This window comes from Cupressus sempervirens, chromosome 5 (genome assembly GCF_028749045.1).
Source record: "Cupressus sempervirens isolate cs-2001-9-10 chromosome 5, ASM2874904v1, whole genome shotgun sequence".
In the NCBI taxonomy this organism is placed as follows: domain Eukaryota; kingdom Viridiplantae; phylum Streptophyta; class Pinopsida; order Cupressales; family Cupressaceae; genus Cupressus; species Cupressus sempervirens.
Window position 1 is genome coordinate 1,045,446,331 of NC_143122.1, and position 288,358 is coordinate 1,045,734,688.

The 288,358-nt window shown below is 34.1% G+C and overlaps 1 protein-coding gene and 2 pseudogenes across 1 annotated transcript; all 3 read left to right on the forward strand.

The window, feature by feature from the left end:
- The first annotated feature begins 11,121 nt into the window (after positions 1-11,121).
- LOC149559516 (uncharacterized) lies at positions 11,122-12,508 on the forward strand. The gene has a single exon (XM_089833429.1). It carries the CDS (start codon positions 11,516-11,518, stop codon positions 12,122-12,124), a length of 609 nt encoding a protein of 202 aa, XP_089689555.1. The 5' UTR covers positions 11,122-11,515; the 3' UTR covers positions 12,125-12,508.
- Positions 12,509-13,646: 1,138 nt separating this feature from the next.
- Positions 13,647-150,238, forward strand: LOC149559517 (putative cinnamyl alcohol dehydrogenase 1; annotated as a pseudogene).
- Positions 150,239-151,310: 1,072 nt separating this feature from the next.
- On the forward strand, positions 151,311-160,290 carry LOC149559518 (putative cinnamyl alcohol dehydrogenase 1 pseudogene; annotated as a pseudogene).
- Positions 160,291-288,358: the final 128,068 nt, after the last annotated feature.

The following is a 288,358-nucleotide window of genomic DNA, read 5'->3' on the forward strand; positions in this document are numbered from 1 at the left end:
TGCTGATGTATCCAACTCCTGAAGTGTCATTGCTAGTCATTGGTGATTTCAGTAGTTGCTCAAAGTACTTGATGGCCTCATTGGGTTTTCTGAAGCTCTCTGCAATCTCCTTTTCTCTCTTTTCAAGTCATTTTGCAGTTGTTCATTTTGCATCTTCAGTGTAGAGATCTTAATGTCCTTGACATTCAGTTCATGATGTGCATTCATCATCTAACTCAGGGTGTCCAACTCCATGTTTGAAATTCTTGCTAGTTCAATTGACTTTTCTTCTAGTCTATTGGCAAGGTTTCTCTTGTCTTCTTCTAGCATAACCTTGTCTTCAATTTCTCTTTTCTTCTATTTAGTTACCTCACAAAGCATCATGGCTTGTGATTCTTGTTCAAGCTTGAGTGTTATAATTTCTTCTACTTGAGCTCTATTCTTCTCCATCAGGTCTCCTATTGCTACATCAAATTCCTTGGAATCTCCATTTGAAAATAGATTTGAGGTGTCAATCTCCTTGTACTGTGTGTCATTCTTAGCTATGGCAATCTCTTTTCTTATTTTTAATGATTTTCTTAGTTCCTCTCTAGCTTCTTCTAGTACATGTAAAGCAAATTGTCTGTCAATTACCTGATTGTCTATGATCTTCCCAAGTTTGTAGACTTCCATTTCCAAATCTTTTCTCCAAGCTGTGAGGCTCCTCCTTGTGAGAACTAAGATCTGATACCAATTGTTGGAATTAACAAGTGGGAAGACTTACGTCTGAGAGTGGGGGTTGGTGGGGGGGGTTTGAATCAAAAGTAACTAATTTTAACTTTTTCAAATCCTTTTAACTGAAACCATTTTACATGCACCTAATTCATCTAATAAACATGAAAGTAAAGGCATGCATGAAAATAGATAACACACAAATTTGGTAACCCAGAAACCCTCCAAAATGAGAAGGTAAAACTAGGGTGGGGATGACACACACAAAATATCACTGCAGCAATGTGTAACTATCCAAGGTTACAATTTTTGACCACTTCCAATGGTCTGCCTTGTGAAAGGTCTATCCTGTTAAAGACTTTAAACCCTATTAAAAGTGACCTGGTTAAAGAATTTCACCACCTTGCTAAAAGTAGGCTTGGTTAAAGGACTTTAGTACATTCACTTGGAATTCCAGCCTATTAAAGGATTTACAAATGGTTGCTAGGCCAACCTAAGTCCATAGTATTTCCATATCTAATACAATTGCTAGAGAGTACTAGAAAGTCTTTGACTTGATAGCTTTGCAATCTTCAATTGCTGATTCCAAATCCTTGTTCTGCTCTATTAGCTCTAATCCTTTTTTGATTTGATATGCCACTCTTCAAAGTTCTAATACTCTGTTCTTCATCAATTGGATTTTGCAATGCTACTCTATTTTTAACTAAGTCTTTTACACTCTTCTTCACTTCACTATAATTCACCCATACACTACTTTCTTGCGTATCCTCTCTCCTGCACAATGGGGCTTTGTTCTCCTTTTAAAGATTTTGAAGACTTAGGGTTAGGTATGAATCTACAATCAATATTAAATCTTCATTTCCTGCTCATTTCTTGCACTTTTCCTATTGGTTGTATGCCTTCTCCATTTTTCTTATTGGTTGTATGCTGATTGCATAGGTAATACAAAATATTTAATCTTATCTTCAAGATCCTTCGAGATTCATCCTATGTTGGCTCCAAAAATGGTTGACATCTGAGTTTGTCAAGGCACAAACTCAGATGTTGATTCTGTGTTACTCGGTACATACTAGTTGCTGATGCTTAACACATATAGGAAAACTGGCTCACTCGGCTCCTATAGTAATTCTATTTCACTCGGCATCTATAGTGACTTGGCATCTATACTTTTCTTGGCACTTGAAATTTGCTTGGCACCTAAAGATCACTTGACACTTGAAGTTCACTTTACACCTATTGAATTTTCTAGCTTGGCATACATTGTAGCTCAGCTTCTGTATTATACTCGGCATCAACTGAAGAATTGGTTAAGTGTGTTGACACTCAATTGTCAAAACCAATCTGAGACCAACACTAGTTTTATGTTTTGTCTTTGCTTTGGGCCTATCACATGGCCTTTCAAGAAGCAACATGCTCGTGTATTATCATCTATAGAGGTATAATACAGGGTAGATGTGCTAGCTAGTCAAGAGGTTTTATTACTCTGACAATTAATGAGAAAGTTTGGATTTCCCCCTGATAGTTCCACCTTTCTTTGGTGTGACAATCAGAGTTTTATATACATTTTTTGCAACCCAGTTGAGCATCAAAGGATCGAACACATTGAGCTTCACATGCACTTCATCGGGTATTTGATTCAGGATGGATGTCTTAGCTTGGAGTATATTCCCACTACTGAGAAGCTTGTAGACATCTTCACTAAACCTTTTGCATCCACAGGGTATCTTTAGTTTCATATTATGCTTGGGGTGAAGGAAGTTTTCCTTGTGGGTCTCAATCAATGAGTCCTTCCTTCCTTCTTTTGTTTTTAGCATTCTTCTATCACTTTTTGGAGTAGGGTTTTTACCACATGGTTTTTCCTATTTCTCTGCTTATTAGAGATTTGGTTGTGTTGGGTACCTCATTAGGCCATGTTGTTGGGAACCATTTTTAGCTTTTAGCATTGTAGTTTTCCTATTTTTTCTACATTGTTTGTAGCTTCATTATTGCTCATCTTAATGGGGGTGTTAGAGTAAAGGATTAATTTCATTTCATTTTATTAAATTACCTTTACTCCCTTCTTGAAATTCCCCTTTATGCACATGCAATATTATTTACCTCTTAGGGTTTATATTTTAGGTTTTATGATCTCCATCTATAAGGATTGATCAATTGTAAGTTTCTAATTTTTTTCTTTCACTCTAATAATATATTCTTGCATATTTTCAAAGCCAAACCCTTTTCTTCTCTTGTCTTTTTCTTCTCTGTGATAGGTTCTTACATGCAAGTGGTCTACTAAATTCGTGGATTTGTTCTCATCAAATCTTTCAAATACAATTGAGGATGCTTATTAGCATGCTATAAAGGAAGAAGATAAGTCGAAGATAAGACAAGCTACCCCTAGTATTAGGAATAAATCAATTGTCTATAAGGGAAAAGTTAAAATTATGACTGATGATTAACCTAATTAGAAGATTAATGAAAATGGAAGTGGAAATGGAGACTTCAAAGATACTTTCTTCAAATATCAAAATGTTGGACATAGAGATTTTAAATGTTAGGTTTGTTCTAGTAAAGGAAAGATGAATCTAATGGCACATGAGGAACATAGAGAAATATGAACTTTTTGAAAGCATGTTGCACTTAAGATGGGAGAATCTCTAATGTACAAGATATTTATGTTAAGTAAGAAGGAACAATATTCTATGCAGAGAAGGTAATTATTCTAAATAGTTTGTAAGATTGAAGGTAAACATTGTTAAGTGATAGTGGATGGTGGAAGTACTAATAATGTTGCAGGTGCATCCTTTGGTAGTTGGAAAACTCACATCACCCAAAAAATCTTTTAGTTTGTTTACTTCCAGCCTACTTAGATTTTTTAATGTTCTAGGTAGCGATTAATTTAGTTGGATTATTTCTTTATGCAAGTCCTTTTCTATGTTATAGACATCATGAATATCTTATGTCTTGGATTACAACATGCTTTGATACTTTCAAATGAAGTTATCCTAAGATGGACCCAGTCCTATTAAGTTCTTATTGTTCTAATGGCTAGGTGGACTTAAATTGAGTTGGAGTCTTATTCCATGATCAATGAAACTAAATGGTGTATTTTTCAATGACCTTGCACATGTGGTTGATCTTCTTATGCATTTTTACATTATGTAATATCAAATTATGGTTGTTCTTATGATTTAGGTCTTGACTTATATGTGTTGTAACACATTTCCTTTGCCTTGGCGATCTATGATTACGTAAGATGACTTGTGGTTGGGAATCTTGTATATAATTAGGATAGTAGTTCTTATTTAGGGTGACAAATAATACACAAGTTAGTAATTGATCAAAGAAAATGAGGAAATAATATGGTAGTATTCATGGATTGCTTGTGAAGGATCTAGAGAATGAATATTGGAGCTACAACTTATAATTCACACTACTATATATTATTTAAGCATGCAAGCTTGATGTGTTTGATCTCAATTGTATGCTGACAATGGTGATGTAATACTCTCATTAAAAACTAATCTAATGATAATTTACTAGTATTTCACTTCCATTGACCTTAAATGATGTTCTATTGAGTTTCTTTCTTATGGTTTATTTGTAAATTTTCAGTGTTACATTCTAGTTACAAGGATTTGACATATTCTTTGGGGATTCTCTATCATTGGACTACATCATTTGGTATCATATCATAGGTTTGTACAAACCTACATGTGGAAAGAGTTTAAGTCTTGGCTTCCAAGTCCTTGTTGTCGATTGATAGAAGTTAAAGTTCTAATCTACATTAGTCGAAGGAAGCATGTAATGTGGTAGAAAGAAGGTTTGGATTTGTTGTAGATTGTTGTGGTTGAATGCTAAGAATGCTAAAGCTTGAAAATTTTGAGATTATACTTGTGATCCTAGTTATGGGATGGCATAATAAGATTGAAACTAAGCTAAAAAAAGAGTAGAGGTTGCACAAGTAAATTGGTTGATAAATGAGTGGATAGTTCTCTTGGGACCAAATAGATCTAGTTTCTTGAGGGAGATTTTTAGTGTTGGTAGACTATTAGATCAAACTGGGACAATCATGATGCAAGGGCATCCAACAATGTCAAGACATTTTGCATCACCCAAAAATTATTTCTAGTGATAGTTTATGTTTGATGTTTTTGCATTTCTAGATACCCATTTGGAAAAATTACATATTCCAACTCTTAGATTCCATTGCTACTTTATGGGTCAATTTTCAAAATCTTAGGCTAACAGAAAGATATAGAAAAAATGAGTTATTCAAGTAGGAGATCCATAGTTATAAAGAATTGGAGGCTGTGAGTTCAGATGAAGGTGGTAATTACAATTTTAAGCACTTTCAAAAAAGAATCAAATCAAAATGTTTCACCATTCAAAAGTCATTACATTTTTAAGCTTATGAAGATCTCTTGAAAAATGTTCAGAGTCAGACTTGAGGCACTAAATGGACTCGTATGGTCTTGAAATATGGGGAAGGTCATTGACCATTAGTAATGCCATAGAGCATTCATAAAGATTTGTGATGGTGTAAATAGTTCATCAATCAAAGTCTTGGATCGAAACTTTTTCTTCCTAGAATTTGGGCCACTAGCTTTCTATTTTTGCACCTACTTCCGATTTGAATTTCATATCCTATATTTTGTAACCCAACCACCAAATTTCAAAATGTAAATCTTATTCTTGGAGCAAAACCTAAAATAGATTATTTTAGGCCCATATTGGTAGTGAAAAGTTAGTTTTGAGAGAAGGTATTGCAAGAAGGGTTGTTCTCTAGAATCTAATAGTATTGTAGCTCATAGGATATATAGTTGGGTATTTTAAGATTGTAATGAGTGTGATAGCTTCTGATTTCTAATAGTAAAAATATCTTCTGATTTCTAATAGTAAAAAAATCCTTTACTATTATGTTCATTTGTCTCTTGGGTTGTGCCCTCATCAAATCAATACTTGTGATTGGATCATCAAAATTGAGAAGATTTGCTTGTTTCTTTGTAAATATGCTCCTAGAAGGATGTACCCTAGAAGATTGGAGTAGATAATGGAGGAATTCAGAAATGAGATGAGAATTGAAATCCAAAATGCTCCAACTCTAGGAGGAATCCTAAAGATGAAGATGAATTTGAAGACATTGTTGAAGATCTTGAACAACCTGAAGTTGAGATCCTTGTAGAAGATGAGGTATTATTAAAAACTATGGCACAAATGGCTAAGAGTCATAAGCTTAATTTCTTTTCTTTTCTAGTTCTTTACATCCAAAGGATTTGATAGATTGGATTAATGAGTTCAAAGATTACTTTGAGCTTGAAGATATTAAGGATCTATAGAGAGTTAGGTTAGAATAAACTAAGTCAAAGGGTTATGCTTCCTTATGGTGGAAATAATTAGAAAAGGATAAGGAGGATAATGGTGAAGCAAAGATAAATAGGTGGGGTTTATATACTTAAATCCAAGTTCATACTAGAAAATTATGAGTTATAATTGTTTAAGAGGTTGCAAAACTTGAAACAAAAAGACATATCAGTTAAGGATTATACTGAAGAGTTTTACAAAATCCAGAATAGATCTAGATATTGAGAACCATCAAAGGAAAAGGTGGCTAGGTATTTTTATAACCATCGTGCATTACACAATGATCAAATTGTGAGGTCCTCCCTAACAAAAAATGACAAACATCCATAGGCATAATATCGACACACAACACCTCACCATAATAGTTCCCAATCTTGAACTTTACAAGACATTGTTCATTAACCAAATTGTAACAAAGGAGCTCAATATCATAATTGAAATGGAGGCAAAAATATTAGTAAAAGTGTATTGGAGTACATTTGTTACAATACAATGGTGTACAAGTGTTTGTCAATTGCCGAGAAATGAATAATTAACAACTGAATCCATTTAATATTTGAACCTTCTACAAATCAATTTCACATCAATGTATTTACCAACAAATCCCAATGCAAACCCTAGTCCTCCATTGTTGTTTTTCTATGCCCACTTTTGATCCACGCTTAATTCCTTGTTGTTACAGGGAAATGGAAGTCGAAAGAAACTCCCTTGGCCCAAACCACAACTATTGTTTTCACCTAAATTTCAAAAGATTGTAAAATTTCTTGATTTTTCCTCCTACAATCCAACATAGCATGTGAATATACAGTTTAAATTTTAACTTTTCAAATTATATTATTTTTATTAGTATATTATTATTTAACTTATTTTTATTGATTAATTAATCTAAACATTTTCAATAATTGTTCATATTAAAATTTTAATTATTTATATTAAAGATATGATTTTAAAATAAATAAATATTTATATAGTTAAAATGTAACAAATATAATTTAATGTAATTTTTGAAATTTACGTTAGAAAATATTAAAAAATAAAATGTCATTAATGAAAAAGGTAAACAATAACGAATTTAAAGTTAATTATATTATTTTTAATCTTTGTAATATAAAAAAACTATAATTTCTAATTCAAGTTTTTGCAAAACATGCACAACAAGTAAAAAGGTAAAATCATATTCAACATAAAATGAAATTGTTGCTAATGTAAAATAGTTTCCATGAATCTTATATGTATTCTAAATTAGACTCACTTTCTTGCATTAGTTGCAACACACATACAAATTATAATTAACCATGTACTTCTCAACTTCTTGTGTTACTTGCCTATAGTATTTGATTATACAATTCAATTCAAATTAGTTTATGTATCTAACTATAAGGTTTATACTATGTAGGGATAGAAACTATGTGCAAAGCATAATATTCACAACTTGTTTATAGAGTTCATAATATAATAAAGATTTGTCTTCCTTATACCTGCTCATAGAATTGTGAAAATATTTGTGTTGGTAATTTAGAAAATGGAGATTTGGTGTGCTCAAAATGCTTGATGTACATTGCTTTCAACTGTTTACTTCTTATACTAATGACTGGTACAAAAGCTTATATGTTTCTCCTTCATCAGTTCGCAATGATACACAAATGTAGTGAATTGATCTCAAGTTAGACCTATTTTCCACCTTTAAAAAAAGAAACACTCCAATCTTGTAGCCAAAAGACAGGGACTCCAGTTCGCAAAGAGCTCTTGTTAATGATAGTATTCAAAACTCTTGAAACATTATATACAAAAGTAAGAGTACCTTGTCTAATCACATGCTCTTCATTACAATCAAGATTGAATATAACATTCAGTCACCTTAAAACAATGCATGACTAATAACTCATACTACTAATTTTAATTACTCATAGAAACTAATGAAGATAGTTTAACAATCTAAGAAAGCTAAGAAACAATACTATAAAAAATAACAACACCACACTCAACATTGTAAACACAATTTATCAATGATCTAATATTCATTATTATCTTATTAATTCAATATCTTGATATTTAATGCATATCACATTCATTATTATCTTATTAATTGAATATCTTAATATGTAGTGCATATCACTTTCAATTAAAAATATACACATTATATAAAATACCATTTTTTGGGTTTTAACAAAGAAGATTATCTACATACAATATTTAGACTTCTCCTATATTGGAAGATTGTACACAATAAAAAACATAGCTATAGATGTGTTTCAAGAAACATACGAAACATGTCCATGTCGGTGATATATGGCATCCCAAGTCGGGTGGGCCGTGGGTACATCACAACCTTATCTCTAAAATCAGAACTGCAATTGGACTCTCTAGTCAACCAACTATGGAAGAAACCTTACTTTTTATCGAACCACTCTTCATCACTTTGCTGACCAACTACCTACTTTAACTAACTTATCTGCTTTTCTATTCTAAGCGTAGATGTTTCTCCTTTCTCTTTTATGTTTCAAATCTAAAATTTGAGCTCGTGATGGTCACTACTAGCAGGCGGCATGTCTATATATAATAATAATTATATTAGTAGATGGGAATAGAGGAATTTTGATGAAGAGATCAAGTTCCAAAGGTCAAGAGTGGCATTTTCAATATTTTAAATTATTCATTTAATTTTGAACAGTTATTTAATTAAGTTTTATTTTTTGAAATTTATTTAGACTTTTTTCTTTCAGTATTATTTTTTAAAATTTTGAGTTTATAATCATAAGAAAGGAAATAAATTTAGTGATATTTATCACATTAACATTCTAAGAAATTAATAGATTATTCTTAATAATTTTAAATTCTTATTTGATATCAATTGTTATGTAAAGTCTTTTGTTTTTTTTTTTCAAATGTATCATTTTTTATTTAGACTGTTTGTTGAATTATTTTTCATTAGGAATATAAATATTTTAATGTGCCACAAACTTATTTGATTAAGTATCATTTACTTTCAACCATGTCATTAAAACCCTTTCTTGGCACAAACAACTCTTATGTGATGCTCCTTTGTTACTTACTACTCTTGATCCCGCATACTTTAGCAAGATAAAGAGCCCCTTAGTCCTTTGGTCTTAGCCAAAGAGGTTTAACCAAATTTGACCCTTAAAAAACTTATAAGAAACATCTTGTAGTGCTAGCCGAGGGTGGTGGTTCATCCCGATGATGAAATCCCCAATCATCCCTGGGATTGGCAAGTGGGTTGGAAATAGCCATCAATAGCATCGTCGGAGGCCATTTTTTGTGAATTGTAACTTAGTATATTATTTATTAATAGAAAAGGATTATTCATCAAAACAAAAAAATGACCCTTAAAAAAGAATTATTTGTATATTTACATCAAGAGGCATCCTCTACAAATGCAATGTATCGTGAACAAATTTGTATATATAAAAAAGAAATGCACCCATTGATCATGAAGATGTAACTCTAGATGGATCTTGTATATATTATGCCTATGAATATAATTACCTCACATGCCACACACTCCATGATGTCATGTCATTGACTATGTAGAATGTTACAAATTATTTCCAATCACACATTGCTTCAGAAAATATAAATCATTTCTTTCACCCACATTATATATATATATATATATATATATATATATATATATATATATATATATATATATATATATATATATATAATGCCAATGAATAGGACTTCCTTTTATGTTACAAACTCCATAGTAAAGTGTGGTTCAATTCCAACCACCCATTATTTAAATATTATAGTTTTTTATAAGGGGATATTCTCCTTCACCAAAATTTTCACTTTCAGCCACAATATTACTTCAAAAAATGCAATTTTTTTTCTTTCTACAAATTGCTCTTATGTGATGTTGTTTTGCTACCATGCTTAATCTCACTTTCATTCTAACTCTGGTAGAATGGTGTTTCCTCAATCCTTGCTCTTAGCCAAAGAGGTTTAACCTAAGACTCAATGCTACAACTACTAAACAAATTTATTTTCATATTGAATGATATTCTTATATACCACTCACTCCATGATTGAATTACAAACTCTTCTAACCACAAACTATTAATTTAAATAATCTTTGTCTAATTCTATTTTGCCCCTTGATTGATTCTTATGTGATACTCCTTTACACTAAGAGGCATCCTCTACAACCACAACATAGAGTGAATGAGTCTATGTACATAATAAAATGTATAGGTAATCACTTATCTGTTGATTCTGAAGATGAAACAATAAGAAATGTACACGTAGTTTCTTATCTAGTAAATATGTTTTCCTCTATTTCTCTTATGTGATGCTCCTTTGCTACTAGGCATAATCCCACAAACTCGATTCTAACTTGAGTAGAATGATGATCCCTCATTCCTTTACTTTTAACCAAGTTTAACCTCAAACTCTATGATACAATTATAAAAACAAAATTCTCTCTTAAAAAAAGTATTTTCATATCGAATAATATTCTTTTATGTCATTCACTCTATGATGAAACACTATTCAATACTATATTTAGTTAAATGTGATTCTAATGTTTGATAAAAAAAAAATCACATAGTTAAATCTAAAACAAATACAATATTCTATACATAGCCCAAATCTTCTTGCTCTTACTTAATTCACTTTCAACCATCTATCATTATAAAATAAAATAACTCTTAAAAAACTTATTTTCATATCAAATAATATTCTTATTTCATTCACCTTATAATGAAACACAATTCAATACTATATTTACTTATATATGATTCCAAAATTTTGATTAAAAAAACCAATCACAGAATCAAATCTAAAACAAATTAAGATAGCCCAAATCCTCTTGCTTAATTCAATTTCAACCACCCATTATTAAAAACAAATTTAATGACCCGCTATTTAAAAAATTTCAACTCCTCTCTACCGACAAACTATAAATTTAAACAATCTCTATTCAACTTCAAATTAATTTAATTATCCTTTGTGAGATTCCCTGGACCAAAATTCTCCAGTAGCGTAACGGCTCTGAAAGAATCAAAGAGATTCTTTACACTGCTTAAAATCAACGCTATTTTTTTCGAAAAGAAGTACCTTCCTGGGCTGAAATGGCTTGCATGTTAGCCTTCCCACTTTTCTTCTCCGCGTCCTCAAAGCATCTTTTCCTTTTCCGCTCACACCCTTGGAAAAACAATTATAAAAATTCCTCACTTCCTCTGTGTCAAGCACCGAAAGAAATTTTCTAGCCAGAAAATCCACTCCATAGTCGTTTCTGACTCACTGTTGTCTGTAATAAATCTTTCTTTAATCCCTCCTCAAATCCAGCCGTGAATTTTTGCGTGATCTTCAAGCTTGGAGCCTCTCAATTCTCAATTCAAATATTCCCCTTGTTCATTATTTAAATCTCTCGGTATCTTTTAAATCGAGGAATTCATGAGCACAAACCGAGTGTAACAATTTCTTCTGGTGGAATTAGCTCTGTGATATCTGTCAAATGGTGGGAAGTGCAGTTGGAGTGAAGAAATTGTGGAAATCTCTGCGCACTTCTGTGGGAGCCAGCGGGAGATTGATCAAACAGAAGCTGAGAAAGAAAAGGAGATCCGTGAACGAGCGGTTTGATCACTACAATTTCTCGGATGATGATGAAGGTGATGCAAAACTGGGGAAAAAATTGAGGACCTGGAAAGTAAAAGCCATGGGTTGTATTGGTGGAGGTTCTGTGATCAAACCCGGTAAAGATCACTTTGTGTATGTTACTGATCTTTACTGCTCTGTTCCGCCCCCCGTTCCGATGAATTCTGAGGAGACGGAGAAGATCAAAGCGGGATCAAATGACGGCGCCAGTGGAAGTTCTCCTTCAGAAGACAGAAGTTCTACGAGCTCTGAGGATCTGAGATCGAAGGGGGAAGCATCTGAAGCTTCTTCCGTTTCGAAGATGAAGAATAGCGTGTGGTGGACTGATGCGGAAAAAGGAACGGAGGAAGAAGTGGACGGCCATGCAGAGGAATTTATTTCAAAATTCTACGATGATATCAGATTGCAGAGACAGAAATCTTTTGTTGAGTATCGTGAGATGCTGGAGCGCGGGACTACTTCTAGTTAGCAGAGGCTGAATCTGAGTCTGAGTCTGATTCCCCTGTTTATCTTTGTAAAATTGTTGTCTTCTTTGCAGATTTATGTTGTATTTATGTGGAAATGGATTATAAAATGGATTTGTTGGCTTAGGGTTTTGTCAGGCCAGAGCAGCAAATTCATGATCTGTTGTCTTAGATTTGTAACCTGCTCACGATTTTCTTTTTCGATTTCTGGAAAGTCCGTCTGGGGAGATATTAGATCAGAGATTCATGGTCTGTTGCATTGTCTGTAGGGAGGAATCTTGAGTTTTCATTCAGGATTTCGATCGTCTGTTCACGTTGTAGATGTCCAAATATGGTGCTTTGTCAACAGTTATACTGTAAAAAAATTAAATAGCTTGTTCTTTTGTGTCCATGGCGTCCAGCTTGTTTCTTTATTTGGCGCTAAATGGTATGTTTTTAGTCTGATTCATTTAAAATCACAATTAACAAACGGATTTTTCCCGAGAAAAAGAGTATTGCTGTGATTTTTTTTTGGGGGTGAATAGTCCCTTTTAAATTAAATTTAGGAGATATAAAAGTTACATATTCACAAAAAAGTTGGGATATAAGTGATGGAGGGACATCTGGCACGTGAAGATATTTTGAAAATTCTAAATTATTATATTGTAACATGGCTTGGTAAGCCATTTCAATAGTTTTGGATTAGTCATGATACATTTCGTGGTCTCTTTATTGTAACTAGAACTTAGTCTAATTGATGTTGAAAACTGTTAGAGAGTCACTTATAAAGTTAGTTACCGGATTGTGTTCTCTTCAAGATCTTTATCTCTGCAATAGAGAACCGAGAAGGTAGTGGTGAAGTAAGATAGCGTAGAATGGAGGATAAAGAGAAATCGATGTAATCAATCGAATACAAAAAGAATGAATAAAATAGACTTTTGTATTTACATCCGATTATCTCTTGACTGTGCGGATTTAAGAAGCTTATGTATTGTATTGGAAGCCTCTGTTATTTGCTGTTGGTTCAACGATTCAAATTTATTAATATTTTCATCAGTGAGATCAGAATTTCTTTGTCAAGTATAATTGGTTATACAATGAGTTATGTTTGATTTCTTGAGATTTGTTTGGAGATATCAGTGCATAGAATTTTGATTGGCTCATTCATCATTTTGCTGCGTTCTCTAGCATCATATTGGTATCAGAGCGAGAAGATCTGGTGACTAAGGTGTGTTCTATGGAGTTGAAGAGCCTAAAAAGGTCTTGATGACATGATGTTTGGAGAGTTGGAATCTAGTCTGAGATGCTAAGTGCTTGGTGTCCTTTGATGCGACATAGGAGTAGACGCATCCTTCTATGTGTTCCAAAGTGGTGGCATTGGGCTTGAGGGATCTTAGATTGGGTTTCTTGGTGAGAAGAGATGGCTTTGACGAGGAGTGAAAGAGAAATAATTAAGGCATTGAAGGAGTACTTGTACAGGGATAAAAAGGAGAGAGAAGAAAGAGAAAGAAAGAAGAAGGAAGAAGAAGCAAGCAATAAAGAAATAGAATGGATGAGACAAGAGGAGTTGAGAAGCCTAAGAAGGGTTTTGGAAGAACAAGAAAAAAAAATTACAAGAATCTTAGAGAAGAGTTAGATAAGAGTATTGCAAAGTGGAAGAGGATAGCGTTGCTTTTGGAGCAAGCAGTAGATGAAGATGAAGTTGTTGATGAAGACAAGGATCAAGAAGTGGTACACATTCCATTAGAAGGGCACGGACAACAGGAGGTTGTTGTTGAACCTTGTGAGGAAAAGGTTCTTGCAGATGAAGGAGAGTTGGTGACAGGTATGGTTGAAGAAATTATTTTGCCTGGATGATGGAGATGTTGACACAAATGATCAGGAAGGAAAAGATGTAGCACAAAGATCAGATGCTGAAGAGAAGACTATTGATGACAGGGATGAAGTATTTGTTGATAAATGTGATACTCTAGAGATTTACAAACAGGGAGAAGATCATATTGTGGATCCAGTTGATTGGTATGCAGGTGATATGAGGCTGACTAAGGTATTTTTTCCAGGATTCAAAGAAGGTAGCACTACACTTGCCAAGAATGATATTTACCATGAAGATTGGAATCAACATGTTATGGTGAGTGGCATTAATTCAGTCATTCTTATGGTAACATTATGGCCTTCATACAATTGAAAAATCCAAAAGAAGGTCACAGCAATTCAACGAGACTTGAATTTTTCTGTCCTCGAGAGTATGATGCAGGGGCATCTGATACGTGAAGATATTTTGAAAATTCTAGATTATTATATTGTAACATGGCTTGGTAAGCCATTTCAATAGTTTTGGATTAGTCATGATACATTTCATGGTCTCTTTATTGTAACTAGAACTTAATCTAATTGATGTTGAAAACTGTTAGAGAGTCAGTTGTAAAGTTAGTTATCGGATTGTGTTCTCTTCAAGATCTTTATCTCTGCAATAGAGAACCGAGAAGGTAGTGGTGAAGTAAGATAGCATAGAATGGAGGATAAAGAGAAATCGATGTAATCAATCGAATACAAAAAAAATGAATAAAATAGACTTTTGTATTTACATCCGATTATCCCTTGACTATGCGGATTTAAGAAGGTTATGTATTGTATTGGAAGCCTCTGTTATTTGCTGTTGGTTCAATGATTCAAATTTATTAATATTTTCATTAGTGAGATCATGAATTTCTTTGTCAAGTATAATTGGTTATACAATGAGTTATGTTTGATTTCTTGAGATTTGTTTGGAGATATCAGTGCATAGAATTTTGATTGGCTCATTCATCATTTTGCTGCGTTCTCCGCATTAATAAGATAATTCTGCGAGAGTCCATTTGGCATCAGATTGGAAATCAAAAACTATTTATCAAAAAACAACCCCTTAGGTGGCCAAAGCAATGCCAACTAAGGGAGGAGGGTCTTGTCTAATCCACGAGGTTTATCATCTTTTTCTTCTCCCTCCACCCTAGGAGGTGAAATGGCGAGATCCAAACAAGCATGAGAGATAAACAAGAGCTAATATCTATTATTACAAGAGTGAGTGAATATGGGATGATTATAGCAGTCCACCCATCCTTATAGCTAAAATTTATTTTCATATTGAATGATATTATTATGTGCTAGTCACTCCATTATTAGTTCATGCCATAGGCAGGTAACTATAGCATCGAGTGGATGTCACTTTTTTTTGATTTAGTGAGCCAATCAAGAATAGAATTTTGTGGCAGAACTTTTTTTATATAATTTTTTTATTTGGAACATTCAATTATTTATCGTTTCATTTTTTTATTTTCTTTTAGTTCTATGCTCCTTGAATGAACAGTTGGTGTTTTGGAATGACTATTTATTATTTATTTACTTTTCGTGTTGTGAGAAGTTTTATAGTACATTTTTGGATCTTAGAAATGAGGTGGAGTCCTTTCAAATATGTATGAGAGTATCTTCCCTCGACTTTTGTCCATCGATCTATTTGCATTTATTCTATGTTGTTAGCATGGTTTGAATTTGGAACACACCAATAAATCTTATTGCTTTTCGAAGTAGCTATTGTCAGTAAGTTGATTGAGTACATTTAATTTTTGTTCATAGACAGTAGAGATGGTAGGTTGAATTTTTAATTTTGTGCTTAGAAATTCAACTTTTTCTTTTCCCATTTTTTGCTTGACTCATTATTTCTGTAGACGGCATAGTGAAGATATTTAAACAACAATCTTTGTACACTATGAAATCCCCAAATGAACACTGAAATGACTATAGCTATTACATCAGTTTGATGAGTTACAAATATAGAACTTTGCCATTTTGTAGGGTTGTCGAAGTTTGAGAGAGAATAGAGTGCTTTGTTCTTTCAGGGAAGCATGTTGTGGGCTTGTTTTCTGTTCTATTGTTCTACTACAATTTGTGTTGTGTTATCTGCAATTTATTCCCTATTGTCTTGAACGTTCTTTGTTGGATAAGAAGAATAACAATACCCTTGTTTCTTTAGAATGTGTTTAAATCTTTCAATGTAGTGAGCTCAATTTTTCTATGATTAAATATTTGTGGGTGTTGGTTTTATACTAAATTTTTTTATACATGGCCAGAGATTGATGAGGGGGTTTTAGTGACGGGTAGCTTGAAATGCTATTAGACTATTGATATTTTTCATTGGTAGGATTTGTTAAAATAGGACTGAAAACCAGATTTTTTTGGATTCAAAGGGTTCATGCACCTATTGCATGTCTCATAGTACGAGGTTTTTCTAATTATATTTGACTGCCCTCACATTTTTAAAATTATTTTTTAAGTTTAGGGTTTCAAACTGTAAACGAAGATTACTTGAGGTAAAGGCAACAATTGATGTTCCTTTTATGACAATGGTAGGTCTATTCACTAGGGAAGATCACACAGACAATTTTCTTGTTCAAAAATATCTACTTTATTTCTTGGTTGGATGGAGCCCTATAAGGTCTTTTTATTGCATTATGAAAATCATTGTTTTAAATTTTGGTCGGATTCAATACCACATGTAGTAATTTTTTGGGTTTGAAGGAACCCTAAAGTTCTTGTTTTTCCTTCTTTTTAGAGGGAAATAATTATCTTTTATTTCGATCAAAGTTTGCAGACAGGTTTTCTTATTTGTTTGCAATTGAGTTTGGAAGTCTTAAGGGCGAGATGCATTTTGGTTGGGTTGGAATGAATAGGGTTTGTGTTTGTTATTTTTTGTGGCTATATTTTTAGGATTTAGTATATTTATTGGGAGGCTGGGTAGCTAGCACAGTATATGTCAGTGTGTAATCAAATACCTTTTGGGACCTATCAAACATATTTGTAAACCACTATAACTCTACCCCCATAAGCTACTCCCCTTCGTTCTTGCACGGATGAATCTGGCAGAATTGATCCTGTGATCATCATCCTTGTTCTAAGTTTTTGGTTGGTGTGCCCCTCTTCTCTGGCACTAAGGTGCAGTGTGAAATATGAGCACCATGTTCTAGGTAAATTATTTGATTATGCTCCTTTTCAATAAATTTTAAAGCAGATTTATCTTATTTTAAATTATAGGATCAAAGATTAAAATGTCATTTTTGAAAGACTAGAGTAAAGGCTAGTTTTATTGCCCTTGTCAACTCAGTGACAACTCTTGTCCAATCCATGTTTTTTTTGGCTCGAACCCCATAAATTTTTTGTAATTTATATGAGTGGTTTTTGAAGCCTTGAACAAGATCATGTGTGCTAAGTGATTATGTTGGCTGAATGAGAAGTAACTCTTTTGTTGAATAGTGAGCTTCATTTGTTGTGTTTTACTTAAATGTCATCATTGCATTTGTATTATTAAAGAAAATCTATGGTTTATTATTGATTTTTAAGAAGTATTTTTATTTGAATACAAGTATTAGTTTTTAATTGTTTGCATTGCAACAATTTTTATTGTTTTGAGGAAATGAGCTTGGGATAATTTAATCTTTCATTACAAATCTCTGAATGAAATTCCTTACAACAATGTTATCGATGAAAAGTAGGTGTGCTTGAATTTATTTATTGCAAGTTATAATATATTTGTAGTTATTTGTTATGAGTTAAACTGTGATAGAAAGGTGAAACCAAGTCTTTTGTGTAATGATGTAAAATTTAAAAGCTAAATCACCCTACTATTTAATTTTTATTTCACGCATGCAAGAATTTTTGCTATGTATTGTTTGGAATTTGTACAATTGGTTTTTGAAGCTTTGGGCAAGATTGTGGGTGATATGTGATTTATATTACTTGAATGCAAACACCATATTTGAAGTGTAAGTCTTATATAATATTTTTATTTAATGTTTCATTTAAAGAAGATTCAAGGATTTTTCATCTTTTTTTAATAAGTCCTTTTAATTGGAATGTGTGCTTTTTTTATTGGTGTATTTTTTAATTTGATTTTTAATCAAAATTCTCTAGAAATGAGTTTCTATAAAGAAATGCTATAAGCAAAAACTAGTTGAAAATATATTAATCTTAATTTTTTTAAAAAAATTCTTGTTGTTGTTTATTAGATTATTATGAAATTAATGTAAAGGTGAAAACTGCTTCTTTTGTGTGCCATGTTACAACTCAAGTATTTATTGTTTAGAGGATTTGAATTGATTTGAATATTTCTAGATTGATTGGCTAAACCTTTCTATCAATGTTTAACATTGCACTTCGATCCATCACTATGATATATAGAGTGGAAATATCTAAAATTGCATATGCCAGCACTAACAGTTGTTATTAGTAACCATTACATGTTTATTTGTTTATAACTCTGAAAGAAAATATGTTTTCATTTCCAATTATTGTATACCTTTATTATTGTACAAAATCATTGTTCCGTTTTTGATGTAGTCTATTTTTTTAATATCATAGTACAAAAAACTAATAGCAGAACAATCTAGCTCAATTATGAGTCAGAAATTGTGAGTTTTACTACTAATTTAAATATAGTATAATTACAGAAGAATTATTGAAAATGTAAGTGGAAATTAATTTTTGAGTAGTGGTTTTTTTAAAATGTTAAATATGCAGATGTCATGAAATCATAGACCAATAAGAATATCAAACATCCTAGTAGTGTACTATTTGGAACACACACACACACACACACACACACACACACAAGTAGTTGTTGGGACATTATATTATTCTATTTAAAAAGTCATAGAAGCCAACAATGCAAAGAAGCTTGTCAGTTGGACTTTTTGATGTGCCTTATATTGTTCTACATTAGTGTTATGTGTTGTTTACATTAAATATTAAACATGTAATTAAAAACTTACAAAAAAATTATGATTACGAGTCTCAAATGAGCAAATTGAACATTCCATGTACACCTAGCTTGTCTACTAATTGAAATGGTGATTGGAAATTATATGTGTTGATATTGTTTGACATTTGATTGGGGAACAATAACATTAATGCCTATTTTGAAATATTTAACTATCTAAAATAGATTGGATACTTCAATTCCCTATCCAATTTTGAAGTCAACTCTGGCAAATTGTGGGTACTGACAATGTGTGATCACATATATATTCCAAGTCTAGGTGGTGATTGGGACTGTCCCTTGATTAGCACAATTGAATCAACACATTTGGAAAATGTATTTTTTATAGAATGCCCAAATGTTGAGAAATCATTGCACATTGCTCTTGGCAAATACTTTTTGGAAAATAAATATGGAACAATACATTATTCAAACATTGTGTAATGTCCTGTTTGGAATGTACCTCAAAACACTCTTAGTTTCCACTTTAGGGTCTTGTGAATGACTTAAAATATTCATTTTATACTTGGAAATATATAGAATTTGTAATTATCTTCAAGAAATTATAATCTTTTGAATTATATATATATATATATATATATATATATATATATATATATATATATATATATATATATATATATATATATATATATATATATATATATATATATATATATATATATATATATATATAATTGAGATAATAGCTTGGTATATAAAATAAGATATATTTGGAATTAGAAAAATTTCCTAATATATCAATTTATAAACTTATTATCAATTCCCTCTTAACCTACAGGCCCCCCTTATTATATTGACCCTTACTACCGATGTTTGTTAACACTCCATTTGTGTGTTCCTCCAAACCAATGTTATGTATGATGTTCCATGGATTTGATTTTTATATTGATATCAATGTGAAGTGCCTTTAAATTATTGTAATTTATATATCGACGAAGTTTATTATGACTTGTGAACATATTTGGCATTAACTGTGGTGGAACCCAATGAGAGCATCCATACAGCTTCAACGGTGACTCCCCTTTAAGTGATTTGATGTATGTTATTCTCCGCTGATTCCATGCTTTCTACTTTTAATGTGATTCCATGGTGTATATCCTCCCTTGCGCTTTCATGTCATTTGATGTGTCATATTCTCTACTTTTATACATGTTGCTCAAAGAGTGGTCAATAGTCACGTCCTTTGAATACTCATTAATCAATTTATTTTAGTTATGTTATTATATATATATATATATATATATATATATATAAAATCTCATATATGTATTGCAATTATTATTATATCATATTTAAATATATTAGACTATTTACTTTTATATTTATATTCAAAATGTGATAATATTCAAATATATTATTATCTTATTAGTTTATGATGTAATTATAACATGTATTTATTCTTATATCTTGATATTATTATTTATTTATTATTAAATTATAGGTCAAAATAGGGATATCATAGTCCTCCCCTCTCAAATTTTCTTGTCCTTAAGCAAAATCATTCATACACAAGTTTCTTGGTAGACATGAAACATATTTTCATACAAAGGTCTAAAAAATCTAGGAAATATACATTTTTAATGAGTGGAAACATGAAGAAGACATGAAGTATACATGATGTAGACAGACGAAAACATGAAGCAAACACAATGCAGACACATCATATGTTCTTTATTGATTCTTTATAATGTGTTTCTCATAATGAAGTAAAGGAAAATGATTTACAAAATATACTTCCCTAGTGCATTTAATTGATCATGAATCCTGCAATAACAAGTAATCATTAGCATGCACATTAGTTCTAAACCAATACACTACCCAGCCCAAGAGCAAAAATTTGGCCCCCTTGGCATGGAAGACATGAGTCATCCAATGAGTTGGCCTACTTGGTAGATTCTTAACTGAATTAAGTTGACATGATGCCAATTTTTTCTTAACTTGACCAATTTAAGCCCAAGAGAGAAACTTTGGCCCCCTTGGCCCTGATGGAAATGTCAAGGTGGTCTACTTAGATGTCCATCTTAAAATTCTTTTCCCAATCTAAGCCTAAGAGCAAAACTTTGGCACTCTTGACCTTGACAGCAACACTTTGGCATCCATCAAGGTGGTCTACTTAGATGAAAATTCTTAGATATCCCACCTAAGCCCAAGAGCAAAACTTTAGCTCTCTTGGCCTTGATGGCAACACTTGGCATCCATCATGGTGGTCTACTTAGGAGGTAATTTGATTCACTAATTATTATAATTCCTTCTATTACATATATATGTATTCCACTAAAATTGCAGCTCATCTAGTTCTTGTCAGTCCTTCGCATCTTCCCTTTTTCTTCCTCGTCAAGTGTTGCACCAATTTTTGAACTTGGCTTCTCTTTTAGCATATGTGTCCTAGTTCCCAAATTTCCTTGCAATGAAAGCATACATTTTTTCTTTTTAGTTCATCATGATAGCTTTTTAGCTCTCTTCTGCATTTATGGCCACATTCCCATGGTTCCTTACAATGGTAACATAACTCATTTTTTTGGAATTCCTTGGAGTGATTTCTTTCTTTTTCATAATGTCTAGAATGTGTGCTCGATGCATGGTTCTTGGACCTATCCTTTATCAGTTGTGTATCAAATTTTAATGCCTTTTGGATTGCATCTTCTACTTTTTTTGGTTCATGTGCTCCCACTGCACTCTTGATTGATTCCTTCAATCCATCTATAAATAAATAGGTGAGTCTCTTTTGTAATATTTCAGGTACCATGGCTAATAACTTTTCAAATTCCCTATCAAATTCCATCACTGACCCTTCTTGTCTAAGTTGGCTTAATCTTTTGAAGTACCATTCTGTGTCTATTTGATCAAATCGCTTTATGAGTTTTTGGGTGAATCATCATAACTCTTAATTTGTATATGTCCCTAGTTGTTAAGGCCATGTTGCCACCAATCTTGTGCTATTCCTCTTAAATGGAGGACAACAAATTTTGGGAGACTCACTTTATTTATCTCCTCTCTCAATCCTTTATCTTGGTTTATTTGTCTCTTTCTATTAGATAGTGACTTCATATGAGCATCACAATAGTCTTTAAATGGTATCTCCCTTCTAAGTTTAGGATCAATTATAGAGTACTCATTTATAATTTCATTTATATTATTTACTTCATCTAATCTATCCTCCTCTTCTTGTTCTTCTCTAGGTAGGAAGGGGGGTCTCATGGGTCTACATTCTAATTCTGGTGTATGCAACTGATTATTATTATCATCTTTAGATTGGTGAGAATTTGTATCTCTCCCATTTTTGTTATGAAGGGCTTCTAAGAGGAGTTAGTTCGTTTCACTTTGCTCAGTTATAGCTTGAGCATTTTTTTCAGTTTGTTCCATGAGTGTTTGAGTAGTTTAGTTTGTTTGTTCCATAAAAGCTTTTAATTCATTGCTTATTTGGTTGTTCATGTTGGTGGACTATTTCCTTCCTTCCCTTTCTAACACTCTTTGATCTCTTTGGTGTTTTTGCATTAATTGTACTTTCCACAAGCTGGCAAGAAAGATGCTCTGATGCCACTTGTAATGTCCCATTTGGAATGTACCTCAAAATGCTCTTAGTTTCCACTTTATGGTCTTGTGAATGACTTCAAATATTCATTTTATAGTTGGAAACATATGGAATTTGTAATTATCTTCAAGAAATTCCAATCTTTTGAATAATAAATGTATATATATGCATCTATATAATTGAGATAATAGCTTGGTATATAAAATAAGATATATTTGGAATTAGAAAACTTTCCTAATATATCAATTTATAAACATATTATCATATCCCTCTTAACCTATAGGTCTCCTTTATTATATTGACCCTTATTACCGATGTTTGTTAACACTCCATTTGCGTGTTCCTCCAAACCGATGTTATGTATAATGTCCTGCATATTTGGTTTTTATATTGATATCGATGTGAAGTGCCTTTAAATTATTGTAATTTATGTATCAACAAAGTTTATTATGCCTCATGAATATGTTTGGCATTAACTGCAGGGATAACTTTAAGGAACCCCTCCCCCTCCCAAAATTTATAAAATTGTGGCGAATCACATGTCATTTGGGTGAAAAAAAAATTAATAGTGTTGGCGAATTATGCGTCAATGGATGGATATTTGGTGGCAATTTTTTTAATAGTTTAGACATTTTTTATAAAATAATGGTGATTATAATTTTTGTTTTTAATAAAATTATTAATATTGATGGCGAATTATGTTTTGAAATATGGATATTGGTTGGCGAACATTTTAATAACCGATACCTTTTTTATAAAAAGGTGGCAAAATTATTTTCCAAGTAATTGAATTAATTTATTTGTTATGGCGAATGGTTTTTAGAAAGTTATAGTTGGTATGGCTATTTTCAAAAGATGGGAAATAAGTAGCCTAACCTAACATACCAACTTACATAAATTATTGGCCACTACCACTGTAATTATGTTAAATGTATTATTTAAGAACTCAGACCGTCTGATGATCCAAGATCAATGGCTGAGGTTTAATTTTGGCCAACATTTCTTGAAGGAAGAAGAATTGTTAAGGTAGTCACCGGAATGTTGACATGTATCAAGGTAAGTTGTATGCGGAGTACAGTGCACCTGAAAAGAATTAAATGCCATGTTAGTGATAGCGACATTCTCTCGCTAGTACGCTACCAAACATCTAGAATGAAGCCTTGACCTTGTTCAAGTGTCCAGAATGGTGACACGTTTCTGTCCAGCGTGTATCACTTAAGTTGCAGGAGATAGTATATTGATGTCTTGTCACTGTTAATTACAATTTACAATTGGCCTTTTCCATCGACGAAGCGGCTTCACATGCATTACAGGACATGCCACAGTCCACTAGCAGTAGTACTATTACTATTAGTCTTAATTACAATTGGCCTTTTTCATCAGTTAAGTGGCTTCACATGCATTACAGGACAATGGACGATATTAGTGTTTAATTACAATTGGCCTTTTCGGCATGTACTTGCAATTATGTTCAAAATTTGAGAATATTTGCTAATTTAATGTAATTGAATTGGCAGTCGGACAAAAACAAACAAATAATCCCTAGCACCCTGCCCTCCAAGCTTATTTATAGGTGATTGAACTACTTCTTTCATCATTGCTCGTCTTATTTTTGGTAGTCGATAGGTCTGGTTTGTTAATTGTTTGTTAATTGTTTGGTGTTAGTTTGAACTTTGCAGTAAAGATGGACAACCCTATTCGCCTGAGATGCAATTTGGAAGAGGAGCAGAAGGCCTTTCTAGGTCGCATTCCTGAGGAAAACCTCTTGTCAATTTGCAATGAGGTTGTTCCATGCTCTGGTGTGAAGTTTGTTATTGTTGCTATCAAAATGGTTCTGGGGCGTGAGTTTTTGAAGAATGAAAATCAGTATCGTGTCAACAATGACATTACTTCACAATTTCTAGCCTCTCTGCTTGACCTCGAAGAACCAAGGGCCAAAATTCTGCTGCTCGTGAGGAAGATTTTTAAAGTAGTATATTTGGGCGATGACATTGAAATTGTCGCTCATGTAGTTTTAGGAGTGTGGATCCCTTGGGCGGGTGAAGTCCACAAGCTTCTGGAACCTGGCCAAAATGTGGTCCTACAACCATTTTTACTGGGCTTGACTGCTGCAAGCACCATAGGAAATGCACAAGAATTGGGTTGAATTTTCTTCGAAAATGGTTTTTTCTAGATGAAGTGGAAGATGGCAACAACTGGCTACAAGAATTCACAACCATGGTCAATTTTGGTTGTTTCTACAATGAATAGTACAGTAGTTCTAGAGTCTAGGGTTTTCCCCCGACTTTGTAAATTTGTAAATTTCAAGAAATATCAATGAAATTTCTTGAGTTTCAGTTCCATATAAAATTGTATTTCATTGTTTTAACTTCTTATGCTTACTTATGCAACATTGCAATATTTTACATTTTTTAATTTTCTATTGAATTGTTTATAAAATCCTATGTGAATATAAAATATTATTAGTTCCTGCCTTTGGCAGGAAACTAATGGAATCACCTAGTTCCATATTAGTTCTATAATCTAAAAATTTCATTGATATACCAATGTTTGCAAAAGGTTTATTAATTTGCATTTTTTTGAAATTGAAAAATACAAATTTTTTAAAACTTTATTGGTTCATGATGAAAAAGGCAATGAAAAAATTCAATTTTCTTCATAAAAAATACAACTATTTTCTTCAACACCTCTATTAATGCAAGCATTAATTGCAACCTTATATTTTCTTGTGACAAGTAGATTAGTTTAAATTAGAATTTAATTATTTTTTATTTTTACATATCTAAACCAATGCTTTTAATAAATTTTCTTTTATTTTTTATTTATACATATAATTTTATTAGATTATACATTTATTTAACATATATAATTTTTACTATATTAATATTTTTAATTTATACTTTAAAATACATAATATTAATTTTGTATCAATTTTAATAAAGTTCAAATTATTTAGCTTGGTATATTATCAACTTTATTTATTATAAGTGTGTTTGGTTTTTTAAAGCATAAATGTTATTTTAAAATTAATTTATGTTTTTTTTTAATCCATTATATTTAACCTTAAGAATATTGTCTAGCTTCTACAATTGGATAAATTTATCACTTGAACAAGATATATCAAACAACTTAATAATTGAAATTAATCAATTTAACTCTTTAAAAAAAAAATTATACAATTTTATCTATATCTCATGTATAATTAGTTGATAAATATCTTTGGTATGATAAATATTCTTTAGGATGTCATCTAATTTTAATTTAGCATGATACTATAATGTTTATTTATATATTCTTTTACTATTTTAATTAATATACATCATTGCAGTTATATAATTTAACAAGTGCCACGTCGTGGCATGCACTTGCCTAATAGTTATTAGACTAATTAGAAATTAGGATTTAAATTTTTTAAAAAAAGTTATTATACAAAAATTAGAAAAATAGAATTAGTATGGAGTTAAGTTATAGTTTTTATACTAATTAAAAATTATAATTTAAATAATAAATTTAACACTTTTACTAAAATATTATGTCTTTATAGTAAATTGAAAAAAATTCTAAATTTGCATTACATTTATGAAGGGTATACAAAAATTCTAATATTGGTTAAAATAAAGACAAGAATTTACTAATTTTAACTTCAATTAAAATAAATTCTAATTAGGTACAAAATAATTTAAATATTTTATTAGAATATATATAATTATACAAATATACATTTAAAATAGTTTACTAAATTATTTAATTTTAATTTTTACTAACCAAGTTAGTGAAGAAGGTTCTAACCAATCCTTCTCTAGATTTAAAACTGTATAATTTATAGATTATTGCATATCAAAATGTTATCAGAATCACATAGCTTAGGATTAACCCAATAAACTCTTTTTTCTTGAATTATTAATTTTTTTAATAATATAATTATTTCTTATTCAATTTACAAATTGTGATATTGAAATCTATGTAAAAGAAAATTTATGTCAAAAAGTATGCTAGAATCTAGCTGAAAATAAATGAACATGGAGGTAGCCTCCGAGAAAAGGGGTCTTATAACACTAAATAAAAAGAACCAACTATCATTTAGATAAATAGTATAGATAATATATGAGAATAATAAATTTATATAAAAACTTTAGAAATATTTGATAAAAAGAAAAATAGTTCATTTTCATTGGTTGGTTGATTCTAAACTAATTCACTTATTGTGCAAACTGAATGCAATAGTACTAGCCTACCGGCAAGTACAATAATATACTAACTATACTCGTAATTTAATGGGAGTGGGACCCATGACCCATGGGGCCACCACACCATTCACCGGTGCTGTTGAATGTTTATAGATCAACGACCGAAGTTGAGTTTCGGGATGAAAGGAAAAAGAAACCCTGTCATTTCAAACACATCCCGAAAACATGACACGTGTCACTAAACTCCTCGGTCAACCAACAAATAACAATGTAGTTTCAATTTGGTGATGACGTGACACTGACATGTCTGACTCGTGATGTGAGTCATCCTGACACTTGAATACCTTATTTAATGGGAGTGGGACCCACGACCCACGAGGCCACCACACCATTTACCGATGCTGTTGGATGTTTATAGATCAACGATCGAAGTTGAGTTTTAGGATGAAAGGAAAAAGAAACCCTATCATTTCAAAGGCGTCCCAAAAACATGACACGTGTCACTACTCAGTTAACAAATTGACATAATCACATTCCACTTGCAGTTAATAGTGATGTTATGAATGACATTAATACATTATGACGGGTTAGGTAACACTAGTGGTCCATGATTCCACTCACATTTATACTGAAAGTGTACTGTGTGACAAGTGTGACGACTATAGACTATAGAGTACAGATTGTACAATTTTGGTGCATTAAGTTTCTTTAATTTTGCAGTTATACATTGTCTGTAGATTTAGAAATTAGAAAGGGGTTACAAATTACAATTTACAAAGTTACAGTGCAACAAAGTTACGGATTCTTAATTTCTGGGTTGAGGATTGTGGTTCGAGAAAAGCAACAAACTATAGTCTCTAGACTCTTAGCTCTCTGCAAAAATCAAAACTAAGGGCAACATGAATGTGAACGGGTAAGTGTAACTACTAAAATCCTGAAAAATTACGTCCCACATTTTAAATTTTACAACTTTACTATTTATATTATATAAAAAAATTTAGTCTGTAAGGTTTTAATTTTGAATCACCCCTATAGGCTTGTAGCTGTGTTTAAATATTTACCACGATGGGAAAAAAAAATACCAAGAATAACATGGGAAAATTAATAGAATTCCATAATATGCTTAAAACACCAAGTTTCAATGATTTATTCCATGATATACATGATCTTGTTATTCATGGAAATAAGGGTATAATGGAGATAAGATTTGCACTTGAAAACAAGTGGAACAATCCAAATAAGGCTTCAAAATTTTGTTAATTTAACCCTAGTGTAAATGCAACTGCAAATAAAATTGCACCATGGTTAGCTGGGTTGGCACACATGGCGTTACCTCAAGTATTCCCTTGCCCAAAAATTGTTATGCTCTATGTCGAAAATTATGATGAAAATAGAAAAGCAATTGTGAATAAAATTACTCAAGAGGAAATTTTGTCCATAACTGAGAGTGAATTTGCTAGTCTATTGAACCTAGGGTTTCAACAACAATAGTCAAATGTACATATTGACTTGGGAAAGCTGGCAAATGATTATGAAAAATTAGATGCAGAACAGAGAGATTCTTATATTAGAGGAATAACAAGCGGTTGTAGGTTGAGTCCAAATCACATGCCTCCTTATGATTTTGAATTTTTTGTGCCATGGGCACATGACAGTATTTCCTTGCTAGCATTTTGTTTGGGATTGGATAGTAACAAACAAGTGCATGCCAACATTCTTGAAATGCTTTATTATATTCATTTTAAAAAAGAACCAGTAAGATATCATTTTATTGAGCACATTGTTCGTTGCATGCAAGATCAATTACTAATGATTCAAAGAGGTTCAGAGAAGACATTTAGATTCACAACCTACTTGTGCTATCTTCTCCTAGCAAAGCATCGTGCATTATTTGAGGCAAACAAGCTTTGCAGTCAGATTGAAGGCCAAAATCCAATATATGAGTGGACACCTCAGATAAGGATGATTGATAACAGAAGGAACTACAACAATTTTGTAGACTTCTTTTTGGCACCAATGTACCATAAAATTATAGGCACTCCAATGCCTAGATTGCCTATTACTTGTAGAAATTGCATTCAACTCGAAAGTGAACTACAGTTGGCTGAATGGTACTTAATGGAAGAGTACATTGTGTTAAGGTTTTATGGTTCATGGGTAGAACCCTAAAAACTTCCAATACATGTAACAGAGAGGGTATTTGCATTGGAATATGTATGATAAATGGAGAGCACAGATGTACTCTTTCATGGTCAACAAAAGAAAATAATATTAGCCTCCTTTCCATTCTCCTTTGGAGGGTTCGCATTTGAGAGAAGAGGATTCAAAGTGGCAAAAGCCTTTTTTTCAATTTTTTGATTTGATGTTGATATTCACAAGTAGTATGATCCACTGAACATAATTGGAGCAAGGCTTAAGGGCATTGGGACTTCTGCAAGCAAATATCAACATGAAAGTATGCCTTTTATTGAAAATTTTAAAAACATGGACTCCTTGGAGGAGTTCAAAAAATAGATGGAGAAATATGCTGCTGAAAATAATATGTCAATACAGGAATTGTCATCACAAATAATGGCATTGCACAAACATAAAGGAAAAGTGCAGGGCATGACATCATCCAATTTCTACAAGAAAGCTGATAAACCATCTACAAAACCTATTCCAAAAGAGCTAATCAATGATTGTATAGATGCTGGATGGATTTGAAGCAAAATTTCTCAATTTTGGGAAATGAGGAAGAATCTCGGTGAGCCAAAGACCTCTTTAGATCGTGATGAGGCTGAAGAGGATAGAATATTTGACGAATTGTGGAATAAGGAGCATCCAACTGAAGCACATCACAGTGATACTGATGATGATTACGATGACCATGATTCTTTGAATCCCTCATCCAGTACACAAATTCAGAGAGGAGTTGATGCATCCACCAAACTTCTATATAGCAAAGGGGCAAAAATTGTAGAAAAAATGGGCTACCAAGGTTTTGGTGGTCTGGGTCCCAGTGGAGAAGGGGTTTGGTTACCACCTCAACCACCAGCTGTAGCACCAAAACATGGTCAGAAACCAGGCCTTGGGCATGGAGATCAATCATCAACTCAGTCAATTCCATCCACATTGGATTCATCTTAGTTAATTAAATTTGTTCTTGCTACATTTACAGTTCCACTTCCAAGTACTCAGATTCAATTTGGATCAACTGTCACTCCCACAGCTGTAGATATCATGGGTACAACTACAACTAGTGGTCCAAAAAGGACATTGTATATAGATGCAAAAAAAATTGGTCCCAAAGATCAAGAAAGTGTAAAGAAGCAGAAGGTTATGACAAGTATTAGTAATACTACTAGTACAACAATGCCAATGGTGACTGTGAGTCCAACAATTTCCCATCCTTTAGGAAAAAACCCTCAAAATAGTCCACAAACCCCACTAATGGGTCTAGGTGTTGGTTAACCTCATGGTATTGGTTGAAGCTCGTACATCAAAGAAAGTGCTACTGCTATTTCACCATTCAAACATTCAATTGTCTCACAAAATCTTGATTTTTGTTACAATGAATTTGTAACTGACTATGAAAAATCAAAAAACAAGAATAGACAAAATAGTAAGACAATGAAGATGGAAGCAATTACTGCAGCTCGTGATGCAAAACCTGCAACCAACAGGCTATTTCCCACATATGACCTAGATAAAGATATGATGGAATTCATGGTTGTTATGCCCCCAGCTAGAGATAAAAATCCACCAGAGAGTCAGTTAGATCCATCTGAATTTCAAGTTAGCACCATCCAAATGGACTTATCCAAAATTAAAAATGTGGACAAGATAAATGTGTCCAAAATGACCAACCAAGTGGTCTATAGTTCAGTGATGAAGTTGGAGAGAGAGAAAGGAAAGCTTTAGGGCACAATAGATAAGTTAAAGGCAGACCTGGAAAATGTAAAGGCAAGTGAGAAAGCAAAAGTAAATAGATGCAAAGAATTAGAGAAAAGGATAAAAAATTCATCCTCTAGCTCTAAAGAAGCAACTGAACAACAAGAACAAATGGACGCAGAACTGAAAACTCTGAGGGAAAATTTGGAAAAAATGGGAAAAAAACTCCAGGATGAAAAAGAATCTTCAACAAAGTTATATAGAAACTTGGAGAATGCTGCAAATGTAAACAATAAGTTAAATAAAGAATTGGAAAATGAGAGGGTAAAAACAAAAGAGTGGGAAGAGAAAGCAAAAGGGTGGGAAAATAAAGTAGAGAAAATAAGAAAACATAGTGAACACCAATACTTAGAAATGAAAGAAGACCTAAAGAAGGAAAATGATACTATTAAAAAATATGAAAATGGCTTGAATGACCATGTAAATAATATAGTAAATCAAATAAAAAATTACTTCTGGGGGCAAATAAAGACTTCTGCTGATAGGTTGTGTGATTGGTTCGAACTCTACGAAGCTCTTACAGATGTTTTTGGGAAGTTGAAAGAGCAACTTGAGGAGAACAAAAGTTTTGGTTAGAGACAGAAAACTGCAAAGTGGATTATGGAAGAAATCAACAGCACTGCTAAGAGGCATTTGGCAAGCAAGGGAATTCAGAACCGCATTGGTTCAATAATAAAGGTGACCTCTGTATTTCATATATGTCAAAAACTAATAGAAGCAGAAGAATTTCTTGCTTTATTTGGACCAAAGCTTGCCAAGATGAACAATAAAACAACAAAATTGATATCTCTTGGTTTACCGAGTCTTGGACTTGATTTCTCAACAACGGGTTTCATTGGAAGAGAAGTTTACAAACAAAAGTTGGAGGACCAAATAACCTCTGATTTAGGCAACCTTCCTCAGGAAAAAACTCATGAAGGCATTGCAAAGTGCATCAAAACATTCACAAATTTGCATGCACTAGTGGAATGAACATTGCTTGAAACTCGCTCTTCCAAGTATGGAATGCTGATGAGAATGTAGGTCATTTACCATAACATCAAAAATTTTGCCCTTCCAACCCAAGAATAATGGAGCATACTATAGAAACTTATAGTCTATATGTGAAAGTAATTTCAGTTTCAATCATCTCTATATCTTTACTATATATGAATATCTTTCATATTATCCTACATACTATAGTCTAGACTCTAGAATTGAGTTTAAAGTAACAAGTTTGAACTTTGTTTTTTGAACAGGACCAATGTTGCAGTCTTGCAAATGCTATTGCCTATGCTAAAATTGCTAATTTACTAAACTGGCCTGTCAAATGCAAAAATGTACAACTAAAGTTGTAGAGATGTTTTAGAGTAAACATCTAAAGTTGTAAAGTTGTAGGGATTTTTTTAGTGGCTATTATTCACCAATTGGCTAATATGTCCCGATTGGGCTATATAAATTGGCTAAAAAAAACATCGTATACTAGTTGACTGGTTCCCCTAGATTTTATAAAATACTCATATAGTGGTCAGAATGTTCGCAACTATTATTATGTAATTTCAGTTTGGTAGTCAAGTTCTTCACCCATATTTCTCTTTAATGTTTACTCTTATTCGCCACGAAATTAATTGAGCGTCTCTTTTGACGATCATAATTTGCCAAATTCCCATTTTCCTATGTGAATTTTTCTGTTTATGAGTGACACTATACTCCACAGACAACTTACCTTGATATGTTTCAACATTTCGGTGACTACCTGGACAATTCTTCTTCCTTCAAGAAATGTTGGCTGAAATTAAACCTCAGCCATTGATCTTGGATCATCAGACGGTCTGAGTTCTCAAATAATACATTTAACATAATTACATTTCAAAACATAATTCGCCATCAATATTAATAATTTTATTTAAAAAAAAAATTATGATCGCCATTATTTTATAAAAATTGTCTAAACTATTAAAAAATTTGCCACCAAATATCCATCGATTGATGCATAATTGGCCAACACTATTGATTTTTTTTCACCCAAATGACATGTGATTTGCCACAATTTTATAAATTTTGGGAGCGGGGGGGTTCCTTAAAGTTATTCCTGTTTTAGACTTGTAGATGTCTTACTGATTTAGATTTTGAGACTTCACATTAGACAAATCGACCTGAAGCTGTTGCTGCTCCCTTTTTTCTATGAAAAGGGAATTTAGGGTAATTGGCTTAGAAGAATTGCACCATATTAGCTGAATATTGAAAATGAAAACCATTAATAATTATTAATTGTGGAATTGAATCTATGATTCTATCTAATTTTCATGTTTTCCAATTCAATGTATGTTGAATAAATGAATAAAATAGAAAACAAAATTTCATTCAGGAATTTCAAATTCAAATATGAATCATCATTGATGACATGATATAAACTACACTCTATAGTAATAATACTCTTTGTTCTCAAATTTTAATGATGAAACATAATACATTCTAATTTCTTGCTTTTCTAAAATGAACATTGAATGATAGGATATCATATAGTAGTTAATAAGTTCAAAAAATACCTATTGGTTGCCATTGCTAATTTAGCAAAAATTTCCTAAATTTTCCAATTCATCTCAATGTCATCATCATCATCCAATTCTGGTAGTCCAGTTGCTTCATTGTTCTCTTCATTTTTTTTTGTGTCTTCTTCAACTTCAAGTTCACTCTGACCTCCGCTTCTATGACTCAGACTCCCAATCCCATGGTCATTGCCACTGCCAATTGTACTTGTCCCACTTGGAGTCACTGTAGGAGATTGGTTAATGGTGTTGCCCAGTCCCACCCTTCTTCTTTTGCATCTTTTCTTCCAGATTTCCATTGCTTTTTGAAAAGGAAAAGTATTGATATTATACCTAGATGTGTATACCTTCAAGCATGATTCTAAATTCTTGTCTAGTTTGTTTCTTAGCTTTGATTTTAGGAAGCCCAAAGAACTGAAAACTCTCTCATCCTCCACTGAACCCAATATCATGGTTTGACATAGATCAACAAGCTTGAAGTACTCTAAAATTTCTTCACGCAACAATGTGCTCTATTTTAGTTCTGTCCAAAGACTTGTTGCCGAGCCCTCTTCATGTGGGTTATGCATTAATTGATATTGATGCTTCATGGTCCTTGCAAAGGTGCCTGATTGAAATCTAAGAAGACCCTCATCTAATATTTCGTTGATAGTCACTCCATTGAATTCTATAGATTTGCAAAATTCCTTTATCAAAATCAACAGCCTTCTACGATAATCTTCCTTATTGTTGAAGGACCAATATTGAGGAAACACAATTACCATGGCCTCAAGTAGTTGATCATATGGGAATCATGATATTATTTTAGAGGAAACTCTATAGGCTATGTCCCTTGCAGTAGATGCTATAGACTCAATGATCTTAGTAAACTCTTCCCTTGTAACACTTGTAGCTCGCTTCTTTGGGGCACTGTAGTAAATTGGTATCTGAAATCCCCTTACACAAACACATAAATCTCCATTTTCAATGATCTTTAAATAATTATCAGGATCGTCAAAATCTGTTAGTTTCCACCAGTGATTAAATCTATCATCGGATAAATTTAGGTCAGTACGATAGAGACTATTGAGGGCTCAGCATGACATTTTATGCAACTGAGCATATTCTTCAATATACATGGCTCTTTGCTGGGCTTTTTTCATAATTAACCTCATTTCTTCTAGCATTGGAAGAAGAGATGCCAAAGTCAAAAGTGTCTCTATATTGCTTAACCTCCAAAGTAGGTCGCCACATCTCTAATTTTTTGCATTGTCTCAATTTTTGTACATCAGTCCAATCAAAGATTGATATTTGGAAAATACTCGATGCGCTGGTCCATCCAAAGAGATCCATCTAGTATTAACATCTTTTAGAAGCTTGTTTCCATCGGTAATTCCATCAGCAAAGTGTTGAAATTCCCTAAAACACTTGGGACTTCAAAAAAAATATGCATACAACTCTCTTACTAAATCTTCAACCTTGTTTACTAAAGGAAACTTCTTCACAACTCTAAAAGCAAGATTCATCCTATGGGGCATACAGTGAATGGAAACAACGTATGGTGAACAAGAAGCCTACATCTTTGTTCAAAGACCATTCCTTTGACCTTGCATTACTGAAGCTCCATCCGCTCCAACACAGACCAACTTCTTCGCTATTGTCAATTCAGCCATAGCTCCATATTCAATTAAATTGCTCTTTACTAACTAAAATAAAGTTTCTGCTGTCGCATTGTCTCTCAATTTAGCAACAAATAGTAGATGTGGTTGGCAGACATTATTCTGTATAGTATAAACATGAATGCATACCCATGACGTATTATCTATTGCCATCACTTCGTCTAAGGACAATGAAATAAAGCTTGACTCTTTTATTTTTCTTTGTACATCCTCTATTTCAACCTGCGCAATACAACTTGCCCATTCCCATCCACTATTTATCGACCAATGACTGACATGATAGTTAGGAACTTTTAGAAAGTGTAAAAAACCACTCATTTTTGGATAGTCTGTCATTGGACACCCTTTTCTCAAAATATAGAAAACATTACTTAATTGAACAGCTTTTCCATTTTCTTCTACTTCACTTGCTTTTGCAAAAATAGCATTAACTTCTACTTCACTAGGCTTCGTGTGAAATTTTTGAAACATATAATATTCTTCAGCATTCCTTTTATGTTGACATTGCTCCTTTGTTTTATATCTTACCACTTTTATTTCCTTACCATCTACACTTGAGGTTTCGTAAATCTTACCAACATGTTTCTCTATGGTGTCTAGTTTAAGCTGAAACTGCTTTTCCTTTTTATACTTCCAACTACAAATTGCACATCTTCATTCTATTGGTGGCTCACCTACAATTGGATTGTCCACGGGCTCAATGAATGGATACTTTGCTTCCCAATCAAATTTAAATCTCTTGGCCATCTCCCACTGACAATCGGTTTTTTCTTTCAATTTTCCTCTCCCTTTAGTGTCACTGTTACTGTTAATTGCACCATCATCATCACCGAAGTTGATTGATTCATCCTGATACTGGTTATTTACTAGATATTCTTCTTCAAGGTCATCTTCATTAGAGATATCGGGTTCTGCAGCTCCGTTACCAAATTTATTAGGCTCCCCAATTTGTTGAATGAACTCCTGTGTAGGTTGAGATTGTACAGGCTCCTCTGATGATGTACCTTCCTTACTTTGACCAACACTGTTGTGTCTAACCCACCAAAGTATGAAGATATATTTTTGCATTTCGTTGGCCTCTCTTGGACATCTCCACCTTCATTAGTCCTACTCCTCTTCCTATTTAAATTTGACTGTGACATCTCCATCAAATTAAGGCTGCAATAAAATACTATGGACTCGTAGTCGTAGTCATTCCAGTTCTCTACTGATCGTAATACTATGAAGAAGGCTCCTTCTTTTGGCATGTTTCAATAATGAAACTCATGTCTTAAATAGACAACTACAAATAAACTATTTTCATTTTGGTGAATAGGTCGATCATTACATATGATAAGAACTAATATTTGGTGAAGCCCACGTAATTTCAAGTAATCGAGTGGGTGAATAGGGCGGGAATTTGGGACCCTATTATGTGTGACGCATGGCAAATTGGGTCCTAGGACAAATAAAAATTTCACATAGGAAAATACGAATTTGGCGAATGATGATGGTCGAAAGAGACACTCAATTAATTCTGTGGTGAATAAGAGTAAACATTAAAGAGAAATATGGACGAAGAATCCGACTACCAAACTGAAATTACATAATAATAGTGGCGAACGTTCCAACCACTATATGAGTATTTTATAAAATATGGGGGAACCGGTCAACTAGTATATGGTGTTTTTTTTCGCCAATTTCTATAGCCTGATCGGGACATATTCGCCATTTGGCGACTAATTGCCACTAAAAAAATCCTTGATTAACTATGGTGGAACCCGACGAGAGCCTTTGTATAGCTTTGGCACCGACTCCCCTTTAAGTGATTCGATGTATGTTATTCTCTACTGATTCCATGCTTTCTACTTTTAATGTGATTCCGTGGTGTATATCCTCCCTTGTGCTTTTACGTCATTTGATGTGTCATGTCTTGCCCTCCATGTCTCTACTTTTATACATGTTTCTTGAAGAGTGGTCAATAGTCACATCCTTCAAATACTCTTTAATCAATTTGTTTTAGTTATGTTATTATATATATATATATATATATATATATATATATTGCTATTATTATTCTATGATATTTAAATATATTAGACTATTTACTTTTATATTTATATACCCATATAATGATATCATTTAATTATTGTACCATATGTATTAATAGATAGAATATTATATCAATTAATATATTTATTAATCAATTTATTATCATTAGTTATTAATAGTATTTATATTTAAAATTTGATAATATTTAAATATGTTATTATCTTATTAGTTTATGATATAATTATAACATATATTTATTCTTATATCTTGATATTATTATTTATTCATTATTAAATTATGGGTCAAAATAGGGATATCACACATTGTTTCAAAATTCCTTACCAATTGCATGGACCTTTTTGAAAATGAGGAAATTGTAAATCAACTAGCAAATGGATATGTCCAGAATTACTTTAGACCTGTTGAAGACTTTAATGTATATATTAATGCATATGTAATAGAGATGAGTAATGCACCCATAGGTGGCTTGTTCTCCCTTGAAACTTTAAGCTCTTGTTCTTTTATGACTGTTGTGTATAACTCCCTGAATAATTGCTATCAAAACTAAGTGCAAATTTGTTGTCAATCATGCATTGCATGCTCATCATTCCCTATTTTCTGAGCAAGATGCATTGAGGATTGCAAATATTTGTGACGCAGTGACATTCCTACAAATGCATATGTCTCCTTCTGTTGTTCGACCTAATCAAGTAGCCTTTAGTTCCATGCCATTGACACGTACTACATAGGGGGTTTGAGCTTTAAATATTATGGAAAATTTTCTTGTCATCAATCAACATTTGATAGATAAATCTATGCAGTGAATGAGTTGTGAAGTGAAAAAATTCTTGTAAATAGATGTAATGATATTAAAACTATGTATTATCATCTTCTTGTAATGAGGTAGACATTTTAAGTTAGTAAATTTTACTTAAATATGTCTTCATACATAATTATAGTAAATGTTAGGATTAACCTCAAACAGAAATAATAGTTACATTTAAATATAACTAGTAAAAGAAAATACTAGATCACACATAAGAGAACACAAGACACCAAGATTTAACATGGTCCACCCAATCCCTAGGCTGCATCCACCAACAAGAAGACCAATATTATTAGTATCCAGTGATTACTATCTATAATTCCTTACAGCTAAATACCACCACAAGAAGCTACAATATCACTATTACCTAATGAAATGCCTAACCCTAAGCCTTTTTATACAAGCTTTTACCACTTACGAAATTAGGGCTAGAATAAGTCATCCAATAAGAAAAAAATAGCAGCCAACATCTTTTACAATATTAGGGCATTTTTGGCTTTAGGGCCCGAGAACCCTTGAGTGAGCATTTCCCCTTGACCCCCCCTGTACTATGATAGGGAACTACCCCTTGACAGTGTCTTGAACCCCTGTAGAAATAATATGGGGAGAAAATGCACCAAATGAACCTCTGAGTTTTATTAGGCTCTACATGACAACAATCTCCCACTTGGAGACTGATCAAACTCCAAAACAATAACCTTCCACTTGGAGACTGATCATAGCACTGCTAAAACTATAGCTACCACTGGAATATCAAACTACCCTGGACTTTGGTATGATTTTATTTAGTTTAGTCTAGAAGACCAACCAAAGCTAAAGAGGAGTTCAACTTCTCCCTTGGCACTACCTTTGTAAACATATCCACTGGATTGTCATCTATATTTATCTTGTCCAGCTTTAACTATCCATCATCCAAAATTGACCGAATACAAAGGTACTACAACAGGATGTATTTTATTTTTGAATGCAGAGTAGAATTCTTTACAAGATGAATGACACTCTAACTATCTGTAAACAAATAATTATTCTTATGTGGGTGTCCCAACTCTTCCATGAAGAATTGAAGCCATATCATCTCCTTGGCTACCTCTGTAGCAACAACATACTCTACCTCTATTGTAGGTAAAGCATTAACCTTTTGCAATCGAGAAACCCAACTTGTTGTTGCCCCACTAATAGTAATTGGTATCAATATCCCCTAGAAAATATGAGTCAGCATAGCCCTGTAAATTAGTAATGGAGCCCCCAATGTATAAAAACTTACTAGATGTACCTCTCAAATATTTGAGAATCCATTTAACTACATCTCAATGCTCAATACATACCTGTTAAGGACTCCCACTGCATGTGCAATATCTGGCCTTGTACATACCATAGCAGACATCAAGCTTCTTGCAATTGAAGCATAAGGTACCTTGTACATTTTATCCTCCTCTTCTTGTGTCTTGGGACACATCTCCTTAGTCAACTTCAAATGACTAGGTAAAGGTGTGCTAATAGCTTTAGCATTCTCCATAGAGAAATGTTGCAACACCTTTGCAATATAATTATCCTGAGATAATGTCAATTTCCTATACTTTCTGTCTCTATGAATCTTCATACCAAAGATTTTTTTTTCTACCCCCAAATCCTTCATAAAAAATGCATGTGCTAATTGGTGTTTCAACCCCTTAATGTGATCTATGTTAGACCCAACTACAAGCATATCATCAACATATAAACATATAATAATGTAGTTGTCATCATCCAACCTCTTAAAGTAAACACAATAATCTAAATGACACCTACTATAGCCATGCTCATGCATAAAACTGTCAAATTTTAGATACCATTGCCGAGGTGCTTGCTTTAAGCCATATAAACTTTTCTTTAATCTACACACTAAATTCTCCTTACCTTTGACCTCAAATCCCTGTGGCTATGCCATATATATCTCTTCATCTAAATCACCATGAAAGAAGGTTGTTTTAACATCAAGCTACTCCAAATGCAAATCTTCAGTAGCCACAATACTTAAAACAATGCGAATAGAAGTCGTTTTAACAACAAGAGAAAATATCTCATCAAAATCAATGCCTTTTTTCTATGCAAATTCTTTTACCACTAACATGGCTTTAAATTGTTTCTTATCTCCATCCTCTTCTTTTAACATGTAAACCCATTTATTTTGTAAATTCCTTTTACCTATAGGAAACTTGCATAAATCCCATGTCATATTTTTTTATCAAAGAGTCCATTTCTTATTTCATTGTAGACTCCCACTGAATCTTTGTATCCACCTACACAACTTCATCATAAAATTTGGGTTCACTACCATCAGTAAGTAAAATAGAATACAAGGAAGGAGAAAATCTTTCTGGAGGTCTACTTAGCCTTGTTGACCATCTAACATTCACTGGGGTGTGTTGTATTTTTTGTTGTGATTGTTGCAGATCATGAGGGATTGCTAGAACATCAACTTTTGGAGTATCATCCAACACTACATAATCATCTTCTTTTTTCTCATGCTACTGTAACAGATCTTTGTACAACACTTTCTCATCAAATATGACATCCGTGGTTCTTACAATTTTAAGATTTTCAAAATCTCAAAACCTATAACCAAATTCATGGATGCCATATCTAACAAATGCACATTTCTTTGACTTAGCTTCTGGCTAGGTTCTATTTTCAAAATCTATATGAGCAAATGCTTCACAACTAAAGGTTTTGATAAAAGAATAACTCACCTTCTTACCACTCCATGTTTCCTCTAGAATACCACAACCCAAAGGAGTAGAGGGACCTCTATTAATCAAATATACAACAATATTGATAGCCTCTACTCACATGTTTAAGGGCAAACCAACATGTAACCTCATGCTCCTTGCATGCCCCATTACACTCTAGTTCATGTGTTCAACCACTCCATTTTCTTGTAGAGCCCTTGGAATAGTTGTTTGTCTATGAATACCATTAGTGGAGCACTAATCTTCAATTTCATGACTACAATACTCACCACCATTATCAGAACTAAGACATTTTAATTTCTTACCAGTCTCATTTTCAACCAAGCATTTCCATTTCTTAAAAATTTGAAATACATTAGATTTCTGTCTAAGGAAATAAACCCATACTTTTCTAGTTTCATCATCAATAAATGTAACATAATAATGAGAGCCAAGGAAAGATACCTAGGCTAGTTTGCATACATCTGTATGCACATTCTCTAATCTCTCTCACTTTTTTTTTCCTTCTTAGTCTTCACAAACCTCACTCTCTTTTATTTTCCACACACACAACTTTCACAAAAATCTATATTAACACATTTCAAACCTACTTAAACTTTCTTTGAATGAAGTACTTTCATACCTTTCTTACTCATGTGCCCAAGTATATGATGCCATAGCATTGTATTAGAGTCTACAACAACTATTTTTTCTCCCTACTCAACTACAACAACTATTCCTAACCATTCATTTTTCTCTGAAACAATCAAAGTAGAAGGAATAGTATGACCTGTACAAAGATATAAGGTGCCTACTTTCACACCTTTTTCTACTACAAGGGAACCTTTTGAAACCTTCAAATTTTTATCATTAAAAGTAATTACACGACACTCATCACCATGTTGCCCTACTGAAATTAAATTTCCACTCAGCCTTGGAACATGTCTTAACTCATGTAGTAGCCAATGATCTCCATTTTGCAACTTAATCTTAACTTTTCCTTTTCCAACAATCTAATAGGGTTCATTATCCCCCAAATAAACAAGCCCAAAATCCCCTAGGACATAATCAATAAAATAACCTCTATGAGGTGTAGCATAAATGATGCACCAGAATCTAAAACCCATGAATCATCAATACTTTCTAAAGAAAGAAACAAAGCATCCTATTCAGATTTTTTACTTACCACATTTTTCTCCTTGTTCCCTTCTAGTTTATCCCCTTCGTTGTTCTTTTGAGTTCAAAAATATTTCTTCTTATGCCCTGGTTTACCACAGTATTGACAATCTCTTAGTTCTCTGGATTGAGACCTCTTCCCCTTTGACTTTCCTCTTGATTTTCCACAATTTCTAGAATTATTTCCTCTCTTAGTCATTCTACCTCTTCTTTGTGCATTCAAAGCACTTCCTAATGTAGATCCACCTAAGGTTTTCCTATGAGTTTCCTCACTCAGAATAACACCAATCACATCATCAAATTTTAGGGTATTAGATCCAGAAATAGAATTACTTACAACTATTACCAAGCCATTCCATCTTTTAGGCAAAGAGCACAAAATCAAGAGATCCCTAATTTATTCATCAAAATTAATACCCACAAAAGATAACTGACTAGTAATAGTGTTAAACTTATTTAAATGATCTACAATAGATCCACCTTCTATCATCTTCATTTTAAATAAACACTTCATGAGAAATACCTTTTTTGGAGCAGAGGGCTTTTCATAAAGTTTTGCTAGGGTTTGCATCAACTCTTTTGTTGTCTTTTCTTTTGTGATGTTAAATGTCACCGATGGTGCCAAGAATAATTGAATGCTTCTAAGTGCCTTTTTGTCTAAAAATTTTCAGTCCTCATTTGTCATAGTTCCCTATTTTTTTGATTTTCCTTCCAACAAATTCCATAAATCCTCCTGATAAAGATAGTCTTCCATTTGCATCTTCCACAATTAAAATTTATACCTATTAAACTTCTCAACCTTTAGCGTACCCTCATCTGTTATAGCTCTCACTCAACCATGAGACTCCCACTAGACCATGAGGTCTTCTGGTGGAGGATCGTTGAAAAAAAAAATGATGACTATTTGGCTAAAAAATAAATGACAACCGTCTAGCTCTGATGCCACTTTTTAGGATTAACCTCTGACAAAAATAGTAGTTACATGAAAATATAACAAATATTAGAGAATAATATATCATACATAAGAGAAGACAAGATACTAAGATTTAACATGGTTCATCCAATCCCTGGGGTACATCCATTTACAAAAAGTGGGGTGCTGCCCCTTGACCCCATCTTAGGGGCACTACCCCCAAACCCCTGTAGAAATAATATGGGAAGAAAACCACATTGAATAAACCTCTGAGTCTAATTAGGCTCCACATCACAAAATCTTGCCACTTAGAAACTAATCAGACTCCACACCAATAACGGTAAATGGCAGTACACAATGACACATCAAAATTTAAATGTAGGCTTATTGTATGGAAGCAATAATAATTTGACAATAATTTGTGCAAACCATTTTAAAACTTGGAAAAAAGAAATGAAGACATTAATGAATGGATCTATTCTTTCATATACGATGTCTAATTACCTATAAATTTTCATTTTTATGCTAATAATGCCATAGTTTAATGAATGCTATTTATCATCATATCTTGTAATGAATTTTCTAAACAATTGGTTATTTCCATATTGCAAATGTATTAAATGAATCATTTATTGAAAGTGTAGAAATCTTACATGGTTCATCATATTCTATGTTTTGAATTTTAGGGGCAGTTAGAGTGTGTTAGGTGTACTTTAATTTTTCAATAGATCTAACAACATCAATTGCAACAATCTGGTATGTTTCCATACCAACTTTTCCAAATAGAAATTCAACTTCTTTCCTCCAAGTATACTGATAAAGTAGTGATTACTACATATTAAAAAGAAACCTATGTTTCACTTGTACTGCTATAATTTTTTTTACATATTTATGTTTTCTATTTTTTATCTTCTCTTGTAATTTTTTGTACAATGGATGTTTATATCATTTATGAGATATATCAAGAATTTTAGGATTTTGTTTGACATTGTTTAGACCCCACCAAATATAGTGGCAAAATAAATTACAAAGACAAACTCTAGTTGTCTAGAGAAAAAAAAAAGTTTAGGTTTCTAAACTACTGTGTATGTCAGCAATGATGAACACTTTGACATTGATAAAGCACATTATGACTCTATTAGTTCATAAAATTCTATATAATATCACCTTAGATACAAATTTAGTTGATACTTTTGTGTTGTTTGTTTAGGGTGAATCTATTAAAAAATGATTATTCACACATGCACAATATATAAAATCTTTTTGAGGTAACTGATCAATGTCAATATGCTTTACAAAACAATTAAGTTGTAAAACAATTCAAAAGAACCAATGTTAGACATTATGAAGACTGTCATAAGCAATATAACATCAACATTATTGAATACATGCCATTTTAGGTGACTGGCAAAAATGATGGACAAATAGTCATTGGAACTCTTAGTAGACATCTGCATATTGTCTATGTCTACTATATGTTGTGAGAAATGGTACACAACAACTATTGAAAATACAATAGGAAAAGTAAACTTTGGGGGGCAGGTGTGAATCAACAGCTCAATTCATCCCTTGAATTGATTGGCTACATGCACTACATAGGGATTCTCAATTAATATTCATTCTTATCATCTAGGATCACAAAATAATCCTTAAGTCAGCTCCAAAATGATTTGTGCCATATTGTTTTACTTAGCATGTAAAAACCCTCATGCTTGGCATCAACTGTAACTTCAATATTTTCACTTGACATTTGAATGACTTGGCACATACTCACTACTCGACACTTGAGTGACTCAACACTAACTATTTACTTGGTACTTACCAAGTATCTCACTCAACATGCATTATCTAATATGTTATGCTCGACATGCATTACTTGTTTGGCATGAACTAAGTTCTAACTTGTAAATGACTTAAGTGTATAGACACTCATATGTCAAAACCAATATGAGATCAACAATTTCCTCCTTTGACATGAGTGAAAAAAATACTTTGTCATGCATGAATGATCTTAACTTATGAATATAACTTAGATACTCACCATCTTTGTTTGACATATGTACAAAATTTCAAAATTTGAAAATTTTGCAAAACTTGACTTAATAGTCATACCTTAAAATCTTATAATTCCCATTCTTAATCTAAACCAATACTCCTATTGAGTAAATATGCATATGCTAAACTACTTTGTACTCTATTTCTTTTTTTGACTCCCCCTTAGTTTGGTCTCCCCAAAAACTATATTCATTATTTCCTTGGAGTCATTGTCTCTCTCAAAAATGTATTTCTCCCCCTTACTTATCTCTCCCCTTTTTTGACACTTATGTCAAAGGGTTATACACATATAGTGTATTTGTCCAAGAAATTTTTATGGACCTCAAGTATTATCTTCAGAGCTGCATCCCAATTATCACATGCTACCTCCAATGATTTGATTTGGATAGTTAACTTGGCAACAAGGTGAACTAAGCCTTCATGTGTAGAAAGATGGGGATCTTTCTTCATCACTACTTTTGCAAAGGCTGGTTCCTTGTGTAGTATCTTCATATGTGGGGTCAACATAAATTGGATGCTGATAAGTGTAGCCTAAATGTTTGCATCTTGAGCATACAGGGCTACCAACTGACCTTGGGAGCTAATCAAATTTGTGAAGTACATTTGACTATGATCTAGAGAATTGGGTAGAGTAGTACATGTTTTCTTCATATCTCCCTCAAGATTGTCAATATGTCACTGCACTTCTTGTGTGAATAGACTTGTATCACATAACTTGGTGTAAAGAGAGAACATATTCTCTAATACTTTCTTTACATTGTCAATCTTGGTTGCTAATTCAACCTGACTAAGTGCAATGACACTTGGTATCTTTTCATTGACTTTGCTTTGAAATTTCCTTTCAGACCATTCAAATAGTTTTACATTTGAATCCAGGTCTATATCATTAATCTTTTCTATTATGTTTACCAATTGCTCCATGATAAGCTTGTCTGCTTCAGGTGCAAGTAGGTTGAATGCATCAAGAAAAATGTCCTTGATATCATGCAATGCCTGCTTCTACCCATGCTCTCTTCTGAGTAGTTCTAGGTTCTTTTTCCATGCAAGAGCATCTTGAAGTATGCTCATCATTTCAATAGTGATTGTTGCAAGATCAAACTTTGGCAACATAATCACTTCATCCAAGTTAACATCACCAAATGATGTAACTTAATCTACCTTGGATGTGCTAGGACTACAATGGTGTAGCTTCTACAGTCAGCCTATTTAGAGCTTGGCTTGGAGGAGTTACATTTTCTAGCAAAGTAACCAGTGCTTGTATTGCTCATTGCTCCTTAGGATTGGTAGTAAATACTAACCTTTTAGTCCTATCCTTTTCTTTCTTTCCAATCTTAGTTGCACCCTAAGTTTGTATTGTAGGTACAGGAGTATCTTTATTTGAACTTGTGTCCCATCTTTCTCATCTTTTCCTTCATTTTCATCTTTTTCATCTATTGAGATTTTTGGTACTATATCATTTTGCACCGTTGTGCTGACATTAGTTGTTGATGTCTCCTTCCTTTAATACACTACAATAAGTATTATAGGATGTACCACTATAAATTGAGGAGGGACTATAGATATTTCTTGTGTTTATTTTTTCCCCCCTACAACTGCCATGTCTACCTTCACAATCTTATCTACACTAACCAATACAGGATGACTTCATAGTTGTGCCTTGGTGATGGAATCTACAAATATCTTCTTCATATCTTCCTTTGGTAGGGGATTTATGTTCCAAATGAAAGTATCATAAACATCCTTAATCTTTACTATATCTATTTCTACATCTAACCTATGTTGTGGACTAACACTCAACAGTAGTACATCTGGTATACTTTATTTTATTTGTTGCTCAACTTCAATTGTTGCCTGCATATCTGTATTCTTTTTAGCACCTTCCACATGTGCATATTTTTCAATGTCATATTTAGTAAACTTAGTTGCTTCTTGTTCACCTTTGTCTACACCTACCTCAATAGGTGTTTGCTTAATTACCTTAGGTGTTGTCAGTCCATATATTATTTTCCATATTTGGGTGGATTTCTAAACAACATCCTTAATGTATTTTTTCAAAATATTGAATGCCATGTGTAGACACCTAAAAATCCTTTAGAAAATAAAGTAATTTTATTTTCTGAAAAAGTCCTTGATGACATCATCATTAATTAATTAATTTTTATGCCATTAAATCCCTTTATCTTAATTAAAAATATTTAATTAAGGAATCCTTTCCAAAAATGTTTAAATCTTATTTAAATATTATTTCCTTATTTATTAATTATTTAATTAATAAATTGACCAAAAATCCCAAAAAAAACAATTTATTTATTTTTTGCCCAAAACTTGGCCAATTTCCTTAAGACCACTAACCTCTTCCAAAATCTTCTAATCCTTCTTTAATTTTGATTAAAGGCTAATCCCATCATTTCCTACCCCTAATCCCAACTCAAAATATTAAATTAAGATTAAATATTAATCCTCATGTTTATTAAAAATATTTTAATAAATATCTCCTCAACCCAAACCCTTGAAATAAATAAAACTTTATTTATTTCCTAAAAACCTTATTTATCCTCATCCTAGGAAGTTCTAGACTCTTTTAGAAAGTCTTCATCCTCATCCAAAGCCTAGACTCTTCTAGAAGATGTCAATCTTTATCTTTGACCCTAATCTGAATCCCCCCCCTAACCTTGTCACATTACCTAAACATGGGTTAAGACTTGCTAACCCAAGCCAAAGTTAACAAATATCTCCTCCTTCACCCACCCTCATTAAATGCCATCCACTTGCCCATCTCTAACAAGCCTAATCTAATCTTAACCCAAGCCTAATCCAAGCCTTAATCATTTGCACATTCCTAAGTCAAGCTTAAGACTTTCTTAATCCAACCAAAGTCAAAATATCTCAACTCTCTCACAAATATCCCAACCATAAAACTTTATGAATCCCACAAAACCATAAATGACTCTTACAAGCCCATTGATTTCTCTTACAAGCCATTATGAGGGTCTTTATGAGCTTTGAGCCTCCTTTATTGACCCCTCAACCCCTCCTGCTCTAACCAATGACCCTGTGACATGTGTCACTCCCTGATTGGCTGTAAAGAAGCACAATCCATGTGCTCTCCTCTCATTCAATCTAAACCTTCCATTATCTTTCTCCCATCCTTGCATCCTAGCCCTTGACCCCTCAAGCCCTATGCCTATTTAAGGAATCCTCTCCCAAGCCATTTTAACACAATTTAGAAAGTAAAGTCATAATGCCATTTTGAGAAGCCATTTTTACATCAAATCCATTCACCAAAATCTATCAAAAATCCTCTATTGAAGCCCATTTGAGCATTTGAGCATACCTACATAATCAAGCCATCTTAGCTATTAGACACACCTCTACATCAAGTGATTATCCTCATTGAGAGAGCCTATCCATGGCTCATATTATCATTTGAGGACTTCACTTTGTCTCTCATAAAGTTATGTTAAATTAGTATGCAAATGTTTTTGATTGTTTTAATCTAGTGTTTCTAACATATTAAAATAGCATATACATTTTGTCACGCCTGGTGGGACCAAAAGTCCTATACCAAAGTCCAAAGAGTCATTTTCACTTTTGAGTCCAAAACAATCTTGAATGATCTAAGGTTAAAAGAAAGCACTTCAAAGTTCTTAAAACAACACGCAAAATTTCAATCTTGAATGCTCAAAGGAAAAAACTTGAATGTTTAATCACTTGTCTTTGAATGCATGTTGCTAAAATCACTCTTGAGTGCCATGGATTAAAATCAAGTTTTTATTTTATTTTATGAATGCATGATTAAAACAAAAAATCCAATCTTGAATGCCATAGATCAAATAATCATCTTTTGGGGCATAAAAAGAATCTACATTTTAGAAACTTTCAAAGTTATAAAAAAAAATAAAGACACTTTGAGTAAATTTGTTGTTGGACTCACCCTCTTTAATCACCCATCATTCTAACCATTGGTTGCAATATCAACGCTATATATGGGGATGGGTCTACATAAGAAGGTGTTAAATGCTCCACAAAAAATCAAACTCCACTCACTTGAGTTTTTATTGGTTTTTCTAAGATAGAAAATTTCTTGAATGCACATTAGTCTTGCTACCACTTCATTTGGGCATAAAAATTGAAAAAATCTTGACATGGAGGGCCTTCAGGCACGTGCTTGAAATTGATCTTTACACACATCTTTGTTTTGGGCTTAAAACAAACCCTTAAAGAAAATCAATCAATACTTGATGAAGAGGGCCTCCGAGTGTGCAAGTTTACTTTTTTTTGACCCTAAATCTTCTTGGTGTATTCATTCTTTGACCACTTCTCTTTTGTTGGTGTATTTCAAATTGGAATTGAACCTTTGCATCTTAAATCACGTGTGTTTTCAAAAGGTCTAGATCAAAAAAAAATTAAAGCGTCAGTTGGAAAAGAACTCTGTCTTTTAGCCCAAGATCATCCAAGTCTTCTCTCCCCTTGTCATCTTTTGAGGCCATCTTGGGTGCATAAGATTAGGATCCAAAATCTTGTCTTAGCTTTTAGGAGGCCTTCTTTGGGATTTCATCACCCCTTGGGATGACCTCAACTCCAGCATTTTGGCAGAGTATAAAGATCGAGAGGTGAATCCAAAGACACCTCTCTTGGGATCAAAATTTTGTCACTCTGGCTAAGCCTCAAGAAACTTTATACCCTTGAGAAGTGAAAGAGGAGAAGTGGGTTACCACTCCTCTTGGATGTGTGACATCTTTTTGGTTTTATCTATAGATTTGGGCCTCATGTACCTTGCATATATTGAGGACTCCCTAGCTAAACCAAATTTCATCCTTGTAGAAAGCTTCCTAGAATGTTGGTATGTTGGACGTGCTTGCTCCAAACTTTTGTTTGCTTGTTTTTTCATAGCTTTTGAATGAATGTTTGCCAACTTTGGTCAAAATCCCAGAAAAGCAGAAATCTCCCAGCTCAAGGCATACTTAGTGTAGTCATTGTCTCATTAGAAAATCATCCAAGCTCCCCTGCTGGAACCTAATCTATCTAGTCACTGTCTCATTAGAAAATCATCCAAGCTCCCCTGCCGCAACCTAATCTATCTAGTTCTTTTATTTAGAACAATCTCAAATCCAAAGTCCATCCAAATCATCCCCCTAGCTAGCTAGCAACCAAATCCAAAATCACCCAAGCCTTTAAGGAATTGTTGTTACTCTACCAAAGTTTGCTATCCAATCAATCTATCCAAATCCCTCAATCTCCCCAAGGTTATCCCTTTGATAGAGCTTTGTCTAGGGTAATCTAGCCTTGTCACTTGTCATCCCTCATCACCTTATGCTAAAGGTTGGGATCCACAAGTGGTCAATCTCATGTCATGCCCATAGGATCATTTGTCTATCCTTAAGTTGACACCAAAAGCCACCAATCCTACATATAGGAAAGAAAAACTCTCACTTTTTGACAACATACCCTTGAAGTCTTCCATCCACAGGAAAGCCAAAAATCTCCAACCAATCCTCCATAGGTCTATCATGTAGCTTTGACTCTCCCTAGGAAATCTTTCATCAGCCAATCCAAAATCTATGCTTAATCCAAATCCAACCATGAGCTTCCGTGTTCATCCATATGCAAGACCCCATCCCCATCCAACTCATCATCAAAATATGAAATCCCAACCCTATCATGATGAGTTTGGTCACATTGTCCTTTCTCCTGCTACATCCTATTCCAATGATGATGAAAATCTTGTTGACTATGACGGGTATCTTGAGAGCCTTAGATGCCTTCCGCCAACCATCCCCCAAAATCCAAGCATTCCTCCAAACTATCTAGTCATGCCATCTCATATCCCAGCTTCTCCTCCATCACCCAATCAACCAAGCTTCCAATCTTCCACCCCCATCACACCAATTATTCCTATCAATCCACCACCTCCACCTCCGACACTCGAGTCTCCCAGGAATCTCCTAGAGGAAATACAAGAAAATCTTCCTCCAACAGTCGATAAACCATGTCATCTAATCCAACCATGTGAAGTAGTCAATGATGAAGCTTTCCCATCTATAATATCACCTCCATCTCCCATAGCTATCATCCCCAGACCATCCACCAAATTGCTTAAAATCCTTCCACTTCTCGCAAGCATCAAAATCCCACCACCTATCAAATCCCTCCACATCCTATCCACATCACCTCCAAGCATTTCCAAAATCTCCCATAATGACCCTTATGCATCCATCTTCTACTCACCCATCTCCACTACCGAATCTCCCATCTATCCATCTACTGTCTTTGAAGAATCCATCCCTTCACCTCCTATCGCACCATCCACTCCAATCCAATCCTATCAAGATACTGCCCAAAAGCATGTTGACATCCCCCAATGCATAAATGAAGATATCATCGTACCATGTCTTCCATCCATAGTGCAGTCACCATCCCCTCCATCTCCAAAACCTCAGGCCATACCTCTACTACTGTAGGATATCTTTTTATCCCATTAGCTAAATCAAGATCCTATCCTACCATCCACTCTATGCTTCCATATTACCACCTATCAAAGCTATTCCACCATCTATAATCTACCCTCTTGGTTCACTTACATTCATCCACGGTGGCCCCCTCTCAGTAGAAGAGTTAAGAATAGTATCTCCCCGTTGTAGTACATCTAATAAAACACTTCTACCATTTTCTACAAGCAAAAAGTTTCCTTAGCTTGTTCAAATGATCAATTGATGGCATTATCAAGGTCAAGGTTTAGGACCACAAGAGCAAGGAATTAGAAAGCCTATTATTGCACAAAAGAATCCAGGACTTAATGGTCACCATCTAAAAGTGTTGGTACATGCCATCCCCAAACCAAGCCTGTCTCCAGGCCCACCATGCTAGCCTCCCATCACTCCTTTAAGAAATCTTATGTCATCCCCCCTCCACCATCTTTGCAACCCAAAACAACCTACCATATCCCCCCTTCATCTGTTAAATCCATTTTGGGTCCCCATGTCCCAAAATCTACCATCCTCCATCCTTCTATCAGCCATCATAAAAATCCTATTCCCTCCATTCCTACGCAAGATCAACAAAGGTACATATCAGGGCACATCATCCATCATCATCTCCCTACACACTCTTCCATATCCTCTCCATCTCACAAAGCTTCTCCTAACCATCTTCCCAAAGCTTACCACAACAATGTGAATGCCAACTTCAAAATGCATAAAGTTAAAAATCCACATCCTAGGCAATCATATGTCTATTCTAAAAGACATACTCCAAAAAGGAAAAATCAAATCAAAGAATGAAAAATAATGCAAAAGCCTATGAAAAGAAAATCCAAAACCATGTGCATCCCAAAGAAAAAAGTTGAAACCCAATACATAATGGCATCCACCATTGCTAATCCCCCATCCAGTGACTTGTGTCCCCTATCTCCTAACTCCATATGGGGTGCCTATATCCCCAAGCACGCTTCCACAAATCCTCCATCAAGCCCGCATCTGCCATCTATCCCCCATATGCTCTTTTCACACCTATCCCAACATGTACCAATGTTGCTCCTGCAAGCATCCCCATCTCATGCTCCTTTCAAACCTTTTCATCACTCCATCTCCTACCATCAATCCCATCTAATCCGATCTATTGCATAAATCACACATCTGGTGTACCAATAGTTAGCAAAAAAATTGAACATTCCAACAGCCAGTGAAAAATCCCAAAAAAGCCAAAAACAACTGAAGAAAGCCAAAATCATTCTAGCTAAGTCCAAAGTCAAAAAGTAAAAAACATAAAGAAAAATAAAGCATCCACTAGTGAAAAAATGGCAATTCAAGCACCTTGGACAAGTACCATGATGAAAACTTGGCAAACAAGAATCATGTGTAATCTAGCCATCCCCAACTTAGCCTATCATCCTCATGCTTTTGATCACATCTTGCCATCCAGCTCCATCTTCCAATTTATCCACCTATCTTTCATCCTCTAGCTTTTATCTATCACTATCCACTTATCTTCTGCAACCTCACCCCATCATCCCAGCTATCATCCATCTCCCTAGCACCTTCAACTTTTCCATCCTAGCTTCAATCCTATCACATCCATCGTAAGACCTCCTTCTGCATGTCATCTTCTGATTGGGGGCACTATATCCTTGGAGATCTTATCTTTTCCATCCTCCCTTGTCATTGGTATCTCACTCTAGGCTATCCTCATGCAAATCCAATGTCATCCTCTCATTAGTTATTCACTCTAGCGCCATCTATCAGCTCAGCTACCACCAACCTTAGCATTGTCCCCATCCTTGGTCGCACATCTATCATCATCATTGGATGCATCCTGCCAAATCCATATCTTCCACTATCACCTCATCCTTAGCTTCTGCATCTTGCACCAACTTGAGCCATCCTGCTATCTTATCATCTGAAGCTCTTGTACAACTTGTAAATAATCTTGTATCATACCTTGTATCATAGCTTGTATATCCAATCTTGTCCAAAAAAACTTGTACATTTGTACCATATCTTGGTCCATTAGCTTGCACATCCTCTTTAGCTTAGTACCATTGTATCTATCCAGCTTTCATGTCAGTTCATCCTTGATCAACATCTTGCACACATCACACAAATCTTGGTTAGCTATTCAAATGCATCCTTTAGCTAGATCTCCTATCACTAAAGTGTTATCCTTCTTAGTCTAGCTTGCTAGATGCATCACTCATCTAGATCCATCAGCTTAGGTGCTCTCCGATAGATCCTTGCAGGATATAGCTTTCCTCATGTTTGATCTTGGTCCGTTAGTACCTTGTCCTACCCATCTCACTCACAAATGGTTCTCTTTTGGATTTTCACTTTCTTTTGATTTGAAATCTTCCCTTTTGGGTCTTGAAGTATCTTTTCTAAGCAATCTTTTTGTTCCCTCCTCACGGTTGTCATGATCTTCCATATCATGGTATGCTGCAAATGGGGCAATCTGAGCGTAAGGTATTGATTAGGTTTTTCATTTTATTTTTCTTTTTTTCTTGTGGGCTACCCAGTGTCGGTTCCACGTTGTTTCCTTGGGGTTTCATGTGTACTACTAGGGCAATGCTTGCGTGTTTGTTTTGAGTCAGTCCATCAGTCCTCTAGACAGTTGGTAAAAAGGCCTTAATGTTCTTGGTAACCTTGGCCACATGGCCCCACATAATATGAAGGAAACTTGCCACATCGCCAAGCTAAATTTGAGGATAACATCATGCTGATGGCACCATTATTTTCCTTTTCCCCCCAATTTCAAATGAGTATAACTTTCACATATGATCCCTATTTTCAATGAAATGAACATCATTGGAAAGCTCACGATGAGTTCTTCAATTTGAAATCCATTGTTGACCACTTTTGACATTATTAAATTTTGACATTTTTATAGCCTTTGTTGTTGGTTTGACCAAACTTTAACCAATCATAACTTTGGCATCCAAATGCCAATTTTTCCCATTCAAGTTGTGTTGGAGTTACAATTGCGAACACTTTGTAATTATGTTGATTCTTGGAGCATTGGGGACATTTCAGTTTTAACTAATTTTGATCCCCCAAATTAGATCACCTAAGCCATTGGGTGAAGTGATCCCATATAAACTTGATGTACTACAATCTTCCTTCTTCTTCCATGTTTTGTTCATTTGCACTTTGACTTCTTCAACATCTACCTTTTCTTTGCCTTTGTTGAACTCACTACTTGGTGCGTTTGACTTTGTTGGACAATGTCTTCTTATGTGACCAATCTTTAAGAAACTAAAACATGTAGTTTGACTTAACCATCTACTATAATCACTTCTTAAATGTGTTCTTATGCAATTCTTAGGAACATGTCCATACTCTTGATAGTAGTGACAACTATACCTATTATTATAATTGCAATTATAAGAGTTTCCATTTTGCTTTACCTTTTTCTTCTTGTTTGATGACCACTTGGGCTTGGATTTGGACTCATATGCTCTATGTCTATACTTCTAACAGTTATAGTAGTATCCTTAAAATCTTTGTGTGCTCATGGTCCTAGTTTTGCATTCATTTGCCTAATGTCCTTACTTGTTGCACTTGTGGTAGTAACCCATGAACTTCTAGTTAGGATTCTTATTTGCAGTCTTGCTCCTATAAACATTGGCAGTATATCATAACTTTCCACAATTATGAAAAGTAGGTTTGGAGTCCTTACCTTTGTTACTTCTTTTCTCACCACTTTTAGATGATTCTCCTTCTTCAGTGCTGGTGTATCCTAATCTAGTAGTATCATCATTTGATCTGGGGAATCTCATCATTTTGTTAAAGTACTTGATGGTTTCACTTGGTTTGTTGAAAATTTTAGCAAATTTCTTTTCCCTTCATAGATTATTACTCAATTGTTCATTCTATAATTTACAGGTTGTGATCACAATGTCTTTACCATTCAATTCATGATTGACAATCATGACTTGATTCATTATTTCCAATTGCATGCTAGAAATCCTATTCACCTCTGATGTCTTCTCTTCTAGTCTATTGGTCAGTATCTTTTTATCATCTATAATCAAGACTTTTTCTTCCTCAGCTTTCTTTTTTGCTTGGTCACCTCAGATAGAAATATCGACTAGACTTCTTGTTCTATCTTTAGAATTTTGACCTCTTTAGTTAGGGATCCATTCTTTTCCATCAAAGAAAAATTAATGGTTAGGAATAGTTGTTGTAGTTGAGTAGGGAGAGCAAATATTTTTTGTAGATTCTAATACAATGATATGGCATCATAGACTTGGGCACATGAGTAAGAAAGGTATGAAAGTACTTCATTCAAAGAAAGTTTTACCAGGTTTGAAATGTGTTAATATAGATTTTTGTGAAAGTTGTGTGTATGGAAAATAAAAGAGAGTGAGTTTTGTGAAGACTAAGAAGGAAAAGAAAAGTGAGAGATTAGAGCTTGTGCATACAGATGTATGGGAACTAGCTTAGGTATCTTTCCTTGGTGGCTCTCATTATTATGTTACATTTATTGATGATGCAACTAGAAAAGTATGGGTTTATTTCCTTAGATAGAAATCTAATGTATTTTAAATTTTTAAGAAATGGAAATGCTTGGTTGAAAATGAGATTGGTAAGAAATTAAAATGTCTTAGTTCTGATAATGGTGGTGAGTATTGTAGTCATGAAATTGAAGATTAGTGCTCCACTAATGGTATTCATAGACAAACAACTATTCCAAGGGCTCTACAAGAAAATGGAGTGGTTGAACACATGAACTAGAGTATAATGGAGCATGCAAGGAGCATGAGGTTACATGTTGGGTTGCCCTTAAACATATGGGTAGAGGCTATCAATATTGTTGTATATTTGATTAATAGAGGTCCCTCTACTCCTTTGGGTTGTGGTATTCTAGAGGAAGCATGGAGTGGTAAGAAGGTGAGTTATTGTTTTATCAAACCTTTAGTTGTGAAGCATTTGCTGATATAGATTCTGAAAATAGAACCAAGCTAGAAGCTAAGTCAAAGAAATGTGCATTTGTTAGATATGGCATCGATGAATTTGGTTATAGGTTTTGGGATTTTGAAAATCTTAAAATTGTAAGAAGCACGGATGTCATATTTGATGAGAAAGTGTTGTACAAAGATCTGTTACAGTAACATGAGAAAAAAGAAGATGATTATGTAGTGTTGGACGATACTCAAAAAGTTGATGTTCTAGCAATTCCTCATGATCTACAACAATCGCAACAAAAAATACCACACAACCCAATGAATGTTAGATGTCAACAAGGCTAAGTAGACCTCCAGAAAGATTTTCTCCTTCCTTGTATTCTATTTTACTTATTGAAGCTAGTGAACCCAAATTTTATGATGAAGTTGTGTAGGTGGATACAAAGATTTAGTGGGAGTCGACAATGAAAGAAGAAATGGACTCTTTGATAAAAAATATGACATGGGATTTATGCAAGTTTCTTGTAGGTAAAAGGACTTTACAAAATAAATGGGTTTACATGTTAAAAGAAATTGGGGAGCCTAATAAATCTAGTGACAGAGTTGCAGAACCTGATATCTCTAATGAAGATGACCTTGAAGAAGAATATCTAGTAAATAACTAGGACCAGGACAAATCAATCAACTTTGGTGATGATAATGGTGCAATTAATAGTAACAGTGACACTAAAGGGAGAGGAAAATCGAAAGAAAAAAATGATCGTCAGTGGGAGATGGCCAGGAGATTTAAATTTGATTGGGCAGCAAAGTATCCATTCATTGAGCTTGTGGACAATCCAATTGTAGGTGAGCCACCAGTAGAATGTAGATGTGCAATTTGTAGTTGGAAGCATAAAAAGGAAAAGTAGTTGCAGCTTAAACTAGACGCCATAGAGAAACATGTTGGTAAGATTTACGAAACCTCAAGTGTAGATGGTAAGGAAATAAAAGTGGTAAGATATAAAACAAAGGAGCAATGTCAACATAAAAGGAATGCTGAAGAATATTATATGTTTCAGAAATTTCAGATGAAGCCTGGTGAAGTTCAAGTTTCTATTAATGCTATTTTTGCAAAAGCAAGTGAAGTAGAAGAATGTGGAAAAGCTGTTCAATTAAGTAATATTTTCTATATTTTGAGCAGAGGGCGTCTAATGACAGACTATCCAAAAATGAGTGTCTTTTTACACTTTTTGAAAGTTCCTAATTATCCTGTCAATCATTGGTCGATAAATAGTGGATGGGAATGGGAAAGTTGTATTGCACAGGTTGAAATAGAGGATATACAAAGAAAAATAAAATAGTCAATCTTTATTTCATTTTCCTTAGATGAAGTTACGACAATAGATAATACGTCATGGGTATGCATGCATGTTTATACTATATAGAATAATGTCCACCAACCGAATCTACTATTTGTTGCTAAATTGAGAGACAATGCGATAATAGAAACTTTATTTTAGTTAGTAAAGAGCAATTTACTTGAATATGGAGCTATGGATGAATTGAAAATAGCAAAGAAGTTGGTCTGTGTTGGAGCGGATGGAGCTTCAATAATGCAAGGTCAAAGGAATGGTCTTTGCAGAAAGATGTAGGCTTCTTGTTCACCATATGTTGTTGCCATTCACTATATGGCCCATAGGATAAATCTTTCTTTTAGAGTTGTGAAGAATTTTCCTTCAGTAAACTAGGTTGAAGATTTAGTAAGAGAGTTGTATGCATATTTTGGTCAAAGTCCCAAGAATTTTAGGGAATTTCAACACTTTGCTGATGGAATTATTGATGGAAACAAGCTTCCAAAAGATGTTGATACCAGATGGATCTCTTTGGATGGACCAGCGCATTGAGTATTTTCTGAATATCAATCTTTGATTGGATTGATGTACAAAAATCGGGACAATGCAAAAAATCAGAGATGTGGTGACCTGCTTTGGAGGTTAAGCAATATAGAGACACTTTTGACTTTCGCATCTCTTCTTCCCATGCTAGAAGAAATGACGTTAATTATGAAAAAAGCCCAGCAAGGAGCCATGTATATTACAGGATATGCTCAGTTGTGTAAAATATCATGCCAAGCCCTCGATAGTCTCTATTGTACTGACCTAAATTTATTCGATGATAGATTTAATCACTAGTGGAAACTAATAGATTTGGACAATCCTGATAATTATTTAAAGATCATTGAAAATGGAGATTTATGTGTTTGTGTAAGGGGATTTCAGATACCAATGTACTACAGTGCCCCAAAGAAGTGAGCTACAAGAGTTACAAGGGAAGAGTTTACCAAGATTGTCGAGTCTATAACATCTATTGCAAGGGACATAGCCTATAGAGTTTCCTTTGAAATAATATCATGATTCCCATATGATCAAATGTTTGAGGCCATGGCAATTGTGTTTCCTCAATATTGGTCCTTCAACAATAAGGAAGATTATCATAGAAGGCTGTTGATTTTGATAAAGGAATTTTGTAAATCTATAGAATTCAATGGAGTGACTATGAATAGATTATTAGATGAGGGTCTTCTTAGACAGCAATCAGGCACCTTTGCAAGGACCATGAAGCATCAATATCGATTAATGTGTAACCCACATGAAGAGGGCTCGGCAACAAAGCTTTGGATAGTACTTAAATAGAGCACATTGTTGCATGAAGAAATTTCAAAGTACTTCAAGCTTGCTGATCTATGTCAAACCATGATATTGGGTTTAGTGGAGGATGAGAGAGTTTTCAGTGCTTTGGTCTTCCTAAAATCAAAGCTAAGAAACAAACTAGACAAGAATTTGGAATCATGCTTGAGGGTATACACATCTAGGTATAATGTCAATGCTTTTCCTTTTCAAAAAGAAATAGAAATCTGGAAGAAAAGATGCAAAAGAAGAAGGGTGAGACTGGGCAACACCATTAACCAATCTCCTACAACGACTCCAAGTGGGACAAGTATAGTTGGTAGTGGCACTGGCCATGGGATTGGGAGTCCGAGTCATCGAAGCAGAGGTTAGAGTGAACTTGAAGTTGAAGAAGACACAAACGAAAATGAAGAGAACAATGAAGCAACTGGACTACCAGAATTGGATGATGATGATGACATAGAGATGAATTGGAAAATTTAGGAAATTTCTGCTAAATTAGCAGTGGCAACCAATAGGTATTTTTTGAACTTATTAACTACTATATGATATCCTATCATTCAATGTTCATTTTAGAAAAGCAAGAAATTAGAATTTATTATGTTTCATCATTAAAATTTGAGAACAAAGAGTATTATTACTATAGAGTGTAGTTTATATCATGTCATCAATGATGATTCATATTTGAATTTGAAATTCCTAAATGAATTTTTTTTTCTATTTTGTTCATTTACTCAACATACATTGAATTGGAAAACATGAAAATTAGATAGAATCATAGATTCAATTCCATAATTAATAATTATTAATGGTTTTCATTTGCAATATTCAGCTAATATGGTACAATTCTCGTAAGCCAATGACCCTGAATTCCCTTTTATAGAAAAAAGGGAGCAATAACAGCTTCAGGTCGATTTGTCTAATGTGAAGTCTCAAAATCTAAATCAGTAAGACATCTACAAGTCTAATCTTTAGATTAAACCATGGATAGAAATAACAGTTACATAAAAATATAACCGATAACAAAAAATAATAGATCACATAGAAAAGAACACAAGGCACCAAGGTTTAATGTGGTTCACCCAATCCCTAGGCTATGTGCACCAAACAACAAGTCCGATATTATTATGATCCAGTGATTGCAACCTGATTACAATCTGTAATCCCTTACAACTCAATACCACTGCAAGAACCAATTTTGCATCACAACTTAATGAAAATACCTAACCCTAAGCCCTTTTATACAAGTAATTTATGCCATTTTAGGGTTACAACATGTTGGTCATATGTCGGCTACAATGTCAGCCACATAATTTATGAAGTATATACAATACTTTCCTGATTAGTAACCACAATCTAACAATCTCCCACTTGTGGACTAATTAAGCTCCACACTAAACAACATGATGTTTGACCATCAAATTTAACATCATGTTTTCCTCTGTAGACCCCTCTTTAGATGTAGTTTTGATTTGGCAACCTGACTTTGAGAGGCCATAACTTAGTCATATAGACTTGAAATTAGGTGTGATTTTTTTTTATTTTTGGTAAAATTTCTTGAAGTTTTTAGTGGTGTATCTATTTTTTATTTTTGGTGCATGGATTTACCAAAAATAAAAAATTTGGCAACTACACCTATCTAATCCTACATTTTGCAACTTCAAATGCATCGTATGGGCTCATCTAGACTCCTTTTCAGTTTCCATTTTTTTTGAAAGTGTATATTTTTTGTCTACTTTTTAGATATATAGTTAGATTATAGGATTATGCAGACAAGAATACCACTTTTAGGAATAGGTCTTATTTTACATTGTATTGCTTCACAATTGTTGTATCAATGAGCTACATTATAAAGTTCCAAATTTGTACTCTATATTGAGGTTTTAATCAGAAAAATTAGAAGCCCACATTGTCCATTTTGAAAGGTGGCCTATTGTAAAATGTACTATATATAAAGTCTCAAAATCATTCATTTGGGAAGGGGGAATTTTTTGATTGAGTGAAAAGGGGGCATGTGTACTATGTATTGTGTCTTGTTGATCTTGTGCTCTTGCATTATGGGTTCTTTTTCAAAGTTAGCTCCACATAATTATGCTACTTGGAAAGAAAACATTAAAGAACCATGCTAGAAAAAGGTTCATTGTGTTATGTAACCAGTGCAGCAAAGAAAAGTCATGTTGATGCTGCTGAAGCTCGAAAAGAAGACTAGGAATCCAAACAAGAGATGGCCCTAGGAGCCTTGTTGAAAAATATCTCTAATCCTATAAAATTTCACATTAGGCAGCTTATCAATTTAATATAGGTTTGGGTTAAACTTGAAGCATTGTATGGGACAATAGATGAAGACATGGCCTACACTATTCAGGGTAAACTTCTCAAGTTATATCCTAGGAATTTTGACACCATCAAAGATTATCTTACCCAAGTAGATAGGTATAGGGAACAACATAAGGATTGTGGTGAACCCATCAAGGATGGAAAGATGATCAAACATATAATGACTCATCTTCCACCTAAATATGCTCCTTTTTTTTCTAGTTATAATACTCATAAATTAACAATGGGTAGTGCCTACACTAAGCCTTCGTTTGAGAAATTTTAAGAAATGTTGGTCTTGGAACATGAAAATTTAATGAGTATGGGAATTCTCCAGTCTTCCAAGACTAAAACCTTTGTAGTAAATGAAGGTAATTCAAGTGGTAAAAATTCCAACAAGAGGCAGAAGTAGTGGAAGGCTAAGCCACAAGATGACACGCAACAGTCCTCAAAACAACAATCTTCCTCAAATCAATCTTCTTCCACTCAATAGTATTCTTCACAAAAAGGAAAGTATTCTTCCAAAAATAACCAAAAGGGGGAAAAATTCCAACAAAAAGGAGAAGAAAACTTGTTCCTATTGTAAGAGGAATGGTCATGATGAACACGAGTGCAAGGGTAAGAATATTGATGAATTGGTCAACATAATGAGGAAACACAAAATTGATGTACCAAAGGCATATAAGGATAAGGGATCTTGATCCACTTCAAAGGGTAAGGGAAAAGCTTTGGTAGCTAGTAAAAATAATGTTGAGGAATGGGTTTTTGATTTAGGAGCAACACATCATATCGGTGCTTCAAGGGAGAAATTTTCCTCTTTAAAACCATCAAATATACCTTACATCTATGTGGGCAATGATAATCAAGTGGAAGTAGAAGGGAAAGGAAATGTTGAGTTGGAAAATGGTGTCTTCAAGGATGTTCTACATGTTCCTAACCTTAGCTCCAAGCTTCTCTCCATCTATCAAATGAATCACTATGGATGTGGCAACAAAGTAGAGTTCCTCCCTAATATAGTAGTGGTGAAAAATCTCCAAGATGATTCAATGGTGGTAGTTGGAAAGGCTAATCATTAGACAAGACTTTATTCTTTCTCACATTTTGTGCCTAAGTCCACTTCCCTTGCCCTATTGACTCATTCAAATACACAAAGTAAACTATGGCATGAGAGATTTGGAAATCTTAATTATCTCTATCTTCAAAAACTTAGTAGCAAGGATATGGTCATTGGTCTACCTCAAGTCAAATATTTAGAAGGTATATGTCTAGGTTATGAAGCAGACAAGCATCCTAAAGAGAAATATGACAATGGGAAGTCTTGGAAAAAAATTGCTATTCTTGAATTGGTTCATAGTGATGTAGCTAGCCCACTTCCAGTACGATCTTTTGGTAAGGCCCTCTATTTTCTCACATTTATTGATGAATTTTCATGGTACACTTAAATTTTTTTTCTTGCTTATGAGAGTGAAGTATTTGATAACTTCATCACCTTCAAAGTTTAGGTTGAGAAAAAATTAGGGAAAGCCATTAAGATCCTAAGAATAGATAATGGCAGGGAATATGTCAACTCCAGGCTTATATACTTTTGCACACATGAGGGTATTGATCTTAAACATTTAGTTGCATGCATACCACAAAAAAATAGTGTCACTAAAAGAAAGAATAGAACCCTTAAGGAAATGACTACTTGAATGCTTCAACATAAGTCTCTAGCTCAAGTGTTTTGGGAAGAAGAAATGTGTTGTGCCAACTACATCAAAAATAGATGTCCCCACAAGGCCTTAGATGGAATAGCACCTTTTGAGGCATGGTGTGGCAGAAAACCAAGTGTAAAGCACTTCAAAAAATTTGGTTGTCTAGCATGGCAAGGATACCTCCACAAAAGTGAAAGGCATTAGAACCACAAAGCAAACCATGTATATTTGTTGGATATCCTAACCATCTCAAGGCATACAAACTAATGGATCCAAAGACTCATGAAATATTTTATGATAGGAATGTTCAATTTGAAGAAACTTGTCCAAGTTTGGCTTCTTCAACTCCTTCTTCCTCCTTCATGGATAGTGATCATAGTGATGACAATGACTCAGAAGATGAGATTCCTTCACCCATGACTCATAGGTCACCAACTTAATAGGGTTCACAAATAGTTGAGGCCATTCCTTCTTATTCTTCCACTAAACCTTGATGGGCACAACGAACCCTTGATATAGTAGGTTCATTGGTGAAAAATACTTTAGACACTTAGAGGACAAGGTCACAACACAAGTCATTTCCACATGCATATATAGCCATTGATTTAGATCCATAGTCATTTAAGGAAGCATCCAGGATTCCAGAAGGGGACAAGGCTATAGAGGAAGAATATACCTCTTTGATGAAAAATAACACTTGGGACTTAGTTCCTCTTCCTAAGGGAAGAAAGGTGGTTCAATGTAAGTGGATCTATCAAAGCAAATTTGTAGTGGATGGAAGTGTGGATAAGCATAAGGCTAGAGTAGTTGCTAAAGGTTTCTTCTAGGTTCTAGGTATTGACTATATAGAGATTTTTGCACCAATGTCCAAGATGAATTCCATTCACCTAAAACTAGATATTATTGCAACTCATAGTTGGGTTGTACACTAGATGGATGTAAAGAGTTCTTTTTTGAATGGTGATTTTCACAAGGTGATTTATATGGAGCAGGCATAAGGGTTTGTACAAGATTTTACTGTGGTTTGCAAATTGAAGAAGTCTATTTATGGTGTTAAGTAGGCTCCTCAAGCTTGGTATGCCAAAATGAATTCCTTGCTACTCTCAGTAGGATTCACTAGGTGTCATTCTAATTTTGAATGTCTACATTCTTCAGAAGGATAACTCAAACTTGATGCTAGTTCATTATGTAGATGACCTTATCATTATAGGAAGCACTTCGTCCATCATTGCTAGTGTCAAGACCTCTCTACAGGATAGATTTGCTATGACAGACTTGGCTTTGCTACATTACTTCCTTAACATTGAGATCACATAGTCTTCAGTAGGGATATCACTTTCTCAACCCAAGTATGCTCTTCACTTTCTTTCTCGGTTTCACATGAGTGCCTAAAAGCCTGCTCCTACTCCCTTTCTATTAGGTGTCAAGCTAGAGGCTGATTGCACCACTCTACTTGTAGATGCTACATTATAAAAACAATTAGTTGGGAGCCTCATCTACTTGGCACAAACTTTCCTTAATATATATTTTGAAGTTGGTATGGTTTCATGCTTTATGCAAGAACCACATGAGGTTCATTGGAAGGCTACCAAGCACATTTTGCACTATGTAAAGGGTACACATACACATGGGATACATTATGCAATAGGTACAAGACTTTAGCTGGTTAGATACATAGGATTAGACTATGCAAGTGACCTAGATTCTCAAAAGTCTCCTTCAAGTTATATATTTCACCTTGGTTTCAGCCCTATTTTTTGGTGGAGTAAGAAGCAAAATAATGTTGCTCTTTCTTCCACTAAGGTTGAGTATCAAGGAGTTGTCAATGTACCTATAGAGGCTCTTTGGTTACAACATATCATGGAGGAGTTTGGATTTGATCTACCTAAGCCTATGGTTATTCATTGTGACAATAAAAGTGCTATTGAAATCTCTAAGCATCTAATTTAGCATTAGTGAACAAAGCACATCGAGGTTCATATGTACTACATCAGAGGGCTTATACATCAGAAGATCATTGCACTATAGTACTGTCCTAGGGTAGAGTAGGTTTTTGATATCTTCAGCAAGCCCTTCACTGAGGTCAAGTATATTCATTTGTGAGATCTCTTGGGGGTGCAAGATGTTGCTGAAAGGGGAGTCCCTTGACTTCTCTCTTCTTTCTTTTGGGAGGGATTTCTCCTCATCTAAGGTCATCTTCTCTCTCATTTTCTTTATTGTAGTTATCTCTCTTTTTAGAGGATGGTTTTTTCCCATGAGGTTTTCCCCCTCTCTCCACTTTATGAGAAACTACATTGTATCATTGTATGTAGAGCATTAATTTTGTACATGGCTACCTAACATGGCCTAGTAGCTAGGACCCATCATGCATTTGTGAGCTGAAGTGCATTTCCCAAGTTGCACTTAAGGGTGGTGTAAATAGATATTTACTATTTAAATTTTACTTAAGTTTACTTAGGTTAGTGCATTATTTTATTATTTTTTATTATTTTATTATTTATTTTTATGAGACACTTATGAGTTTGTGTACCTTTTTGAGTTTTCATGTTGACAACACAGAAGTGTGCAACTCTAATTATGCACATGGTGTCTACAACACTGGAGTTTGCATCATTGACTAAGTTGTCATGTAGAAAACATAGTTATTTGCACTCCTAATTTAGCACATTTTTTCTACAAAATTGATTTGCATGTTACACCATTGTAGGCTTATCCTCTCATCATTGCACTTAATTCCATGCTTAATGGATGATAACCCATATCTAGTGGACATGTGCTTGGTTGTATGACTGATCATGATGTTGATTCTTAGGCATTCTAGATGAATCTTAGAGCACTTTACATACAAGCACTCCTAGTGTGCTTGTACATTGAATTGAATACTATAGAGTTATTTTGATCATAGTCTAGTCTATTTTGTGCTTGTGTTGGAGTTCCTTAGTCTTGCGTAAATTTTGCCCTAAGAAAAATTCTTAAAATTTCAAATGGAACCCTATATGTTAGTATAACTTCAAAAATATCAAATAATACCTAAAAAATCCATCCATCTTAGTTCCACCAGTTGTAGGAAGACCATTGATCTCATACATATCAGCTACACCAACCACACTTTGGGAACTCTTGGCCTAGCTAGATGATAATAGAAAGGAAAGAGCCATATACTACATTAGTCACACTCTAGTTGGCTATAAAAATAATAAGGTTTTGATAGAAAAATCCTTCTTAGCAGTAGTTTTTGCCACTCAAAAGCTTCTGAACCACTACATGCTCAGTCATAGAGTCAAGTTTATATCAAAGGTTGATTCTTCAAAATACATGCTCGCAAAAATGATGCTCCTAGATCATCAAGAAAAATGGGTAATGCTCCTCTATGAATTTGACATCCAATATGTTGATTGAAATCCAATCAAGGGGTTGGCTATAATAGATCATTTATGCACCATTAGTTGATGTTTATCCTCTTGTTATGGAGTTTCAAGATGAACATCAATGCATGATAGAATAACAAACATCGTGGAAGTTATACTTTGATGGATCTCACACATCCCATGGATTAGGAGAAGGAATTTTTTTGGTTATCCCTCAAGGTGACTACATTCCCAAAGGATTCAGGCTATAATTCCAATGCCCCAATAACATCTCAAAGTATGAAGCTCCAGTTATAGGGCTCAAGATAACCATCTAATGGAATATAATAGAGCTACAGGTCTATGGATACTCACAAATAATTATCAAGAAAGTCCTTGATGAATACCAAACATTAGGATGACAAGTTTCTCCCCTATAGAGAATTGCTTGATTAATTAAAGAAATGTTTCACCAAGATCTAATTTATGCAAGTACCAAGGTTGCAAAATAAATTTGTAGATACAATAGACACCATTAGTTCACTATTGGAAATTCTTTGGGAAGCATAAGTTTACATACATGAATGGTGTATCAATGTGAGTATGTGTCTTGGTTTTTCCCCAATCTTGTGGTACCACAAAATTCATGCTTATCTAGAAAATGGTATCATATCCCCTCTCCTTACACAAAACCAATGCCAAAACTTCACACTATTGTAGTCAACACCCTATATTACTAAGGTTATCATGATACTCTCTCTAGGTGTTTGGAACAAAATGAGGCTGCCATGGAATTAAAAGAGGTACATTTAGGACTTTGTGATGCTCACACAAGTGGTATAGTCCTAGCATGAAAAATCCTAACAGTGGGCTACTATTGACCTAGTATTGAACATGATGCTTATGAATATGTCAAAATGTGTCTACCATGTTAGCATCATGCAAATTTGGTATGAGCTCTAACTCAAGATCTCCAACCTATTGCACCACTAGGGCCATTTGCATGAGATGGTTTTGACCTTATCAGTGTCATTGCACCCACATCTTTAGAAGGCCACAAATGGATCATCATGCCTACAAATTATTTCACCAAGTGGGTGGAGGTAGTTCCATTTATCATTGGCATAGGAGTTTAGGATTCAAAATTCATCCTCTATTACATTATATGTTGCTTCAATATCCCTACTACCATTTTTACAAACCATGGAGGTAACTTTGAAAACCTTAATATGGAGGAATTTTACACCTCCATCCACATTCATCACCATTTCTCTAGACCATATTTTCCACAAGATAATGGTCAGGTTGAGGCAATGATGTAACACTAGTGTGTCTCCTACCCTATCCTTCTCTAGGGCCTCCTTAGGACATTCTCTTGACCTTATAGTGTTTCTCACTAACCCTACTCTACTTAATATCCTATATATGAGATCATACTTCCTTCAACTAGTGAACACCAATTAGAAAGAACAACAGTTCCATTATGACTTCCTATGCTTGCATTAGCCCTTTTAGCTTCCTCTTTACCATTTCCACAATCTTTCCGACATGAATTTATTTTTATGAGACACTTAGGAGTTTGTGTACCTTTTTGAGTTCTCATGTTGACAACATAGAAGTGTTGTGGAACTCTAATTCGGCACATGGTGTCTACAACACTAGAGTTTGCATCATTCATTGAGTTGTCATGTAGAAAACATAGTTATTTGCACTCCTAATTTAGCACATGTTGTCTACAACACTGATTTGCATGTTACACCATTGTAGGCTTATCCTCTCATCATCACACTTACTTTCATGCTTAATGGAGGATAACCTATATCTAGTGGACATGTTCTTGGTTGTATGACTTATCATGATGCTAATTCTTAGGCATTCTAGATGCATCTTAGAGGACTTTAATACAAGAACTCCTAGTGTGCTTTTACATTGAATTGAATACTATAGAGTTATTTTGATCATACTCTAGTCTATTTTGTGCTTGTGTTTGAGTTCCTTCGTCTTGGGTGAATTCTGCCCTAAGGAAAATTCTTACAATTTCAAATGGAACCCTATATGTTAGTGTAGCTTCAAAAATATCAAATAATACCTAAAAAATCTACTCATCTTAGTTCCATCATTTGTAGGAAGACCATTGATCTCATACATATCAGCTACACCAACCACACTTGGGGAACTCTTGGCCTAGCTAGATGATAATAGAAAGGAAAGAGCCATATACTACGTTAGTCAAACTCTAGTTGGCTATAAACATAATTAAATTTTGATGGAAAAAGCCTTCTTAGTAGTATTTTTTGCCACTCAAAAGCTTCACCACTACATGCTCAGTCATAGAGTCAAGTTTATATCAAAGGTTGATCCTTTACAATACATGCTCCCAAAAATTATGCTCTTAGATCATCGAGAAAAATGAGTAATGCTCCTAAATGAATTTGACATCCAATATGTTGATTGAAATCTAATCAAGGGGCAGGCTATAGTAGATCACTGATGCACCATTAGTTGATTTTTATCCTCTTGTTATGGAGTTTCAAGATGAACATCAATGCATGATAGAATAAAAACCATTGTGGAAGTTATACTTTGATGGATCTCACACATCCCATGGATTAGGAGAAGGAACTTTATTGGTTATCCTTAAAGTTGACTACATTCCCAAAGGATTCAAACTATAATTCCAATGCCCCAATAACATCTCAAAGTATAAAGCTCTAATTATAGGGCTCAAGATAACCATCTAATGGAATATAATAGAGCTACATGTCTATGGACACTCGCAAATAATTACCAAGAAAGTCCTTGATGAATACCAAACATTAGGATGACAAGTTTCTCCCCTATAAAGAATTGGTTTATTAATTAAAGAAATGTTTCACCAAGATCTAATTCATGCAAGTACCAAGATTGCAAAATAAATTTGTAGATACAATAGACACCATTAATTCAATCTTGGAAATTCCTTGGGAAGCATAAGTTTACATACGAGAATGGTGTATCAATGTGAGTATGTGGCTCGGTTTATCCCCAATCCTGTGGTACCACAAAATTCATGCTTATCTAAAAAATGGTATCATATCCCCTCTCCTCACACAAAACCAATGCCAAAACTTCACACTATCATAGTCAACACCCTATATTGCTAAGGTTATCATGATACTCTCTCTAGGTGTTTAGACCAAAGTGAGGCTAGAATGGAATTGAAAGAGGTACATTTAGGACTTTGCAGTGCTCACACTAGTGGTATAGTCCTAGCATGAAAAATCTCGAGAGTGGGCTACTATTGACCTACTATTGAACATGATGCTTATGAATATGTCAAAATGTGTCTACCATGTTAGCATCATGCAAATTTTCTATGAGTTCTAACTCAAGATCTCCAACCTATTGCACCACCATGGCCATTTGCATGTGAGGGGTTTGACCTTATCAGTTTCATTGCACCCATATATTTAGAAGGCGACAAGTGGATCATCATGCCTACAAATTATTTCACCAAGTGGGTGGAGGCAGTTCTATTTATCATTGGAATAGGATTTTAGGTTTCAAAATTCATCCTCTATCGCATTATATGTTGCTTGAATATCCTTGCTACCATTTTTACAAACCATGGAGGTAACTTTGAAAACCTTAATATGGAGGAATTTTACACCTCCATCCGCATTCATCACCATTTCTCCAGACTATATTTACCACAAGATAATGGTTAGGTTGAGGCAATGATGTAACACTAGTGTGTCTCCTACCCTATACTTTTGTAGGGTCTCCTTAGGAAATTCTCTTGATCTTTTAGGTTTTCTCACTAACCCTACTATCGTTAAGATTCTATATATGAGATCCTACTTCCTTCAACTAGTGAAAACCAATTAGAAAGAACAGTAGTTCCACTTATGACTTCCTATGCTTGCATTAGCCCTTTTAGCTTCCTCTTTACCAATTCCACAATCTTCCCAACATGATTAGTAATCACCCCTCCAAGAGATGTAGGCTTCCTAGAGGTCATTAGGAACCTTAAAAAAACCTACAACCATGTTTTGTAGTGGAACCCTAATCGAGTTCTAAGAAACACAATAGTTGCTCCTTGTATAGGGCTATAAGCAATTAGGCCTACATTTGGTAAAAAACCCTAATAACTTGAAAAAGTACTTAATAAGGAAGGAAACTAAACCTTTATCTAGAAACCCTCTTTAGATACCTAAAATATGCTCAAGGTCTTTAGTTTCCAAATTATCTATACAATATCACCTACAAATATGCCTGAAAGTCAACATTTTAAGGCTTTCAAATCCTATCTAACAAAAATTGGTTTTCCCCTCCATGAATGCTTCACCAAAACTTCCTATTGAACTTGGGACTTAATTACTCATTTTTCTACCTTTCTCTAAGCTTTGATTGAAGCTACGAATTCCTTTAATCCATCTTATCTCCTCTGCGACTCACTATGATCCCTATCCATGCAACTTTGGCTCACCTATAAAATCACTTTAAAAATGATTTATTTTCTTTTCATGGCCCATCCTTTACTATAAAATATGTAGATGGAGTTGCCTATCTAATCTAAAAATCTCATATGGGAGCCATGATGGGAAGAGGACCTATGACCCCATCTTCACTAGTTGCCTAGTTCAAACCAATGAATTGATAGAAAAATAATAATTTACAAAACTAAATAAAAACTTACAAAATCAAAATTCAACACCGCACAGATTCTTGAAATGAACTACTCTAACACTTTGATTGCTGACAACACTTAATCCAATCCATTAAAACACCAAATTCTTAGAAAAATAAAAATTTGGACTTTTCTTACTAATATTGAATCTAAACACACTCTTCAACAATCAAGCCAACCCATTGATTTGGTTGAGCATAGCCTTAAATAGTTGACCAAGGATCAAAACCAATAGTTTTAGAAAATTATAAAACCCATTGCTCAAGGTTTCTCTCATGCAACAAATTTTCAATGTTGTTAATGATAACATTGAAAACCTTTTAACAACTTTACATCTTTTTGGATTCACTATCCAAACTTGATCATAAGTCTAGCAAACTTCATCAAATGCCTACTTAAGGTGTTTAATAATTGAAAAAAGACCTCAAGTTCCTTTCTTAAGAAATATACCACCAAAACCACAAAAATAACCTATTTGACCTTATATGGACATACTTACAACTAAGGTAACTAATGACTTATTAAGGCTTCCTACTCTAACACACCTCACATTAGGAGTAGGCTAGTCTCCTTATTATATTAGTGGTGTGTCTAGGACTAGTATAAGCCAAAAAAACATAGGAACCCTAGGTATCTTCCATGAGGCCTACCTAGGTGCTCTTTCACCATGCTCCCCCACAAAGGAAAGTTATGTCACTCCTGCAAACAATAGGTCTTTGGAGGTGCCCATCTTGTTGAGGTCTACCCTTACAACCCATGTTACCTTTGAATTTGGTTTGTTCCTGCACTTGATGAGGTGTTCTATTTACACCTTATGTCTAGTAGTCTTCTTTAATCTTGAACCCAATGCCTTCTTAGGTTCTAACTTGGTTGGGGAAGGAACCATAGTAGGTCTAGATTAGTACTAACTCCCTAACTATTTTGAGAAATCTCTATACATGGGCCTCTGAATTTGACCAAGTCTTGTATATTGAAGACAAAAGAAATGCTCAAAACTGATGGAAAATCAACCTTATGTACTTTGGCTACATATTTCTCTATGACTTGGCATGGCCCCACTAATTTCATCTATAGTTTAGTTGGCACACTTTTCTACAACCTAATTTTTTTCACAAATGTACCATGGCATAATCACCTATTCAAAATTGAATGTCTCTTTCATTCTCATCTATCTTGGCTTTCAATTTTTGTGTACTATCTTGGGTAGTCTTTTTCACCTACTCTTGGATCTCTTTCATAGTTTGAGTGAAGTCCTTAGCATGAAAACTCCTATAATTAATTCCTCAAAGATCTTGTACTTCACATACATCTTGTGGATGCATCCCATACACAACCTCAAATGTTCTTCTTCATGTGGTTTTTTTCTTACTATCATTATAAGCATATGTTACCATTTTTGCGCCCCCCCCCACCAAAATTTGAATTTAAATACTTACCTCACCCAAAGGCCACTTACCATTTTAATATTATTTTAATTGTCATGGAAATACAAAAAAATTAAAATGATCAAAACTTTATAGTATTTCCTATGTTCCCTAAATTTGTTTCTATCAGTCTGCAACTTTTTGTGTCGTTAGATCTTGCCTAGATCTATGGTGGGTGCTTGCTCACATTCTCAAGATGCACTAATTTGATATAATGCAGGTAAACACCATCACGATGCATGGAAAGTGGGTTTATTTTCTCTTGTGGGCCGCAGAGGGTAGACAAGGTGGCTGGTGACTTGGCAATTTGATTGGCACTCGCTTTCCCACATTTTGTCTTCTATCAGACCTTCTAACAATATGGGAAAGCACCCTGGTGACACATGTCCCATGGCATCCCATGTTCCTATTTGTACCCCCCATTGTTAGATCTTCAAGGATCGATGGCTAACACATGCCTGCAATAAGGAGTTGCGAGGATGTTAAACAATGTGGGTATGCACCCTTATGATGCGTGGCACAATGTGATGCCTAGGTGTGTTGCTGATGTTTTGGGAATGAAATATGAGCCCATTGTTAAGTATGTATTACAATTGGATGGTAGTACTATCAAGACTATAGGGATCCTTAGGAATGTGGAGATGGCCCTAAATGCATGCCCTAGTTGTATTGTAACTCAAGATATATCTATTGCCGAAGTCAAGCCACATTTTGCCATCTGTCTATCCAGAGACTTCACTGCCCAAATTGGTGGTTAGATATCTTTCGATTGGTCATATATATTTTTTATAACAAGATATGGGGCCAAAGCTTCAATCAGAGTAGAGCCTCTAGCCCTTCATCATATCAAACCCTACACCCCTAATCTCATCAACATGAATTGCACTATCCTAGAAATGGATGAGAATGACACACTGAATGAGCCTACTAATTCCCTAGTAGACATACCTAATTTTCTCTTAGATGAATGGGATGATGCACATATATTTGATCCTATGTCAGAAACCCTTGAGATAGGCCTCAGTACATATTGTATATTAGAGAAAGATGCTCTAGTTCCCAATCTTGTGGAGACTAAAGAAGATGTGAGTGGGATATGGAATATGTACTTTGATGGATCAAGGAATAAGAATGGATCAGGGGCTAGTGTGATGTTGGTTTCTCCTACACAAGTAAGGAACTACTTCTCCTTTAAGCTCTAGTTCAATTGCACTAATAATGTGGCTGAGTATGAATCCTTGATTAAGGGACTCCTACTTGCTCAGAAAAGAGGAATTCAAGCCTTAAGCATATATGGAGATAGTGATTTGGTGGTCAATCAAGTGAGAAATTAGAATATCACCAAGAATGGTTTGTTCAAGTCTTATAAACATAGGGTATGGGATCTGCTTGAAGGTTTCAATGCATTTAATATTCAAAGCATCCCTAGAAAAGAAAATAGACATGCTGATAGGCTTGCAGCAATAGGTGTGTCTCATGATGTGCCAGGGAATCTTAAGGAGAAGAAGAAGCAACAAATTAGGATGGTAGTAAGGCCTACCATCCCTAACAACAACATCCATTGGAAAGTATTTGAATCTGATGAACAAATTGTAAGCTTCTTGCAGAATGAAGTAGAATTTTCAAATAGAAACTAGTGGAGACTGCAGGATCATTATGGTGATCAAATCATTAACCTCAGTTCCAAAAAATTTCCTAAGGGTCTCATTACCATAGAGAGTGTTTTGAATCCTGATGACCAAGCAAGAGGTAGAGTCATGAACTTAGTTTTTGACGAAGATGATCACACAATAGTCATGGTTGCTGATGGAAAATCCTTAAACATGGGGAAGGTATGTTTTGAGATTGAGCAAGAAAGTTTTATTCATCTATGTCAAGAGTTTAATGATATATTTTCTTGGACGTATGATGATTTAAAGGGTTTTGACCCAAGGTTGTTTCATCATACCATAGATTTAATTGATGATATCAGACCAGTAAGACAAAACTAGAGGCCAGTGAATCCCAAAATTGAACCCCTAATGAGAAAGGAGCTATCCAAATTGATTGAGGCCAATATAATTTTTCCAATCAAGCACTCATCATGGGTAGCAAACCTTGTCCCTATTAGGAAGAAGAATGGAGAAACTAGATTGTGTGTGGACTTTAGGGACCTTAACCAAGCTTCCCTTAAAGATCACCATCCTCTCCCCTCCATGGAGAAAATTTTGTCCAAGGTGATTGGTTTAGAGAGGCTTTCATTTCTTGATGGATTTTCTAGCTACAATCAAGTATTGGTCAAGGAGTCTGATAGGTACAAGACTAAATTCACTATCAAATGGGGTACCTATGCTTATTGTAAGATGCCATTTGGACTAACCAATGCAGGTGCTACATTTTAGAAGGCAATGGAGATGGCCTTGAAAAACATGATTGAAAAGTTTGTATTAGTTTACCTTGATGATATCATAGTGTATTCAAAGAATGTGGAAGATCATTTTGATCATTTAAGATGGGTGTTTTTAAGATGTAGAGAGTTTAGGATATCCCTTAACTCAAGCAAATGTATCTTTTCTACCAATCAAGGAAAACTATTGGGATACATTATATCTGAGGATGGTTTAACTATTAATCCAGAAAGAACAAAAGCAATACTTGCTCTCCCTCTTCCTAAACATAAGAAAGGGTTGCAAAGTTTCCTTGGTAGGATAAATTTTGTGAGAAGATTCATCCCTAATATTTCTACCATGGTAAAACCCCTTACAGCTACACTCAAGAAAAGTATGGCCTTTGCATGACCAAGGAAGTGAAGGAAAGTTTTGAAGAGATCAAAGTAGCCATAGCCTCAGCCCCTACTCTCATTAATCCAAACTTTGAAAAGGATTTCATCCTTTATACCCTAGGTGGTGAGTCAAGTATTTCTACTGTCTTGATTCAAACAAATGATAAAGATGAAGAGCAGCCCATAGCCTTCTTTAGTGAAGGGCTTAAAGAGTATGAAGAAAAATACACCTATTTAGAGAAGCAAGCCCTTGCAGTCATTAGAGATTTAAAGAAATTTAGACACCTCCTATCTCATAATAAAATTCATTTGTTAGTACCCCATGCCAGTGTGAAAGATTTCCTTTTGAGCAAAGATATTAGTGAGAAGAGAGCTGGTTGGATTACTAAAGTAATGGAGTATAATGTTGACATCTAGATCACCAAGCTAGTAACAGGGTAGGGGTTGTGTAAATAGATGATATCATCTCAGGAATCAGATGAGGAAGTTGATATGATACTAATAGAGCAACAAGAGACAAGAAGTGATGAACCAAAGAACTAGATGGATGCTATGAAGAATTTCTTATTAGGCAATGGATATCCTCAAGGGTTAGATAGAACTAAATGAAAATAGTATAGATTACAGTCAATCCCTTATGTCATAATTGATGGTATCCTTTTTAGGAGAGACTTTAATGGAGCCCTATTAAGATGCATTGACATAGACCAAGATGAAAGAATGATTAGAGAACTTCATGATGGTCTTGATGGTGGTCACTTCTCAACAAGGACAATTGCAATGAAGGCATGAGGGCTGGTTACTACTAGCCATCCCTATTCCATGATTGTCATAAGTATGTGAGGAAATGTAAATAATGCACTTTCTTTTTTGGTAAGAAAAATCTTATAGCTCTTCCTCTTCATCCCATTTAGGTGGACCAGCCTTTTTCTTAATGGGGATTGGATTTCATAGGCCCTATCAATCCTCCATCCAATACTAGTCACAAATGGATTTTAGCTACTATAGATTACTTCACTAAATGGACAGAGATAGTTGTATTGAAGGACACCACAAAATCTTCAATTGTTGAGTTCCTTGATGGAATTGTGACTAGGTTTGGTGCCCATTCAACCATTATCTTAGATAATGCAAAATCTTTTTTAGGAGCTCAGATTTGTACATGGGCAGTTGACCATAATATCTACTTGAGCACATCCTCAAACTACTATCCTCAAGGCAATGTTCTAGCTAAGTCATCCAACAAAAACCTAATTAGGATTATGAAAATAACTATAGAGGATAACCAGAGGTGTTGGCATCAAAAGTTGAGGACTGCATTGTGAGTTGACAGAATAACACCTAAGAGGTCAATAGGAAATTCACCATTTATGTTGGTATATGGAAGAGAGGCAAGGCTTTCAATTTCATTAGAGTTCCCATCCCTAGAACTAGCTCATCAACTAGAGCTAATTGAAGATGATGCCATGATAGTAAGAATGGAAAAACTGATGGAGCTGGAAGAAAAAAGAGTTCAAGCCATGCAAACCCTAGAAATACATCAGCAGTAGGTGAAAGGGAGCTTTGATAAGAAGGCTAGGGTTAGAACCTTCAGAGAGGGTGATTTAGTTTTGAAATGGGATGTAGATAGGGCAAAACTAGGGAGACACTCAAAATTTGATGTATTGTGGAGTGGTCCCCATCTGATTGTCAGTTGCAAGTAGGTCAATGTTTTCCAATTAAGCAAGCCTAATGGTGAAATTTTGCCTATCCTAGTTAATGGGATCTATCTCAAGCCATGTCTCTTATAAGGATTGAAGTTTCATGTATATATTAGAGTAGTTTTCTTTCTATTGGTTTTCAGCTTTCCAAGAAGTGCGCAAGCATAGCTTTCTCTTTGTGAGATAGTCAGTTTCAAAATTTTGAAGGTTTTCGGTCTCTAGTTTCAATTGGAGAGGGCAGGTTTTCCAAAGATTTTTAGTGTTTTTCTGTCATAGAGGTAGGGTTAGGGTTTCAACATGCATTGATCTATAGTTTTACAACTTTATAGCCTAATGGATGTATAAGGTCACTGGTCATATGCATAGCTGGCTTGCATCCCCTCTGAGTCGCTAGAAATGTTACCATTTTTGCACCCCCCCTGGCAAAATTTGAATTTAAATACTTACCCCAGCCAATGGGCACTTACCATTTAAATATTATTTTAATTGTCATGGAAATAAAAAAAAAAAAAAAAATGATCAAAACTTTATAGTATTTTTTATGTTCCCTACATTTGTTTCCGTTGGTCTGCAACTTTTTGCGCTGTTAGATCTTGCCTAGATCTATGATGGGTGCTTTCCCACATTCTCAAGATGCACTACTTTTACATAATGCAAGTAAGTGCCATCACAACATGTGGTAGGTGGGTTTATTTTCTCTTGTGGGCTGCAAAGGGTAGACAAGGTGGTTGGTGAGCTAGCAGTTTGATTGGCACCTACTTTCCTGCATTTTGTCTTCTATCAGACCTTCTGACAATGCGGGCAAGTGCCCTGGTGACACATGTCCCACGATGTCCCATGTTCCTAGTTATACCTCCCACCATTAGATCCTCAAGGATTGATGGCTGGTGCATGCCCACAATAAGGAGTTGTGAGGAAGTTAAACAATGCAGGTATGCGCCCTTACGATGTGTGGCACAGTGTGACATTGTGGGCCCACCTTTCTTAGAAGGTGATGATGGCTCATCCTTGGTGGCATTTGTCAGGAAAGTTAGAGTATAAAGAGGGAATTTCATTGGCTGTCCAACTGACTAGGGTAATACTAAGGTGGTGCCAAGTTGCTGAGTTGGATGCCAGGTTGTGCTGAGTGTTTCACGAGCCTCAAAACTTTGAGGGGCAAAGTATGATATTATAAGGATCTTTCAAAATTTTTGATCTCATGGAGATCAATGATTGACACTTTCCTATATTATAGAGATGTGAGAACTTTAAACAATGTGGGAAAGTGCCCAAAGGACACATGTCCCTACAGGCCCGACCAAGGTATTAACAATGAAGGTAGCGCAGTTAGGGCTGATGGCTGGCAATTACATCACGGTTAGGGTTTGAGGACCGTGTGGGGACCCTATGGAGTGGGAAAAAAAAATTAGTTCATTGGTCCACGTGGCTCATCCTAATGGAAGGATTTGGTTGACTTGCTAACCTTGCTGATTCATGAGCCAAAAAATCAAGGGAGTTGAGTTTTCCCACATGATCCGATCCTTGTAATGAATTCCAACCACCCTCAAATGAATGCTAATCCTAGGAGAACACTCCACCACCCTAGTTCATCTATCTACTTGGTTAGGCAATTTAATGGTGTCATTTCTATTTTCTCAGGGCCTTGTTTCAACAGAGATTAGATATCATTACATTTGGATCTGTGTTCAAATTAGATTTTCTTCAGAACTACATGATTTTTCTTTGTAGGGCTTAATGGCAGTGGATGTAAAGTAGTTTTAGGTGGAAAATATCTTAGTTATGCCTGAGCTATAAAGATAAATTTTGTAGATTTTGAAAAGGTCAACTCTTCTCTGACTTCTCTGATATTGCTCTACAACTTTAGTGTAAATTCCCTTTGCCTCTGAACTGTATGGCATCCTGCCTTATCTCCTTCATCCATTGATGTAAAGTGCAAGAACTATTTGCCTCTCATTGGTGTATTGTAGAGATCTACAATCTTGTATGACCATATCTCTTTTGGCCTATGAATGGTATATAAGTGAATCCTCTCTTTCCTTGTGTCATTCATTTGGGTTTTCTAATCTACATGTGATTGTTAGATTAAAGCAAGTCTGAATGTGTATATCTTTTGGTGTCATGATGGTTCAGTAGTGCATGTATGGGCAAAGATTGGTTTGAACACTCTATTTTGGCGAATCACCCCCTTAGATTAGAATAGGTAGATTTGCTTTCATGCATTCATCCTCCCTTTTCCTCTCCAAGAGTAGTTAGCTACACCCTAATAGTAAAGGAAACCAACCTTCTTTGGACACTCAACCTCACAGTTCAAGTCCCACAGCTTGGAAGTTGTTTCCATGTTTCACAAGGTTGTCCTTAGGTAAAAAATTTGGACATAGGTGCAAACTTTTGTGACAACAACATACTCTACTTGAGGAATAATAAAATCCCATGTCTTCCCATACTCCTTAGTTAGGCACCTCAATGGATTATCCAACACTATTAATCACCTCAGTTTGACCTTTTTTGAGGATAGTAGGTTGATCCAAATGAAATATTTGTACCAAGTCTACTCCATAAGGTCTTCCTAAAATGGCTCATGAATTTCACATCTCCATCTGAAATAATACTCAATGGGAGACCATGAATCCTTACAACCTCCTTAAATAACAAGTGTCCAATATGGCCAACATCATTGGTAGTCTTTTATGGTACGAAATGCCCCATTTTTCTTAATCTATCAACCATTATATAAATACCTATTATATCCCTTCTTTGTCTTGGGAAGACCTACTATGAAGTCCATGCTCACACACTCCCATGGCCAATTTGGGACTAGTAAGAGTTGATATAAACCTATATTACTCATTCCACCCTTGACTTTCATACAAACCATGCACTACTCAACATACCTAGCCACATCCTTGACTAGTTTTGGAGAATAGTAAAATATTTGGGATAACCCGAGTTTTCTTCACACCAAACTGACCACTTGACTCCCATTATTTTTTTCTTGAATGACATTTTCTCTCATTGATACTGTTGGAACACATAATTGATTTCCCTTAAATAATAATCCATTATACAAAGTAAATTTATAGAACTTTCTATGGAAATGGTTCTCAAAATCATAACATGCATTGTATGCTTATGAAAAGTATTCATATTCCTTATAGATATTCTTAAAAATCTCTATCCCAATGCTATGTAACTAAACTTCTTGGATAGTTAATAACCTTCTACTCAAGGCATTTTCTACCTTGTTCATTCGCACTTTCTTATGCTTGATTGTAAAAGTAAATTTTTGTAGGGTCTCCATCCATTTAAAATGCCTATTACTTAACTTCTCTTGGGTGTTTATATAGAGGCTTGATTATCAATAAATACCAAAAAATCTTTGGGTAACAAATAAGGTTTCCATTTCCTAAGAGATTGAACTAAGACATATCGTTCTACATCATAAGAAAAATATTTCTTCTTTGGTTCACTCATTTTTTCATCAAAGAAGGCTACTAGCCTACCTTCTTGACTCAATACACCCCCTATTACCAATTCACTTGCATCACATTCTATGGTGAATATTTTCTCAACACTAGGTAACTATAAGATAGGTTGGGTTGCTACTTGTTTCTTCAACAACTCAAAGGATTTCTCTATTTCCAAAGTCCACTTGAACTTAGAATTGACACCACCCTTAATAATATCTAAAAAAGGTGCACATATACCACTAAAAGTCTTAATTAATTTTCAATAAAACTAGGATAAATCATGAAAAATTCTTATCTTAGTAGATCTGGTAGGTGGTGGCTAGTTGAGGATAGCTACAAATTTCTCTTGATGCATCTTCAAGGATTCCTTGCACTCTACAAAGCCCAAATACACAAGCTCTTTCTTGAAAAAGTCACATTTCTCAAGGTTAATAGCAAGCTTATCCTCATGAAATTTCTATAGTACAACCTCAACATATTTAATGTGCTCCTCTCTTATTTTACTAAATATCCCCATATCATTAAGATATACATCCACAAACTTCCTAGTGAATTCCTTAAGCACTTCATTCACAAGCCTCATGAATGTGCTAGGAGCATTGAAGAGGCCAAATGGCATTACAATCCATTCCTATATCCCATCTATTGTCTTGAATGTTGTTTCCCACTCATCTCCCTCCTTATTTCTAATTTGGTGATATCCACTTTTTAAGTCTGTTAGCATAATTTTAACACCCGCATTCTAAATTTTCAAATAAGCTTTGTAGGGGAAATTTTGGGTTAATAAATATTGACTTGTTAAGAATTGATAGTGTTTGGGGTATGCTGAACTTGGACCATTGAGTTCATAACTTAAAGTTTAGGTTCAACTTCAAGTTCAACTCAAAGGTATGATTGATGGAATATTTTGGTCAAATAACTAAGTCTCTATACATAAATTCTTCTAAAGTTTTCCAAACCTGAGCATTTAAAAAAGTTGAAAGAGTTTCTAAAAAATGAAAGAAAGCATCCTAAGTCAAAGTTAAACTCAAACTTGAACCAAAATTTTTAAAGGTCAACTTCAAGTTTGGGATTAAATTGGTAGAATTAGACTTCAAAGTGCATGAGCAAGTCCAAATAGGTCAAATGTTCAGGTTCACTAGTTGGAAGTTCATTCTCAAACTCTAAGTTTTAGTTCCATAGTTTTAGTTATTTCAAGATTCAAAATCTCAAACCTATCCTATGTTAGGAAAAATGATATCTCAGTAGTTTAGATGTGCAACCTAATACTTCTAGATTTCAATGTTGAGGTTCAAATCTTGACTCGAGTTTTGATGATTTGAAAGATAAAATACTAGGCTCCTATTATAAGAAGTCACATCACTAACATCAAGCATTTGAAAATTGCTATGAACATTCATTGAACAAATGATTGGGTTGTTAAGAAATTGGGTTCAACAAGCATGGTGACTATTAGAGGATCCAACTACTTTCATAAGTATGAGTAGAATGCTCCCTGCCATATTTCTAATAATCTGTACATGGTTATTTTTGGGATGACTCAAATAATATTTTCTCAGATACTTGATTTGCATCAAGTTTGGTGGTTGTCAATAATGGCAGTTGTCATGTCATTCTCATACTCATCCATCAAAATTGGTTTTGGGATTGGTTAATCTATAGAGACCAAAGCTATGAAAAAAGAAAAAACCATTGGTGTAGCAATCACATCAATATTCTACATGTATATGGGTATGATGGGTTATTTAGCATTCAAAGACAAGACACTCAAAAAGGCTTTAGATTTATATCTTCAATTTGAAAGTGCTTTCAAAAAGGTTGGATACAGTCTTGATGTTATTTTTGTCTATGCAGGAAGTTGCCTCAATGCAAATTAATAGCTCTTTATAATAGGTGTATTGCATGGGAGTCATCAAGTGAGAAACATGATGCTTGAACTATAAGTGAATGAGCTCGACTTCCTTAGAAGAAGACATGAATGTAAATACACTTAGGTGCATCACAAGAGAACATGCCCAAGCCTCAAAAATCTCTATCATGGAGCTATGTGTAATCATTAAAGTTGAATCCTTTGGCTATGGTAAAGAATATTTATAAAAGTACATAATTAGATAACATGCTATGTTTTTTTGTCTAAGAAACAAAGAACCCGACTCCTCGTAGGATATGAATGGTGAAGAAAGAGTACCATTTCAATGTCCAAACAAATTATTATTTGTGATGTAGGGATTATTGACATGCATGGGTAACTCAAGGCTCATCTTTCATAGAATAAGGGTGATGATAAGAGGAAAAGTGTTTTTATCATTAAAGGAACCTAACTGTTGCCAATCCATGGACATAATCTATCAATAGATATGATCTAAGTGAAAATGAGAATGAAACATACCGCCAACACACCTCTAATTTTCATGATACCCATTAGTGGTGTTTTGAGAAGTATCAATATTAACCTTCCATTCGATTTCAAAAACAACATACAAAGTTTTCTAGATGGTAGAGATACATCAAGTGTGCTTGTGGAAGTCATTTGAAACAAAGTTTTAAAATGAGGTGTCTGCTACATGTTTCACTCCAAAATTGGATAAAATAATTTGTCCACATGCCCAAGTCCCATTATATGCAAATAAGGAGCCCACAATCATGCCTTGAGATACAATATAGCTATAGATGTACATGTGTAATGCCCAAAATAATGCGCAAATACAAGACTAGAAGATATCATTGAAAATGGTAGTGAATACGAAGGCTTGCTTCCATATCACCCTATTGGGTTCTCCTTGTGCAAAACCCGAGGGTCTCAAACCTATACATAGTGGACATGCAAAGTGTTTTATTGTGTCAAATCCTCTAGTATCTTGCAACCTTTTGGAAAAGAGACCCAAGTCCAATATAATTTGACCAGTGAAAAAAAGAGTACCATCAGTTTGACATAATGATATGTCATTCCAATGTTTTAGCAACTAATTATTTGTGATGTAAGGATTATTAAGAGATAATAGGTCAATCATTTCATTGCAGCCCTATAGCAATATGTCCAATCTCAACTTTTACATGTTGTATGGCATAAATTCCTTCATATTCTTTAGAATCAGATGGGTGACATGTTGAACTTGGAATCACATCAAAATGGTAATTTGAAAACATGGACAACACATGATTCCTATTGATAGAATGTTTATTGTGAAGAAAAATGGAGACTCACACACAAGAAAGAGCATTTTGTTAAGGATCATCACATTGCATGCCCCATTGTCTTGATTTGGCACGGTTTGTTATCAAATTGAAACACTCAAATAATTGAAGATATGCATATGATCAAGATATGAAGAAGGATTTGAACCCAAAATTTCTTTATCAAATGTCATATTTGACAATCATGAACACCAAAATAAAGCATGATCCTATTTCAAATGCCATGTCCTGAGACTATTATGAAGAAAACCCGATACCCATATGCTAATAGAAAAGCAATGAATCTCTAAAAATAGATATCAGGTTATATAAATGGTTAATGCAAGAGCAGAAGCTAAACATGAAAAATAAGAATAGGGTCAATAAATTAGAGGCACCCACATGATTAGAAGATCGACTCCTCATGATAAGATCATGAATTATAGTCAAGTCAAAAAAAAGCATATCTTTACAATAGATCAACCATCACAATATGTCAAGTTTGATCATTTAACAGATATAAAAGATGTTAAGGAAAAAGTAAGAGTGGAAAAAGAAATTAATACATATGTCAATTGACCTTCTCCATGTAATTTAGAGATAAGAACAAAGTAAAGTACGTGTGCCTTGAGTACAACTAATTATGATAGGTTGGCTCCATGTGGCTTTTTCAACCAAATGATACATTATGGTTATTAGAAATTTCAAAAAATAATAATCTTTAAGGAGTTAGTCATTGGGAAAAAGTGAAAAGCCTAAAGAAGAGATCTTATCAATAACCATTTTCCAGAATAACTAAAATGTTATTAGAGGAAAAGAGGTTAAATAGAAGACAAAAGGACATACGAGGGGTTTTTCTTCCTCTTTTTCAGGTGGAATTTCTATAGCTACTGCTACAGGGAGAAGATATTTATGTTTTGTAACAAGAAGAGAAGTTTTTCTTTATTCAAATTGACTGTGATAATGAGATTGAATAGTACTATTATTGTTTTATCATATTTCTAAAATAAAGAGGGACATATGTGTATTTTGATTTACAGTCATATACATTTGTGTTTCCGATCTAGAAGGATTTTGAGTCCTTTTATTTCTATTTTAGATGCAGTCTTTTATTACTATGTCAGATGTGATATATGTAGTCATGTGGTTATGTATTCACATTTTTGCATAAAGATATTTATAGCTTTCTCTCCCTCTCAAATTTCTATGTAACATGAAATATGAAAAACATGGTAGATAGTCCTATGACTATTTACTGATTTTTCATTCATTACCAGTTTAGCAATCTAATAATCGCATTTATTCCATATTGATGGATGAATGTCTAAAAAATCCTTCATGTCTTCAAGTCAAAGACATAATTAGATATCACATTCATTTAATATCTTTCATGAAAGAGCTATACATCTCAATTTAGAGGAAGATTATCAATAAAATAATAATCTATCCAATTGTTAGTGCATTTTGTTCTTCTTTTGAAAAATATTGAGTCATTGTTTGTATTTCTATTCAAAGGGTAAAACTATTTACTAACAAAGTCCAATGTTGTGAAGTACAATGCCCCTCCAAGATGATCCATTAGATCTTCAATCCTAGGTATGTGAAACCTATAAGTGATTGTGATTCTATGTACAACCCTTGAATCTATATAGACTCTCCATTTTCCTTCCTTCTTAGATGATAGTACAATAAGGACTACACATAGGCTTATACTCTTCTTGATTAGGCCTTGATCCCAGAGTTCTTTCACTTTCCTTGCTACTTCCAAATTCTAGTTAGGAGTGAGCTTATAGGATGCTTTGTTTTGCAAAGATGCACTAGGGAAAAAATAAATTTCATGGCTTATAACCCTTTTAGGAGGTAAGTTGGTAGGGGTTCCATCACTTACAATCTACTTATACTTCTCAAGTAATAATTGTATCTCTAATGGCAGTGGTTCTTTGACTATGTTTTCCTCTTCATTGAATTTAAACACAATAGCATAGCCTAGACTATCTTCATCCTTGAGATCCTTAACAAACTCCTTTCCACTACATAAAAATAGACTAGGAGTTTTAGACTATGGTTCATCTCCTTCCAACATAGATTGTATCTTGAAAGTATTGCCACCCTTCTTAAATGATATGGAACTTTGTTTCCCATTATACACCACCTCTTTGTCAAATTGCTAGTAACTTCCAAATAGTAAATGACAAGCATCCATTAGTAAGATTTCACACAATAACTTATTTGTATAACTTGCAATGGAGAACTCAACTCAAATCTATTCATTCATCAAAATACTTTGACCCTTATTGAGCCAAGTTACCTTATATCAATTCACATGGGGTATCTTGGTCAATTTGAGCTTGTTGACTAGCTCCTTTGATATTATATTTTTTGTAGAGCCCAAGTCCACTACTACCTTGTAGACCTTTCCAAGAATCTTGCATTTGATCCTAAAGAAATCTCTTCTTTTCTTAGGTTCATCTTGAGTTGGTTGTTTGATCAAAATGAGATTTTCATCTTTCTTTGATTTTTTGTGATCCAGTTTAGGTAATTTGACACTAGAGTTAACCTCTTGAGCATATGCAATTCTCTTTTCATGGTTTGAAGAAGTAGGTTAATCAAGGCACCTATATGTTGGATGGCCTAGTTGACCATAGTTATAGCATTTTATACTAGAAAAGTAAGGATTACTTCTTCTTGACCATCTACCTTTATTAGAGCCTCCTTGACTACTCCTTCCTCTATTATAACCCCCTCTTGGAGTGCATTTAGTAATTTGTTCAGTGAGTTTGGTCTCACATTGATTCCTCTTCTTACTTCCTCTACCTTGATATCCTCCTCTTTGACTCCTCTGATTTCTTCCTCTGCCTCTATCTTTGAAGTTAGATTCCCCATTCCTTCCATTCTTTTCTTCCACATTTAGGGATAATTGATGGAATCTCTAAATAGTAGTAGGTGTCCACAAACTTAGCTATTCTTGAATGTTCCATTTTAGACCACCCAAGGATCTAGCCACTTTTATTGGCTCCTCTTCTTTCTTTTTAGACCTAAGACATAATCTTTGAAATTCATCTATATAAGAGGCCAAATCCATTTCTTTTTTCTTTAGTCCTTGTCTTCTCTTATGGAGTTGAATCTCATAGTATTTAGTTTAATCACTGTTGTATTCCAATTATCTATGGGCCATTTACCCATCCCAATCCTTTCATCTTATACATATTTCTACCATGTTAATCTAACTTTCTGAGCCTTGACTTAGCTAACTTTATCTTTTGTGCTTTTGCCACTCCTTCACATTTGAAGTGGTTCTCCATTCCATCAATCCAATCCTTTACTGCATCAATATCAATTTTCCCACTAAACAATGGAAAACCTTCCAATGCTTTCCCTCATCTAGTTTTTATGGCATTCAAGAATAGTTCTTCATTTAAGACATGGTCTAGTTTAGGGACAAAATATTCCTCAGTTATCTCCTTACCCCTATCCTTTCTCTCATCTTCCTTTTTCTCAACTGCATCAACAAGTTCATCTAACCTTATTTTCATTTCTTCCAAGGCTTCTCCAAGGAGTATATACTTCTCCTTTTTCTCATCAACCTCTTTGAATAGATCTACATTTTTCAGCTACTAAATTTTCCTACTAATTCTCTAGTAGTTGTAGACATATAATGCATTCCCAAATCCTTAACTATCTCTGATACCACTCTAATATTACACTAGTATTTCTCCTACCCTATCTTTCTTTGGGATCTCCTTAGGTTATTCTCTTGACCTAATAGGATTTCTAACTTACCCTACTCTCCTTAGGATCCTATAGATTATATCCTACTTCCTTCAACTAGTGAACACTAAGTAGAAAAAATAATAGATCCACTTACCACTTCCTAGGTTTGCATTAGCCCTTTTTGATTCCTCTTCACCAATTCCACAATCTAGCCAACATGATCCATAGTCACCCCACCAAGAGATGTATATTTCTAGGAGGTCATTAGGAACCTTTACAAAACATGTAACAACATTTTACAGTGTAATCCTAATTGAGTTCCAAGAAACACAACAATTGCTTCCCAAATAGGGCTATAAGAAATTAGGCCTACTTTTGGTGAAAAACCATAATAAATTGAAAATTTCCTTAATAAAAAAGAAAATTAAACCTTGATCTAGACACACCTTTCAAAGATCAAAAATATTTTGAAGGTCTTTGGCTTTTAAATTGTCTATACAATACGACCTACAAAATTGCCTAAAAGTTAGGGTTTTAAGGCTTTCAAAGCCTATCTAAGAAGAATTGGTTTTTTCCTCCAAGAATCCTTCACCATCACTTCCCATTAAGCTTGGAACTTTAGTACTCATGTGTCTACCTCTCTCCAAGATTTTATTGAAGCTATCAATGCCCTTAATCCATCGTATCTCCTATACAAATCACTATGCTCTCTAGCCATGCAACTCTGGCTCGCATAGGATATCACATTAAAAATGCTTTACTTGCTTTCTAGGGCCTATTAATCACTTATAATATGTACATGAAGTCACCTAACTAATTCAAAAATCTCATGTAGGTGCCATAGTGGAAAGAGGACCTATGACCCTATCTTCACCAATTGCCTGGTTCAGACCAACGAACTGATAGAAAACAAGATAATTTACAAAACTAACTAAAATATAAAAAGATAAATATCCAATACGACAAATATTATTGAAATTAATTACTCTAACACTTCCTTTGGTGACAACACTTAATTCAATCCATTAAAACACCAAACATTCAAAAAAACAAAAATTGGGATTGTTCTTCTTGATATCTTATTTGTACACACTCTTCAACAATTAAACCAACCCCTTGATTAGGTCAAGAATACATGAAATAGTTGACTAGGTCTCAAAATCAATGGTTTTAGATGGTTATAAAACCAATTGCTCAAATTTTCTCTCATGTAATAAATGTTGTCAATGTTGTCAATGACAACATTGACAACTTTTTAACAACTTTTACATCTTTTTGGATTTTGTATTCAAACTTGATCATAAATCCACCAAACTTCATCAGATTCCTACCTAATGATTTTAAACATTGAAAATTTCTTGGAAAATCTACCACCAAAATCACAAAAATGCCCTATTTGATCTGATATGGGCATACTTGTAGTTAAGCTTACTAAGGACCTCCTATGGCTTCCTAATCTAACACACCTCACATTAGGACTAGGCTAATCCTCTTATTACATTAGTGGTGTGGCTAGGACCACTACAAGCCAAAACAACATAGGAACCCTAGGTCTCTTCTATGAGCCCTACCTAGGCACTCTTGTACCAAGCAACTAATAAAACCATTCTCAAAATACTCAAGAAAGTTTTCAATGATTCTAGTTGTGATTGGTATCTGCATATCAATTCATCCTTATGGCCTTATCACACTTCCTTCTACACATCCATGGACATAACTCTATACTTCTTGGTCTATGGTGTTTAAGTAGTCCTACTTATTGAGGTTCAAATCGCATCCTTGTACATATCATTGCAAGGACATATTAGATAAGGACTATAGAGTCACTCAACTCACATAACTGGATCTACTAGATGAAAAAATGCAATAGGCCTATGACCATCTCATGGTCTATCAAAATTAGCTCAAGCCTAACTTAAGAAAAAAGGTTCACCTGGGCCAATTTCAAGTAGATGACATGGTCCTAAGAAAAACATGAAATTCTAGGTAGATCAAGAGAAGAAGGGAAAGTTTGAGGCTACATGGCTTGGTTTATATGTTGTTACAACATCTTTTGGCTTAGGAACATATAAACTATCCACACTAGAAGGTGAAACCTTAAATGATCCCATGAACATCATTCACATCAAGAAGTTCTACACATGAGCCCATTAATGTATCCTACTAATCATGAAAAATCAAAAAAATCTTTAACAGTACTGAAAAAAGAACAAGAAATAAAAAATCCAAAAAAGAAAAAGAAAATAGTAAAGAAAAATAAGCATCTAATGGTGAAAAATTGAAAATTCAAGCATCTTGGTGAAAAAATAGCAATAGGCACCATGTGTACTCATTCTTCTCATTATCTATTAGTGATCCACACCCTCCCACCCACTCACTTGATCTAATCATACATCTCCCCATGTTCCCAAGATGTTCCAACATCACATCGCAATAATGTGTGTATCACTATCCTAGTTCCTAAGCTTGGAATTTGAATCAAAATAGTATATTATATCTTGCTAGTTTCACATTGTGTCATACTCACTCGACAAATGTATCACATCTTGCTATCATATCCATGTATCATACCCCTATACTATAATTTGTATACTATATTCTTGCACACTATCTTCTAATCCTAAATTTTTTGGCTTGATACCACCTCATTTTGAGCTTTCCATATACTATCACCTCATCTTGAGCTTTTTATCTACCATTCCCTCATCTTGAGCTTGTTCACATCATGCTATATCATATTAGTTCCACTACCCTATTATACTAATCTTTTGTCTAGTGATTCTTGTAAATACCTTGGCTAGTCAATTGTAAATCCTCCATGCTCAGTCCTTAGCATAATAACATTGTATATGCTTGGGTCTTGTGTGTTAATTCATGTTTGATTACAAATTATTATTCTCTTGGTTTAATATTTTAGCGATTCCTCATGCAAGATCCTTTTTCATCAAAGTATTTTCCTAAAAGCTTCAATTTTCCTAAATCCCATCACCACTTTGGATACCACCAATAGATTCTTTTAAGATACTACTTTCCTCTCATCTAATCTTAGTTTGTGTGTCTCCCATCCTATTGATCTCTTTGGAAAAAGATTATTTTATGCTGATTTTCTCTTTCTTTTGATATTGGATTTTAATTTTGGTTCTTCAAGTATAAAATTCTACTCAAAGTCACCATGATCTTGTATATCATGGTGTGTTGTGAATGGGGAAATTTGAGAGCAAGGTCTTGATCAAGTGTTTTTCTTTTTCTTTTCTACTTGTGAGTCAATTAGATGTGACCCTTGCATATTCCAAACATATGACCACTTATGGTTACAAGGTGCACTTGAGAAATATAGTTTTCTTGTGGGTTATCTAGTGTTATTTCCATTCTACTTTCTCCAAGACTCACGAGTGATGCTGGGGCAATCATTTCATGTTTTTTTTTGCATAAATCCTATGTAATATTGGTGAAAAGGACTTGATGCTCTTTGTAACCTTGGCATGTTTCCAATATGCCTATATCAAACCTAGTGCTCAACTATATGGTAGATCTCTCCCTTGGAGTGCCCCCATGCTCAAGCTTCAATAGATTCCATCTCCCTCCACTCCACTAAAACACTAGGAAAATTTTAAAATCCCATAATATCCAATCAAAAATCCTATCTAAACATCCAATCTAATTAGTCTTATAATCATGATCAAGAAACTTTATCTATCCTAAAAGTATCTAAAGCCTCCACATTACCTTCATCCCACTATTATCAAACCACTTGGGTTTATTTTAAATAGACAATCTCATCCCCCCATCCCCTATTTGAGTCCTTAACCAATGGTTATTCTTGTGTACATGGTTCTCCTTTGTCTCATTCTCCCATAGTGAGAGCTTGATTCCCTATCAATCCTCTTAGCCAATCTGTGTCCTCCTTTCCACCCTAATTTCTCATATATTTTTGGGAAATCATTAGGCCTTATCTTCTCTTCACATTGCCTTCTTCAAGGGGCATCACGTAGTCTAATCTCTTCTCTCTTTTATCGAGATAGAAATATTCTTCATGTTGTCTATCTTCAAACTTCTTCAAGATAGTGTTTTCCCAACACTATGTCAAAGAGGGGCAAAATGTAGACACCTAAAATTATTACATCATTTAATTAATCCTATTTATTCATCTCCTAAGGTATCATTAATTAATTTTTAATATTTAATTAATTTATGTCATCTCCTAGTTAATTAATTCATTTAATTGACTATAGTATAGTTGATAAAATTAAATGACAATAAAAAGTCTAAATTATCAATTAAATATCTATTCTCTTATTAAATTGAATAATTGCACTATGCCTATTTAATTTAATTCCACATTCCCTTTTATTCAATAAATCAATTTAATAAATTTATCCCTAACCTCTAACTATTCCTAAATCCCTAGGTCATTAGTTAAATCCAACTCATTCACCCATACTAATCCTATTTAGTTAGCTAATTAAACCCACTTAAGTGCCTAGCCCACTTGCTTTCTAATTCCCTCTCTAATCCAAGCCTAATATTCACCCTAAAAATGTGCACAACTTTAATCCTAGATTAAGAATTCCTAAACCAAACCAAATTCAAACCCCTCTTATATTGCCACCCACATGCATTAAATGATCTTACAGAGACTTAATGGCTTCTTACACTTCTCTTACATTCTCTTATATTCCTCTTACATACACCCTCCCCCTCATAACTCCTTTTTCCCTCGACTTGCCCTCCATTTTCCCATCCTTTCACATCCTCCCTCCGTGTGACACTTGTTACAAGGCTATCAATTTGAGAAAGCATAATCCATGTGCTTCCCTCTCCTTGCATCATAGCCATCCCTCATTTTTTATTGTGGCCCTCCATCCTCACCTCATTTTGCTTATAAATGAAACCCTCTTGCTTAAAAATCCATATCTACTTTTTTATGCTAAGGTTATAATGCTATTTTGAGAGTCTAAAAACTACTAAAATACCCTTATAATGCAAAAATCTATCCACACTTACACTTATGAATCTCTCATCCATTGAAGCCTAAGAATCATTTCAACATACATCTCCATCATTGGACACATCTACACAATCAACAAGGCTTGTTGGGTAATCTTACTATGGTTTGCACTCTCTTTTGCACCTTCTTTGTCTAAACTATATGTGAGCTTTGTTTTGGTTTTGTGAATGTTACAATATTTTTTAATGCTTTTTGAATGCTAACTTCTTATGCTCTTCAATGCTTAGTAACAAAAGCATCCTACATTATAACATCTAAATAATGTATAAAAGATTCTATGATAACTTTCCAAAAACAAAATCTTTTCCATCAAATAATGGAACCTAATTAAGAGAAGCCCCTTCACTCTATACCATTTATAGTTCCAAAGTGTCCCTTAAAAAATTCCTATAGGTAGACCTAAGAAAGACCCCTAGCTCTGAACCACTTGTTGGAAGTGGTGGTTGTTGTGAGAGGAGGGGGGGATGTGAATTAGAATAGATCTTTTTCATTATGTTTTCTTTTTTAAACATCACTTTTACTGAAACATTAAATGTTGAATCAACATAAACATATAAATTGATATCATGAATTCAAGATGACAAGATGATATAAGAACTCATAGAATAAGCTACACAAGACTTTGTGATGAGTGGAAAACCCTCAAAAGACTTTTGGGTTTGTTATATGGAGAAAAACCACTCAAATAAACCTGTTATCTTTATTAAGTGACAAATCTCTATTGCAATGGCAGCCACAACTGCTAGTGGAACAACACTAGTTTATCTATTCATCTTTTCAAGTTTTTATCATTTGTTTGAATACATAGATAACTACATACTTTAAGAATTTATACACTTATACATGTAAAATATTACTAAACTATTTTTTCCTAACATAAGTGAGTTAAATTTCATAAAGAAAATACTAGATTAACACCAACTATTTGAGTTCCTATGAAATAATATGGGACTCTTTGCTTAATACTGTTTTTCAATATTAATAGGTGCAGCTACAAAATTAAAATATATTAATTAACTTCTCTTTATGAGGGAATAACTTCCCACAAACATTTTTAGTAGAAAATACTTAAAATGTTAGAACAATCAATTCATCAATATGAAGAGAACGTGCAATTTGGTAAACTATTCAAATTTAACAACGACAATCATCCACATAATTAGTTACTAAAAATGAGATAGAACTATGACTTTCAATTTCTTCCCTCAGTTATTCTTATTTCAAAATAATATTTTATCCACAATAATTCAAGAACACTTTCACATGTAATTCATTCCACAAGAAAATAAATCATAATTTAAATAAACAACAATATCTATTTGAAAAAGCACCAATCATAAAACTAGCAGAATTTTAAATTCTTCATCACCAAAATCTTACTTAAAATTCAAAGCATAGATACTAATAAAATTTTTTTTTTCTAATATCTACTTAGAGTCAACCATTTTTATCCATCAGTTATTACATATATATCATTTTTAGGGCTAGATAAACAATGATCCAAAATTACCCCACTAGGAGTTAATACTTTTTTGTCACTTAATTATGCTAATTGTTTAAAGAATAATAAAGTAAAGAAACTAAAATATGGAAATATTTAATAGCTAGATGGCTCTAGGTGTCATAGGATCCTTAGATTTCACAACAACAGTAGTGGCTAGTTTGCCCAATTTCAAGCTCTCGTATGCGATAGCAAAGGTAGAGATAATTGATTGATGTGGGAGACCCAGATATATGATCCTGTATGTTGGTATAAATAAGTGTTTACTATTTATACTTTACTTAAGTTTACTTAGGTTAATGCATGTTTTTATTATCTATTAGTTAATCACCTAGGAGTATGTGCGCTCTTGTGAGTTTTCATGTTGACAACACAAGAGTTAGCACTCTAGTTATGCACATGGTGTCTACAACATCTCCACACACGAGACACCTCATCATGCTTATCCTATCAACTTTGCACATATATTCATGCACAATGGAGAATGTGTCCTTAGTTTTCATGCTTATCTCCTATTTCTTTCTAGAACCATTCTACATGCATCTTAGAGGCCTATATATATAGGCTCTCTTAGTGTGTGTACACATGTTTTTGAGATATTTATTCTCATATTGATCATACTTTTTTGGTCTATTTTTGTGCTTGTGCTTGAGTTCCTTGGTCTTGGGTGATTTTTCTCTAAGGAAAATTCTTACATGGTATCAGAGCTATACCAAATTCTTACATGGTATTAGAGCTTGGGGAGATTCACTTCACATATCTATTCGAGACCATTCTTGCTTTAGCACCTCAACCCAGATCTAGAGAATCCATAGATATTGGGAGCATCTAGAGCCAAATCAGACCTCACCATTGTGTTACAAACATCAATTCGATGAAAATTGACTATAAATTTGCCTGTGCTAGGCCATAGTCAAAATTGATGCAACATTTTCTTTGCAAATTGGCAACCAAAGGTCTGATTTGCAAAATTGGTATGATCATTTTAGATCTATACATTTAATTTTTAGATCTACATTTTTTTCATCTACATCTCTACAATTTTTTCTTATCTGCATTATTTTCTAGGAAACTTTTGGCCATTAGGCTAGTAGGAGAGATTTTTGCAAGTGAAGATTGAAGCTTGCTGGTGCAAATTAGATATTTGCATCACATTCAAAAGGTCAAAAAAAACCTAAATTAGATTTTGTTTCATCCAAATCGAACATCTAAGAAAAAATATATAGCCATTTGATTTTTGGAGGTGCGATAGTAGTGATTCAAGAAAAATAATAATAGAGGTAATTTTTAAATAGTGATATCTCCCTCATGTGAACTCCATTTTGTAAGCAATTTTTTTGGTTTGGGGTAGAATTTCATGATCTACACATTGGTGTAGGATGTTTGACATCTCTATTCTTGAGTTTTTCTACAAATTGAAAATCTTGATTTTGTCCACTTCAAATGCTTAGTACGGGCTCATTTGGACACATAATCAAGTTCCATTTTTTTTGGAAGTGCATATATTTTGTGTACTTTCTAGATCTACAATTAGAATATAGGTTCTATGGACAAAAATATTTTTTTCAAAAATAGGCCTTAAATTGGCATGTGGCTATCACACTAAGTGCCAAATCATACATTAGGGAGGGTTTGATTGACTATTTTTACATTTTGGGGGTACATTAATTGATCTCATGGAGTCTTGTCATAGATGCCAATCTAGTTTAACATCAAAGTTAACACTGAGGAACTATAAAAAATGGAGTTCTTTGATGCTTGATCATCTAAGAGAATATCAAGAAGTGATACCTTATCTCTACTAGAAGATACTGCCACCTAGTCCAAATTGGGTAAATCATCTTCATCTTATTATTTGCTTTATGTATATAAGTATGAGTAAGGAATCTTTTTCTCCTCTTCTTATGGAAAATTTTTGTCATGATGTTTGGATGGCTCTTTGGGAAGCATATAGAGATCCATGAGTTCCTCCATTTCTAGAGGACATTCTATCTTTAGCAACTTTAGTATTGGTTCCCTCACCTCTAGATGAGATCCCACCTCCTAATACTCCTATTGATTCTACTAATCTAGTTCTAGCCATAGATGCTTTTGATTTAGTATAGAAGGAAATATTGTGTCTTCCTACTTTAGCTTCATGGGATGACTTCCTTCTAGATATTGTAAGTCTATTCATGGAGTCTCACATTGAATATGTGGGAGAAATCATCAATGATATTTTTCTTGTCTTTCTTGAGGTGAATACTTCATCAATTGCTATAGTGATAGGTCCAGCACAACATGGTACACCCAGTCTTCCATCTCCAGCATTAGTGGATGACTTCTTGACAGATATTTTAGGTTTTTTTGTGGAGTCACACATAGAAAATTTGGGAGAAATCATTAATGATGTACATCTTCTCTCTGATGAAGAAGAATCTTCTCCAGCTGTTGCAAGCGATCCCTCTAACCCTCTTGTCGATTCTTTACATGATTGATCTTCACAAGTTGATGTGATTGTAGATACTTATGAAAAATAGTTATAGGAGGTCTCTTTATCATTTGAGGAGATAGTTGGCTCTCTAGGATAGGTTCTACATTCATCCTTGACAAGAATAGTTAATCAGGTTTCAAAGACTCCATGATCAAGATTATTTCTATAAATAGGGGAAGTATCTCATTTACACCTCTACCATTGTTTCTTCCAAAGGGGAGGAATATTATTCAACAACATTGGATTAGCTTCTACATTGGAGCACCTATCACTGATCAAAAAACTACATTTGGGAGGGGGGGACTGCCTTTTCTTCTTCTTCTTCTCTTTTATAAGGGGGTTTTTTCCTCTTACAGGGTTTTGTCCTTCTCATACTTCTTTACTGTATATACTAGATGTATATCATAATGGGGGGGGGGGTGTGGTTTGATTACTCCATCCATCCATGCATCTTGTTTTTTCATCTCTCTTTTGGGGGGAGGGTCTTTCCCATGAGGTTTTCCCTCTTTCTCCACTTTATGAGAGATTGCATTTCAATATGTACATGGGTACTTAATATGGCCTAGTAGCTAGGACCCATTATGTATTTCATCCTAGATTCTGCGAGCTTAAGTGCACTCCCCTAAGTTTCACTTAAGGGGGGTGTTGGTGTAAATAAGTATTTACTATTTACACTTTACTTAAGTTTACTTAGGTAAATGCATTTTATTATTATTTATTAGTTAGTCACCTAGGAATATGCTCACTCTTGTGAGTTGTCATGTTGACAACATAACAATTAGCACTCTAATTATGCACATGGTGTCTACAACATCTCTACATGTGAGACAAATCATCATGCTTATCCTCTCATTGATGCATGTATGTTCATGCACAATGGAGGACGTGTGCTTAGTTGTCATGCTTATCTCCTAGTTCTTTCTAGAACCATTCTAGATGCATCTTAGAGGCCTTTATATATAGGCTCTCCTAGTGTGTGTACACATTTTTTTGAGATATTCATTCTCAAACTAATCATACTATTTTGGTCTACTATTGTGCTTGTGCTTGAGTTCCTTGGTCTTGGGTGATTTTTCCCTAAGGCAAATTCTTACATGGTAAAAAAGCTATACCAAATTCTTACACTATATTTCTAGACCCCCTTTTCCTTCTGAAGCTCACCAATCTTTTCTTCCTACATTTCTTGGTGTTTCTAATTAATTATTAGTCTGGCTTCCATGTGAGCTATGCTAAAAAATCCTACTTTGTTAGCATCACCTTTTCTTTAACTTCTAGCACCCTCTTTTGCATGTCTTTAATAATTTCTTCAGTGGGAGCAATTGGATCTTTGCCTTCTTTAGCCCATTATTTATGGAACCATTTTAGGTCACCCTAGATGATGTCATCAATTTCATTAAGGTGACTAAGTAGATATTTGATTTCCTAAATCACTTGTGTGGTAGCTTCATTCCTCCATTCAATGTAGTCTTTGATTACATAGAATGTTTTGTCATCTAAACTTGCCAGTGACCATTCTGCAAGGAAGATTTGTAAACCATATTCCCACACTTTGTTCATCCATGAAAATTCTTTGACCTAGTCCTTTTCTTTTTCATGAACATTAAAATTTTATTTTATCTTTCTAATCATGTTTTTAGTTTCCTTCCAAGGTTTTTTCAAGATATTTATCTGCTTTACTATCTCCATTCTTCAAATATTTTGGTAACTACCTTGCTCCTTTGTAGATTGTCTCTTTTTTTTTGGTTAGTTGGTTATTTAAAATCAATGATGGAAGATATTTCATTAAGTTATTTTGACTTTTAATATTATATAGGATAGCATTAATATAATGGTCCATACTCTTCATTATTTCTTTCTACATTTGGTCAATAATTTTCTTGTTGGAGACTTTGAATATCTTCATATCAACTACCTTGCTACCTTTTCCAATGTCCACCTTTGATACTTGAAAATCCTAAGGAGTTATCTCATCTTCAACTTTTGCCTAAGGTGGTCTATCAATCTTAGCCAACCAGTACATTGTATCTTTATCAAAATTGAGCCTAGATTCAATTTTTCCCATCTTAGCTTTAGAATATTTACCTATGCATTTTCTTACTAGGTCATCAATGGGCAAGGATAATGAAACCATACTTCACATCTTCACAACTAAGTTCTCAAACCATTTTGGTTATATGGGATTATTTTTAGACATAGTGAATGTATTGGTAAGGGTAAGGGCATCCATGGGTATACTTCCATCTCCAGATAACATTTTCTAACTTTATGCAATGCTTGAAATATTTTTATTAGGAACTTGCTCTATTTTAGGTTCAGCTTCAGGAGATTCCAACTCTTTTAGAGCTTTTAATCCTTTAGGGTTGTGTCCATCCTTTATCTTTCTTGTGCTCAAACAAGCATTCTTCAAATAGCTTCCAACTTAGGCTGTTTTGTGGTGTCCACAACACACGCCCCATTCCTTAGTAGGAATGAGGACCCCCTACTTTTTTTGACTCCCAGACTCATAGTTTGGGAGTTAGAAGAAAACATTAGAAGTCAAAAGTGTTAGTATCATTGAAAAAAAAGGCAAAAAAGGAAAAAAAAGAGTCAAAAAAAAAATCACCGCGTGCACCACCAAAAGCAGCATGCGCATGCCACTACAAAGGGTCATGGGTGCCCGAGCACCCCATGTAGTGCCACCAAGGGCCGCACATGCCCAAAGCGTGTGCATGCTACAAAGGGCCGCGTGGCACCACCAAGGGTAGCACACACCACCAAAGGGTGCGTACAACACCACAAAGGGCTGCACACCACCAAGGGCAGTGTGCACTCGAGCATCATGCTCGACATCATCAAGGGTAGCGTGCGCACCCCCAAAGGTTGTGCGCCCAAGTGCCAAAGCACCATAACACATCAAAAAGGTTCGCTCATGCCATAACACACCACCACGCAGACTGTGCTCGCCACCTCGCATCGCTTCTTGCACACATGCACCACACACATCACCACGGTGCACTTTGTCATATGCACACCACGAAGCTCACTCTGTGCGTGCACCGCACCTCCCATTCACCTCCAATTTTTTTTGAGTAGCTTTTTGGAGTTTTTGTTCTAGTGTCATTAGGGTTTTCCTTAACTAAGCATTTTCATCTCTTTGAACTAATGTTTTCTTCTTTTTGTAGGTAAAAAAGTTATCCTCAACTTGTCAAGGTCATAACTTTTGACTTGGAGTTCAGAATTCAGAACCGTTTACACCATTGTAAAGAAGAACTGAAGATCTAATTTTAGTCCCTAAAATAGCAAGCCTTTGGTTGCCCAACATTAAGGACTGATAAAAGTTTCAACTTGAAATTTTAAGTAGAAGACCTCCAAAAAAGCCATTTAAAAATGCCTAGAAAATTCATGAAAAAATACGAAAAAATTTCAAACATTTGATCATCTGGATCAATTGGTTTCTTGCAAGGAAGGATAGGGTAGTTGGAGAGGAGACAAAGGTTGAAGATATAGAGTTTGGACACATGAAGTGGACTGGGTTCCTCATCTTATGCAGCTATTAATGACGAGATTTAATGCAAGTGCCTTGGGATTTTAGATTGAAGAAGCATGAGTGCAAGTTTATGAAAGTGATTGGCTATAAAGAGGGTGTAAATCATCAAAAAAGGGAAAATAATATATACAAAAGTAATCTAAAACCCCATTTGAGCAAAAGCTAGAAATTGTTTTCAAAATTGAGAAGTTTGACTTTTTGGCAAATTGAGCTTTCGAGGTCCACAGGTCTGTAGCTCCATAGCTTTGCAGCTCTACATGTTTGAGCTCTGCAAGTACGTAGGTCTATAGTTTTGCATTTTTGAGCTTTGTAGTGATTCAGGTCCACAACTCTACATTTTTGAACTCTGCAGCTCCACAATTCAGAGGTGCGCTAATAGTTGATTGCCAGTTCCAAAAATAGCACTTTCCATGCATCAAGAGCACATTCTAATGGCATGTTAACTTCGACACATGCCTAGTGAAAGGCCAATTTCCATTTTTGATGCCTCCGTGCACTTCCACTTTGACTCATGGCCTTCTCCTACTTTCTCTCTCATGTTTTCTCTATTTTTGACATGTAAAGGGCTCATGCATCCAATTAATGAATAAAATATTGATGGAGTCCCTCTAAGCACTAGTTAGATTTTTAGTTTGTATATATTTAGTTTGTTTTAATGTTTTAAAAGCATTTTATTGCATCAAGATATCTCTCACTCTCAACACAAATTGAGGAGATGATTTCTTATAAATACCCCATTGTAAAATGTAAGAGGGGCCATCGTTATTATGCAATAAAATTATGCTTTTGGTGCTAGCATTCAGAGTGTAGTTATTCTTGCCTGAATGTGTCATTGTTTTGTGGATTTTATTCATGAGATTGTGATTGAGCCAAAGCTTTATTGTGTTGTTTTTGGTTGTGTGATCTTTTAGTTCTTGTGTTTGCTAAAGATATATGAATTTTGTTGATGTAACAAACTTGAGAAGAGATCACCCGATTTGTGTCTACATAGCTTTTTGTTGCGCATGAGTGCACTTTTTGTGGCCTTTCAATTTGATGAAGAGTGAAGCATCATTCAATTTGTTAAATATTCTCATCGATGATTACATCAGTGCATTCTAGGAAGCGTTGCTCTTGTTTTCATTGGTTTCCTGCTAATATCTTCGAAGGTTTAACTCGATGCGTGTTGTGTTCTATGGCTTATGTCCATTTAAGAATTTCAATTTCAAGTTATTTGATTTCATGTTATTTTCTTTTAGTTTCATTATTTTCTTTTCTAACCCCCTGTTAAAATAGGACCTAAAATTAGCTACATTGTTAAAATTGCATTCATTGAAAAAACATAAATAACAAAAAATATTGTTCTTTTGGTGTGATATTTTGAGATAGCAAACATATTTTACTTCGATTCCAAGATAAAAGAGTTTTTAGAACTAGCAAAGGCCTCCTTGTGAACACTCACATTTATCTTCTACTGAGCGAATTTTGGTATGTTCCAAGAAAAACACTAAACCTTGGAGTGGATCCTTAAAAAGTTTTTCTTTTCAAGAGAGGAATTACACTATGGATTCCTACTGTTGACCTCATGCAAAATGAACGCCCAACAGGGTAAACTTGAACTTGAACTTTGGGAATGGCCACTTTAGCTTCAACTTCCTATTTACCTACAATAGAATCATATACACCATGGTCAGAATAAATGATTATCTTTTGAGGGGATTTTATTTCTCTAGTCTTTGAATGCTCTGTTGATGATTTGATAATGGTTCCCTAAACTTTCTTCTTTTTGAGCCATTCCTCTATTCTTCTGAGCACATCTGTTGTTTGGAAATGAAGATTATCTTCTTCTCTCTTTCTCTAGTCTAATTCAAGAATTGGAAAACATTAAATTTTTTCCATACTAGGGGTCTATTACCTCCTCTTCTTTATATTCTTTCAGTCCACCAATGTCTAGGCTGATTTTGAAGGTTTTCAATTGACCTAAGGCCAATCTTGATCACAACACTTTTTTGACCACCAATTAATTAGAGAAGTTGGCCCAATAATCCTCTAAATGAGGAATATTCTTGAAAGTGGATGCAACTTTGAGTTTCTCTTTAGCAAATCCTACATAGTCAAAACCTTTGGACTAAGAACATAAGGTTTAAGATAGAGATTAGTCATCTCTACCTTTATCATCATAACATGCTTGAGGTTTGGGTAGATGTAATGACCCATTTCCAGAGGGAAAAGAATTACAAATGTTTTCTTAGTGCTTTTAGAAAAAAATCCAACAATGATCAATTACCTACATATCTGCAATAGAACAACAGTGTCTAAGCATTAAAAAGGTGGCTTGAGGGGTTTTCCATCAAAAGCACCAACTCTGATATACATGAACATGGGAAATCAGATGTAATAGAAACCATAGGTTTGTATTTATTACATGGATTCCTCTAAAAATATACAATTTTCATTTTCCTAAAGTTTTAATACCAACCTTCCCAAGAACACATCATTGATCCTCCTAAATTCTTGAGAAGGTTTTCTAGCTTGTAGTTGTCTATAGTACTGATATATCATCATATCCTCTATCCATGGTTCATGTGGAAGGCCTTCCCACTCTTTGGAAATATCTATAATGTAAATAAGGAAAGATGACATGAAAATGGGGGTGAAGATAGTTAAACGCAGAAGACCTTTATGCAACCCCTCTACTACTAAGTCAGCCTAATTAATAAATTTCTCACCTCCTACAATCTTCTAGTTGAAGAGGTACATCTAGTCCTCCCATTGGAAAGAATAATCATTTGCTTTTACTTTATTTAAGAGGAATACTATATAAATAATTTCTTTGATAAAATGCTCAATAGTCAATTGCTTGGTTTTAAGAGCCAACTTTGTTCCACCATAGAGTCGTAATCCTTCTTAATATTTTGATATAGATGCTTTGCTTCTTCAAAATTCAAGGCTTGTAAGGCTCTTTGTGGGGAATTTATAGAGATGACATGATAGTTACCCTATAAATTCATGCCAAGAATTCTCCTGAAAATTTCCTAATGTGCCTACTCTAAGGATCATGGTGATTTACACATTCTATTATTAACTCAGGACATTCCATAGTAGAACAAAAAAATTGTAGCCTCTAACAACGCACTACTGACTAGCTTCTAAGTTATGGTTTCACTTTGGGCATTTTTGGTTCTTTCTACTATCTCAGTTAGATTTACATTTACTAGGAATGTATCTTGAATTTCTGGTAGGAAGCTCAACAAACATGCCTTTTCAAGTTTTTGGGAGCTTAGGCCTAAATAGGGTTATGTTTTCTTGGAGAACAAGAATGACCCACTAAAAAGAACTACTTGAAATTCTTAAAAAGAAAATAAGAATGGAAAAGAACAAGGAAAGTTTCTTTGTACTCACCAATTTTGCAATGCTAAATTACTCAACTCAATCCTTACTAGCTTGGTGCTCTAGACTCTAGAATAGCAAGTAAAGAAAATAAGTAGAAAAATGAGTACTTAAGGTATAATTTCTAAGAAATATCATGAATAGATATGGAAATTTGAAATCATTAATATATTTGTGTGAAGATTTATTTGACAAGACATTTTATTCTTTTTAGTTAATTGCTTCCATCAAATTGGCACATGATCTCACACTTAAGTGATGTTAGTTGACCATCACTTTCCTTCTAATAATAACTTGTACTTTAACATGTTCCTCCCATTTGTCACTGTTATCATGTTTCCAACATCCAATTTTGGCATGGTTTATAACTTTCTAGAACTCTGTGCCTAAATATTTAGATAAATCCTTATGAACAAAACAAGGTAAAACTTATCAAAAAATGGGAAGTTGAAGTTGAACTTGAAGTTGAATATATCAAATTAAACTTCAACTTAAACTTGAAAAAAAAATGGACTAACCACTAGAGGCCCAAAAAAAAGAGGATTTAGGTTTTAAGCCCTTTCAAAAAAATAAATTTGAACTTAAACTCAAACCAAACAATGATAGTTCAAGTTTGACTTCAATTTGACAACACTAGGACACATAAAATGGGAAATATGAATATGAGTGTGATAATCGGCTCTAACTAGGGACTACGATTGTGAAGTATTAGTAATAAACTTGGGATCACTAGTTTCACAAACTAGGCATGAACTAACTTACAAGAAGGGGAACTCCAAATGAGTACCACAAATGAAGAAAAAAGTAGGGAAAAATAAGGGAAAATGGGTATGTACAATGTGAAAAGCCCTAAACTTAAATGTGATACAACTTTAGATCTTACCCATTATAGGATAGGGATAGATCGTCTCCATTGATATACTTTAGTTTGAATTCATTATACCCCAATTCTTGAGAAATCACAAAATGTGCTTTCCATGAGCTTCTTTGGGTCCCCTTCTTTTGTCCCATAGTAACACTTCCCCTTCGACAAATTTTCTAGGCCTTTCTCTTTGATGTAAAATATTTTTTACTCTAGCTAGGGGATTTTTAATATGGTCTACTAAATCACCTATTTCTTCTTGAATTTTGAAGAGGTATATAATCCTTTTTTCAAGAGGATTAGTAAATTTTTTTTATCTTCGATTACTTTTTGCGACGTTAGGGCAAGTAGTTCTAAGGTAAGTGACAGTTGTGCCTCTACTTCATGAACTAATTAAAATAGATCCATGCCAATGAATATTTTAGGAGAGGTTCTATCTGCCCAAAGTGCCTCATATAGCTTCTTCTGCCAATCTCTTTCTTTCTCATCAACTAGTTTTTTATCATATTAATCAAATTTTTAGTCATGGACTTCACTTGCCCACTACCTTAAGGAAAATAATCTAACAAACGTGATAAGAGAAGATTATCATAACATAATAGATGAATTTCTTAGGATGAGAAATTTTGTGCATTGTTTGCCACTATCTTAATAGGTACTCCAAAATGAGTCAAAATATTCTCAGTTAGGAATTTATATACCACCTACAATGTGGTTTCTTTTACTGGCACTATGTTAACACTTGTTTTGAGTCACCATTATAACTTTTTAGTTCTTTTTTATAATGTGAAATTTTACATCAAGAAAGTTACTCACATTTTATCCTTTTCAAGGGTCATCATGCCTTGCATATGAAAGTCAATCTTATGATGTCTTTTGTGAGTCTTTCTCTTAAATCTCTTTGAACCTCTTTGAACCTTGGTTTTAATGTAGTTCAAAAGAATTCAATGAAAGATTTTTTATACTAAATTTTCCCTATAGGTGGGACCTACTAAGAATAGTGGAGACATTTACCTGAACCAGTTTGAACCTCTTTGAACCTTGGTTCAAACCAATTCAAAGTAGTTCTACTACTGAGGATTTTGCACATGAATATTAATGCCTTTTGGTGGTTCCTAAAAAATTAAAAAAGATAGAGTAATGATTAAAAGGTCTTGTCCAACTTATCATTTCTTGAAGTGAAGACCAAGTTGTGATCATGATTAAAAGAAAGGCAAATGTTTCATTTGGGGGCCAAATTAGATGTCAGGAGTTCATAAGTATTGTAAGGACATTCACATAGGGTGATCATTTAATGAAGTTTGAGTCATATCAAAGTTATAAGTGTGCAAGTTAAGCCACAAAAATCTCACCATGAATACCTCATTATGAGGTGGTACTTTCACCAGTATGTTCCCTTACCTTTAAAACACCAGTTTCCCACTTAATTATTTATCATGTGTAAAGGAAAATTAGAAGCAGAGTAGTAGTAAACAAAGGGAAGTGGTCTAGTTTTCTTTTATCTAGTTATAGGTGAAAATACAAGAAATCCCTTGTCCTTTCTTCTATGTTGTTACTTTGAAGAATAAGAGTAGTGTTGGGTTTTTCTTTCCTTTTTTTAGAATGAGGTATGTTCTACATTTCTTTGGGAATATTTCTAGTCTTGAGTGTAAGAGACCAATCATTTTTGACACTAATTTAGAAGGATTCAAGGTTGAGAAGCTAGAAGAGAATTTTCTTGAGCAAGCTAATGAGGTTAATGGTTGTTTAGAAGTCCTAAAAAGTGGTCTACTCAAAGCTATTGCATTTCCCCCTACCCTTATAAGTCCTAAATTGCTTGAGTTGTGCATTGATCAATATGATGTTAGAACTAAGAGTATTTTAAATAAAGACAAAACTAGTATTGTCCATCTCTAGGGAGACTATCTCGTTAATGTTGCATCTACCTAAGTACACCTTTGTTGCTTTTAGACCTACCTAGTCCCTAGTGGAATACTAATAGAAACCAGACAAGTACTGTAACATGATGGATAGGAAATGGATAAAGACTGACTATAAAGGTTGTTTGAGGCTACCAAAAATAATCACTAAAGATCACATGAGGCCTCATGTCTATGATCTCATGATTTTGCTACACTATGCTAAAGGGTTTGCTGATGTTTTCCTCTTTAAAGATTGGATGAACCACTACATAGATATTATCCTAAAAGAAAAACAATTTCTAGATTGGGTAGAATTGATAGCTAGTTCGCTAAGGAAATAGCTTAAACATTCTAAGATATCAAGAGAAGGTTTCCATATGTCTTCCTACTTGACCTATTTCATTGCATTTGTTAGTAATATTACTTCCCTTCCCCATCAACATTGGAATGAAGATGTAACTATTTACCAATACTTCCCCCTACTACAAAAGGGAAAATTGTTGGAGGAATTTAGGAAAACTCATGATGTTTTCATAGAAAGTGTACATTTGAACCTTAGAAAATCACCAATGTTAAGGATATCCCCAGAGCCCCAAAGGCTAGTTCAAACATATGAAAGCTCTTTCATTCAATTTCCTAAGTTTACATACCTACAAATAGGAGGATTTGAAGAACTTGTGAAGCTACCTTGGTATGCATTAGAATATTTTATTATAGTTGAGATATGTAGGAAATTATTTTCCATGATTAAAGATAATATGCCTCAAGAGAAGTGGGATTCCATTTGTCAGACTTGATCATTTAGCTTGTAGTAATATGATCAATGTCTCTATGATTGGAAGTAACTTGCTCAATATTAATCTTGTATTCTACTAGGGAAGGAGATATTTTGATAGAATAGATTTCACAGTAAGGGTGCTCAACTTTAAGGGTCAATCACCAATAGTTCCTCATTTAAAGAATTTATGGGAAGATTACAATGATTAGAGAGAGGTTTTTAAAAGAGATCATTCAAGATTAACACTTCCGCATATTAATTCCTTGAAATTGAAGTTCAAATTGGAAGGAATAATTGAAGATGGCTCAAATATTGTTGAACCGGGATGGGAAGAGGCAAATGAGTAGAATGAACTAGAAGTGGACTAGAACCAAGATGAAGAAGATGATATAATACTTCTAACCAAATCCTTTTTAACCTATACAAATAAGTGGTTAAGGAGAAGGAACATAAAATCAATAAATGAGAAATAAACTACAAAATCCCCAAAGGTGGTTTCTTTCTCTAAAACATTAAACTCTAACATCCAAATTTCATCTCATGTTGTAGGTGGTATTTGTATATGAGAAATGTTAGTATGCTAATAGAAACCAAATTTAAATAAAGCTTCTACAAACTAAACAAAATCCATAAACTTCAAGATAGACTAAGATGAGCTCTCAATTGAGAATATGAGCCATTAATGGGCTCTCTCAATGAGAAGCTCTCTTTTTGAGTGGCTTTGTCTAAATAGATAGGATGTATGCTCAAGCTTATGCTTCAAAAAGGGCTTCAAATGGAGTTGGAATTTGGGTGTGAGTGTATGGTTTTGATGTAAAATGGCTTCTTAAAATAATATTATGACTTTAGTTCATGGATTGTGTTATTTTGCAAAGGGGAAGGATCCAATTTATAGGCAAGAGGCTTGAGGGATTGAGGGCTAAGATGCAAGGATGGGAAAAAGCTCATGGAGGGCTCAGATTGCATGAGAAGAGAGCACATGGATTGTGCTTCCTTACAGCCAATCAAGGAGTGACACATGTCACATGGTGGGAGGATGGAGGAAAGGGAAAGGATGAGTCAACAAAGGAGGCTCAAGGGATAATATTTTCATAAAGACCCTCATAATGGCTTGTAAGAGCAATAAAAGGGCTTGGAAGAGTCATTTATGGCCTAGTGAGCTTCATAAAGTTTTATGGTTGAGATATTTTGAGGGAGATGAGAGCAATTTCGACTTGGGCTTGATTAGGAGGGTTTTAAACTTGCTTAGAATTGTGAAAATGATTAGAGGATGGATTAGGATGGTTTAGGATTAGCTTAGGGATAGGCAAGTGGATGGCATTTAATGAGGGTGGGTGAAGGAGGAGATATTTGTTAACTTTGTCTTGGGTTAGGAAGTTTTAACTCATGTTTAGGGAATGTGACAAGGTTAGGAGGGGATTAGGATTAGTTTTAAAGACATCTTCTAGAAGAGTCTAGACTTTGGTTGAGGATAAAGACATTCTAGAATAGTCTAGAATTTCCTAGGATGAGGATGAAGACTTTCTAGAAGAGTCTAGAACTTCTTAGGATGAGGATAAATTAGATTTTTAGGAAATAAATAAAGTTTTATTTATTTCAAGGGTTTGGGTTGAGGAGATATTTAATAAAACTTTTTTAATAAACATGAGGATTAATATTTAATCTTAATTAAATATTTTGAGTTGGGATTAGGGGTAGGAAATGATGGGATTAGCCTTTAATCAAAATTAAAGAAGGATTAGAAGATTTTGGAAGAGGTTAGTGGTCTTAAGGAAATTGGCCAAATTTTGGGCAAAAAATAATTTTTTAAAATTTATTTTGGGTTTTTTGGTCAATTTATTAATTAAATAATTAATAAATAAGAAAATAATGTTTAAATAAGATTTAAACATTTTTGGGAGGGATTCCTTAATTAAATATTTTTAATTAAGATAAAGGAATTTAATGGCATAAAAATAAATAAATAAATAAAATAATTAATTAATTAATAAATGATGATGTCATCAGGAATTTTTCAGAAAATAAAAATACTTTATTTTCTAAAGGTTTTTAGGTTTCTACAGTATTTTGACCCCCAAGAAGAAAAAAGGAGCATCATCTCCTAAAAAAATCAGACCTCCTAAAACTAGATCCAAGACCAAAGCTAAGGTACTCACACAAAAGAAGGTTCAGAAAGAGAAAATGATGACTCAAGGAAAAGATTAAGGAGAAGAGCTCACTTTCTCAAATAATCAAGACGATGATGTAGAATTAATAGAAACCTCAAAGTCAAATCATCCTAGTTTTATGACACCCCTCAAAAGAAATCAAGGGTTGATGAACACTTCCACTATTCCACCATGGCTATCAAATTCAATAAGAAAGAAGTACAGTCATTAACCATTATCCATGCTTGTTAAAGACATTGTCACAAGATACCCAACCTATGGTTCTAAGAGTAAGATGATGAAAAGTGATGTGTGATTGATAAAAGACCCTATGAATGGAAAGGTGATAACATAGGTGTATACTTAAAAATAGAAGGAAGAATTTGTGGTGATTGATGGAGAGGATTTTAAAGTTGCTACAATGGGATTTGTTGGAAATCTGATTGAAAAGATCATTGATGAAGAAGATTGATTAAAAGAGGGAGATTTTTCTTAAAATAATATTTTCAATCATTGTTTTGTCATTGATGTCAAACCTACTATTTGTAGGAATGACAATTTCTTACAAGATCCAAGTACTATCACTTAGTTGATTGATGAAGAGGATTTAATCAACAAGATGTAACAAGAGCATCTAAAGGAAAGGTTGAGTTATGTTTTTGTAATAAAGTGCAAGGATCAACTAAGACAATGGTTAAAGGATGCATTGATAACATACTTGAAGATATAGAGGTTGGGCACACTTAGAAACATTAGAAGCATAAGTTGGAACGAGGTTAACTACAAGGCTTAAACTAAGTGCATTAGTGGGTGACAAGCAAGCTAGTTTAAGCTGAGCAAATTTTGAGTTGGAGCCAAGTAGATAGAAAATCTAGTGTATGTCATGTGAACTTCAGGTGCCAAGTGAAGTTCAAGTGTTGAGAAAAATAATAGGTTCCAAGCATCAAAAAATCTTAGTTGATGTTGAGTAAACTTTAGGCATTGAGCATCAACATAGTTGATGCCAAGTAACAGAGTATGTGTCGAGCACCAAAATTTCAATAGTGTCAAGCTGCTACATTATCGAAAATGTCAAAGATTCACCAAATCTGAGCCAACAAAGTTGTTAAATTAAATTTTAACAACTAGTTGGAGGATAAGGATGATGAACTAGTAGCACAAAATTTTATGTAACCTATTTTTGAGAAAATTCAAGAGGATTCTTCATGATGTTTCTAGAAGAAACAAAATATGGGTTAGATTTAATGAATTCTACCTAATCCATTTGAATTAAAATTAAAGGAGGAAAGAATTGACTAGGAAAAGAAATTTCATATTTCTATTTAAGGAGTCATAGATCAAGAAACAAGAGCTACTAGTGTGCCAAATTGCGAAGTGGTTGAAGGGTGTCAAGGAGAAGACATCTAGGAGAAGGAAGAACAGAGCACAGAGACTCTGCTTCGACAAGTAGTAAGAAGGAGAGGATTGCACTAGTACATTGAGTATGGAGACTCAAGGAGACTAATCTTGAAAGGAGGGTAAGTTATCAGAGCTGCAGAGACTAAAAGCTAGACAATGTTATGAGCTGAGAAGTGATATGAGATCTACAAGTTGAGTTGTCTTCTATAATCAAGTCAAACACTCTCTAGCAATTATATCAGTTAGGGTAAAAGAAAATCCTATGGACTTAGGTCAATTTGATAGCCATTTGTAAATTGAATGTTCTAAAGTCCTCTAACCAAAACCACTTCTAATAGGGTGGTTAAATCCTTTAACAAGGTCACATTTAATAGTGTTTTGTAGCCTTTAACATGGTAGGCCTTTCATTGCACATTACTTTAGAAGAGTGAGAATTGAGTGGCATGTTACTGATGGTTTTTCCCAAATTGGGTTTCCACATAAATCACTATGTTATGTGTTGATTTTTTATGTGTTATGCTTGCATTTTGATTTACAAGTAACTTGTTGAATAGGAAAGTTAAAGCTTGCATAAATCAATAAGTTTGATGGGTACAATTTACTTGATGAAAAAGTTTGAATAGGATATTTTGACCTTGAATAAATGATTCACCCCCCCCTCCCCCCCTTGCCAATTATTCTAAATCATTTCTAAAAATTGGCATTAGAGCCATCTACTGAATTAGTTTCAAGGTACTAGAAGCAGGAAGATCAAGTTGTCCAAGAGAGAAGTTCCCAAGCTCAACAAAGAAAACTTCATTGCATAGAAAAGTATGATAAAATTGTGCCTTGGATCAATAGGCGATTATGCAAAAAGCTCAATTGGAATAGAACATGTAGACTCAAGCAATGCTGGAGATTGCCTTTGCACTTACTTATGTTGAATTTGATGACATCAAAGAATGTGACACTACATTCAAGATTGGAAAGCCTTGTCATATATCTATAGAGGAGATTGGAATGTTTAAAGAGCAAAAATAGAAAGTCTTAGAGGAAATTTTGGACATGAAAATGGAGGAAGGTGAAAATGCTACTCAATATGCTGCTAGAATGAAAGAAGTGGTAAGTGCAATAAGAAGTTTGGGTGGTCAATTGGAAGAAGAGACTATCAATAGTAAATACTTAAGGACCCTGCTCCCCATCTATGCCATTAGGGTTTCAGCCATTCAAGAGCTAAGGTGTGTGCAAGGAAACACACTAACCTTTAAAGGAATTGTAGGAAGACTTACTACATTTGAATTGTCCAAATTTGACAACTACAGACTTGAGAACCTTGAATTTTCTTTCAAGGCCAATCTGACATTAAAAGACACTAAGTAGGTGGCATCAAAGAAGAAGAGTAGAAAAGGAAAACATGCATCCAGTGATAGCAACACAGATGAGGAAGATGTGGAACAGTTGGAAGTAGTACTGGCTAGAAGATTCCATAGAGGCAAAGGTAAATTCAAAGGTAAGCTACCTATCATTTTTTTTAATTACAATGAAGTAGGTCATATTGCTAGAAGGTATACATAGAATAAGAATTATAAAGAAGGAAACAAGTACAAGAACAAGAAAGAAGATGATAGAAAAGATTACAAGGAGAAAGGAAAAAGATGCTACATTGTTGAAGAAGACTCTGATAAGAATGATGATTAAGTAGTGTATGTAGCTATAAAGGATGAATTAGATAAAGATGAAGCCACATCATTGGTAACCTATGTAAACAAGAATGACAAGTGGATCATAGAAAATGGTTGCTTTCATCACATGATAGGAGATAAAAGTAAGTTTATTACCTTTACTCAATATGATGGAAATAGTGTTAGATTTGGCAATGATGCTCCATCTTAAATCAAAGGAAAAGGGTCAATTAAACTTATAGAGAAAATTTCATGTGATAATGCATACTATGTTGAAGGACTGAACTACAAATTTTTGAGTGTATCACAGTTAGGAAATGTAGGTTGCAAAGTAGAATTTGGAAACAAAAGTACCAAAATCTATGACATTAATAGAAATCTGATAGGAAAAGGTGAAAAAACTAGGAGTAATTTATTTTACCTAAATATGGAAGATGCAACTTGTCTTGTTGTTAGACTTGATGATGTGTGATTATGGCATAAAAGATTGTGTCATGTTAACTTTGGTAATCTGATTAGCATCAGCAAAAAGAAGAAAGTCAGAGGTTTGCCTAAACTAATGAAGCTTGAAAATATAATGTGTAAACAATGTCAACTAGGGAAGATGAGTAAGTTTAGTTTAAAAACAAAAACATACACTTCCAAAGAAGTACTAGAAATAATCCATACAAACTTATGTGATCCAATAGAAGTGCACAACTACCTAAGAGACCAATACATAATGCTATTTGTAGATGACTATTCTAGGATGATGATTGCTATGTTCTTAAAGAAAATTTTTGATGTATTTCAAATGTTCAAATCATATTTGGCTAGAGTTGAGAAGGAAATAGGTAAGAGTCTAAAATGCCTAAGATCAGACAAAGGAGGAGAGTTTACATCAAAAGAATTTGAGATATTCTACAATGACAAAGGTATCAAAAGGAAAACATTAGCACCAAGAACTCCACCTTAGAATGGTATTCCTAAAAGAAGGAAAAGGCCAGTAGTAGACTATGTGAGAACCTTGATGATGGAGAAAAATGTTTCTCTAAAGTACTGGAGAAATGCTATAAGTACTACTATTTACACCCTAAATAGAGTTCAAGTCAAGAAAGGTACAAATGCAACACCTTTTCAATTGTGGTTGTTGGCATTATGTTGTCTTCATCATTAGTGACAACACTTATTCAATTTTGAATGTTCACCGAGCTCATCACTTAGTCTAAAATTTATACTGCGCATTCAGTGGTTGCTAAGTAAGTTCATCAGTTAAGTAGTTCACATCGAGCATTTTTGAAGCTACTGAGTGAGTGTGCAGTTCATCAGTGTTGAAAGAGTAGATAGTGGTCACTAAGCTTCATAGTATCTATCGAGTTATCACTTTGCATGATGTGAAGTCAGTATTTACCAAGTGATGGATGCATAGTGTTTACTAAGTGACAACAAGGTAAACAAAGGATTCAATATCTACTGAGTCTCCAATGGTTATCAAGTTTGAAGCTACATTGTGTGATCAGTATGGACCGAGCTTCTACTTCTACTGAGTGCATGATGATGCCAAGTAATGCAGTAGATGCTGACTATCAAAATTTCACCAAGTTAGTTTCAAAACTCGAGTTTTCTACTAGTTGGCTGACTTAGTAATATTTTGTTTACTTGTGTTTTAGCCGATCTTGCAATTGTAAATATTGGAATGGTATATATGTAATGTATTGTACATTGCAACATATGTTTGGTATGATCAAGGAATGAATATGTTACTTTTTGAAGAATGGATGTGAATTAGTAATAGAGCAAAGTATTCAACAAGGTCTACAAGGAGCAATAAAGATATATCAGTCATAAGAGGTGATCTATACTTCAAGATCCAATCTGAAAATCAAGTTGTAAGTCAAACTTACTATTTCATCCTAATAGGTGAATCAATTTTTCAAATCCTTTAACAAGGTAGACTTAACAGTCTTTGTATAAATCTCTTAATAGAGTGCATACTTCATTTTATGTTTGTATAACCTCTAACAAGGTGGATCTAGCAGTCCAAATTGCTCTTAACAGGGTAGATCATCAGAAGTGGTCAATGTAAGCCCTAACATGCCAACCTTATACTAAAGTAGTGAAGTTTTGTGGGTATCATCACCACCTTAGTTTTACTTTCTATTTGGAAGGTTTTTGGGTCACCAAAATACTATGTTCATGTGTTATGAATGTTTATCTTTCTCATGCATGCAGTAGATTAGATGAATGAATGGTGAATGATTTATACTACTAAATGTTGAATTGATTTAATTTTTTTAAGGTTACTAATTCACCCCTCCCCTCTCAATAACCTAGCTAATCTTGATTATTTTGAACAATTGGTATCAGAGCTTTGTGGTTCTCAGGATAAAGTTTGACAACTTAAGTAAAGATCAAGGACAATGGAGATATTCAGACTTGATAAAGCTATTGAGAATAAAATGCTAGATCTGGAGATGGCCATAGCTCAACTCAAGGAAGCAAAAGAGCATCTTTCCCAATCCTTGAAAAGAAAGAAGGAAAAATTTGCAAAACACATGAATGACCACCAGTATGTTGAAGAAAAGATTGAAGAATTTTCCCCATCAAGTAATTTAGATGAAGAAAATGAGGCAATCAAAGAGCTCCTAGAAAAGAATGGCTCTGTGCAAGAAGAGGTAAAAAAATTGAAAAGAGAACAAGAAATTTAGTCAATAAGAATGTGTAAAATCTTGGAACAAAGGAATAAATCAAGTGAAGACTTGGAGGTAAGGAACAATGAAAATCAAAGTCAATCCATTCAATAAGAATGTCTTATCAATCATGACTACAATACAAATGAAGAAATCATGAATCTGAGATCTAATAATGAAAGTTTAAGGAATGATTTAATCATTGAAAGATAGATAAATGAAAGATTGAAAGCTGATATAATTTCTAAAAATCAACTCAATGAAAGAATGATGAAATCTCAAGTAGACATGGATCAATTGAATCAACAAAGTGAGTAGAAATTTCATAGGAAAAAAGGTAAAGCAGGACTTGGTTACAAAGAAGAAGGTGAATCTTCTAAACAAGGTACTCAAAGGAATCAAAGACCTACTTGCAATCATTATGGTAAGTTAGGTCATAAATCAAACAAATGTTGGAGCAATGGAAAGGAAAAATTCAATGGAAAATGCTACATTTGTAGAAAACATGGTCATAAAGCTAATGAATGTAAAGAGAAACCAAAATTTGAAGGAAAATGTCACAAGTGCAAGAAACAAGGTCACAAGGCTTCTGAATGCAGATCCAAATCATTCAATATAGTTGAACAAATTGTCAAAGCAATATTTGGTTGGGATAACAACACTTGGTGTAGATGTCACCATTATGGAGAATATGGACACATTGGCATAAACTGTACAAGGCATCATTTAAGAAAGAGAGATTCAATAGTAAGATGTTATACATGCACTAAAATTGGTCATATAGCCAAAAATTGCTTGAATATAGGAAGATTTGAAGATGAGAAGAAAGCTAAAGATGATAATATTAGGAAGTAGATGAGATAGTAGTGGATTGCCAAATCTACCAAGCAAAATAGTTCAAATGATGGGCATGTCACTCAAGAAGTGGGTGACTCTACCATTTCCAATTAGATTCATGAAGGAGGAACTAGAACTGTATCTTCAAGTTATATCTCGAGTAGTTCCAAATGAAAATGTAGAAGATCCAAATGAGTATTTTAGATACAAATGGATCACATGAATTTAGTATTCACTAAGCAATGTTGGTCATATTCTCAAATGAGCTAGGTCAAAAGTAATGAAAGATTTGTTTGATTGTCGAGTCTCAAGTTTCTATTGAGCTAGTGAGTGGATGACAGTCTATCACACACTACATCATTATGATACCTAGTGTTAATGGTAATTTTCATCAAAAAGGGTAGAATTCAACTTCATTTTTTACTGCAACTTCAGAATTCACAAAGCAAAGCAATTCCCAGGTGCACACAAACAATTTCAAGAAAATTTGTAGCAAAGAATTTGTTCAAAAAGTTTCTATCATTTACCGAGCAATGATGCCATTTGGAAGTAGTAGCAGGAGTAAGGCAAAAAGAGGATCTAAAATGTTAGTTAAGGTTGTGGAGTGGAAAGCACCAAATTTAAAGCTAGTTCTAGCAGTTGTGGAGTCACTGGACCCCAGTGGTGCACAATCTCAAATTCCATCAAAAGTACTTTTAATTAATGACATTCACACTCATTGTAAGTGTTCTATTCAAGAGATCAAAACCCTAGAGATGGATAGTACCCTAGAAGAAATGCATGTTGATGGATCATTAAAACTCAAGCATAAGCACCTAGAAACTAAAGATTTAACCCATATCAGACACATGCCAAGGAGCTTTCAGATTAAGTCGATTAGGTACATTCTTAGTCATCTACACAATGGGCAATTATGGTTAGAGCAGCTAGTGTTAATCACCAAGAAGATGATTCACAAGATTACAGGTCTCCCCATGCTGAGAAAAGTAAAATCTACCAAAACCCTAGGTTGGGATGAACTACAAAAGAAAACCCTAGCTGAGTGGGATGGTAGAGGTTTGAAAATTAACATTGTTTCTAATGTAGAATTAAGGTTTGACATACATGTCATTGCTCATAAGATTTATAGCTCCAGTCATTTGAACAGTGTGCCATGTGAGGTAGTGGATTTAGCATATAAAGTTGTTAAGAAAAATATGGAATTTGATTTGTCAAAATTACTGTTGAAGCAATTGAATAAAAATATGGATAGTATCTGGACATCAAAGAACAATCCTTGCAAATTTGGTTCTTTGTTGACATGTCTTTTCTTTTATGTTCAAAATTTTTTCCCATCAAAAGGTTCTATTGTATGGAGAAAAGATGTTCCTATCTTGTATCAATTAAATAAATTTATTGTAGAAATGGGTATAAATTTTGACAGCATTATGGATAATTATTTTGAAGATTTCAAGGAAAGGATGAACAATAGGTTTAGGGTTCCTCCTAAACTTGTTGAGGATTACAAAGATGATGTGTGTTTCATGGTTGACTATGATAGAGTGTACATTTAGGCAATCAGGCCCTAAGTTGCATGGGTAAAACCTCTCCCATATGAGGTCAACATTGATGAAACCAAAAATATCATCGAAGCACTGGTGAATGAACCAGTTGATCCCAAGCTACCAATTTTTGGTACATATGATGAGGCCAAAACTAGAATTGAGCTTAAAATCAAGCTACCCCAGACAATCAACAAAGGGAAGAGGAAGATAGCCAAGATGAAAAATTTAACTGGCCCTCTTATGCTTATAGAAGGTAAAGGAGAGGATGAAGAAGAAGAAGAAGAAGGAGAAGAATAGGAATCAGAAAAGGAGGCAAAGCCAGCAAAGAAGAAAGGAAGAGTAATCATTACCAAACCTCAAAAGGCCTCCACAACTATCTTCACTAGAAGATCAAAAGGGAAAGGAAAAGGAGAAAGTGAAGTTGTTCTTGTGAAGCCTCCACTTACCTTCCAAGAAAGATTAAAATAGATGGAAGAAGGAGCAGGTATAACAAAATTTAAGGCTCTAAAGTTTGAAACAAGGAATGATGCTAAGAAAATGAAAATTGAGGAGTTGGTACTCACCAAAATGGGAAAAATGGAAATATTCCCTAGATTAGATTGCTCCTCAGATTTCAAAAGAATTGTTGGCAAGATTGCAGCCAAGGTGGGAATCAATTGTACAGATAGCTAAAGATATATATGAACAATCTTTGAGAAATTTATTGCCTAATCTTACAAATATAGAAGTCAATGTAGCAATGAAAAATAATGAAGGTAAAATGATGATTAGATTCCATACATGTTTGATCTTAATCAAAGATATTGAGCATGTTGTTAGAGATGCAACAAACATGTGGAAGAACATCTATCATCTGCACAAGCCTAGTGATGATCTAGTAGAGATCAAGGATGATGATGATGATAGTGATGATGAGGAAGAAGATAAAACACCATGTGTTACCATTGATGCTGAGGAATGTCAAAAACTAATGAAGGATGATGAAGAGAAAGAGGAAGAAGCTGAAGAGGAAGACAAGGAAGAAGATGAAGAAGATGATTCAATGAAAATAGTAGCAAAATTCATTGCTTCCCTTCCTTAATCTCCACCTAAGACTGCTACATCATCAGAGTTGGAGGTAGCTTTAGCAAATGTGATAGAAACCACCTCAGAAATATCATCTACACAACATTAGTTGCTACCTCACAGCTCCAAGTATCTACAATGGAAGTGTCTACCACTTCATCTCCTGAGCTATAGACCTATTCATCAGTGCCCGAGTCATCAACTTCAATAGTATGCACAACTTCCAAATCTATAATTGAGTCAGCTTCTACAACACCATGTACAATAAGTTTGCCATTATGTTCTACAATTTTTTCCACTACAACTTTGATAGCACTAGCTTCTATTTTAGTTAGTGATCCAGTTGTAAGTACTCCAGTTCGTACACCACCTATTGGTACTTCATTTTTGGATAGCACATTAGTTTTGGATACAGTTAGTACTTCTTTCAGTTTTCCTTTAGTTGGACCAATTCAAGTTTTTACTACAAGTCCAGCTACTTCTACTATTGTTTCCATTTCTATGTCTAGGGAAGTAAGCTCAGAAGTAAAACCAAAGACTCCTCTAAAACTTCTACTTACTGGCAAAACAATTGATGAAGACATCAATTTGGACAAAGAAATTTTTATTCCCAAGTTGGATTTGGACACTATCATAGTTGATGAAATGATATTGGTTAGTCAGCTTTTGGAGCAAAAGGCAAGGCAAAAGCAACATAGAGATGAGAGAGATGGAGAATTTACAATAATTAAAAATGCTAAAAAGATAATAACTAAGGCTATAGGTGTTGATGTTGACTCATCTCAATACATTTTGTTACAATTAGAAGAAGTTGTGAATAGGTTCAATGAGGACACTTTTGGCCAAGAGAAGCTCATGGAGAAGGGAAAGAAGAAATTTGACAATAAGGTTCTTGAGTACATTGCTCAACACATTGCAATAAACTAGGTAGATTTGTCTACAATTTTGACCAATCTTGAAAAATCTCTCACCAATGTAACATCACTTTTTGGCAAGCTTTGTGATGTTACCAAGTTCACCAAGGATATAAAGGAGAAATTGAGTAAGATTGATGTTGATATGAAGACAAGTGCTCAAAGGCTATAGCTTGACCCTAGTTCAAGCTCAACACATCACATCAAGGTAAGATTTTTGTTAGAAATGCAAGCAGAATTGCTAAGAGAGGAAGGTAAGATCAGCTCTACACTGATTGATATACAAAACATGATCCTTCTAGTTATGGACTCAATGCATAAACATATTGCACATTCAAAGTCATTGGTCCAAGATAACGATTTTTCCATAGCAGATCATATGATTGAACTTTTTGTAGAAGTTCAAGTGACACTCTCCACTTGTAAAATTTTGCAAGACAATTGGGATAAGGCATTGGCTCTTATTCTTAAGGTACACTTCAAATTTCTCTCACATTTTGGTGTCTCTATTTGAATTTTTTTTTCATATCTCTTTGGGATTATTGTCAAAAAGGGGGAGTAAGAGATAGTAAGAGACATGAGAGTAATAGATGATAAGAGACATATGGAGAAATCAAGGGAGAAAATAGATTTATATATCTATAGATAAAGGCTATGTATATATTATGCCATATGTATGGGATAGATATGTAAGATATGTATATACAGTAGCTTAACAAAGATCAATTTTGAAAAATAAAAAATCAGTATGTCAAAGTGTACATAAGGCTCATAAGTGTTTTTGTAACTAATGCCAAAGGGGGAGATTATTGGAATTATGTTGTATTCATCATTAGTGACAACATTTATTCAATTCTAAATGTTCACCAAGCTCATCACTCAGTCTACAGTTTATACCAAGTAGTCAATGGTTGCCAAGTAAGTTCATCACTTAAGCATTTGACACTAAGCATTCCTGAAGCTACCAAGTGAGTGTGCAATTTAGTAGTGTTCATCAAGTAGATAGTGGTCATTGAGCTTCATAGTATCTACCAAGTTATCAGTTTGTGTGATGTGGAGTTAGTATCTACCAACTGATGGATGTGTAGCGTTTACCGAGTGACAACAAGGTAAACAAAGAATTCAGTATCTACTGAGTGACACTATATCTACCGAGTCTCCAATGGTTACTGAGTTTGAAGCTATGTTGTGTGATCAGTATGGATTGAGCTTCTACTTTTACTAAGTGCATGATGATGCCAAGTAATACAATAGACATTGAGTATCATAAGTTCACCGAGTCAGTTTCAGAACCTGAATTTTCTACTAGTTGGCCAACTCAATAATATTTTTTTTAATTATGTTTTAGCCAACCTTGCAATTGTAAATATTGGAATGGTATATATGTAATGTATTGTATCATTTGCAACATATGTGTGGTATGATCACAAAATGAAGATATGTTACTTTGTGAAGAATGGATGCAAATTAGTAGTAGAGTAGAGTATTCAACAAGGTCTACAAGGAGCAGTAAAGATATATCAATCACAAGAGGTGATCTGTACTTCAAGATCCAATCAAAAAATCAAGTTGTAAGTTAGACCTACTATTTCATCCTAGCAAGTGAATCAATTTTTAAAATCCTTTAACAAGGTAGACTTAACAATATTTGTATAAATTTCTTAATAGTGTGCATACTTCATTATATGTTTGTTAAACCTCTAACAAGGTGGATCTAGTAGTCCAAATTGCTCTTAACACGACATATCATTAGAAGTGGTCAATGTAAGCCCTAACAGGCCAACTTTATACTAAAATAGTGAAGTTTTGTGGGTATCATCCCCACCCTAATTTTACTTTCTATTTGGAAGTTTTTGGGTCACCAACATATTGTGTTCATGTGTTATGAATGTTTATCTTTCTCATGCATGCAATAGATTAGATGAATGAATGGTGAATGATTTATATTGCTAAATGCTGAATTGATTTAAAGTTTTTAAGGTTACTAATTTACACCTCCTCTCTTAGTAACCTAGCTAGTCTTGATTATTTCCAATAGTGGTATGGTCACTCACCTAATGTAAAAAATTTCAAAGTCTTTGGTTGTAAAGCTATATTCTTAAAGATACTAGAAATGGCAAGTTTGATGCAAAAAGTGATGAAGACATATTCCTTGGATACTAAACTAGAAGTAAGGCATATAAGTGTTTAAATACTAACACTAACAAGATTGTGGAGAGTGCAAATGTAAATTTTGATGAACATGCAAAAGTCCAAGTTGATGAGTCCAAGCAATAAGAAGATTGTAGGTCTTTTGTATACTTCTATGAAGGAATGACCATTGAAGATAATACTACTGATCAAGTTGGAAATCAACTACAAATATTAGTATCATCCAAGTCACCACTAGTGGATGCCGAGCTACATTGAAAAACCAAGTTGTAGAAAGAAGAAAATGCACATTCTGATTCTGAAAATAGTATACATGAAAGAAATGATGAAGTACTAGATGAAGAAGAACAAAATGACTCTGAAGCTAAAGGATCAAACATGGGAAGAAGGATAGAACCAAGGTTAGCCAAGTATGTAAGGAGACATCACCCTACAGATCAAATACTTAGAGACAAGGATGCCAAACCAATGACAAGGAATAGACTAAAAAATGAATCATACCTATTGATTATAGTTGAGACCAAAACAGTGAGAGATGCTCTGCAAGATGATGACTAGTAAAAAGATATGGAAGAAAAGATAGACTAGATTAAGAAGAACAAAACCTGGACCCTAGTTCCAAAACTAGTTGATAAGAATGTAATTTGTACCAAATGGGTGTTTAGGAACAAACTTGATGAGAATGGTAAGATAACTAGAAACAAAGCTAAACAAGTTTGCAAAGGCTATTCATAAGAAGAAGGACTGGATTATGGGGAAACATTTGCCCCTATTGCAAGAATGGAAGGAGTAAGAACATTACTTGCATATGCTACTTACAAAAGTTTCAAAGTCTACCAAATGGATGTGAAGTTTTCTTTTCTAAATGGTATACTAGAAGAGGAAGTCTACATAGAACAACCAAAGATATTTGTTGATGACAACAAGGATATGGTTTGCAAACTGCAAAAGGCACTTTATGGTTTGAAGCAAGCACCTAGAGCATGGTATGAGAGACTGGACAAATATCTTGTGAAGATAGGATTTGAGAGAACAGATGATAATAACAACTTGTACATCAAGGCAGAAAAAGGTAAAGATATTTTGATATGTAAAATCTTTGTTGATGATATAATATTCGGAGGAAAAGACGTTCTATTCAAAAACTTTGCTGATCAAATGAAACATGAGTTTGAAATGTCAATGTTTGGAGAAATCATATTCTTTGTTGGATTACTAGTACATTAATTGAAGTATGGCATATTTGTGACCCAATCAAAATACATCAAGGAGATACTCAAGACATTTGGATTAGAAGACTCAAAACTAGTTAGCACACCAATGGTGATAGGATATAAGTTATCAAAGTATAATGAGTCAATTGAAGTGAATTAGACAATGTATAGATCAATGATTGGAATGTTGTAGTATGTTGTACATAGTAGGCTAGACATTGCATTAGCTATTGGCATAGTGGCCAATTTTTTTTCAAATCCAAGAGAAAATCATCTTATGGCAGTAAAGAGAATACTGAGGTACCTAAAAGGAACTAATGAATTTGGTTTGTACTACATGAGAAGTGAAAAATTTAAACTAAGAGCCTACACTAATGTAGATTGGGGGGGTAATATTGATGAAAAAAAAAGCACCAATGGAGGAGCACTTTTCTTGGGAATAGGATTACTTACATGGATCATCAAAAGGCAAAGTTATACTTCATAGTCCACTGCAGAAACTAAATATGTTGTAGCTACCATCAATTGTACTAATATTATATGTATCAAACACCTATTGCAAGGTCTAAAGGAAGAGGTAAATGAGCCTATGATATTCTATTGTGATAATACAAGTGCTATCAACATATCAAAGAACCCTATAATGCATGGAAAAACCAAGCACATTGCAATCAAGTATCACTATGTAAGAGAATTGATGGAAGACAAACACGTGAAGATGGAATATGTTAGCTCAAAGGAAAAAATTGCTAACATCTTCACAAAATCACTACCTAAAGATTCTTATGAGTATCTTAGAGGTAAGTTAGGGGTGATACTCCTAGCCAAGGCTAATTGAAGAAAAAGAAAATCTCCCCTACATCAAATGAATTGATTGTTTGAATATTACACATTAATGGAAAGGATATTTACTTTAGGATGCATGCCTAAAATAATTGAAGTGATGAAGTTCCAAATCAATCACAAGCAAGGTGACAAAGGGAGAAATTGAGAGAACCTACAAATACTACACTTGCATGATAAGATGCTGAAATAATATGTCTTTGGCATTGTCTTCAAAGAGGCAGAAGTATCAGAAGCCGATTAAAAGTTGAGGGAGAAGATGAAGAAGTTGATCAAAAAATATGGATAAAGAAAGAAATAGTAGAAGATGAGCAATGCATACAAAGGGAGAGAATGTAAGAAAGGATACAATAGATAAGAGGGAGAAATAGAAGCAAAGCAATCAGGAGAGTAGATCAAGAAAAGGAGATGAGACAAACTGATGGTAACACAATTTCCTTTTGGCATTTGACTTACTGTTCTAACCTAGTTAGCACTTTGATAACATAGTTGAATAGTTTAGACCAATGGTTGATCAATTTGGTTTGCCATCAATGCCAAAGAGGGAGATTGCTGGAAATCTGATTAAAAAGATCATTAATGAAAAAGATTGATTGAAAGAGAGATATTGTTGTTAAAAGAATGTTTTCAATAATTGTTTTGTCATTAATGTCAAACTTTCTATTTGTAGGAATAAAAATTTCTTACAAGATCCAAGTACTATCACTTAGTTGATTGATGAAGAGGATTTAATCAACAAGATATAACAAGAGCACCTAAAGGAAATGTTGAGTTATGGTTTTGTAATGAAGTACAAGGATCAGCTAAGATAATGGTTAAATGATATATTGATAACATACTTGAAGACATAGAGGTTGGCCACACTTAGAAGCATTAGAAGCATAATTTGGAACAAGGTTGATTGCAAAGCTTAAACTAAGTTCATTAGTGCATGCCGAGCAAGCTAGTTTAAGCCAAACAAATTTTTAGTTGTAGCCAAGAAGATAAAAAATCTAGTGTGTGTCAAGTGAACTTTAGGTCTTGAGTGAAGTTCAAGTGCCAAGAAAAATAATAGGTGCCAAGCATTAGAAAATCCTAGTTAATGCTAAGTAAACTTCAAGTGCCAAGCATCAATAAAACATAGTTGATGTTGAGTAACATAGTATGTGCGAAGTACCAAAATTTCAATAGTGTAGAGCTACTGCATTATTGGAAATGTCAAAGATTTGTTGAATCTAAACCAACAAAGTTGTTACCTTTAATTTTGTGAATCAATTGGAAGGTAAGGATGATGAACTAGCAGCACAGAATTTTATGTAAACCATTTTTGAGTGAATTCAAGAGGATTCTTCATGATGTTTCTAGAAGAAACAAAATATGGGTTAGATTCAATGAATATTCTACTTAATCCATATGAGTTGAAATAAAAGGAGGGAAGAATCAAGCAAGAAAACAAATTCCATATTTCTATTTAAGGATTCATAGATCAAGAAGTAAGAGCTGCTAGTGTGCCAAATTGTGAAGTGGTTGAATGGTGTCAAGGAGAAGGCATCTAGGAGAAGGAAGAACATAGCACAAAGACTCTACTTTGAAAAGTGGCTAGAAAGAGAGGATTACATTGAGTATGGAGACCCAAGGAGACTAAGCTTGAAAGGAGGGCAAGCTATTAGAGCTATAGAGACTGAAAGATAGGCAATGTTATGAGTTGAGAAGTGATTTGAGTTCTGCAAGTTGAGTTCTATTTTGTAATCAAGTCAAAACCCCTTATTGTTACTCTCTAGCAATTGTATCAGTAAGGGTAAAAGAAAATCCTATGGACTTAGGTTGGTTTAATAGTCATTTGTAAATCATTTAACAGGGTGACATTCCAAGTGAATGTTCCAAAGTCCTCTAACTAGGCCCACTTACAACAAGGTGGTTAAATCCTTTAACTAGGTCATACTTAACAATGTGTTGTAGCATTTAACAAGGTAGACCTTTTATAGGGCATCACTTTAAAAGAGTGAGAATTGAGTAGCATGTTACTAGTGATTTTTCCCAAATTGGATTTTTGCATAAATCACTATGTTTTGTGTTGATCTTTTTATGTGCTATGCTTGCATGTTGATTTACAAGTAACTTTCTAAATAGGAAAGTTAAAGCTTGGATGAATGAATTAGTTTGATGGATACACTTTACTTGATGAAAATGTTTGAATAAGACATTTGGACCTTGAATAACTGATTCACGCCCCCCCCCCCCCCCCCCCCCAATTATTCTAAAGCATTTCTAACAAGATTGGAGGCCATCACCAAATATATTGAAAACCACTTTTAAAATTCTTAGTAGATCATATGTTGACTTAGTCTAAAAGGGATAGGAAAGAAAAGAAAGAATTAAAGAGGCTAGTAATTATTATGGCCAAGTATATAGATTCTATGATCAATTTGGGCACTCTTCCATTGATTACTTTTAGAATCAATTCATGAGTGGGAAGGGTCCATAGTAAAGGAGGGTAGTAAATTTATCCTAGATTTGAATACCACATACATAGAAGGAGAAGCATTATTGGGTGAGGTCCAAACCCTTATTTCAGTATGGGAGATAGATCAAATTTAGTGCCAAACCATTGTGTTTCAGATACATAAAGTTGAAAGATATGGTGTGTTGAAGTTTTTGAGCAAAAACCCCATGAAGACGATAGAATCATGCATGTTGTCATCCTCAGAAATAATATGGGTTGAAAAGATTCAATCTACAAAAGATCCATCAAAGAGATGCGAGCAGTAGAACTCATAGTTACTGGAATGCATAAAGAGCTATTTAAAGACATGCAGATTGCCAACCCTATAGGTATCTTATAGTTTGATGATGACAACATGGATTTTGAGGTTTTAACTAAGAGCTTCAATGACACCATATCTAGGATGAAGGATAGTGATACCCCTTCTTCTAAAGACTACACCATCCTAGCCAAAATTGAATCAATGTTATACTTGAACAAGGATCTTATGCCAAGACAAAGTAGTAGGATCAGGGAACTCAAGTGTTAGAAAGATGCCTGTAGATCAAGACTATTCATCCTAAAGAATCCACACTCCCATGCAATGTAGGAATTTATGAGTGCCTTTAGAAGATAGAAATTAGTCAAGCAAACTATGGTGGATAGAGAGAAGCTTGGTGAGGATGTTTAGTTACAAATGGTTATCTCTGAAATTTGAATTTTTAAAACTATTTTTAAAATTGTTTCTTTGGTTATAATTATTTTCAAATGAAAGCGTAGGTTTTGATGGAGGCCTTTTTAGGTTTGTAAAAGACTTTAAATGTTGGAGCATTTGGCTAGCACAATATTATATTTTGCTAGCATAAAAATACTTTGATAAGTTTAGTATTATTAAAGTTGGTTAGATTTAAATTGTAATAGACAGATAGTACTATATGAAAAGGTTCTCTATTAATGACTTTGTTCTTGGGAAGTATTTTTGAATATATATATATATATATAGTGCTTTGGAACTTAGTGTTTAAGAAAAAATAGTTATGGTTACTTTATGAGCTATGATGGTTAATATTGTATGACATCTACTACTATTTCTCTTGATGTTTGTATTTGTCTTTCATTTGTGAAAATTGGTTTAAGTTGTTGTAGAATTTAAGTTCATATTTGAGTCTTAATCATTTGTGAAAAGACTATAAGCTTTTTGATTTAATGTTAAATTTATGAAGTTGTAAATCAATAGTTTAGTACCTAAGAGTACGTGAGTGTCCCTTAAACACTTTCTAGCAAAAGTGTACAATTTGTTTGTTTTGGTCTTTCAAATTAATTGATAAATTATTTGTAAAGAGAGTTGTACCTATAAAAATTCAAAGGGAAATGATTAATGTAACGTTTACCCATTTGTTGTGAAACTTTTGAATTTCATGTTTTGGGCATAGATTCAATTACTAAAGTTTGTAGGAAAGACAATTTGTTCACTAACACACTATCTCCACCCATTTGGTGAAATAGTCTATGGTGGTAAGTATATGAGTATGACCAATGCTTAAATTTAGGTTAATGGGGTCGAGATGAAGTTTAATCCCCACTATAGAAAATGTTCATCAATGATTACTAGTATTAAAAAGAGCAACTAGATGTGGTTTACCGGTAAATAATTTACATATTTCACAATTATTTACCAAGTTAGAGGAAGACCTAAATATGCAAGGCCAATAGTAACCACTCTTCAAATTTTTGAAGGCTATCACCACCAAAGAGAAATTCCCACCACATGCTTCATTGTGATAAGTTTGGAAGCGTCTTTCTTGTTGATCTATATCAACACACCTAAAGAATATTCCATCCAACCCTTTCTTATGTAGACTATCATCAACAATCACAAATTTAGCCCCCCTCAGATGCAAGCTCCTTTGATATTTTCCTTTTAAATGCTCTGGGCACTGTCCATAAGTCAAAAATTATGATATATCTAAAAACCATTCATCTTTCAAACCTATGAATATAAAAAATGGATAGAGTTCTTCTTCTTTATTTTCTTTCATCAGTGTACAAAGTCCTTCACCTTGAACAAATTTGGTAGGTTTGATATCAAGATCAAACACCTATACTTTAGCTACCCATGTTGGTTATTGATAACAACATCTTATTGTGTAAGAATACATTTGGCTATCACACTAGGGACATAGACTGCTGAGTGTGAATGAAGAATGTAATACCAAAGTTGTTTTACAACTTAATAATGGAAAATGCTTATTTTTTGGCTAGAGAATAGTGTAACTCTTATTTATTTAGTGGAAAACTCATGGAGGAGATTGGAATTTATTTTCTCCTCTCATTCTTCTAAAGAAGAATACTATACATTGTGTGTTCAGATGCATAGTAGTACATCATAAAATCTTGTTTAAAATTAGGATGGATGAGGATAGGTGCTTTGGCAATGACTTCCTTAATAGCTTCAAATTAATTAACTACTAGGTCATCCAACTTAAAACTATGCTTCTCTCTTAAAGTCATAGTCAATAGTTTTATTGTCTCAACAAAATTAGGGACAAATTTCCTAAGAAAATTATCTGACCAAAGAAAGATATGACATTGTTGTGGTTAACTGGGAGACATAGTTTGTGTATCACCTTTACTCTTTCTAAATAAATCCTAATCCCTTGTTTCAATACTATATGACATAGTAATTTTCCTTCAATAACATAGAAGATGGACTTTTTAAGATCCAAAGAGAATCAAATTTTTATATGCATTGTGAAAGTCAAGATTTAGATTTAGTTTTGCTGAGTGAGTTGATTCAGAATGATAATTTGATTGGTGAAACTGATAAGGGAAGTATTTCTAGTTTACCACATGAAATTTTAGATGAGAATCAGATTTATGATAGAGGTAAAATTTTTTTTTTGAAGTTTGGCAGCTCAAGGCCATTGTGTGTACATACTAGTAGTTGTTTCCCTGCTTTTAATAAAGTTGTTCGACATGAAATTTTGTAGTTGTTGTGAGTGGTCTACTTTTTCTAAAGATTTGAATTCTTGCCATGACTACAAGGGACATGCATCCCTAGATAGAGCCACTATTGGTGCTCAAAATTGTATTCTTGATTTTCAATACCATTGAAATTTAATCAAGCCCTTTGAATGCTTTAAATGCATATATACCTGCCTATACTTTTGAACCCCATGAGGTGTTTAATGTTTCTAACACCATGCATTCAGTATTTATATGTGTTTCATGAAGATAAATTGCAATTTTGATCCATTATGTGAAGTCGCATTTTGAGCAATTGTCCAATTCTGCATTTTTGAAGTCTTAAACAATGATAGGAGGCTGTGTTTGCAACTGAATATCTAGCACCTAGTAATGTTTCATGACTTGCCACTTTGGTAATGTTTAGTTTCTATACTAGAGAGTCTATGTTTCAGATTTTGAGTCATTTTTAATCCATTTGACTAGGTTTTGAATCCCTCAAAGTTGGTCATTTAATGTTGTAATGTTGATGCACTTAGTTCTGAATTTTGGTAGGCCCTGTTTGATGAGTTATAACTTTTTACCAGTTGACCCAAATGAGAAAATTTATTTTTTGTTGCATTTTAGAGGTTAGATAAATGCTATTTTTTAATTTTGAGCTTATGAAAAATCCATTTGATCAGTTTTCAAAGACAATTCCAAATGCAATTCCTAGTTTTTTACTGGTGTCAAAAGGTGTAGATTGATCAATACCCCTGTTTGCGATTTCATAATTTTTTATTTGTGATAGGTGAGATAAAATGGATTGTACCACTATGTCTTACTCTAAAAATAATTTAAGTGTTCCAATTTTCAAGTCTTCACGAATCTGTCTGCACACTTTCCCAAGTCAATTACATTTGCAAAAAATGTTCTTTTGTTAGTGTTTCTAGTTAGCAAATTCTCAGTAGCCCACTTTGACCATTTTTCATTTGCATCCTATTATTTTTCATGAGCCCAAATAATAGGTCCATATTCTCCTCATGACAATGAACTTACATCCTAATTTTTGTTTCCCCAAGTGCTAGTTTACCCAGTTTTTGGAGCTGAATCTAAACACAATTTATTGTATTCTAACATGTTTACTTGCAGGTAATTCTGAAAGGGCAACTTTGATAGTTAGTATCTTTCAACTGAGAATTATTCATGAGATGAGATTTGATGGGCTAAAATTGTGTGGAATAGAGAATCTATGTGTTTGATTTTAGAGCCCTATCAGGTGTTTTTGTCAGTTTTTAAAGCTGATCAAAGGACCCTTTGGCATTCAATTAATAGTTTGCAGATTAATGGTAAAATGATCTTTAATTAATCATTTGGTAATTGATCTTATTTCTAATCAGTATGAGAGGGTGAATGGATCACTCTGGCACTTCAGGTATTTGGAAACAAATTTTTTTTTTGTCAGACTCACCTGGGGCCTGATTGATTTCATCATATTAATGTAAATGAAATAATGATTCTCAAAGGTTTTCACAAGGTGGATAAGTTATGAATGGGAGTGAATGGATCCCCAAAGTCTCTATTGGCTATAAGTTGACCATTAAGAGTTTCACTAATAGACTAAAAGCAAACTATGAAAGTTGAGGATTTCAAGAAAGAATTTCAAATTAGTTAAAGATGTTACTGAGAAATTTGAAAAGAAAAAGAATATAAAAAAGGGATAAATACATTGAAGAAGAGTTAGTAGAAAGGTTTGGAGAGGCTCCTGCTCTTGGTAAGGATGGTGAAAGTGACACAAAAGAGTTGAAAGAGATGACATCTCATTCAAGATAACACATTGTGGAGTTGGTTATGTGGATGTTGTCTGGTCTCAAAATAAACATGGTGATTCAAGATATCCATTGATGCCAGGGCACACAATTGTGGAAATTGTTAAAGAAACTAGTTCTAATGTAGTTTGCTTCAAAGTTGGCGATCACATAGGAGTTGGCACATATGTCAGTTCTTGCTAGGAATGTCAATATTACAATGCTAAAATGGAAGTTAATTGTGTGAAGGGAAGTATTATCAACTTTAATGGTGTTGATGTGGGTGGTACAATAAATAAAGGAGGATATTATGACCATATTCTTGTTCACCAAAGGTACTCTATACACTAATATGTTAGCAAAAAACACTAATCCATTGAATGACCAAAGCATTAACCAACAAAATCAATATAAACTTTAGATGAGACAAAGTGAGGTCCTCAAATGAGAATATGAGCCATGCATAGGCTCTCTCAATGAGGATACTCACTTGATTTGGAGAGGTGTCTCGGTTGTGGATTTGGGATGTATGCTCAAGCTTCACGATTGCTTCAATGGTGGAGATGGATAATGGAAAATTGGTAGCCTTGTGAGCTCTCAATTTGGCATTATGAGGGTATGGTTGATGGCTTTGTTTCTCAAACTAGCATGATAACTTTACTAAAATGAGTTGTGATGAAATGGCTTGGGAGGGGATCCAATTTATAGGTTAAGGGCTTCAGGGATGGAGGGGTAAGATGCAAGGATGGCAAGATGGTGAGGGAGGGCTAGGATGTACTCAAAGGGGAGCACATGGATTGTGCTTGTTTAGCACCAATAGGGAGGTGACACTTGTCACAAGGAGGATGAGTGTGAGAGGATAGGATAAGGGTTGGTCAAAGGCTTGATGAGGGTGGTTGAGTATGTAAGAGTCATGAGTGAGGATGTAAGAGCCATATATGGCTTTGTAAGAGCATTCATGGCTTGATGGTTGGGATATTTTGAGAGGAGACTTTGGCTTGGTTTAGGAAAGTTTTAAGCTTTCTTAGGAATGTGCAAATGATTAGGGGATGGGTTAGGCTTGGGTTAGGATTAGATTAGGGATGTTAGAGATGTGCAAGTGGATGGCATTCATGAGGGTGGGTGAGTTAGTTTCTAAGCTTAGTTAGTATGGGTGGATGGGGTGGATTAGGCTAAATGGGGGATTTAGGATAGTTTAGGGGCTATTAGGTTTGAGGGTTTTATTTATTAAAGTGATTTTAATAAATTTGGGATTTGGAATTAGATAGGAGAATATGATTTAATTGATAAATTATGGGTTATTTGATTTATCAATTAGGACTATAGATGATTAATTAAATTAATCAACTAAGGGATGGAAAAGGATTTAATTAAATAGGAATTTAATTAATGATGCCTTTAGAGATAGCTAAATAGGATTACCAAAGCGGTGTAATCAAATTTAGGTGTCTACATTTTGCCCCTCTTTGACATAGTGTTGAGACAACACTATTTCAAAGAAGTTCAAATGGAGATGACACGAGGAAGCTATTTTAGCAATAAGGTTGCCCCAGTCTTGTATAAGAAGAGGAGAGACTAGACTTAGAGACGCCCCCTCAAGAAGGTGGCGAGGAGAGAAGATGATGCTCGATGGCTTCTTAGAATGCAAAAGAAAGCGAGACGAGCAGAGATATAGATTTGCAAACAAAAGGGGTAGAATTAGCTCAAACTCTCATGACAAGAGAATGATAAAGGGAGGGCAGATGCACAAGAGGAAGCAAGCTTAGGATGATCCAGGATTGGGGGGAGGATGAAGGAGCGGAGTGCTATAAAAAGGAATCTAGGATAGGGAGATGGATGAGGGGAAGATAAAGTGGTTTGGATGGGGGATAATGGAGATGAAGGGAAGTATGACCACGTAGTTGAGCACAAGATTTAATATAAGAATGTTGGTTAATTGCCAAGGTTACCAAGAACAGCTGGCCTTTTTACCAAGTTTCTAGAGGATGGACGAACTGACTCAAAACAAACACGCAAGGATTGCCCTAGCATCGCTCATGAATCCCAAAGGAAGCAGCGTGGAACTGATATTGGGTAACCCACAAGCATAAAAGAAAAAGAAGAAGATTGGATCAAGACCTTATGCTTAGATTGCCCCATTCATAGCATACCATGATAGGGAAGATTGTGGCAACTGTGAGGAGGGAACAAGGAGATTTCTTGGAAAAGATACATGAAGACCCAAAAGGAAAGAAGCCAAATCCAAATAAAATGAAAATTTAAAAGAGAACTGTTTGCCAACGAGATGTGGAGTTACTAACAGACCAAGATCAGATAGGAGAAAAGTTATATTCTACAAGGATCTATTGGAGAGCACCTAAGTGGAGGGAGCAGGATGAGGGATGCGGTTGGCAAGCCAAACTAAGAAGGATAACATGATGGTGAAAGGCGAGCTAGCAAAAGGATGCATTGAAAAGGCTAACCAAGAGTTGTGTGATGTGTGCAAGATGCTGAGTAAGGATGAACAAACATGAAAGCAAGGACAAAGTCAATGACATGCGACGAAATCAAAGGTACAAGCTAACAAACCAAGAGTTAGTAAAAGTGTACAAAGATGTTTTGCGATGTGTGGGTGTGAGAGGGGAATGTTTTGGAAGGTTGGGATGATCGAGAGGGGTAGGCAGGGCACCAAGGTGGGCTATGAGGGGTGAAGAGGGGGCTAGAAGGGGTCATTTGCAGTAAGATTAAGGAGGAGATATTGCTAATTAGGAGCTCTGTAGCAGAGATTATGATGGCGGGTATTGGGCAACCAGAGCATCGAGCTAACATAGTGTGACGAGTACAAGTACAAGGGATGCCTGATCAATTGGTAGGGTCTAAAATTGCTTCATAATTTTTGTTTATGCTTTTGGTAGATCATTCTCGTGAAGGTGGAAATGTGATCTCGCAGGCATGGGTCTAGCGAGAATGTGAGTAGGATCATTGGGATTGTGATCCTACGAAACATAACATCGAGTGGGAGGATGGAAGGGTTTAAATAGTCATTTGCAAGAAAGTGATCTCGAGATGGGAAGCCATGCAAGAATAGGATAGAGTCAGTGAGATCGCATCCCCATGAAGAGGAACACAATTCATGTAGCGAGAATGCATCCCCATAGGTGAAGGTTGTGGTACAGCGAGAAAGGGGGAAAAAGTGATCAGTATAAGAATGCGATCCCATGGGATCAAGGATCAGTGGAATCACCATGTGGAGAGATCATGGGAATGCACTAGCGGGATTGGGGGAAAAGGTCAAGGCTTAGAGCAAGTCAACATCACAATCCCACTGGAAGAGAGTTTCCTGGGAATGTGGGTGGTAGGCTTCGCGGGGATGCTGTTTCCACTAGAACACATTTTTTGTAGAATAAAGGTAGAAAAAGATGGGGTTGAGGGAAGGAAGGGTGGGAGGATAAACAAGGAGATAGAAAATTGATAGTTGGATTTGTTTTGGTGGTGTGCAGTGGTCTCTAGATGTATTAGTGTCACAAGAGTGGCGAGCAGAAGTGTTGCATGTGGGAGAGACGCTAATGTCAAAAAAATGGGCATGGATCAAGGTGATCAGGCTAGGCCACCTAGTGAGGTTGCCCCATACCCACACCTACATGAAAATCGTCACAACGCTGTGCAAGAGATGGCACAGTGAGATAGCGATTTTCCACCTACCAATAGGGGAGATCATGATGATGCTGGAGGATGTGTACCACATATTTAGACTGCTAGTGCAAGGGACACCAGTCATGGCAACTAGAGAGATGATAGCAGAGGTAGCTGTGTAGAGACTAGTGGGGCCCGGAGTGGAGTATAGGATTCAGAGGGGATAGTTTGCTTTGGACAAGCATCTGGATCATGGGATGACAAAGAGGTGGATCTACTTCTATGTTTTAGGGTTGGTTTCAGGATATATTTCCCTAGATACAAGTGTGACATTGGCGTTGATTCTAGTAGTGATGTAGATTATGGATGTAGGATGCCCAGCGGCATGGGGTTTGCTGATGTTGGCCGAGTTATACCAGAAGCTACATTAGATAGTGTACCAAGGCGACGACCAATAGAGGAGGAGCATTGGGTTCCTGACACTGTTACAAGTGTGGGCATGGGAGCATGTTGTAGTGCTCAAGCCATTGGGACACAGGGATAGGTAGCCAAAGGAGCTAGTGGCATACAACTGGGATGAGCCTTTGAAATATCACCACATGAATTCAATGGATTACTAGAGAGTGCAGATTGATGAGATAGTGACAATGGTGTGGAGGCCATACAAGGGCTTGGGAGTGTGGGCAGAGGAGGGAGAGCAGCTCCCCTACACAATTTCTTCATGCTTTGTGTTTGGGAGATAAGAGTATGTGGCAGAGCAGTACAGGCCAGATAGGGCACTATGGCAATTCAGGTGGCAGCAAGTGGTAGTGGGAGATTTACACTAGTGTCAGTACGTTACACATGAGCCGATGTCAATGTATGGGCCAGTACTATGGGGAGATGGTTTGCTAAGGGCATGGCGAGATTTGCAGCCACAGTAGTGGGATTGGTTTGGTGGGGTAGCAGATGTGGGCTCCACATAGGAGTATCGAGATACTTTCATACGATCGAGACTAGTGGGGAGAGCACAGGGCATAAGGGCAGCGATGGTGGTAGGGGAGCTAGCTTAAGCAGCCTGACAGGGGCAATTTGTGGTGAGGGGGTTACAGCAACGAGTAGCATCAGTTACACAGGAGGAGGAGCCAGCCTGACAGAGGAGGAGAGTGATGGGGGAGGAGAGGAGAGCTCAGCCAGAGATGAGAGCAGAGGAGAGGGGAGCCTAGCTAGAGAGAGGAGGAGAGGAGGCATAGGGGTAATAGAGGGCAACAAGAGGAGAGGCAGGAGGATCATCTATCGAGGGAGGAGATGATAGGTTGGTAGGCCAGTACACCTCGCTAGAGAAGCCACACATAGTGATGAGACAGCTGCTTCGAGATACATAGCAGGAGAGAGATCAGCTATGGGTAGATCAGGATTAGTTTAGACATGAGTGAGATATAGCCCAGGGGTAGGTAGACAAGGTAGGGGTGGAGGTGGGGAGGCTACAGATGGAGGTGGGCTAGGTGGAGGGGAGGTTGGCTTCCATGACTGTGGAGCAGTAGGGGGTGCAGGATAGACTAGATGCCCTCTAGCAGTAGTGACATAGGTTGGTGGTGGAGGTGGCAACCTTACGGGTATAGGTGGTAGTGAGAGGGGGTTTGGAGGAGCTACAGAGACTGTGGGCAGAGATGGAGGAGTTGAGGGAGAGGGCTGGGTTCTACCAGGGGACGTACCATGTCACAGTGCCAACATCACAGATTGAGTGCTACAGGTGACTGACTCAGTCAGGCACAATAGGTACCCACATAGGGATGTAGGGAGGATGGGAGAGTTGATGGAGCACTGGGGGGAGAGTACAAGAAGGTCTCAATGCACATGGTAGAGTTAAAGGGTAGGACTGAGCCAGAGACATGGGATGAGAGAGGAGGTAGAGAGCTCTAGGACAGGGGGAGGACTGATGGGGCCACCACCTCCACCACCACCAACATCAGGGGTCGGGAGAGGGGCACAGGAGGAGACTGATGATGCAAGGACAATGGGTTGAGCATTGATGAGAGGGTGTCTATTTGGGATACTGAGTATCATGTATATATCAGCTTTTTGAGACACATGGAGGTTTTGTGTGGGGTTAGACCCATTTGTATGATATGGACATTTGTACACTGATGGACTATTATTCTTTCATTCTTTCATTGATATATAGATATGATGATTCTGGTGTTATATGTGTTATGGACTGGTGGTGTTTATGTATAGTGGTTGATAGTGATGTTTTGATGGTATTGTTGATGATTGGTGATGTAGGATGTGACATGTGCTATATTTTTTGATTGTGTTGACAGTTTGTGATGCAGGATGTGATTTTTGATGACATTGTATACATGATATAATATGATTTTGATGTGATTCAGCTATGATAGTACAGATATGATGTGATGTGATTTTTATTGATGATAGCACAAATGTGATGTGATTTGATATGATTCTTGATGACATGATTTTCCTTATGATATTTTAGATGTGATGATGATGAGATTTTCTATAGTATGATAGGTTTTTGATATGATCCTGATGATGTGATGTTGCTTTATGATAGATGTGATGTGATCCCAAAAAATTGATTGTTTTGGAGAGTATTTGATATGATGTTGTATGATGATAAGTAAAAACTATAAAATAAGTGACAAACATAAAATGAATCACCAACTAAAGGATAAACAACATATTTATGATATGGAAAAATGAATATAATGTCATGACACTTAGGATATGTGAACACAAACTAAAGATCGATAAAAGATTAAAACAAATAAATGGACAAAATAAAAGATGAAAATACAAAAAATGAAGTACAACTTTAAGGATGAACCTCAATGCTAAAATAAAACCTAACCTAATGATAAAAGACTATAATACTAAAATGAATCACAATCTAGTGATGAGCGACTATGCTAAATGATTGATAATCTAATGATGAGTGACGATGCTAAAATGAACCATAAGAGAGAGTAGTGAATTTATGATATGCTAACAAGAACAAAAACTAAAAGATACACCTAGGATTTATGATAAGCATGTGAGAATAAAATAAAAAGACCAAATGCAACGATATTCTGTGATATTATAAAGAATACAAGCTATGATAATATGACATACGAGATTGTAAGAGATGCGAGACAAACAATGATGGTGGAATAATATAATCAATGTTTTGACTTATGATAGCGTTCTATGATATGAAAAGTGTTCATAGGAGATACTGACTCTAAGGAGAATAATGTTGGACAAAGAGTGACCAACAAACTCACAGTCAGGAGGATAGCAGAGATTTTAGAGCTAGGATAGTAACTTATTATAGGGATCACAACATGATGAGATTAAATAAGAATTTATGTTTGAGGCTTTGAATCAAATGATTCTAAGGATATAAAAAGTGATAGTTCAAGGGAGAGGGGTGATGACAAGGAGGAATATACTAGGGTTTCTAAATAAAAATAAGATGTAGGGGAAGCTTGAGCATGGGGTACTTCATGAGGAAGTACCACGATGTAGTATAAACACTTTATTTGATATAGGATTGTTAGGGATCTGCCAAGGTTACTAAGAACATCAAGGCCTTTTCCCCAAAAGTTCATAGGACTAACTCAAACAAGCTTGCAAGGATTGCCCCAGGATCACACATGAGTCTTGAAGAGATCAGTGTTGGAATGATGCCAGATGATCCACAAGCAAACAAGATTACCCAAGTGCATCATGTTTCATCAAAAGATGAAAACATGTTTGAAATATGCAAGGATAATATCAAACTGACTCACAAGTAGCAAAAGACTATGATCAAAACCAACCTCCTTAGTTTCACCAGTCAAAAAACACCATGATATGAAATGATCATGGTGATCTTGAGGAGGAAAAAACAAAAGATACATGGAAACAATCAACCAAAAGGGAAAAAACAAAAAATTCTGCAATGGTGAAAAGGAACCTTTTGTCAAAGGGACCAACTAACGGGTTGCAACAAGACCTGGATAATATGTACAAGTAAGACAAGTTAAGGACATGGGAACTCATGACTAGATAGCAAAACATAGTAGTAAGTATATGCATGATGGGGGAAAGTTCAGGATGAGGAGATAGCATTGTTATAATACATGGGTTTGTTTAGGTGGATTTATGCAAAGTGTGATTAATGTATAAGGATCTGAATATTGTTTTATTCACATAGGTATGGTATATGGGAGACAAGGGTTAGTGCAAAGGTATGAGAAACATGTTGTATGGGCTGTATATGCTACATATGGTAAGGATAAAAAGCATGTGATAGGGTAGATCTAATAGAGTATAATGGTAGGATACATCCAGTATGATACACATGATGCTATGAATGAGATGGGATGTTACATAGTGCAAAGTGCTATAGGATGATGTTGTGAAGCATGGCGAATAATGATGAGGAATACCTTCGAAAAGTGGGTAGGATGAGTGATATATTATGGAGGGGGTGATAAAGGGGGGTGTGTCGGTGATAGATAATGGAAGAGCTATAGTACACCTGGCACCTATTTGCTAGGTTTTCAATAGGGACCTATCCAAGGTGCTTGAATTGCCAAGTTTTCACCATTGGGTGCTTTATTTTTTCTTTATGCCTTTTTTCTTTCCTTGACTTGTAAATGCTATCCTTGGGCATAGAATTTCTTGAGGTGAATAATGTTGGTAGGATCATTTAGGACTTCACCTTCAAGGGTAGATAGCTGATAGGCTCCTGAGCCAAAAGATGTTGTGACCACATAAGGACCAAGCCAGATGGGCTCGAACTTGCCTTTCTTTTCTCGGTCAGCTTGAACCTTCATATTCTCTTTCAAGACCATGTCACCTTTCTGAAAACTACACGGATGGACTTTCCTATTGAAATTTTTCTTGAGGTGACTTTGATAGACCATGAGATGGTCGTAGGCATGTTGTGTTCTTTCATCAAGTAGATCAAGTTGAGTAAGTCGAGCCACTCTATATTCCTCATCAAATAACTATCCTCAGAGAGAAATGCAGAGTGATGGGAGTTCAACCTAAATAGGCAAGACTACTTTAGCACCATAGACCAAGGAGTATGGAGTTGTGCCAGTGGTTGTATGGAATAAAGTGTGGTATGCCCATAGGGAGGGATTAATTTGCAAATGCCAATCACAGCTGGAGTCATTAACAACTTTCTTGAGGATTTTGAGGAGGGTTTTATTAGTTGCCTTAGCCTGACCATTACCTTGTGGGAAATATGGGCTCGAGAAGTGGTGGTGGATGCAGAGGGAAGTGCACAATTCCTCCATATTGAGGTTTTCAAAATTACCTCCATGCTCTGTGAAAATGTTAGCTGGGATGCCAAAGTGACATATGATATGATACAATATAAACTTGGATACCTGAACTCCCGTGGTAGTAACAAGGGGAACTATTTTGACCCACTTAGTGAAATAATCAGTGGCAGTGATTATCCACTTGTGCCCTTCTGAAGAAAGTGGCACAATAAGACCAACAAGATCAAATCGCTAGCAGGAAAAAGGCCATGGTGGTGCAATCGGTTGCAAGTCCTATGCTAGAGCCCGAATTAAATTAGCATGTTGTTGACAAGGTAAACATTGTTTCACAAATTCACATGCATCCTATTCTAGAGTAGGCCAATAATATCTAGCCCGAAGGATTTGCTTTGCTAGCACCATCCTGCTTGTGTGAGCACCAAAAAGTTTAGTGTGTACCTCTTTGAGAGCCATCATAGCCTCATTTTGATCTAAACATCAAGAGAGAATATCATGATAAGCATGACAATATAGGGTTTTGGTGATGATAGTGTAACAAGAAGATTTGCGAATAAGGTTTTGGCATTTGATTCGTGTGAGGTGAGGAGATATGATACCATTTAGTAGGTAAGCATGATTTTTGTGGTACCATGGAGATTGGGGACTGACCAAGATACAGACCCATGTTAATTCATCATTCTTATATGCGGGTTTGTGTAGCTACTCAACAAAGATTTCATATTGCGTAGCTTCATGTGGTATTTCCAAGAGAGAACCAATAGTAGCCATAGCATTAGCTACCTTATTCTAAAGTCTGGTTATCTAGATGAACTAGATCTGAGTGAAATGTTCCTTTAATTGATCAACCAGATCTTTGTAAGGTAGTAACTTGTCATCCTTGGTTTGATATTCATTCAAAGCTTGTTTAATGATAAGCTAAGAATCACCATAGACCTAAAGTTCTGTGATATTCCATTCAATGGCAATTTTTAGTCCCGCAACAAGGGCCTCATACTCTGCAATGTTATTGGTACACCGAAATTGTAGCTTGAAAGATTTAGGAATATAATCACCTTGAGGTGTAACTAAAAGTATGCCTGCACCGAAGCCATGAGATGTGTAGGAGCCATCAAAATATAGCTTCTAGAGTGATTATTTTTCTATCAAATAGAGGTATTCGTCTGGAAATTCCATGATGAGTGGGTGATCTACAACTAGGGGTGCATCGGCCAAGTGATCTACAATAGCCTAGCCTTTGATGGCCTTTTTGTCAACATATTGAATGTCAAAATCACTCAGAAGCATAACCCATTTTGCCAGGCTTCTAGTGAGTACTGTATGAGAGAGCATATATTTCAATGGATGAATCTTTGATATTAGCTGTATAGTATGACTCAACATGTAGTGACATAGCTTCTGGGTGGTAAAAACCACTGCTAAGCATGCCTTCTCCATTTCTGTGTAGTTAAGTTCATAGCCTACTAATGTTTGGCTAATCTAATAAATAGCTTGTTCCTTTCCTACATTGTCAAGTTGTGCTAGCAGAGCACCTAATGTTGTGGGAGTAGTTGTGATGTATAATATGAGGGGGTACCCTACAATTGGAGGAACCAAAATAGGTGGATTAGCTAAGTATTGCTTGATGAGCTCAAAATTGAGCTGGCAAGTTGCGTCCCATTTGAAATTTTGATCTTTCTTAAGCAAGTGAGTGAAAGGTTGACACTTATCAGCAAGCTGAGAAATGAACCGCCGAATTGATTGGAGCTTTCCTTGCAAAAAATGAAGGTTCCTGAGTGTCTTAGGAGGAGCCATATCCATGATGGCTTTGACCTTCTTAGGGTCAATCTGAATACCACGTTGTGATACAATGAAGCCTAGGAGCTTTCTTGAAGTAACATCGAAGACACATTTCTTTGGGTTTAGCATGTGATGATATTCTACTAGTCAGTTGAACACTTTCTCGAGGTGAGATAAGTGATCCAAAGCATTGAGAGATTTGACTAGAATATCATCCACGTAATCCTCAAGTATCTTATGGATTAGGTCATGGAAGATGACTATCATTGCACGTTGATAGGTTGCCCCAACGTTCTTTAACCCAAAGGGCATCATATTGTAGCAGAATGTCCCCCAAGGTGTAGTAAATGCTGTCTTATACTGATCTTATTGTACTATATGAATCTGATTATATCCAGAGAAACCATCCATTAGTGACAAGTGTTCATGACCTACAGTGAGATCCACAATCATGTCGATATTTGGCAATGGAAAGTCATCCTTTGGACAAGCTTTATTAAGATCCTAGAAATCAGTGCAAATTTTGATATCACCAAAGGGCTTGGTAATAGGTACCATATTAGAAATCCATTCAAAATAATCTATTGGTTGAATTATTTTGGCCTCCAACAACTTCTCTAGCTCTGCTTTGACTAATAAAGCCACCTTGGGGTGCATTTTTCAAAGTTTTTGCTTGACGGGCTTGGCCCCTAGATCTACTGCCAGATGGTGTACAACTAGTTTGGGGTCCAACCCTAGCATATCCTGATATGACCATGCAAAGTAGCCTATATTTTCATGGAGAACTTCAAGAAGAAGCTCTGCTTGTTCAAGTGGTAAAGAGGCTGTGATGTATGTGATATGTGGTATCTCTATTGGACTGATATTTAGAGGCCAAGTTTCTTCTGTCAAAACTAAAGATATAGGAGGTCGATGCTCCTATGGGGGGAGGATGAAATATCCATCCTTGGGTGCCTTTGAGAGGTTTTCACCATTGGATATGTCCTTTATTTTTGTTTCATTTTTTGAGTCACCCGATGGCGCTCCAGAGGAGTTTTCACCATGGGATATTTTTCTTTTATCCTTTTTCTTTTTTATTTCTCTTGGAATTTCATTTTTGTGACTAGAGATTTCCTCCTCCCCAAAGTAACCTATAGGATCTAGCTTGTAGACATATGCTGATGGTGGAGGCGGCCATTTATGTGGCTTTTTTGCCCCCATGAATTTAAGGAGTGCGTGCTTGATAGAGAACTCGTCAACATGAATGACACTTGGTTGGTCCCAATCTATGAGTTTGGGGTGAGTGAGGGGGAGGTCTATGAGATTCAAGGATAACTGGCAGAGCACAAAGGATCCAAGGATTATTTTGTCAAGAAAATATCATCATAAGCTTTCTTTTCAACTTCCTTAGGGATGTCTTCAACCTCAACAAGAGTGTTTTGGATGTTCATAAAGGTGTGGCCTTCCGTTGTAGTGCCCCTAGTTGCGGGGAGTCCATAGCCCAAGCCTTTGGTTTTTTGCCCTTGGTGTGCTTCTATAAGCTATCTCATACCTAATTCCTAGCAACCTAAACCACCTCCTTGATAATCCCATTGCTCTGTGGCCAAGCGATGTGACCAGGGATATTTCTATTTAAAGTGATCAAGAAGTGCTTCACTTTTAGGAGGTGGCTCCTTTTATAGCCATGTGTTAATGTCTAGTGTATTTTCTGCTCCATCAAGGATACCTTTGGTGACAAATGTGGTAGGGCCCAACTAGTGAAGTAGAGAGGTAGTTTCTAGTATAGGCCCTTGATGTATTGGGCATCCTTGAGTATGTGGGTCAAGTGGTAGAGCGTCAACAAAAAATGCATCCATGAGACTATATTCACCACAACCTTGGTAGTTGATCTTAACTGTGGAGAGAGTGGAGGCTAAAATAGTGTTCAGATCATGGTAGGTTCCATAAGAGCTAGCCATGGTGGTGCCAATTTCGATCCCAGGATAGTGATTGGTGTATGAAGTTTCAACTGCATTGCAATAAGAAAAGGGTTCAAGATCTGCGTGGATGGTTATCTCAGTGCCATTATGCAAAAATTTGATGCACTAATGATATGTGGATGGAATGGCCTTCATGGCATGAATTCATGGATGACTAAGGAGGATGTTATACGAAAGATTAAGATCAACTACATGACAAAGTGTTTCTTGAGTGGCTGGGCCGTATCTGATAGGGAGCAAGATGGTTCCTTTAGTAGTACGCTCCAAATTGTCATATGCCTTGATGGTGATCACCTTATTGATGATATCTTCTTCAATATATCCTACCTACTTGATGAACTTTAGAGTACATAGGTTTAGAGCCAATCCATTATCTATCATGAAACATTTAACTGCAAAGTCAGAAACCATAACAGTGATGCGATGTGGGATGATGTGATCGGGTTCAACTATTGGGATTTCAGTATTTTTAAAGGATAAGGCACATGAGGTTGAAAGATGGCCAACCAAGTTGTGAAACTTAGTGGCATTTATGTCAGAGGGGATGCATGAATCATGTAATGTGCTGCCAAGGATCTTTTGATAAAGTGGTCTTGTTAGTAAGATATCCAGGATGGAGATCTGGGCTGACATGTTTCCAAGGTGTTCCAAGATGTTATACTATGTCCCTATTGAAGGTGATTCTGATGGAGATGCTTGAGATGGAGGTGGTCATGCTGATGGTTTTTTGATTTGTGTGGATACAGGTGGACCAGCTAGATTGAGTCATGTTTGACGGGTAGCAATTGTACACTGAGTGTCTAGGCCTTTGATATTGATGACATTGATAGATGGTTCAACTTGGGATATGCAACCAATTAAGCTACCATAATCTAAGTATGCTGAGGTATAATTTTGAGACGTGTCTCGATTATCACCTTGTTTACTAGAAGTATTGTTAGGTTTTTTGACAGGAGGGTTTGCAGGTGCCTTTCACAGGTTCATGTTATGAGGAGGGAAAGTATTTTGATACATCATTAATCCTACATTAGGTGAGGGTTGTGCCCCCACTATGATCTCTTTTTGGTCAATGAGGTCCTATACATAATCCTTAAGCTGCATGCATTTAAGGGTAGTGTGCCCTTTGACACAATGGAATTTGCAATATTTGTTATCTTTGTACTAGGATGCTCTAGACTGATTGGGCTCCAAGGGTTGCATTGGTGGATATCAAACAAGGTTGTCTTTGGAAAATTTTTTGAAGATTGTATCAAGAGGTTCCCCCAATGGGGTTTATGTTCATGGTTGCCTCTGAACATGGGGTTTATTACCTACCGATAGTGTAATAGCATTAGTTTGATTATGAGGAACCTGCATTTGCTGATGAGTTTGCACGGGTGGCTAGTGATATGCAGGAGGTTGCTATTGATAAGTTTGTTGTTGGAAAAATGTGGTGGGAAAATTGGTAGCTGCCCCAACAATATGGAGTTGTCGAGTGTCAGTGGCACCATCTTTCACTCTATTCTTGTTTTTGTTCCAATATCAGGTTTTGTCATTGCTCGAACCATAGTCTTGGGTGTTTTCTTTGTACAATCTAATGACACCATCCTTAATGAAGCCTTTTTTGAGGCCCATTCCTTTCTCTTTGATGTCCTTGTATGTTTGCAAATAGTTCATAACAATGTAATGAGTGAGGCTAGGGTGTGTGTTGTTTATGAACATCTTGACAAGATGGCGCTCAGGGATGGTGCAAGAGATCCTTGTTGTGAGGATCTGCCAGCGTTGCAGGTACTCTATAAGACTTTCCCCTCCCTTTTTTTTTCTATAGACAAGGTCCACTATAGATAATTCAGTCTCAATGAGATGGGTATACTGAGCAACAAAGGCCTCAGAAAGTTCTGCAAAAGTTTTAATAGTACCTTGCGGTATACGACAGAACCATTCCAAGGCTAGTCCTGCTAGGCTTTTGGGAAAGAGCCACATGAGGAACACATCATTATAAGCCACCTCTTGACAATGCATATAGAATTCCTTAACATGTGTGACTGGGTCACTTTTTCCCCTAAATTTTTCAAACTTGGGGATCTCAAAATGTTTAGGAAATGGAGACAATGTGATAGTCTTATCAAATGGGTATGGGCAATCATTTTAAAATTTGAAAGTCTTGGCGTCTGTCCCATCCTTGAGGGCTTTAAGAGAATTTTTCATCTCTTCCCATTTAGACCTTATAGGTGGAGGATTGGGTGCCCCTGATCCAAGTGCCCTCGGTGGAGTGGATGCTATGGTTTTTTGGAACGTGGGTTGTGCATACTGTTGCATCTGCTGAGGTTGGTGTGGTGGATAACCATGAGGTTGCTGCCCTAGGAGATAGTTCTATGTGGGTGCTTGGGCATACTGCTGGTGTGAAGACTATGGTTGGAATGGTGGTAATGCAAATGATGCTTGTGCCATGCTTTGGGAATATATACCATGCCCAACAGATGTGGGTTGTGCGCTTGCTTGAGAGTAGGACTGATTTGGAGTAGGCACAAGGTAGTTAAATCATGGCAAAGTGTTTACTATAAAGAATTGGAGTGATGGTGGATTTGGGCTATTTCCTAGAGGTGGCATGGAGAAATAGTTGGTGAGGGGTGGGAGTGAATAGCTATGTGAAGCAGTGGATGATAGTGTCGGAGGTGCGAACGTGATTGCAGTGCTAGGGGAAAGACTAATGATAGGTGCCTATGTCACAACAATATTCCAAGGTCCCAAAGGAAATACAACTGAAGAGCTTTGGCTAGTTACAAAGGGGTTGATAGTGATGTTTGGTGGGATGGAAGATGAGGTATTGGACCCTAATGGTGGTATCTGAGTAGCAAATGGACTAGATGTGATATGGGGTGGAAACGAAAAGGTAGTGTTGCTAGATGCAAATGGAGGATTTGGTGGAGTAGAAAAATGAGTGGTGGAAATAGATGAAAATGGTATAATTGAGGTTGGTTGAGATGTAGTATGCACTAATGGTTAAGTGGGAATGGGGTGAGTGTTCTGTGGAATGGGAACTAGCACCTGGGTCGAGGGGATATTTGGGTCTGCTGGTTCTACCTGAGGTGGTTGCCATCCAAACAAAGGGTGAGTAGGATCTACTACGTTGATAGGTGGTGGACATCCAAACTCAAAGACACCAACATTGTCTCATAAGAAATTTTCCATGATGGTTTCCTTGTTGAGATCTATGATGGCATTTACGATAGTAGCATGACTAGGTTGGTTCATGAAAGCCTCAATATCTATGGATGATCCTAGTTCTTCTAGGATTTGTGGTGGTGGGTCTAATGGTGTCATGGATACTACAGAGTATGGTTGAGCTCAGGATGTGTTACCACTATGACTAGGATCCATGTCTTTTTTCCATGTGTGCCTACCAAAGCGTGTGGTGGGTGGCATGAAAGGATGCTTTTCCTAAAGATGCAAATGCAGTGAGGGATGATACTAAGGGAGTCCAAATGATATGATGCTTGTGCTAGAAGCTTTGTATTTTCCTAAAATATGAATGTGGGAAATATGATGGTGATGCAAAAGGTGCGACCCTAACCTTTGGATCAAGGTGATGTGGGACACCAAAAGCAACCTATTCCTAGCAAAGTGTTGTGTTTCAAGGATACTCAAGATGATGAGAGATGTGATGCAAAAATGTTTCTAAGTGACTGAGGAAATAATGCTAAGATTTTAACAATGCAGGTGGAGGATTCTTCTTCAACAACCTAAGATGAGAGGAGATGGTCTAACTTCAAATGCTTGAATGGGGTAGTGCAATTCCTAGATGAGATACTAAACCTATAAGTGGATAAGTGTGTGCATAAAAAGGAAGGACCTAATCAGAATGAGTAACAGTAGAGTTGTCAATAAGGCTTGTATTAAAACCACATCGAAGGGTTAGGTTTTGGATTTTGTAGTCCCATTCAGTTTGTAATGCTACTTCAGCTCCGTCTTTCTCAATTTGATCCAATTTGGCAATCCTAGGATTAGGGGTATACTTCTTATGTTCTGCTTCAATTTCCTTATAGGCTAGTATTTGAGGAAGCTTAGCCTTCTTAAACTTAGTTTTGGGATGGCTTGACATGAGATATTTCTGAGGATTAAAAATGACAATCATGGGGTTCTTTGGAGGTAGTGACTACACTAAGTATGCCCTATGCTAGGATTGACCAAGTTTGGAAAACATTCATTCAACAAGTAAAAAGGTCAAGCAATAGATAAGAACAACTAGATAGAAGTTTTGATTTTCAGAATGTGATGCTTGTGTCAAGGAGTGTGTATATTTTTACAAATGTTTTGAGAAATCATTTCAAGCACATGAACATCCTAGATGGTTGGGTATAAAGTTGACAGTTGGTTTATCTAGGGAGTCGTCGATATACGCAAGGTACATGAGGCCCAAATCTATAGATGAAACCAAAAATATGTCACACAACTGAGAGGAGAAGTAACCCACTTCTCCTCTTTCACTTCTCAAGGGTATAAAGTTCCTTGAGGCTTAGCCCGAGTGACAAAATCTTGATCCCAAGAGAGGTGTCTTTGGATTCACCTCTCGATCTTTATACTCTGCCGAAACACTGGAGTTGAGGTCATCCCAAGGGGTGATGAAATCCATGAGTAGGCCTCCTAAAACTTAAACAAGATTTTGGATCCTAATCTTATGCACCCAAGATGGCCTCAAAAGATGACAAGGGGAGAGAAGACTTGGATGATCTTGGGCTAAAAGACAAAGTTATTTCCCAACTGATGCTTAAGTTTTCTGATCTAGACTTTTTGAAAACACACATGATTAAGATGCAAAGGTTCAATTCCAATTTGAAATGTGCCAACAAAAGAGAAGTGATTGAAGAATGAATACACAAAGGAGAGTTAGGGTCAACAAGAAAGTAAACTCGTGTGCTCGGAGGCCCTCCACATCAAATATCGATTAATTTCCTTTAAGACATTCAAGAGTTGGTGTTTGTTAATTTTAAGGCCAAAACAAAGATGTGTGTAAAGCTCAATTTCAAGCCTGTGCCCGGAGGCCCTCCACATCAAGGTTTGTTCAATTTTTATGCCCAAATGAAGTTTTAGCGAGACTAATGTGCATTCAAGAAATTTTTTATCTTAGAAAAACCAAAAAAAAATCAAGTGAGTGGAGTTTGATTTTTGTGGAGCACTTAACACCCTCTTAGGTAGACCCATCTCTCATATATGGTGCTGATATTGCAACCAATGGTTAGAATGATGGGTGATTAAAGAGGGTGAGTCCAAAAAAAAACTCACTCAAAGTGTCTTTATTCATTTTTATAACTTAGAAAGTTTATAAAATCTAGATTTGAGCGAACATATATTCCAATAAATTAAAAACATTATTCATTTTAAGCCCAAATTGAGATGTGTATTTTGTTTGTGATTATGCATACATGTTCATTTCCTAAGATTTAACCATGCAAGATAAACACAAAGATAATGGCCATGACCAGACTCAAACAACGTTTCGATAGAGAAAATGTGAGACACATCGTTCCCACAAGGGTAGCATTCCCGTAAGCAGGTTTGCGATCCTGCTGGAGTTTTCTTTCATGGGGATGCATTCCCGTAGGTTGACCTAGGCATGGGAATGCCAGGAAAAATTGGTAAAAAACAAAAATAAAAAACTAGGGAGCTCATTTTGAACAGAGCGATCCCGCTAGTTTATGATTTTTACAACTTTTTCACACGTGGGAATGACAGTCCCACAGAAAGATAAATTATTACAAATTTAACAGTAGTTTTAAAAATACTAGTTCATGTTCTCACAAGTGAGAATGATGATCCTACTACTCTGAGATGCATTATCGCTAGAGGATTTGTCGGTGGGGATGCAGACCAAATTTGAGGACATGTAGCAGAGCTGTTTGGTGATGAACTATGAACTCACTATTGTGGGTTCACATTCCCGTCGGCAAATGGTCACATTCTCACAGTCGTGGGATCACATTCTTGGGTTCACAGAATCACAAAATAGGCTGGTTTTGAAGTCTTCAAAAAATAAAAAATGATGAGATGGCCGGTAGCAGGATTTCCAAAAGGTGCCCTATGTACTTGTAACAAGATCAACAAACCTAACACAAAAACCCACAAGCAAACAAGGTTAATTTGGTTAGTTAACACAAAGAAACTTAAAAATTGATTAGATTGACCCAAACGCAGGGTCCCACCGAGCGTGCCAAAATGTATACACTAATATGTTAGCAAGAAACACTAATCCATTGAATGACCAAAGCATTAACCAACAAAATCAATATAAACTTTAGATGAGACAAAGTGAGGTCCTCAAATGAGAATATGAGCCATGGATAGGCTCTCTGAATGAGAATTCTCACTTGATTTGGAGAGGTGTCTCGGTTGTGGTTTTGGGATGTATGCTCAAGCTTCATGATTAATTCAATGGTGGAGATGGATAATGGTAAATTGGTAGCCTTGTGAGCTCTCAATTTGGCATTATGAGGGTATGGTTGATGGCTTTGTTTCTCAAACTAGCATGATAACTTTACTAAAATGGGTTGTGATGAAATGGATTGGGAGGGGATCCAATTTATAGGCTAAGGGCTTGAGGGATGGAGGGGTAAGATGTAAGGATGGCAAGATGGTGAGGGAGGGCTAGGATGCACTCAAAGGGGAGCACATGGATTGTGCTTGTTTAGCACCAATAGGGAGGTGACACTTGTCACAAGGAGGATGAGTGTGAGAGGATAGGATAAGGGTTGGTCAAAGGCTTGATGAGGGTGGTTGAGTATGTAAGAGTCATGAGTAAGGATGTAAGAGCCATTTATGGCTTTGTAAGAGCATTCATGGCTTGGTGGTTGGGATATTTCGAGGGGAGACTTTGGCTTGGTTTAGGAAATTTTTCAGCTTGCTTAGGAATGTGCAAATGATTAGGGGATGGGTTAGGCTTGGGTTAGGATTAGATTAGGGATGTTAGAGATGTGCAAGTGGATGGTATTCATGAGGGTGGGTGAGTTAGTGTCTAAGCTTATTTAGTATGGGTGGATGGGGTGGATTAGGCTAAATGGGGGATTTAGGATAGTTTAGGGGCTATTAGATTTGAGGGTTTATTTATTAAAGTGATTTTAATAAATTTGGGATTTGGAATTAGATAGGAGAATAGGATTTAATTAATAAATGATGGGTTATTTGATTTATCAATTAGGACTATAGATGATTAATTAAATTAATCAACTAGGGGATGGCAAAGGATTTAATTAAATAGAAATTTAATTAATGATGCCTTTAGAGATAGCTAAATAGGATTACCAAAGCAGTGTAATCAAATTTAGGTGTCTAAAGGTACTACATTAACATACTAGAAAACCTACACAATGGCTTCAACAACTCCTCTATTGTGTGCTAGTATTATTGTTTATAGCCCCATGATGCGCCACCACACGAACAAAGTAGGCAAGTCTCTTGGAGTGATAGGGCTTGGTGGGCTAGGCCATATGGCAGTAAAATTTGGAAAGGCCTTTGGGTTAAATGTTACAATTGTGAGCACACCTATATCGAAGAAGGAGGAAGCATTGAAGATTCTTGAAGTAGATAAATTTATTGTGTCATCTAACAAAGAGAAGATAGAGGCTTCATCCAAGTATCTAGATTTCATCATTGACACTACTTCAGGGGATCACCCTATTGATCTTTACATGCCACTTTTGAAAATGGAAGGAGTGTTTACCATTGTTGGTTTCCCTTTTGAAATCAAAGTTCAACCTACAAATATAACCAAGACCATGAAAGATTCAAAACTTTCATTATAAAATTTTAACTCCTTAATCACATGCTGATTATAGTCAGAGACACAAGACATAGATATAGAAAAGTTGCTAACAACAGAGGAACATGTTGACAAAGCCCATGGGCTAAAAAAATTGTTTTCCATGGAATCTTGCTAATAGTATTTGATGTAGTAGTTAGATTATTTTGCAAGTGATAGAATAATAAGTAGAATTTTCATATATTTTTCAAGGCATCACCAATAGTATTCAATGTAGTAGATTGATGAAGAAATACCAAAGCAAATCTAGAGGTGTTAGCAATAGAAGCCCATGGCATGGCCACAGGTTTGTGTAGTTCAAAGAAGGTAGTGGCAAGATGAAGGGGCCCCATGCTTTGGCATGCAAAAAATAGGGGTGTTCATGCTATGAAATGAGAAGGCCACACCATGAGGAGGAACCTGAATCATAGAAGGGAAGTTGCATGCAATAGAGGGTCAAAGCCATGCCAAATCAAGGAGTCTTATGCACAAAGCTGAATGTGCAGATTGGCATAGAAGAGAGCTCGTAGGCAGTCCATAATAGGAAATCCCCAAATGAAATGAAGAACTCATGAGTAAGAAGATAAAAAGGAGAATCCAAAAGAAAGGAAATGCCAAGGTCTTCTTGCAAACATATGAAGCAAAGCTTTGAAGAGGAATTCCCATGTGAAAGACAGGATCAAAGTTGCAAAGGAGATGGAAGTCCACACATGGAATCAAAATGGAACTCTCCTCTGGTTCTTTTGTCCCACATTGGGGATGTGGAGACCATTTTAAGTTTTTGAATACAATTCTAGCCCACATACCTATCATCCAAAAGACAATGACCTTTTGCAAGGCATGCAACAGGCAACCTTCCCTATGGTCGACCCTAGCCAGTTGGAGGTGACATGGAATCAAATTTTGAACAAACACCCTAACAAAGATGCTGATGTCATCAATGACATGGTGAGATCACCAATTAGGTGATCAATTTGTGACACATGGATGATCTTGTGGCTATTGCTATGTCACCAAGTGGAGTTGCTCACAAGATAACCATGGCGACATAAAGAACACTAAGGTGGCAATGACACATGGGACCAGGTGGAAGTGATGTGGTGGTGAGCAAGCATAGAGGTGGTGATGACATGGTAGCCAAGAAGGAGTTTGCCAAAAAAAGTTTCTAGAATCTGTTGATCACCATGTTACCATAAAAAATGAGAGATTTTTTGGCATGTGACATGGTGCCTTATCAAAAATTTGAAAATCTGGCAAGGAGTTGAGAATGAGATGTGGGACCCATAGTAGTTAAAGGACTAGTAACACAGTGAAATGTGGCACCATTGGAGAGGTTGAGGGGATATAAAGGAGTTTTAAATTTAAAATAATATCCTCTGTATGCACGTTCAATCTAAGATTGAAATATTTGATTTCAAAAAATTGAATTCCTATAGTTTAAACTATGGATTTTTTTAATTTTTTTTTCAAATTCATTCTTTTTTATGTGCAAGGCCAAAGCAGGAGACCAAATGTTTAGAGGGGCATAGTAGGGGCATTTTTTGAACAAAATATGGACTTTAATATACTTTTGGAACCAAGAGGAAATAAACTTTCCGAATATGAGGTTAGATTTTGGACAACAATCGACTAGTTTGAACTATAAGCAAATTTGCAATTTCCAGGGCATTCTTAACAAAACAGGTAGTTTTCATCATGGAGCAACAAAATTGGTTAGAGGATAGACATTGAAGTTGGTTGAAGCCTAAATGAATTCTAAAAAAAAAATTGTGCTTCAAGAGTTCAAATTTGCCTTGAGTTCAAATTTGACATCAGAAATTAGTTATTCTTTCTAATCAAATATCTCAGATATTTCTTACTTCTTGAGGCCAAAATGATGGGGATTTGATTTGCAGTTATAGAGAGAGAGCATAGAGAGAGGTTTTTGAACTTCTTGGGAAAGAATTTTGAGGGGACACTTATCATCTTTTGATCAAATCCAAGATTTCTTTCCTCCTATATTATTCTTTCTTCTTCTCTTTTGAAGGGTTGGCAGTTTTCTCTTGGAAAACCAACATGGTTCCAATTTTTATTGTGAAACCAAGGTTTTAGTTTGTTTTTCTTCTTGTCTATTGATCTGAGCTCTAGTAGTGAAGGCCATACATATGCTTATGTGCAAATTTTTAGTTTATTTTCATGTGTTGTTATTTTGAGACAAATGGAGATTGATGTTAGATCATGTGAGGTATCTTGAGTTTCATTTAGTTTTACTAGTTTATGCATTCAGTCTTTCCATGGATGAATATAAAGGGGATTTACATTGAATTATCTGGGTTTTCTTATCATATCTCCTAATTCTTCATATGCTATTAGCTTTGAGATTGAGTGAATAAGGCTCATTTGATTTAAGACATCTTGGATGAGTTTTATATCAAGTCTATTGTTGTTGTCGACTCAGGGATTTAGGTAAATTCTTTAGTGATTTGTTATGGTTTTTGGGTGTATGGAGGGGATATTTCATAAGAATGGAATTTGGGGATTTCAATTGACAAAATTAATTGTATGGCAATCAAATTAGGTCATCCTACTAGTAATGACTTTATGTTTCAATAGATAAGCCACTAATCACTAAATTAGATGCAAGCTAGGGTGAAAGTTATTTGCAAAAATCATTTTAATCTAATAAATTTAGTTTTTCACATTTTTTAGTGGGCTAAAAGGAATTAACCCTCACTTAGCTTATGAGTTCATAGGATATGATTTGTAGCTATCTCATTTCTATGTCATTGCATAAGTATCAGAAGATAAAAGGGTTGCATCTACTATTAATAGGTTCAAATTTATGATTTAATTACATTGGTAGCATATGTTAGAAGCTCAAGGTTAACCCACCTAGGTCTTATAGAGCCTAAAATGAAGAAGGATGTATGCCTTATAGTTGGCCCAAGACTATAGTCGAGCGTATCTGTCATAGAAATTTTCTAGCCTTAAATGCATTGATTTGGTTTCTTGGTTATTTTCAAAGCTACTAAATTAGGAGCCAACAAAATGGTGACTCTATTGGGGAGTCTATGAAGGAATTCATTGATAAGGAGCTAGACAATTCTGATATATTTTGCATATTCAAATTTTGTATGTAAGGTTTTGTGTTCCCCAGTTAAACATTATGCTTGGACAACAGTAGCTTTGAAGAATTGAATGCAGATTATTTTGTTACCAAGTTTTATTTCCTATTAGTTTAGTCAGTTGTGGTTTTCAAAGTACTACTATAAATTTAGAGTTAGAATTGTTTAACAATGCTTTCTCTCTTCTAAGTGCTTGATAGTTTGCAAATTCTACAAATTGAAAATCCAATTCAAATCTGTCATGTTATAAATCATATTTTTAAAATCTTTCTCACAATTGTGAGTGGTGACTCTCTAAAGGATCTTTGCACCAGTGTAGATTGGTTATGTATAACTATTTTTGAAGAGGTTTTAGCTAAATTATGCAGATCTGAATGTTGAGTTTTAAGCAAGAAAAGAGATATATAAATTCTTGACTAAAAAGTTTTAAAGTGTTGTATGTGGTCTGCTATCATAAGAAATTTGAAAGTTAAAATGAATTATAGCAATGATTTTATTTTGTTATCCTCAAGGAGATGGCAGCTCTATAAGGATTTGATCAATGGTGTGAAGAATTGAAATCAACACCAGTGCCAAACTAGTAGATTAGTGGTTTCAACATCAATATTGTAGTTATTTTATTTTTCATGATGTTATTCTTATCATGAAAGAAAGTAGTATATGTATGTTCTCCATCAAGTGATTTTCAGCACTAGGAAGAGGAGAATAGTGTGATAAGTTGTATACACTTCATGGGAATAAGTTTTATCTTGTTGTATTTAAGTTCATGAAGTGTATTTGAAGAGAGTTATTTGGTAGAAGGTTGTATAGATCTACTAAAAATTGTGAATCTAAGATTTATTATGGGTGAATGAGTTTTAAATCTTTGAAGAATGTCAAATTTATTTTAATCTAGTATGTAGCCTATCAGTGAAATTTCTAGATCTATTTCTACCAAGCGATAAATACCATTAAATTTCAATTGCATTCATGGTTTCCCAAATGTTATTCCTAATGATGTTAGAAATAAATTGCCTAAGTTTAGTAGGAACCATCTTGTTTCAGCTAGTCATCATGTTGAGATATTCAGTGATTTGATTGGTGACTATGAGATTTCTCATGAACACATGCACATGAAATTATTTGTTCAAACATTAGAAGGTGATGCTAGAGACTAGTTTTCTTTTCTACCAGCATATTTTATTTCATCTTGGAGTGAGTTGCATTCAGCCTTCATGGAGCAATTTGGAGAAAGAGTAAGCAAATTTGATTCTTATAATAAATTTTTAAGGATTCACATTGAGAATGGTGAACTTGTTCCTCAATTTAAGATCAAGTTTGAAAGAGTTTTGAATGAGATCCATGAGAGTTATAGACCCGATGATCAAATGTGTTTAGATGTTTACTTTGATGCAATTGACAAGAAAATGAATTATCTACTAAGGGATAAAAAACCACAAACATTATATTAGGCTTTTATGACTACTAGGGATATTGAAAATAATTTGAAGTATGGATTGATTAGAGGTCATTATTCTATGAATGATTGCTGATATAATGGTTATGAAAGAAAAGTGGAACATAGTGTTGACACTATAATTTTAAATTAGAATGTTAACACCCCTGATGTAACATATAATCAGATTGAAATTTCAAATCAGAGTCTATGTGTAGAGAGGAATGAGTCTATTGCAAATGAAGACACATATGTTAATGATGTTACAATAGTAAGATGTATTTCAAACTTTGATAGGGTTGAGCACTGTGTTGATTTTATGAATCAAAGTTTAGGTATAGTAGTAAGTTCTTCTCAGGATAATTATATGTATAATGATGTAACTAATGCTTCAAAACATGAGGTTGTTACACCTAGATCTCAGTCTTGTGCAAGTGACAAGGTTGAAAGTTATGTCTCTGGTCATAAATTTGATATTGCTGATCTAACATTCCATGGACAGTTAACACAAGATGAATAAAGTGAGTCATATTTATCTTAGTCATAGTCAGAAGAACAAAGCGCATATGTTTGTAAGATTTTAGCAGTGGATAGTAAGGTGGATTCACTTGATCAGTCAGCTATGCAAGAAATGATTTCTCTTATTCATAGATTTCATCATGTTGATAATGTTATAAAATCTAAAGTTGAAAGATATTCATCTCAATATGAGAATGAAGGAGCTAAAAGTCATGTTTCAAGTGGTGACAATAAAGTTTACTAATATGATATATAATCAAGAGGCATCATATGAAGGAGATGATGAGAGTGGTTACTCGAATCAAATTGAGGAAAATGATACTACATGTTCATCTTCAAATGAGTCTGATGCTAATTGGCAAGAAGAAAACAATGATAGAAGTGAGTGCTCTTATGCAAGTAAAGGTATGAGTTCTATTTCTAAATCTAAAAGTGAAGTTCCATTTCAAAGTTATGTGAATCAACTTGAGGTTAGTAAGTGTGAAGAAGATTTTTCTATGCAATATGAAGATAAAGAGATTGTTTATAAGAATGGATTACCTAATTGTATAGATAAGTGCCTTGAGGACACATACAATAGTAACCAGAAATATACAAATGATTCTAAGGTTAATGCATTAGCACCTAAAGATAATTTTTTTGTAAGACATTTGAATCACATTCATAAAGACAATGAAACTAATATTGATCTTTTTTCTACATGCTTTGTTGATGGAGTTGATGGTGTGTCTTCTTGTGATGATTCTAATTTTTCTTCTTCATATGCTGAAAGTGTCCATGACACTAATTTTATAAATGGTTTTAAAGTTTTCATTAATCCGTTATATGGTGAGGAGTTTGATGTTGATTAGCACATCACTTGTCATAATGTCTATAGAGGATCACTACATGGAGTTATTAATCCTTTGTTTGAAGAACACTTGGAAGTTTCAAATTTACTTGAGAATGAGTTTAATGATGATACCTTGTCCTACTACTGTAAGAGGTTAGATTGTTCTTCTTTCGAGTATGATGGTGAAGATGATGATGTTGCATCTGATGAGATTTACGACAAGTGTTTGACGAAGGTATTATTGAAAATCAGCGTGCACCTTGTAATGAATTTTATGATGGACACTCTAATCTAAATACTAATCTATTTGCTGATTGTGAAGAACCATTTGAAGATTATGGATTAGTTTTAGATTCTGACATTGATGACATGTATGAGTACAAATGAAAGTGCTCATTTGAGTACAATGCGGCTATGCATAAGGATACACAACTTAAAGGTATGTGTCATTCTTTTCCCCAAGTAGAGTACAAAGCCTTCATATTCAAAGTTGATAGCATGCATGATTCATTAAATGAAGGAGAGTTTCAGTCCGACTCTAATAGTTATAGGCATGCTGATCAGAACTTTCATAATGAGCAAGTTGTTGAAGAAAGAGAATCAAATTTTTATATGCATTGTGAAAGTCAAGGTTTAGATTCAATTTTGTTGAGTGAGTTGACTCAAAATGATAATATAACTAGTGAAATTGATAAGGGAAGTATTTCTAGTTTGCCTCATGAAAGTTCAAATTAGAATCAGATTTATGACAGAGGTAAAAAGAATTTGGCTATCACACTAGGGACACAGACCACTGAGTTTGAATGAACAATGTAATAGCAAAATTTTTTTACAACTTTAATAATGGAAAAGGCTTGGTTTTTGGCTGGAGAATAGTGCAACTCTTATTTCTTTAGTGGAAAACTCATGAAGGATATTGGAATTTATTTTTTCTGCTCATTCTTCTAAAGAAGAATACTAGACATTGTGTGTTTAGATGCATAGTAGTACATCATAAAATCATGTTTAAAATTAAGATGGACGACGACATGTGCTTTGGAAATGACTTCCTTAATAGCTTCAAATTAATTAACTACTAGGTCATCCCACTTAAAATTATGCTTCTCTCTTAAAATCATAGCCAATAGTTTTTTTGTCTCAATAAAATTAGGGACAAATTTCCTAAGAAAATTATCTGACCGAAGAAAGATATGACATTTTTGTGGTTAACTGGGAGGCACAGTTTGTGTATTGCCTTTACACTTTCTAAATCAATCCTAATCCCTTGTTTTGATACTATATGACCTAGTAATTTTCCTTCAATAACACAGAAGATGGACTTTTTATGATTCAAAGAGAATCAATTTTTTATATGCATTGTAAAAGTTAGGTTTAGATTCAGTTTTACTAAGTGAGTTGATTCAAAATGATAATTTGACTAGTGAAACTAATAAGGGAATTATTTCCTATTTGCCTCATGAAAGTTTAGATGAGAATTAGATTTATGATAGAGTTTAAAATAAATAAAAATTGAAGTTTAGGGGCCTAGGGCCATTGTGTGTACATAGTAGTAGTTGTTTCCTTGCTTTCAATAAAGTTGTTCGAGAGGAGTTTTTGAAGTTGTTGTGAGTGGTTTTCTTCTTCTAGAGATCTAAATTCTTTCCATTCCTACAAGGGGCATGCATCCCTAGATAGAGCCACTATTGGCACTCAAAATTATAGTCCCGATTTTGAGTACCATTGAAATTTAATCAAGCCCTTTAAATGCTTTTAATGCATATGCACCTGGCTATACTTTTGAGCCCCATATGGTGTTTAATTTTTCTAACACCATGAATTCAGTATGTCTATGTGTTTCATGAAGATAAATTTCCATTTTGAGCCATTTTGTGAAGTCTCGTTTTGAGCAATTGTCCAATTCTGCATTTTTGAAGTGTCAAACAACGATAGGAGGTTGTGTTTGCAATTGAATATCTTGCACCCAATAATGTTTCATGACTTTCCACTTTTGGAATGTTTAGTATCCATACTAGAGAGGCTATGCTTCAAATTTTGAGTCATTTTGAATCTGTTTGACTAGGTTTTGAATCCCTCAAATTTGGTCATTTAATGTTGTCATGTTAATGCACTTATCTCTAAATTCTAGAAGGCCCTATTTGACGAGTTATAACTTTTGATCAGTTGACCCAAATGAGAAAATTTCTTTTGAGTTGCATTTTAGAGGTCAAATACATGCTATGTTTCAATTTTGAACTTATTAAGAATCCATTTGATCTATTTTCAAATGCGATTCCAAATGCAATTTCTAATTTTTTTACTTGTGTCAAAAGGTGCAGGTTGATCAATACCCCTATTCGTGATGTCATAATTAGAAAATCATGATAGATGAGATAAAATGGATTGTACCAATGTGTTTTACTCTAAAAATACTTTAAGTGTGCCAATTTTCAAGTCTTGACGAATCCGTTTGCACACTTTCTCAGGTCAATTTCATTTTAAAAAAATTGTTTTTCTGTTAGTGTTTCCAGTCTACAAATTCTGAGTAGCCCACTTTGATCGCTTTCCATTTGTGTCCTATTCTTTTTCATGAGCCCAAATAGTAGATCTATATTCTCCTCATGATAGTGAACCTACATCCCAATTTTTGTTTCCTCAGGTGTCAGTTTACCCAGTTTCTAAAGATGAATTCAAATGCAATTTATTATTTTGACATGTTTACTTGCAAGTAATTCTGAAAGGGAAACTTTGACAATTAGTATCTTTTGACTAAGAATTCATCATGAGACAAGATTCAATAGGGTAAAATTGTGTGGAACACAAAATCTATGTGTTTGATTTCAGAGCTCTATTAGGTTTTTGGTCAGTTTTTAAAGTCAGTCAAAGGACCCTGGGGCATTAAATTGATTCTTTGTAGATTAATGGTAAAATAATCTTTAATTGATTATTTCATGATCAAACTTATTTCTAATCAGTACAAAAGGGTGTATGGATCACTTTCGCACTTTAGGTGTTTGGAAACAAAATTTTTTTTAGTCAAACCCACCTAGGGCCCGACTAATTTCATCATATTAAAGTAAATATGTATGAAATAATGATTCTCAAAGGTTTTCAAAAGGGGGATACGTTATAATGGGAGCCCATGGATCCCCAAAATTTCCAAATTCTATAAGTCAAGCATTAACAGTTTCACTAATAGATTGAAAGAAAACTGTGAAAGTTGAGGATTTGAAGAAAGAATTTCAAAATAGGTAAAGATGTTACTGAGAAATTTGAAAAGAAGAAGAATATAAAAAAGGGATAAATACATTGAAGAAGAGTTAGTAGAAAGGTTTGGAGGGGCTCCTACTCTTGGTAATGGTGATGAAAGTGACACAGAAGAGTTGAAAGAGATGACATCTCATTCAAGATAACACACTGTGGAATTGGTTATGCAAATGTTGTATGGTCTCAAAATAAACATGGTAATTCAAGATATCCATTGGTGCCAAGGCACAAAATTGTGGAAATTTTCAAAGAAACTAGTTCTAATGTGGTTTGCTTCAAAGTTGGTGATTGCACAGGAGTTGGCACATATGTTAGTTATTGCTTGGAATGTCAATATTGCAATCCTAAAATGCAAGTTAATTGTTTGAAGGGAAGTATTTTCAGCTTTAATGGTGTTGATGTGGGTGGCATGAAAACTAAAGGAGGATATTCTAACCATATTCTTGTTCACCAAAGGTACTACTTTAACATACTAGAAAACCTACATGCTAGCTTCCACAGCTCCTCTGTTGTGTGCTGGTATTACTATTTATAGCCCCATGATGCACTATCACATGAACCAAGTAGGCAAGTGTCTTGGAGCGATTGGGCTTGGTGGGCTAGGTCATATGGTAGTAAAATTTGGAAAGGCCTTTGGGTTAAATGTTACAATTATGAGCACACCTATATCAAAGAAGGAGGAAGCATTGGAGATTCTTGGAGTAGCTAAATTTATTGTGTCATCTAAGAAAGAGTAGATGGAGGCTTCATCCAAGTTTCTAGATTTCATCATTGACATTGCTTCAGGGGACCACCCTATTGATCTTTACATAGCACTTTTGAAAATGGAAGGAGTGTTTTCCATTGTTGGTTTCCCTTCTAAAATCAAAGTTCAGCCTACAAATATAACCAAGACCATGACAGATTCAAGATTTTTATTATAAAATTTTAATTCCTTAATCACATGCTAATTATAGTCAAAGATGCAAGCTACAGATATAGAAAACAATAGAGGAACATGCTAACAAAGCCCATGGGCTAAAAAAATTATTTTCCATGGAATCTTGCGAATAGCATTTGATGCAGTAGTTAGCTTATTATGCATATGATGTAATAATAAGCATACTTCTGATATATTTTGCAAGGCATCGCTAATAGTATTTGATGTAGTAGATTGAAGAAGAAGTGCCAAAGTGAATTTGGAGGTGTCAGCAATAGAAGCCCATGGCATGGCCAAAGGTTTGTGTAGTTGAAAGAAAGTAGCAAAAAGATGAAGGGTCCCCATGCTTTGGCATATGAAAAATAGGGGTGTTCATACTATGAAAAGAGAAGGCCACACCATGAGGAGGAACCCAAATCATAGAAGGGAAGCTACACACAATAGAGGGTCAAAGCCACACAAAATAAAGGATTCCCATGTACAAAGTAGAATGTGTAGATTAACATAGAAGAGAGCACGCAGGCAATCCATATCAAGAAATCTCCAAATAAAAAGAGCCTGTGAGTAAGAAGATAAAAAGGAGAATCCAAAGAAAGGAAACTCTAGGGTGTTCTTGGAAATGTATGAAGGAAAGCTTTGAAGAGGAATTCCCATAGGAAAGATAGGATCAAAGTTACAGAGGAGATGGAAGTCCATGCATGGAGTGAAAATAAGACTCTCCTCTAGTGGTTTTGTCCCACATTGGGGATATGGGGACCATTTTAAGTTTTTAAATACAATTACCTATCATCCAAAAGATAACGGCCTTTTGTAAGGCACACAATATTTAGGCTTACTTGTGGTGGACCCCAACTAGTTGGAGGTGACGTGTAATCAAATTTTGAAAAAAAATGCTGATAAAGATGTTGATGTCATCAATGACATGGCAAGCTCAATGATCAGGTGATTAGATTTTGACACATGGATGATCTTGTGGTTGTTACTATGTCACTAAGTGAAGTTTCTCACTAGATAACCATGGTGACATAGTGACCATTGAGGTGGCGATGACACATGGGACCAGTTGGTAGTGACATGGCAATGAGCAGGCATAGAGGTGGCAATGACATGGTAGCCAAGAAGGAGTTCATCAAAAAATGTTGCCAGAATCTAGTGGTCACCATGTCACCACCAAAAAATGGGACATTTTTTGACATGTGACATAGCACCTTGCTAGAAATTTAAAAATCTAGCAAGGGTTTGAAAATGAGATGTGAGACCTGCAGTAGTCAAAGGACCAGTAACATGGTGACACATGGCACCATTAGAGAGGTTGAGGGGATATAAAGGAGTTTAAATTTAAAATAATATCCCCTATTTGTACGTTCTATCTAAGATTGAAATATTTGATTTCAAAAAATTGAATTCCTATAGTTTAAACTGTGGATTTTATTTTTATTTTTCAAATTCATCATGTTTAATGTGTAAGGCCATAACAGGAGCTTGAATATTTAGAGGGGCATAACAGGGGTATTTTTTGCTCAAAATATGGACTTCAATATACTGTTGAAACTAGGAGGAGATGAACTTTCTAAATATGAGGTCATATTTTGCATGACAATCCACCAGTTTGACCTATAAGAAGATTTGTAATTTTTGGGGCATTCTTAGCAAAATATGTAGTTTTCATCATGGAGCATCAAAATTTGTAAGAGGACTGACATTAAAGTTGGTTGAAGCCTAAACGAATTGTGAATTTTTTTTTGTGCTTCTAGAGTTCATCTTTTAACTAATTTTTACTTTTACCTTGAGTTCAAATTTGACATTAGAAATCAGTTATTCTTTCCAATCAAACATCTCAGATATTTCTTACTTCTTGAGGCCAAAATGATGGGGATTTGATTTGTAGTTAAAAAGAGAGTGTAGAGAGAGGTTTTTTAGGTTCTTGGGAAATAATTCTAAAGGGACACTTGTTATCTTCTGATCAAATCTGGGATTTCTTTCCTCCTATATTATTCTTTATTCTTCTCTTTTGAAGGGTTTGTAGTTTTCTCTGGGAAAACCAGCATGGTTCCAATTTTCACTATGAAACCAAGGTTGGAGTTGGTTTTGCTTCCTATTTATTGAGCTAAGCTCTAGCAGTGAAGGCCATACATCCACTTATGTGTAAATTTTCAGTTCATTTTCATGTGTTTTTATTCTAAGATAAATACAGATTGATGTTAGATCATGTGAGGTATCTTGAGTTTAATTTAGTGTTACCAGTTTATGTATTCACTCTTTCCATGGATGAATATAAAGGGGATCTACAATGAATTATCTGGATTTTCTTATTCAATCTCCTAATTTTTCATATCCTATTAGCTTTGAGATTGAGTGAATAAGATTCATTTGATTTAAGACACCTTGGATGAGTTGTATATCAGATCTATTGTTGCTATTGACTCAAGGAGTTAAGTAAATGCTTCAATGATCTATTAGGGTTTTTGGCTGTATGGAGGGATATTTTGTAAGAATGGAATTTGGGGATTTTAGTTGACAAACTTAATTGTAAGGAAATCATGTTAGGTCATCCTGCTAGTAATGACTCTATGTTTCAATGGATAAGGCACTGATCACTAAATCAGATGCAAGCTGGGGTGAAAGTTATTTGCACAAATCATTTTAATCTAATAAATTTAGTTCTTTACATTTTATAGTGGGCTAAAAATAATTAAGCCTCACTTAGCTTATGAGTTCATAGGATATGATTTATATCTATCTCATTTCTATGTCATTGCATAAGTATCAGAAGATAAAATGGTTGCATATGTTGTTAATCAGTTCAGATTTATGTTTCAATTGCACTAGTACCATATGTTAAAACCTCAAGCTTAACCCACCTAGGTCTTGCAGAGCCTGAAATGAATAAAGATTTATGCCTTATAGTTGGCCCAAGATTGTAGTCAAGTGTATCCATCATAGGAATTTGCTAGCCTTAAATGCATTGGTTTGGTTTCTTGGGTATTTTCAAAACTGTTAAATTAGAAGCCAACACCATGTTCTCTACATCTTTGTAGCACTTCTCTTAGTTCTTTTAAATGCTTCTTCCACCTTCTAGAAGAGATAGGACCATATCATCAAGATATATTGTAATTATTTTGTTCAAAAGATACCTGAAAGTTGAATTCATTGCATTCTAAAATGTTAGACCAAAATTTATCAGTCCAAAAGGCTTTCTTTGGTAGGAAAAAGTATCACAAGTCATCATAAATGTTTCCTTGTGTTTCACTTCTTCAAAAACTCCTATCTAATTGTATCTAAAGAAACCATGAAGAAAAGACATCATTTCTTAGCCTATGACAATCTGAAGCATTTGATCCATCATGGGTAGGGCAAAGCTATCTATCAATATCACTTGATTAAGGTTTCTAAAGTCCACACAAATCCCAATATTCACATTCTTTTTTCTCATGGGCACAATTTTAGGCACCCAAGTGGAATGATGTATTGGGAAGATGATACAAACTTTAAGTATGTTGTCAATTTCTTAAAAATAGCATTTAACAAATTTGGATTGTAAGTTCTCAATTTTTTTTCTAAAAGGTGAAGTACCTAGTCTCAAAGGAATGTGGTGTTCAATTTTCCCGCCTCTAAATTTTTTTCAATCTTTATAAGATAATGCAAAAACATCTTTTTATTCTTTCAATGACCTAGTAAAATATGCTTTCTTACCTTCATTGCAATAGGCACCTAAGTTCACCATCTTTGGGCTTCTTTCATCACCAATATTGACCCTCTCTCAATCACCATGTTCAACATCTTCTAAGGTTGTAATTTGTATTGAAAATAAATTTTCAATTGTATATTGTCTTTAATGTTACAAAAAATGTCTACAATATACATTCTAGAGATAGCATGTCTTTTTTTGGTACCCAAGATACTTTTTTTGGTTCTAGAGATAAAATGTCTTTTTTTTGGTACCTGAGCATTCTAGAGATAACCAAGTTTAGAGTTAGTGTCTACCAAGTTCACTTGGGTACCAAAAAAAAGTTTGTAGAAGTTTAATGTTAACCAAGCTCACTTAGTTAAAAAAGGAAAGTTAGCATGTAACCAATGTTAACCAAGCTCACTTGATTACCAAAGGAAATTTAGTTCAAGATGCAATGTTAACCAAGTTCACTTGGTTAACAAAGAAAAGGCTTTTTTCAGTTAGTGTTGATAGAGTTAGGTCGGCTAACAAATAATTTCTCTATATCAGCATATTAAGTTTGTTGGATTAATTTTTTTGTTGTAGCCAGCTTAAGGGTTGATTATTGAATGTTTATAAGTGTATTCAAGCCGAATTGACAAGGTGATTCATATAAGTATAAGGTCCAGTTAAGTATTAAATGAGAGAAAATGTGGAATAGTAAAAGATGAATAAAAAAAAATGAATTGGAAGGATAAGAAGAGTATCCTTGTTCGAGCTACAAAGAACATTCTAATCAAGGAGGATCAATTAATGAAGCTAGAATAGAGATCTGAAATCGGTAAGTCTATTGCATCAGGAATCATGTAAATTCATTTTTCCTCTCTAATAATTATAGTAGTAAATCAAATCTCTTAACTGAGTTATCTTAATAGCTATTTTCCAAATCCTCTAGCAAGGTGGCATTTCTAGATTGAAGTGTCCAAAGACTTCAATAAAGGCCACTCTGAACAGGGTGATCTAAATCTTTTAATAGGGTGATATCAAAAAATCTATTTTGTAACCTTTAACAAGGTTTTCTCCTAAGAGGGCTCACTTCAGAAGAGTGAAAAATAGTAACAAGATGCAATTGGTGATTTTCCCAAATTGGGTTTCCACATTAAATCTTGGTATCTCATGTGTTCATGTTATTTTATCTTTCTACAACTAATTTAATTATGGCTAAACACACTTAATATCATAAGATCTACATGTTTAGTGTTAATAAAGTAACTGTGCTTATATTCAGTATTAACCAAGTGTTTACCGAGTGATAATCATTCTTAGTGTAAACTGAATTACTGTGTTAACCAAGTTGTTCAGTGATAACTGAGTTATTATAGAATCATTAGCAGAGTTTGGTTTTGTTTTGTACTAACATCTTAAGGGACTTGGATTTGTTTATTTGGTAACTGATTCACCCCTCCCCTCTTAGTTAATCCTCTTACATTTCCAATAGTTTGAGCTAAAAAACCATCTTGCCTATCAAAAATCCTTTCAAGTTTAATCAATCCTTTTGGTATAACATTACCTTTGAGTTGTAAAATATATTTTAACACCTCACTGGTGTTTTTGGGATAGAATTCAAGATATTCTTCTTGTGAACCTTCAAAGTAATTGCTAATGAATTTACCCAAAATTTGTAGCAAAGTATTGATATGAGTGTCATCCTTGAAGACATGCCATGAATTATTTGTTGATCTCAGATTGGTTTTGATAATTGAGTGTTAGCACACTTAAGTCATTCACTTAGTTCATACCAAACTACTAATACATGTCAAGTATAACATGTGAATAATAGACTATGCCAAATTTCAATGAGTGTCGAGTTAGTCATGTGCCAAGTCACTCAAGTGCAAAGTAGATAGACCATGCTGAGTGATTCAAGTGCTGAGTAAAATAGGTGATGCCGAGTAGTTTAGGTGTCAAATTAGAAGTAAAAATCCAATGTATGATGAGCATCAAAGACCTCATATGTTGACTAACATAGATTGGACATACTTGTTTGTTGTGGTACAAACAACTATGTAAACCATTTTTCAACCAACTTGAATATAGATCTCGATCTTTTGGAGATAAGGATGAAACTATATGTAGATTCCCTATGCAATTATATGCATCCAATCAAAAAATAAGAAGGTTTAAGAAGCAATATGTATGAATCTCAATAGTAGATTTATCCCTAACACTAAGCCACCAAAGTGTTTATAAGGAGGATGCAACCCTAAACTTTATATAACAAGAAATAGTCCAACAAGGGGTAAATGATGAAACTAGAGAAGGAAACAAGATAGTTTGTAGGAGCATTCAAGGTGACTTAGTAGTGAGAGTGAATTGTAAAATTAGTTAAGTGAAGAATAGAGGATAAATAAGGTTACAACATTGATACATTAGATCATAAAGGATCAAGAAGGACATAGTGTGGATTTGATCTTTAATTAGGCAATTCAGTGCCAATCACAAGATCTATGTTGAAACATCTTAACAAGTGATTTTAGTTCAATCTCCTAGGTAGAGTAGTATTAGGAAGTTGAAAATCCTATTGAGTTAGGTGGGTTTAACAACTTTATGTAAATCCTTTAATAGGGTGACACTTCATGTAAAATGTTTGTAAATCCTTTCAACATGTCACATTTGATAGTGTGTAAAGCCTTTAACAGGGCAGGCCTTTAATAGGGAAAACCATCAGAAGTGGTTGAAAACAATTGCTACAGTAATTTTGTGGTTGCCATCCCCACCCCAGTTTTACCTTCTTATTCTTGGAGGGTTTCTAGGTCACCAAAATCTAAAGTGTTATGCGGTGATGCATGTTTTCTTCTCATGATTGTTTAATGTTTATATGCATGCATGTTAATTGCAGTTATATGTTATTACAGATTTAAAATAAATGAAAATGTTAGTACTTTTGATTCACCCCCCCCCCCCCCCCCCCCCAAAAGCACTCTCACCATTAAGATATTCCAATAATTGGTATCAGAGCCAAAATTTCTTAAGAAGAAGCTTAATAGCTTGGAGGAAAAGATCTGAGGATGGAAGTCTTCAAACTTGGGAAGATCATTGAGAACCAAGTGATAGATGTGCATCTCGCTCTACACAAGGTAGAGGAAGCTAGAGAGGAATTAAGAAAATCCTTAAAAAGAAGAAAGGAAATAGCTATAGCCAAAAATGATATTGAATACAAGGAGATTGACACCACACAAGTATTTTCCAAAGAAGATTCCAAAGAATTTGGTGCAGCAATTGTAGAACTGATGGAGAAAAATAGAGTTCAAGCATAAGAGATAAGAACTCTTAAGATGGAGCATGAATCACAAGCCATGATGCTGTGTGAAATCACTAAACAAGAGAAAAGAGAAATCGAGGATAGAGTCATGATGGAAGATGACAAAAGAAATCTTGCAAATAGACTTGAAGAAAAATGTACTGAATTCACAAGGATCTCAAACATGCAGATGGATACACTTGGCGAACTGATGAATCTTCATCATGAACTCAATATGAAAGATATTGAGATCTCTACTTTGAGGATGTAGAATGAACAACTACAGAATGAATTGAAGAGAGAAAAAGAAATAGCAGAGAATCTCAAAAAGTCAAGTGAAGCTATCAAATACTTTGAACAGTTGCTTAAATCCCCAAGATCAACCCATGATACATCAGGACTTTGATACACCAGCACTGAAGTTGGTGAATCATAAAAGAGTGTTGAGAAAAGAAGTGATAAAGTTAAGGATCCTAAACCCACTTGTAATTACTATAATAAAAAGGGGCATAGTACTAATTTTTTTAGGAGTAGAAGGATCAATCAGCCAAACACACTCAAAAGCAAGGGTTACTACCACAAGTGCAACATGCAAGGTCACATGACACAAGACTGTAGGTCTAAAGTCACAAGGACACAAAGATTTGATGGACACTACCATAATTGCAAGAAGTATGGACATAAAGCCTTTAAGTGTAGATCAAAGCCTACGTGGACACCAAATCAGCATGTAAGGAGGGACAACTATGTACATCATTACAGTTGGGACTACAATACAAGAAAAAGTTGTCATTATTGTCAAGAGTATGGTCACATACCCTAGAATTGTATCACAACACATTTTAAGGGGAAATATAAAAGATGGTTGAACCAAACTACTTGCTTCAGTTGCTTGAAAACTAGACATGTCAACAAGAATTGTCCAACAAAGGCCAAGGCACCCAAGACTAAAGTGTATAAGGGCAAAGAAAAAGTTGATGAGAAACACATCAAAACAGACATGAAGAAGACATGTCAAAAAAAAGATGGACCAAGTACATCCAATGGAAGGGTCACTTCACCCAAGAGGTCATGTGATCATATCTCATCCAACTAATCACAAGATGAGCCTATGGGGCTGATTCATATAAGGAAGTATCATACATTAGCTCTAAATAGTGAAGAAGCACTGCAAAGTATAAATCTACATGAGATAAGATGCCAAGAGAAAATTGGAATAATGATGGTGAGATGTCTTTGGTTGCCGAGTAAAAATGCTTTGGAAGTCGAGTTAAGAAGTCAAGTCAAAGTTGAGCAAAGCCTGTAAGTGGTTGCCAAGTTACTGACAAAATCAATCGATGTCAAGTGATAATAGCTGTTGAGTGAAATAGAATAGATGCCAAGTTGAAAATATTTGGAAGTTGAGTGACAAGTGAGGGTGGAAGAATGCATTAAATGCAAGGTTTTTGAGTTGTTTAAATGTGAAAATTGATTCATTTTGAGCCATTCAAATGAAGAGAAATTACTAGGAGAATGATTGAGCAATTTTCAAGCATTTAACTAGTGATTTGTAGAGATTTAGCATCTACCCAAGTGATTTAAGCATTTAAACAGGTATTTCCTTCAAGTTTTGAGCTATATAGTTTATGAAGTTTGCTTTAAACATTAAGCCCTAGTTCAGCCAAAATGGCATCTGGTTCAAATTTCTTTCAGGTGTCGAGCTGTATAGTTTGTGACGTTTGCTTTAAACATTAAACCCTAGTTCAACCAAAATGGCATCTAGTTCAAATTTGACCCAAGGAAAGGAAATCCATGAGAAACAACTAGTTAGTAATGAGGTTAAACAACCTGAGTTTAGGTCCATACCAGAGGTAGCATACAAAAATGATCCCATAGGTGCATTTTCTATGATTCCAAAAAAAGTCGTTATGGTCCAAGATGTGCATAAGTGTTACAACTATAAAATTGGAGCCATAGGAGACTAGAAATCTACAATGCCTACAACAAACTCTGTGATGATGGAATATTGAAGGATGAATTTTCAATTGTAGAGAAGAAGGGTTTAACCAAAGCCCTAGTTTTTTCTAATCATATTCAAAACTGAGTGGATATGTATAGTACTTAGCAGAATTCATGATGGATCATTCTGGTTAGAGCAAGGACCAGTTAAAATTACTAAGAAGATGGTTCATAAGGTGATAGGTTTTCCAACCCTAGATCAGCCCAAGACACTCAGAAGTGAAAAGAGGGAAACCATTGAAAAAAACACAGGAGCAAAGTGAAACAATAGAGGCATGACAATAGACACCATTTTTTATCCCCTTCTAGATTTTGCTATAAGGATCATATTAGATAATTTTTATCAGTCCAGCAGGTTGAATAGTGTACCCTGCATAGTAGTGGATGTGGCATATAAGCTTGTAAAGAAAGACCACACCTATGACCTTGTAGAGGTCATGTTGTAGCAGATAAATAAAAATCTTGGAGCAATAAGAAATCCCTAGGGAGCACAATGCAAATTTAGGCTAGTGGTTGTATGCACGTTCTTTTATGTGATGAAGGAATTCCCTTCATTTGGAAAAGTCAACTAGAGTCAGAATGAAACAATTGTTGATCAAATTGATGATTATATTAAACAGATGGGAGATAGTTTTTCTGATCAAATGACTGTATATTTTGATGATTTTAAAAGCTCAATGAAAAGGAGAATGAGGATACCAATTTCACTAGTAGAAAAACATGAGAATGACATATGCTTTCTTGTTGACATTGATTACACCTATATACAAGCAGTCATTCCAAGAGTAAGATGGCTTAGACCATTGGGATATGAGCTTGATGTAGACCAAGCTTCAACAACCATCACAACACTACTTGCAGAGGAGATGGATAAAACTGCAAAGACATTTGGAGACACTGTCAGATCAAGAGTTGTTACAAAACTCAAAATAGCCACAGCAGTGAAAAAGAAGGAAAAGTTGGTGAAGAAGATAAATAAGAAATTTGGTGTTGAAGAAACAAGTGTAGCAGGAGAAGCAAAGGATATTAGTGATTCTGAAGAGGAAGGTAATGATGATGATGATCTAGAACAAGGGCCACTTGAATTGACACAAGGCCAAGGTGAAGACAAAGATGAGAGTGATGTGGAAGAAGAAGCCAAGGAAGCACCCATCAAAGGAAAGGTCATGAAAAGGAGGGCAAAGATGCCTCCTACTCCTCAGCCTGAACCAAAGAAAGCTACCATGTCAACATCTAAGAATTCAACAACCAGGGCTACAACAAGGGCCTCCACACAAAAGCCAAAGAGGAAGTTGTCACAAAGAAGAAAGCAACCAAGAAGGCATAGGAAGAGCCAAGGAAAAGAAAAAGATATGTGGCTCAACTTGATACTAATGAGGAAGATCAATCTGAAAAGGTAAGTCATTCTCCTAAGTCTTCAATTGATACAGTATGTGAAAACATTAGGAATGGAGAATTAAGTAACATGAAAAAGGTTGATTTCAATAAGTTCACTAAAGAGGAACAAAATATAATAGAAGAATCAGTCTATACAATGATGGCATAGTTCAAGTATACACCTCTTGAACTAGATGGACAATTGCCAAAAGAATTGTTTGAAATTGTAGAAGATAGATGGCATTTTTGTTTGAAAATGGAGAAAGAGATGAGAGAATCAACGCTAGCCAACATATTGCCTAATTTGACAAGGGAATAGATAACTAAAGTAGTCAAAAGGCATAACACTAGGTTTACACCTAAGTATAGGGAATTCTCCATTCTCCAAAACAAAATTGAAGAAGTTTTACAAAGAACCACAAGATCATGGAAGAATTTATATAAGAAAATTGAAGATGTCCTTGAAGAGGAATACAAAGAAGAAGCTACTACTAAGCTAGAAGAGAGAAGAAAGAGGAGAGAAGAGAAGATAGAAGTAGAGAAAAAGGTTGAAGAGGAGGAAGGAAAAGATGAAGATAGGGGTATTGATGGGCAACAAGACCAAAGTGTGCAAGACACACAACTACCACCTCCTAGCCCTCCTCACTCCACTATCACACCTATATAACTCATAGTGATTAAGGATGTTATTGACACCAAAAGTCAAAACATAAATCCACTAACTGTAGAGGATCTCACTAAGATCCTTGAACAAACAACTCTTGAAGCACAATTGTGTCCAAATCCTATATTGGTCAGTGTAGATGAGCTCCAAAAGTCAGTAGATGAAATCAAGGAAGGTGAGGTGCCACCAAAAGAACCACCTTAGAACATTCAAATTACTGGACTTTCATTTCTATGACCTCCATCACCACCAAGAATAGCCATGCAAGCTCATCAAGAGTTGAGTACAATAATAGGGGAAGTCACAGGTACATCATTACAAATAACAAGTACACCCCCAATAGTAGTGGCACAAGAAGAGGATAGGGAAGAAACATAGGATGAGGAATCTGTAATACAAACATTGGTTGAATTGCCAAAAATAGGAACTCCTACCAAACCTGTTTAGAAGTCGAGTACTGACATGTTGACCTTACAAGTTAGGACACCAAGCTCAAGTTCTACTAGGGTAGCCAGGACCATTCATTATGGTATTCCTAAGCTTGATGAAGAAATTCAAATACCCTATTATGATTCAAGCACTTTAACTGAGGAAAAGATGAATGTGATAAATAGTGCATTAGATAAAAGAAGGAAGCAAGAGGCAATGAGAAAGGAATTCAAATACAAGTAGGCAATGAATGAGATCAAGGATATATTCATGGATGACTTCAGCCTATAACCTCTAGATGCAAGCAATCCAATCCTTGAGCAACTATCTGATATAGTTGACCAAGTTAATAATGAAGACCATGATACAATTACAAAGCTAATGGAATGGTCAGAAAGGAAGTTTCTAGGCAAGTTCAACCAAAATATGGCTAATAACATTATTTTGGGATAGGTTTACCAAGCGAAGAAATTGGATAAGGTAAAGATTGTACTAGGGAACATCTTTTCCCTTTACAACAAATTGTAAGATTTCTCCAAGTTCACATAAGAAATAAATCCTAAAATTTTGAACCTTGAGAGAAAACTAAAGCTCTCTAGTATGCAACTACCCTCAAACCTTGCACACAATGAGAAGAATTTTACTCAAATGCTTCCCACTCAAAGGGAATTAGTTGCATTATCAGCAGAAGAGGCCACTATTAAAGAAAAACTGGTGCAAATTCAAGCATCAATTACTCCTCATTTGGAAGTCTTACACAAGGAGCAAATGCATGCTGAAATAGTCCTTAAGAAGGATCCAAATATTTCTACACATGAAGGACTTGTTGATCTAGTAGCAAAGCTTGCAATCCAACACAAGAAATAAATCGTAAAATTTTGAACCTTGAGAGCAAACTAGAGCTCTCCAATATGCAACTACCCTCAAACCCTACACACAGTGAGAAGCATTTTACTCAAATGCTTCACACTTAGAGGGAATTAGCTGCATTATCAGTAGAAGAGGCCACTATTAAAGAAAAATTGATGCAAATTCAAGCCTCAATTACTCCTCATTTGGAAGTCTTACACAAGGAGCAAATGTATTTTGAAATAGTCCTCAAGAAGGATCCAAATATTTTTACACATGAAGGAGTTGTTGATCTAGAAAAAGAGCTTGCAATCCAACACAAGTCTTTGGATATTGCATTGAATAACTAGGATGTAGATCTCAAAATACTCCTTGAGTTAAACAAGACATTTTTGGCCAAGCATGGCATTACTATTTAGAACCCTTTCACATCAATGTTAAAAATGGGGAGATAATGTAGGAGACAATATTCTAAGGGGGAGATATATTAAAGGACGAGAAATGCATACAACAAGAAGATAAGGAGATAACAAGTTCAGAAGTTAGGAATAAGTTAAAAATAGGTCAAAGAACAAAGTAGATCAGGCACATTGGCACAATTTTCATGATATGACAAGGCATAAACAACTCAAGGGGAGTCATAAGGTATATTGATTGTTTACAAGATTTTTTTAAAAATTTTGTATGTAAGTTAAGCAAGTAAAAAATGTACAAAAGGATTAGATAGCGAATGCTCATTTAAATATTTTTGACACTCATGTCAAAGGGGGAGATTGTTGATCAAATAAATAAGATTGACAAATGAGTGTCAACACACTTAACCATCTTCATTATACATGTCGAGTATACAATGGGAGCTGAGCTAGACCTCTAACACATGCCGAGTCACAGATAGTGTCGAGTAACACAGGAAGTTAATAGGTACTGAGTAACACAAGAAGTTAATAGGTGTTGAGTAACACATGAAGTTAATAAGTGTTGAGTGACACAAGAATTCTATAGGTACCAAGTGACATAGTAATTCTATAGGAGAAGAGTAACTAGGAAACATAGTTGATGCCAAGCAATCTAGAATAGATGGTGCCAAGCATCAATATTACTTCATGTGTCGAGTAATGTAGGATCAGAATGAAAGTTTGTGCAATTGTAAACCATAATGTGAAATGATTATGCATGACTCATGATAGGATAAAAGGATAAGATCAAATCCTCCCAACCAACTATGCAATCCTCATGCAACCAATCAAAAAATTAGAGACTACATGCAGCCAATGGGTGAATTTCAAGGGTTTGAGCAAGAACACTTGAATCAAGGATGCATAACGAACCACTAATCCTTATAATTGAGTCTTGACACCATTGAACAAAGAGAAGTGAGGAAAGAAGAAGAAAAATTAGAGCCTATTATTAAGGTCATTGTAGAACATTTGGTGTCAAAGATTTAGTGGAAAGGACAGTATTTACACATCTAGTTGATTAGAATAGAGCAAGGAACACAATTAGCAAGTTAGATCTAGCAGAGATTAATTATAAAAGAGTAGATCAAGAGCCTGAGATCAGCATTAGAGATTGCATTAAATAGAGTGTATTATTCTAATACTCTCTCACAATTGTATTAGGAAGTTGAAAATCCTATTGAGTTAGGTGGGTTTAACAGCCTTATGTAAATCCTTTAACAAGGTGAAACTTCATGTAAAGTGTTTGTAAATCCTTTCAGCAGGTCACATCTGATAGTGTGTAAAGCCTTTAATAGGGTAGGCCTTTAACAGGGCAAACCATCAAAAGTGGTTGAAAACAATTGCTGTAGTAATTTTGTGGGTGTCATCCCCACCCCAATTTTACCTTCTTATTCTAGAGGGTTTTTGGGTCACCAAAATCTCAAGTGTTATGTGGTGATGCATGTTTGCTTCTCATGATTGTTTAATGTTTATATGCATGCATGTTAATTTTAGTTATATGTTATTAAGGATTTAAAATAGGTGAAGAGGTTAGTATTTCTGATTCACCCCACCAAACCCCCCCCCCCCCCCCAAAAGCACTCTTCCCATTAAGATATTCCAATAGGTTGCATTCCAAGTGAATGACCTAAAGTCCTTTAACTAGGCACACTTATAATAGGGTGTTTAAATCCTCTAATAAGGTGGGACTTAACAATCTCTCTAAGCCTTTAACAAGAAGGCCTTTCACTAGGTAGATCATGTTTCATGGTTAAACTATTGTAACCTTAATTGGCTACACTTTATTGCTATAGGAGTAAATATTTGTGGGTGTCATCCCGACCCTATTTTTATCTTCTCTTTTGGAGAGTTTCTAGATAATCATATCTGGTGTTAAGTGTGTGCTTGATTACATGTTTTAGATGCATTTACTTTACATGTTATTTTAGTTTATATATGGAATGCATGTGATGTATGAACGAGGAAAGTTTTATGTTTTGAAGTTTGAAGTTCTAATTCACACCCACCACCCCCCCTTGGAAGTTTACCTTTCCTTTTTTTAATTCCAAAAATTGGTATTAGAGATAAGTTCTTAGTATAAGGAAACTCAGGTGTGGAAATAGCTTCCTACACTAATCTCATAAGGAAAGTATGATGCAAATCCTATTAAAATCTTCTACACTTACAGATTCAATATCATGTAAATAACAATATTGCAGCCAACCATGCATACAAAAAATAGACAGAGAAAGGAACACATAACACAAGGATTTGCTGGTGGGGAAAAACCTTTCGATAAAACAACCCCACCCCTTCAGAACCTGCACAATGTATTATCTTCAACATGAGGTTACAATACACTTGCAATGCAAGTTCAACATCAACAACCGAAGACTCCAATAGCTACTCGCAGTACCAACAATAAATCCTTTCGCATCACATCTCTTCACAACCCTAAAAATGCTTATAACATGCACTTCACTTTAGGGCTACTCCCAAAGATAAATCATATTAGGGTTTTACTGTTCTTTTAGAAAATAGGAACCCCAAAAGAACCCCACTATTGGGGTAGAATGTACAGTACTCATATATCTTAGTTTCCAAATGTCTTCACTTGTCATTAAATCTTCCTAACATAGCTCTTACATGTCATAGGAATCTGTCATAACCATTTTAGTCATGATCTCCTTACACACAGTTCAAGATGTCGATACATCAACATTATTTGCAAGAAATACATTTTACAAAACAAATAATAAGAATAGGAATTATAAAAGGTTGAGACACCTTATTCCTAACATTCTACCACTTTTCAAACACCTTGTAAGAGCAACAAGAACATAACAAGAACTAATTGCTATAGGCCGAAAGGCCCATAGACTCTGAACACCATCTGAACTTCTCAGTGCCCACTGGTTTCGTTAATGCATCTACAACATTCTTCACAGTATCTACCTTTTCCAAATTTACCTTTCCATATTCCACCATATCTCTCACAAAGTGATACTGCACATCAATGTGCTTCGTTCTAGCATGGAAAGTTGGATTCTTCGCAAGGCAAATAGCACTCTAACTGTCACACCAAATAGTAATCTGTTTTGCATCAACACCAACATCAGAACACAATCTCTTAAGCCAAATGGCTTCCTTACAAGAATGAGTAGCAGCCATGTACTCAGCTTCTATAGTGGAAAAATCAACCACAGGTTGTCGCTTGCTCATACAACTGATGGCACCACCAAACATAGTGAACACATAAGCACTGGTGGATCTCTTGCGGTCAATATCACCTGCCCAATCTGAATCCTAAAATCGATGAATACAAACTAAATGCTGAGATCCAAAAGAGTTACCATGATAACATATGGAGTAATTTGATGTACCCCTCAAATATCTGAATACTCGCTTAACTGCATCCCAATGTATCCATCTAGGGTTACCCATGAATTGACTCAGGACTCCCACTGCTTGGGCAATGTCTGGTCTAGTATAGACCATAGCATACATAAGACTGCCAACTGCACTAGTATAAGGTACTCTACTCATGTCATCCACCTCACTAGGAGATTTTGGGCAATCACCTATAGATAACTTTTTTCCCATAGGAATAGGAACACATAGTGGTCTACAATCTGCCATGCTGAACCTGTCCAACACAGACTTCACATAGATACTCTGACTCAACCAAAGTTTTCTGTTAGACTTCTCTCTACTAATTTCCATACCCAAGATGTACCTAGCTTCCCCAAGATATTTCATCTCAAACTATTCTAACAAATGAGATTTAAAATCAAAAATCATACCCTTACCCTTCCCAAATAGTAACATATCATCAACATATAATGCAACAATAAGAAGGCAATCATTTTCAATTCTGAAATAAACACAATGATCTGATTTCGATCTTACAAATCCAATTAAAAACACAAAGGCATAAAACTTAAGGTACCACATCCTAGGAGATTTCTTCAAACCATATAGAGATTTCTTTAATCTGCAAACTAAGGATTCTTTACCTTTAACAATGTAGTGCTCAGGCTGTGACATATAAATCTCTTCCTCCAAATCACCATGAAGGAAAGCTGTCTTCACATCCATCTATTCTATCTCTAAATCATATGATGCAGCAAGAGATAACAGAAATCTAATGGATGTCAACTTTGCAATAGGAGAGAATATTTCACCATAATCTATTCCCTCTACCTATGAATACCCCTGTGCAACCAATCTAGGTTTGTACCTTTCAACACTGCCATCTGTACAAAATTTTTTCTTGAACACCCATTTACAGCCAACAGATTTTCTCCCTTTAGGCAAAGGTACAAGGTCCCATGTTTTCTTTTTCTCTAATGAAGCCATCTCATCATCCATAGCCTCAATCCAGGAACCTGCATCTTCCATGCCCAAAGCCTCTTTCACAGATCTAGGCTCATCAGTGTTAGTAATCAAAGAAAAAGCACAAATAAAATCTAACATAGAATAACCAAACCTTTTTGGTTGCTTTCTTTCTCTTGTAGATCTCCTCAAGGGCTGAGGTTGAGGTTGTTCTTCCTCTTCTTCTAAACTATCAGAGATGCAAGAGCTCTCCTCATCATTAGACCCAACATGGTCTCTCTGTTCAGTCTTCTTAGGGGTAGGAGGCAACTAAACAACATTTTTCTTTTTCATCTAGTTGTAGCACAATAGGAGAAGATGTTAGCTCTCTAAAAATAACATTTCTACTATATAACACCTTACTAGTCACAGGATCCCAAAGCTTGTATCCTTTCACACCAGCACTGTACCCAATGAAAATACATTTAATAGTTTTGTTTTCCAACTTAGATCTCTTCTCCATTGGAAAATGTGCATAAGCTTCACAACCAAAAACACGAATATGTCTAACTGGAGACTTCTTACCAGACTAAACCTCCATGGGTGTCTTACCAACAAGGTCTCATGTAGGAGATCTGTTAACCAGATAGCAAGCAATGGCCATAGCTTCAGCCCAAAACCTTTGTTCTAAACCAGCTCCACTAAGAATACTCCTAGCCTTCTCCATCAGTGTCCTATTCATTCTCTCTGCAACTCCATTTTTTTGTGGGGTATACAGAGTTGTCTTATGCCTCTTGATACCTTGTTCTTTACAGAACTGTTCAAACTCTACTGAGCAAAACTCACCACCATTGTTAGTTCTCACACACTTAATCTTCTTACTAGTCTGATTCTCTACAAGGGCTTTAAATTCCTTGAATTGACTAAAGACTTATGTCTTACTTTTAAGGAAATAAATCCATGTCCTTCTACTATAATCATCTATCAAAGATACAAAAAATACAGACTTGGAGATTGAAGGAAATTTTACAGGACCAAATACATTAGAATGAATAAGATCCAAAACATCAGAATATTTGTGAGAACTAGAGTAAAATTGAACACGATTTTGTTTACCATATACACAATGTTCATAGAAGTTGAAGTCGAGATTGCAATCATTTAACCCCTCAACAAGATTTTTATTTTTTAGGGTTCTGAGACCCTTCTCACCAATTTGACCAAATCTCAAATGCCACAACATTGTCTTTTCTATAGGAAGCTTTCCTTCCAAAGTGTTTGCACCCTTAGGTACACATGTTGCACTATCATTAGAACCACTAGACACAGTCTTCTTTACTACTCATTTAGATGGTGGGGATGAAGTGATAACTACTCTCTTGTTTGAAATAGAAGAACTATTACATTGAGAAATGTGTGCATCAAGCTGAAACAAAGTACCTCTCCTAGTACCCTTAGCAAGCACCATAGCTCCTCTCATCATCTTACATCCATCTTTAGAAAAAACAACTTGCACACCTACATCATTTAGCATACTTACAAATAATAGGTTTCATGCCAAACCTAGAATGTGCATAACTCCATTGATTCCCTTTACTCATCCATCAGGAAATTTGATAGTGACCCTTCCACATCCAACTATCTTTAGGTGAGAATCATCACCCAAATACACCTTTCCACCATCGAACTCTTCATATCTTGAGAACCAGTTTCGATGAGAGGTCATGTGAAAAGATGCACCTGAGTCAACCAACCACACATCATCAGATGCATGGGCTATCAAAGCTATGATGAATGCATCGCCATCTTCTTGAGATTTTTTAGAACCAGAATCTAAGGCTTTCTTCTTCTCTTAGGCTCTTTATAGTCTTTATGGAAGTGCCCAGTTTTATCACAGTTCCAACATTTTGCCTTGGACTTATTGGAAGTCTTTGACTTCCCACAGGATTTGGATCTACCCTTATTGTCAGACTTATTGTCATTTTTCTTCCCTCTTTTCATGGATCTCCCACGAACAACAAGGGCTTCTTTTTTTGAAATAGAAGCCTTTCTTTGCATCTCCTCTGATAATAGTGAAGACACTACATCATCCATTTTGAAGGTGACTAATGTGCTTCTGAGAGCCAACACAAGATGGTCCCATGAATCTGGTAAAGAACACAACAGTGTGTAGCAATGATCCTCCTCCTCTAACTTGACACTAGCTGATGTCAACTATGCAACCAACAGATTAAATGCATTTAAATGGCCTGCTAAGGATCCACCTTCCTCCATTCATAGAGAATTCAACTTCTTCCTCAGGAACAACTTGTTCACCAAAGATTTGGCCTGATACATGACCCCAAGTCTCTCCCACAAACTATATGCAATTTTCTCATCTAGAACATTTAGAAGGACTACATCAGTTAAACAGAGTCTTATGAGACCCTTAGCTTTATGGTCTTTGATATCCCAATCTACTTGAGCTATAGTTGCTGGTCTTGTAGTGCTTGTAGTCACTTCCCATAGGTCATGATCTTCCAACATGTCTTCCATCTTGAGTTTCCACAACTCAAAATTAGTGCCATTAAATTTCTCCACCTACATTCTTCCATATGATGAACTTGCCATCTCAATTTACAAATAAGATTCAGGATGCTCTTCACAAGACTCCCACTCAACTTGAGATTAGCTCAAAAAAACCTACTGAACAACTAGGATCAAAAGTTGATCAAGCTTTGATACCACTTGTAAGGAAACTCAGGTGCAAATTAGCTTCCTACACTAATCTCATAAGGAAAGTATGATGCAAATCCTATTAAAATATTCTACACTTATAGATTCAATATCATGTAAATAGCAATATTGCAGCCAACCATGCATACAGAAAATAGACAGCGAAAGGAACACATAACACAAGGATTTTTCGGTGGGGAAAAACCTTTCGGTAAAACAACCCCACCCCTTCAGAACCTGCACAATGTATTATCTTCAACACAAGGTTACAATACACTTGCAATGCAAGTTCAACATCAACAACCAAAGACTCCATTAGCTACTCGCAGTACCAACAATACACCCTTTCGCATTACATCTCTTCACAACCCTAAAAATGCTTATAACATGCACTTCAGTTTAGGGCTACTCCCAAAGGTAAACCATATTAGGGTTTTACCATTCTTTGAGAAAATAGGAACCCCAAAACAACCCCACTATTGGGGTAGAGTGTACAGTACTCAAATATCTTAGTTTCCACATGTCTTCACCTGTCATTGAATCTTCCTAACATAGCTCTTACGTGTCATAGGAATCCATCATAACCATTTTAGTCATGATCTCCTTACACACAATTCAAGATATTGACACATCAACATTATTTGCAAGAAATAAATTTTACAAAACAAATAATAAGAATAGGAATTATACAAGGTTGAGACACCTTATTCCTAACACTCAGAAGGAGAAGCTTTGCAACTTTGAGAAAGGATCTTGAAATGGAAGTCTACAAACTAGGAGAGATCATTAAGAATAAAGGAATTGAGATACAACTCATTCTATATCAACTTGATGAAGCCAAAGAAGAGTTAAGGAAATCCTTAAAGTGAAGGAAAGAGATTGCCATTGTAGAGAATGTCACACAATACAAAGAGATCGACACCACCAAACTATTTGCAAATGGAGACTCCAATGAATTAGATATAGAAATTGTAGATTTGATGGAAAAGAGTATAGTACAAGATGAGGAGATTAAAAATCTCAAGTTAGAACAAGAATCTCAAGCTATGATGCTATGTTAGGTAACTGAACAAAAGAAGAGAGCCATAGAAGACAAGGCCATGATTGAAGAAGACAAGAGAATTCTAGCAAATAAACTAGAAGAGAAGTCAACAAAGCTAACTAGAATCTCCAACATGCAATTGGATACCCTAAGACAAATGATGAATGCTCATCATGAGTTAAATATCAAATACATTGAGATAACTACATTGAAGTTGTAGAATGAACAATAGTTAAATGACCTAAAAAGAGAAAGAGAGATTGTTGAAAGTTTCTACAAGCCAAATGAAGCCATTAAGTACTTTGAGCAATTACTAAAATGCCCTAGATCTAGCAATGATGCAATAGGATTTGGCTACACAAGCACTAAAGAAGGAGAATCATCCAAAGTTGTTGAAGAAAGAAACATCAAAGGTAAGAACTCCAAACCCATTTGTCATTTTTGTGGTAAGAAAGGACATATTGCTAATGTGTGTAGGAGAAAGAATTAGAATGTCAAGCCTAAGAACATGAGTCATTGTCATAAGTGCAACAAGCAAGGCCATTAGGCATGTGAATATAGAACTAGAACCATGCCACTACCAAGATTTGAAGGTTACTACTATAATTGTCAAAAATATTGGCATAGAGCCTCTGAATGTAGATCCAAGTCCATGTGGTAATCAAACAAGTTAGAAAAGGAAAGAAGCCATGGACATTTTTATAATTGGAATTATAACACAAAAAAAAGCTATCATAATTGTCAAGAATATGTACATATCCTTGAGAATTGCATTAGAACACACTTCAGTGGTAACAACAACAGATGGTTAAGTCAAACTACATGTTTTAGCTATTTGAAGACTAGTCATATTAGTAAGCATTGTCCAACTAGGTCAAAGGCACCCAATTGTGAATTCAATAAAGGAAAAGGCAAGACAGATGTTGAGCACATTAGAAGTAAGATAAACATGACATGGAAAAAGAGATATGATTGTAGTACATCAAATGGTGGGACCAGTTCACCTAATAGGTCAAGTGGTCACACCTCATCAAACTAAGTAAGAGGTATGAGGGACTAATACTCAAGTTTTATATCATACATTAGTTCCAAAAGAAGATAGTACCAAAAAGACTATATTATCATGAATAAAGATGCAAAATGTTGTGAAAAATCAAGTAAAGTTTTCATGTTATTGCTGAGCATGGAAAGTTTTTAATGAATGCTGAGTGGAATACCAGTTAATTTTGAAGTCTATAGTAGCTACTAAGTAATGGTAATATCAATAGATGTTGAGTGGATCAGGAATCATCTTGATGTCAAGTTTACAGTTATACAAACACCAAGCATTAAATGCAAAGTTTTGAACATATATGGTCAATTTTCACTCATTTTTTATCATTTTGAATTCAAGAAAGAGAAAATGGAGCAAAAGGAAACTTAGAAATTTATTCAAGGCATTTAAAAATATCTTAGCGATGATTTCAAACTAGCTCTCAAATATTTTTAAAGGTATTCTGCACAAGTTGAGTTACATAGTTTAAAATTTGCATATACCCTAGTTTGTCAAATGGCATCTAGCTCAAGGAACATAGAAGGGAAAGAGGTTTTAGATGTTCAGCTAGTTAGTAACTAGGTTAAACAACCCATATTGAAAGCCATCCCTAACATAGCATATAAGCAAGACCACTCAAGTGCACTTTTTATGATTTTTCCAAAAGTGATTATGATATGAGATGTTAGAAAATGCTACAACTGTAAACTAGGAGGAATAGGTGATATGGAAATCAGATAAGCCTAAACAAAATTGTGTGAGATTGGTGTTCTAAAGGAATAGTTTAAAATAGCTAAAATGAAGGGTTTGATGCATGCCCTAGATTTTTCCATGGTAATGAAAATTGAATTGATTAAGATAGTATTGAGCTGAATACACAATGGATCCTTATGGCTAGAAGATGGATTAATTAAAATTTCAAATAGAATAATTCACAGGGTAACTAGCTACCCAACCTTAGATCAGCCCAAGTCTCTATGGAGTGACTCTAAAGAGGTTATAGAGAAAAATATAGGAGCCAAATGGAACAAGAGAGGAATTGACAATAGACACTATCATAGAACCACTATTGGACTTTTCCATTAGGGTAATTTCACAAAAATTCTATCAATCCAATAGACTGAATAGTGTACTCTATATTCTAGTAGATGTGGGATACAAAATTGTGAAGAAAGATCATACAAATGATCTAGCTCAGCCTCAATTTCAATATTTAATTGAAAACCTTGGAGCAATCAGGAAAATCAAGAGTGCATAGTACAAATTTGGATCAATACTTGTCTGTATATTCTTTTATGAATAGAATACTTTTCCCTCCTTTGGAAAAGTAAGTTGGAAAAAAAATAGATCAGTTATTTTATAGATCAATGAATATATTGAACAAATGGGAGAAAGATTTGAAACATTGATTACAAGCTACTTTAAGCAATTTAAGAAGTCAATGAAGCAAAGAATGAGGATACCCATTTCACTAGTTGAGTAATATTATAATGATGTAAGTTTCTTAGTTGATGCTGATTAAACCTTCATACAAGATGCCATACCAAGGGTCAAATGGTTAAGAGCACTTGGATATAAAATCAATGTTGATGAAGCATCCGCAACAATCACAACACTTTTAGTAGAGGAGATTGACAAAAGTGCAAAAATATTTGGCAATTATGATGTGATGAAGTCAAAAATTGAAATGGAATTAAAAACTACCTCTACACTGAGAAAGAAATAAAATTTGGTAAAGAAGCTTAAGGATAAATTTGGTGAAGGAGTAGGTAAAGAATAAGAGGAAGAGAAAGAACAAACCCAAGAATCTCTTACATTAACCAAAGGCTTGGGAGATCACAAGGAAGAAGAAGCTAAGGAAGCACCAACACATGTTGAGCCAAAGAAGAGAAAAGATAAGGCACAACCTATGGCTAAGACAAAGGAAAAGAAAATTGCAAAGCCAAGCACAACCAAGCCTACTACCCCTACCACTAGAGCTAGCACATGTGCAAGCACACAAAAGGCCAAAGAAAAGACTAAGGCTATAGAACAAAGAGGCCAAGTGTAGAAGAAATAAAGAAGAAAATACATTGCATAGCTTGATTTAGATGATGAGAGATGTAAATTAGAAGACACAAGCCAACTGAGAATGGTAAGTCACAAACCACTTTCTAACCTTGAAAATATATTTGAAAATGTTAGAAATAATGCAAACTTATTTGTTTGAAAAATATTGATTTTGAAAAAATTGGAAGAGAGGAAAAGAATTGAGTAGAAGTACTATATGCAATGATGTCCAAATTCAAGAACACTCCACTTGAATTTGACAACACTCTACTAAAGGGTCTATATGACATTGTTGAACAGAAGTGGCATTATTTCTTAGACCTAGAAAAAAAAATTAGAGAATCAACATTAGCCTATGTAATGTGCGTATTAACAAAAGGGAAAATTTCTAAGGAAAATAAGAAATATGGTGGAAGGTTTGAACCTAAGTATACAGCCTTCAACATCCTTCAAAATAACATTGAAGATGTTGTAAAGAAATCCACCCAAATGTGGAAACTGATTTATGGATTAACAACTATTAAACAAGGAGAAGAGGATCCCTTTGAGGGTAGAAATAATAATTGTGATGAAGATGATGACAAGGAGGATGAAAAATAAAAAGATAATACTATTGAGGAGGAAACACAAAAGAAAGATGATGACATGGCAACAACTAATCAGAAACAAGCAAAATAGAGTATGCAAGACACGCAAATGTTGACTGTCATCCCTCCTCATGACACTAGTGCAACTGCAAAAATTGTAATTGTCAAGGATGTTCCTAATATTTTAGCTCAAAACATCAATACTTTAATTGCAAAATATTTGAAAAAGATACTAGATCAATCTACACTACAAGCAAGGTTGTGTGAAAATCCAATATTGGTTAGTGTATATGAGCTTCAAAAGGCAGTAGTTGATATCACAAGAGATAAGGTGAATACACAAGAACCACCTTCTATCGCTACAGTTACTTAAGTACAACCTTCAATCCAAATAGTAGTAGATAAATCTACTAAGGGTGATACTAATATCAAAGTTGACCTAAGTGCAAAAGTTACTACTATTAAAAAGAAGTAGGAAGACATAACAGAAAAAATAGATGCATCTATACCTAAGGCACAAGAACAAGGTTCTACTCAAATAATTGTGATTGATAAGAGCATATCTAAAGAGAGTAAGGATACACTAAAAGAAAAGGAGTAAAAGGCCATTCAAGCATTAGTATCTTTACCAACATCTAGCACATCTCCTACAAAAATCCTTCAAAATTTAAGCATGGAAGCTGTACCACTATAAATCATAGCACTGGGCTCAAGCTCTTCAAAAATTGTAAAGGTAATTCACTATAGTGACACCACTTTAGATGAAGAGATAATTATTCCTAAGTATGATTATGATACAATGACTATAGAGAAAATAGGAATTTTACAACAAGCTTTAGAAAAGAAGAAGCATCAGGAAATGCTTAGGAAAGAGTATAGGAAAAAGAAAGCATTGCAAGAAATTAAATACATCTTCTTAGATGCATTTAGCTTGTCTACACCTGAAGAGACAAAGACACTATTGGAACAATTATCAAATTTTATGAAAAAGGTCAAAAATGAAGACATGGATACAAGTGCTAAACTTTTAGAGTGGTTAGAAAAGAAATTCTAGAGCAAAGTGAATGAGAAGATATCTAGTGAAATAAAACTAATTCAAGTTGAACTGGCAACTAAGGTTGAGGATGTGAAGAAGGTACTTGAGAATATTTTCTCATTGTACACCAAACTGTGTGACCGCACACTCTTTTCCCAAGAGACCAAACATAGAATTCTAAGTCTAGAGAGGAATCTACATATTTTAGGTAACAACAACGTCAGAACCCAGCAAAGAGTGAGAAGCATTTTCATACATTGCTTTAATCACAGAGTCAATTAGTTGTGTTAACAGTAGAAGAGGCTAATATAAGAGCCAAATTAACAAATATTGAAGCCTCCCTTACCCCACACATGTAAATTCTCCATAAAAGAGCTAGGCTATGTAGAAACTCTACTGAAGAAAGACCTCAATCTTTCTACATTGGATGGCCTAATACACCTTACAGTTGAGATAACTATTGAACTTAAGTTATTAGATGTTTCATGTGACAACTAGGATGAAACTTTGAAAATAATCATGGAATTCCATAAATCATTTTTAGACAAATACACTATCAGTGTATAGCCTATTTGATATAAGTGTCAAAAAGGGGGAGTAAGATAGGGGGAGTAAGGAGTAAGTGAGTAAGATAGGGGAAGTAAGGAGTAAGTAAAAAGATAAAGAAAAAAGTACAAAGGGGAGTTAGAAAAAGGAGATAGATAAAGAAAGGGGGAGCAGTACAAGATATAGAAATAGTGGAGCATACAGAAGTATAAGTGCATTGAAGTCAAAGAGTATTAGCTAAAAGCAATCTACTCAAAATGGAGAACAAATTTTGGATACAGTAAAGACATATTAACTCAGGGGGAGTTATAAATTTTGAGGTATATAGGTTATTGCAAAATTTTGAAAATTTGAAGTTTTCTATATAAGCCAAGTTATGGATATGTTATATACTTGAGAAGATTAAATTGATTGTGTATATTTAAGTGTTTTTGCCACTCATTTCAAAGGGGGAGATTGTTGATCTCAGATTGGTTTTGACAATTGAGTGTCGACACACTTAAGTCATTTACTTAGTTCATACCAAACTAGTAATACATGTCGAGTATAACATGTGAATAATAGACTATGTCAAGTTGCAATAAGTGTTGAGTCACTCATATGCCTAGTCACTCAAGCGTTGATTAGACAAACCATGCCAAGTGATTCATGTGCCAAGTAAAATAGTTGATGCCAAATAGTTTAGGTGCTGAGCTAGAAGCAGAAATCCAATGTATGTCAGGCATCGAAGACCTTGTATGCCGGGTAACATAGATTGGACATACTTGTTTGTTATTGTACAAACAACTATATAAACCATTTTTCATCTAACTTAAAGATAGATCTCAATTTTGGAGATAAGGATGAATCTATATGTAGATTCCCTATGCATTTACATGTAGCCAATTAGAAAATAGGAAGGCTTAAGTGGCAATATGGATGAATCTCAACCATAGATTCATACCTAAACCTAAACCACCAAAGTCTTTATAAGGAAGACAAAGCCCTAAACTTTATATAACAAGAAACAATTGAACAAGGGGTGAATGATCAAACTAGAGAAGCAAACAAGATAGTTTATAGTAGCATTCAAGGTAACTTAGTAGTGAGAGTGAATTGTAGAATCAGTTAAGTGAAGAATAGAGGATAGAGAAGGTTACATCATTGATACATCAAATCATAAAGGATCAAGAAGGACATAGTGCAGATTTGATCTTTAATCAGGCAATCCAATGCCAATCACAAGATCTATGTTGAAACATCTTAACAAGTGATTTAAGTTAAATCTCCCAGGCAGAGTAGTCCTAATAGGCTTTACTAAATCCTTTAATAGGGTGGAATTCCAAGTGAATGACCTAAAGTCCTTTAACCAGGCATACTTCTAATAGGGTGTTAAAATCCTCTAACAAGGTGGGACTTAACAATCTCTATAAGCCTTTAACAAGGTAGGCCTTTTACAAGGTAGATCATGTTTCATGGTCAAACTATTGTAACCTTAATTAGCTACACTTTGTTACTATAGGAGTAAATATTTATGGGTGTCATCCCCACCCTAGTTTCACATTCTCTTTTTGAGGGTTTCTAGATAATCATATGTGGTGTTAAGTGTGTGTGTGTGTGTGATTACGTGTTTTAGATGCATTTACTTTACATGTTATTTCAGTTTATATATGGAATGCATTTGATGTATGAATGGTGAAAGTTTTATGTGTTGAAGTTTGAACTTTTGATTCACCTCCCCAAAAGTTTACCTTTCCTATTTTTAATTCTAACATTTTTATTACCAGGTACACTTGGCAGATGAATAATATCTACAATGCATTTATCACTCACAAACTCTAGGTGTAGAATCAATAAGGATGTTGACACTACTAGATTATATGCCTAGGTGTTGAATTCCCTTGTTATTGATTCGATAGAAAAAGCATAAAACCAATCTAAATTATCCCACACCTAGCTTTTTAATCTCTTAACCTTTCATTTTTTACTAAAAATAGTTTTTTAACTTGCTTCACTATTAATTGAGGATCTCCTTTTTCCTTAAGAAGTTTTATACCTTTCTTGTTTTCCTCTTCCAATCCAAGTAATAAAGTTTCATACTCTATTGTATTATTTTTGTTCTCAAATGCAAACTTGAAATAGGAAGGAAACATATGTCCCAAAGGGGATATCAATACTGTGCCTGCTCTTGATCCACTTGAACAACAACTTCCATAAAATTCTAGGACCCAAGGGATGTCATTTTTGTTTGGCTTTATTCTTGTCACTTTAATTTTATGCATAACCAAATAGTTAGGAAAATTAATTTCTTGATAAAGGATGTAGGATTTAGGGTCATCAAATGGGAAAATGTATATTTAGATTTTGTTTTAGGTAACAAGGTTACTTTCTCTTTCCCTATGGGTATAACTAATTGTGACTAATCCATCTTGACCTCTCCTCCTAAATCCTCATAGAAGGTTCTACTAAGAAGCATACCAAAGCTGGTTGGAATATTAGCTACCAAATTAGTGAGCTTTATCCTTTTGTTAGAGAAGGTTGCTAGTGAAACCTGGGCATCCTTGATTTGGTCAACTAGTGGTACCTTGTTGGAATTCGTTGAATAGCATTTACTAAATGTTTTAGTTAAAATGAGGTCAAGGGCATTAGCTATGATTACTAGCATTATATTAAATGAGGCTCCTAAATCTATAATGCAATTACTTAGTTTGAAACCATGTATAAAGAGAGATACATAAATAGGTTCAAGCTTTTCTCTAAAAGATGTCTCTGGACTCAACTTCTCAATTTAAATTTTCTCTTTATTAAGTTCTTGTATTTTCATTTGATCTCTTCCCAAGAAGATGTCTTATTAACTTGTTTAGTAGATACTTTTGAGATAGGATCATGAACATAGTCTATTAGTTTATCAAGTTCTTTGGGATTCATTCTTACATATTAAACATGGGAAATTTGATCCTAGAAGACTTAGAAAAATCAACGATATCAAAAAGTGAGTCAGGGTTAGGCTTTTTCAGAATTTGAACTTTAGGAGCTTGACCTTCTGGTATTTTATTTCCTTCTCATGTCTTGGTTTTAAAATATTTTTCTTGTGGAGATGTTATGGCACCTTTGTGTTGTGAGATAACTTTTCCTCCTCATTACCCCCTAGTTAAAACTAAGTAGGAGGGTTCTTCCAAAGTTACAAGAATGTTACCACCTCTATCAGAATTAGATTCATATTCAAGATAGTAACTTACAGAGTTGCCAAGTCCTTCAAAAGAGTCCTCCTCAAGAATTATGTTTGTTGCAGTTGCTTTCTCTACATCTAATTGCTCATGTCTCACATTTTCTAGACATGTGGCCCCTTCATGATTACTGGTAAGATAAAATAATACCCATGTTTCTTTTGCCAAGAGGAGGTTTAGTTTGAAGTTTTTCTTGAGTGGGGGGAAGATTAAATTGTTTCCCTTGATTAGAAGTGTTTTGGCTTGGATATCTTCATGGGATGTCTTGGTAAGGAATCATAGCTTTTGGTAGTTGTCTTTCAACATCTATCATAACATTTGCCATCTTTCAAATTAGTAAATCATTTGGAGAAGAGGAAGAGTATGATTGAAAATTTTTTATTTGCACATATTTCTTCCATTTTATAGTTATTATAAGATCATCCTATAGTTTAATAACAAGTGTTTGAGAAGCTCAAAGTGTTGCAGGGTTGCCTCTATTTAATGGGAAAGCAACATATGGGGCCATTGCATTAAAAATGAACCCTTTTTGGGTTTCTTCATTAGGTCTACTAGCATTGAGAATTTGTTGCAAAGGCTTATCAAACCTTGTAATTAATTCAAATATGGGTACACATATCTCCTTTTTCATCTAGCTTAGTTGCATTAGCAAAGAATTGGCATCATCCACTAACTTAAACCTAGCTCCAAAAGTAGTTCTCATGGTATCACAACATCTAAAGGATGCATTGGGAATATGATGAAACCAATTAGCTACAAAGTCAATCAAGGTCTAGATAAATAACCTTATGGCCACATCTTCCATGGTGAGAGCCAATACACCATATGTTGTATTGAAAGCATTCAAATTTTCTTCAGGTGACTTCTTACCCTTTTTGTTGAATCTAGAAAGAACTTCTCAGGATCCTTTAGGAAATCTTCCCATATTACCCACTAGTCTCAAAGGACCTATGAAAGCACCCTAAGGATAATTGAGTGTTATTCTTGGGTCTGATATTAAGAGGAAGAATAGTAATGATAGAAGGAATCAATATTCTAGGAATAAGTAGGGACTAAAAATAAGATGATTGGATAGCACCTTTGGTAGGAGAGGATGGTTTACTAGTGGTTTTAGTTGTCTTTTTTTTAAAGAAAGATCAGGCTTAAAATTGATCTTTTCTAGGTCTTCAAAATATTTATCCACTAGCCTTGAGGATTTATCAATTGCGGGGTACACTTTTTCTGCCAGGGTGATTGTAATCTTTTATAACTTAATTTCTTCAATTATTTATGTAGGAAACCCCCTATACAACTACTTCTTATTGAGGTTTTGGAACCCCTCTAATTCTCTCGAATATTTCTTCTTCTCTCTCTAGGATTTTCTGAATTAGAAGGTATTGTTGCTTACTCACCCTATTAACCAAGCACAAATATTAAGATTAGAAATAAGATCTTCTTGTGTATCTAGAAAACCTAGATTTTTATGTAGAATAGACACCTCATTATCGTTAGGAGAAACCATTTTCCAACCTCATACAATTCATTATATAATTTAGGGAAAGTATTTGATCAATCAATATTCTTCAAACTTCCCTAGTAGAGTAAAAAAAAACTTTAAGTGAAGATTTTTTCCGTAACATAAGTGAGCTTAACTTCATAAAGAAAATACTAGATTAACACCAATCATTTGAGTTCCCACGAAACAATATAGGACTCTTTGCTTAATATTGCTTTTCAATTTTAATAGTTATAACTACCAAATTGAAAGATATTCATTAATTTATCTTTATGAGGGAATACCTTCCCATGATTATTTTTACTAGAAAATACTTAAAAGGTTATAGCAATAAATCCATCAATATGAAGAGAATATGCAATCTGAAAAAATATTCAAATTTAACAACAATCATCCACATGATTATTTATTAAAAATGAAATCTAACTATGCCATTTATTTTCTTCCCTCAATTTGTTCTTATTTCAAAAAAATATTTTATCCTTAGTAAGTAAAAAACACTTTCACATGTAACTCATTTCCAAAAGAAAATAAATCATAGTTTGAATAGACAAGAGTATCTATCTAAAGAAGCTCCAATAATAAAAACTAGTATAATTATATATCCCTTATAACCAAAATCTTACTTAGAATTCAAAGCATAGATACTCTTCCAAAAGAGTTCTATCTTGTATCTATTGAGAGTTGACCATTTCTAGTTGTTAGTTATTACATATATATCCTTTTTAGTGTTGGATAAACCATCATCCAAAATTACCCCACCAAGAGTTAATAGTTTTTAGTTACTTAACAATGCTAACTGTTTAAAGAATGATAAAGTAAAGAAACCAAATTATGGAAATATTTTCTAGGTAGAATAATCCAAGTGTCATAGGATCCCAAGATTTCTCTACAATAGTAGTAGGAAGTTTTCCTGATTTCCAAATCTCATATGTGCTAGTGAAGGCCAAGATAAATGATTGATGCGGGAGACCTAGATATGCAATCCTATGTTTCTAGGTCTCTTTTTCCTTGAAAAATCCACCAATATTTTCTTCATGTATTTCTAATTGTTTTTGATTAATTATCAACATGGCTTCCATGTGAGCTATGTTGGAGAAATCCTACTTTGTTTGCATCTTCATTTATTTCACTTCTAGGAACCTCTTGTGCATGTCTTTGACAATTTTTTCAGTGGGAGCAACTAGAAATTTTCCTTCTTTAGCCCATTATTTATGGAACCATTTTAGGTCATCATGGGTGATGTCATAAATGTCATCAAGGAAATTGGCTAGATCTTTGATTTCTAAAATCCATTGTGTGATAGCTTCATTCCTCCATTTGATGTAGTCTTTTCTTACATAGAGTGTTTTGTCATGCAACTTTGTTCATCAACCATTCTAAAAGGAAGTTTTGTAAACCATATTTCTACATTTTGTTCATCCATGAAACCTCTCTAACCAAGTTATTCTATTCTTTCTCATGAACATCAACATTTGATTTTATCTTTCTAATCATGTTGGTAGTTTCCTTCTAGGCTTTGTTCAGAAGATTTATCTACTTTACTATCTCATCCTAGACAAACTGAATCCATTCTTTGAATGTTTTGGTAATTGTGTTGCTCCTTTTTACATTGTCTAAAAATTTCTAGTTAACTGGTGAGTTAACATCAATGATGACAAACATTTCATTGAGTTTTTTTGACTTTGGATTCATGATATTATTAATGTACTTGGACACACTCTTCATTGTTTCTTTCATAGCCTTTTTTTCTTTGCCATCTTTCCAAACTTGGTCAGCAATTTTCTTGTTGGAGACTTTGAATATTTTCATATCAAATACCTTGCCACCTTTTTGAGGGTCCACATTTGATACTTGGTAATCCTATGGAGTTACCTCATCTTCAACTTTATCCTAAGGTAGTTTGGGGATCTTGTCCAACCAATGCCTTGTATCTTTATCAAAATTGAGCATGGATTCAATATTTTTTTCTTGGCTTTAAAAGATTTACCTAGGCATTTTCTTACTAGGTCATTGATGGGTAGGGATAACAACACTATGGTTTACTTATTTATAACTAAGTTGTCAAGCCATTTTGGTTCTATGGAATTCTTTTAAGGCGTAGTGAAAGTATTGGGGTAAGTGCACCAAGTTGGGGTGCCAAAAAGATGACACCTTTTTTATTCTTTTTAGTTTTGAAAAGCACATATGCACTATGGCTTGGGTAGCATGTACGTGTTATAGTGTGTACACACTATAGCACATACACACTTTCCAAAATAAATAAAAATAGTGCGTACTCACTATAGTGCATACATGCTTTTCAAAAAAAATTATAAAGTGCACATGCGCTATTAAGAAATAAATTCAAAAAGCTTTAAATAGCACATGGATGCTATAGCATGCACACACTATAGGGTGCATGCGATATTCAAAGCTTTATATTCTACCAAGCCTAAGGTTTTGTTTTGCCTTGGGGATCCAACCCAAATGTTTGGAGTCCATAAACTAGTCTGAGACGTGTTTTGCTACAAACATACAAAAATGACAGATTTTTCTTGTGTGCTCTTCTTCAAGTTTCCTTATGGTTGAGAATCAATAAAATTAGGTTACATGACATTGTAGGTCTCTATGTTAGCTATACAACCATATAATTTATTTTTTATTTGAACTAGTGCAAGCCTTTCATCTATACTTTCTTTTGAATGTATGTCCATTTTTTTGTCAAAAACCAACATGTACTAATTGGGTTGTAGATTTTAGCTCATTCATCAAATTTTGCAACAATTTAGTTTTTTACAAAGAAGACTCCATTCTACACACTTTGAAAAAAAAGAAGTTTTGATTTTAGATTAGGTTTCAATCATTTCTAGGGGTAGCACATAGATATTTCATATTTTTGGGATATGTCTAATTAAAAAATTCATAAAAAAAAATACATGTTATAAAATTACCCAAAAATTTGGGATAAACTACATAGTGTTAGGTAACTTTTGACCAGAGCGATTAAAGAATTTCAAAAAAAAAGTTAAAATTTTAGGGGGGCAACACTTTGTACTATGTTATGTTTTTATGGAATAAATAGTACCACTTTCTGTGGCCCCCTTTTTTGAGGACCTAAAACTGAACCATTTTGAAAAAAAATTAGTAGTTTAGAAACTAAGTTCAAAGGACTACTACTTTTTTTTTTGTCATATCTTAAAATTTTGAGCATAACTATCTTCAAATTCTTGTTGAAGTTTAGAAATTTCTGATTTTAGTATAAAAGATGTCCACTTATACCTCCCTTTTGGCAGCACAACTTGGTGCACTTACCCATTGGTAAGGGTGAGGACATTCATGGGTACACTCCCATCTCTAGTTGACATTTTCTAACTTTCTACCATGCTTGCAATACTATTATCATGAACTTTCTCTATTTTGGGTTTAGCTTCATGAGAGTCCCACTATATTAGGGTTGTTCTTCCTTTAGGGTTGTGTCCATCCTTTTTCTTTTTTCTACTTGAATGATTTTTTCTTTTGGTAGCTTCCACCTTAGGATGAATGTGAACTTGAGCTTTGGAAATGACCACTTTAGCTCCAACCTCCTATTTATCTACAATAGAGTCATTTACACCATGATCAGAGAAAATGGTTATCTTTTCAGGGGATTTATTTTCTTTATTCTTTGAACACTCCTTTGATGATTTGAAAATTGTTCCTTGGCCTTTCTTCTTTTTGAGCCATGCATCTATTCTTCTAAGAACATCTTCTATTTGGGAATTCAAATCATCTTCTTTACTCTTACTCTAGTCTAATTTAGGAATTGGAAAACATTATTTTGTTCAATGAACAATAGCTTTTGGTAGTTGTCCTTCAACATCTATCATATCATTTGCCATCTTTTGAATTAGTAAATCATTTGGAGAAGAGCAAGAGTATGATTGACCATTTTGTATTTGTACATATTTCTTCCATTTTGTAGTTATTATAAGATCATCCTATAGTTCAATAAAATTTTTTTGAGAAGCTCCAAGTGTTGTAGGGTTACCTCTTTTTAATGGGAAAGCAAAAAATGGGGCCATTGCATTAAAAATGAACCCTTTTTGGGTTTCTTCACTAGATCTACTAGCATTGAGAATTTTGTGCAAAGACTTATTTAACCTTGCAATGAATTCAAATATGGGTACACATATCTCCTTTTTCATCTAGCTTAATTGCATCAACAAAGAATTAGCATCATCCACTAACTTAAACCTGGCTTCAAAAGTAGTTCTCATGGTATCACAACATGTAATGGATGCATTGGTAAAATGATGAAACCAATTAGCTACATAGTTAGTAAAGTTCTAGATGAATAACCTTATGACCACATCCTCTATGGTGAGAGCCAATACACCATATGTTGTATTGAAAGCATTCAAATATTCTTTAGGTGAATTCTTGCCCTTTTTGCTGAATCTAGAAAGAACTTCTTAGGCTTGTTTAGAAAATCTTACCATATTACCCACTAGTCTCAAAGGACCTACAAAAGCACCCCAAAGATAATTGAGTCTCATTCTTGGGTTTGGTATTAAGAGGAAGAATAGTAATGGTAGAAGGAATCAATATTCCAAGAATAAGTAGGGACTAAAAATAAGATGATTGGATAGAACCTTTGGTAGGAGAGGATGGCCTTCTAGTGGTTTTAGTTTTCTTTTTTTCAAAGAAAGATCAAGCTTAAAATTGATCTTTTCTAGGTCTTCAAAATATTTATCCACTAGCCTTGAGGATTTATCAATTGGGTGCTTTTTCTACCAGGGTGATTGGAAGTTTTTATAACTTAGTTTCTTCAATTATTTATGCAAGTAACCCTCTCTACAACTACTTCTTATTGAGCTTCTAGAACCCCTCTAATTCTTTCAACTATTTCTTATTCTCTCTCTAGGATTTGCTGAATTATAAGGTATTGTTGATTGCTCACCCTATTAACCAAGCACAGATATTAAGATTAGAAATAAGATCTTCATGTGGATCTAGAAAATCTAATTTTTTTTTGTAGAACAGGCCCTTGATTATTGCTAGGAGAATCCATTTTCCAACCTCATACAATTCATTAGATAATTTAGGGAAAGTATTTGATCAATCAATCTTCTTCAAACTTCACTAGTAGAGTCACAAAAAAATTTTAGTAAAGATTTTTTCCCTAAAATAGGTGAGCTTAACTTCATAAAGAAAATACTAGATTAACACCAATCATTTGAGTTCCTAGGAAACAATATGGGACTCCTTGCTTAATATTATTTTTAATTTTAATAGTTATAACTACCAAATTGAAAGATATTTGTTAATTTATCTTTATGAGGGAATGCCTTCCAATGATTATTTTTCCTAGAAAACAATCAATTCATCAATATGAAGAGAATATGTAGTCTAAAAAACATTCAAATTTAACAACAATCATCCACATGATTATTTATTAAAAATGAAATCTAATAATGCCATTCATTTTCTTGCCTCAATTTCTTCTTATTTCAAAAAAAATATTTTATCCTCAGTAAGTTAAAAACACTTTCACATGTAACTCATTTCCAAAAGAAAATAAATCATAGTTTAAATAGACAAGAGTATCTATCTAAAAAAGCTCCAATCATAAAACTAGTATAATTATATAATCCTTATTATCAAAATCTTACTCAGAATTCAAACCATTGATACTAATCCAAAATAGTTCTACCTTGTATCTATCAAGAGTTGACCCTTTCTAGTTGTTAGTTATTACATATATATCCTTTTCAATGGTGGATAAACCATCATCCAAAATTACCCCACCAGGAGTTAACAGTTTTTAGTTACTTAACAATGTTAATTGTTTAAAGAAAGATAAAGTAAAGAAACTAAAATATTGAAATATTTTCTAGGTACAAGACTCTAGGTGTCATAGGGTCCTAAGATTTTTTCTAAAATAGTAGTAGGAATTTTGCCTGATTTCCAAATCTCATATGTGCTAGCGAAGGCCAAGATAAATGATTGATGTGGGAGACCTAGATATACATACAATCCTATGTTTCTAGGTCTCTTTTTCTTTAAAAAATCCACCAATCTTTGCTTCATGTATTTCTAATTTTTTTTTTATTAATTATGAATAGGGCTTCCATGTGAGCTATGTTGGAGAAATCCTACTTTGTTTGCATCTTCATTTCATTCACTTCTAGGAACCTCTTTTGCATGTCTTTGAAAATTTCTTCAGTGATAGCAACTGGAAATTTTCCTTCTTTAGCCTATACTTTATGGAACCATTTCAGGTCATCACGGATGATTTCATCAATATCATCAAGGTCATTGGCTAGATCTTTGATTTCTAAAATCTATTGTGTGATAGCTTCATTCCTCCATTTGATGCAGTCTTTTCTTACATAGAGTGTTTTGTCATCCAACTTTGTTCATCAACCATTCTAAAAGGAATTTTTGTAAACCATATTTCTACATTTTTTTCATCCATGAAACCTCTCTAACCTAGTTAGTCTTTTCTTTTTCATTAACATTAACATTTGATTCTATCTTTCTAATCATGTTGGCAGTTTCCTTATGGGGTTTGTTCAAGAGATTTATCTACTTTACTATCTCATCCTAGAAAAGCTGAATCCATTCTTTCAATGTTTTGGTAACCTTTCTTCTTTTTGAGCCATCCCTCTATTCTTCTAAGCACATCTTCTATTTGGGAATGCACATCATCTTCTTCTCTTTTACTCTAGTCTAATTTAGGAATTGGAAAATACTCATTTGTTCAATATACTATGTGTCTAATTTTTGGAAATCTAATTGAAAAGCTCATTGTTGAAGATCAAAGAGGGAGATTGTTACAAAGAAGAAAGTTTTTTGTTAACAAGAATGTTTTCAATCATTGTTTTTCATTGATGTCAAACCTGCTATTTGTAGGAATGACATTTGCTTATAAGATCCAAGTACTATCACTTAGTTGATTGATGAAAAGGATTTGATCAACAAGATATAACAAGATTACCGAAGGGAAAGGTTGAGTTATGATTTTCAAACAAAGTGCAAGCATCAGTTACGACAATGGTTAAATGATGTATTGATAACATACTCAAAGATACAGAGGTTGGTCACACTTAGAAACATTGGAGGAAGAAGTTATAACAAGGATGATTGCAAAGCTTAAACTAAGTTCATTAATGGTTGTTGAACAAGTTCTCAGTTGGAGCTAAGTAAAAGAAAATTCTAGTGTGTGCCAAGTGATGTTTAGGTGTCAAGCATCAAGAAAAACACAGTTGATGCTGAGTAACATAGTATGTGCCGAGCACCAATATTTCAATAGTGCCAAGCTGCTACATTATTTCAAATGACAAAGTTTCACCAAAACTAAGCTGAAAAAGTTGTTGTATTGAATTTTATGAACCAGATGTGGGATAATGATGATGGGGTGGTGGCACAAAATTCTATGTAAACCATTTTTGAACGAATTCAAAAGGATTATTCAAGAAGTTTCTAGAGGAAACAACATATGGGTTAGATGCAATGAATCCTACCTAATCCATATGAATTGAAATTAAAGAATGGAAGAATCAAGTAGGAAAAAGGAATCCAAGACTTCTATTTAAGGAGTCACATATCAAGAAACAAATGTTGCTAATGCTGTTATTGCTGAAGAGCCAAACTACAAAGTGGTTGTAAGGGTGTCAAGGAGAAGACATCTAGGAGAAGGAAGAGCACAGAGGCTCTACTTCTACAAGTGTTCATGAAGAGATGATTACATTGGTATATTGAGCATGGAGACTCAAATAAATCAAGCTTGAAAGGAGGGCAAGGTGTCAGAGTTACAGAGAGTGAATGCTAGACAATGGTATGAGCTGAGAAGTGATATGAGATTTGTAAGTTAAGTTGTATTCTTTAATTAGGTCAAAATCCCTAATTGTTACTCTCTAGCAATTGTATTAGTTAGGATAGAAGGAAATTCCTATGGACTTAGGTTGGCCTAACAGCTATACGTAAATCCTTTAACAGGGTGACATTCCAAGTGAATGTTCTAAAGTCCTCTAACAAGGTCACATTTAACAATGTGTTGTAAGCCTTCAATAGGGCATCACTTTGGAAGAGTGATAATTGAGTAGCATGTTACTAGTGGTTTTTCCCAAATTGGGTTTCCACATAAATCACTGTGTTATGCGTTGATTTCTTATGTGTTATGCTTTCATGTTGATTTGCAGTAACTTGCTAATTAGAAAATTTAAAGCTTGGATGAATGAATGGATTCACTATACTTAGTGAAAATTTTGAATAGGACATTTGGACCTTGAATAATTGATTCACACCCCCACCCCTCTCAATTTTTCTAAAGCATTTCTAACACCTATTATCTCCTCTTCTTCATCATCTTTCGCCCAACCTAAGTCTAGGTTGATTTTGAAGGTTTTCACTTGACCTAAGGTCATTCTTGACCACAATATGTTTTAACCTCCAATTCATCAGAGTAGTTGGCCCAATAATCCTCTAAATGAGGAATATGCCTAAAGTGGATGCAACTTTGAGATTCTCTTTAGAATATCTTGCATAGTTGAAACCTTTCCTAGCAACATAAGGTTTAAGATAAGGATTAGGCATCTATGATTTTACCATCATAGTACGTTTGAGGTTTGAGCACCTCTAATCACCTAGTTCTATAGGGAAAAGAATCACATATGTTTTCTTAGTTCTTTCAAAAAACAATTCAACAATGATCAGTTTCCTGCATATCTCCAACAGAATGACATTTTCTAAATAACAATGAGGTAGATTGAGGGGATTGCCATCAAAAGCACCAACTCTGAGATAGGTAGACCTAGGAAATTGGATGTAATAGAAACCAAATGTTTGTATTTCTTGCATGGATTCCTCTAAAAGTTTGCAATTTTCTTTCCCCCAAAGTTCAAATACCAACCTTCCTAAGAACACATCATTGATCCTCCTAAATTTTTGAGAAGGTTTTATAGCCTATAATTGTCTATAGTATTAATATATCATCATATCCTATGTCTATGGTTCATGAGGAAGGCCTTCCCACTCTTTGGAAATATCTATAATGTAAAAAAGGAAAGGTGACATGCAAAAAGGGGGTGAAGTTAGTTAAACCCATAAGCCCTTTATGCAACCCCTCTACTATTAAGTCATCCCAATCAATAAATTTCTAACCTCCTACAATCTTCTTGATGAAGAGGTACATCCAGTCCTCCTAGTGGAAAGCATGCTTATTTCCTTTTACTTTACTTATGAAGAATATTATATCAGAGATTTCTTCGATAAAATTCTCAATAGTCAGTAGCTTGGGCAATCTTGATCCTCCCAATGCTGGTTTTAAGAGCCAACTTTGTGCCACCACAAAGTCATAATCCTTCTTATTCTTTCTATACAAATACTCTTCTTCTTCAAAATTCCAAGGTTCATAAGGCTCTTTTTGAGGAATCTTTAGAGCTGACATGATGCTTATCCTATCAATTATTGCCAAGACTTCTCCTAAAACTTTCTTTATGAACCTATTGTAAGGATCATAGTGATTCACACATTTTAGTATTAACTTAGGACATTACATAGTGGATGAAAATGTTGTGGCCTCTAAGAACCCACTACTGACTAGCTTTTGAGCTATGGTTCCACTTTGGGCAATTTTGGTTCTTTCTACTAGTTCAATTAGATTTACATTTACCAATAATGTATCATGAATTTTTGGTAGAGAGCTCAACAAATAGGCCTTTTTAGGTTTTGGGAGTGTAGGCCTAAAGAGGGTCATGTTTGATTAGAAAAGAAGAATGACCCACTAAAAACAACTGCATGAAATTCTTAAAAACAAACTAGGAATGGAAATAGACAAGGAAAGCTTCTTTGTACTCACTGATTTTACAACACTAAGTTACTCCTGCTTAGTCCTTACTAGCTTGGCATTCTAGACTCTAAAAAAGAAAGTTAATAAAATAAGCAAAAAAATGAGTACTTAAGGTGTAATTTTTGACAAAGATAATGAACAAATATGGAAATACAAAATCATTAATATGCCTATGTAAAGATTTATTTTTTAAGACATTTTATTATTTTTGATTAATATCTTTTGTCAAGTCAACACACAATCTCACACTCGAGTCATGTTAGGTGGCCATCACTTTCCTTCTAATAATAACCCATACTCTAACATGTTCTTCCCATCTGTCACTATTTGCATGCTTCCAACATATGATTCTCTCATGTCGTACAACTTTATAAAACTTTGCACCTAAATATTTAGAAAATCTCTACTATGAAAGTAAGGTAAACCTTGTTAGAAAATGGGAAGTCAAAGTTGAACTTGATATTGAATCTATCAAGCTCAACTTCAAATTCAACTTGACAAAAGGATTTACTAATTGCCAAAGACTAAAATAAAAGAGGTTTTAGCTTTTAAGCCCTTTCAAAAACTTCAATTTGAACATGAACTTGAAGCAAATAGTGAAAGTTCAAGTTTGACTTCAATTTGACAACACTAGGATGCATAAAATAGGAAAGGAAGTATGAGTGTAACATAAAAAATCCCAAAAAAAAATCTTTCAATACTGTGAAATATTTCTAATGCACACAATAATTGTAGTCTATCTCTTACATTTTCACATTCCTATGAATAGGAATATATTTTAAACAAGTTAGATGTAGTAGATCTTTGATAGTTTCCTTTTATGCAACTATTTTAGTAAAATACTTTACCAACCATTATCAAAAGAATAGAGATGTAAAAGATCTCTTTAAATATAAACAAAAGCTTTTTGAAATTTTTTTGTTTGAAGATGTTTGAATGTTGTTATTCAGCTTCCCAAGATCATTTGCACAAATTTCAGTTTCAAATCATCTTCATTCATTGAGTTTAACTTCACAAAAATAGAAATACCAACTATCGTAAGCATTAGAGGGAAATAGAAGAACTACCCTAGAATATGAAAACTCAAAGTTCAAAAATTGCAGCAATCTTAGAAATAAATTTTAACATAGTTGAATAAACAATGTCCTCAATGAAGTAGGAATCTCTTTGGTTTTATATGTATAGACTAAAAGAATAGAAAGAAAATTACTTTCTTGAAATGAGGGAACTCTTGTTACAGAATCCAAGAGACAGAGACATCCCCGAGAAAAGGTATTACTAGAGATTCAACTGATAGATATGTCAAATTTCCATATGTTCCTTTGAATGCAACCAATATACTCACCCATGAATTAGAGTATATAAGAAAAAAAAACCATATCAGTATCCATTTATGAAAAATCCCATAGAGGTTGTTCCTCTTTGAGAAAAATACAAGCTTCATGATTAAAGAAAAATATTTATTCTATACCTTTACTGAAACATCCTAAGAATGATAACAAAGTGATTAGATGAGTAAGCATTCAACCATACTAAAAAATCATAACAAATATCTCAAGAAATCTTCAAAAAGCCTCAAAGAGAATCAGAATGGTGACATTGACAAGGCTAATTATTGCCTCTATTTTATGTTAATACTTTTTTTTAATACTACCAAGACATTTGTGAACTTATGTTTAGTTGAACTTATGATTAAGTCCCAAAAGAATTGTCAACCCATTGGTAGATAGTATGTCATATTTTTCCAATATTATAAATATAATGTAGTATTTCATATAACCATCAGAATGTGTGTTATAATATTTGGATTTAATTTTATTATGCTTATTTGAAAATATTTCTACGTCATAATTAACTTGTTAGGGAAGAACATAGAGTATGGTCGACAGTATTCAAGAAGGAACATTAAGGCCTAGCTAGGGTGGAAAAACCATAACAATACCATGAGACATGACTACTACAAAGAAGAGCTATTATTCTAGGAATGTAGGGATGAAATATTACTATATTCCCTCTACATTTACTATTGTGTTGAATTGGTTATCCAAACTTTATTGCTTGTTTCACGAATTGTTATATTTTCTTCTTATCTGGAAAATTTGTAGTCAGTTTGTTTTCTTTCCTATTTTAGAATAAGTATCAATCCTCTATTTATAGGGATAGAAATGATATTTTTTGGGGAATTAGAGAAACATTTATGGAAAAACATTATTGACTCTCATAGTGAATTGATTGATAGTTTTATGTATTGTTCTTATGTAAGGAGTTTTGGAATATAATGAAGCAATTCTTGGTTTACATTCTATGTTAGTAGATTAGTAATAGCCAACCAAGTGGACCCACTTAGGAGGTAGATTAGACTAGAGTAGTGTAGATTTATTTCTAGCATTTCTAGTATTTTAGGTAGAAGTTATAAGTTTCTTCCTACAACATCTACAAGAGTAGTCATAGTGGATGGTCTGAGTTGAAATATAAGTTAGCATTTAATTGTAGCTGTAAGATTCATTTTAGTAAAGAGTTAAGTGTGTTGCTTTTTACTAGTGTAGGTTTTTTCTTTGCATTTTACTCTCCTGCAGCATAAGCATAATGGCTCCTTAAGAAACCTAGTGCACATATCATGCTGACCATATCAAGTATATGTCCCTGGGTTGACAAATTAAATGCACCTCATGTGGGGGAAGTAATCCTTATATTGAATATACTATTCCTAAGTAAGGCCTTGGGCATGATTATCACACATCTATTGTGAGGCAAACCATTTGGGAACCATTACTGGGGATGGTGTCAAGCTAGGAACATCTTTTTGGGTCATAGTTTTTTTTTAGTTAAATTCTTAGAGAATTGTAGTCCTCAAAGTTTCTTCATAAGTGTATAGAATTCAATTAAATGCATCAAAGAGGAAGACAATGAGATGAATATGACATATTTCTTCTATAGGAGTCTATTAATTTGAATGAATAAATTGAAGAAGAAGTTGAGTTTCCTTTGAGGATGCAAGCCCTAATTTTCAAGCAAGATCTTCCTCTAGAGGAGAACCCTTGGACACAAGTAGACTTTAGCCTTTTGCTGAAATTTTGACCTGTTTTCTTGATAGTTCTAGTCCAAATCCACCTGTTGGTAATAATCCCATAGCCAACACTCCTTTTTAGCAGAAACACCATAATCAAATACCTCTAGCAATGGCACAACCTTGTTTTCCATTTTTTCTCCCAAGCCTCATAACCAATGCTAATCTCAAAAATATATCCATAGCTGCTCCTCCAAATTTGTATGGCCTTGTAACTAAGAATGTTGATACTTTCTTGTTTGAGTTTGACATAGTCTATCATAGCTTTGACTATAACACTAATACCTACAAGCTCAAGTTGTTTCCAGCAACCTTGAAAGAATCAGCCTTATGATAGTTCATGGGCTTAGGAACCAATGTAGTTGGTACCTAGGATGAAATGAAAACTCTATTCTTGGAAAAATACAAAGAGTACTACAAAGGGAATGATCCAAGAGGAGATGACATCTTTAGAATATCACAAAAGAAGGATGAAACATTAGAAGACTATGTTTCACATTTCTTATATACACTATAGAAGAACCCCCAACATGTACTAGTGGAGGACTCACAAAAACTAAACTTCTTGAGAGGGGTAAATGACAATTTTCTAGAAGAACTAAACCTAAAGGCTAGTGGTGACATATACTAATCCTCTTGGGATGACCTTAAGAAAATATGTCTTAACTACTCAAGGTCAACTGTGAAGAAAGGTAGGGGATACTAGTCTATAACTACTAAAGGTATCAGTTAGGGCATTTCAAAACTTGAGATATCTAACCTACTCTCATATTTTAAGCAATACATCATAAATGATGTCACTACATATCTTGACAGAATGACTACAAAGAAGATACATGCAGAATATGAATCACCAATGGTGGAGTACTATCCTCACTGCCACAAATAGAGGCAAGACTATGCATGTAAACTAGTTGCCAACCTATAGAATTGACATTTTCCAATGGAGTACATGAAGATAGATAGGGACAATAGTCAAGTTTTCTTCATTTCTCAATGTCAACCATAGGCTTCAAGACAAGGTATGTGTCAAGATCCTCTATAATTTTCAAATCCTTACAATAATCAATGGAAAAAACAAAGCTATCAATATCCTTAATAGTACTCCCAACCTTCCTGGCAAAACCAACAAAACAACCAGTGGCAAAACTAGCAAAATAACCAGTGGAAAAATTAGCAAAACAACCAATGGAAAAATTAGCAGAATCAATGACAACCATGGAAAGGAAATTGGAAGCAAAATAACCAATGGAATGGGCCTCCACAATGGCCTAACCAAAATCTTGGTAACCAATAGCTACAAGCTCCATTCCAACAACTTGCAATAATGCCACTTCTTGTAGCAAATAATACTAATCCTGAGCAAACCTAATTGCCTACTCAATATCAACCAAATCCAAACAACAATCAACAATAATAGTAGATTTACACTATAGATACTTAGCATTTCCCTATATATTCATTAGAGGTATCTAATATCCATTTAAGATTAGGTATAACCTTGCCTATACTAGAATTCCCTATTATTGAAAAATTATAGACACTCCTATAGCACCCCTTCCAAAAGTTATATTGCCAAATACCAACCTACCAACTAATGTACCCAGTAGGACAACTAACCATACCACTATAAATCCTCCCTTTCCACATTGGCTAAATAAAGGGAAATCTATATCCAAAAAGGAAGAGATATTTGATATTGTTGAGTAGCTAAAAAACATGCACATCAAAATTCCTCTCTTTTAAGCTATCAAGGATGTCCCTCTTTATGGAAAGGTTATTAAGGAACCATGCCTTTAAAAGCTAGGGCAAAAGAAGAAAGGTCCTCAAATAGTCCATGTTGTTCTACAATTAGTAGATATCATGTTAGGGAAGGTAGTAATATCAAAGTATTTAGATCCTAGTAGTCCAGTAGTTAATCTAATCATAAATAGATAAGATGTGAAAAATGCTTTAGTTGATCTAGGGATAGCAATTAATGTGATGAGTATAGATACAATGCATATGTTATGTATGGAAGGCTTAAGAATAACTCCCATGGTGTTACAACTTGTTGATAGTTCAACTGTCACTCTAGATGGTCTCATAGAAGATGTGATAATAACTTTAGATTCATGGGAATATCCTACTAATTTTCTTATATTATAACCTAAAGTAAAAAATTTTGGCTATCATTTCATATTAGGGATACCCTAGTTACCCACCATTGATGCTAAAATCAGTTGTAGATTAGGCAATATGACAATTTCAAATGGTCAAACCATAAGGAAGCTAGAGCTATATCCACTTGCCCAACCCCAACCAAATTTGGGAGAACCTATTTGGCTAGATTTAAGAGATGAAGAGGGAGAACTAAATTCTATAGCTTAACTCATGATGTTGCATAGGCAATCTTTTCTAAAAATGCAAGAAAAAGATGATATAGAACAAATAATTCTTACCAATGAGTGTATAGTGGTTAGAGATATTGTTGAAATCTCTTTCTTATAGCTATGTACCTATGAAGACTATGTCTACCTAGCAAGACCTAAGATAATTGACTAGTTACTGCCAAGTGAAGCAGCTACAAGTCTAGTTCCAAAAGTATCAATGGTAGAATTAACAACTACTATAGAACTTTCTCTTGGCCATAATATCAATATAAACAAGTTGTCCATATCACAATTGGAATTGTTAACCAAGCTCCTAAATCACATGAAAAATCCTTTTCTTGGGATTATAAGGATATGGAATGATTGAGTCCTAAACTCTACACCTATAGGATATACATCAATGATGGAAGCTTGCCACTCTATCAGCCTCAAAGGAGAATAAATCTAGCATTGTATGAAATAGTTAAGCCTGAGGTACATAATGTGTTGGATGTTGGATTCATCTATCCAACCTCTAATAGGAAATGGGTATCACCATTAGTTATTGTACCTAAGAAAGGAGGAAAGTGGCGGATATGTGTAGACTATAGAGAATTAAATAATGCCACAAAGAAGGATCACTTTCCTTTACCCTTTATTGATCAGGTCCTAGATACTTTGGTTGGAAAGAAATACTTCTTATTTCTAGATGGATATAGTGGATACAATAAAATAAGTATTGCTCCAAAATATCAAGATAAGACCACATTTAAATGTCCTTGGGGTACCTATGCCTATTTTGTATTACCATTTGGCTTAAATGCAATGCACCTACTACTTTTCAGAGAGTTGTAATCAGCATCTTTGCTGACATATTAAATGACAACATGGAGATATACATGGATGACTTCACCACATTTGGTGTCACATTTGAGAAATCTTTGGAGAATTTGGAGAAAGTACTAATTCTATGTGAAGAGCATAACCTATCTCTCAATAGTGAGAATTGCTTTCTGATGATGTAGGAAGGTATGGCATTAGGAAATTTTATCTATGAAGTTGGAATAGACCCTACAAAAGTAGAGGTAATTCTCACACTCCCTACTCCTACAAAGAAAAAGGAAGTCAAATCTTTCCTAGGACATGCTAGCTATTATAGGAGGTTTATCAAGAATTTTAGTCAAATAGCTAGCCCTCTTTATACTTTTCTTGCCAAAGAGGCTAATTTTTCCTAGACAAAGAAATGTGATGACTCCTTATAGGAGCTCAAGTCATTTTTGACAACTACACCAATACTTAGGGGTCTTGATTGGACTTTTCCATTTCAAATATATATCGATGCTTCTGACTATGCCATAGGTGTTATCCTACGAAAAAAATCTCAACATCTTGGAAATGCAATCTACTATATTAGTAAGAGCCTTCTTGGACCAGAGTTAAACTATATAGTGATTGAAAAAGAACTATTAGCAATAGTTTATGCTCTAAAAAAATTCTAGCATTGCATAACTAGTTATCCCATATTTTTTCATACTGATCACACATAAATTAAGTATCTCATGAAAAAACTTGCTATTATAGGTAGGCTAGCAAGATGTCTACTTTTACAAGAATTTGATATTATAATCATTGGAAAACTTGGGAAAGAAAATGAGTAGCTGATTATTTATCAAGAATTCACTCTAATGAAGATGATACTATTTTGATAGATGATACATTTCCATATGAGCATTTGTTTCATATTGCTATCAAAACCCCATGGTATGCAGACATTGCTAACTACATTGTAGCTAATAAAATGACAAAAAAATTCTCATACAAGGAAGAGAGGCTACTTCTAAAGAAAATATTCTATTTCTCTTGGATTGATAACATACTATTTTACATTTCATAAAGATGCAACCAACTATATAGGAAGTTTGATAAATGTGAGAGGATGGGCTAACCAACAAAAATAGATGAAATGCTTCTCAATCTAGAAATTGTGTTGACACCATTTGACAAATGGGCCATGGACTTCATTGGTCCAATAGATCCTCCATCCAATGGGAAATCATATATCCTTGTATGCACTGACTACCTAGAAAAATGGGTTGAAGTCAGAGCCATGAAGTATGCCCATAATCATAAAGTTGCCAAATTTCTATATGATGACATTTTTACCAAATATGGCATACCCAAAGAACTTTTTACTAACTAGGGTGCTCAATTCACTTCCAATCTAATCACAAAACTCATGAAAGAGTATAATATCAGACACTAAAAGTCAAGCCCTATCACCCTCAAAGTAATGGACATGCAGAAGTTACAAATTAGGAGATAGAAGCCATCTTAACAAATACAATTCATTTCCATCATAGGGAATGGAGCAATTGACTACCCCAAGATATTTGGGCACATCGAACAACATGGAAGACTACCACAGGGTTCACAACATTTGAAATATTGTATGGAAAATCAATAATGCTACCCATTGAGTTTGAACACAAAAATTTAATAATAGTACTAGAGTTAAACATTGACCTTCCTACAGCATTGAGAGCTCCTACTACATCTTAATTCTTTGGATGAAATGCACAAGTTTTCCCTGGAACACACAAAAATCATACTAAAGAAAAGTAAACAATGGCATGAATCTCACATTAAGAGTAAGAAATTTTAAATTGGTGACCAGGCATTGCTTTACAATTCTAGATTTAAAGACATATGAGGAAAGTTGCAGACACAATGGTTGGTCCCTATGAAATAAGCCATGTATTTGTAAATGGAGCCATCTAGTTAACCACAGATGATCCAATACACTTTAAGTTATTAGTCAATGGACATTAGCTCAAGTTGTATAAATTTCCCGAAAAAAAAAAACTTCCTACAACAATTTCATAGCCAATTTCAAATGCACAATAGGTAACACTTCCTACAATAGAAGGTGCGAACCTCTTGCCTATAGCTCTTCAATAAGAATTTCTTTGAGCATGCCCATAATAAAAAAATTATGTCCACATAAAGTTCAAAATTCTCCATTCACTCTCTAATTTCTTCTTTTTCAACTCATATCATTTCTTTTTCTGCCACCCATCCATCTTCGACATCATGATGTTACAATTCTTTCAATAACATAGTGAGTTTGTTAACATATATTATCGCTACTAACCTTTGACTCTCACCACCTTCATCTAGCACATGCAATGATAAATTAGAAGGTATAAGATTTTCAAATTTTATTCATTTTTAGAGCATAGATTTTGTTGGTTATATATGTTACTGTGTTAAATATATTATTGTGGTGTTATGCTAGTTCCATACCTTATGCCAAGTATGAAAAGTGAGAACAATTGTCCATGTTTCAATAGGGGCAAGGAAGGTTACTAATTCCCAATGAAATTTCTATTTATTCATTAAAGATCCTCAAATCTAGTGGATTAAAACCCTATTGCCATAGTATACAAGTGTTGTACCCTTATTCCCAAATAATTTTTCATTGATAGACTATGATGTGACCCAAATCCAATTTTGGATCATTCTTGCATATCTATGATTTATTTCCATTAAAACCACATTATTATTGCTCAAGACATATTTATCATGATGGAAATTCATAGAAAATAATGTGAAATGTGAAAAGGGTTCATGGTTTTCAAAAAGAAAAAGAAAGTCTTAATTATGCAAACAAAGCAGAGATTGAAATTAGAAAACAAAAATAGGAGGATAGTTGTAACAAAGAAAACTAGTTGAACATAGTATTTTACTTTTTGATGTAGAGCTAGTGAGAAGATTTAATACATGTGGTTGGTTAGGATATTTCATGAAACTAAGAGAGTATGATGAAGAAGTAGCTACTAAATTTATATGTACATTTGAGGAAGGTGAAGCAATATTATGGGGATTGATAGTTGTTGCCGTAGACGAGAAGATAGATAAAGTAACCAAGCTGCCAACAGTAGGAGAACACTACCCCAATGCACATGATGCAAGATCAACTAGTACCCATTTTTTTATACCAAGTAATCCTCCTTTCAATATCACTAAGCTAGGATGCAAAAGAATATCTCTTCTGCCATTGTACGATGAGTTGGCCATACATATTATTAGGTATTTTACTTGTGAAGGAATATTTTCATATTTGCATGCACATCATTTTAAGTTTCGCAATTATGTGAGGCATAATTTTCTAGTGAATGTTCCCAATTTCTTCTATAATATGTTATGCATTAGTGCTAAGGAAACCCAAAAAGGGAAGGAAAAATCTATTACTCACCATGCCCTAATCAAATTTCTCATAGAGAGATCTCTTAGGGATGCCTCTCCCATGTCATGGGAAAAATTTATCTAGCATAAGACTCTATAAGCTTAGACTACCCCTAATGAGCAGCCTAGCAAAGAAAATATAGTCCTCATTGATGCAACTATTGAGTAATGCACTCAAGGTGTGGAAACTAAAAATGTGCAATAAAATGTGTCTTTTCCTACTCAAAATAGTAATGTACCTACCTCTACCCAAGCAAAGATAAAATGGAAATTACTAGAAGAAGCTTTATTCTGGCAGTAGAAAAACAAAACCCTACAGTCTCAAAGAAAAAGAAAATAATGTTAGGTCCTATAGTAGCCAGTCCTATAGCAGAGACATCAAAAAGGGTTAGTAGAAAAAAAGTCATGGTGTTTGAAGAAATCATTATATGAAGAAGCCCTAAAATGAGAGCAAAAAATTCTAAAGTGTTTGTAGAAACTTAGTCTACTTCACCCAAACCATCTAATGAAGAATCCCTAGTACAAGTTGTCATAGATGATTCCCCCAATCAACCTAAAATTCTATACATTCCTCAAAACCATGAGGAATGTAAGGTTGAGATGAAGGAAAGCCAAGATAATTCTCCAACAAGCCAACATGATACTCTAGGCCATAAAGAAGAAAAAGGCCCAATAACACATCAGTTAAGCTATTCAAAAATTTCCCTAGTTCCCCACAAGAAAACATAGTTTACAAATTTCTTAGAACAATCGTGGAGGGAACAGAGGAAGAAAAATAAATGGGAAGAGGAAAGTGGCCCAATTACCTTGCAAATGCTTCTTTTTTTATTATATAATAAACATGTGATAACAAAAGACTTATGGAATGAGGAGAAAAAGGAAATGAAGAAGGTAATAGTAGATCAAGGAGAAGAAATGGTAGACTTGAAAGAGTAATTGGAAAAATGGAAGCAAAAGATGGATCATGCCCTTGAATTGGCTGATCAAATAGTTAATTAAAGGCCACCACCTAGGATCTATGCCATTTGTTTTAAAGAAAAATTCCTTTTATTCTAGCTTATGATGAACTTAAAAGACATAAATATAGAATTCAAGTCAACCTAGGAATTCTATGGTTTGTACCAAACTCTTCCATCCTGGCAACACAATTTACTCTATGAATTCTATGTGCATAATTTTATTATCCCTACAAAAACTCAATGGATTCCTTTACCTTACATATGAGATATACACCTTAGGGCCCTAATGTCCTAGATGCAAAAATTATGATAGATAATTGAACAATTATAGAGATGAGGAAAGAACAAAACCCCTGCCATTAAGAGCTAAGATTAGTATGTTGGATACAATTGATTAATTGTGTATTTTCTTTGATGTTACACAAATTTTATATCATTATTAGTCAGTGTATGCCTAGATCACTTGAACAGTGAAGAAAATTTTCTATGTCTACTAAGCATTCATATGCTTTCCTAGTTCAGAAAATATTGTTAGTCGAGTTCACTCGAGCATCAAAGGAAAGTCAACAAAAGTTGAGTGTTAATCGAGCTCACTTAGTTAATGAAGGAAATGTTTGATGGAACTAGTGTTAATTGAGATCACTTAATTACCAATGGATTTTTGCAATTTCGTAGTGTTAACCAAACTTCTATTGGTTAAGATAGGGAAATCATCTATGATTTAGTGTCTACTAAGCTAGGTTAGCTAATGAAGGATTTTCCTATTTTGGCATATTAAGATAAATTGATTTATCTATTGATTCTAGCTGACTAAGATGATGAATGTTAATTATTCTAAGTTTTATTCTAGCCAACTTAGCAATAGAAAAGATATAAGTATAAGGTCAAGTTGTGGGATAATTTGTGAAATAGAACAATATTGAAGATTTCAGAATTGCTCTAAGGAAGCGAATCTAGAGATAAGAAGGATGTGTTTGAGGAGTTGAAAGGATGCATTCGATCAGGAAGGATCATGTATAAGTCAGAATCTAGATCTAAAAATAACAAGATAGTTACATCTAAATCAAGTCATTTCATTATTACTCACTAACCATTATAGCAGTGATCTAAATCTCTTAACAGAGTTGGCTTAACAACTATTTGTAAATCCTCTAACAAGGTGGTAATTTTGTTGAATTGGCTAAAGACCTTTAACAAGGCCACTCCTAATAGGGTGATTAAATCATCTAATAGGGTCACACTTAGCAATTTTTTTTGTAACCTTTAACAAGGTTGGCTCCTAACAAGGCTCACTTTAGAAGAGTGAAAATCAACAACTAGTTGCAATTGGTGGTCTTCCAAAATTGGGTTTCCACGTAAAATCTTGGTGTCAAAATGTGTTCATGTTATTTCTTTTATGCTTTCAATTAAGTTAAAGTAATCATAATCAATCATAACATCTTAAGATATATAAAGCTAATTCAGTACCAAGTATATTAAATATTTACTGAGTTACAACATTAAACATATATATGTCGATCATCAGCAATTGAGCTTTTTGAGTTTATTTTGTACTAACACCTAAGGGATTTGGGATTTATTTTTGTAATAAATGATTCACCCCTCCCCTCTCAATTACTCCTCTTATATTTCAAACAATTGGTATTAGAGCTCCTTCAGTTCTTGTAGAGAAGGTTTCAAGGACCTAAGATAAAGATCAGGATGTCTTACAAAAGAGAGATTCCCAAGTTGAATAGAGACAATTTTATAGCATGGCAAGGACTTATAAGATTACATCTAGCTACTATCAGTGATTTAGGTTGTAAATATCTTGATACTAAATACAAAACTCTCATTGGGAAATTATTAGTTGAAGATATTTCTAAAAAGAAGAATCATAACATCATGATTGACATTGCATCTGCTCTCAGTTATGCTAAATTTGATGAGGTAAAAGACTGTAAAAATGCTCATGGAATGTGTACCAAACTTAAAGTTATCTATGGAGGAGATGACAATTTGATCAAATGAAAATGAGAGAAGATGAGAATATTGCAAAATATGTGGAAAGAATCAAGGCCAGTGTAAGTGCAATCAAAGCATTTGGAGGAGACATTAAGGAGACAACTATTGTAAGAAAAGTACTTAGAACTCTTCTTCCTATCTATGAAATTAGAGTCTCTTCTATTCAAAAAATGAGATGTGATCCAAATAATAAATTAACCTTGAATGCGCTAGTTAGAAGACTGATAGCTTTTGAATTAGATGACTATGATAACTATGTTCTTATTTCCAAAAATATTGAGTTTGCGTTTGGAACCAAACTCTAACTTAAGGAAAAGAGCAAGAAATCAAAGGTCAATCAATCAGGAAGTGAAGAAGAAACTAAAGAAAGTTCTAACAATGATCTTGAAATGGTTGAAGCTCTACTTGCAAAGAAATATTCCGAAGGTAAAATTCCTCTAATCTACTTTTCTTGTGAAGAAGTTGGTCATATTATTGCTAGGTATCCTACTAGAGGAGGAAAGGATGAAAAGAAAAGCCACAAGCACAAAGGCAAGAAGGAATTCAAAAATCACAAGAACTACAAGGATAAAAATAAGAAATCTTGTTTTATGGCTAAAGATTCTAATAATAGTGAAGATGAAATGGTGTATATTGTTTTAAAAGATGGATTTGATGATGGAGATAAGATGACACTTATATCTCATATTAACAAAAATGATACATAGATTATTGATAGTGAATGTTCACACCAAATGACTGGAGATAAAACAAAATTTGAACATTTTGAACATTATGATGGAGGTAGTGTAAGATTTGGAAATAATGAACCTTGTTGCATAAAAGGAAAATGTCATATCTCATTAACCAATGAACTTATATGTGATAATGCCTATTGGGTTGAAGGACTAAAGCATAATCTTTTGAGTGTGGAATAGTTTAACAATATTGGACTCAAGGTATAATTCATGAATGGAAGGGCAAAACTATTGGATGAAAAAGTAAATTTTGTTGGATCTAGGAAGCAAACAAAAGGTAATCTATTTTATCTTGATCTCAGTGAATGCTCATGTTTTATTGCTCAAGTATAAGAAATTTGGTTATGGTACAAAAGACTATGTCATGTAAACTTTGATAATCTGGTCAAGATAAGTGAACATAGAAGAGTAATAGGTATTCCTAGTTTGAAGAAACCTGATATGGGTTTATGCAAGAATTGCCAAATTGGTAAGATGGGAAAGACTAGTTTCAAAAGAAAAAACTATCAGTCAGAAGAAGTCTTAAAAATTGTACATACTAACTTATGTGGACCTATTGGAATAGAGAGTTATAGTGGAGAAAATTTTTTCATTCTTTTTGTTGATCATTATTCTAGAATGATGATTGTAATGTATTTAAAAGAAAAATTAGAAGCATTTGAAAAATTCAAATGGTATCTAGCAAGAGTAGAAAAAGAAACTAGAAAGAGATTGAAATGTTTAAGATTAGATACAGGTGGTGAATTCATCTCCAATGAATTCAATAATTTTTGCATTGAAAGAGAAATTAAAAGACAAGTATCAGCCCTTGGTACACCTCAGTAGAATGGTATAGCTGAAAGAAGAAATAGATCCATCATGGATTATGCAAGAACATTGGTGATTGAAAAAATGTTGAAATCAAATACTGGAAGGAAGCTATCAGCACTACAGTTCATACTTTGAACAAAGTTTAGTTGAAGAAAGACTCAAACCAAACTCTCTATGAACTATGGTATGTCTACAAACCTAATGTTAGTTATTTGAAAGTATTTGGTAGCAAATGTTATATCCTTAAAGAGTCTAGAAAAGAAAAATTTGATGTAAAAGTTGATGAAGGTATATTTCTAGGATACTCTTGTAGAATTAAAACATACAAATGTTTGAATTTTTCTACTCATTAAATCATAGTAAGTGCACATGTGAGAATTGATGAGTTTGTAGAAAAGAGTGAAGAAGAAAGTAACAAAGAGCCAGAGGATTACAAAAGATTTGTTTACTATGAACCTAATACCCTACCAAATCTATCTAAAAGAAAGGAGACTTCACCTCTCGAGTCTCCAAAATAACCAATAGTTACCAAGTTGCAAATAGTACAACTCAAGTCATAGTTTGAAAGACCCAAGTTGTAGTCAAAAGCTACCAAGCTAGTTCAAACTAAGTTTGAAGGACCCGAATCATAGAAAGTGGGACCTAAGCTTGATACTAAAGTTCATGATGAAAATAGTGGAACTCATATCAAATCCAATGAACCTATGTTAGCAAAATATGTTAGAAGTCATTATGCACCTGATCAGATAATTGGAGACAAATCTGATGGAACAATGATAAGAAGAAAATTGAAAGGTACATGTTTACTTGCTAAGTTTGAACCAAGAAATATTAAAGCTAAATTAGATAATGAAAGTTGAGTTGAAGAAATGAATGAAGAGATAGAACAAATAGAGAAGAACAAAACTTCTTAGACTTTTATTCCTAGACCCAAGGATAAAAATGTAATTGGCACAAAGTGGGTATTCAAAAACAAGCTAAATGAAGATGGAGAAGTGTCTAGAAACAAAGAAAGATTGGTATGTAAAGGTTATTCTCAAGAAGAAGGTACTAATTATGGTGAAACTTTTTCCCCTATTGCAAGATTAGAAGGTGTTAGAACTTTACTTGCATATGCAGCTTATAAAGGATTTAAAGTGTGTCAAATTCATGATAAATCTACATTCTTGATGAGGAATTCTACATTGAACAACTAGAAGGTTTTGTAGATCCTAACAATAGAGACAAGGTCTAAAAATTAACAAAGCAATATATGGTCTCAAGAAAGCTCCCAAAGCTTGATATAAAAAATTACATAACTATTTGATATAGATTGGCTTTCAAAGAAAAATGATAATAGAAGCTTGTATATCAAACAAGGACTAGACAAAATGATTGTGTTGGTAGAAATATTTGTTGATAACACATTATTCATAGGAAATGATGACTTGCACAAGGCACATTCAAAAGAAATGAGCAAGGAATTTAAGATTTCTATGTTTGGAGAGATAAAATTCTTTGTTAGATTTCAGATTTAGTAGAAGAAAGATGGTATCTACATCACTCAATCCAAATACATCAAGGAGATACTAAATAAATTTGGAATGGAAGATTCAAGACTAGTAGAAAACCCTATGTCTACTAGACATAAGCTTTCCAAGAATGATGATTCCAAAGAAATAGATCAATGATTGGAAATTTGTAGTATGTAGTGCATACAAGGCTTGACATTGCATTAGCAGTTGCTATGGTGGCAATATTCTCAAAAAATCCTAGACAAAATCATATGATGTAAATCAAGAGAATCATGGGGTATTTGAAAGGTACTAAATATTATGGCTTATGGTACAAACTCAAAGGCAGTCTAGACTTGAAGGTATTTATTGATGTTGATTTGGTAGGAAGTCTTGATGACAACAAAAGCACTAGTGGTGGAGTATTCTTTTTTGGTAAAAAGAATAGTGTCTTGGACAAGTAAGAAACAAATTTATATCTCTCAATCCATAGTAGAGGAAAAATATGTGGTAGCAACAGTTGATTGTTTTAACATTTTTTGGTTCAAACAAATGTTGGAAGGAATGAGAATAGAAATCAAGGACCTAGTAGTCATATATTGTGATAACACCAATGCAATCAATATATTAAAGAACCTAGTGGTGCATACCAAAACAAAGCACATTGCTATAAAATATCACTTCTTAAGAGAATTGGTGTAGGATTAAGAAGTCAGATTGGAAAATGTAAATACAAAAGAATATATTATAGGCATATTCACCAAACCATTACATAAGGATGCATTTCTGTATCTAAGAGGTAAGCTAGGGGTCATTCCCCTATTTGAAGTTCACTAAATGAATTTTAGTGATGCATCAACCAGAGCAAGTTGAAGATAAATTAGTTGATGTAGTATTGATAGGGGCATTTTTCAAATGAATTAGTACTTAGGGTACATTGATATTATTAGAGTTGTTGTCTTTGGCATGTGTTGTCAAAGAGGGAGAACTTTTATGGAAAGATATGAAAGAGGGAGAATGAACTTGGCAAAAGTTGTTGCAAAAAAATTTTTTCTAATAGAGGGAGAAATTGAGGAGTTTAAAATAATAGAGGGAGTTCTTTGAATGAAACTAAGGATATGTTCCATACTTTGTTCTTGTTTCAAAATTTCATTTTGTTATGACATATTGTGTTGCCATCAATGGCAAAGAGGGAGATCATTGGATATAATTGATTAATTGGGTATTGCCTTTGATGTTACACAAATGTCATATCATTATTAGTTAGTGTATACCTAGCTCACTCGGATAGTGAAGAAAATTTTCTATGTCTGCCAAGCGTTCTTGTGTTTGCCTAGTTCACAAGACAATATTTATCAAGTTCACTTGGGCATCGAAGGAAAGTTGGCAGAAGATGAGTGTTAACCGAGCTCACTTAGTTAATGAAGGAAATATTGGATGGAACCAGTGTTAACTGAGATCACTTGATTACCAATGGATCTTTGTAAGTTTTTAGTATTAACTAAACTTCTATTGGTTAACACAAGGAAATCATCATGAGTTAGTGTCTACCGAGCTGGGTCAACTAACGAAGGATTTTCCTATTTTGGCATATTAAGATTAATTGATTTATCCATTAATTCTAGCTAACTAAGATGATGAATGTTAATTATTCTATGTTTTATTATAGCTGACTTGACAATAGAAAAGATATAAGTATAAGGGCAAGTTGTGGGATAATGTGTGAAATAGAACAATATTGAAGATTTGATAATTGCTCTAAGGAAGTGAATCTGGAGATAAGAAGGATGTGTTTGAGGAGTTGAAAGGATACATTCAGTCAGAAAGGATCATGTACAACCTAGAATAGAGATCTATAACCAACAAGATAGTTGTATCTAAATCAGGTCATTTCATTGTTACTCTCTAACCATTGTAGCAGTGATCTAAATCTCTTAGTAGAGTTTTCTTAACTACTATTTGTAAATCCTATAACAAGGTGGCAATTATATTAATTATCTAAAGACTTCTAACAAGGCCACTCCTATTAGGGTGATTAAATCCTCTAATAGGGTCACACCTAACAATGTGTTTTGTAACCTTTAACAAGGTTGGCTCCTAACAGAGCTCACTTGAGAAGAGTGAAAATTAGTATCTAGTTGTAATTGGTGGTTTTCCCAAATTGGGTTTCCACATTAAATCTTGGTGTCAAAATGTATTCATGCTATTTCTTTCATTCTTTCAAAAGTTAAAGTAATGATAATCATTGATAAAATCTTAAGATCTATAAAGCTAATTCATTACCAAGTATATTTATTATTTACCAAGTTACAATATTAAATATATGTAGAATAAGCACAAGGAGATAAGAAAGAAAATCTTTGAGGCCAAAATAAAGGTATTTGTAGAATATGATAACATGCCTTTTCCTTTTAGAGAGCCATGATTGGTGTTAAAATAAGATGGGTTAGACTACCTAAGGGACTCTAAAGAGTAGAGCCACATAACCCTATTAACTTAAAGGCAGCCCTTCACCAAGCTCCAAAATACATATAGCTGGGAAGGGAGACTAGACCAAAACTTTGGTGCCCTTTAACAATGTAGCCACTTATGCTCCTTTGGCCCTTGTATGATATAAAATTTGAATGATTTGAAAAGTTGTAGGAGGACCATAGAAGGGAAGTCTAGGAGAGAACACAAGAATTCTATTACACCTTTAGGAGTGATAGGTGAGAGAGGACTGAAGTTGGAGATTTCTGATCAATGACTAGAAGATGTAATTCTTGAGGAAAACCATTAAAATTACTAAGGGGTAGATGATGAGGCTAATTATTCCCCCTATTTTATGTTAGTACTCTATTTTAATAATTCCAAGACATTTTTAAACTTATGTTTAGTTTAACTTATTATTAAGTCCAAATAGAACCGTTAACCCATGGGTAGATAGTATGTCATATTTTGCTAATATTATACATATAATACAACATTTCATATAACTATGTTCTAATATTTGGATTTAATTTGATTTTTCTTATTTGTAAATATTTTTTCATCATAAATGACTTGTTAGGGAAGAAGATGGAGTATGGTTGATAGCATTCAAGAAGGAATGTTAAGGCCCACCTGTAGTGGAAGAACCATAATGATACTATGAGACATGACTGCTACAAAAGAGGAGCTATTATTCTAGTAATGTAGGGATGAAGTGTTACTAGATTCCCTCTACATTAACTGTTGTGTTGAATTGGTTATCTAGACTTTATTATTTGTTTCGTGAGTTGTTATATTTTCTTCTTATCTAGTAGATTTGTAGTAAGTTTTTTTTCTTTCCTATTTTATAATAAGTATTGATCCTCTATTTATAGGGATGGAATTGATAGTTTTTGGGGAGTTAGAGAAAAGTTTATGGAAAAACATTGTTGAGTTTTGCAGTGAATTGTTTGATAGTTTTATGTATTGTTCTTATGTAAGGAGTTTTGGAATATAATGAAGTAATTCTTGGTTTACATTCTATGTTATTAGATTAGCATAAGCCTATTGACATTAAGACAAGTTTTTTATTAGTGACAACACTTATTTAGATTTTATATGGTTACTAAGCTCATTGAACCATCTACAATGTTTTCCATGTAATTTAGTAGCCACTAAGCTTTATAATTCCTACCAAGCATCCCAGTGGTTACCAAATGAAATCAAGAAGTGTGAAGTCCAACAGTTCAACCTAAGTACTTTAGTCATTACCAAGCTTTACAGTTCAAATCGAGCTAGCAATTCATGTGAAGTGAAGTTAGTGTTAACTGAGCTATGTGATGATCAATGTTTTCCTAGTACAATCATGGTAAATGCGTAATTTAGTTTCTACCAAGTTACACAGTATCTACTGATTCACCAGTGCAAACCAAGTTTGAGACTACTCTGAGATGATTAGTATGGACCAAGCTTCTACTTCTACCAAATACATGATGATTCCAAGTAATGATAGTGGATGCCATGTATCAAAACTTCACCAAGTCAATCTTCAGAACCCAAGAGTCTTCATTTGAGCTGACTTTGTAATATTGGTGGTAGCTTGTATATTGGCTGACTTTGTAATTTTCTAAATTGCATTGATATGTGTGTGCGTGTGCGTGTGTATTGTATCATATCCAAAGGCATGAATGTATAGATGAATGTATCTATGCATGAAAGTGAAGAATATGTAAGAAGCATGCGAATGTGAATCAGCATCAAAGTGTATTGTAAAGCCACATCAAAAAAAGAGTAGCAAAGTCATATCTATCACATAAAGGTGATAAGTACTTCAAAGAATCTCTATCAGAAAATTAAGATGTAAGTCAGAGATCTACTATTTCATTCTAATAGGTGAACTAGTTCAAATCCTCTAACAAGGTAGACTTAATAGTATTTTGTCAAATCTCTTTACCAAATGCATACCTCATTGTATGTTTGTAAAATCTCTAACAAGGTGGACCTAGCAGTCCTAATTGCTCCTAACAGGGTAGTTCATTAGAAGTGATCATTGTAAGCCTTAACAAGCCAACTTTATGCTATAGTATTGAAGTTTTTTGGGTATCATCCCCACCCTAATTTTACTTTCTATTTGAAAGGTTTTTGGGTCACCAAATTATTGTGTTCATGTGCCATGAATGTTTATGTTTTCAATTTCTCATGCATATGGTTGGATTTGATTTAATGAATTAAATGGTTATTAGATTGTTGTAATTAAGATCTAAATTTGATAAAGTTTTTGAGGTTACTGATTCACCCCTCCCCTCTTAGTAACCTAGCATAGTCTTGAATATTTTCAACAATTGGTATTAGAGAATTTGTGGTTCTTAGGATAAAGCTCGATAGCTTGAGTAAAGATCAAGGATAATAGAGATATTCAGAATTCATAAGGCAATTGACAATGAAAAGCTAGATCTAGAAATGGCCATTGCACAACTCAAGAAACCTAAGGAGCAACATTCCTAATCCCTAAAAAGAAGGAAGGAACTTGCAAATCAGATGAATGATCACTAATACATTGAAGAAAAGATTGAAGACCTTTTCCCTTCAAGTAGCTTAGATGAACCAAATGATGCAATCAAAGAACTCTTAGAAAAGAATGGTTCCCTACAAGAAGAAATAAGAAAGCTCAAAAGAGAACAAGAAACTTAGTCAATAAGGCTATGTGAAATCTTGGAACAAAGGAAAAAAATGAAAGAAGAAATGGATGGAAGAAACAATGATATCCAAAACCAACCCCTTCAACATGCAAATCTTATAGATCAAATCTCTAATGCAAATGAAGAAATCATGAGCCAAAGGCAAATTAATGAAAGATTAAAAAGTGAGTTGAGATCTAAAAAGTAAATTAGTGAAAGATTGGAAAATGACCTAAACACTGAAAATTAAGTCAATGAGAGAATGATGAAATCCCAAATAGACATGAATCAATTGAGTCAATTGAATGAGAAGAACCTCTATAGAAAAAAGGGTAAAGAAAGAATTGGATACAAAGAAGAAGGTGAATCCTCCAAACAAGGTGCTCAAAGGAATCAAGGACCTACTTGCAATCATTGTGGTAAGATAGATCATACATCAAACAAATGTTGAAGTAATGGTAAATAAAAATTCAATGGTAAATATTAAAATTGCAATTAGCATGGTCACAAGGCTAATGAGTGTAAAAAGAAACCAAAATTTGAAGGCAAATGTCATAAATGCAAGAAACAAGGTCACAAGGCATGAAACTACAGAACCAAGTTATTCAATCTAGCAAAGTAAATTGTGAAAGAAATATTTGGTCGGGACTATAACACTTGGTGCAGATGTCATTACTATGGAGAGTATGGACACATTAGCATGAACTATGTTAAACATCACACAAGAAAGAGAGATACCACCATAAGATGTTTCACTTGTATAGAACTTGGTCATCTAGCCAAGAATTGCATGTATACAAGTAGAATTGAAGATGAAAAGAAACCTAAAGTAGACAACATTAGAAAGAAAATGAGGTAGCAATGAATTCCTAAATCCACCAAGGAAGCTAGTCCAAGAAATGATGATCATATCACTCAAGAAGTGGGTGACTCCACCATTTCCAGCTAAGTTCTTAAGTAAGAACTAGAACTACGTTATCATGATCACATCTAAATAGTTCCAAAATTGAAAGGAAGCAAATATCCAAATCAGTATTCAAGATACAAAGGGATCATAGAAGATTAGTATAAGTTATCACTAAGTTACTTTTCCTATCAAGTAAGGTTGGGTCATGGACTCTACCAAGCAAGATTAGGAGTAACTAGTCACACATGTTTGGTTACCAAGCTATGAAGCATTCACTGAGTGATCTAAACAGATAGTTTACGATAGGCTATCATGCATAATGATGTCATCATAGCTACCTTTTTACCAAGAATTAATGGAAATTTTTTATCAAAAGGTAGGATATTGAATTCATTTTTCATCAAAAAATTTAAAGAGTTATTGTGATGAAGTGAATTGCACAGTGATTAGGTGATTTCAAGCACAATTTGTGGTGAAATCTTTTGAAGTTTTGCATAACCTACCAAGTAGCCATGGAAACATCAAGTAGTATTAACAAGGAAAAGAAAGGGTCAAAAATGTTGGTTCAAGGAGTCAAATGGAAACCACCAAATTTCAAACTTATGCCAGCAATTGTCGAAACCTTAGATCCAAATGGAGTACAATTGCAGATCCATCCTAAGGTACTACTCATTAACAATATCTGAACTCATTTTAAGTGTGCAATTCAAGAAATTGGAACCCTAGAGATTGATGATGCCCTAGGTGAACTGTGTGTGAATGCTTTTCTTAAACTTGAACATAAGCACTTGGAAGATAAGGGTTTAACCCACATTCCCCACCTACCTCAAAGTTTCCAAATCAAATGTATTAGATACATCCTAAGCTGAGTTCACAATGGGTAGTTATGGCTTGAGCAACCAGTTTTGATGACTAAAAAGACTATATATCATGTGAATACAAAGCTTGAAGATGATTGAGGCTATTATTAACTTAATATATACTACATTGGTAGCATAATTTGTATATTGTATGCATCTCAAGCTAGGGAAGCCTTTTGGAGTATTTTTGAAATTTTTGCTCTCCAAAGCCAAAACTACTAAAACCCTAGGCCAAGTGGAAGTAAAGAAGAAAACCCTAGCTGAGTGGACAATAGAGGTATGAAGATTAGTAGCATAATAGATGTAGAACTAAAATTTGGCATACATGTGATAGCGTACAAGATTTATAGTTCTAGTCATCTAAATAGTGTGTCGTGTGAAATAGTAGACTTGGCATTCAAGCTCATAAAGAAAAATATATCATATGATCTTGTAGACTTGTTAATAAAATAGTTTAACAAAAAAATGGAAAGTATTAGGACATCTAAGAACAACCCTTGGAAATTTAGTTCATTGTTGACATGTCTTTTTTCTATGTTCAAAATTTTTTCCCTTCAAAAGGTATAGTTGTATGGAGAAATGATGTGCTAGTTTTGTATTAGATTAATGAATATATTGCATAAATGGGTGAGAATTTTGTTGGCATAATGGATAATTACTTTGATGTTTTCAATGAGAAAATGAATAAAAAATTTAGGATTCCCAAAAAATTGGTTGAATATTACAAAGATGATGTTTGTTTCATGGTAGATAGTGACAAAGTCTACATTTAGGTAATAAATCCAAGAGTTGTACAGGTAAAACCACTTCCCTATGAAGTAAACATTGATGAAGCAAAGGAAATAATTGAAGCCTTGATAAATGAACCTATTGATCCAAAGGTACCACACTTTGGAACATGTGATAAGGCCAAGGCCAGAATAGAGATTGAAATCAAGCTTCCACAAGTGGTTAACAAAGGCAAGAGGAGAATAAAAAAACTCAAAACCAACACACCTCTTATGTTGGCCAAGGGTAAGGGAGAAGATGATGATGATGCATAGGATGAAGAAGATTCATAAAAGGAAGAAGAGATAGTAAAGAAGAAAGGCAAGGTGATCATCACCAAGCCACCCAAGCCATCCACTATAGTGTTTACCAAGAGATCTAGGAAGAAAGGTAGTGAAGTTGTGTTTAGCAAGCCTCCTCCCACCTTATAAGAAAAATTGAAATAATTTGAAGAAGGTGCAGTCATAACCAACTTTAAATCATTGAAGTATGAGACTAGGACAGAGGCTGAGAAGAAAAAGATTGAATAATTGGTGCTAACCAAGATGGGTAAATGGAAGTATTCCCCTAATTAGATAGCCTCTTAGATCTCTAATGAGCTATTATATAAGTTGAAGCCAATATAGGACTCAAATACACTAACAAAAAAAGATATATATGAAAAAACCTTGAGGGATTTGTTACTGAGCATCATAGATGTTGAGATAAAAGAGTCTAGGAAGAAAAATGAAGATAAGATGACTCTTAGTTTTCATACTTGTTTAATTTTGTTAAAGGATATAGAGCATGTAGTCAAGAATGCTAAAATTATGTGGAAGAATATTTATCACTTGCATAAAAAAAGTGACTTTCTAGTAGAGTTCAAGGATGATGACAGTGATGAGGAAGAAGGAACATACTTTGAGACAATACAGCTTGACAATGCAGAAATTGAAGAAGATAAAGAGGAAGAAGCTACTAAGGAAGATAAAGAAGATGATGAGGAGACTGATCCTATGAAGATAGCAGTAGTAGTCATTGACTCACTTCCTCATTCTCCAAGAAAATTAGCAACTACATCAAGTTTGGAGACAACTTTAGCAAGTTTGATTGTGACCACAGTATATACATCAAATGTCCAATCACTCTTCACTCCCTCATAGCTCAACACATCACTAATGGAAGTGTCTACCACCTCATCTACTAAGTTGCAACCTCCCTCTTCTTCATTTCATAAGTTAGCATCATCAGTAATGAGTATAGCATGTTCTACAATTTTGTGTTCTTCAGCAGTTTTGAGTTCTACAATTTTAGATTCTACAGTTTTGTTTTCTACAGCTTTAGATACTTTTATAAGTACTTTAGTTTTCGATTTAGTAAGCATACCAATCAATATTCCTTCTATTTTTGTTATATTATTTTGTATAGCTGGTCCTACTATCTCTACTATTGTTTCCATTCCAGATTCTATAGCATTAAGTACAAAGGCAGTTAAACCTAAGGCTCAACCAAGTATAAGACTTTTGAGTGGAAAAGAGATAGAGGGGGACATTGACCTAGATGAAGAGATTAAAATTCTAAAATGTGATTTTGATAATGCCACTATAGATCAAATCCAAATAGCTAGTCAACACCTCCAAAAGAAAGCAAAGAAGAAGAAATTGAGAGAGGAGAGAGATAGTGAGTATAAAATCATAGAAAGTGTTAAGAATATTTTGACCGAGGTGATAGGTGTTAAAGTTGATGCTCCTCAACACATTTTGTTTCAACTAGAAGAGGAAATCTAGAAGTTTAATGAGGACTCAAGTGGTCAAGACAAATTGATTAAGAAAGAAGAGAAGAAATTTGATAACAAAGTGCTTGAGCACATTGCTTAACAAATTGCCATCTAGCAAGTGGAGCTTTCCTCAATTTTGACCAATCTTGAAAAATCTTACACAAATGTAACATCACTTTTTGAAAAATTATGTAATGTTACCAAGTTCACAAAGGAAATAAAGTGAAAATTGATAAAGATTGATGAATATCTAAAGGCTAATGTATAATAGTTGTAGCTTGAGCCTAGTTCAAGCTCTGCACATTATATGAAAATCATATTCTTGTCAGATATGTAGGCAGAGTTGTTAAGAGAAGAAGCAAGGATCCCATCTTCACTGGTAGATATTTAGAATATTATCCTTCCTATCATGGAAACAATGCAGAAGCATGTTGTTTACTAAAAAACATTGATCCATGACAATAATTTCTCAATTGCAGATCACATGATAGAACTCTCTGTAGAAGTCCAAATTGCTCTATATATGTGCAAAGTTTTGCAAGAAAATTGGGATAAGACTTTAGCACTCATACCTAAGGTACATTTTGAGTTTCTTTCTTATATTGGTGTCTTTGTGTAAATAAGTTTTGAATAAATCATTGGCATTATTGTCAAAAAAGGGGGAGAAACAGTATGTATATGAGAAATAGTATGTATATTGTATGGTGGAGAATCATGCAAAGGAAAGTATATTGTATATACTTACAAAGACAAATTTTGAAAATCTCAAAAAAAATAGTATACCATACCGAGTCTGTATCACACTATGATGTATATAAGTTTTGGTTGATAAGTGTTTTTGTCACTAATGCCAAAGGGGGGGATTGTTGACATTAAGTCAAGTTTGTTATTAATGAAAACACTTATTCAAATTTTGTATGGTTACTCAGCTCATTGAATAGTCTATAGTGTTTTTCATGTAATTCAGTAGCTACAAAGCTTTACAGTTCCTATTGAGCATCCCAATGGTTACCAAGTGAAATCAGGCAATGTGAGGACTAGTAATTCAACTTGAGAAATTCAATGGTTACCAAGCTTCATAGTTCAAACCAACGTAGCAATTCATGTGAAGTGAAGTTAGTATTAACTGAGCTATGTGATGATCAATTTTTATAGAGTGCATTCATGGTAAATGTGTAATTTAGTTTCTACCAAGTTACATAGTATCTATCGAGTCACCAGTGTAGACTGAGTTCAAGACTACTCTAAGATGATTAGTATGGACCAATCTTCTACTTCTATCAAATGCATGATGATTCCAAGTAATGATAGTGAATGTCATGTATTAGAACTTCATGAAATCAATCTTTATAACTTGAGAGTCTTCATTTGAGCCAACTTTGTAATATTGGTGTTAACTTGTATATTGATTGACTTTGTAATTTTGTAAATTGGATTGATATATATATATATATATATATATATATATATATATATATATATATATATATATATATATATATATATATATATATATATATATATATATATATATATATATATATATATATATTCCAAAGGCATGAATATATAGATGAATGTATATATGCATGAAAGTGAAGAATATGTAAAGCATGCGAATGTGAATCAGTAACAAAGTGTATTGTAAGGCCATATCAACAAAGGAGCAATAGAATCATATCTATCACATAAAGGTGATCAGTACTTCAAAGAATCTCTATCAGAAAATCAAGTTTTAAGTCAAAAATCTACTACTTCATTCTAACAGGTGAACCAGTTCAAATCCTCTAACAAGGTAGACTTAACAATCTTTTGCCAAATCTCTTTACCGAGTGCATACTTCATTGTATATTTTTAAAACCTCTAACAAGGTGGACCTAGTAGTCCTAATTGTTCTTAATAGGGTAGATCATCAAAAGTGATCATTGTAAGCCTTAATAGGCCAACTTTATGCTACATTAGTGAAGTTTTGTGGGTATCATCCCCACCCCAGTTTTACTTTCTATTTGGAAGGTTTCTAGTTCACCAAATTATTGTGTGCATGTGCCATGAATGTTTATGTTTTTAGTTTTTCATGCATATAGTTAGATTTGATTTGATGAATTAAATGTTCTTAGATTGTTGCAATTGAGATCTAAATTTGATAATAAAATTGAGGTTATTGATTCACCCCTCCCCTCTCAATAACCTAGCATAGTCTTGAATATTTCCAACAAAGTCGACCAAGGGGACCCACTTGGGAGGTGGATTAGACTAGAGTTGTGTAGATTTACTTCTAGCATCTCCAGTATTTTAGGTAGAAGTTATAAATTTCTTCCTGTAGCATCATGCTTTATCAATATTCCTAGAGTATTTGCAAGAGTAGTTATAGTGGATGGTTTGAGTTGAAATATAAGTTAGCATTTAATTTTATTTCTAGCATGCATTTTAGTAAAGAGTTAAGTGTGTTACTTTCTTGCAACATAAGCATAATGGTTCCTTATAAAACCTAGTGCACATACCATGCCAACCATTTTAGGTATACATCCTTGGGTTGATAAATTAAATACACCTCATGGTGGGGGAAGTAATCCTTAGATTGAATTTACTATTTGTAAGTAAGGCCTTGGGTATGACTATCACACACCTATTCTGAGGTAGACTAGACATAATAGCTACAGTTTGAAAAACCACAAAAAATAAGTCCAAAATAATTTCAAATGCCTTTTACAATAGAAACGATAGACTTAAGAATATATTATGACACATGGAAACATTTTCTTCAAGAATATATTATTGTAGCTGCCACTTAACATAACCAACACTTGAGTATTGAAATAATATCTCTAGTCCCCATGAAAATATTTCTTCATTATAAGAAGGTTTAACCTTTTCAAATGAAATACTTTGTTCCTTTTAAAATATGCATCAATGACAATATTGTGCTAACAACATTTTTAATAGGTATCAGGCAACACTTTTAAATTACCATTTCTTGAACCTTGCATGCATAACAATTCAATATCTATAAGAAATTGAGTCACTTATGATGACAACAAAAATTAATATATGAAATCTAATGTACCATACTTGTAGATATGTGAAATTAGGTATAAACTACTAGTATGCTTCCCCTACTATTACTATAAAGATTTTCCCTACAAAATCAACACCACATCAACAATCCCCTTAAAATATAGAAAGTCTACAAGAGTCAAGGTCATTTGAATATTGACCAGTCAACAATAAGTAACCTTAAAATAAAAATATATATAGAGATAGTAGATGAAATGAAATATTTTAAACAAACACTAAACTAGCTACTAGAACATCATCATTTATCATATTTATTGACCACATTGTTAAAGGATCTAGAACTTATCTAAGAACATAAGGGGGGAAAAATAAGTTTATAAGTGATTTACCACCCTACCACAAAGCCCTAGAATATTTAGTGACATGAAAGATACCCAACCTAATGAGGAAATCTAAACAAGCAAAATTAGGAGAGAAATGTAGTATGTGATACATGATACATTCACATTCTATTATTAATATAACATAATGAAGTCTTCAAAAACATGTCATATAAATCTAAGGCCATTTCATACATATAGAATGTAATTTAAAGATTCTCACTCAATGCATAACTCATCATTATTCACATGTGCATTCTACACATATTTAGAAATGTCATCATTACATATGCCAAGTTCATAATTCTACCAGTATCTCTTCAAGAGATTGAATATTTTCAATGCACCATCTACATAAGGAAATTATCATACCTATGAAATAGAATAAAAATATCTTATTTTTGAAACTTCTTAATCATTTTTTTCTAATAAATATACCTCTAGAATCATTACATCATTATATAAGAGTTCAATGATATTCATTTATATAGGAAAGAAAAAGCCTTCAACATACTTTATACTACTCTATCACTCATGCACATAAGTAATAAATGCATTCAATTTTTATTGTACAACAACTTCCAACATAGTCTATAGAGAAGAACTAGTCATTTCCATTCAATTCATAGAAGAGACAACTCTATGGGGTTACTCACAAAAGAATGTAACCATACATCTAAGGAGTCTAGGTTTTTATTTTATTTTATTATTTATTTCAATGCATTATTTTCATATTCCTATTGCATTATTTTTTATGTTCTATAAGTTTGGTTTTATTAAAGACTTTAACACTCTTGACATGCAAAATTGGATAACATGAAGTAAGTTCAAGATATAAGAACTCAACATTTGAGAAAAGATTCCTTATAATTTTACATTCAATGTTATCATGTAAAAAATTCCATCCCTTTAAATAGGTTGATTACCATCCCAACACACATGTTAAGTGTTCTCTTTTATATCACCCTACTAAGAAGTTTTGTATATTGAAACTTTAATTTGGTGAACAATTCATTGACATTTGACATTCTTTCAAATCTTAATCATCCTTACAAAGAGAATAATATGTCTAATAAAATGATAGTTTGAACCAATCCACATTCATCACAATTGGTAATGATAGATGCAAAGCATTTAAAATACGTTTCCCACAAATGTTGGCACAAATTATGTAGAAATGCCATCAACTTAGTAAGGAATAAGAATCACAACCCCATATATTGTATTTAATCAACAATAACCCCCATTCTATCAATTTGAATATAGGATCAAATTTTAAATTAAAAGAGTGACATCCAGTGTGAAGAATAAGATTCCAAAGATTGCTATGGATTTTTTTTTTTAAAAGGACCACAAGACCTAATAATGGAAGGTACTTATTCTCATTCTACAACGTTGGACTAGAAACCCACAAATCTATTTAGCCACTTTATACCAATGATAATTTCATAGATATAATATTTTTAACATATCTATGTTCAAGTGTGTAGCCATATTGGACTTGAAACTTCACAAGTTGGCTTACTCTATAATCCAAAACCCAACAACAAAGCAGTCTAATATAGATAGAAATCATAAGGAAACTATTGTTCTACTATTAATACTAGTTCAAGAGAAATAAGTACAAGAGGATTTCTAATACCATATCAACACATCTAAATACATTTATTGTAGTGCATATAACATTGTAGAAGAAATTTGAAAGGAAAATTTAAAAGAAAATATTCTAGAAGGTTTTTTTAAAAATAGAAGTAATCGAATGCTATTAAGGAAATAAATGAAAAATTCATGCTTTAAACTCTTGTGAAATGAGTCTTGACCTACAACAATTGAGCATAATCCTTGATGTTTGGAAAATATAATTTAAAGGAAGTTTGTTGGTCAATTATAAATATCAAGTGTCAACATTTCTTTTAACATAATCTTTAATCATACCTTGATCACAAGCAACAAAAATAATCATTCGTATACACCATCTAGCATGTACTGTTTGCTAAGTGAATAAGTTTCTACATCAATAGGTCAATGCCCACAAAAAACATAATCAAGTAATGTAATCACATGACTTCTATCTCATCATCAATTGAATCATCATAAAATATAATGAAATGTGTATATAACATCATCAATTTACTTATTACCATTTAATCACCATTATGCATCCAAAATCTTGAAGGAGTTGATATCCAAATATATTTATATCATAATACATCATTTATCTTACATAAAATGACATATATTTAACCAATATGATAAGTACAACAAATAATAAAAGTCCACATAGTCAAATATGTCAAAGAAATATTGTCCAAAAGTGCCACTTCTAATTTGACAATAAAACTAAATTTCAACCACTCACATCAACCAAAAGTGCAATTTGAATACATAATATTGAAGTCTATTTTGAACAACATATTGATTAGGAGTCCAAAATAGAAAACTCAAAATGGTCTAAATTGTTAGTTGACATTCATCAATGATTAGGTTGAATGAGTCAGATTTGTCAATCAATTCCTATTAATTAAGATTCGAACAAGGTGGACTAATGAAAAAGTTCTTGAAATAGATCAAAGAAAGATCTATAAATACTCTTTTGCATTCTCACATGAAGACCATATTTCCATACAGTTTCCATAGGCCAAAACCATAAAGAGAAAATTATTAATTCAAGTCATAGTCAAAAGATGACTCTACATAGTCAACTCAACAAGTAAATAAAATATATTCCAATAAGTATCTAACTTAATAATAGTTTTCAATTTACATGTTGAATTATGGATAATAATTAAATTTCATAAGCCAATTATCAACCAAAATATCAAACACATCATCTCATCACTTTGCACAAATGAATGCACTCAAGAAGTTGAACCAGATGTCAATATTCAATCTATCATATGATTACATCAAACACAAATCCAAAGTGACATACAATAATGGGCATCATATAAAATGTCAACCTACACATTAGACATGGAACAAAAAGTAGATCATATAAGTACAACGCCATCTATCATGTGATCTATACAAATTATCTATATCTTCTAGGCATGCTCACTAATCACCTAGAAAGATTAATACACCCAATTTTTCCATTTATGTGACCTAGGCCCTCAAGAACATTTTATCACTACAATATTTCAAAATAAATTTTAAGTCAAACAAATGTTACATCTTATCATAATAAGAATTCATAGTTCTGCCTATGTAATTGTGTTTAATCTATATAAAAGTACAACATGTGATGTATGATCTTCTTTCCATTCAATCATCACTAAAAAAGAACACAATACATAAAAACATGGTTGAGCTTCTATCATGTCCATCCATGAAGCCTTACACATCCTTGGGATACTACCTTACACATAGAAATTGGAACCATGCAATGCCCATTTAATACAAAAGGTAGGAGGTATCTAGTGCAAGCATAAAACATTTTACTTTTCACATTTGTCTAAGTAGCCATAATCATGCATGTGGTAGAGATATCAAATATGGGAAAGCATATCAAACAAACATTTGCACATAGATTTGGCTAAAAAATTTTAGTACCAAGTTTATATTGGCAGGTAGAGTAAAAAGGAATGAATCACTTCTACCCTTCCATGCCTGTTCACATTTGGAACCTACACCATAAGGTAAGCTTTACATATATCATACATAAAATAATAAAAATTGAATGCAAGTGGAAGAGTGACATGTTCATCACAATCTACTTCCTTATACATCCTATCAAAGTTCCACACCAAACATTATAAATGATATCACTTCAAATCATAGGATTGGCATCATAAAAAATATACACACAACCTAGCCACCTCAAGGTCATAAGAAATCTTGAAATCTAGATTTATAATTTTCAATTTAAAATTTGAGGAGACACAAAATCAATAAAAATAAAAATGAACAAGAGTCATAGTAGATATATCATAGAAGAAATTGGTGGGTAGGTGGCCATAAGGAGCATATAAAACTTTCAAGTTATCCCTTCATTACTTCAAAGTTCTTGAAAACTAAAAGATAACACAATCAAATTAAAATTAATTCACATAAAAAATAGTAACTCTCACTACTCACCATGGGGGAGTATATTCTACATGAAACTATGCATCCAAGGAGCATTAAGAACATGACCAAACTTTATGAAACATGTATCACATGAATTAAATCTTGTTAATTATTTCTTTTCTTTTTTAATATCATACATTCCTAAATGGAAAATGTAATGTGTAATAATTTTACAAACACAAATCTTTATTCTTCCTTTATACCATGCTAGATTATTTCAAAAATCTCACTAATCTAGTATCAATTTCTTGCACCAAATATACAACATTTGTCACTTACAAATTATAAAACATACTTTCATTATTTCCATAAGTAAAGTTTAGAAGTTTTTAGGAACTCATAACCTAATGAAAAATCCAATAATCAATTTAACTATCTCAATGGATAATAGAATTTCATGTATTTCTCATTTTAAGCATGCAAACAAACATCACTATATATAGCAAAAAACCTCATGAAAATGAAATCATATCAATATGAGGTACTCAAGTTACTTATCATTTTAGAAAATTTCTATTTTGATAATACTTAAAATAATGCAAGGTCAACCCAAAATCATTACATACATAAGGAGTTTCATATCATTTCATGTCAGAAATAATTATAACTTAGAGAGAAAATTATCAACCCAATAGTCAAAACATATACACATAGACTAAGCTTAATTAACTTATATTTGTGTAACTTGGGGTCTCAACTAAGCACAATAAACTCAAGGCCCTCATATGGAACCAAGAGCTCTGATATCATATGTAAAGATTGCCCCTCCAAAACCAATGTCACATTATAAATATCTATAAAATGTAGAAATTCTACAAGAGTTAAGGTCATTTAAATATTGATTAGTCAAGAATAATTAATCCTAAAATAAATATGTATTAAGATAGGAGATCAAATGAAATATTCTAAATAAACCATAAATTAGTTACTAGAATGTCATCATGTATTGAACTTGTCAACCGAGTTGTCAAAAGCTCCATAATCTATCCAAGAATATAAGGGGCAGAAGAATATTGTAGGAGTACTTTACCATCATATCACAAAGTTTTGAAGCTTCAATAGAATCATTTCTAACATGAAATATACTTAGCCCGACAACAAGGAAGTCTAAACAAGAAAAAATAGGAGATTAATGGAGTATGTACTACATGAGACATTCACATTCTACTATCAATATCTAATATGCAAGTCTTAAGAAATATGTCTTGTAAAACTAAGGCCATTTTATACATATTAAATATAATGCAAATATTCTTACTCAATGCATAACTCATCATGATTCACATGTGAATTCTACATGTTGGCTCCTTATTTGACAACGATTCTAACTACCAAATAGCTGAAACAAAACACATTTAAGGGTAGCTAACTCCTATGATGGATGCATTCTAATTAGAACTTAGGCCAACTATAAGGCTATACTCATTCTTCACTTCAGCCTCTACAAAACCTAGGTAGGTAGACCTTGGATTCATACAAATAAAATGAGTGCTAAAACATATTCAAGAATCCATTCAAAGTAGATACAACCCTTAATGCTTCTATACTTATGCAATAACAAAGGTATGCAATATAAATTCATGACACCTATGTATTCACAAGTTAAGTGAGGGTTATCCTTTTATCTCTACAACATGAAAGGGAAATAGATTTTTATATTTAAATTTTTTTAGATTAAACCTGATGTGAAGTACCAAAGGCATGCAATCTCCTAGTTGACATCAGTGCCTTATCCATTTGATGTTGCTCAAATCAAAACATACATCATGAATTTGAAGATCTACCCATCTACTTTGTAAATGAGACATTAGATTTCACAATAAATCTTTTGTTTGCCACAATCCTTCTATGAGACATATAACCATGCCATGGTACATTAAGAATTTATTTGATCCCTTGAACCAAAAATAAAAAACACACAATGAAACACAACCTTAAATTTCACACTCAAAGATAGGAGACAAGATTCACCATGAAACTATAATATGATAACTAATTTGTGTTTATTTACTTGAAAAAAATACACAAGATGTATGAAATGACTCAAAATAACACACAACAAGCTAGAGCTAAAACTAATCCTTCATTGTTTGCTCTAAAAATTACAATATGTTGTTAATACAAAAAGGAAATGCTAGAAAATTTTAAAATTGTAGCTTAGAGATCTTTCTTATTTAGGGTCTTGATCTAGGACCCTCCAAGGCAATAGTTATTGTTGCAAGTGCCCCTTTAGAATAGTAGGCCTAGAGGGTATTTATTTAGGTCCATCCTAAACAGATGGGGGTCAGAAAATAAGAGAATATGTAGAAGGAAGAAACTAGGTTAGATTTGGTTTGATCATGCCACTTGTCATCTTCATTCTTCATTAGTTATTGAAGGAAAACCTCTCTCCTCTCTCCTCAACCAAGAACCAAGTCTGATATTCATCATTGATGCAACAAACTAAAGAAATGTCTCATTAAAATAATGAAAATAACTCTTGGAGAAAAGATCAGATATGCTACTAAATCTTAGCCCAAAAGTCCCACCAAATGTTGGAGAACGAAAAAAATTCTCCAAGTTTGGCTCCTACTTAGATGCCAAATTTACATGAAAAGATCTCAAACTGCCACAATTGAGTAACAAGCAACTAGAAGGAAAAATAGTTGGAGAACACCCACTTGGAAAAATCCCTAAATAGCTCTTTACCATCAACACTTTCATAGATATGGACCTAAAAATTTGATAGTTAGCTCTGAGAGCTTTCCAATGATCTATGGTACTCATATGTTTGATGAAGGTTAAGGCTAGAAACCTATCGTTGAAAAACTAGGCAGATAAACATGAATATTTAGGGTTGTTTTTAAAATTTAATTTATTATAAAGTTTATAACTTTATAATAAGGATAATTTAAATTAAAAAAATGTGGGCTCCACTTTGAATTTCAAAATCCTTTTAATATCTCATTTGAAAATAAGTGCTCAAATTTTGGTAATCAACCTAAAAATATAGAACTTAGACTTGAAATTTACTTAGTTTGCATGTAGTCAACCCTAGTCAATTGACATGTGTCTTCATCATATTTTCCCATCAAATTCTTGTTAGTGCCTTGTCACTACCTAGTTACCACCTCTAAGTAGCATGCCACATCACTGTTATATGACATCCTCTAATTCATCCTCAAATTTGACTCATCTCACCACCTCATTAGGCTCCACCAAGGTAATTTTCCACATATCATGATTTTGCTTCATCATGATGATTTCATCATCATCTTGTAAGATAATGAGATCATGGCATGTGTCCTCTATTGATGTGACTACCTTAGACCTTGGTCACAATGTGTTACATTATGATTCACTAATGTCACCACCTCATCTACCAACTAGACGCCACATCATGAAGCTACTCATTAGTCACTTAGACCTTTCTTGAGATGTGTCATCATCTCTCTTCATCATTATACACTACCATGTATCTCATGATAAAGGAGATTGCACGACATGTCCACCTTGTCATAGTAATTTTGTTGGGTTTGGTTGCCACGTGTCATCATTACACTTCATCTCAACTCTGACAACTTTACTTGGCAAGAATGCACTATTGTGACACCTGTCTGCTCCACCTAGTTGGTGCACCCCAAAATAAGTGCCATGTGGCTTCTATTTATTCACCCACTAGTAAAAGTCATCTTTGCTAACTTATCCCCATTTGTGTGTTTTTGATCAAAATTTAGTCTTTCATGATATCAAAATGGCAAAGTAGGTCCCACATGTGTGCCTTCTTCATGTCTAAAAGCATCTTTGTTGGACACTTGAAGGTTGCACATTCATACATAAAAATACATTAAAAAATTACCTCCTAGTGAATGTGGGACAAAACTTTGAAGATAATTCTTGGAAGAAGAAAAACCTCCACACACACACCATTCATTATGACTACTACTCATTAAGGAAATGAGGATCCATGCAATGCATTTGGAATAAAACATGAATCATGCACCTCTCTAAATGTGGCCACCCACTCCATTCAAAATTTTAGTTCAATAGTCTATATAGAATATAAAACAATGACCTTGTTCTTATAATCCTATTTATCTCCTACTTCAAAACTTGGCACATTATGCATCCTTGTATTCCTTTAATTGGGGGAAAAACATTAGACTTAGTGCAAAGACTCCACTATTCTATATAGTCCTCCCCAACATTTCACACTAAAAAATGCAAAGGATATTGATTGAGCACTTTAGCAAAGACAATTGGGTTGTTGTGGTCTGAGTAGTGTATAAAAATCCAATAATAAACATGTGCATTCTTCTATCATGAGAAGGCCTTAGGAAAAGATCAACTATCTAAATGATTTGGGAAGTTTGGGCACAACTTCTATCTAACCATAATTTTCTACCCACCAATGTTTAGCTTCTTGCTTACTAAAATTTTCTAACTAAATCTCACTTTCTTGAGATCCTTTTCTCCTCTAGGAAATTGAGAAATAATTATATAGAGACCTAGTTTAGCTTGTTCAACCCACTTAGTTTCAATGGTCATGGTCACGCTTACTTTCTACTAGACCCTTGACCCCACTTTTTAGAGCCTCATCAATACTATGGGTTTGACATAACAAATTAAAATATTTTGATATATCTTGTACTAGTTGAATGGAAATATTAATTGTAATAATATGTCCATCTCTCATAGAAGGGATAATTGTACCATTAGAGTCTACCTCTAGAAAATTATATTTACAAGCATCCTGAAAACCACGAGACTCTAGAACTTTCTTAGTTGAGACTACAACATCATTCGTAGAATGTAGATTTATATCATTGCAAGTAAATGTAGGCAGCAAATTAATTATAATATTAACATAAGATCCTCCATGTAGTGTTTTAGCCATATCCTTTGGCTGAATATTAAGAGACATAATAACCTCTTTTGTCACTTTATATTTGTCATTTTTAGTTATTTTTTAGTATGTTCTAGTTCAAATTCTTAAATTTGGCAATTGTGGGTGAGGTTGTCAACCTATACTCTCAATTTAATAACTTTATGGTTTAAGGTGTCATTTTTTTTAGAAACAATATACCACCAAGGTAACTAGGGGGGGTTGAATCAGTTATCCAACAATTAAAACATTTATCTCTTTTAAACAAACTCAACCATTCAACCAAAGTAAATAGAAACCATAATAAAATGCACATAGATAATTACACCAGATATGTTGACTAGGGAAAACATTGATCAAAGGGAAAACCCCAATGGGAATGATGCCCACGAGATGATGTACTAATAAAAATATTCCTTGTTAGAGGATGGACCTTGTTAGGTGTCTGTTAGGAGTCTATTACAAAATTTAGTACAATGAGTCCCTATTATGAGATTCCAACCCTATTAGGAATTGTGGTATAATGTATGCAAGTAGAGCCTAGTATTCAAACATGCAATTTCAACTACAAGAAGAGTTCACTACTCAAACAAGTAATTTACTATTATCTTCTTCTTTCCTTTGTTCTTTCCTCTATCTTATCAACTAGACCAATCACTGTTAGACCTTGTAGACTAGGTCGTAAACCTTGGATTAAAAATACTAAACCTCAAATCACTCAGGAAAACCTCAACAATGAAGTCTCCTTCACTTCTACACTGCTTTGCTCAACTTTGATTTTGCACTCTCTTCTGCATATCATCGATTCACTTTTCATTCATTTGATACCATGATAAAGGAAAATTTCCTTCCTTTATACTAAGTCCATAAAATAATTCCTTGAGTCAATTGTTAGACCTTCTCAATTAATTATTATAGGACCACATTAATAACACACTACACTTAGCGATAACCTTAATCTTCTACCTTGCAACTTGAATAACTTTATGTACATGCAATATTTTGATGAGAGAGCTTAGCCACATCATCCTCAACATGTCTTCTTCATGTCCTCTACCTCAATCCTTAAGATATTAACTATGCTAACAGATATAACAAGTTTACTAGAACATGCCTTTGTAAACTCTATCTTAGAATAGACATCACCAAAACTTACATAACTTATTCTAGACTTATCCTTTCTACTTCCAACATTAACTACATATACTAGATACTTTAAAGTATCTTCCATAGTCTCAAGTGGTTATAATTCTCAACTAGCTATTTGTACCAACTTGATCTTCTCATTTTTCCTCTATTAGATAACACATAAAACTTGCTATGTTCACATAAATGACAAACTTAGTCATGAATGTAACATATCATCATAGTAGTGCTTCCCCATAGGAATATCATTAGCATTCATGCTTCCAACCAATCTTCCAACAATCTCCCCCTTTGGCATTGATGGAAACATACATGAAAAACATCTAGTGCCAAGAATACAAACAAAATACTATTCATCATGAAATCCTCTTCATCAATCATATTCCGCCATTGATATACCTCAATGTGCTTTATATCAAACTATCATTCCACATACAATGCTTATGTCAAACTTCTCCCCTTTAGCATAATGTTTTTCATGCCCATGCCAAACTTCTCCCCCATTAACATCAATGTCAAAGCTAACCAATTCTTCTATTTCAAACTCAACAACAACTGATACTTACTGGCTTGAGTGTCAAAAGACACTATTTAAAAAAGCATCAACAAGATTCCTAGATGATTTTGTCCAACATAGATACTCCCCCATATAGGAAGCATCAACATTTGGACTAGATAAACAATGGTGCTCTATTACCTTGGATTGATGCACTCTTGCATCTTCTTACTCTGATGTAGGAAGGGGTATAACCCCAAGCATACCTTACAAATAATCAAAAGTATCCTTGGGAAGATGCTTAGTGAATATATCTACAATCTGTTGCTTAGTGCTCACATACTCCAATCTGATTACCTTTTCTTCAACTTTTTCTCTTAACATATGATACTTAATAGAAATGTGCTTAGTTCTCAAATGTAACATCGGATTCTTAGACATGTTCACCATTCTTGTGTTGTGTCAATGTATAACAACAAGTTTACTAATTTCTATTCTTATATCCTTTAGAACTGCTTCATCCAAATGACTTGATTGCAATTATTTGCTACTACACCATACTCTACTTCTATTGTACTTTGAGATGTACAATCTTGGTTCTATGTTAACCAAGAAACAAATCTTCCTCCAAGAAAGAAAGGTCCTTCCCTAGTGCTCTTTCTATCATCCATACTACATGCCTAATTTGCATTAGTACAAGCACTTAGAGTAGAATCATTAGATCTATCATACCATAATCCAAACTTAGATGTTCCCTTTTGGTATTTGAATATTCTTGTCATTGTTGCATAATGTGATTCTCTGGGATTGTCTGAGAGTCTTGCAACAATTCCAAATGCATTTTTTGTATCCAATCTTGTGTGAGTCAAATATTACAAACCTCTAATCATAGATTTGTAGTTCTTCTACTCAACAGTAGGCGGTTTATCCTTTGTAGATAACATGTATCCAATTACCATGGTTGTTCCAATAGGTTTACATGTTTCCAAACCAAACCTATTTAATAAATCCTTCAAGTACATAGTTTGAAAAATAAAGATTCCTTCTTTATTCTATGTAATCTAAAATCCTAGAAAATATTTCATCTCTCCTATCATACTCATTTCAAATTCTTTCCTCATCTCTTTTGCAAACTTTTCACTTTCCTCATCATTTCTTCCAAATATAATGTCAATGAAAAATATTACTAAAATCATTAAACCATCATCAATTTCTTTCCAATATAGATTACTATCTATCATTCATTTTCTATATCCAAGCTTTGTCAAGTTCTTGTTGAACCTCGCATACCAAGTTTTGGATGCTTGCTTTAATCTATGCAATGCTTTCCTTATTCTGTATGTTATGTCCTTGTCATCTATTAAAGGAAATCCTTTAGGCTTCTCAATGTATACCTCTTCTTGAAGATCTCCATTCAGAAATGTTGACTTGACATCCATCTTGCTTTATTTATTACAACTTCTCCTTGCTCATTCATCTTGTTCCTAAATACCCATTTAGTTCCTATCACATTCTTATCTATTGGTTTGAAGACCAATTCCCATGTCTCAGTCTTTTCTATATGATCCAATTCCTATTTCATAGCTTGCTTCCAATAGTCATCTTTACATGCTTCATCTACATTCTTGAGCTCAACTTGAGATACCAAGCATAGTTCTTCATTTACTCTTCTTCTTATCATTACACCTTTGTCTTTTCTTTTGATGATTTGTTTTGATGGGTGATTCTTTATCATGTTCTTTCCTAAAGTAGGAGTTTCTATCTCAACTCTTAGCTCTATTGAAGGTTTTGATCTCTATTCTTGCCTTGGCTCTCCTTCATTCTACAAATCATTTTTAGTCTCAAGAAATACCTCATCATCCCTTGGCTTAGTAAAAACATCATCATCTAAATTATAATTAACTATTCTCTCTTGTTTTATGAATTTGTCATCAATTCCCAAATTTGCACTTTCCATAATAGTCTTACTTCTATGATTATAACATCTATAAGCCTTGTTTTTCAATTAATAACCATGAAACATACCTTCATCACTTCTAGCATTAAACTTACCAATGTTATCATCTCTCTTTATGTAACACTAACTTCTAAATATTCTAAAATACTTAACTATAGGTGAGTGACCAAACCATAGTTCATAAGGTGTATTGTTTTTTGTCCTTCTTGACTTGCACTCTGTTCATAGTGTAGACTATTGTATTCACAATTTCTCTCCAAAATGTCTTGGATGCATCATTATCTACTAACATAGCTCTTGCAACTTTTGTAACTGATTTGTTTCTTCTCTTTACAACACCATTTTGTTTAGGGGTTGTCGAAGCTAATAGCTTTCTTTTAATTCCATTTTCTTCACAAAACATGTTAAACTCATTTGAAGTAAATTCTCCTCCTTTATCTGATCTTAAACATTTAATCTTTACACAAGATTCATTCTCAACTCTATTCTTAAATATCTTGAACTTGTCAAATGTTGCAAATTTCTCTTTAAGAAAAATCATCATAAAATGCCTTTCACCATATAATCCTTTAGTCTTTGTAGGACCACTAAGATCTATGTGTACAATCTCCAACTTTTTTGTAGTAGTAAACTTCTTCTTGGGAAAAGAAGTTTTGTTATGCTTTTCCAAAACACATGCCTTGCGAATTGTTTAGTAGGCTTTACAATATTTTGAAAATCTCTAGTTGCAAACATTGTACTAGTACTCACAATACTATCAAATTTTATATGACAATATATCTTATGCCATAACCAAATTTCATCTACCTTTGCAACCATTTTAGTAGGATTCAACTAAAATACATTACCTCTAGATCTGGTTCCTATTCCAATTACCTTTCCATCTTTGTCTTTGATCATACATATTTTTCTATGAACTAAAACTAATAACCTTTGTCTACTAGATATTTAACACTCAAAATATTGTGCTTCAAAACATCAATAAAGTATACATCCTTAGTATTAGTTTTACCATCAAGAGTTATAGATCCAATACCTTTTTCTTGGCACATTGCATTGTTTAGAAGTCTAACAATTCCTCCATCCTAACTTTTGAAGCCAACAAACTTGTTCATGTCACCAATCATATGATCTGAACAACCACTATCAATTATCTAATTAGATTTCTTCTCAACCTATGATACCAAAGCTACCTTCTCTAGACTTTCTAATTTAATTTCCACAAATCCAATTTCATCATCACTAGCACTAAATGTGTATTCATCATAATCATTATCTTCATTTTCATACAAACATTCTCTATATTTTCTAGGCTTATTATTTCCTTTATAATTTTTCTCCCTTTTAGGACACTTAGATGCATAATGACCATATTAATCACAAGTCCATCCTTTAAATATTTTCTTACCTCATTTTTCTCTTCTTACCATAAGGGCTACTCCAATTTTTTAGTCTTCCTTAGATCTTCTACTACTAGAAAAATCTCCTCTAACACTTATGCTCCTTGACAAGTTAGGTTGAATATTCAAGGCACTAAAGGTTGTCTCTATTTTTGTCAATTCTTCAAACTATCTTAGTTCATTCTCAATTGCTTCAAGTCTTCCAAGTGATGTCTCATTTGTGAAATCTTTGGTACATGATATCAACTATTGTATCATCTAAACTGCTAACTTGAATATTGGTGTTAGAGCCTTCAACATCTTCCATATAACCTCATCATCTTCTTTGGTTCCTCCTTAAGCTTTAATACCTACAATAATTTTTCATATTCTACCTATATATGTTCTTATAGATTCATCTTCCATCATTTTGGCATCTTGAAATACAAAATCCAACTTTATATCCTTAACTTCTTACAATGTGCATCACCTTCAAAACTATTTTCCAAAGCTTTCCAAATCAAATGTGAAGCAGAAAGTTATTTTACCTAATTGTACTCAATTTCAATAAGTAAATTCAATAATGATTCTCTAGCTCTCATGTCATACATGAAAAGATCTCTTTCAACCTCAATGCAAATTTCCAAATCCTTTTCTTCAATGATTGTCTTCATTGATTTTTTCAAGATCTAATATCTTGGACCCATACACAAAAAATGTGTCTTCATCTTCTCCTTCCAGCTATCATAATTTTTTCCATGAAACTTTGGACTATCTTTCCTAAACATGTTCACCATTGATCTCCCAAAGCTATTAAACTTTTCTTCAAGGACCTGATGCTCTGATAGCAATTGTTAGAAACAATAGTCCACTAAGATAACTAAGAGGGGGGCTGAATCAGTTATCCAATAATTAAAACATTTATCTCCTTTAAACAAACTTAACCATTCAACCAAAGTAAACAAAACCCATCATGAAATGCACATAGACAATTACACTAGATATGTTGACAAGGTAAACCCTTGATCAAAGGGAAAACCCTGGTGGGAGTGATGCCCACAAGATGATGTACTAATATAAATATTCCTTGTTAGAAGATGGACCCTATTAGGAGTCTATTACAACTTTTAGTACAATGAGTCCTTGTTAGGAGATTTTGAATCCCTTTTAGGAGATTCCAACTTTGTTAGGAGTTGTTGTATTATGTATTTAAGAAGAGCCCACTACCCAAACATGCAATTTGAAATATAAGAAGAGCTCACTCCTTAAGCATGTAATTTACTATTATCTTCTTTTTCCCTTTGTTCTTTCTTCTGTCCTATGAACTTGACCAATCACTATTAGACCTTGTAGACTATGTCATGGACCTCAAATCCAAATACCAAACCTTAGATCACCCAACAAAACCTCAGCATTGAAGTTTCCTTCACTTCTGCAATGTCTACTCAACTTTTGATTTCACACTCTCTGCTACTTATCACCAATTCACATTTTATTTATTCAATATCATGATAAAGGAAAAATTTCCTTCCTTTATACTGAGTCCATAAAAAAATTCCCTAAGTCAACTATTAGACCTTCTCAATTAATTCTTATAGGACCACATTAAGAATAAGCTATGCTTAGCAATAACCTTAATCTTCTACCTTGAAACTTAAATAACTTTCCTTATGCACAATATTTGTGAGCTTAACCATGTCATCCTCAACATGTATTCTACATGTCCTCAACCTCAATCCTTAAGATATCAAATTTGCTAAGAGATATAACAAGTTTATTAGAACATGCCTCTGTAAAATCTATCTCATAACAAACATCACCAAAACTTACATAACTTCTTCTAGACTTATGCTTTCTACTTCTAAAATTAACTATTGATACTATATACTATTAAGTATCTTCCATAACCTCAGGTGGTTATAATGCTTAACTAGTCATCCGTACTAACTTGATCTTTCTATTGTTCTTCTATTAGATACCATAGAAAATGTGTTATGTTGACATCAATGAAAAAGTTAGACATGAATGTAACATATCATCATATTAGTACTCCCCCATAGGAATATCACCAATGTTCATGCTTCTAACCAATCTTCCAACAATTTTCTTGTTAGCATCTTCAAAGACAATGTTTGTGGGTTTTAGGCCAAACATTGTTGGAGTTGGTGTTATCAAACATGGTGGACTAGACCATCAGGAAACTAGGGATATTTCTCATGACATTATTGTTGACCCTAGAGTTTAATAAGAGAAAAAATTATTTGTAGATTTATCTTTAATATGTGAGATAATTTTACCTTCTTTCCTATGTTTAAATCCCTCTGTTACTTTCTATGTGACTAATTCCACATACTCATTTGATTTCAAATGATGATATATGCAAATTGGAATGCAAGATTATTTTTTGTTAAAAGTTCACAGGTTTTAGGTGTAGTGTGTTTATGAGGCAAGTCGGGTCACAAAGTGGCCTTGATAAATTATTTTTTAAATTTATCCAACTAGCCTCTTAAGATTATCTATTCAACTTAGTGCATTGACTAGATTCAAAATCGATCACTAATTGATCAATTATAACTCACATTTCAATCCTTCTCATAATATTTTATTTTGTGTTGATAGGCCCTAGAATTGGTTTTAAAAACTAATAAAAACACCTTATGTGACCTTGATATTTTGTATGCATATTCATTGTCCCATGTAGATTCCCCCTTCATAATTTCATCCTATGATGATATCTTGGTCAAAATATATTGACCACTGAGATCACCTTTCTGAAAATATCCTACAGATGAAATGTAAGAAAATAAAAAATTGCATTTGGATTTGACTTCAAAAAAAAATCAAAGGATCACTTGAGAACTTGAATCCTATGATATAGAACTACTTTAATATGGAGAGTATAATTCTAAAATTTGGGCTGATGAAAAATAATTGGAAAGGTATGAGAAGTGTGCAAATTTGAACTCTAGGAATTATAGAAATGGATACACTGATAAAATAGATTTTTTTACAAATGAATTCATGAAAAATTTCAAAGTAGCACACTTGAATTATTTTCCATATGGAATATAGTGGTGGAATCCATTTGACTTCAGTCTATCATAGTTGTTAGAGTAAATAATTATTTATTTATTTATTATTTATTCTATTACTTAAGCTTACTTAGGTAAATGCATTTTATTTATTAGTTGTAGCCTAGGATTTTGTTATAAGTTGTTGACAATACGGGAGTTTGTTCTCTCCTAAGTCATACTTATCCTCTCACCTTGTTCAAGGACTTTCCACCTTATGTGGATGTATGCTTAGTTGTCACAATTATCTTCTAGCATCTTCTAGCTTGTTCTACAAGATTCCATGAGGCCTTTATAAATGGTCTCTCCCTCATTGTATCATAACATCAACATTAGATTCAGCATATTGTAAATACATATTTTCTTGTGTTTGCATACTTTTTGTCTCTCATGTCTATTTAGGGTTTTTCCCTTGCTCTATGCTCTTCTCTCCTTGGCTTCTCTTTGACAGTTTTTTGCATGTAGGTGATCTTGGGCATCTTCAGAGTTGGATTTCATCAACTCCAACATGGTATCAGAGCCTCCCGACTACTGCTTCATTGAATATTTTTCAAGCCATGATTTGGAGTCAGAAACCCTAGTTTGTTTGTGCATTTTTTCTTCAAATTAGGGGGACGAAAAAATTTTAGAGCACTTTCAGCCCAAACAGACACTACCATTGGATCTGAAAAGGTCATTTTCAGCTAGGATTCATATAAAATTTGTCAATTTTGAAGATAGGGCTCTGAGAGGAATTTTTTTTTTTAGTTGCATTCCCTTTCCTATGGTCGTATGGACGTGTAGAGCTGAAAAAAAAAACAATAAAAAACATCGTGTTGTCCTGCTGCCACTGAGGCCCTACCAGTGTGTAGCCTATAGCAGTCATGCCACTACAACACCACCACTATTGGCGGGCCACTTACTGGCCACTGCGGCTGGGTGGCGCCCCCAGCTATACAACCTCCACCTACTGAGCTCCTCCTGCTCCCAGATTTCTCTACTCTACCAACAGTTTGTAGCTCTAGCATTGCTTCCATCTAGTCAGTGGCTGCATCAGCACCTATGTGGATTGTGTGCACAGCCAAGCACCACATGGCACCTTTTTTTGCATTGACAAGCCATAGGCCATCAAATTTAGGATAGTGAAATTTTGACATCAGCATGATGTCAGCACCGCATCAACACCTTATTCTTGCACTCTCTGAGGTCTATTTTGACCTACCTTCAATTTTTTGGCTATAACTTGAGCATACGAAGGTATGTTTCTGATCCAAAAGAAGCATCGAAAAGCTGGTTCTGAGATAGAGACATTGGTGCAAGTATTTTTTGGTTTTGATGCATTTTTATTACCTATTTTTATAGTTAAAGTCCAAAGTTGGGTTTTTGACTCTGGAAAGCTTTTCTTTTGCATCCCATGCCCATTTTTCGAAAACTTTATATTTTTGGAAAGCTGGTTCTATCACCTTTTTAGAAATGTGGTCACTTTCCTTAGTTTTTTGCCCATGCTCTTTCTATCATATTTTTGGCATTTTTCTATATGGTGGATATCTTGAGTGTTTTAGGCCCAAGGATTGTTTTCCTAGCATGGTTTCCTTTGTTTTGAGCTGTACTTTCTTTTATATCAGTTTGTTTTTTATTTTAATCATTGTAGCTATCATTTTAAAGCACTTTTGTATACGCACTAAGATAAAGTGTTGCTCTTGCATTCTGAGAGTCATGAACATTTTTTTGAGTCAGTTGTACATGCTCTATTTTTATAAAGCACCATGGGGGGGATAGTTGTTTTCTATTTTAGGCATTCTCCCTTTGTCAAGCAAGTGTCCCTTCCATGACATTAGCCCATGTAGTGTTAGTGTGACCATGTCTATATGGGTGTTTGTACCTCTTTCCCTCTCTCATCATTCTTGGTTCATCTGTAGGAGATTTTTGTCCCACCTTCTTAGTTGCCTATCATCTCACCCCATTTGCATTAAGGGGGGTTATGTTGTTGGTCTAATGCATCCATGGTTTGATGGTTCAATAGTGTGTACTATGTATTCAATGGTTGATCCTATATACAAGGTGATTGATGTGGCTAGCTACCTATGCATTTCGGTGAAGATGGATCATCTACCATATAGACATGCTTGATTCATGTGATCATCTTCCTTAGTGGTACTTCATATCAACAGTTTGGTAGATTTTTGGCTTCTTCATACTTTATTGATGCTCTTCATGATCACTCCTTATTCCTATTTTTAGGGGACATTCCCTAGTTGGAGGCTTCTTCAGTTCTTCACTAGGTTTACCTCTTTTTGGGGGAGAGTTTTTCCCACATGGTTTTCTCTCTTTCCCCATTTTTAGATGTTGCTTATTTTGCATTGTTCATGGGTACCTAACATTGCCTCATTATTGGTACCCATTCTACATTCTACATTCATCTTAGTTTTGTGAGCTTAAGGCATTTCCCTAAGTTTCACTTAAGGGGGGGTGTTGGAGTAAATAATTAATTAATTGTTAATTGTTTATTCTATTACTTAAGCTTACTTAGGTAAATGCATTTTATTTATTAGTTGTATCCTAGGAGTTTGTTATAATTTGTTGACAATACAAGATTTTGTTCTCTCCTAAGTCATACTTATCCTCTCACCTTGTTCGAGGACTTTCCACCTCATGTGGATGTATGCTTAGTTGTCACACTTATCTCCTAGCATCTTCTAGCTTGTTTTAGGAGATTCCATCAGGCCTTTATAAATGATCTCTCCCTCATTGTATCATAACATCAACATCACATTTAGCATATTCTTAATACATACTTTCTTGTATTTTCATACTTGTTGTCTCTCATGTTTGTTTAGGGTTTTTCCCTTGCTCCATGCTCTTCTCTCCTTGGCTTCTCTTTGACAGGTTTTTGCATGTAGGTGATCTTGGGCATCTTTAGAGTTGGATTTCATCAACTCCAACAATAGTTTCAAATTTATAACATCTCAAACCGGCCTCTTGATCAATCTGAACATATGGTTACTAGTGAAAACTTCTAAATTGCATTTAGAATCACATTTGAAAACTAGTCAAATAGATTCTTCAAGAGCTCAAATATGAAACATAACATGTCTCTAACTCATATAATGAAATGGAAAAATATTTTTTTCAATAGGTTGAACTGGGTCAAAGTTGTGATTAGTCAGACAAGGCTTCCCAAATTTACATGCAGAGTGCAAAAAAATGATAGAGATAAACACCCAACTTTGGGGAACTCAAAACCCTATCAAAACATATTGAAACAACTTGAAATCTGAAAAAAAAGGTTCTCTAATATGCACACTAAACAATATAAAAGTGGTGAGTTATGATACTTAATTGGATATAAGATATTCGAATGCAAACTAGCCCTCTAAACTTTGTTTGGCACTTAAGAAAAAATGTAAATTTCTCAAATGCTCTATATAACACTCCACAAAATGACTTAGAATTGTAACTTATCATCATGAAACACATGAATATGGTAAATGAAAGGTGTGGAAAAACTAAAATGAATCATAAACTTCAAAATGACATATGAGTAATCATGCATGAAAAACATCTGTAGGGGTTAACCTTTGCAAACATTTAAAATCATTACTCAATATCCTTGTTGCAATTTTGAGTCCCAATAGTGGATCTATCTAGGGATGCATGTCCCTTGTAGGCATCTAAAGAATTCATATCTCTAGAAGAAGGAGACCACTTCAATAATTTTCTCTTGAATGAGTCTCATTAAAAGAAAAAAATACTAGTTCTAACTATACAAATGATGACCCCAGGCCACAAAAAACTTCAGCAAAACTCCTTACCTTTATCACAGACCTAATTTTCATTTCTTTCTTCCCAAGGTAAGCTAAAAATATCACTTCCATTAGTTTCACCAATCATGTCCACAACCTCATTGAGTTCATTTGGAAAACTATAATAAAACTTTTGACTTTCCTAATGCATGGATAAATTTGGAACTTCCTTAACATAATGACTACTATGAATAAATGGATCATCATGCTAAAAAAATCATGATCAAACTGAAACTCTTCATCATCATGAAACCCAAGTGTGCTATCAATTGTAAATGCAAATGAATGATGCTCAACTTCACCAAGAGAATCTTACATACCATAAGCTTTTGACTCCTCTTGTATAACTAATTGTCAATCAAGTGAGAAATAAAAACTATATTCAAAAATAGAACCAACATAAAAATATGAAACCATCTCATTTTTCTCCAATGCGACATCATAGTTAAACAATGGATTAGAAATCAAATGAAAGGAGTCACCACTAAACTCATTGTATGGTGCCGACTAATTGACATCATAATCCATATCATGAAGTTTATTAGTATCCACACAAAATATTGTTCAAAATAAGATTTTTGAAGTGTGGAACCTATCATGGAAAAATCATTTATTTTGTCACTAGTGTCAAACTTGCTACTTGCTAGTAAGACAATTTTTTTTTGGTTTGAATGCTATCATTTGACTGATCAATGAAGAGGATTTGATAAGAAAGAATAGCAAGAGTACCTAGAGAAAGGTTGAGTTATATGGTGTAGAAAAGGAGCATTAAGACAAAGTAAGACATTAATGATATGATTTATTATTTATCTACTTAAGGGTAAATTGAAAGGTTACTTAAGCTAAGACAGGAAGAAGAGTTTGTATTAAATGTTTTAGTCAAGCCTAGCCGAGAAAATAGTGTCAGATGAGAAAATTCAATTTAGGCCAAGAAGAATGTTGGTATGCACTAAGAAAAGAAAGATTAGTAGGTGCCAAGTGTCAGTAAAATATAGTAAGTGTTGAGCATCAATAAGATATAGTAAGTGTTAAGTGTCAAGGGAATAACAATAATGACAGAGCAAGAAAGACTTAGTTCATGCTGAGCAACCCAATGTTGGCCAAGCATCAGATGACTGTTATTTTTGAGTGAATAGTATTATTGTCGAGTGACAATAAGAAGAGTTTAATCAAAGATTTGACAAATCTGAGCCAACAAAGTTGATTTCTTGAATTATGTGAAGTGTGTTGAAGATACATATGATGAGATGGTGGCATACAATTCAAGATAAACTATTTTGAGTTGAGTCTAAAGAGGATTGTAAGAGAAGTCTCGAGAGAAACTAAAATGGAAAGAAGGGAGGATTCAATGAATCTTACCTAATTGTAAAATATATGATTGTGGTTAAGCAGAAAAAGATTAAAATTCTCTACATATGGAAATACAAGGCTAGAAGAAAATGTGTGTGGGAGTGAAAAATAAGGTTTCAATTTGTTGCTTCATATGGTGGTTGAAGGAAATAATCTACAATTGGCATACAGAGTATGAAGGCTTAAGGAGCTGGAGACTTGAAGGGTGAAGAAGCAATCAAATACAAAGAGTATGAATTACAAGAAAAATGTGGGACTAAACCAAAGACCTTTAATATGTAAGTAAGTTGTTCTAGCTATTAGATCAAGTCCTATTGCTACTTTGTAACCATTGTATGAGTTTGGATAAATCTCTTGGATTGAGGTTAGCCTAATAGTCATGAGTAAATCCTTTAATCACATGAAATTCTAATGGAATTTTCAAAAGTACTCTAATAAGGCTAACTCCTAATAGGGTGATTTAAATTCTTTAATATAGTCACATTTAATAGTGTGCATTGTACTCTTTAATAGGGTTGGATCCTCATAGAGCTCACTTCATAGGAGTGAAAATTGGTAGCATGTTATTAGTGGTTTTTCTCGCATTCGGTTTCCACATAAAATCTTTGTGTCAAATTGTGTGAATAATTTTGTGATGTTTTATGTTTACATTTCTACAAATTTATTTTGACCTAGGACAATAATATACAGTGTTACAGAGTTAAGTAGATTATCTAATTAATGCATGCACATATATGTTAGATAAGTACTCTAAAAAATTATTGGTACATTTGGACCTTGGATAACTGATTCACACCCCCCCCTAGTAATTATAAATATTCTAACAATTGGTATAAGATCTATTGGTGCTTGTGACATTAGAGTTTGAAGGTAGTTGAAGATAAAGATCAAGATATACAGAAAGGAGGTACCCAAGTTAAACAAAAGAAACTTTCTTGCATGGAAAAGTTTTATGAAGCTACATCTAGGAGGACTTGGAGATTTTGCAATGTCAACTATGAACATTGAGTTTGTAGAAGTGACTAGAACCCTAACTACACAAAAATTGAAAGAGAAGAAAGAACATAATAAGGTAATGTTGGAGATTGCATCTACCCTAAGGTCTTCAGAGTTTTATGGCATAAAAGAATGTACTTCTACTAAATAGATGTAGGATACCCTAAATAAGATCTATGGAGGACATAAGAATGTGCTAAGAGCCAAATCTAAAAATTCTAAGAGGAAATTTGATGATATGAGCATGCAAGAAGGTGAGACTATATTCTAGTATTATGCAAGAATCAAGGATGTTGTTAATGAAAATAAAGGATCAAATGGAAATATAAAAGATGAGACTATGATCAGAAAAGTATGGAGAACCCTTCTTCCTATCTGTGTTATTAGAGTCTCATCTATACAAGGGCTAAGGTGTACTCCTAGTAATAATCTAACCCTTTATGGATTGGTTGATAGACTTGCTACTTTTGAGCTTTCAAATTTTTATAATTTAAAAAGTGAGAATGTGGACTCTGCTTTCAAAGATAAATTGGCACTAAGTGAACCTAAAGATATGAGAAAGAAAAAGGTCAAACATGTTGCTATTGATAGTGATACAGATGATGGAGATGTAGAAGAACTTGAAGCATCCTTGGCTAGGAGATTTCATAGAGGCAAAGGAAAATAAAAAGGTAAGTTACCCATGATATGTTTCAATTTTAATTAAGTTAGTCATATTGTAGAAAGGTCCCTTGAGAAATCAAAAAAAATAAGTAGAGACAAATACATAAGTAGAGATGAGAGTAGAAAAGACTATAAAGACAAAGGAAAGAAGGTTTGCTACATTGTTGAAGAGGAATCCAATGAGAAATCAGATGATCATGATGATGAAGTTATTTATGTTGCTATGAAGGATAAATCTAATGAAAATGAGGTGACTACATTACTATCTTATCTCAATAAAAGTGACAAATGGATCATTCATAGTGGTTGTCCAAATCACATGACTAGAGACAAATGTAAGTTCAAATCTTTTGAGCATTATAATGGAAATAGCATTATATTTTTTAATGATCCACCTTATCTAATAAAAGGTAAAGGATCAATAAGGATAATAGATAAGGTCATCTACGACAATTCCAATTATGTGGAAGGACTTCATTAGAAATAGATAATGTGAGGGGGGGGGGGGTTAAATGAGTATTCTACAATTTTTTTCCCACAACTAAATATTGTTAATTACTTTATAACTTTCATATGAAAGTAAACCAAAATTATGAACAATAAATATAACCATGTATATAGATAACTTAGAACACCATTATTTTTTAACTAGGGAAATCTTGGCCAAGGGAAAACCTCGGCGTGGATGATACTCATTAGATGATTCACTAAACAATGGGATCCTATTAAGGATATTGACCCTATTAGGATTCTATGAAGTACATGTAGTATCTTGAGTACATGTTAGGAGACTAGGCCTTGTTAGAAGCCTCAACCCTATTAGGAGTTAGTAGAACAAATATAATGTATGCAAGAAGAGCCCACTACACTAACATGCAACTATACAATTTAGTTCTTCACAAGAATAGATATACATACAATACTTGTTGCCTATTGTACTTTATGCTTCTTCTGATCATACATCATAATTTGCATAAGATAAGGCTCACAAATCATTTAAGCTCTCTGTACAATAATTTGCATCACATAACTCTTGCTTGTCTATCATGGATAACACACTTATCTGCACAAGATAAGATCTTTACTTATACCTCGTATAATTACAAAACTCTGCTCAATTGACCTTTATGTGTTCACACACTTGACATAATATAAAATAACTTATGGAATGATATTCACATAGTCATCTCATCATAACTTATTAATTATTTTGTAACTAAAATAATTTCTAAAGCTGTGCAATCCAATTCTCTACCATGCTCTGTTATGCATTGTTAAATACCTACATTGGTATTTTGATCATAACTCATGTCATTCTATTTGTACACATTTACACACCAGAAAATGTCATCATGATATTGTCATGAAGCTTTCATCAACTTGCACATGAGCTAACTCTCAACAAGTCATCCATTAACTAAACATATGTTCTCTATGCTGTTGTAAACTGTCTAACATTTAGAAAATTTTCTAACTCTAAATGCATAAATGAAATGCATAATATATGTTACCATAAATGAAAACCATCAAGACATCTATCTAACTACATTTCCAGAAATCTCCCCCTTTGTAATTGATGGAAACATTGTAAGGAAACTCAGGTGCGAAAAAAACTTCCTACACTAATATCTTAAGAGAAGTATGGTGCAAATCTTATTAAAATCTTTTACACTTAAAGATTCAATATCATGTAAACAACAATATTGCAGCCAAGCAAGAAAAAATAAAATAGATAAAGAAAGAAACACATAACACAAAGATTTTCTGGTGGGGAAAAACCTTTTGGTAAAACAACCCCACCCCTCCAGAACCTGCACAATGTATTATCTTCAACACAAGGTTACAATACACATGCAATGCAAGTTCAACAGCAACAACAGAAGACTCTAGTAGCAACTCACAGTACCAACAATACACTTTCTTGCATCACATCCCTTTGCAATCCTAAAAACATTTATAACATGCGCTTCACTTTAGGGCTACTCCCAAAGGTAACTGTATTAGGGTTGTTACCATTCTCTGAGAAAATAGGAACCCCAAAAAATTTTTACAATTGGAGTAGAGTTTACAGTCCTCAAATTTATCAGTTGCCACATGTCTTTACCTATCATTGAATCTTTCTAACATAGCTCTTACGTGTCATAGGAATCCATCATAGCCATTTTAGCCATGATCTCCTTCTACACAATTCAATATGCCGACACATCAACATTATTTGCAAGAAATACATTTTACAAAACAAATAATAAGAATAGGAATTATCCAAGGTTGAGACACCTTATTCCTAACAAACATTTGGGAAAATTGGCTAAGTCCCAAAATGATGCCATACATCAATAACAAATAAAAGTACCTTAATACAATTTTCTTCAAAACATAACAATTTTATTCATGTTTTGATGGATCATTACATTCCTTATCACTCCATTACATTGATACATACATAATCTACCCCTTACATATACATTTACATCTATACAATTTTCCTTCTACATAATACACCCCCCCCCCCCCCCCCCCCACCGCCTCACATCAATGGAAAAGGTGTCAAAATTTGTATATAAATTTTTTGGTGTTTTGTTGTTGATTAACCTATTAATCTAGAAAACATATCTTCATAAACAACCTTCAATCTTTTTATCTCATTCTTCTAGTTCTTTACTATCTTTGAGATACTGATTAGTGCACAAAGCACATAGGATGTCACTTTAGTTGCACTCAAGTCAAATTAGGAAAACCTGTTATAGGAAGCCTTAGCTTTAAGACATTCCTCAAGTTGCTTCTGCAAAATGTTGATTTTTGACAACAAAATTTATCTTAGACTAGAGAATCTCGTTGTTGCTTTCTCTTTATTAGATTCCAAGTCTCTAATTACACAATGTATCTTATCCACTTCTTCTTCATAGTCTTCAATACTAGATTATGGGAGTTGTAACTTGAGAATGAGTGTTTTAAGTTCACTTAACTTACCTTTTATCTAACTCTCAAAGTCTACAAGGTACTTGTATGATTGTGCACATTTTCCATACAATCTTTTCCCTTCATCAATATGCTTTCTTAGTCCCTTGATGTTTCCATCAAGTTCCTTTAGATCATTACACACATTGGTGTATGTTATGTTAAATAGACTTGTGTCATGTCATACATGAGCTTGCACTAAAGCTACTTATGCTAAAGTTGCAAATTGCTTATGAAAGGTTTTCGCCAATTCTATGGCTTTTGTCTACAAGTCTGGAATAGCTACTATTGTAGTAACTATCTTAAGCATTCTGTTGAAGACTTCAGTTAATATCTTCTCTAAAGAGTTTATTGATTCTTTCTTCTTGAACAACTTACTTAAAGTTCTCATCAATCCTATCTAATCTTCATCACCTAATGTCACTAGTGCTGCTACTGATGGACTGGCTACTGATGCTACAATAGATACAGTTGCTAGAGCTACATAAGGTATGTCAACCTCATGTTAGAACACTGATTTTCCTATTTTTGAATCTAAATGTTTTAGATTGGGCAAGAATGTTGATTCCTACATGACAACCTTCCATTTCTACTTGAGTTCAAAGTCTTCATTTGAATTCTTTCTTATCTATTCCTCTTTCCCTTTCTTTTCCTCATCTACTTTCTTCTTCTTTTCTTCTTCTTCTTTCTTCTTCCTTTCTTTTTTTTCTTCTTCATCATTAGAACTTTTGTATTATATGATATTTCTAACAATAGTTTGGCCAAATGCCACAAATGGATTTTCTTTTGTATTTATAGTTATGTGCATACTATCCACTTGCATGGATTCAATACCCATAACAATATGTGTTGGTGAGAGTTCCTACTATGTCTTCTTTTCTTCTTCCTTATCGCTAGAAGGTGTACCTACTTGTACATACACTAGACTCTCAGGTTTAGATTATGCACTCATGTTAGGCACACATGTCATGTTTTTTATTATTGACTCCTCTATTTCTTGCCTAACATCCTAATAATTGCCTCCGATTAGAAGAATTTCTCTTCTTTTGTTCCTTAGCAAGGGTTCAATACCCTTCAATATTCTAACTAATTCCTCCTTAGAATCAACATCACATATTTTATTTATCATTGTGATCCTCATATTCATATCTTCCTTTAATATTATCCTTTTCTTATTTACAAGCCTATCATATAGATCTTTTGGTATCTTATTCTATATATTCTCAAAACCTTTTGTTCCTCAAAATCATGTTCCTTATAATGAAATTTTCTAACTTCCTTCTATCCATATTACTATACAAATTATAATATTTATTCAATTGTACAAAATTGTCATCTTTAATAATTTGCATGTTAAAGTTTTCTACCTTTGGCTTCCATGTTTTCTTTCTAGCTATTATTCTTCCTTCTTGCACATTCTGGAGTACTGGTCTATCTTTTGTTGCATCCTTTGATTCCTTAGAATCATTGACTTGCATTATTTTTCTTTTCTTTCTAGGTCTACTAATTATAAATTTTACTATGATTTTGAACACTACCAAAATTTGTTCACTTTTATATTAATTCCACTTCCAGCATAATCTACTATATGTGTTGTCAATATATTGAAGAACTTCATTTTATATGTTCATTAAATTTCTTTTCTTGTTCTTAATACCAAGCTACTGGTGAGACCTTCACTTCTCTAGTTCTCCTTTGATTCCTTAGAATCACTAACTTGCATTATTTTTCTTTTATTTCCAAGTTTGCTAATGGTTTAACTTTGGCTTTCATGTTTTCTTTCTAGTTTTTATTCTTCCTTCTTGCACATTTTGGACCACTAGTCTATCTTTTGATGCATTCTTTGATTCCTCAAAATCAGTAACTTGAATTGTTTTTCTTTACATTGATACATACATAAGCTCCCCCTTCATATACATTTACATCTTTATAATTTTTATTCTACATAATACCACCCCCCCTGCCCCACTCCTTTGACATCAATGGAGAAGGTGTCAAAATTTGTATATTCATATTTGGGTGTTCTATTTCTGATAAATTTGTTAATGTAAAAAAATAATCTACATAAACAACCTTTATCCTTTCTGTCCCATTCTTCTAGTTTTCCTTTACTATCTTTGAGATACTAATTAGTGTGTAAAGCACATACGATGCCACTTCAACTGCAGTCAAGTCAATATAGGAAAGTTTTTTATAGGGAGCCTTAGCTTTAAGACATTCCTCAAGTTTCTTCTGCAAAATATTGATTTTTGACAACCAAATTTGTCTTAGACTTGAGAATCTCCTTGTTTTCTCTTTATTAGATTCCATGTCTCTTAACACACCATGTATCTTCTTCACTTCTACTCTATAGTCTTCAATACTAGATTATAGAAGTTGTAACTTGACAATGAGTGTTTTAAGTTCACTTAACTTACCTTTTATCTGACTCTCAAAATCTGCATGGTACTTGTATGACTACACACATTGTCCATACAATATTTTCCCTTCATCAATATGCTTTCTTAGTCCCTTGATGTTTTCATTAAGTTCCTTTAGATCATTATGCACATTGGTGCATCTTGTGTTATATAGAGTTGCATAATGTCTTACATGAGCTTGTGTTGAAGCTACTTATGCTAAAGTTGTAAATTCCTTATCAAAGGTTTTCACTAGCTCCATGGCTTTTGTTTGCAAGTCTGGAATAGCTATTATTGTAGTAACCATCCTTTGCATTCTATCAAATACTTTAGTTATTGTGTTCTCCAAATACTTTACTAATTTTTTCTTCTCAAACAACTTACTTAAAGTTCTCATCAAGCCTTTTTTTATCTTCATCATCTGATGTCACCACTGCTGCTATTGATGGACTAGCTATTGATTTTGTGATAGATACAATTGTTGGAGCTACATAAGGTATATAAACCTCATGTTGGAACACTACTTTTCCTATTTTTGACTCCACATATTTTAGATTGGGAAAGAATGTTGATTCATGTATCAAAATTTTCCATTTCTACTTGAGTTTAGAGTCTTCATTCGACCTCTTTCTTATCTCTTCCTCTTTCCTTTTCTTTTCCTCCTCTACTTTCTTCTTCTTTTATTATTCTTCTTTCTTCTTCCTTTCATTTTCTTCTTCTTCATCATCAAAACTTGCGGATTTTGTGATATTTCCAACAATAGTTTAGCCAAATGTTGCAAGGATTTTCTTTTGTATTTATAGTTATGTGCATACTATCCACTTGCATGGATTCAATACCCATAATGATATGTGGTGGTGGGAGTTCCTACTATGTCTCCTTTTCTTCTTCCTCATCACTAGAAGGTGTACCTACTTGTACATACACTAGACTCTTAGGTTTAGACTATGCACTAACCTTAGGCACCAATGTCATGTATTTTATTATTACCTCCTCTCTTTTTTTGCCTAACATCCTCATAATTGCCTCCCTTTAGAAGAATTTCTCTTCTTTTGTTCCTTAGAAAGGGTTCAATAGCCTTCAAAATGCTATCTGATTCCTCCTTAGAATCAACATCACATAGTGTATTTATCACTTTGATCTTCATATTCATATCTTTCTCTAATATTCTTGTTGTCCTATTTACAAACCTATTATAGAAATCTCGAGTATCTTATTCTGTATATTCTCAAATCTTTTGTTTGTCAAAATCATGTTCGTTAGAATGACATTTTCTAATTTACTTCTATCCATATTACTATACAAATCATAATATTTATTCAACTACACAAAATTATCATCATTAATAATTTTCATAATAAGGTTTTCTACCTTTGGCTTCCATATTTTCTTTCCAGCTATCATTCTTCCTTCTTGTGTATTCTAGACTATTGGTCTATCTTCTATTGCATCCTTTGATTCTTCAAAATCACTAACTTGCATTGTTTTTGTTTTCTTTCCAAGTCTACTAGTGGTCTAGTTGACCCTTTTCTTGGTTATTTTTGTAGGTTCATGCTTCAACTTCACCAATCTCTCTAATTTCCTTTTTGCAATAGATGATTCAACCTCTAGCTATCTTCTAGGCTGATCACTTCTTGTTATGACTAGTTGCATTGGTGCACCTTTTGTATATGGTGCAATTTGTGCTTTCTCAAATTGGTTGTGCTATTGTTACACCATTTGAAGGTCCTACAACTACAATAGGAGTTTCTTCCAACACTTTAGTCTATCCACTATCCTTCATCTCTTGCACTATGCCTTTAATCTCATCAAACTCTTTCCTAGTCATGCATGATCCCTTAAGGATGCAATCTATCTCTTTTTCTATCTTTTTCTCGCTTTCTTTTTTGTATAGTGTAGACTGTACTATTCTTATTTTTTCCTCATATGTTCCCCATATAGGGCACTTAGTATCCTTCTTAGATTCAAGGATAATCTATGCATACCCTTCTATGAGTTTTGCACTCATCTCATATCCCATAGGCTCTATAAATTTTACTTATGGTATTACTACTTCCATGTAGGTGTTGTCTATTTCCACCATGAAGCATAGCTCTTCCTTGTACTTCTCTACCATAGATGGAGGTATTCTATACCTCTATTTCATATTATTTTGAAATCTCGTCATCATTCTATCAATATCATCATCTCTAACATTTTCTAGTATTAACCTACAATATTGAGTCACCAAGTTCAGTGTACACTTGTTGCTATCGTAATTTATCAATCTAGTAAACTTGTAGCATAGAAAAATATATGAGTCAATAGGGACACGAACCTAAAAACTACATTCTTAGTTCTCTTAATCTTTGCAATGTTATCCAATAATTACAATTTGATAATCTTGTACAAATTAACTTTTCTACTTTGTATAGCCATTACATAAGCTGCATTCAAAATATAGCTATTATGGATTTGATCCTTGATCTATGATTTAACTTGTACCCTAATATCTTGGTTAACAACTTTACTCCTTTATCTTGAATGGAGTCTACCTTCACTTTTCTTATGTCAAACCTTGTCTTTAGGTTTGTCTCAACCATCTTCTTGACATTCTTCTCATAAACTTATAGTCTTCATTACTCAATCCTATGACCTTGTGAATTAGGTCATTATTAATAACAATTTGTACATTTCCTAGCCACAGCATATCATTTTTCACCCTACTCAAAATGATTCGGGTCTAATCATGATTTTCAAACTTTGTATAAAACATATACCTTACCAAATTCAAATTGTCTAGGTGTGCATACTCAGACTTCAAGGATAAGTCATTTTTGCACATGATTCCTAGGTCTCAATGAATTAGACCATCACCTATACTCTATTTTATAGTGAATACAACTTCTTATATCCTCAAAATGCAACACATTTTTTAGAATTTGTGAAAATTTTCCCAGTGAATCATCCAATGACAAAAAAAATGGATGTTTCTTAAACCCATAATATTGTTTGTCACTCACATCATACACATTATGACTACCCATTGAAATTGTGAAAAAAAACATTGAAATATTGTATTCAAACTTTGCAAAAATACCTTACAAATGTGATTCAGGGCTTCTGCAACTTTCCTCTTTGCAATCTTTAGTTTGCACTTCAATTCACTATCAAATTGATCTTCAATTCACTTAAGATACTTTGCATGAATAAATGGTACATACAATATTTCTTGCAATCCTTAAATCATTTCAAATCACATTGTGCATTAAGAGTATGTATCTACCATAGATTCACATACTATCTTTGTATACCAATAAGCTTGATTTCTCAAATATTGCTCACAGTAATCATATCAAGACTTTTTCACTTGATCATAGCCTTATCACTATGACCTTAACCTCCTCTTAACTACACAACTTCTAACTCTCTCTCTCTAACATTAGTTTTGGCAAATTAATGCACTATCACAACTAAAACTACTTAATTTAGGTAAGATGAGTCACAAACAATCTATGATTTCAATATCTTATTAAGTACATCAAAAATATGTTCCTCTCAAACTATATAAGAGCTTTCTAGATCTTTATCTATCACAAATGCTTCTTTGAATTCATCAACATGTTCCTTAACTGCTTCCTTTTGACTGTTGTCACTACCATTAACATTCCTTTTCTCATTTTTTTATTGTTCCTTCTATTATTTAGATTCATGTTAAAGTTCCTTCTATCCATTCTCCAATATCTTGTTGCCTGTCTTAAGTCATTACATAACTAACATATAGGTTCATTTCCCCTATGATTATTTTCATTTTGATTCTTAGGTGCTCTACAATTCCTTGCAATGTGTCTAGGATTGTTACAATTGTAACACATAAAATAGTTCTTCTCTTCATTAGATTTCTCTCCATCATTGGATTTGTTCTATGATTTTCCTCTTTCATTTCCTATAGGGTTTAGTATTTCTATACATTCTACTATTTTCATTATTACCATCAAACTTAGGCTTCTTACATTCTACTGCCTTATGTCCATAACCATGACAATTATAATAATAGAAATTAGTAATAGGTTTAAAAGTCTTACCTGTGCAATCTCTTTTCATGTGTCCAACCTCATTACATATGATGCATGTACCTTTGAATTCATGTCTTACTTTCTGGGTGGTTCATCTTTCTTAGGTTGATCAACTTGCTCTGTTTTCATAGGTTCGACATGTTTTATTGTCAAATCAATTAATTCCACTTCCTTTAATACTTTATAAGATTTTCTTGTTTCTACCTTACTCAGATCAAATTCCTTAAGAGATTCAATAAATGGATCTATTTCTCTTTTAATTTCAAATTTCTTGGCTGATTTATCTCTAATTAGATATCCAAGTCTTGTCTTGTCATAAGGTCTCTGGTGAAATATCTATTGATCTATTTATTCACTAGTATAATAAAATTTCTCTAATTTTTTCTTAGCTTATGTTAGTTCTCCTTTCACTATAGTGTTGTAATTTTATAACTTGTCATGTTCACTCTTGATAGTATCTAGTTCAAATGTAACTTGACTTAATTGGGATCTAAGATCTACATTCTTAATTTTCAGTTCTAGTTCATTCTTTCCACCATTTTTCTTAAGACTCAACTTAAGTTCAACAACTCTCAGTTTATGTTTGAAGATCTCATTTTAATTTTGAAGATCCAGTACTTCATCATTATCACTAGTCTTTGCAATTTATTCCTTCCCATATTCCAAATCATCAATCTTGTATTTTAACTTGCCAATGAAAACTTTCCCAACTTCATACCTATCTTTCAGATTACCTATCACTTCAGTAAGAACATCAATCTAGAGCTTCTTCTAGGTTTTTCTTCAACTATTTCATACCTTCAAGGATCTTACTTAAGCTATTAAACTTCTTCAAAGTAACTAGGCTCTGATACCAATTGTTAGAAATATATAATATTGAGAGGGGGGATGAATCAGTATTCTACAAATGTTTTCCCACAACTAAATATTTTTAATTACTTCATAACTTGCATATGAAAGTAAACCAACAATTTTGAATAGTATATATAACCATGCACATAGAGAACTCATAACACCATTATTTTTTAACTAGGGAAACCCTAGCCAAGGTAAAACCATGGTGGGGATGATACCCACTATATGATCCACTAAACAATAGGATCTTATTAAAGATATTGACCCTAACATGAGTCTATGAAGTACACATAGCATCTTGAGTCCTTGTTAGGAGACTAGGCCTTGTTAGAAGCCTCAAACTTATTAGGAGTTGCTTCAACTCTATTAGGAGTTGGTAGAAAAAATACAATGTACTTAAGAAGAGCCTTCTGCCCTAACATGCAATTATACAATTTAGTTCTTCATAAGAATAGATATACATACAATACTTATTGTCTATTGTACTTCACACTTTTTTTGATCATACATCAAAATTCACATCACATAAGGCTTCAAAATATTTTAAGCTCTCTATACAAAAATTCTCATAACATAACACTTTCTTTTCTATCATGGATAACACACTTATCTACACAAGATAAGATCTTTGATTATACCTTGCATAATTACAAAACTCTACTTAGTTAGCCTTCATGTGTTCACATGATTGACATAATATAAAATAACTTTTGTAATAATATCCACAAAGTTGACTCATCATAACTTAATAATTATTTCAGGGCAAGGGGCCTAGCTCGGTTGGCTAAATCTTCCCTGTTGCAGGGGGTTGGTCATGGGTTTTAGTCTCCTCCATCCTCGTGGTACTAGTGGGCATGTCGCGCTAGCGCTACCGGTCATGTTAAAAATTTTACCAGGCGCACTGTTGTTTATAGGGGGGTCGTATTGCACCGATTCCTGCAGTCTAAAAAAAAAAAAAAAACTTAATAATTATTTCATAACCAAAATAATTCCTAAAGTCATACAATCCAATTCTCTGCTATGCTCAATTTTGTACGATTAAATACCTACAATAGTATTTTATTCATAACTCATGCTATATTATCTATACACATTTGTGATTTGGCACACATCATCATGATACTATCATGAATATTTCCTCAACTATGCATGAGCTAAATCTCAATGAGTCATTCGTACATTGAACATATGTTCTTTGTGCTATTGTAAACTATCTAACATTTAGACAATTTTCTAACTCTAAATGTATAAATGAAATGTTGAATGTATGTATCCATATATGACAACCATCAAGACATCCATCTAACCATATTTCCAATACACTTGACTATAATTTTTTGGGTGTGTCACAAATGAATAGTTCAAGATGTAAGGTTGAATTTGGAAATGGGAAGGCTTATATTTATGATGCTAATGGTGTTCTAATTAGAAAGGGTGATTAGACTAGATGTAATCTATTTTATCTTGACATGAGTGAAGCTACTTATATTTTTATACAATTTGATGATGTGTGGCTATGGAAAAAAATATTATGTCATGTAAATTTTGATAACTTGGTTAGTATCAGTAAGATGAAGAGAGTTAGAAGTTTTCCAAAACTGGAGAAACCTAATAATGTGATTTGCAAACAATGTTAGTTTGGTAAGATGAAAAAGTATAGTATTAAGAGAAAGACTCATATTTCAAAATAAATTGTTAAATTAGTGCATATTGATCTATGTGGACCAAAAAATGTGAAAATTTATAAAGGTGATAGGTATTTCATTCTATTTGTTGATGATTATTGTAGAATGATGATAGTGATGTTTTTTATAGATAAATCTAATGCTTTTCAATTATTTAAGTGGTATCTAGCAAGATTTGGAAAGGAAACTAGTTTAAGTTTAAAGCGTCTAAGATTTTATAAAGGTGGAGAGTTTAGATCAAATGAATTTCAAATTTTCTACAATGATAGAGGAATCAAGAGACAAACTTCTATACCAAGGACACCTCCACAAAATGAGATAGCTGAAAGAATGAACTAATATATGATGGATTGTTCTAGGACACTGATGATGGAGAAGAATGCTTCTTTAAAATACTTGAGAGAATTTGTTAGTACATCTACCTATACTTTGAATTGGGTAAAAGATAAGAAAGGTACAAGTATCACACCTTGTGAATTATGGTATGGATACTCACCCAATGTAAAACATTTTAAGCTATTTGGAAGCAAGTGTTATATTCTAAAGGACAATATAAAAGGTAAATTTGATGATAAAATTGAAGAAGGTATATTCCTTGGTTATTCAAGAAGAAGTAAAGCATATAAGTGTTTAAATAATAACACTAACAAAGTTGTGCAAAGTGCCAATATAAAAGTTGATGAATATACATAAGTACATGAAGAAGAACAACATGAGGATCTAAAGATTACAAAATATTTGCGTACTATTATGAAGGCATATCTACTAATGTTGGTGATTATGAAATCAAAGCTTCTAATAAAAAAGAATCAGTAACTATCAAGTCACATCCAATAGATGTTGAGCTGCATTCAGAAGCTAAGTTATAGTCTGATGCTGAAATAAGATTACTAGAAAGGAATGTTGAGTTACCTGATAGAGAGGTACATAGTGAACTTGAAATTAAACCTCATTAAATATCTATTGTTGAAGAAAGAAGAAAAAAGCCAAGATTATCAATGTATGCTAGAAGAAATTATCCTACTAAACAAATCATTGGAGGAAAAGAAGCTTGACCAATGAGAAGGAATAGATTAAGAAATGATACATGTTTTCTAAGCATACATGAACCTAAATCTGTAAAGGATACCCTAGAAAATAAAGACTAGATTCAACCCATGAATGAAGAAATTGATCAAATTGAGAAGAAAAAAACTTGAACATTAGTACCTAGACCAGAGGATAAGAATGTTATTGGAACCAAATGGGTGTATAGAAACAAATTGGATGAGAATGGTGAAGTGACAAAGAATAAGGAAAGGCTACTTTGAAAAGGATAAGCACAAGAAGAGATAATTGACCATGGAAAGACATTTTCTTCTATTGCAACATTGAAAGAAGTGAGAACTCTTCTTGCCTACTCTGCATACAAAAGATTCAAATTTTATCAAATGGATGTTAAGTCAACATTTCCAAATGGTATAATAGAAGAGAAAGTTTACATTGAACATGATATGTAGATTGCACAAAGCTTTGTATGGTTTAAAGTGAGATACTAGACCATTGTATAAAAGACTACACAACTATCTGGTAAAGATTGATTTTGAGAAGACTAATGACAATACCAATCTGTACTTGAAGATAAAAGGATGTAAAAGAATTTTACTAGCTTAAATATTTGTTGATGATATCATATTTGGAGGACAAGATACATTTTGTAAGACATTTGCAAGTGAATGATGGAATAATTTGAGATGTCTATGTTTGGAGAGATTAAGCTTTTTTTTGGTTTGTAAGTGTATCAGATGAAATATGGTATTTACATCACTCAGTCCAAATATGTAAAGGAAATATTAAAGAATTTTGTATGGAAGATTCAAAACTAGTTAGCACACCTATGATGATATATCACAAATAAACCAAAATTGATGAATCTACTAAGTGAATCAAATATTGTAAAAGTCTATGATTGGTAAATTGCAAGGTTTTTTGGAAATCCTAAGGAGAATCACTTGATGGTTTTCAAAAGGATTATGTGATATCTTAAAGGGACAAAAGATTATGGTCTATACTACAAGAAAAATGAAAATTTTGAATTGAGAGCCTATACTGACACTAATTGCACTAGAAACATTAATGACATGAAAAGTACAAGTGGTGGAGCATATTTCTTAGGGAAAATACTAGTGTAAACGCTAAAAATTATCTTAAAGGCTATATTAATTCATTTAATATTTCCTATGACATTATAATTAATTATTTATCACTTAATTATATTTTTCATATTCTTCTACTTATTTAATTAAATAGGTTCATTTCCCTAATGTATTTAAACTTAATTTGTATACTTCCCCTCTAATGTATTAAAATAATTTAATGCTTAGTGCTCTATAACTCCCCTTTTAAAAAAATTCTAAGTTATTTAATTTCCTCCACTTTATTAAATTATTTGATCCTATGATTAAGTTAAATCTTATTTAATTTAATCCTAATCCGATCCTAAAACCTAGGCTATACCCATCACTCTGATCCTTCTAAGCCTACCCACTACTTAATCCCACTTATTTATCTTAAACACCTTTCTTAAACACCTTTTAGCCCTTAAGTGTTTTCTCACACATGTGAGAAGCTCATGGTCCAATAAAGCTTCCACTTCATTTACACCTCTTACACCATTTTACCCCACTCCTTCCCCCAAGGTTGCTCACACATGTGCGAGCACACCTTGAGCCTCTCAACCATAAAGGTTATTTTTGACTTTTGCATGCATTTTTCTTTTAACCCATGTGTCTCTCTTGTGGTGTTAGAATTATTTAGAATAACTGAGAGGGGGGAGGGGGGGGGTGAATCAGTTATCCAAGGTCCAAATGCCCTAATAATACTTTCTCACTACTTATAATGAGCCCATAAACTTTTCATCCATCCAAGCTTAAATCAATCATCTTAGCAAGTTACAACAAATCAACATGCAGGAATAAAACATGCAGGATCAACAAATGAAACAATGATTTACGTGGAAACCCAATTTGAGAAAAACCACCAGTAACATGCTACTTGATTTTCACTCTTCTAAAGTGATGCCCTGTTAAAAGCATGCCCTGTTAAAGGCTTACAACACATTGTTAAATGTGACCTTGTTAGAGGATATCACCATACTGTTAGGAATGGGCCTAATCAAAGGACTTCAGAACATTCACTTGGAATGTCACCCTGTTAAAGGATTTACAACATGGCTATTAAACAAACCTAAGTCCATAGGATTTAAACTATCTGTTACAATTGCTAGAGAGTAACAATAATGGATTGTTGATCTAATACAACTTACAACATACTTTGCAAATTTCAAATCACTCTTCAGTTTAGTCCTTTTGCTTGGCTTTTAATCACTTTAGTTCTTATAGCTTGACATCTCAAGCTTCATCTCCTTGAGTCTTCTTACTCATCATACCAATGCATCCATATTAGGGGTCTTCTTATTGAAGCAGAGTAACTGTGCTCTCTTTCTTCTTAGCACCTCCTTCAGCACTTTATGCTTTCATGCTTGACCTGTTCTCTCTCTCGCTTCATAACCTTATGACTCCTTAAATAGAAATCTAGTTTGCCTTTGCCGCTCAACTCTCCCTCTCCAATTTTAGGGTTTCAAATGGATTAGGTAAGATACAATGTATCTACCCCATATTTTTCTCTTATCTAGAAACTTCATCTAGAGTCCAGTCGTATTCTCTAAAAACATTTTACATGGTGTTCTTTGCCACCAGCTCATCATTCTTATCATCTATTTAATTCACAAAATTCAAGATAACAACCTTGTTGGCTTAGATCTGGCAAATCTTCGATTTTCAAAATAATGCAGCAACTCGGCACTATTGGTTTACTAATGCTCGGCATCTCTGTGTTACTCAGAACTTGTATTTTCTTGGCACTTGTTTTTTCTCGGCACTTGTTTTTGCTCGACACTTAATAGCTTGCTTGGCTTCCTCTCTACTTAGTTAGGCTTTACAAATGACTTAGCTAAAACTTTACATCTTTGATATGTTTTAGTGTGCCCATTCTCTGTGTCTTAGAGTATGTCATTAGTACACTTTTTCATCAATGGCTTAGCTAATCCTTGTACTTCATCACAACATCATAACTTCAACCTTTCTCTAGGTGTTCTAGTTACATCTTTATTGATTGTCTCCTCCTTGTCAATCAACCAATTGATAGTATTTGGATCACTAAAGCAATTATCATTCCTACAAGTAGCAAGTTTGACATCAATGACAAAACAATGATTGAGAACATTCTTTACCAATTCTATATGATCATTTCGAACAATCTCCCTCATGATCTTTTCAATCATTTCCAACAATCTCCCTCTTTGGCATTGATGGCAAGCCAAACTGATCAATTGATCAACTTAGTTACCACCAAGATTGTATACGTTGTCTACTACTTTTCTTGGCTACTACATCCTTACTAGTGATCTCTTATATCTTCCTTTTTCATATATATCTCCCTCTTGCTTTGTATTGATTAGTTTTCTGCATATTTCTCCCTCTTTGACATAAATGCCAAAGATGTAGCATCTTTATCATGCGAAGTATAAGCTTTGGCTTCTTGATGTCTTCTCCCTCTATCACCATGCTTGTGACTGATTTGGAGTTTCTGGTCCTGTTGTCATCTTCTGCATCATTCTTCTGATATTTCAATGATTTGTTCCTATTGATGTAGGGTAGCATCCTTGTTATTTTATATTTCTTGAGTTAGGGGTATTACCCCCAACTTGCCTCTAAGATATTCATAAGCATCCTTGGGAAATGGTTTGGTGAAGATATTTGCAGTTTGTTCCTTTGTGTGAATGTATTCCAATGTCACTTGTTTTTCTTCTACCAATTCTCTGACATAATGATACTTGATTGCAATATGCTTGGTTTTTGCATGCATTACTAGATTCTTGGATATGTTTATAACACTTGTATTATCACAATACAATATCATAAGTTTAGTTACCTATTCTTTCATTCCTTTCAATAGATGTGTGAGCTACACAATGTTTGTACAATTGACTGTTGCTGCCACATATTTTGATTCTGCAGTGGACTGGGATGTGCATGTTTATTTTTTGCTAGTCCAAGTAACTAGCCTTTTACCTAAAAATAATGCACCTCCACTTGTGCTTTTTCTATCATCAATGTTACCTCCCCAATCTGCATCTGTATATGCATTGAGCTCAAACTTGCCATTCTTTTTGTAGTATAGACCAAAGTTATTAGTTCCTTTAAGATACCTCATTATTCTTTTTACTGATATGAGATGATTTTCTTTGGGATTAGTAGAGAATTTAGCCACTATTCCAACTACTAATGCTATGTCTAGTCTGCTATGTACAACATATTATAGTTTTCCAATCATGGATTTGTACATTTTTTGATTGACTTCAGCTGATTCATCATTTTTGGATAGCTTATTTCTTGTTGCCATTGGTGTGCTGATTGGTTTGGACTCCTCCAATCCAAATGTTTTAAGTATCTCTTTGATGTACTTTTATTGTGTCACAAATATACCATGTTTTAGTTGATGTACTTGCAATCCAACAAAAAATTTGATCTCTCCAAACATAGACATCTCAAAATCATGTTTCATTTTATCAGCAAAGCCTTTGCAAAACACTTCCTTTCCTCCAAAAACTATGTCATCCACAAAGATTTCAGATACAATAATATCCTTACCTTCTTCTGATTTGATGTACATGTTGTTATTATCATCAGTTCTTTCAAATCTTATTTGCACTAGATACTTGTGAAGTCTCTCATACCATGCTCTAGGTACTTGTTTCAAACCATAGAGTGCTTTATGTAGTTTACAAACCATATCCCTGTTGTTCTCATCAACAAATCCCTCAGGTTGTTCAATGTAGACTTCCTCCTCTAGTATACCATTTTAAAAAGTAGACTTTACATCCATCTGATAGACTTTAAAACCTTTATATGCAGCATATGGAAGTAAAGTTCTTACTCCTTCCATTCTAGAAACATGGGTGAATGTTTCCCCATAGTCTAATCCTTCTTCTTGAGCATAACCCTTGCATACTAGTCTAGCTTTTTTTCTAGTAATCTCACCATTCTCATCTAGCTTGTTTTTGAATACCCACTTGGTGCTAATCACATTCTTGTCAACTAGTCTGGGAACCAAACTCCAAGTTTTGTTCTTCTTTATTTGATCAATCTCTTCTTCCATAGCTTTATACTAGTCATCATCTTGTAATGCACCATATACTGTCTTAGGTTCAAGTTTTCTAATTAGACATGATTCATGTCTTAGTCTGTTCCTTGTCATTGGTCTTGCATCTTTGTCACCAATTATCTGTTCAACAGGGTGATGCCTTTTTACATATTTGGATAATCTTGGTTCTGTTCTTGTTTCCATGTTTGATCTTTCAGATTTAGGATCACTATGCACTTTGTTATCATATTGTTCTTCATTTATTTCATGTGTACTAATTTTAGGATCCGATTGTGCATTTTCTTCATTATGTAACTTGGCTTCTAAATGTAACTCGGCATTCACTGGTTGTGACTCGGCTGAAACTAAAAATTTTTGTTGAGTTTCAATTTGATTGATAGCATCCTTGTTAATAGTCATTCCTTCATAAGAATACACAAAAGTTCTGTATTCATTCATTCTTTTTGGTTCATCAGCTTGGACTTATGTGTGCACATCAAAGTTTACATTTGCACTTTTCACAATTTTGTTAGTGTTAGTATTCAAACACTTGTATGCCTTACTTCTAGTGGAGTAACCAAGAAATATGCCTTCATCACTCTTTGCATCAAATTTTCCATTTCTAGCATCCTTAAGGATAAAGCATTTGCAATCAAATACTTTGAAATGTTTTACATTGGATGAGTGACCATACCACAATTCAAAAGGTGTTGTATTTGTACCTTTCTTGACTTGTACTCAGTTCATTGTATGAATAGCTACACTTACAACTTCTCTCTAGTATTTTAGAGCAACAATCTTTTCCATCATTAATGTTCTAGCACAGTAAATCATAGATCTATTTCTTCTTTCAGAAATTACATTCTGTGGGGGAGTTCTAGGAGCTAACATTTGTCTTTTGATTCCTTTATCATTACAAAATATCTTGAATTCATTTGATGTGAATTCACCACCTCTGTCTAATCTCAAACATTTCAAACTCTTTCCTGTTTCCTTTTCAACTCTAGCCACATACCACTTAAACATTTGAAATGCATTAGATTTTTGTTTTAGGAACATAACAGTCATCATCCTGGAATAGTAATCAACAAACAACATTATGTATTTATCTCCTCTATAGCTTTGTACCTCCATTGGACCACATAAGTCAGTATGAACTAACTCAAGTACTTCTTTAGATGTATAGTTCTTACTTTTGAAACTTGACTTTGTCATCTTTCCTAGCTGAAATTGTTTGCACATGATATTATTAGGCTTCTTCAATTTTGGTAAACCTCTGACTTTCTTCATTTTACTGATATTGACCAGATTGTCAAAGTTGACATGACATAGCCTTCTATGCACTAACCATTCACCATCAAATTTTGCAACAAAACAAGAAACATCATCCATATCAAGGTAAAATAGATTACTTCTTGTTTGATCTCCTTTTCCTATAAATTTACCATCAGTACCATAGATTTTTGCAGTTTTGTTTCCAAATTCTACTTTGCATCCTACATTGCCTAATTGTGAGACACTCAGCAAATTGTAGTTTAATCCTTCAACATAGTATGCATTATCACATGAAATTTTTTCTGTAAGCTTAATGGAACCTTTTCCTTTTATTTGACATGGAGCATCACTACCAAATCTAACACTTTCCATCATACTGAGTAAAGTTAACAAACTTACTTTTGTCTCCTGTCATGTGATGTGAGCATCCACTGTCTATGATCCATCTGTCATTTTTGTTCATACATGTTACCAATGTTGTAGTTTCTTCTTCATCAGATTGGTCCTTCATGGCTATATAAACAACATCATCACCATTATCATTAGAATTCTCTTCAACAATATAACACTTCTTGCCTTTGTCTTTGTAATCTCTCTTATCATCTTCTCTTCTGTACTTGTACTTGTTGCCTTCCTTATAATCCTTTTTCTGTGTACATCTTGCAGCAATATGTCCTACTTCATTGCAATTGAAACAAATGATAGGCATCTTACCTTTGAATTTTCCTTTGCCTCTGTGAAATCTTCTAGCTAGCAATGCTTCTAATTGTTTCACATCTTCTTCATCAGTGCTACTGTCATTGGATACATATTTCATTTTTCTTCCCTTCTTTGATTTCACCTGTTCAGCATCTTTCAGTGATAGCTTGGCCTTGAAAGCAGATTCAACATTCTCAGGTCTATAGTTGTCAAAGTTAGATAACTCAAATGCAGTGAGTCTACCCACTATACCTTCAAAACTTAGAGTTTTTCCTAGTTCACATCTTAGTTCTTGTATTGTTGATACTCTAATAGCATAAATAGGGAGCAAGGTTCTTAAGAACTTACTATTAACAATATCTTCATCCAATTGACCACTCAAACATCTTATTTCACTTACCACTTCCTTTATTCTTGCACCATATTGATCAGAATTCTCATTTTCCTCCATTTTCATATCATCAAACTTTCCTCTGAGGCTTTCTCTTTTTTCTCTTTGGACATTCTGATCTGCTCCATAGATGTTTGATAGGGCTTTCCACATTTTGAATGCAGTTTCACATCCTTTGATATCATCAAATTCAACATCGTTGAGTGCAGAAGCAATTTCCAGCATTGTCTGATTGTGTTCCTGTTTATTTTTCAAATCTTTTGCAGTAAGTATACCAGTTGGATCAACATGTTTAGTAACAATTGAATTTTGGGCATAATCTCCTATGGATCCAAGATGTAATTTCATCAAAATTTTCCATGCAAAAAATTTGTCTTTGTTGAGTTTGGGAACTTCTCTCTTAGGCATTTTGATCTTTCTTGCTTATAGTCCCTTTAAACTGAATCAACAGACAAGGCTTTGATACCAATTGTTAGAATTCTTTAGAATAACTAAGAAGGGGGGGGGGGGGGGGGGTGAATCAGTTATCCAAGGTCCAGATACCCTAATAATACTTTTTCACTACTTATAATGAGCCCATAAACTTTTCATCCATCTAAGCTTAAATCAATCATCTTAGCAAGTTGCAGAAAATCAACATGCATAGTAAAACATGTAGGATCAACACATGACATAGTGATTTACGTGGAAACTTAATTTGGGAAAAACCACCAGTAACATGCTACTTGATTTTCACTCTTCTAAAGTGATGCCCTATTAAAAGCCTGCCCTGTTAAAGGCTTACAAAACATTGTTAAATGTGACCTTGTTAGAGTATTTCACCATACTATTAGGAATGGGCCTAATCAAAGGACTTTAGAACATTCACTTGGAATGTCACCATGCTAAAGGATTTACAACATGGCTATTAAACCAACCTAATTCCATAGGATTTAAACTATCTATTATAATTGCTAGAGAGTAACAATAATGGATTGTTGATCTAATACAACTTACAACATACTTTTTAGATTTCAGATCACTCTTTAGTTTAGTCCTTTTGCTTGGCTTTTAATCACTTTAGTTCTTACAGCTTGACATCTCAAGCTTCATCTCTTTGATTCTTCTTACTCATCATACCAATGCATCCATATCAAGGGTCTTCTTATTGAAGTAGAGTAACTGTGCTCTTTTTCTTCTTAGCACCTCCTTCAGCACTTTATGCTTTCATTCTTGACCTACTCTCTCTCTCTCTCGCTTTGTGACCTTATGACTCCTTAAATAGAAATCTGGTTTGCCTTTGCCGCTCAATTCTCCCTCTCCAATTTTAGGGTTTCAAATGGATTAGTTAAGATACAATGTATCTAACCCATATCTTGCTCTTATCTAGAAACTTCATCTAAAGTCCAGTTGTATTCTCCAAAAACATTTTACATGGTGTTCTGTGCCACCAACTCATCATTCTTATCATCTATTTAATTCACAGAATTCAAGCTAACAACCTTGTCGACTTAGATATGGCAAATCTTTGATTTTTGAAATAATGTAGCAACTCGACACTATTGGTTTACTGATGCTTTGCATCTCTGTGTTACTCGGCACTTGTATTTTCTTGGCACTTGTTTCTTCTTGGCACTTGTTTCTACTCGGCACTTGTTTCTGCTCATCACTTGTTTATGCTTGGCACTTGTTTCTGCTCACCACTTGTTTCTGCTCGGCACTTAATAGCTTGCTCAGCTTCCTCTCTACTTAGTTAGGCTTTACAAATGACTTAGCTAAAATCTTACATCTTTGATATGTTTCAGTGTGCCCATTCTTTATGTCTTAGAGTATGTCATTAGTACACTTTTTCATCAATGGCTTAGCTGATCCTTGTACTTCATCACAACATCATAACTTCAACCTTATTCTAGGTGTTCTAGTTACATCTTTATTGATTGTCTCCTCCTTTTCAATCAACCAATTGATAGTATTTGGATCACTAAAGCAATTATCATTCTTACAAGTAGCAAGTTTGACATCAATGACAAAACAATGATTGAGAACATTCTTTACCAATTCCATATGATCATTTCCAACAATCTCCCTCATGATCTTTTCAATCATTTCCAACATGTGGATGCCGCATAGATTCCACCTCCCCAAGGCCTCTCTCAAACTTATAAATGGATCCCTTGTCTCAAGCATTTTTTATCTCCCTCATTTGTATTGTTATCATTCTAGTTTAGAGTTAGAAGCTCTCTAGTTGTTTTAAGAGATTTGCTATTTGCTGCTAACTTTTGGTAAATGTTATATTTCTTATATTTATGCTTGCATCTCATATTAGATTATCATTACTAATTTGGTTCTTTGCATTTTCCATCCCACATCCTAGAATCCTTTAAGGATTGGCTCGCTCATAGCCATTTCTTAAAGGAATTATCAACTCATTTAGTCTAGATTCACTCATTTCATATTGCATTTTCATCAAAGGAATCAATAGTTGTGTTTGGGGAGAGCACATCCACATCCCTCCAATCTAAACTAGACTAGTAAAGCCTCTTATGGGCACCCTTGTTGAGTTGCTTTGAAGTTGCATGAGGACTTTGTGAGACCTCGCCCCAACCCATCCTAGTATCGATGATACATTATTATTTTGATACTCATGACTTGATATGTCAAAACATTATTTGATGCACTGAACATTATTATGCTATTTATGATGTGTGATGCTTTACTTTTAGATATTTGATTTCAGCATTTAATGCTTTATGGATATGTACGATGATGAAGTGAATGAATGCAGAACTAACACTTTGATTTTTCCAATTTTAATGAATCGAATGAGATAAACAATTGATTTGAAGAAAAATGGATGTTTTAATTTACATGAATTTTTTGATACATATTTTTATATATATACATGTGTTTCTTGAACTATTGATGTGTGCAATGAGTGTGTAGGAAATTTAGCCAAGAAATCCAATGGAAAGACGAAACTGAACCCCTTGTTAATTTGTGCTATCTTTGCACTGTCTTTCTTTGAAGGTTGTTATTTGGTCTTACTATTTTTCTAGCTTTTGTTTGTTCCTATTAAGTCTTTAAGGCTTAAAAATATTAAATTTAAGTACCCTAGGGGTAAGGGTATGGGTTGGGAGTACTTTCCATCCCCCTAGTCTCTTTGATTGACTTATAGGGTTACTCAAAAACCCTACTTTTGGTTGATTGTGAAAATTGATTGTCTCCTGCTTGAGTTGGTGACTCAAAAATCCATCTTGAGGTTACTTGAAGTCTAGTTGTGTTAAGGATCATACTTAGAGGCATTTTGGAGTAGTTTTGGGGTTGGTAACCAATCTCTAGTTTTGAAAAAAGTTTGAAGATTAAAGGAAGAAAAGGGAAAAGCTCTTCTCAACTTACCATCTTGCCATACAATTTTTTTTGTGAAGGTAGGAGTTCTTCACTCTTTTGAATTTTTTCTTCATGTTGTTCATGCTTGAATCATGCATAAGGCATGGTGTTTTTTTTGTATTGTTTGCATGTATGTTGAGGTTGTTTTGGGAGGGATCTTGACTTGTTCTTGGATGTCATTCTTATGCTTTGCCTTAAAATTTTGAGGGGATTTCATGGAGATTGTTTCAGCATCACTCACCCTTCGATAAGGAAGAAGTGACCATGTATGGGGGAAGGGCCTTAGTTGGACCTCAATAGTGTAGAGTCTCCTCTCATGGTGAGAGGAAGGAAAGAGGGTAGGGTGTATGGGCCCCTACCTATCATCCCATACCTTGTATGAAAATTTGAATTCTTGAAGAAGGGAAGGAATGAATACCCTTGGTATATTGGCCCCAAAAGGGTATTGTAGAAGAATGGAAGTTTTTGAATTTTAGCCCTGAAAAGGCTATGGTATGGTATGGTGATTGACATCTCCTATTGAGAAAATTTAGCTCCCCCCTATTTTGGTTCAATGTTGAACCTATTGTGCAAAACTAGGTTGGGAATGCATGCTTGAATTGTTCATCTTAGTATTGTGTTTTACCTCCATGTTGTTTCTTGTCTTTCCCATGGTTCCCTTGATACATTGGAGACATTGGTAAAGATCTCTTGTGAAATCCCTAGAAGAGAATTCAATTCAATTGTAACATTATGTAAAATTGTATTTTAAATTTTGATGTATTTGGTAAAGACGTCGGGCTTTCTTACTGGTTCTTTCCCGATGGAGCCTTGAACCAGGTTGAATAATAGAGAAAGAAAAAGATTGTGAAAACCTTCTTGCATTTCTCTTATGTGATTTCAAATTATGCATATGTATGTGAGAAAATAGAGTAATAGATAATGTCTTCGAATTATGAATTCTCAAGTTTTCAATTATGTTAAGGAAAAGTAATTTGATATGTTGAAGTTTCCAATTAAATGTTTTATTTATTAAGAGGAAATGAAAATCTTACATTGTGGACAACAAAATTATCTCTCTCCTTGTTATATTTTATAATTGACAAAATCAAATTTGATTAAGAATTATGCATCTCCTTGTATTCTAAATAAAAGGAACATATACATTGTTAAATGATGATTAGTAAAACATAACCTTATTCACATCCTTGTATTAGGATGCTTGTTCAAAGGAATCTATGTTGTCACTAGGATAGAAATCACTCCTAGTATAACACAAAAAAAAATATAGCAAAACATGTCAACACTTAAAAAAATTGGCTTCAAAAACAAATGTGCATCTCTAGAAGTAAAAAGCTCTCTGAAAAATGTATGGAGCAAATTTTAATTCCCCCAAGCTCATAGAGAATATCCTCTGAGTTATTCCTCTTTGAATTTTAACTTAAATCATTGCTAATTCATTAAACAATATAACTTAAATAAATTCAAAAATAAAATATCTAAATGCATATGTTAATGCATTTCTTATTGCCTCCTCTCAACCATAAAACTTTTTGCATTAAACTTCTTGTAACTAAAGGCAAGGTACTTGCCTAGGACATACCATCTACTTATTTTTATTAGACCTTGGGCAGTGCTTTGCCCCTTGGGGAATGGTCCACGTTTGGATTGGCCACTTGGCCTATGTTTGGGGAGGGTAGGTCTTAGGTAAGTAGTATAGCATTTTTCTTTTTTGTTTGTATAGTTGTTAGTATTAATTAGTATGTATTCTAGGTTAGTATAGTTTATTTGGTTAGTTTTAGATTTGTTAATATTTTAATTTAAGAATAACATTAATTTAATATTCAGATTAGTAGTTATTTCTTTTATATTAGTAAGTGATATAATATTTATATGTTAGTGTAGATGTTAGGATAGAATAGTGACTTAGTTGTTAGATTATTTATTAGTTTTAATTTAAAAGTTTTAATTTGAAATTAGTATTTTTGAATTAAAATAATTTTAGTGTTTTATTAATTAGTTTTATACTATCATGAGTTAGGGTAATTAATCTTAATATTGGCATTTTAATGTTGAACTTGAATTTTATAATAGTCTAGAATAAAGTTTAGATTTACATAACAATTTAATTGAAATAAGTCTAGTCTTCAATTTTAATTGTAATCGACAAATTAATTAATTAGATTGTTATGAGAATGTTGGAGATAATTTGAAATTAAAATGTAGATAGTATAATTGATAATAATGTTTATCTCTATGGTATGTATATTAAAGGCTAGTTAGATTTTTGATTAAAGTGATAAACGTAGTTAGCATGGTTGAATAGTTAAATTTAATTGATCTTCTAAAGTTTCAAATTCTCTTAATGTTAAATGATTGAAATCATAATGTTGATCAAGTTATTAAGTTAATAGAAGGGACTAGTTAATTAGTTCATTATAAGGTTAGTGGTATTTGATCATAATTAAATTGATGCCAAACAAGTGTAATTAAGAGATAGATGTCATTTTACTTAGTAGGTCATTTTGACGTATTGAATAAGTTGTTGTGTTAATCTATTGTCATCCTTAGGAGGTAATATTTTAAGAAATTATTAAAACAAATTGATGGATTAGGACTTTAGTTAGATGGATTAGTCATTTAATTTAATTAATTGATTTACTAAGAAATTTTTAGTTCACCCAAATTATCACTTTAATGAAATGTTCAAACTATGTTGTAACCTTTTATATCAATGGTGAACTTGCATCTTGTTTCAAAGTACCTATGGGTATCTAAATTTAAAACTACTCGAACAATTAATTCCATTATAGTTAAACTTATAAAATATTTTATGACCATATTTTCTTATTGAATCATAGTTCTTATATAAAAAAAAATTGTGTGTGTTCTACCCCCATATTTTGGGCATGACATTTTGGTATTAGAGCTTGTGTTTCAACACTAGGAACCTAAAACCATTATGCTTCTAAACTTAATGAAAGCTCTAATTGTGTAGGATGCCTCTTGTTACTCAGAGCAACCGACAACGTAGAGTTCATAGGGCGAGAGGTGGTAGAGTAGGACAAGAGGATAGACCACCACCACTGAATCTAAATTAGGATATTTTGGATGCCCTCCAAGCATTTATTGGCATAGTCCAGTAGAGGGTAGCACCTATAGTACAGCTAGGGCAGTAGATTCCCAAAAGGAAAGCATAGGTTCCTAGAGGAGGCAGGGCTAGAGATAAAGAGAGGAGTAGGATTCCTCCACTGAGGTAGGTTGAGGGACAGGGTGAGCATGAGGGTGAGTTGATACATTAGAGAGGACCACCACTGGATAGACCTCCTAGACATATAAGAGATGATATCAAAGAGTTGATACGACTCGGACCACCACTCTTTACTAGTTCCATAGAGGGGATAGTAGTAGAGGCCTGGTTACAGAATCTTCCATGATGCTTTGGATTATGTCCTAATGGGAGTAATCTAAAGGCATGTCTTGTAGTTCATAAGTTGAGGGGAGATGCCTCCAATTAGTGGCATCAAGAGGAGACTATAGGAGGAGTGAGCATGGATACCCTCACATGGGAGTCATTCTTAGAGAGATTTAGAGAGAGGTACATATTTGACCACTTCAAATAGAAGTAGATTGAGGAGTTTCACTCTCTACATTAGATGGGTCTCACCGTAGTTTAGTATGAGAGTAGGTTTCTCGAGCTCCTTCCATATGTCAAGTACATAAAGGACAAGAAATAATGAGTGCAACAATTCATCATGGGCCTAAATTTCTCACTTCAGGGTCTAGTTCGTATGTCCTTTCCTACTACCTTCCGATAGGTAGTTCAGGTAGCACTAGTTGCGAAGGATACTCAAGGTGGACAGGAGTCACGGGGTCAGTCTTAGAATTGAAACTCTACCTAGCAAAATCCCCCTTGAAAAGGAAATCATAACTTCATAGCAAGGTCCTTTAAGGGCCAACAGTCTCAGTAGTAGAAATCTTAGCAACAACAGTAGCAGAAATCTTCATAGGGTTAACAAGGCTCCAAGCCCAAGCAGTGGCATTCACAGGGTCTGAGGCAGGATCAAAAAGTATAGACCCCACAGTCATAACCAAAAAAGACTCAACAGTCTTCTAGGGGTGGTTTTAGTAGATCTAGCAGGATAGGAGACCCATAGCAGTCTGGATCACAAGGTGCACGATCTTATACATGAGGACCATGTTACACTTGTGGGGGCATGGGTCATATTTCTAGAGAGTGTCCTCAAGGACAGTCCTCCAGTGGTCAGAGAGGGGCACTTTCAGAGCCAATAGTTTGCGATGTGGGTAAGTCTCATAGAGTTTTTGCGATGGTTGATAACTGCCAGGCTAAGCATTAGGCTACAGTTATTGAGGCTGCAGGTATCATTCAGGATAGCATGGTTACTATTTTATTTAATTCTAGAGCTACTGACTCATTTATATCTCCCTTTTTTGTGGAGCATTACAGGCTAGTAGTAGTTAGACAAGATGTCAGTTGGGAGGTAGAGTTAGCCTTATGAGCCAGAGTGTCAATTAGTTCCATGGTGCATAGTTTCCCGATTAACATTGGAGACATATCCACGATGCCTGATCTACACATTACCCCTCTAGGTTCTTATGATGTTGTTCTTGGAATGGATTGACTATATGCCCACAGTGCCAAAATGGATTGTTGATAGAAGACGGTGGAATGTGTGGATGATGATGGTATCCCTAGAGTGATCCTTGGGGTAAAGAGATCCATATCCCTACGTATGATTTCCGCTATGTAGCTTAGGTGGTGCATGCAAAAGGGATGTTAGTTGTTCACAATCACCATTAGTGATAGGGAGGAAGATTCAGAGGGGGAGCCATCCCTTGATGATTTTCCAATATTGCAGGATTTTTTAGATGTTTTTCCTTTAGAGCTCCTTGGTAGACCCCCACCTAGAGCATTGGATTTTCATATTGATCTTGTGCTAGGATCAGAGCTAGTATCAAGAGCACCATATAGGATGACTACTCATGAGCTTAGTGAATGAAAGATTCAGTTGGAGGAACTCTTAGAGAAGGGGTATATTCAACCTAGTGTGTCACCTTGGGGTGCACTAGTGATCTTTGTTAAGAAGAGTTGTGTATTGATTATCGACAATTGAACAAAGTAACCATCAAGAACCGATACCCTCTTCCTAGGATTGATGATCTCTTCGATTAGTTGCAAGGTGCTCAAGTATTTTCAAAGATTGATCTTAAGTTAGGTTACCATCAGTTGAGGATTGTGGATAGTGATATCCCTAAGACTACTTTCTGTACTAGGTATGGTCACTACAAGTTCATCATGTTGCCATTTGGCCTTACGAATGCTCTAGTTGTATTCATGAGCCTCATGAATGGAGCATTTTGCACCTTTTTTGATAAGTTTGTGGTTGTTTTCCTAGATGACATCCTGATATATTCTCATGATGAAAAAGAGCACGAAGAGCACTTGAGACAAGTATTGCAGAGGTTGAGGGAAAATTAGTTGTTTGGTAGCTTGTCGAAGTGTACATTCTTTAGACCTGAGATACATTATTTGAGTCATGTCATATCAGGTGATGATGTCCCAGTAGACCCATCAAAGATTAGGGCCATCATGGATTGGCCAGCACCCACCAATGTCACTGAGATGAGGAGCTTTATCGGACCAGCAGGCTATTATCGACACTTCATTGTAGGATTCTCTAGATTGGCACACCCCATCACATCTCTTTAGAGGAAGGGAAAGAAGTATGAGTGGACAAAGAAGTGGGATAGAGATTTTCAAGAGCTCAAGAGAGCCCTTATGAGTGCACTGATTCTTGTAGTACCAGATCTATCTGTGGATTTTGTGGTGTGCACCAATGCATCTTTGGATGGTATTGGGGTAGTGCTTAAGCAGGATGGTCAACCTATTTCCTTCGAGTCTAGGAAATTGAAGACTCTTGAACTCAATTACCCTACTCATGACTTAGAGCTTGTAGATTTGGTTCATGCTTTAGTGAGGTGGAAAAACTTCCTACTAGGTCATAGATTTGAACTTCATTCTAACCACCAAAGCTTGTAGTACATATTCATGCAGCCAAACCTTAATGCTAAGAAGAGAAGGTGGATGGAGTTCCTTTGTGAGTATGATTTTGATGTTCATTACATCAAGGGAAAGGATAATGTAGTTTTAGATGCCTTAAGTAGAAGGCCCCATGAGCTTTCATCTATGACTACTAGCATCGATTTGAGAGAGTGGATTTTACAGCACTTGCCAACAGATGAGCTTTACGTAGAGGTTAGTTAGGTGGTGCATTATTAGAGACCCTTGGAAGGGAAGTATTCTGAGTATTCTTTGGAGTCTAATTAGCTCTTGCATCATAGAGGATGTATGTATGTACCTTCTATTGGGGCTTTGCATGAGCTCATTATACTTGAGGCTCATAGAGCACCTTATGTAGTGCACCCTGGTGTTAAGAAGCTACATGAATATTTGAGAGAGTTATATCATTGGCAAGGCATGAGAGTGTAGATTGCTAACATAGTTGTGAGATGCCTCAAGTGTCAGAGGGTGAAGGAAAAACATCGTCATCTCGATGGGCTCCTTCAGCCTCATGAAATTGCAGAGTGGAAGTGGGATGTTATAGCTATGTATTTTATAGTTGGTCTCCCTTTGTCATATCATTGCCATGATACCATTTTGGTGATAGTTGACACATTGACCAAGGTTTCCCATTTCTCTCCCATGCATACTACATACACAACACAGAACATACCTTAGGTGTTTTTATGGGATATTTTCAGACTTCATGGCATTCCCTATAAGATCATCTCTAATAGGGACTCATTTTTCACCTCATCATTTTGGAGAGAGTTGTAGTTAGCTTTGGGCACTAGGCTCAATTTCAATACAATATATCATCCTCAGATCGACGGTCAGATCGAGTGAGTGAATCAAGTTTTGGAGGATATGTTGCATATGTACGTGATGGACCATCAGGTCAAGTGGAAGGAATACCTACACCTTGTTGAGTTTTCCTATAATAATGGGCACCATTCCTCCATAGGTATGCCACCTTATGAGGCCTTGTATGGAAGACCTTGCAGGATGCCTTTGAGTTGGGATAGGATTGAGGATCGAGTATCTATTGGCCCTCAGTTAGTTAAGGAGATGGAGAAGCAGGTGACCCTAATTAGGCAGTGCTTGAGAGAGGCATAGGATCGACATAAGAAGTATGCTGATATCAAGATGATAGATCAAGAGTATCAGGTTGGTGATAGAGTTTTCTTGAGGGTGCGGCCACACAAGAATCCAATTTGATTCAAAAAGGGCTCTATGTTGACACCCTAATTCATTGGACCATTTGAGATCTTAGAGAGGATAGGACCAGTTGCCTACTGTTTAGCCTTGCCACCTAGCCTGTCACGCATCCATGATGTGTTTCATATTTTAGTAATTAGAGGATACATTTATGATGATTCTTATATTATAGATTGGGATGCTTTGCAAGTGGAGTTCGATGGCCAATTAGCGTTGAATCCTTTCCGTATTATTGCTTGATGGACCCTAGCACTTTGAGATCGAGAGCTGGACTAGGTTAGAGTCTAGTGGGATTGCTATGATGAGTTTACCACTTCATGGGAGGATGCAACATGGATACGATCTCAATACTCATATATTTTTTATGAACTCCAGGAGGAAGTTCATGCCTAGTGGGGGAGGATTTGAGGCCTTGCCCTGACTCATCCTAGTATCGATGATACATTATTATTTTGATACTCATGACTCGATATGTCAAAAAATTATTTGATGCACTAAACATTATTATGCTATTTATGATGTGTGATGCTTTACTTTTAGATATTTTATTTTATCATTTAATGCTTTATGAACATGTATGATGATGAAAGGAATGAATACAAAACTAACACTTTGATTTTTCAAATTTTAATGAATAGAATGAAATAAACAATTGATTTGTAGAAAAATGGATGTTTTAATTTACATGAATTTCTTAATGCATGTATATGTGTGTTTGTGTGTGTGTGTGTGTGTGTGTGTGTGTTTCTTGAACTATTGATGTGTGCAATGAGTGTGCAGGAAATTTAGCCAAGAAATCCATTGGAAAGACAGAACTGAACCCCTTGTTAATTTGTGCTATCTTTGCATTGTCTTTCATTGAAGGTTGTTATTTGGTGTTACTATTCTTCTAGCTTTTTTTTTTCCCTATTAAGTCTTTAATGCTTAAAAATATTAAATTTAAGTACCCTAGGGGTTAGGGTATGGGTTGGGAGTACTTTCCACCCCCCTAGTCTCTTTGGTTGACTTTTACGGTCACTCAAAAACCCTACTTTTGGTTGATTACGAAAATTGATTGTCTCCTACTTGAGTTGGTGACTTAAAAATCCATCTTGAGGTTACTTGAAGTCTAGTTGTGTTAAGGATCATTTTTAGAGGCATTTTGGAGTAATTCTGGGGTTGGTACCCAATCTCTAGTTTTGGAGAAAGTTTGAAGATTGGAGGAGGAAAATGAAAAAGCTCTTCTCAACTTACCATCTTGCGATAACTATTTTTTTTGTGAAGGTAGGATTTCTTCACTCTTTTGAATTATTTCTTCATGTTGTTCATGCTTGAATCATGCATAATGCATGGTGTTGTTTTTGTATTGTTTGCATGTATGTTGAGGTTTTTTTGGGAGGGATCTTGACTTATTCTTGGATGTCATTCTTATGCTTTGCCTTAAAATTTTGAGGGAATTTCATGGGGATTGTTTTGGCATCACTCACCCTTGGATAGGGAAGAAGTGCCATATATGGGGAAAGGGCCTTAGTTGGACCTCAATAGTATATAGTCTTCTCTCATGGTGAGAGAAGGGAAATAGGGTAGGGTGTATGGGTGCCTACTTGTCATCCCATACCTTATATGAAAATTTGAATTCTTAGAGAAGGGAAGGAATGAATGCCCTTGTTATATTGGCCCCAAAAGGGTATTGTAGAAGAATAGAAGTTCTTGAATTTTAGCCCCGAAAAGGCTATGTTATGGTATGGTGATTGACATCTCCTATTGAGAAAATTTAGCTCCCCCCTATTTTGGTTCAATGTTGAACCTATTGTGCAAAACCAGGTTGGGAATGCATGCTTGAATTGTTCATCTTAGTATGTTGTTTTACTTCCATGTTGATTCTTGTCTTTCCCATGGTTCCCTTGATGCATTGGAGACATTGGTAATGATCTCTTGTGAAAGCCCTAGAAGAGAATTCAATTGAATTGTAACATTATGTAAAATTGTATATTAAATTTTGATGTATTTGGAAAAAATGTTGAGTTTTCTTACTAGTTCTTTCTCGATGGAGCATTGAACCAGGTTGAATAATAGAGAAAGAAAAAGATTCTGAAAACCTTCTTGCATTGCTCTTATGTGATTTCAAATCATGCATATGTATGTAAGAAAATAGAGTAATAGATAATGTCTTCGAATTATGAATTCTCAAGTTTTCAATTATGTTAAGGAAAATTAATTTGATATGTTGAAGTTTCCAATTTGATGTTTTATGTATTAAGAGGAAATGAAAATCCTACATTGTGGACAAAAAAATTATCTCCCTCCTTGTTAAATTTTATAATTGACAAAATCAAATTTGATTAAGAATTATGCATCTCCTTGTATTCTAAATAAAAGGAACATATACATTGTTAAATGATGATTAGTAAAACATGACCTTATTCACATCCTTGTATTAGGATGCTTGTTCAAAGGAATCTATGTTGTCACTAGGATAGAAATCACTCCTAGTATAACACAAAAAAAAATATAGCAAAACATGTCAACACTTAAAAAAATTGGCTTCAAAAACAAATGTGCATCTCTAGAAGTAAAAAGCTCTCTGAAAAATGTATGGAGCAAATTTTAATTCCCCCAAGCTCATAGAGAATATCCTCTGAGTTATTCCTCTTTGAATTTTAACTTAAATCATTGCTAATTCATTAAACAATATAACTTAAATAAATTCAAAAATAAAATATCTAAATGCATATGTTAATGCATTTCTTATTGCCTCCTCTCAACCATAAAACTTTTTGCATTAAACTTCTTGTAGCTAAAGGCAAGGTACTTGCCTAGGACATACCATCTACTTATTTTATTAATAATAATAATAATAAATGTTCACCCACCTTAATTACTCTTTTCCCCCATCTCTTACCTTGTTTTACTTTTCTATTTAAGGCCTGGTGTGACTACCCAACCACCTGTGTACTATTGCCCACAACCCTGTCTTATCAACAAAAAGGGGGAGCAAGAAAGATTAAATTTAACATAACTTATAATTTACACCCCCATATTTTATCCCCCTTGCGCTTGATCCAATGCATCAGCATCACACATGCAAGGAGATAATTGAGCAAGCTTGCATTGCGCAGACCTTGGGCAGTGTGTTACGCCTTGGGGAGTGGTCCACGTTTGGATTGGCCATTTGGCCTATGTTTGGGGAGGGTAGGTCTTAGGTAAGTAGTATAGCATTTTATTTTTTTGTTTGTTTGTATAGTTGTTAGTATTAATTAGTATGTAGTCTAGGTTAGTATAGTTTATTTGGTTAGTTTTAGATTTGTTAATATTTTAATTTAAGAATAGCGTTAATTTAATATTCAGATTAATAGTTATTTCTTTGATATTAGGAAGTGATATAATATTTATATGTTAGTGTAGATGTTATTAGAGAATAGTGACTTAGTTGTTAGATTATTTATTAATTTTAATTTAAAAGTTTTAATTTGAAATTAGTATTTTTTAATTAAAATAATTTTAGTGTTTTATTAATTAGTTTTATACTATCATGAGTTAGGGGAATTAATCTTAATATTGGCATTTTAATGTTGAACTTGAATTTTATAATAGTCTAGAGTAAAATTTATATTTACTTAATGATTTAATTGAAATAAGTCTAGTCTTCAATTTTAATTGTAATCGATAAATTAATTAATTAGATTGTTATGAGAACATTGGAGATAATTTGAAATTAAAATGTAGATAGTATAATTGATAATAATGTTTATCTCTATGGTATGTATATTTAAGGCTAGTTAGATTTTTGATTAAAGTGATAAACGTAGTTAGCATGGTTGAATGGTTAAATTTAATTGATCTTTTAGAGTTTCAAATTGTATTAATGTTAAATGATTAAAATCGTAATGTTGATCAAGTTATTAAGTTAATAGGACTAGTTAATTAGTTCATTATAAGGTTAGTGGTATTTGATCATAATTAAATTGATTCTAAACAAGTTGTGTAATTAAGAGATAGATGTCATTTTAGTTAGTAGGTCATTTTGACGTATTGAATAAGTTGTTGTGTTAATCTATTGTCATCCTTAGGAGGTAATATTTTAAGGAATTATTAAAAAAAATTGATGGATTAGGACTTTAGTTAGATGGATTAGTCATTTAATTTAATTAATTGAT

What these genes read in the sequence shown, in the direction of transcription:
- LOC149559516 (XM_089833429.1), top strand. Translation starts at nt 11,516, where the DNA reads ATGGTGGGAAGTGCAGTTGGAGTGAAGAAATTGTGGAAATCTCTGCGC.